Consider the following 243793-nt stretch of genomic DNA (forward strand, 5'->3'; position numbering starts at 1 on the left):
GTACAACATATTTGGATTTGGGCAAGATATGTTCAGGCTTGGCTGTAGGATTTGAGATGTCTGGAAAGCCTGACCAGGAAAAAATAAAAGAATCTTATTCTTTTAAATGTAAACTGAACAATTTGAAATACTTTCAGATACTTGTAGTTTGGTTCACACAAACCTTTTAAATGCTATGAGTATTCTTTATAAGACATCTCAGGTATTAGAAGACTCTCCAACTACTTTCGGTGTCTGTGTAATATAAAACAGAATATAGTGAGCATTGAGGTAACAAGTTTTCTGTGAACAAAGCTCCTTCTTAAGGAAGCATGTATTTTAAAAAAGGAATAACAATAAGGAGTCCAAAGCAGAACTGCCTATGGTCTTGAGACTGAAAATGGCAAACAGGAAAGAAGGTAAGTTTCTTTGGCATAATTCGGAAGTGTAGGCAATTGGTGGCCATGTTTGCTTACAAAGGCATTGGCTAGCAATCAGTTTCTCAGAGTCAGCTGATGACACTTGCATGTTAAATGCATCAGAGCTAATCAGCTAATTTTTTAAGCCTTTAATTTTGAAATTGGTGGACATGAGAAAAGGTGGATTTTGGTTAGTATCTCCTGAAGTAATACTAAATTTACCCACCCGAATTTAAAGATCATCTATTCTTTTACTGGGTATGGAAAAAGTTAGTGAAGATAGTTTGTAACCCCTCCTTCTATACCCTATCTAGCTCCCCTGTTCTAGTCTTACACTCAACTAGACTTCCCTAAGACACAGGCCTGGTTCGGATGTCCCCATCATGTGAGGCATGGGCATGAGAGCCATCAGCGTCCTATGCAGTCTTATTCTGACTGCATTATATTATTCCTTTTGAGGACATAGCTGAATTCCTTATAATTTCTTCTCCCTTGGTCCCACTTTCTAAGTATTTTGCCATCATTAAATTAATAAGTGTGGAGTAAAAATGTCCAACTACAAAAATTTCCATCTTTGCATTTAGTGTCATTACTGATTGACCCACTGTTAGGTGATTTACCTAAGAGCTACCAAGAAATGGTCTCTGAATTTTTTCTCAGTTCTGTATTGTCAGAATAGGTGTTTGCTTATGGCCAGGCAGTGAGTGGTTTAATGCTCATAATTCAGATTTAGAGAGGACTTTAGTTTGTAGTAATTCAAGTGAAACATAAGGGTTTAATGGGAGGAGTAACTGTAAGTGCTTGATTACATTATATAAAACACCTTAAAACTACTTTTTCTGAGTGGTTTGAAAGATGTGGTAAGTTCATTTTACATATTTAGGGAAAGTTAACTGGACTATTTGTTGGTTCTTTCTTCACATAAAGTACTATTTTTAACTAGAGAAAAATACATCTTTTTTTTAAGCTCCTAAGAGTTACATTGTAACACATTAACTGTTATATTAAAATGACATATAGAAATTAGTAAATGGATGAGGCACATGTATCTGGGGAATATTAATTTAAATATACTTTGTACTTCTTTTTCTGAGAGCCTCTGGTTCTAAAAACAGCAGTGCTGGGTGATTATTTATTCAGATATTGATTGTCCTGATACGAGTATCCAGACTTTGCTTTTCCATTTATCCTTTGGCTGTTTCCTTGCTCTTTAGCATGGATGAAAATCCAGATGAATCCCTTTACAACCCATTTCCTGATCCATAAAATTTTTGTTAGAGGCTTCAGTAAAATTTTACAAAAGGGGTTTGGATTTATCTGCACATCTTAATTGTCCACATTGTTCTTGTTTGCCTTATCACGCTAAGCAATGGTCATTAGCCTAGGATAATAACTGGATCCATCTAATTAATGTTACTGATAGACTGAAACCATCTACCATTTCATAAATTTTTTATGGAAACTTTAAGAGATACTAACTTTCTTTTACATTTTTGTTTTTTGAGAAAACTAACTGTCCACTGGAAGATTTAGTCATCTTTGGATGCTTTCCACGGGAAGTTTGGTTTTCTCTGCATATGAATGAAGCAGCATTATCAATAAGGTACAGATTTTAGGCATTTAAAACTGATTGTGATCAAAAGATGAGCAGTGCCTGTTTACTTTGAATACATTCTTATCAGTGTGTAACAGCAGTGCTTATCGACTAGATTTCTTCATGCTGAGAAAAAGAAGTTGAAAAAGATAACTGAGGGTTTACCTCAAGAGTCTGGTCATAGTGATGGATGCTTACGAGAAGATGTGGTTGGCTAAGCAAGTGATGGGCCCAGCTTTTCTCTGGGGGGGGCCATATAGTAGTTAATCTAGTCATTCAGGATCCGAAAGCAAGTCTTAGGTGTTGTGTGAATTGGAAAGCCTGGACTGTGCTATCAGATTGGCTTCCAGCACTGTCCATACCAGAGGTATGGGGATAAGCTACATTCTGCCAATTCCAGGATCACAGCCAGTCTTCAGCTTTGAGATAGTGCAGAACAATGATCTTCTTTCCATGAGGGTAGCTGAACTCAAGCAGACAGGTAAGTTAATGGCTACAATTTTAGGGTATGCAGTGAAGGGAAGTTGTTTTTCACAAACCATTTGTCCTCATGGCCCTTGACAATCACTGTCCATGATGTTATTTTGATATGAGGAATAATAACCATTCTTCTTTTCAGTAGTGAGATGGGTGCTAATGGCATTGTCAGGTTGGGCATTTTTGCAAGCCTTGTTCTCAGGATTATTTATTTCTGAAACTTTGCATTAATGGCACTGAAGATATCTTTTAAGTAAGAAATCATGTTTATGGGTTTGGTTGATGATTTCTCATGGAGAGTAAAGAACAAGAAATGCCAACTCACATTGACTCTTAGAGCCTGATTATCACTTAGCAGCATATTGAAAGTATTTTTTCCCCCTAAGTGTGGTAGCTGGTGCAGGGAAGAGGAGGTATTTTAATGGCAATTCTCATGAAGCAGAAGCAATTGGTGCTGTTGGCCTTTGGCATGGCACTGGCCTCCCAACTTCCATGTTTAACCCTGTATAGTACCTTCTTCACACAGCAGTGAAAATAGTTTTGAGTAAATTGGATGATGTCTTTCATCGGCTTAGAACTTTTAATTGCTTCCCATTGTGTGGAGAATAAAATCCAAGCTTCTTAATGAAGACAGTAGACTTTCTGCCTCTCTCCTTTCATAGTACTCTACTTTCTAGACTTTTTTGTGTGCTTTCTAAAATGGCAAGCTCTTTCCTGTCTTAGATCTTTTGTAGTTCCATCCTGTAGTTCACTTGCCCAGATTGTTTGATGGCTGGTTTCTTACCCTCTGGACCAACAGCCCCTGTTTATTTACTCCATGGCTCTAATTTGTTTACTTTCATGAGAGCAGGACATTTAGGTGCTCAACAGATGTTTATTAAGTGAAGGGAAGGAGAAAGCAGGGAAGAAGAGAAGCCCTAAGGAATCTGAGCATTTCTGATGGAGTGGGAGCCACCATCAAGGAGGTTCCCATTGGAAAATTGGGGTCTTACAAAGATTGTTGAGGGTTGCAAGGAGAAGGACAGAGGCAAAGCTCTTCCTGAATGGGCAGCTTTCTAATAAGCCTTGTCTCTAACCAGTACTGCCCTCATCCTCCCCTTCACCTGAGAATGTTGGCAGGTCATAGTTCCTGTATATCAACTTTTGAAAGAAAGGACATATTGGATACATGTTTTTGTCTGCCCAGTACCCCATCTTTTTTAGTAATAACTCCCAACTGAGCATGTAATCCAAGATAGACCCATTGTAGTACCTCACTCCCTTTCCAGGGCAGTGGTTCTCAGGCTTCAGTGTGCATCAGATCCACCTGGAGGACTTGTTAAGGTGGTTCGGCCTCACCCCTGCATCAGGGGGAGGGGGGCTGATAATTGCATTTCCAACAAATTCCCTGATACCTAATGCTGATCTAGGGAACCACTGGCCTAAGGGATGGACATTCAAGCCAAGTCACACTAATCAGAGTCCTTATCTGGGGATTTTTCATACTGGAGGTAGGAAAAGGAGCCCTTTTCTTGTCACAGAGCTGTAAGGACGTAAGGTCTGAACTGCCACGCAGAGAAGTCAGTTCAAGAGAATAAGTCTAACACGAGCAAAGCCAAGAGATGGAGAAGGCCTAATGGATGCACTAGAGCCATTGATTCAGTCATCCCCTAGGCCAAACTCACCACTGCCGTCCCACAGTATGTGTGGGCCAATACATTTACCTTCTTAATATCCTAAGGACTGTGCCGGGCTATTTGCTTAGTTGATTTCTTTTTATTCTCAGCAGCCCTGTGAAGCAGTTGGTATTGGCCCCATTTTCATAGAAGAGTAAACTGATTCTCAAAGCAGCAGAATAATTTGAATTCCGTCTGTACTTTTATCCACTATTATCCCATGTAATTAATAGAATTTAAAGTTGCTGTTTTTAGTACATCAGGCTTTTCTCTTATGAATTTGCTCCCCACCTCTTTTCCATAGATAGTTGTCTGAAAGTCACCTTTAGCCCAAGGGTGGCAGATTTCTGGCCCATGGACCACTTAGACCCACAGGTGTGATATGTTTGGCCAGCCAGCACTCTTAGGTGCTTAAACTTAAAATCCTAAGAGTGACTTCAGCATCATATGCTTCCCAGTTTGTCAGTGTTCCTACCTCTTACTGCCTTACAGCAAACCTCTTCTAGCATATGGTTTGGACTCAAGCCTCAGTCCAGGCCTGAGCCTCTGCATCTGTTCACTACCCATCTCTGGAGTAGCTGACTGGAACTCTACCTATCCAGCTGGGGATTAGATCATGCCTTTTCCTTCAACATCCTGATGGTTTTATGAGCAATATGGTTGCTTAAGGATTGCCTTTGTCCAAGATAGACCCTGTCCCTACCTCATGATGCCAAGTGCCACAGGGGAACCATGCCACACAGGCATATGCTCCATGTGCTCCACGCCAAGGATTTCTAGTGTTTGAGTTACCAGCCAGTACCTTTTCCATACTTAACAGTGGCCCAAGAGTCAATGTAAGTCAGATCCGACTTTAAGCTGATAATTTGAAAGCTTGACTAGCTGTTCAGGAAAGCATGAGCTTTAGAGTTCAGCTGCCTGACTTCAAATATTTCTGATGCATAATAGCTGTGTGGTCTTAAGGCAAGTTATTTAACCTATGTCTCAGTTTTCTCATCTGTAAAATGGCAATAATAGCTCCACTTCAAATGTAAAGTACTTAGAATCACAACTGGTAAATAGCACTTAATATTAGCTAGTATTATTCCCCCGAGGGCATATGGTACCTGGTGTTATGAAGTGTTTGTTCGGGACATGAAGAAAAACAAAACCATCCTATCCAGTCATCTGTGAGGTGTTAGCTGTGATGTGTCTGATTAAGTTTGAACGTCAGCTTTTAGAAGTCCATAGCGACCTTCTGTAATTGCATGTCTTACCAAAATAAGGGCTCTATTATATTTTGTCACTTAAGAGCTGACTAGACAGTAGAAGCAACTCATAGTTTGCTTACTTCGAAATGGATTTTTCAGGCCCCTAAATGAGGCTCCTTGTTTGTGGACTGACTTAGCCTGTTGGACAGTGATGAACTTTGTACCAGATTTCCACAGAGCTGTGCTAACCCAAGAAGAAAGGCACTTTCCAACCTTGGAAAGCTGCATCTGAGGGCGAGGGTGAGCAGTTCCCATCTGCTGCTTGGTTTTCAGAATCCAGGCACCTCTCACTTATTACTGAATTAGTGTGATGGTGCTAAGGACATAAGAAAACTGTTGAAAAGGCACACTGTTGGGCTTTAAATTTGAAGCAGAGAAGGAAGACTGTTGTCCACTCCCTATCATCTTAGAAGAGATAAACTTGGGAGTAACTCCAGAGAAAAGTGTCTTTGGATTTTATTCCCTCGTCGAATGATTCAAGCACTCAGCAGGCTGGGGCTTTTTAAAATCCTCCTGATGCTCCCTTCAGTTGCTGGGAATCTCCCACCTGGACCTCAGCCTAGTGTTTGGTTGGCGTTGGCCTTTTAGGGTCCTGGCTTTGCTGTCAGGTCGTGGCTTTTTTGCTGTGAATGACGACAGCTGTCTTGGAAACACTCCCATTCTGACTTGAGAGATAAGGAATAGGGAATCCTGCCAACATATGGGACAGCTGATAGGGACCAGCACAGTGCTGGAAGCTACCCTGCCAGTCCAAGGCCTGGGACCAGTGAGAGGCAGAGGTAGACTTTCTGTTGCCAAGAGCCTATTCAGAGCATGTTACACAGTTGCTGCTTCCTAACAACTGAGTTCCTCTGTGTGGCACAGGATTCAGACTTTCCCCACATGAGGATTATTTGCTCTCTGGGTCTCCTGGGAGGAAGGCTATCATCACTTCTGGTAAGCAGCCTGGTGGCACAAGCCTTTGACAAAAGGTAGGAAGGTATATGTCTGTTGCCTCTTTTTGGAGACGAAAGCCCAGAAACAGACTTGACCAGAATTAGAATCAGAACTGTTGACAGCAGCAAAGAGCCTTAATCTCGTCCAAATTACTAATTTTTAGAGGGTCCATGACTTTCCCAAGGTCACTCTGAAAGGCAGTAGCAAAACAAGGACTAGAATTCAGGTCTCCTTATTTCTAGGCCAAGACTCTCCTCACCTGATGAGGTGCCTCTCCAGGGCAGATGTGCTGGAAAGGTCTGCAGTGTTAGAGAAGCAGTGACCAGAAACGGCTCAAGACGCAGTGAGAAGCCCATGACAGAATTTTCACCTTCAGAGGCCTCTGCACAAGGATATGGTGGTGTCAGACACCCAGCATTTTCACCTTCACATACATTTTTTGTTTGTTTTTGGCCACGCCACTCGGCTTGCGGGATCTTAGTTCCCCCACCAGGGACTGAACCTGGGCCACGGCAGTAAAAGCACTGAGTCCTAATCACTGGACCACCAGGGAACTCCCTCACATAACATGTTTTTGATGGACTAGCTCAAGCTGCAGGTAGGAATAAAGGAGACAGAACTCATAGCCAGACCGCAGCCAGAGGTAAAGGTGACAGAGGCTAATTAATGAAGCCCATCAGGAAACAGCAACAACTAGGAAACCATCCTGGCACAAAAATTTAAAAATGAAAGCACCTAAGATGAACATTGAGATGAAAGTGTTTTGAAAACGGCAGTTTTGCAAATTATACGTTTGGTATCCTGTGACCGGCGCTGCTTTTATACTGCAATGGGTAGCATTCTAATATGTGAGGGAGGACATCAGGCCACCTTCATTCAGCAGCCTGGCTCTAGTTCACCCCTTTCACCTGCCCTGCCCAACAACCTGGAAATAGGCTGGGCTCCCAGCATTCAGGCTGTGGAGGAGAGAGAGCTTGCAAAGGACTTGCCCTCTGTGGAAAGCATTCTTTTGTCTAGTTCTAACAAAATAAATAAGGAATCTTCCTTTCATAGCATTTCTGCTATGACAGTACACTAAGTGCAAAAGAGGACTTTGGATGAGGGTTTTCGGCTTTGTTTTCCTAATGAGAATATGCTTTACCTAAAACCCATAACTTCATTCAGCATCAGTCACAGGAAGCTTGGTTGTATATTAATAGATTAAACCACCTAGCTTCTGGCAAATGCTCAGAAGTGTTTGCTAAATACAGCAGGCTGGAAGACTGGAAAAGTTGTCTTGTGGTTCTTCCTTTACAGAAACTGCATTCATTTTTGAGGAATCACATTTTCACAGATGAATATTTTTACCAGGAAAATGGTTAAGTTGAAGTATGCTGTTGTTAGATTGTGAATGGTAAAACTTGGTGTTTGTTGGTCACTGAACTTGAGTCCTCGCTTTAACAGTCCCACTGGGTGCAAATGCAGATGCTTTTAGGCGCCAGAAAGATTGTAAGTGTTGAAAAGAGCCTCTACTCAGCTCCAACTGATTGTTGCCTTGTGGGAGTGAGGCCCAATGTTGCCAGATTATTAAAATAAGATGCCAGAAACCAGATTTATTTGTGAAATCTCCCCATTTTAAAATGTTAGTAACTTATTCTAAAAATTTTAAAACATTGTTGTTGGCTAAATAAAACATGCCTGAGCCATATGACTTCTGATTCAAACTTTCTGCCCAGCCTAAGAATTCAAGCAACAACATATTTTACTGAAATAGATGTTGCATGATCTCTTAAAGTGTATAAGTTTTATTACTTAAATATATCTTTTCTCTTAACTGAAAAATCTGAAACACAAACAGGCCAAGAATAACCATTCTGTTTCTAAGAAAAACGCTGTAAATAAGTGTACCTCGAAGGGAAGTACAGAAGATTTTTATGTTTCATAAATCATTCCCAGTGGTTTCAGTTTGGCATATAGCAGACTGGTGTCTGAGAAACTTTACCTGCCAAACTTCTTGGCTTTGGCACAGAAAGGGCCATAGGGCTCCCCCTTCCTTCAGGCCTCGGTATCGCTATTCCTTAGTGGCGAAGATCGATTTTTTTTTTTTTTCTACAGATGGACTCAAAATTATCTCACTAAAAAGATGTGTTTGATTTTTTTTAAATTGGAAAGTTGTTACAAAGGGAGTGTAAGAAGGAAGGTAGTGGGAGTGTGTGAAACCTCTATGTCCAACCCCCAGAAACCTCAAAGCCTGCGGTGCAGATCCTCCTTTGGGTCCTTCCAGCCCTGGAAGCTGAGACCTTGCTGAAGTCTGAAAAGCACTTTGGCCCTTGGCATCATAGATTTACCTCCACATCAGTATGGGTTAAAACAATGATTTACAGGTGGTTGGTTGGTAGTTTTTTCCAAAGCCAACTTTGATCCCATCAATGTATTTCTAAGGAAAATGTAAACTGTTTATACATTCTCTTAAACATCACAGTGAGAAACAAGTACCCGTATATGTGATAGGGCAGGCAGAGGGCTCCAGCTACTCTGTCCTTGGCAAAGGCCCTTGGCCACACTGGTGAAAATGCCAGCTTCGCTTCTGCACAGATACCTATGTCGTGTCATCCCACTGGAGCACCTGTGGACCCCAACGGCAGGGCAGGGGGAGGGGATCTTTTTGAAATGTTTCCAGGAGCTCTGTCCAGCTGACTCTGTCTTCCAGCCTGGGAATGCTGCACAAAACTACAAGGGCATTGATGAAACCATGGATCTGTTGCCATTCTCTAGGGAAGACTTGGCTTGGAGCGTGGCTGCCTGAATTCGAAAATGTGTCCTTGATTCCATAGAATAATTCTTATAATTTTGCCTGGAAGAAACCAGAGAATCAGACACATGAGGCTGCTCCAGGAAGTGCTTTTCCTTTAGTCTGAACTGTGGGAGCCCACTAGCCAAGGAATATTTTTAGAGGCTTAGATCCCTACCTCTGTCTAAAGAAAGAGTTGGGCCCTGACTAATAGGGATTACCTGTTATCATGCCCTCTGGTGCCACTCTTGGTCCTGTTGTTGGGTCCCTGTGCTTGAAGGAGTGGTTTCAAGAGGTAGATCCATCCAAGGGCTGGAAGGCAGGAGACCTGCATCTTCACACCAGCCCTGCAGCTGGCTTGTGGTGTGACCCTGGGTAACTCAGTCCCTGATGCTGGGATATCAGTTCCTCATTGGTAAATTGAGGAAGAGGCCTCCCTACGCCAGGTGAGAGCTGGGTTCCCCAGGGACATGGGCCCAGCCTCTGGGCTGCCTATACTGCCTCTGCCAGCACCCTCCTCCCTCACTGCTGCCTGGCCGCCTCTGCCCATACCCTGCACTCAATGGGGAACAAAGGACAGACCAAGGGCAATCATGCCTTACTTGGCAGTTTCCAAGAGTTTGACAGCCTCTTCATTTCTGCCTTGCTCCATAAACAGCAGGGCCAGCTCCAGCAGGGCATTTGGGATCAAGTAGTGGTCATATTTAATCCTCTTTTCACTGCAGGACAGAGGAGAACATGGCGTACAGGCTCTGCTCTTGAGACATCCTTCAGGCACGTCCTTCAGACTCCTCCTGAGCCTCTCCCCAATGGGAGGATCCAACTCATGGTCTTGTGGGGTTTTCTGATCTGAATTCCAATTTGGGAGGGTTCCCACTACCTAGCCCTAGAAAGGCTTAAGATCCACAGCAAAGCCTTCCGATCCTCTGCACCTGGGGCCCCAAGTCCCTGACAACCTATGGCTCATGTCAATGTCCTTAGTTAGCCCACCCCCACCTCAGTCCCCAACCCTCCCTTTATTTCATCTGCAACCCTTTCCCTCTACAACCTCACCCAGGCAGGGAGGGACCTGACCACTGTCACCCAACCTCAGGTGTCTTTCCTGTGTCCAGGCATTTGCACATGCTCTACCTACTCCACTTAAAACTCCTCCTTGCTTTCTCTGCCTGGTGAACTTCCCAATTTAAGTGGCATCCCTGGAAAGCCTTTCCTGGTATCTAGCATTATTAGGTTTAGGTCCCTCCTCCTGGCACCTGCTGTCCTCTGCTTTCCTCTAGCACAGCCCTCACCATACCAGATTGAGTTGCATGTAGCTGTCTCTCTCTAACATCTGCACTCCCCAAGGGCAGAGTTGATAAATTACAAACTCCAGTGGGCACCATTCACCCGAAACTCATTGCGGATGGGCTCCTGTAGTTGGGCAATCTGGTGGCCCTAGAGGACAACGTGGGAATGATCTGTGCCCAGCAAGGGTCCTGGCACAGGATAGACACTAGTACACGTGGAGCGAGTAGGGGTAGTCCAGAGTCAGGCACTGTGCATGTGTGCATGAGGAAAGAGAAGCCCAGAAAATGCCGCCCTGGAGCCATGGGCCCAGCAGTAGGCCATCTGGAGCGGGAGCGGCCACAGAGGCACTTACTTGGCAGAGATGCTCCTGAAATTCTCCTCGGCTTCCTGGACACGGCCCAGATATTTCAGACACAGGCCTTTCAGCAGCTTCACCAAGCACTCATCGTCCACTGAGTACTCATTCTCTGAGAATAGGGAAGTGAGGGAAGATGACAGGTTTGTTCATTTTTTCAGCAGTTACTCATGGAGCCCCTACTCTGTGCTGGGCCCTGGGGAGACAGAGGCGGCTCACACATGGTCCCCATCCTCAGGGAGCTCACATCTGGGGAGGAAAGACAGATACTGAGACGATGACAATACAGTGATACCAGGACTGATTGAAGGAAGCCCGGGGGTTGTGGGAGCCCAGAAGAGGCCCTGACCCTACCTGGGGGACAAGGGACAGCTTCTTGGAGGAGCTGCCACTGAAGCTCAGTCTGGAAAGGCAAAGGACAATTACCAGGGTAGAGAAGTGAGGAAGGACATTTTGGGTAGAGGGAATCTTCAACTGTAAAGACCTGTGGTCTGACCCAGCCTGGCAGGTTCAAGGGCCTGGGGGTAGTCACCTGGGCCCTTTTCCAGCAACTCTTCAGCCTTGGTGATAATCTCAAGTATCCCGTCTGTGAGTTCCGGCTGCTTCCCAATCACAGCATAGCCATTCCAAATGTACATCATTTCCTGGGGGCAGGGGAGCAAGTCAGTCCCAGGTTTCCTCCCCAGTGGGGCCTCAAGTTTCCCCATCTGTAAAATGGGTAGCTCAGAGCAGAGGATCACTAAAGGCCCTTCTAACTCTAGAAGTCTCAGCCCAGCCTTGACAAGTCTCAGCCCAGCCTTTGAAGCTGTGGACTTGAGGGAGTTATGGGGAGTCTTATCTCTTACTTACTATTGAGATCTCTCCTTACCCCAGTGAAAATTTAAGATGGACCCATATTCTCACTCTTCTGCTCATAGCTGCCAATAGTTTTCAGTTACTTTTCTGCTCATGGCTTCCTGGGGCACTACTCTGCTCTCTCCCAATCTCTCTGTGTCCACACTCTTCCCATTCTTTGAGGACCAGGTCATGCCCCACACTCTCCAGGGAGTCCTCCTCCTTGATCCAGCTAATAGGGCCTCCTATATTGGAGGAACCATAATTTAAGCACTTCAGGAGCTTAAGACCATGTTACCTTCTCTCCTATGTCGCCAAGGCACTGAGCTTTTGAGTATCCATCTATGAAACATATCTGATGCCTTTTTTTGCCTTAACTGCCAGGAAGTTCAGAATACTAAATTAAATTTTCATTCTAGTAATTCTGTTAGCTTAGATTAGCATTTCCTAAACTATCAAACCAGGCAATGGATGTGAAAGTGATTTGTTTACATAAAGTTCTACAAAGACTTTTGTTATGGCTTTTGTTATGTTCCAGGGAGGGATTTTAAGTTTAGACAAGGTTTTATCAAGTTGTTATATGGTCTCAAGTTAGCAAGTGTTCCATTAAAAGATTGTTCTGTGGCCAAATAAGTTAGGGAAAAACTGCATCTTCAAGCTTCTCCTTGGAGACCTACCATGCAGATTAGCATAGGAAGGCTTCAAGAAGGTCTACAGTATATAAACTTTGTTTAGGCCAGTCTTTCCCAAATGTATTTAATCACAGAAATCATTTTATGCACAAATAGCATTTTTCAGATTATAGTTTTGGAAATTCTCCCCAAAATTTCTGGTATAGTTGCTTCCCCTGCCCTTCCTTACAACATATGCCCCCATTTGATAATAGCTTTATTGTATATTTTAACCTGTAAAATAGCTCAAATTTTATTTAAAGATATTCAGGATACGAGCTCTAAATAAATTCTACATAAGTATTGAACTTTTTGATTTCTAAAGTGTTTAACATGTTTTATCAGCTGATTCTCATAACTGCCCTATAAAATGGGCAAGGAATATATTATTATTTACATTAAGGGAAAGGGGACCCTACACAGGGTCACACAATTAGTGAACAGCAGAGCCAGGTCACTGAAGCAGCACCCTTTCTACCTTGCTGGCTGCCTTATTATTTGAATAACAAGGACTCTTAACAAACTAGAAACTTCTCTGATGCCTGCTCAAATCATGCATGGAATTAGCATCAAAACCGTGGTTCAGAATATGGGCTCTGGAACCAGACTACCTGGGTTCAAATTCTGGCTAACTCACTAGCTATGGGACTTGGACAAGTTATTTCATTTTTCTACTTATATCTTATCTACTTACTAGATATTTTATCTTCCTCCTTATCTACTAGGCCTTATTATCCCCTTCTGTAAAATGGAGATGCCACCAGCACCTACTAAGAAGGTTGTTGTGAGGATCAAATGAGGCCATAGGCAATGGGTATAAGGAGCCTTGAACACAGCAAGTGCCCAACAACAGTGCCAGCAATTGCTGTTATTTCAGAGTTGACTGTAATATAACATGGTCCCAGCCTCAGAAAATCTTGGTCCAGTGAGGGCGGGACAGTGTAAACAACAATTCTAATCGTGTGACAAGATAGAAACAGGTGGAAACATAAACAGCCAAGGGATGCCTCTGCCTGGGAACAGGGGTGTGGGGCTGTCTGGGGGGGCTGCTCTTTCTGCCTTGAGGTGCCTGCAGCCGACTCACCTGTCTCCCCACCCCCATCCCTAGTAGACCAGTGCTTTCTCAGAGCTTGAGGCAGGCTCCAGCTCATCTGTGTCCCCCACCCAGTACCAGGTGAATTGTGAAATCCTCTCCAGGCACCTGAGGCATGAGGTTTTCTTCCCTCATCCACTTCCCCCAGGGCCAGTGGCTATATATATCCCTGGCTCTCAGCTCATCCCCACAATCCCAAACTGGAGTTCAGAGCCAGTCAAGACCCTCCTACCCACCAGAGCAGGGATGGGCAATGAGATAGGTTTGGGGGAGAGGTAGCGTCTGGACTTCCGGATGGCAAACTTCTCTGTGGGTAGAGATTTCCCAGCAATCTTGAGTTTCAGGCCCGGCACAGCTCTGTGGAAGAGATGAGGAGGGTGGGGAGAGGGCAAGAAAATGCTAGAAAGGACAGAGTCCCCAGCCTGCCCAGCCTCTGCTTGGCCCCTCTCTGGGCCTCAGTTTCCCCATCTATATGAAGAGAGTATTGGACTCACAGCCTGTGGCTATGGCCTTATTTCACAAGCCCTGCCCCAAGCCCCGAGCACTTCGTAGGGCTAGGCAAGGGGCTCCTCCAGAAGCAGCAGCAGGCAGAGGTGAGACTGTACACAACCCCCCAGGCCTGCTCTGCCTTTTAGTTGTCTCTCTCTACTCCCAGCCCCCATTTCCTAAGGGCCCAGTGGAAGTCTGACCCTACTTTCACAGAGGATATTAAAACTCATAAAGGGAAGGACCTGCCCAAGACCACACAGCACAAACCTTTCATTAACTTTGGCCACGTGAGTTGTGGCCTCCTCAGCTGTTCCCAAGGGTACGGTAAAATGTGGTATGCAGCCAGGCAAGCCTCCACATCTGGGGCCTCACCCACCCAGCTCCGCCTTACCCTCGATCTCTGCCACAATCATGGGGGTATGGCTGTGACCTTCAGAACCTGAGCTGTCCAGGCCCAGCAAACAGCTGGACCTAGTTGTGAGGTCCCCCACCTAACACCTCCCCTGCTTATTCACTGTGGAACCTCTCTGGGCCTGCTTTCTCATCCCTAAAATGGAGACAATGATATAAAAGGGAGAAGTTGTTACCCCCAAATATGCTTCTTTGGCATAAAGATTATTTTAGGCTGATTATTTTTAAGAAACAACAGACACACAAAAAGCTCTGAAAACCTAGTAGAAGTTAACTTTTTGTACGAGACATTTACATTTATAAGGGAAATCTCCATTTGTAAGGTTCTCTCTCTCTGTACCAGGAAGAGGAGGATAACTAAATCTCTAGAAACTTATCAGTGGAGAAGGCAGAGACTTAAATCTGCGTAACAACCACATACCCTCTTTTACCTGAAAACCTCCCACAACTGGCTCCCTATCCCCCCAAATCTTCTTTTGTCCTTTAGCTGGAGATGGCACTTAAGGTAATGGCTCGGGCCATTTCAGAGAGTTAACTCAGTTTTCCTGAGTCTCTCCCATGTATACAGGAGTTATTAAACTTCTGTTTGCTTTTCTCCTGCTAATCTTATTATGAGGGTCTCAGCCAAGAACCTAGAAGGATGGAGAAAAAATTACTCTTCCTCCCCCACAGATTCTTACCCTCACAGATCTTCTGGAAGAGTTACATAAGATGGAGACACAGTTACTCAGTAAATGATAAACACCCTGTGACTGTGACAGCCCAGGAAGCTAGGGTTACCTAGCATGTTGCATGTTGGGGCCAACCCTCACCATGACTGGAGGAAAGCCCTAGGCTCCATCCTCAGCCTGCCACGGCTGAGCCCTGCTCTAGGCCCTTCGCAGAAGGCAAACACAGTAGTGCAGATAAGAATAAAAACAGCCGCCATTTACTGGCTCCAGGCCCTACCCCAGGCTCTTTAAATCTATTCTCTATTTGATTCGCAAAACAACACTGCAAAGGCAGAGGTGGTTATTCCCATTTTACAGATCCTGAAATTGTCCAAGGTGACACAGCTAACAAATGGCAGAGGCTAGATTTTATCCTGTTTATGTGATTCCAACTCTGCTTTTCTGAGTGGATCAGGTTAACTCAGCCGAAGGAACCTCTCTGGACCTCAGTGTCCACATCTGTCCTACACTCCAGGTGAAAGAGGTTCAGTGGAAAGAATGTTGACACAACCACTTTTGTGAAAGAAAACCTCTGAACGGATTCCAAGGGCTCTCACCAGCAGCGACAGGAGGCCCCGGCGGCGATGGGAGGGAAGGACAGGCACGTGGGGTGACTGGGGGGGAGTGTCGGGGAGACGACAACCCCACCACCTCCCTCTGCTCAGGCTGGCTGTGGGCAGATGGGCTGCAACGGTCGGACCCACCTGAACAACTCCACTTCGTCATCCCCAAACGGCTTGTAGTCCTCCTTCCCAAACATGCTGAGGTAGGCGGCCTTCATGTAGATGTAGGTGGCCTGTGTGAGGCACAGCAACAGTCAGGCGTGAGCAACCCGCCCTCCAATCACAGTCCTGAACTGGCACCAGTACCTTACTGGAACCTCACTATGGCCCAGCATAGTAGCTGACATTGTATTGTCCCCAAGCCCCAGGGGAGAAACTGGGTGAGGAAGCCGAAGCAGCTTGAGGATTTGAGCTAGGAGTTAAATCCACGATGGGCCCTGTCTAAGCAGCTGCCCTCTCCACTCTGAAGTAGCAGGGCAGACTCAAGCAAGTAGAGGATGCACGGTGTGGCGCTGAGGATAGGATGGAGACACAAAGACAGGCTTCAGGGAAGCAGCCACTTCAGGCTGGGCCCTTGAAGGCCAATGGGAAGATTCACAGAGACAGAAAAAGGACCTTCCAGGCAAGGGGAACAGCCTGATCAAAGCCAGGGAGGGCAGAGATGTGTGTACGTAGGATACAAATCACTAGCATAAAGCATGGGATGTGTACAAGAAGAGGTGTGAGGCCAGAAGAATAAACAGGGCCCTGGGTCAGGGCTCAGCTCAGGGCCCCTTGGTGAAACTGCCTTGCTGTGTGCCAGGCACTCTACATACATCACCTCACTTGATCCCAAAGACAATGCCAGAAAAGAATCCGTACCCCACCTGTACTTCCTGGGACGGCAGAGCTGCTAGGAGCAGAGCTGGGAGTGACCCCAGGTTTGTGTGGCTTCAAGGGTCTGTCCACTGGATCCACAGCTGCCACTGAAAGCTGCCACAACCACCCCCCCACCCCCCCACCCCCGGCCAAAAATCCATCCCCCAAAGCCTCTCCCCTTTGCCTGAAGTCCAGTGCCAGGGGAGTCTGGCTCTGTGCTGCCCTCCAGTGGCCAAGTCTTGAACCACAGCTCCTGCCACCTGGGGCAGTGACCCAGCAAACAAGTGTAGCGGGTGGAGGAGGAAACGGAGCAGGACATCCTGCAGTCTAGTCTTAGGAGAAGGTGGGAAGCAACCTCCACCTGGGAGCCCCACCCATGCTGAAGCCCAGGGCTACTCCCAGTTCCGGTCTGCCCTCAGCACCGCAGTCTGCCCTTCACAACATGAGGAAAAGCTGGTCTTTGTGGGGTGTGCTGAGAAGAAGCTCCCCTCTGTGAAATCTGTTCCCCATCCCATCTTTAACCTCCCAGTGTCATCTGTGCCTTCTCCCTCTCCCCGGCCCTGGTAGTGAGCCACCAAGCCCTCATGATTTTACCTCCCATATAGCTCCGAAATCCCACTGGCCTCGCCCTAGCCCTCACCTCAATTATTGCACCAGCCTCCACAGCATCTCCCTGCTCCGGGCCACCAGGGATGTCTTTCTGCTGTCCTAGTCCACGTGGTTTCCTAACCAATCTCCTGCTCCCCCTCCTGGCCCTGCAAGCCATTTTCCACACCACCTGCCACTCTGACCTTTTAGAAGCAGATCACATCAGCCCCTCCTAGACATCATCTCACGGTATCCCATCGCACTTAGGAGAACATCCAAATGCCCTGTCACGGCCTGCGAGACCCTGTGCGGTCCGCCCCATTTCCTCTCCAGTTCCCCTCCGCTGTTGCCCCCTCACTTGTATCACTCTAGCCACACTGGCCTCCGGGCTGCTTCCAGAAAACATCAACTCACGGCTTCAGCTTTCTCCCCCTCTTGCCCTAATATCCACCAATGCCCTCTGCCTGGACTGTTCTTCACGGAGATGTCCACATGGCTTGCTCCTTCACTCCATTCTGGTGTCTTCTCAGAAAGGCCTCCCCTGACCACACTGCTCATCACGCCCTGCACCCGTACCTTACCCGATTTTTCTTCATCGCACTTCCTGGAACCGGACGTTATCTTACACTGTCCATCATCTATTTGTGTGGTTCTTGTCTCTCTCTCTTCCCACCAGAACATGAGCCTTGAGGGGATCTTTGCTTGGTTCATTTGTGTATGTCCTGCCCTAGAACAGGACCCGGCGTGTGAGTGTGCCCAGCGACTGCAGGAGGGATTTCTTAAAAGCACAAATCTAAACCCCAAGCATGGGCTCCCCCACTGTCAGACTGAAGCCCAAACAGCCACTCAGGGCCCTTGTGACCGACTTTTCTGGCTCCTCCTCTTCTGGCCACTCTTCTCCATCACTCCTGGAACTCACCTCAGGCCTTTGCCTGTGCTGTCCCTCTGCCTGGGATGCCATTGTCCTTTCTCTGCCAGGCTCGTCTGCTGGCTTCCTCTAAGAGCCTTCTCTTACTCCCCCGGGACAGCACACCCTCACTGAGTCCACAGGAATTAGGGTGGACGCAGTGACCTAGAGTTGTGAGACCCATGGACATCCAAGTTACCAGGGGATGTTCTGGGGCCACACTGATGGAAAACTGCAGCCACCTTCCCTGATGGGACTCCTGTCTCCCAGAGTTATCTGTTTGCCTATTGAGTCCACATATTTATTTGGCTGGATTATTCTACCAGGCTCTGTGATATCAGACAGTCCTTGTCCTCCAGAAGCTTACAGCGAGTGGCTTAGAGGGGGACGGTCCCTCCACAGTCCCTCTGCACTCCCACCCACAAACCCTACACCCCTGCAGTTCTCTCGGTTTGGGGAGAGAACTTCCACTTCCTCCCCTCTGCCACCCTAATTCCTCCTCCTTCAAGGTTCAGTTCAGACATCTCCTTTTCCAGAAGCCTTCCTTGTCCCCTTGGCTGGGCTGCCCAGGGATGCCTCTGAGCTCCCCTCAGATTCCCCCGTTACGGCACTGAGCACACAGTCGTCACCATCTGGTTTCTGGTCACCCAAGCTGCGAGCACTGTGGGAAACATGACGGGCCCAAAGGGATGACTCGGCATAGTACAGGCAGAGAAGAATGCTGAGCAGAGGGACCGGCACGTATGGCAGTGGCCACAGGCCAACTTCCTAGAGCTGGAAGTTGGTGGACTCTGGTGGCCAAGTGCTGGAGATTAGGGATGAATGAAGCCCCAGAACTCGGGGTGCCACAACCCCTACTTTCACAGGAAACCCTTCTGAGGAAAGCGTTGCAGAGAAAGAGGGGCTGACCTCCCCGAAGTCACAGAGCTGGAGGCTGAGCCAGACTCAGGAAGCCAGACCCCCTGACACCTGGAGGCCTCGTCCTCCCTCTGCTCCTCACAGCAGCTGTGTGGCCCAGGAAAGTCACACACCCTCTCTAAGCCTCAGTGTCCCTCCTGGGCCTGACGGAGATAACGCCTGGGCACACAGAGCTCCGTGAAAGCCCACTCCTCCCGTGGGCCCCACCTGCCCACACCCAGAGAGTTCCCTTTCAGCTTGGGCCCCAGGTAGGGGGACTGAAAAGGGACTTTCATGCAGAGGTGGGGGAGAGATGAGAAATAAGGATTTAAGGTCACTGAGACACAAGTGCTACGGATTTGACACTACCAGGCGCTCTGTGATGATCTAGATGATGCTGAGACCCTCGGTTCGGAAGTCTGTGCTATCGTTACTGTGACGATAACGCCTGATACTTAGTTCATCACTTACCATGATGTTGTAAGCTATAAGATGCTGTGCTGAGCATCTGTTTTGCTTCATTTTGCCTACATGGCATCTCTTTAATGCCCACCCCCATCCACACTTATTCTGGGGCATCACCTCATTTTTCTTCTGGAGAACCACCCATCTCCTACTCCCAATCCATGAGGGGTCCTCCCACCCCTGTTTCCAGGCATTGACTTGTGATCTATGCCAGACCAGTGAGGCTCTATCCAGGGACTCTGGTTGAAACCAAAGGGAAGATGTGAGTTAGGGGCAGGCAGCCCATAGCCACCTTGCTGGCACATGGAGAGAACCTGCCTGTACGACAAAGATGTTATAGAGGAGGGCACAGTCCCAGGTGGAAAAAACAAGCCCAGACGACATAATATGAATTCCTGAATTCAGCCCTACCTGAAGTCAGATGTGCCTAGAATTTTCAGTTATATGAACCAATGAGCCTTTTATGTTTACACCCGCAGAGTCAGGTACTATGTCCACTAGCTCCATGTAACTTTTTACATTTAAATTAGTTAAAATGGAATAAAATTGAAGACATCCAGTTTCCCAATTGCAGTAGGCACATTTCGAGTGCTCGGTGTGCACATATGGCTAGGGACTACCACATTGGACAGTGCAGAAATAGAGCATTTCCAGGACTTCCCTGGTGGTGCAGTGGTTAAGAATCCGCCTGCCAATGCAGGGAACACGGGTTCGAGCCCAGGTCCGGGAAGATCCCACATGCCGCAGAGCAACTAAGCCCGTGAGCCACAACTACTGAGCCTGCGTGCCACAACTACTGAGCCCGCATGCCACAACTACTGAAGCCCGCGCACCTAGAGCCCATGCTCCGCAACAAGAGTAGCCCCCGCTTGCTGCAGCTAGAGAAAGACCGCACATAGCAACGAAGACCCAACGCAGCCAAAAATAAATTAATTTTAAAAAAAGAAATAGAGCATTTCCACGGTAATGGAAAGTTCTGTTGGGCGACACTCATATAGACCATGTGAGTCACAACACACTTCTGTCCCTTGTGACTAAAAATCTCGACACACTGTAGTTCTAAAGGTCATCTGTTCCTCATGGTCTTTAGTTTCTTCCAACCCTGAGGCCTAGTAGAATTTGTGGTTTTGGTTAAATACCAGCTGAGACATCTGCGTTCAGTTAGGGGTTTGGCCCTTGCTCTGGGGCTCATGGCCAGTCTGGGTTGGCCTGGTCCCCCCTGTGCCCCCAGCACATGGTGTCAGCCCACCTTGGACCAGGAGTTCTCCTTGCTGAGCAGGTCTGCGTAGAAGTAGGCCATCTTCCACTGGCCCTTGTAGGTGAAGCACCACATCAGCTCCCAGTAGCACATGTGGTGGAACTGCTTCCAGTGCTGCTGGGCCTCGCAGCACTCCTCGAACCGCCGGATGGCCTGTGGGCACCTGCCTGTCAGCCTCGGTGGGTGTCCCCTGGCCCGCCCCCGCCCTGCTCTCTGCACCCTCTGTCCCCGCCCAGCTCCACAGTAGCCCCAGCCTCCTGCCGTGCACAGCGGCCCAGCCCTGTGCCAGGCTCAGGCAGGGGGCGAGGGGCAGCATCGGGGAGACAGGAGTTGTGGCCTCCAGTCCTGGTTCTACCGCCTAAGTCTTACACGACCTTGGGCCCAGTTACTGTCCCTCCTGGGGACTCTGGTCTTGCAGCACAAAATGAAAGGGTGGGACAGAGCTATAATGCAGGGATAACAGGCAGTGGAATGTGCTAATGTTAAAGTGATCTAATAATAACGTCTATGTCTCAGAGCAAACTCCAAAGGTTCCAGAAGCCCTCACGAAGTGACCTGGACCTCGGGCATCTGTCCTGCTGCCTGAGGAACCACAGCCAGGACCAGTGGGAGACGCCAGAACTCCAGGTCATGGAGTCCGTCCTGGGCCTTGGCTTAATGCTGGGGATGCTGCCCGGACCGTGACCCTCCCCTCTCTCACCCCTTCGACGGCTCCCTCCCACCTACAGAGCCCAGACTCCTTAGCCAGACCCTCAAGGTGCCCACTTCAGCCCCTGGCACCGGGTTCCAGCCTGTCGCCCTGCCCTGGACAGCGGGTCTTCCCACCTCTCTGCCTTACTCAAGGATGCCGTAGCCCTCCATCCCCCGGTCAAATCCTACTCACCACAAATGCCAACTCCTCCCTCGTCTTCCCAGACTGTCTCAGTCGGAAATGCCTCTCCTGCCCCCGCTCTCCGGTAAGTCCTCTCTCGGGGCCCTCCTCCCAGTCTGCCCTGTCCCCGAGTTCGTCTGTGTGTATCTGTTTTCCTGCTGGCCTGGGAGACCCAAGGGCCCTCCGGCACCGGCTCCGATCCCCATTACTCACCGCGTCAACATTGCCTTTAATGGCTTCAATCCGCCCCGCAAAGAACAGGAAGATGGCGCCCTGCAACAACACGCATGTGGGTCCGTGTGGGTCCGCAAGGCACACGTGGGCTGGGAGTATCTGCCAGGAGGTAGGGCTCACCTTAGGGTATCGCTTCAGGTAGGGTCTCAAGAGCTTCTCTGCCTCCGAGATGTTGACGTTCCCAGTGCCTGAAGGAGGTGGGGGAACAATAGGACACGTCACCATCCTCCCTGGTGATCCTCCTCCCAGCAACCTACCAGGGGCTTCTCAGGGTCTCCGTTTCCCCTCTGTGAAATGGGGATGATAACTCTTCTATCTCCAGGGTGATGTGAGGGTTGAATTAGACAGTACAGCCTACAGCATCCTCACACCCTCTCTGAGGTGGGCATGACCCACCCCCATTTCACAGATGAGAAAACTGGGGCTGGAACCCAGTCACACTGTGAGGAAGCGAGTGGTCAGCAGGCCAGGCCCCAGGACAGTTGACTCGGCTCTGCTGTTTCTGGTTTCAGTGCCCCATCCCCAGTCCTGGGGGCCCGAGCAGGGTCTGCAGCCCCTTGCCCTCTCACCCCCGCCCTTAGAGCCAACAAAAGCCCAGAGGCCCCAGCACTCGCCCCGAGCGCGCTCCTACCGAGCACAAAGGTGAGGAAGGTGTGGTAGCACAGCAGCAGCATGACACAGAGCACGGCACGGAAGCTGTGCCCCGATGCCCCCTCCTCCAGCTGCAGCAGCCCGTAGTCCTGGAGGAAAGACGGGGACTGGCTGAGGCCAGCAAGGCCTGAGCTCCCCAAGGTCCTCCACGGGACCCAGGGAGGGGGGGAGGGGCCTGGGAGGTCACTGGACAGGTGTGAGGACAACACTGCCACAGCAGGGACCAGAGAGTGCTGGACTCCGAGTCTGGAGCCCTGGAGGCCGGGTCAGCTGCTCCCAGGCTGTGCAACCTTGAACGAGGGGCTGCCCCTCTCAGTGCCTCAGCCATCTTCCTGAGGGCAGGGGACACCGCTGCCACAGCCAGGGCAAAGGCATGGGTGTCCCCTACCTCCTCAATAGCCCCTTCCCCATTCCCCCCTTTATTCACTTGTTCAGTCCCCATGGTGGGCACCAAGGCCCTGAGCAGCCCCAAGTCTGGTGGGGGAGTAGGAATGACAAGGAGGCAGATAATCCTGACCACAGGCTCAGGGCACAGACAGGGCTTTCGTAAGATTGCTCAGTTCTTGTAGTATTAATTGTTATGATTATGTTCTTATCGTGCCACATAATACGGGTTTTCTGTGTAGTAATGTTTCCTATAAATAAATTTAAGTAAAAAATATGAATCACATTTGAGAAAAATGATACATAAGTAATAATATAGAGGTGTGTGGACATGGCAAAAATCAGGAAGGGCTGGAGAGAGTCCAAGTTGGAGAAACATTGATCTGATGTTAAAAAAAAAAAAAAAAAAAAGCCCTTTGTTTTACAATAAAAGAGGCCCAGAGGAGGGCGGGCCTTGCTCAGACTCACGGGGAGAAGGGGATGAGGCTGGACTGACCCAGGGCTCCTGACTTCCAGGTTAATGCCTCTTGTACCACATCAGGCCTCCTCCACCAGGGAGCCCTCCCTGATCTGCTACCTGGCACTCAGGTTCCTGCCCTCAGTAAAGCCTCTGGGTGCTTGAGTCCTCTGGTTTCCACCTCAAGGCCCAATGCACAGTAGGGCTTCCCTTGGGCATCTCCCAGACCAGAAAATGGTCCCAAGGTAAGGGACTTGCTCAAGGTCTTCTGAGGGGAGAAGGACCAGGTTCCTGACACCTGCCAGGCTCAGAGAATATGGCCCCAGGCCCCTGAAGGACCCCAGGAGCTGCACTTCACACCCACCCTTACCCTAGAGCCTCTCTACCCTGGGAAGGGCCTGGCAGGGATCAATGACCCCATTTGCAGGAGAGGAGACTGAGGTCCAGAGAGGTCTGAGCCTTGTCCAGGGCCACACACTGAGAGGGGCTGAGCCAGGACTGGCACTCAGGCCCTGCAGCCCCTCAGCCTCACACTGTCCAGCTGAGCTCCAGCCCTGGGGCTGAGCAGGTTGGGATCCCCAGAAGAAAGGTGGTTACCTTGTTTCCTGAAAACCCCACGAACTCTAGCAGCCGCAGGATCCTGGTAGGAAGCATGGACAGCGTCTGCAGGAAGAGGCAGGTAGACACGTGAAGGGGTGGGGGCTGACCCTCCCAATCTCCAAGCCTCCAGAGTCCTGGGGGTAATCCCAGAGGTGCAGGCCCTGTCTCTGGAATGCCCATGAGGAGGCCCTAGGTTTCCAAAAGCCCACTTCCCCAGATAGAGAGGCACTACAGAGTGACAGTTAGGAGCAGACTGCGTCTAAATCCTAGTCTCACCACTCCCAGCTCGGACAGTTACATTTCCTCTCTCTGCCTCAGTTTCCTCATCTGTAAAATGGAAATAATAATAGCCCCTACCAGATGGATCAAATTAATATATGTGAAGCACATAATAGGGCCTGCACCTAGCAGTTAGGTATTGTTATTACACTGAATCCCTACTTTGTACCAGGGGCTCTGTCATTGCATTTGATCCTCAGAACAGTCCTGCAAAGAAGGGATTACTAACCCCTTTCAACAGACGGAGAAACAGAGGCACAGATAAGTGACAGGATATGTCCGAGGCACCACAGCTCACCAGAGGTGGAGCCAGTTCTCAAACCGCAGACAGTCCAGCTATAACCTGCTAAAGTATCTGATGCACTTGGCAGCTTGTATTTCCCAGCACTTGGGCCGGGATCACTGCTCCCATTTTACATATGGGGAATCTGGAACCCAGAGAGGGGCAGGGACCCCCATCAGAACAGGCTTTGCCTAGAGGGGAGAGAGCCACCCCCTGCCACACTCACACTTTTGGGTAAGTCCCTGGCCACCCAGGGCCAGGAGTCTGAATTGTCAGAGAGCAGCTCCTCCTCCCAGGAGCAGGCACAATGCTTCTGAGCCTCCCTGCCTCAGCTTACACTGTTCCCTCTGCCTAGAATGCCCTTCCTGCCTGGAAAACTTCCCCCACTTATGGATCCTTCCAGATCCAGCTCAAATACTATCCCCTCCATGAAACCTTCCCAGGCTCCCCCAGGAAGGAGTCCTGGCTCTCTGTTCCCTGTGGGTCGTCAGCTGTTTCCAGGCCTGTCTCCTTCCCTGCCACTGGTTAATGTTTAACCACCAGCCCTCCAGGGAGGAAAAGGCCCTGATGTATTGTGTTTGTCAGTTTCTGGTGCTGTAAATACTGCCACTATAGTGGATTTCAAGCTTTCAACTTGCCTTGGGAAGAAACGCACAGAAGGGACTCTGGAGCCACAGCCAGCCCCCACCTCCACCCCAGCTGTGAGCCCCCAGGCTGGCCACGTGTCTGCTTCATCACTGGGGCGCGGGATAGGTAGCTCGGCAGAGGCCATGGGTAGGGCAGGGATGTGCAGGGGAGATTAATCTTGAGCCCAGACGCTGTGGATGTGGGGAGGGCATGCGCACTCACCAGGTTGAAGGCTCCCACACCGAGCTTCACACCTCCTTCAAAGTGCCTGTGGTTCTCTCCCTTGCAGTACTGTGAGGACTGCACAAGGCTGTCTAGCTCCCTGCGGAGGGATGCAAAGCCTGTTTCAGCCACATTTGCGGGGCTGGGTCCTCTTCCAGCTGGGCCCAACTTGCCCCTATACTCCTAGCTGATCTCAGAACTCCCTGGTGGTGGATCTGTAATCGTCTGGCAGTCCGGAGAGCTGATATTCGAGGAATTTCTAGCCCCATCTCCCACCATAATGACATACCGCTTGCTCTTGAATTCCAGCTGTATCAGCCCCAGCACACCCGCCTCGTCCAACATCTAGGCATTTGCTCGCGCTCTGCATTCTGTCTACAACAGTTTCTCAACCTCGGCACTACTAGTTTTTTAGGCTGGATAACTGGAAAATGTCTTTGTTCAGGTTGGGGCAGGAGGCCATTCTGTGCGTCCTAGGATGTAAAGCAGCAGCCCTGGCCTCTACCCACTAGACGCCAGGAGCAACCTCCCCCAGTATGACAATCAAAATGTCTCCAGACATCGCCAGACGTCTCATGGGAGGAAAAACCGCCCCCAGTTGGGAACCCCTGGGTTAACTCCAACACCGCCTCCTTGAGGAAGTCTTCCTGGAGTCTCTTGGTTGGAATCCAACCCTCTTTCTTCTGGTCACCAATAGCTCAGAGTCCATATCCCAGTCTGCCTGGGGCAGGACAGGGGCTTTAAAGATGTACCTGCCTCCCTTCTAGGCCACGAGCATCTTGAGGGCATTCGCTCAGCAAACGCGGACTAAGGTTTCTCTGTGCCAAGCACTGGAGGACAGCAGGGAGCAAAGCCATCAAGCTGCTGTCCTCACAACTCTCCCGCTCTTAGAGACAGACCCCTATCGAGTCACTGTGAGGATGAGGAGGAACCCTGGAGCCTGGCCTAGTTTGGGGTTCTGGGAAGGTTTCCTCAAGGAGCTGACATCTGAGCTGAAAACTGAGGGATGAGGAGTTAGCCTGGCACAAAGTGTTCCTGGCAGAGAGGACAGTGTGGCCCGGGGCCCTGAGGTAGAAATCTGGCATGTTTGAAAACCTGAGGGAAGGCCCAAATGTCTGAGGCACGGTGGGACGGGAGCTATGGCTAGGAGGACAGGGGGACCTCCCAAGAATGACTCGGTAGGACCCAGGACTTTATTCTAAGAGCAAGAGGGGGGTCTCAGGAGTTAGCAGGGACTGACTGACCTGACAAGGTTTGTGCTTTGAAAACATCACTCTGGCAGCTGGTAGGGAGACTACAAGGGCCAGAACACAGTCTGGTTTCCCTGAACAATTCCAGCAGGACGCACAAAGCAGTGTGGTGTCCATATATTGCATGGTGTGCTATACCCTAATAATACCTGGAAATCAAACTCACCATCTCTCTGCAGAGAAATAGTCACATTAAGTGGGGAAAATAAAGATGATAGTCTCAAGTCAATTCAAGTCAACTTTTAATGGAAAAGGAGTTTCAATGCCAAACTTGGGGCAGGGGGGAGGGTTAATTATTTTCAGAGCTTTTCTGATTTTGGAATTGTAGATAAGGATTGTGGGACCACATTGGGCAGAAGTGCTCTGGACTGAGTCTTAATTCTTTGCCCCATAAACATGGCCTATGTGTGGCCCAGTGCTGAGATGGCATGGAAATAATCTGGCTCTTGAGGAGCTCCCAGTTTGGAGAGGTGGTATTATGTAAGCATCATCCCTGTGTACTGGAGGGTTCAAGGAAGGCTTTATGGGGAAAGCGGCATTTGGACGGGGCCTTTACGGATGTGTAGGAGTCCTGCTGCTATTCTCAAAATGACTGTTCCTGTGTCTTTCTCCCACCCCCACCAGACTGGGCTGTTTGTACAGAACATATGCCTTGTTTTCCCCTAGCTCAGGGTCAGGCACAGAGTCAGCTCTCAGGGGGACCAAATGAACGGATACACCCAGGGGAATAATATTTCAGAAAACTGAAGTCCTGAGGGTGCAGAAATCTACCTGAGGTCACACAGCATTCTAGGTTTCCTGCCTCCAGCCAGTGCCCTCTACCTCCCACAAAGCAGCCTGAGGGGCACAGGGCAGTAGATGCTGTGGCCTCAGGCCCCCCAGGCCAGCCCCACTCACTTGTAGGTCTGGTAGCTGTTTCGAACTTTGATGCCACCCTTGATGAAGCTCACCATGTTCTCGTCCTGCAGGGGGGAGAGATGCTAAGAGCCGGACCTGGGTGGGTAGCCACAGGCTTGAGAGGGATCATACAAGGCTCTGGATACTGCCTGGCCCTCCCTGGGCCCAGCTTTATGAGGGGCCCCGCGTGGGTGGGGTCAGAGACCTCCCCACTCTACCCCTGGTACTTGAGATGAGGGTCTTGCTTGCCAAACAAGACCTCCACAATGCCCAGGGCTCGACCACAACCTCCTGTAGCAGGCTCACATGTACATATACTATGTGCGTGCAGAGAGGCCTGGAGGAGATGCTCCCACCGGTTAACAGAGGAGGGACTGTGGGGAAGGAAGGGAGACGTTCATTTTTGGATTGCTTGTGTTTTTTTTTACAACAAGCAGGTATTTATCACATTTGTAATTTAAAGCGCCAGTACCTGGGGACTTCCCTGGCAGTCCAGTGATTATGACTCCGTGCTTCCACTAGAGGGGGCACGGGTTCAAACCCTGGTTGGGGAACTAAGATCCCGCATGCCACACAGTGCAGCCAAAACAAAAAAGCACCAATACCTACAGTCCACCTGACAGCTCCACTCCCAGGTATACACCCAAGAGAAATGGATGAACATCTTCAAGAATGCTCACAGAATCACTGTTCATAGTAGCCAAGAACCAGAAACAAGCCAGATAGCCTTCAGCAGGATAATGGATAAACAAACTGGTATATTCATAGAAGGCAGTATTACACAGCCACGTACGGTTGGGTGAAGCAAGCAAGTCCCACACAGATTGAGGCCTTAAGAAGCTCAAAGGCAACTAAAACGTAACAATATGCTGTTCAGACATGAACAGGAAGTCGAGAAAACCATTTTTAAAAAATAGGGCGGGGGATGATAAATACAAACTCTAGGTAGTGGTTTCCCCTGGGGGAAGGGAGGCAGAGGGCAAGGAGATGTGCCAGCAGGGTTCTGTTCTCCGGTTGGGTGGGGGGTTCGTGGGCGATTATTTATTATGTGTAGTAATAGAATAAACAAACAACGGAAATAAAAGGCCAGTCATGGTGCAATTATTACAGTGATCCTAACGAAGAATTCAGATTAATCCAATTCTAATCATCTGAGGTCCAAAAAGATAGAAAAATCACTAACAAAAATAAACAGTACCCCAACAATAAAATTTATATGTGCCTCTCCACCCCAGTACACCTATTTACATGACGATTATATTTTATAATTAAAATCCAGGCTTTTTGGTAAAACCATGACGTGATGGTTCTCATAATTTCCACTGTGGTGAGGAGCATAGGCTCTGAGTTGGCCAGACCTGGTTCAAATCCCAGCTCTGCCATTTGCTAACCATGTGACCCTGGGAAAGCAGTTCCTCCCCCACTAATCCTCCCCATCATAGGCCTGTGAGGTGCTGATTAAATAATACATAGAAATGTAGGTAAAAACAAACATGCAATGTGTATAAGGTATGTAAAAACAACATGCCTGTAATGTACATACAAAGCCTGGTATGTTGCAGGTTCTACAAGTCAAGTTCTTGAAGGAATCACGTTTGATTCATTCAGACTAGTCTGCTGAATGAATCAAATGTAAAGCAGGCTCTGTCACCCCCGTGACATAAAAACAGCAGGGAAGCAGCAGTCACGAGATGGAAGCACATCCTGGTAGTGGGTGGGAACGTGTGTGCTCCGTGTGGAGGGGTAGGGCCCATCACCTCTGCCACTGAGCCTGCCCAGGGCCAGGAGTGTTGGGGTGACGGAGCCTCAGTCCTCGCCTCAACCCCAATGGGGCTGGGCACGGCTGCTCTAGACCCTTCAGGCTAAGACGTGGTGATCCATCTTCTGAAACCCCCAGGCTGCTTGTACAAGAAGAGGGTTCCTACCTGCAGGAAGGTCAGGGCTGCTCTCTGCAGCAGGCACTCTGCGTAGCAGACCTCAGCGTGGATTTCCACTGCAGGGAGAAAACCAAAGCCCTGCGGCCTCCTGGGACTCTTGGCAGGAGGCTTGGGCCAAATCCTCCTCATCCCACTTCCCAAAAGGCAAAGGGAGCCTGAGTCAGCACCTGCCTGCCACCTCCCGAATCCCCATCACCAGGCTCCTTGGTGGCACGCACCATTGCCCTGAATTAGCTCACACCCCCGACCCCACCCCCGAGAACGTCAGCACAGGGCCCTGGGCCTTGTTCTCTTGTCCCCCGGGCGTCACTGTAGGTGCTGTGCACCAACACCCCTACAGTGCTGGGATGAAGGGATCAACCCAGGGAAGCCACAGGCTGCAGGAGTAAGGAAGGAGAACTAACGCAGCCCGAGGAGTCAGGAAAGACTTCCAGAAGAAGACACCTGAGCTGGGCTGTTTGAGTTGAACGTGGGATGGAAGGATGAGGCAGGAAGAGCTTTCTCGGCAGAGGCCCAGGAAAGCCAAACAACTCAGGTGCCTGGGGGACAGCTGAGCCACAGAAGGTTGAAATGGGGTGGAGCAGGGAGAGCTTTAGGGGACAGGGAAAGATGAGGGGCAGAAGTCTGGCTGTAAAGGGTCTTAAACACTGGTGGAGGCTTGCAGATTTGGTCCTGCGGGCAGCTGGGAGCCATGGAAGGTAGGAAGGAGGAAGCGGCACCATCATAAGCGCTGTTTTCGCACTGGAACCTTCAAAGGGCTCTCGAGGTGGGGAGGGCCATTCGCCCCTGCACTAAAGGGCCCCAAATTGCTCATGGTTGGCTGCTGCTGTCTCCAGGACTGCCACATGTGGTCACGGCACAAAGGTGCCACATGGCTCTGGCGGCCCAGACCTTCTCAGGAGCATGTGAGATCACTAAGATAATTAAACCAGTAAACCTAACTGCACACACAGTCCTAAGCCTACACTGGCCTGAGGAGCAAAGTGCACGGACCTTGCGACAGCATTTTCTTACCCAATTTCCAGCAGGTAATACTGTCAGGTAAGTGAGTCTCACCTGCACCCCCGCCCTCACCCCACCCCACACCCCCGCCACCTGAGACCAGTCCTCAAAAGGCCCCAGGTCTGACCCATTTGTGTCCCAGTGTCTAGGGCAGGGCCCGGCCCCCTGGGTGACAACTGGGAGGACAGCTGTCCCTTCCCACCCCTTCCTGGGCCTGGAACCGGGCTGCCTGGTGTCAGCAGAGTTGAGAGGACATCCCAGATGCCACACCTTCCGTGAACTGGTCCATAGTGGGGCGGTGCAACAGGCTGTTGAAGGAATCTGTTACAGTGGACTTCCTCCGGTGCCTGAAGAGGAAAACGGGGTCTCAGGTCATTCAGGGAGGGTGAGCGAGGGGCCTGGGCGCCTCCAACAGCATCTCCTGCCCCTCCCGTAGGACTCCACACAGTAAACTCCTGGCAACTCCCCCCAGTCCAGGCCTTCTCACACCCTTGCCCCTGCTGTTGCCTCTGCATGGAGCCCCCTCCCCTGCCTGCTCTACCCTGGCCAGTTCCTAGGCACCCTACAGGACCCAGCTCTGGCATCACCTCCTCCAGGATGCCTTTCCTGTTCCTCCAGCTGGACCCCCACGACCCCATGAGCCTCCCTGCATTGGGCTGGGGTGTTACTGTCTGTGCCTGTCTCCCCGATCAGGCAGTTCAGGCGTCAGAGGGGCCAGGGTCTGATGATTCCCTGGGTGGCCAGTGCCCAGCACAGGGCCTGGCCTAGGGCAGGCAAGGGTGTGTCCCAGTGAATAACGACTCCACCTGTGCATGAACCCTGAGGGTCTATTCATTCACGCGTTCAGGCAGTTAACATGTACTGAACACAAACTATGCACCAGGTCCCGTAACGGATGTCTTCATTCAGTCCCCACAACAACCCTGTCATCACACCCATTTCATGGATGAGGAAAATTCAGACCAGAAAGGGGCTTGCCCAAGGTCAGCGAGTTATTACGTGACAGAGCCAGGATTTGTCTCCTCCCAAGCCAGCCTGGCCCCTGGAAGCCCTCCGTGACTGGCTCAGACAACACAGCTCCTGAGGCAGTGCTAACAGGGAAGGCTTTTAGCACTTGGGGACACCTTTTTTTAGCCAAAAGGAGTAGGACTAATAGTGGCATGTCAGGCACTGGGATAGGCCAAGGTGACAGAAGGATGGGCCTCACAACCCCTCATCCCTGTCCACACCCCCGGCCACGACCTCTGACAGAGCGACTGGGCCTCCTTCAACATGTTGCCAGCAAGTAGGATGTCCTGGCGGTCAAAGGTCATCATGGCCTGCATCTCCAGGATGGTGGCATACGTCAGTGAGTGGTACATGCTCTCCTTGGTTCTGCCAGACAGAAGGGACACGAGAGCATAAACTCCTAGAACTCCAAGGTAGCTGACCCTGTGTCATCACCCACCATCCCCTCCCCCATCCCGCATGGGAGGAAACACAGATCCAGAAAGGGGAAGGGACTCGCCAAGGGCTGACCCATTGCTGCTCAGAAGGCCTCGGATCCCAGCATCTCTTCTTCCTGCTGAGTGGCTCTAAGTGACTCTCCCAATCTGAGCCTCGGTTTCTCACCCATTCCATATGGACGGCAGCGACTCCGAAAGAGCTCAGCAGTGTGCTGGCCTGAGGCGGTACTCCCCTGCTGCCCCACCTACCGCAGGTCCTGCCTCTGGGGTCTCTTCTCTCCTCAAGCCCCACCTCGGGCTTGCCCATCCTTGTTCTCTGGACCTCACTGACCTCGCCACCTCCTGCCTCTCCCCACCCCATCATCTGATCCTGTTGCTCTCTGGTTGAGCCCTCCCGTGACTTCCACATCCCATGAGACAATGCTGGGGGCCCGAGGCTCCACAATTCACAGGCCCTGCCCACCTCTCCAGCCCAGCCCTCTTATCACTTCTGCTTCTGACCCACCATCTGGTCACATTCAAGGCTATACCACACTGAACCATACACACTCTCCTCGAGAAAAGCCCACATTTTCCCTCCTGCAGGGCTTTGTCCTTGCTGTTCCCTCAGCCTGAAATGCCCATCCCCTACCCCCGCATCCCCTGACTCATCTGTCAAGGCCCTCAAATGGCTCAAAAGCCACTGGGAATCCAGGGCTCCCTCCCAAAGGGAGCATGTGTCTAGAACTGAGGCACAGGTCACACTGAACTTATATCAGCCGAGGCTCAGCTCTCTCCCAGACTGTGGGCACCTCAAGGACAGCGCTAGTGTGAGATTTATCTCTGACTCAGCACCAACGTGACAGGGCTGAGCGAGCCGGTCTCAGGAAGCCTCCCCGTCCTGTCTCCCGGCTCCGCCACAGGCCCAGACCTCGCATCTAAAGGGTGTTGGCGGGGAGAGGGGTGGCATTTAGTCTAACACACGCAGAGAGCAACAGGCAAGGAAGGATGGGACCAATGCCAGTCCCCCTCTGTACGTGGGGAAGTCACAATGTATCTGGGCCTTGATTTATGCTTCTGCAAAATGGGGACAATAATGCTGGCCCACCCAAGTCCATGTGGGTCTGGCTGGGGATTACCCTTGCCTGGCACGCAGTAGATGCTGCAGCGATTTTTTGCTCCCTTCCCTACACCCCCTTATTAATTATTTTCCAAACTCCTCAGTGCCAGGCTTATGCTGGGAACTTCAGGGGAGAGAGAGATGACTAAGGTTTATAGACCATCTATTCTATCGTAAGACTTCACCCGTTCCTCATTCATAAAACACCTCTGTAAATTAAGTTGCTTTTTTACTTCTGGGTGATTCTCAGGTGATATTATCCTTGGAAGTCAAAGGTTCATGAAGGTACAGCCACTATGGAGAACAGTATGGAGGTTCCTTAAAAAACTAAAAATAGAACTACCATATGACCCAGCAATCCCACTACTAGGCATATACCCTGAGAAAACCATAATTCAAAAAGAGACATGTACCAAAATGTTCATTGCAGCTCTATTCACGATAGCCCGGAGCTGGAAACAACCTAAATGTCCATCATCGGATGAATGGATAAAGAAGATGTGGCACATATATACAATGGAATATTACTCAGCCATAAAAAGAAACGAAACTGAGCTATTTGTAATGAGGTGGATAGACCTAGAGTCTGTCATACAGAGTGAAGTAAGTCAGAAAGAGAAAGACAAATACCGTATGCTAACACATATATATGGAATTTAAAAAAAAATGTCATGAAGAACCTAGGGGTAAAACGGGAATAAAGACACAGACCTACTTGAGAATGGACTTGAGGATATGGGGAGGGGGAAGTGTAAGCTGTGACAAAGCGAAAGAGAGGCATGGACATGTATACACTACCAAACGTGAGGTAGATAGATAGTGGGAAGCAGCCACAGAGCACGGGGAGATCAGCTCGGTGCTTTGTGACCGCCTGGAGGGGTGGGATGGGGAGGGTGGGAGGGAGGGAGATGCATGAGGGAAGGGATGTGGGAACAGATGTATATGTATGACTGATTCACTTTGTTATAAAGCAGAAACTAATAAAAAAAAAATAATAATAATTAAAAAAAAGGTTCATGAAGGAGACCAGTCCTGGCAGCTGTCGGGACACCTCCCAGGTCTCTGCTAGAACTGCTTATCTGAGGGCAGCGGCTTGTGGAAAGGAGGCCACAGTCTGCAGTGGGGACAGAACTCAGGCTTCAGAGTCTCTCAGACACAGGTTGGAATCCTGGCCTCGCTAGTCCCCAGCTGTGTGATCCTCGTGAGTCTTGTAGCCTCTCTGAGCCTCAGTCTTTTCCTCTGTAAAATGGATACAATAACCCTTCTCTCCCAGGACTTTGGGTGGCTTAAGTAGGGTGCTCAGGCCAGGGCCATAACACCGATGCTCAATGAATGTGAGTCTGAGTCCCTCTGTGTCCTGCCAGGGTCAAGGGTCATTGCCCTACATAAAAACTTTCTCCCTGAGGAAGGGTTTCCCGGGCAGCACACAGATCCACCTCCCAGATAATCCCCTTCCCCCCAGGCCTCTCCAACTCTCACCCTCCTCACCCCCAGGTCCCAGGCCTGGGACTCAGCCCCACCTGCCCAGCCCAGTAGGAGGGAGAGCCCCTCCTGGGCAGCTGGCAGGCGAAGTGGAATTTCTAGTCTGAGGCCCAAGGCCCCGACAGGCACCTGCAGCTGGGAATCCTAGCCCCTCCCCAGCCCATGACGTGGAAGCCCCCAACTCTGGTCTGGACTGGGATTCAGCGCACAGAGGTATAACAACACCCCAGACCTCAGGCACCCCAAGTTTAGTCTGCACTCCACAAAGTCCTTGTTGTACATATGGCGACCAGACCCCTAGAAGCAACGATCCCCTCACCTCTGAGCTAGACCCACCTCTAGGACATGATGCCCAATGGGGTTTCACCTGCCAGGCCTAGACCAGCTGTCAAGATGGGGAGGGCACTGGAAGAGCCATCGGAAGAGCAGGGTGTTGGGACCGGGGACTCCTTGGCCACCTGGAGGTCTGCTAAGCCCAGCGGCCTCCGGCCCTTCCCTCCTCTGCCAGTAGCCAGGGCTCAGGCCCTTGTCAGCTACTCGTCAGCCATCCTGTCCTCACCGTCAGGACGACTGACTCTGACCCAAACCCCACTGCTCTTTCCTGGGGACCCCCCTGCAGTCGCAGCCTAAGGCCTTACTTCCTGAGGACCTCTCTGGGCGAGGATGCCCCCCTGCAGCCTGTCTTAGAGACAGACCCCCTGCCTCCAAGCCACTTTCCTTCACCCTCATGAAATCCCCCCACGCCTCTCAGACCACCTCGCTGCCCTCCTCTCCAGCCCAACCACCTTCTGGGGGACTCATATCCCCAGTCCACCTTCCATCACCCTGCCCTCTCCCTTCTGGGACCTTCCCCAGCTCTCCCCACCCCAGCCAGGCTGACTATCTGTCTTCCTCAAATACACTAGACCCTTGTTCACTGCCAGGCCTTGGCACCGGCCGTTCCTCTGCCTGGAAATGCCCTCTCCATCTGGCTGACTCCTTCTCATCCAACCTCTCTCAACTTCAGTGTCACTTCCTCCAGGAAGACTTCCGGGGCTGGCTTCATGGGTGTGCGATCTGTGCAGTCACACAGGGCTCCATGCTTGGTTTAATGCTCTGCTGTCACCGTCTTGAAACCCTTAATAATTTTTGAACAAAGAATTCCACATTTTCACGTTGCAGTGCACCCCGGAAAGTATGTGGCTGGTCCTAAAGCCATTATTTCTTGTTTCACTGGTGCCGTGAGGAACCCTGAGAAGGGCCCACGCCCTGCTCGGTACTGCAGCCCCAGAACCTGGCCCGCCGCCGGCCACACGAGGGCACTCCTGAGGTGCTGCCGAGTGAACCGGCCCCAGGCGCCCAACTGCCCCATCCCATGGGTCACAGCTTGACCTCCCCGTCAGCCCAAAGGCCAGCTCTGCTTCTGGAGTCCTGCACGATACCACCCACCCTCCCAGCCACAGACTCCCCGCCTTCCGCCTGTGTGATCTCTCCAGTCACTCCCACTGCGCCATCCCCCCACCTCCAGCCTGTCCTCTCTCCCTGACCCCCCAGCTGAGCTTCCTCATACCAGCCACTCTCTTGTCAAAACCCTCACTGCTGGCCTGCCAACTCCCGCTGCCCTGGTTAGGAGCCGCGCGACCGCCTACTTTCTCCGCAGCGCTGCCACTGAGCAAGGCAGGAGGAAGCCGCCAGCCACGCGGACAGGCACGCTGTGAGCGGGGCCCCCAACCTCGGCCCATCATGCCACTCATAAACTTCTGCCCAGTCCCTGTCACCTCCCCAGCCAAGCACCAGCCTGGCCCCTCCCTCTCAGCAGGGGACTTTGCTTCCTCCCTCAGAGGAATCCGGGACAGTGCAGGGGCACACCGCCCTCCCTCTGCCCCACACACCTGTTCTACCTCCTTCCCTCCCTCCTGGAAGAGGCGGCAGGTGTGAGGCCTTCTGTGCCAGGGAAACTCCACCTGCTTGAGATCCAGGATGGCCCAGGAGGCAAAGTGTGGGTTGTGGAGCTGAGTGGGGCTGGATGTGCATCCTGGTCCTGCTACTTATCAACCATGACCATTTTTTTCATCAAATGAGTAGTGTCGATACCATGTTCCAGGGACAGTGCTCAGGGACATACACAGCATGAAGTAAAATAAACTAGAAGCTACTCAAAGAAGTGAAAAAGGGAAAGCAAATGGTGTATATATGGTGACATATATACACCAATCTGTATAAAACAGATAACTAATAAGAACCTGCTGTAAAACAAACAAACAAACAACAAAGTAGTATAACATGCAGGTTCCGGTGTTAGTTTGGGGGAAAAAAAAAGAAAGAAGTGAAAAAGGGAAAGCAGAAGCTGGGGGGTTGGGGGGGGGAGGCTTGGAAAGCCCAGTTACTCCCGGAGGGCAAAGTGTGGGTAACAGTGAAACAAGACACCATGCATGCCATGGGGAGCAGTGGATGACACTGACCCCCAGCATCCTTCACAGCTTCAGTGGCTGTGAATGGGGAGAGGAGACCATTTTTGAGCAAGAATTATTTTATCTAGACCAGTGGTTCTTAACAGAGATGAGGAGGTATTTTTACTGAATCTGCCTGCCCCTCCCCTGACAGCTGGCAATTTCTGGAAACATTATTTGGTTGTCACAAGAAGGGGTGGGGAGTGTGCTCATGACATCCACTATTTGGGGAGGAAGTGCTTCAACTCAAAAGAAAGCAAAGACCCTTTTCCGGAATGGGGCAGGAGTCAAGAGAAAGAGGTTACAGTGCCTCACATGTGAGATGAAAGGTGGCCTCACAGGAAGCCAGTTCTCTCTGTGGTGCTTCCTTCAGGGCAGGCGTTGCCTCCTGGGGGCCTGAGTTGCGGGACCCCTAGTAGAGGGCCCTCCTGAGGTGAGGGAAGGTGAGGTAGCCCCTCAGCGAGGAGGGGGCTGAGGGGGCAGTGGCAGAGAGGAGCCACTTCGGGACGGGTAGTGACCAGGAGGGGAGAGGAGCCGGGGAGCCTTCCTAAAGCACTGGGAGGGGAACCTGGATGTTCAGTGATGGGGCAAGATGGGGCCTGGCCTGCCTCAGGCAGCGGCCCCACTCCTGAGCAGACCTGGCCCTGCCGTACCTCAAGCCGGATCCCCCCCAGAGGGTGGGGATGAGGTGTGAGGACTGCTCGCGGAGTGACTATGGTACGACTCAGGACCACGAAGCCCTGGAGCTGCCCCGCTCAGAAGCTGGGCCACTGACCCCAGAGAGGAGATGGATGGGTCAGTCAGGTCTAGAGAAACTGAACAGGCCTGGCTTGGGGCTTGGGGAAAGCCATACCCCTACCCCAGCACTTGCTTTCCCTGGGGACCTGGGGGAACCAGTTGTGGCAGAGGACAACCTAGAGCTGAAAAGAGGGGATCAGGCAAGCAGACAGCAGACATGATTAGACCCCTGGTCCCTCACCCCTATCCCAGTCCCAGAACTCAGGCAGCCAGGGGCTCTCTGTCCAGATTGAGGAATGGAGGATTCTTCTCTGGAAAAGCTAACATCTGGGGCCCACTCTCTGCCAGATCATCCAAAAGCTGAACCCACCAATTACAAGGCTTCTTGGCCCAGACTTTCCAGTTGGCCTTTGAGTGAATGTGCTCTTAAATACGACCAGACAGCCAGGGACCGTCGGGCATTTCAGCGTAGCGCCCCCCGCCCTACCATGAGGAGAGTACTCCCCCCATTACACAGAAAAAGGAAACCTGGAGAAAGCCAAGATTATGCAGGGAAAGAATAAAATATTTTTAAAAGAGATAATATTCTGCGATAATAGTAATAACAACAATAAATACTTATTAGAGGGCTTGCTACATGCCAGGTCCTATCCTCAGGACACTCATATTTTTAAATATACATATAAAGAACACAGTGCACTCATAAACAAAGAATAAGATGTTTTAGGAAAAAAAGAACATTCAGAGAACACTGAAGAGTACTAGGGAATTAATCATATGATTACACACAAGAAAGAAAAGTCAGTGGATTTAATGATAAGGTTGAGGAACTCTCCCATAAATCAGAGGAAAAAAGATAAAGAAATGCGAGGGGGGTGGTGTGCGGATAAATATCTTAGAAGAGGACTGATCCAGGAAGTCCAATACCTGCCTTAAACAAAGCCCAGGAAAGGGAAACAGAACGTGGAAGGATCATACGAGAGGATTTCCTAGAACTCAGTTTCCGAATAAAAAAATACCAAGGGGACTTCCCCACTGACGCAGTGGTTGGGAATCCGCCTGCTAACCAAGGGACACGGGTTCGAGCCCTGGTCCGGGAAGATCCCACACGCCACGGAGTAACTAAGCCCGTGCGCCACAACTACTGAGCCTGCGCTCTAGGGCCCGCGAGCCACAACTACTGAGCCCGTGTGTTGCAACTACTGAAGCCTGCGCACCTAGAGCCCGCACTCGGCAACAAGAGAAGCCACTGCAATGAGAGGCCTGCACACCGTAATGAAGAGTAGCCCCCGCTCGCTGCAACTAAAGGAAGCCTGCGTGCAGCAATGAAGACCCAGCACAGCCAAAACAAACAAAGAAAAAAAATGCCAAGTAAAAAGACCTACATTCTGGCACATCATTGTGAAATTTCAGATTTGCAGGAATAAAAGAGAAGATCCTAAACATCTCTGGAGAAGGAAAAAAGACCCCATGCCACGTTAAGAAGAATTAGGATTCTCCCGGCTACGGTACATGCCAGAAAACAGGGCAGAAAACAACGCCTTCAAAATTCTGAGGGGGGGAAGATCATATTCATGCAACTCTCTCTTTGGAAATTTCTAGAGGACATGCTCTAGTAAAATGAGGGAGGATACCGACATGAGAGAGAAAAGGCCAGGCCAAGCAAACAGGAGAGAAGCAAAGGGGATTCCAGGAGCCAGCTGGAAGGTGGCCAGTAAACAGGCCTGTCCTCCAGGGGAGAGGTTTCCAGGAAAAAGAGGGACTGAGGGCTTACCTGATACGTCTGAGTATTTACGGAAAACCTCATGACTTGATGGAGTAGTTATAAAGAGGTCAGGATAAACGTATAGCGAATCAGGCAAATAAAAAAAACAAGACAATTATTAACTCCAGAAGGAAAATGTAATCTTATAATGTAAGACTTGTCTCTGCAATGAGCATAATTACATAGTTATAATAGTGAGAACACTGATTACTGATTTAGCCAGATATTGTGATATAATGATAGGAGGAGGGAAGGGAGGTGAGGCAGGGGCATAAGAGAGCTAAATTCTTGTCAACCATCAGGTGATGTGTAAAAGCAAAAAGTAACAAGAGTGAATTTTATGGTATGTGAATTATATCTCAACTTAATTTCAGTTTTTAAAAAATTGAAAAAAGTGGTAAGTAAAGAAAGAGCACTCTAAGCATATTATTTAGAAATAAGGCAGGGAATTCCCTGGTGGCACAGTGGTTAAGAATCTGCCTGCCAATGCAGGGGACCCGGGTTCAATCCCTGGTCGGGGAAGATCCCACATACCACAGAGTAACTAAGCCCGTGTGCCACAACTACTGAGCCTGCGCTCTAGAGCCCGCGAGCCACAACTACCGAAGCCCGCGCACCCTAGAGCCCACGCTCCGCAACTACTGAAGCCTGCGCTCTCTAGGGGCCGAGTGCCACAACCACTGAGCCCACGTGCTTCAACTACTGAAGCCCACGTGCCTAGAGCCTGTGCTCTGCAACAAGAGGAGCCACCGCAATGAGAAGCCCACACACCACAACTAGAGAAAGCCTGCACACAATGCAGCCAAAACAAGAAATAAGGCAGTCAACACTAGAAGAAATGGCTAAACTACAGTCATCATTGCCCTAAAGCCTTGAGTGAAAGCAACTCAAGTCTTCAGCGCTTTGGAGGAAAATAACAAAAAGGGGCTGTTTTAGGGCTGGATTCAGTGGGAACAAGAAATCAAAGTGGAAGAAGCTGCAAGACCTGAGGGGAAGGAAGTCACAGTGACCTTGGGGAGGGCCTGGCTGTTCCTGGCTGTGGAATGGGGACCCTGAGCCATTTTTATGGGATTCTCAGGGGTCATAGTGACCCAGAAGGCTGAAGGCGTTGAGTTACACAGGGTTCCTCTCACATAAAACCTCTGGTTCTCCATCTGACATCCACATCCCTACACTTACATGTGTGTGTGCATGCACACACACACACACACACACACACACACACACACACACTCCATACCCAACCTGGGCTTAAGCCTCACCTGGGCTGGAGGTAGCTGAGTGCTTCTGAGAACTGGTTGGTGAGGAAGAGGTCCAGGGCAGTCATGCACTGGTCCAGGGACTCATGGAGGCTGCTCACAGGAGTCCTGATGAGAGAGACACAGGCATGACCTGGGAGCTCTCAAAAGAGCCTCAGTTGAGAGGCTCGACTGTCCTGGCTGGAACAGAGCCGCCCAAGGCCCACTCGAACTCCCTGGTGGTCCTTGAATGCCTGTCATGAGCTCCTCCAGGCTGCCCACTCTGTACTAAGACACAGGACAATTTGGACCTACCTCTAAGTGTTCCTAAAGGTGGGAGGGGGAGCAGAAGGGGGTGGTGTCATCTGAGATCGTGGGGAGGGGCTGAGGATGGGATGTGGTGGGTTGGTGCAAGGAAACCTCAGGAATAAATTTATCTTACTTCTCACAAGGGTAAAAGGAGTCTTTGTGGCCCTTCTGACCCATTGGACTTTTCTGCCCCCACTGGGGGGCACAGCCTACCCACTAAACCCCACTTCAGCTCTTTCCTTCCTCTTCCTTCTCTAGGCCTTCTCCTGGCCTCCTCAGGCCTGCACTCTAGAACCCTACAGGCGCTGTCACAACGGGCCATAGTGGGCAGCCACCCTGTAAGAGCTGCCCAGGGCCTTTTATGTTCAAGGGCCACCTTCCCAATGGCACCTCCAGTACACCCGACCTCCTTCCAGTCCTTACACTTCTTGAAAGCTCTTATCACCCTCTGACATATATATATTTTTTTACTTATTTTTGTGTTTATTGTCTGTCTCCCTCCACTAAAATATAAGCTTCCTGAGGGCAGGAATCTTTGTTTTGTTCACTGCTGTATCACCAGCACCTAGTATCTGGTACAAAATGGGCTTCTGATAAGTATAGCTTAAGTCAGTGAATGAATGAATGGATGGATGGATGGAGAGTCTTGGGCTAGGAGAGCAAATCCCTGACCTTTCTGAGCCTCAGCTTCCCATCTGAAAGATGAGAGATGATCCCAAAAGTCCTGTCTGATGGTCTTATGAATGTCTCTTCTCAAGGGGTCGCTTTTAAGTAGAGAAGGTTCTAAAAAGTGTCACGATCTCACTGAAAGGAGATCCTTTCCCCCCAAAGTTAATAAAAGTTCTTTCTCCACCAGGTAAACTTCTACACCTATCTTAAGGCCCAGCTCTAATATCTCCTCCTCTGTGATGCATCAACAGAACTTCCCAGGCAAAATGAAACATGTTTTGGTCAGAACTGAACTTTTGTTTGTTCTCCCAAATCTGTTCTCCAGATTTGCCATCTCAATAAATAGTACCCCTCGACCAAGTTTCTCAAGTCAGAAATAGTCATCCTTGACACATCCTCCCCCTGGCCTCCGTCATCTACTCCATCAATAAGCCCTATCAGTTCTACCTCCTGAACATCTCTTAATCCACTTCCTTCTACACCCAGTGCCCCTCAGTCCAGGCCACTACCATCTGTACCCACATCTGATGGAAGACCCCTCCTGTACTCCTGTCCATTCCTAACTCTTCTCTCTCTCTGTTATCCCATTTTATTGTTTTTCATGCCTCTTTTCTCTCTTCTTTGCCATCTCGTTCACTCTCTCTGTTAGATTCTAAGTAATTTCTTTAGATCTTTCATTTCGCTAATTCTCTTTAAGTGGGTCTCATCTGCTACTTATCCTCTACTGAGTTTTCAATTTCAGTGATTTTATTTTTCATCTCAGAAATTCCACTTGGATCATTTTCAAATCTGCTTGGTCATTTTGGGCAGTATTTTGCCCTGCGTATCGTTGCAAGTCTACCTTTGATTTCTTTACACATTTTAAACACAATCAGTTATAATCAATATCTTATCACTCTAGGATCTTAGACTCTTAATTCTGCTATTTCTTGCTTCTGGTATCTATTGCTCACAGTGACTTCTTTGTGCGTTTTGTAATTTACCATGAGCTCCTATTTGACTGACCCCAAAGGGATCTTGAAATGAGAATCCATTCCTCCAGAGAGGATTTTCATTGACTTCAGCCAGGTTCCCTGGGGTGCTACCACCCCCAAGAACATTTATGTTACTTTTTTTAGTTTAGCATTTCCAGGACCACAGAGGTAGTGTATATTCAAACCTGAAATTTGTGTGAGGGCAGACCAACATGTATAACTGTCCAGGGAGCCTCTTTGTCCCCACAAGAACTGTCGTCTCCCTCTGTGGTGGGTGGGTGTTTTTTTCTAGTCAATGCCCCTATTTGCTGAGGATGCCCTTTGAAGGTGGCAGATTCACGTGAGGTGGTGGGAGGCTAAGTTCCAACTCTTCACACTGTTGTTGCGTAGCCCCAAGTCCTTATTTCCCATTCCTTAAGTGTCATTAAAACTCAAGATTCTAGGTTTCTGGAATTTGTAAATACCCTCACGTTGCTGTGGCTTCATCTTATTTACCAGCCTGATTTCAGCTCTCTCTTAATTCTTGGCTTGAGAGGATTTGTTACTTCTGCGGGCACTCAGGAATGTATTTTAAAGGATGTATGTTGTAACTCATCCAGCCTCTAGGTAGATTTTTTTAAGGGATAATGTAGGAAGCATTATTCCCTTTACTCTGTCCCTCTCATAATAGCCAAAATTATCTTTTTAAAACTGAAATCTGACCATGTCACTTCTGGATTTGAAATCCTTCACTGTCTTACTCTTAGGATAAAGATCAAGTTCCTTTCCAGGGACAAAAAGGCCCCACTGGAAGCAGCCTCCGCCCCCCTCTTCACGAGGCAGGGACAGAGACTTCCTTGGCACCCAGGGCTTAGCCTAGTGAGTGGTGTTCATTCCACTGTCTCTGTTGCATGAATCAATGAAAAGGCAGTGAGTACCTACTGCCCCAGGCATTTAACTGGCTCTCCGTGAGCCCTCACAAAGCCTTGTGGAGTGGGGTTATTATCTCCATTGCAGATGAGGAGACTGAGGCACAGAAGAGAGGTGACTTGGCCAAAGTCACACGCCTAAGCGTGGGTTCTAACCCAAGTTTCTGCCTGAGCCAGTGCCCACCAGCTCAGCCCCAGGAAGTCAAGCCCATTGTCCTGGCTTCTGCCCATCTCTAAACAATTCCAGAGTCGAGAGCCTACCTCCCACTTCTGCACACACCCCGCTCCCACCCCCACCTCCAACCCCATCAAGAAAGAGGTTCTGCCTCCTTGGTCTACCTGGAGAGAAAGATGCACAGACAGATGGACAGACAGCACAGAAGCGCATAGTCCCTCCCCTGGCAGCCCCAGAACCACTTCCCCTTAAATGTCATGAGGTGGGTCTGCGGTGACCTCTCCAGACGGGCAGCTGCTTTGGGGCAGTCCTGGAGCTGATTTCTTCCCTGCCACAAATATCCACCGATCTCTGGCTCTGGGCCAGGCCTGGGGCTGGACTCTGGGGAAAGAAACTGGACCCAGACGTGGGCCTGCCCTTGAGGGCTACAGTGACGGCCAGAGCCATCAGGGCCGTGATCATGGGAGTCACTGGGGGGCTGGGGAGGCCCGGAAGTGAGAGGGGTGCCGTCAAGGAAGCTTTCTGGATAAGATGGCCCTGAATTGAGGACAAGATGGAGAAGGAAGTCCCAGAAGAGGAAAAGAGTGTGAGCAAAGGGCTGGAGGCACGATACCATAGTGAGGAGGGGGCACAGGCCATCATGGGGCAGGTGGAGAAGACAGAGGCTCTGGAAGGCCTGTAAGTGGACGGGTGGGATGGGGGCATCCCAGCTGGCTGGGGAGCTCAGGCAGGCTGGGGACATTGGCCCCATTTGACCTAATAATAGCATGAACAAACACCTATCACCACTACGAGAATATCACTTCAAGTTATCTAAATTGATGACTGCATTATTTCACTCAGTCCTCCCACTAGCCCCAAGAGCCAGATGTTCTTATCTGCACTTGATAGATAAGTGAGGACAGTGAAGACAGGAACCTGATGTCCTCCTCCCAGGAACCTGGGAGAAGACAGAAATACTTTCTGCAAAAGCAACCTGCCAAACCATTCCCCTCCCCTGGCTGTGACTGAGGTCCCCACTTCTCTGCAGGCTGTCCCATGTCTTTAAGGCCTTTCTGCTCCAAGCCACCCTGCCGGGGCCCTGGCCAAAATATTCCTGGGTTCCCAAGTGGTGATGGTGGCCTCTTTGCCGTGCCAGGTGGAAACTCTGGTATGGGGAGGATGCTGAGCAGGGTGGAGCGTGGAGCATGGCTGGTGACTACTAACACCAGGAACTTTAGCGTAGTGGGGGAGGGGGCTTGAAGCCAAAGTGAGAAGAGGGCCACCCCACTCCCCTTTCCTCCCACGTCCCCATGGTGGTCTGCCTGGAAACCACTACCTTAGTGTCTGATGGGCAGAGCTGGGGGACCCTCTTCTCCGCTGGAGACAGGAAACCCTCCTACCCCAATCCCAGTCAGGGTGACATGGGTGGGGCAGCGGAAGCAGGGCGAGGCAGTCATTCAGAGAGCAGACTGGAACCAGAGCTGGTTTTTACTTCCTTACAGCATTCAGGGGGGACTTTTGGCTCAGGGGGTAAGGCAACCTGTACATGGGGATCTGTCACTTCCACAGTGACCTTTCTAAATTGCAAATATGATTGTGACTCTGATCCCAGACTCCCGCTTAGCTGTGCATAAAGCGAGTACCACGTGGCAGGGAGTGATGTGGTGTGGCCTAGGTAGCATGGAGTTTTGAAAGCAGTCAACCCTAGACTCAAGCTGCAGCTCAGCAATCACTTGTTGGAGAAAAGTGGGAAGGTTCTTTAACCTCTATGAGCCTCAGTTTCCTCATCAATGAAATGGGAATGACCTACCTCCCAGGGTTGCTGAGAAGAATGACTGAGACAGTGGAAAGCACAATAAGAAGTATTCAGGAAACGTTAGCAAATTTTCTTTCCTAAGATTATGTATTTCCATCATTTCTTTTACTGAGCAGCACCACTTTTATGAAACTAAGTAACTTTAAAAGATTGAGTGTACATATCCTGTAAAATCCCAGCAATTCCACTCCTACCTGGCAACGTGGAAGAACACTCACATATGTGCAAAGGACAATCATTCAAGAATATTCAGTGTTTGAATAGCAAGACACTGGGAACCACCTCAGTGTTCACCAAGAAGCCTGGATAAATAAATAAATGATGGTCTCTACATCAGGTGGCATATCATACTTCAAGGCAAGTGGGGACCAGGGCTTCAAGGATCAAGAGAGCTAAATCTCAGTAACCTGAAGCTGAGTGAGAAAAAGCAAGCTGCAGAATGATTTGTGCTATATGACTCCATTTACAGAAAAAACTTAAAGAACTACATATTTTTTAGGCTTATACATACTCAGCAAAAGAATAAAAACAGAGAAATGATAAAACCAAAATTCAGGATGGTGACTATCTCTGTAGAGGGAAGGGTGGGCTGGCCCACAGAGATGGTTTATTTCTTACAAAGAATATGAAATAAACAGGGCACAATGTTAACGTCTTTTGATATTCTTCTGAAGGCTGAAAATATTTCATAATTTTTAAAGTGGAGGAGATTTAAATGTTGGTCTTTTCACCACTGAGCCTCACACATGGGGCTGGGTCCAGAGCAGGCCTGGGAGTGTTTGTTGACTGACTGAATGAGTGTCTATGGGGAAGGTGGAACTGCTTTGCCCCTGCTCTGCTCAGACCCCACCAGAATAGCACTGAACAGGGCCAGGGACAGATGGACCTGGAGGGCACGCAGGTGGGTAGGTATGGTTTAGTGTGAGGATGACCTGCCAGTGCTAGAAGGGCAGGCTCACTGCCCTGGAGGCCCAAGGAGGGGCCAGAGGAGCCCTGGGTTGTAGAGAGGCCTCAGTCAGGGATGTGAGTGTGCAAGGAAGGAGGATGAATGAGGGTTCTAGTCTGGGAGTTCAGGATTCTTTAATAGGTGCCCTGCTCCATGCCTGCCTTCTCTCCTGGAAACCATTTTTCTGGGCTCAATGGGGTGGTGCTCAGGACTGGGCAGAAGGGAAGCTTCCAGATTTACAAAGACCAGCCCAGAGAAGGAAGGGAGTAGCCAGCCCAGCCTCCCTGTATTTTCCAAAGGAGGGACCAGAAGTCTAGGGAGGATAAAGGACTTGGTCGATGTCATACAAAACACTGCCTGACTCACCAGGCAACCCTCCCCCAGGCCAGGGTGTCCACCGGCCACCCAACTTCCAAGCCCTCAGCCTGGGACACGCACAGGCCCTGTGGAGGCCTCCAGCTGACAGCTGGCACCAGCCGAGTCACCTCCCTGTTCATGTGTTAGCCCTGAGGCCCTAGGCAAACACTGTCCCTAGTGTTGAGGCTCCAGGCAGAATGGCAGCCCTCCCAGCTCACCTGCGCAGGATCTCCACCCAGCAACCTCCTAGCAGTGCCAGCTCCCAGCAGCAGGGCTCCCAGCCCCTATCCACGGGGGTCCAGGAATGGCAAAGAGTTGCTCCAGGTCTCCCAGCAGCTGGCAGCTGGCACTGCTACAGGGGCGGTGTAGGGGTCCTACAGGGTTCCTCAACGGGGTGGGGTGGGGATGAGCAGAAGTGCCACGTTGAAAGTGACAACACCACCTTTACTAGCCCTGTTCCTGTTGTGCCCGGTGGGCCGGGCCGGTTCCTATCTTAGTCATTTAACTCCTCCGAATATCCCCGAAGATGAAGTACTGTCTGGCATCGCTGGGTTCAAATCCCAGGCCCACTTCTCACCTCCTGGGAAACCTAAGACAAGTCATTTAAGAGCTACTGCTCAGTTTCCTCACCTGTAAGGGAAATGACAATAAGAGCCCACCCACAGGTGTGGAGGTGTAAACGCCACAAGCGGAGGAAGGAGGCTCTGACCCGGCCGTGGACACAGCTTCCTAACAAAGTTGGGACCCAGCGGGGAGTGACCGACCGACCCAGGGTGCCCAGGGCCTCCACCGTCCCCGCGCAGCCCCCTCCCCGCTCCCCGGAGGCGGAGGCGGCGGCACCCGGAGGCCGGGAGGGGCGGGGGTCGCAGTGCCGCCCCGCAGAGGCTGGAAGCCGCAGTGCGGGCCTCGCGGGAGGCCAGGCCCGGCGCCGCCCCCCGCCGCCCGCCCGCGCCCTCCGGGGCCGCTCCGCAGCGCACTTACCCTGCCGGCACGGCGCCCGGGGAGCCGGCCGTGGTCATCGCCGAGGGGGGCGGACAGCGTACCCCCGCGGACGCCAGCCGCGGCCCAGGTGCTGCCGCCGGAACCCCGAGCGGGCGCTGTGCCGCCGAGCCGCGGACGCGGCGGCCGGGGAGGGGCGCGCCGGGGGCGGGGAAGGCGGCGGGGCAGGGCCGGGCCTCGGTCTGCCCACCTGCGCAGTGGGGCCAGGCCGCCGCCCGCCCGCGGCCGACCGCAGACGCGGGCCCAGCAGCGGGCGGGGGCTGCTTGGGGCCGGCCCGCCAGCGGAAGGCGCCCCCGCCCCACCTCCGCTCTGACGGGTAAGACCCCGGGGCGCCCAAGGTCTGCCCGGCCCATGCCCCCGGGAGCGGGGGCGCGCTCCTTCCTCAAGGAGCCCCACCAGTGTGGTCCTGGGAAGTTCTCCTAGGCCTGAGGTCCACCTCCCTGCCACTCTCACCGCCCCCGACCCGAGCCCTTCATCATCCTACTGCATCGGTGGGGGGCATTCATGCAAAGAAAGACATGGCCTCCAGAGTCAGGCTTGGATTTTAATCCCACCCACTTGTCCACAGCTTGACTGTGTTTGCAGGCGACCAGAAGGCAGAAAATAACGCGGTTTAGCACTCACTGCTAGCCAGCAGTGCACACTCGCCTCCTCAAATAGTCCCCATAGCTGCCATTTTACAGATGGGGAAACTAAGGCACAGAGTTCACGTGACTTGCCCAAGGCCACTCACCTAAAAAATGGCAAGTCGTGATTGGAACTCAACCCTCCTGACTCCAAAGTGCACACCCTTGCCCTCTGGGACCCCTCTCCCCTGAATCCCCAGGGCCTATGTGGAGTCACCCATAACACTCCTCAGATGCCTACTGTGTGCCCAGCCCTAAGGTATATGTCTAGGACCAGGGTTGAAGCCAACCTGGTCTCCTGGCAGAAGAGCCACTGGCCCATGAAGAGTTAACCAGCTACCACGTCCGGGGCCCAGATGCTCTTAATCATGACTCATCAGAGCACGTGGCTGCCATTAGACCTGTCCCTTCCCAAAGACAGGGGACAGAAGGAGGAGGGACTCCAGCACCCCTGGATCTGCCCTGAGCTCCAGGATGTTAGAAAAGGAAACAGGAGGAGTCTGGAGAAGCAGCCATGATAGAAAGAGGGCTTGGACTAGGTCCTGGGAGAGCCAGGCAGACTGGGCCTGGTGGCAGAGGGGAGAGGTTTAGGGGATTACTGTTTAAATCTAAACAGGTTGCCTGGAAAGGTAGTGAGTTCTTATGCTCTCCATGTGTGAGCAGAGGCCAGGTGCTCACTAGCAAGGGTCATCCCACCTCTGGGATTCTGACATAAGCATGGAAAAGATAATTAACGACAAGGAGTGGGCTATGATAACATCCACTGTCATCTACAGAAGTCCAGATAAGGGAGAGTGCTATATAGGCTGGGGGCTTCCTGGAGAAGGTGGACAGAGTTGAGCCTTGAAGTTTGTATTATTTATACACAATGAAGTTGTAGAAAGGATGTACGAGATGGGTACATGGATGAAAAAGCATGGAAGTGGGCAAAGGTACACTGAGGACAGCTGGAGTTTGTGAAGCTGGTGAGAAGACCAGTGAGAAGACCAGCACTGTGTGTAAAGAGGAGCCTGGGTGAGGAGGCTGGCGGTGGGGGGGTGGGGGGTCTTGTCACATGCCAGGCACTTTCAGGTCTCTGGGCATTTGCACATGCTGTTCCCTCTGCCTGGAACACACCTTCTTCCTTGTCACATATTATTCATTCATTTAACCAAGGGATGATCCAAAAGCTTACAATTGAAAGGCTTCTTTTTAAAAAAAAAAAGAATACAAATTTACCAATATAAAATTGCCAGGGTCCTCCCAGAGCCTTGGGAGGGGCCAGGTGAGTAAGGAGTTCTGAAGGTTTATGCTACATTAGCTTCAAAGTAAATCTTTACTGTATTTGACCAACATTTATTAAAATACTGCCCTGTGCGAAAGCTCCTACTCACCCTGCAGGTTTCAGTTCAGATGCCTCCTCTTCCAGGAAGCCCTCCCTCCCTAGATGGGTCAGGGGCTTCCTGGGCACACACTGCTCTAACCCACTTTGACCTCCCCTATCACCCTGGGTGAACACCATCTGTGTATGGTGGGGTGGAGTGAGGTTTGTATGTGACTGTCTCTGCCATCAGACTGGGACCTTCTGGAGGGTAGGGCCTGGTCAGACATCTCTGTATCAGTGCCTAACTAATCACCAAAAACTTTAACACTGAGCCTAGCACTTTACCATTTTCTTCTGAGGTAATGATTATAACAATGACTGAAATTCATCGAAGGCTTATTATGTGCCACACATGTTAAGTATGTAACGTGGATTATCTCGTTTAATGCACACTTTTAACCACCTCTCTGAGCCTCAGTTCCTCATCAGTAAGATGGAAGTACTGCCTGCTTCAAAGGGTCATTGTGAGGATTAAGCATTTATATGTGTAAAACACCCGGAATGGTGCCTAGCATGTGCTTACGGTGTTACATAAGTGCCCTGACGATGGTGGTGGCAGTGCCAAGGTAGACGCTATTATTCTCCCCCTTTTACAGATGAAAACTGAGGCTCAGCTTTGCCTTCAGAGCTAGAACTCTGCCTATGCCACAACGGTGGCAGTGATGCTGGGGCCACTCGCCTGGTGAGTCAGAGCATCAGAGTGGCCCACCCCTCCTGAGGGTTCCACCTGGGTAGTATCCGGCCCCCAAGAGCTCCTGCCTAGCCCCACCCCTGGGGAGCATGTTAGTCACCATTATTTCTGCCTCCCAACCCCGGTGACCCTGCTCAGGTCTCCTGCTCATTCCCAGGGGACCAGGAGAGCATCCTGAGTCCTGGGTTCCCTCCTCCCCTGCCAGGGGACCTTTTTTTCTGGTGCTTTGTGCCTGGGAGATGCGAGGCCTGTTTTCCTCTCTCATCTTCTCCCCAGCCTGCAAGAACAAACCACTGGGCTCACTGCACTTCTCAGTGGCCCTGAGACGTCTCAATATAGACTGTTTTCACCAATACCATCTCTCAGCTTAAGAAGGCCTTCAGGAAATTCCCTGGTGGTCCAGTGGTTAAGACTTTGGTGCTTTCACTGTCGGGGCCCGGGTTTGATCCCTGGTCAGGGAACTAATATCCTGAAAGCTGCATAGCGTGGCCAAATTTTAAAAAATTAAAAAAAAATAAAAAGAAGAAGGTCTTCAATAAGTATCTGTTTAGTGAAACCTCCTCAGAATGCTCCAGAAAGCTCCATAGTAGCTTTATCTCCCATCCTACAGATGAGAAGACTGGGGCTTGGACCAAGTGTGACTTGGACTCAGGTCTAGCCATATCTTAAACCAGGTCTCAATTCTATCCTGTAGAGAAAATGTGTGAAATGTGTGTGTGTGTGTGTGTGTGTGTATCACAGAAATAGGGGTGTGAGCATGTGAAAAGTGATGCCGTCGTAGAAGGAGCTTAAGCTGTGAAGTCAGTTCTCCTCTCTGAATCTCAGTCTTCCATCTGTAAACCTGGGATAATAGTGCCAACCTCTCAGGGATGCTGGTAGTAATGCTTACTGAGCATTACTTGGGTGACCCCTTGTCCCCTTCCCTATTCTCAGTGCCTTTCTCCAGACCTCTCCCTGGAGAAAGCCTCCACCCCCCAGCCCCACCCCCATTGTCTCTAAAGCCCAGAACTACCCACCTCAGACCCTAGAGCCCTCCCAGCCCAGCTGAGCTGGTGACTGTAAAGCAGGTTTTCTTAAAGTGAGTGAGCCCCACCCAGCAGGTTACAGGCTTGGGCTCGTTAATAATTCACAAGTAAACAGGCCCATCCACAAAGGGCCCTGGAAGAGGGCTGAACCAGTCACAGTTCTTCAATATTCCCTGGAGAGAGGCCCTTAGGGAGCACGAGGCCTGCTCCTTGGGCCGGCCCCCTTCCTCCTCAAGGACTCTGGCCCCTACTAGCTGTGAACCTCAGACAAGTTACTGCCTCGCTCTGGCCCTTGGTTTCTCTCTCCCCACCAAATATAAAAGGGAGAGAAGATTGCACCAGGAAGTCAAGGACCCTCCCCGCTCTGATGTTCTCAGTTCTGGGACCTGAGCTCTTTTATGAAAGTCTGGTCTCCAGGAGCTGCCAAGGGTGGGTCTAAGAAAGGAGCCTCCAGTCAGGCACAAAGGACCAAGAGCAATTCTGAATGAAAAGAAGATACAGAATGCTAATGAAGCGTTTCTGGCATCAGAGGTTAGAACTTGGGCTGCAGGACCAGGAAGATCTGGCTGGACTCCTGCCCCACCATGTCCTTGCTCCGCAGCTCCAAGCAAGTCAGTCACCCTACTAGCTCGAGGCAGGGCAAGGAGCAGTTCAGAGAGCAGGTTTGCAAGCCAGGGCTTATACCCCACCTCTGACACCCTGCACTTCATCTCTGAAATGGGGATGTTGATGGCACCAACCTCACTGGGTTGCTGTAAGGATGAAATGAGATAAAATACGTAAAGCTCTTGAAATGGGGCCTTATCATTATTCTGTGAGCTTTAGTTTCCTCACCCATAAAGCAGGGATAACAAGATTGTCGTGAGCACTAAATAAGCAAATGAACCCAAAAGAGCTTTGGAACTATGCAAGGCTGTCCAGAGAAGAGGCATTTCCCCTATGATGTGCACCCAGACCTGGCCGGGTCCACAAGGACAGAGCAGCATCCATTGGACACCTACTACATGCCCTCAGGGCAAATGTGCTACCTCACTCACTGCTGGTGGGGGTAGAAAGTGGCACCATCTTTCTGAAGGGCAACTGGAATTATGGGCTGAAAGCCTCAGAAAGATGACCAGTAACACCTGGGTAGCAAACATGTCTTGAGAAATAATCACAGACACAAGGATTTATTGTACATTGATGTTCATCATAGTGTTTCCTATAATAAAGATACAGCTGGAAATAACCTAAATGCCCATCAATAAGGAATTAGTTCAGGGACTCCCCTGGTGGCGCAGTGGTTGAGAATCCGCCTGCCAGTGCAGGGGACACGGGTTCGAGCCCTGGTCCCCGTGTGCCACAACTACTGAGCCTGCACTCTAGAGCCCGCAAGCCACAACTACTGAAGCCCGTGCACCTAGAGCCTGTGCTCTGCAACAAGAGAAGCCACTGCAATGAGAAGCCTGTGCACCGCAATGATGAGTAGCCCCCGCTCACCGCAACTAGAGAAAGCCCGTGCGCAGCAACAAAGACCCAGCGCAGCCAAAAATAAATAAATAACTATATGTTAAAAAAAAATAAGGAATTAGTTCAGTGAATTATAGTGAATTTGTAGGGTGAACTATTCTGCAGATATTAAATTTATAGAGAATTTATTTGCCTGGATTACTGCATTGTCTCCTAACTGTTTTCTCTGCTCTTACCCTTGTCCCCTTATTGTCTACTCTCTACACGGCACCAGACCCACTTGATCAGATCATGCCACGCTCCTGTTCACACCTCTGCACTGGCTTCCCATGGTGCTCAGTGAAAAAGTTAAAGTCTTCGCATGGCCACCAGGCCTGGATGCCCTGCACCCCCATCTCTCTCTCTCTGATATCATCTCCCTTTACTCTCTTATTCAGCCACACCAGCCTCCTTGCTTTTCTCCAAATATGTCAGGCACGCTCCCACCTCGGGAGCATGCCTTTGCACTTCCTGTTCCCTATGCCTGGAATGCTCTTCCTGCAGATATTCACATGGTTAGTCCCTCACCTCCTTCAGGACTTAGCTCAAATGTTACCTTCTCTGTGAGGCCTTCCCTGACCATTCTATTTAAAATGGAACCATCGCACTCATTCTCCCAATTCCTTTGCCCTGCATTATTTTTTCAACAGCACTTGTTATCTGACCTCCTGTATATTTTGCTTATTCGTTTAGTCTCTGTCTCTCCCTACTAAATTCTACACTCCACAAGAGAAGAGTTTGTTCTTGGTTTTTTTTCCAGCTTTGTTCTCTAACATATTTTCAGTGCCCAGAACAGTGCCTGGTACACAGTAGGTCTCAATAAATATTTATTGCATGAATGAGTTTTTGAAAAGGTGGAAAAATATGAGAAAAGCAGAATACAAAATTACACATCCAGTACTAAAAAGAAAACCCCAATGTCTATGCATTTGAGAAAGTATGAGGAGCCTTCAATTTCCTCATCTATTAGAATTGGAGACAACAGGGCCCCCAGTCAGAGTGGTGGTGCATTGAAGATGATGATGCATGTCAAGTCAGGGCACAGCCAAGGGCGGCTCTCGCTGTTATTACAGGTCACTGTGGCAGCAGAGTTGAAGGGCACAGGGTCTTCTGGAGGCAGGAGCCTAGTTAAGAGGGTGTCGGGGAGAGAAGCTGTGGCTGGAGGGAGCAGGGGCAAGTGCAGGCGGAGAACAGTGACGATTTGAGTGCCTGCTGTCCTCAGAGCCTGGGGAGCCGCCATCCCCCTTTGACTGTCCTGGCCTGCACTCAGGGACAGTGCTTGGGTGTGCCCTTCAGTCACTGATATAAAGGAAGTACCCACCCACCAATTTTCTTGGAAAGAGAGCAGAGTTACTTCAATCTGACACTTGGATGCTCTATCTGGGGGAGGCTGTTTCTTAGCTGGAGATGAATTTTTACAGGGGGTGGGTACTTGCAGGGCGACTCTGCGAGGGGGTAAGGGGAACACTTGAGGCTGTGGGAGGGAACATGCACGGACAAACTTTGTCTGATGGGGGAAAAAGGAAATCAAAAGGAATAGACCAGGGCTTCCCTGGTGGTGCAGTGGTTGAGAATCTGCCTGCTCATGCAGGGGACACGGGTTCGAGCCCTGGTCTGGAAGGATCCCACATGCCGCCGAGCAACTAGGCCCGTGAGCCACAACTACTGAGCCTGCGCGTCTGGAGCCTGTGCTCCGCAACAAGAAAGGCCGCGATAGTGAGAGGCCCGCGCACCGCGATGAAGAGTGGCCCCCGCTTGCCACAACTAGAGAAAGCCCTCGCACAGAAATGAAGACGCAACACAGCAAAAATAAATAAATTAATTAATAAACTCCTACCCCCAACATCTAAAAAAAAAAAAGAGGAATAGACCAGACCCAGGTCTACCTGGATGGGTGCCTGGTGTCCCACCCACTGTCATAATTCCTAATATAATTGTCTGGGTTATAATATAACCAGCCAGTTAGTAGGCTGGGCAAAGGATTTTACCTGAAAGCAGTAGATTTCTGCACTGCTGTTCACCTGGGAAAGGGCTGATCTTGAGAAAGGAAAGGAAGGCTTGGTTGTCTCGGTTAAGGCAGAAATTTCCTCCTCTCTCGGGAGGGAAGATGCTGGAAGACATACATTGGGCCCTCCCAGAAGTGGAAGTTCTGCAGGAAGGCTCCTTCCAGGATGGTTGGCTTTGAGAGGAGCCATAGAATCATAAAACTCAGTTGCTCATTCCTTGCATCCCAAGGTGGCCTTAAAAGTTACAGCCTGGTCCTAGCCAAGTGGTAGGGAATTAGGGGAAAGGTCTGTCCCACCCTTGGGATGGGGTGATAAAGCAAAGAGCCTATACCCTCTCCAGGCCAGGGAGGTGGTGGTAGTCATGGAGAGAATGGGACTGGGGCTGGCAAAGCCACAATCGCAGGGGGTGGTGGGTGGCACAGGTCCCAAGAGGGGTTCATAAGGGACTAGTTCCCAGCTCCCAGGGGGTCAACAACAGCTGGAAGACTGAGACAGATGGGCAGCGGTGCTCCAAGGAAATCAATTTGGGTACTTCATGAAACTATGGCTTTATTTTAAGGCCTGCCGTGTGGCCACATGGATGCTACAACCCTCCCCGCCCTGAACCCTCCCCTGCCACCCACTTGTTTTTAGAGAACTGTTTCTCCTCCTCTCTCCTGCCCCAGTGGCTGAACGGGAGGTGCATTCTCTTCCTTGACCCCACCTCTCAGGACACAGTGGTTGGTTAAAGAAGAGCCAATTGGAATACTTCCCTGAGCTTTTTCATATTAGAGCTGGTGGAGAAGCCCCTTTCTCTCCTGGCCTGGGGAGACTAATCATAATAATCAGTAACACTCCTGGGTATAGCACCGACTATGTGTCAAGGACGGCCCTCTGTGCTTTGCATAAACTAATTCATGCAGTCCTCACAACCCTGTGAGGCAAGTCCTACCATTACCCTCACTTTACAGATGAAGAAACCGAGGCGCAGAGAACTTAAACAACCTGTCCAAGGTCACACGGGTAGAAAGGCCTGGAGTCAGGATTCAAAATCAACCTGTGTGGCTCCAGAGGACTTTCCACTGCTTTGTCTTACTGTCCCAGGACGTGAGCTTGGAAACTGCTGGCAGCCATGTCTTGCATTGAGTAGAGAAGTAGGTGAGCATTAGGAGAGAACGGAGCTGACCACAGACAGAAACTGAGCTGAGAGGCAGAAATTTTCAGGGGAAGGACAAAGCAACTAGAGCTACAGATTGAAGAGATTTCAGGAAATGTGGCATGCTGGCAGAACTGAAATTGCAACCTAAATAATCTATTTTCCATTGACCTCAAGAAAGGACCAAAAATATCCCAAGTCAGAATCCCTCCATAACTGACAAAGGGGGACAAAGGTTACTTGGAGTTTTTCCATGGTATCCTCACCAGGGGTTGAGGATCTGAGGGACCACATTGTGCCTCCCACACCAGAGCCCTCTCCTACCCCATGCAGCTGCCCTCAGCAACAGGGGGTAAATCAGAATCCTGGGGTCAGTAGCTTCAACATCGTAGACATTTGGAATTTTAAATCATGAGTCTGGTGACCACAGATGCCTCAGCTCAGAGGATCTTAGAATCCCAGAGGTGAAAACTCAGCACTGGCCTTGAGTCCACATCCAGTCCCAAGGAAGGGACCCCATAGCTGCCCAATGATTCCAGTCACCAAATTCAAAACTCCCTACCTGGAGGCATCTGAGAGCTCCTTGAGCTCAGACTCAAACCAAGAGCAAGAAATCGGTCAACAACAGCCCAGCAGGCCCCCAGTCTCTTCAGCAGGGCCCCTCCATTCTTGGGGCGGCCCCTCCCTCCTACAAGCTCTGCCACTGAATTATTCTCTCAAGAGCGTTCTGCCTGGACTTCCCTGGTGGTGCAGTGGTTGAGAATCTACCTGCCAATGCAGGGGACATGGGTTCCAGCCCTGGTCTGGGAAGATCCCACATGCCGCGGAGCAACTAAGCCCATGCGCCACAACTAATGAGCCTGCGCTCAAGAGCCCACGAGCCACAACTACTGAGACCGCGTGCCACAGATACTGAAGCCCACTCACTTAGAGCCTGTGCTCGGTAACAAGAGAAGCCACCGCAGTGAGAAGCCCGCGCACCGCAACGAAGAGCAGCCCCCGCTCACCACAACTAGAGAAAGCCTGCGTGCAGCAACGAAGACCCAACACAGCCAAAATAAATAAAGAAATGAATTAATTAATTTTAAAAAAGCGTTCTGCCTGCCTGCACTTCCCCCCCTGCTCCTGGTGCTGTCTCTTATGGGAGCAGCCATAGGGTGGGGGCAGGGGCTACTGGTATGACTGGGAAGGGACCCTGTTTGTAGGCCGAGTAGGTGGCCATCCCCATCTTAAAGTGCACAGACATCACTTCCCTCTCCTAACAGTCCCTGGCTACCCAGTCCTGGTGCCTGGAAGCCCACCATTGGCTCCCAAACCTTTCTGAATCCCCTCTGTTCAATGCAAATACCTCAGAAGGAAGATTCCCTCGTACCAGTGAACTCACATTTACTGGTCACCGAATATGCTCGGTGGCTCTTTGTTAGGTCCTTTACCAATGTGGCTTCACCAGGTCTTCCGCCACTTGGTAAGTAGCTACTATTTTATAGCTGAGTAAACTAAGGCTCACATGGGTCAGGCGACTGAATCAGGGTCATAGAGCCAGTATGTAAGTGGCAGAGCAGGGGCCGAGCACCCTCGCAAGCCCTTCACCCCTCAGCCAGGCTGTGGGAGACAGGCAGCGTGGTGGGTGAGGCCTGAGGGTGGAGAAGTCACAAGTCCCGAGCTGAGAGAAAGGAGACCTGGTTTGTTGCCCCAGGTGTGAGATCTTGTGAGGGCAATTGGGAGTCAGAATTCTCTGAGTATTTGTGTCCAGCAAGTTCCAGCTGAAGTAGAAAGGTACATGTGTTCAGGCCCTCACCTACACTCCAGCACGCAGGGTGCCTGCAGGACAGAGCACAGCTGGGTTCTTACAGGAGGGCAGGCAGGCAAGAAATCCATGTAAACCCAGCCACTCCTCAGCACCCCAACTGTGATCTCACCCTCCTCAGAAATCATTCCCCCAGGTTCTCATCAAAACTGAAGCATTCTGTGCTGGGCTTCGGGGACATCGGGGCAGATGAACCCCATCCCCTCTCCATATGTAGTGGGGAGACAGAAAGGGGTGACCATGCCCCAGCGTTAAAATCCTTTCTCCATGGGATAGCTGGATCATCTTTAAATATGTGATTCCCCTCTTTAGCGCCCTCTAGTGGCTCCCAACACACAATGAAACCCAAACTCGGCCCTCTTCTGGGCAGCCTGCCTCCTGGATCCCAACAGGCAGGGATCCTCAACAACACACACACCTTTCTGCTCCTCAGACACATCTCAGGCTTTGACAGGAGCTATCCTCACTGCAGGGAATGCTCTGGGAAAGATGGATTTTACTGTCCATCACATGGCTCTATTTTAAGCCTTACACAGCATCTGTTTCTGGTGTTTACTTATTTGCCTAGCTGTTTAATCTGTCTTTCCCACTAGAACGTGGTCTCCTGAGAGCAGGGGCTTGTATGTCGCAAGTAACACCATATCCACAGCACCTAGTACAATGCCTGGAACATGGTACGTGCCCAACAATGTTTGCTGAAAAACTGAATGAGAGCCATGAGAGGGAAGCAAAGATGCTGGAGCTCAGAAAGCCTCTGAGCCTGACTCAGGGTGGGCTCAGAAAGGTTCTCTAAAAAAGGTCACCTAAAGTAAGACAGAGAAAGACAAATGCCATATAATATCACTTATATGTGGAATCTAAAATATGACACAAATGAACTTATTTACAAAACAGAAATAGATTCACAGACATAGAAAACAAACTTATGGTTACCAAAGGGGAAAGGGGTGGGGGAAGGATAAATTCAGAGTTTGGGATTAGCAGATACAAACTACTGTATATAAAATAAACAACAAGGTCCTATTATATAGCATAGGAAACTATATTCAGTATCTTATAATAACCTATAATGGAAAAGAACCTGAAAAAGAATATATATATATCCATATATATATATATACATATGGATAACTGAATCACTTTGCTGATTAATACAACATTGTAAATCAACTATACTTCAATTAAAACAAACACACAAACAAAAAACCCACAAAAACAAAAAACCCCAGACAAATCAAGCCTATGGTATTAGAAGTCAGGATAGTATCAATAGTTACCTTTGGGGGCTTGCGGATGGGTGGGGCACAAGGGAGACTCTGGGGGCTGGTAATAGTCTTAATCTGGGTGCTGGTTACATGGGTGCTGGTTACTTTGTGAAGAGTCATTGAGTTGTACACTTACAATGTGTGCACTTTTCTCTATATGTGCTACCCTTGAATTAAAAGTTTATTTTAAAAGTCAAAAAAAATTTTTAATAAGAAAAGAGATCGCCTAAAGTTGAATCTTATAGGGTGAATGTCAGGAGTAGAGGATGGCATTCCGGGCAGAGGTAGCCCTGAGCAGCCCAGCACAGTTGTGAGAGCCCTACAAAGCCAGTCGTTCTTACTGGACCAGAGTGAGGGTCAGAGAGTGATGGGAGGCGGGCCTGGGCAGGTCACAGCTTCTCCCCTGGATAGCTTTGACCTTTCACCTCTGTGATAGAGAGCCATAGAAGAACTTTAAAGCAGAAAAAATGACATGGTCTGGTTTGTGCTTTAGAAAAGACAAGTCTGAAGGATGCATGGAAAGGGGGAGACTGGAGGAAATGGAAAAGTTAGGGACTATTGCAATAGTCCAGGGGGAATGAACAGCTTTGAGAGACATCAAAAAGATAAAATCAGCAGAACTTGGAGACCAGGGTGGAGGAGAGGGAGGGAGGTGAGAGGGATGACTCCCAGGTTCTAGGCTTGGGCAACTAGGTGGATGACTATGCCATGGGGACACAGGAGGAGGAACAGGTTTGGGGGTGAAGATGTGAAGTTTGATTTGGGGCTTGCCAAGTTTGGTGTGCCCATGTGACAGTCAGATGGAGGTGTTGGGAAGGCAGTTAGATTGCCCTTCTCCAGGGAGTAGCAGAGTGAACTTTAAATATATAAAGGAAAGAAATTGGGGGTCACAGCTCAGAAGAGAGGTCAGGGCTGTCCCCTCTCCCCTTTCTCATGAGAACACATCTGGAGATACCAACTCACCCAGGAGGTGGGGACAGCTGGGAGTTGGAGGTGACACACAGGAGGCAATGACACATCCCTGAAGGGTTGACCTTGGAGGAGCTGTGGTGCACACAGTTCCACCATGGACAGGCACTGGGACGCAGGATTTCCCTCCACACTGCTGCCCCTAGATGTGGACAACCCCTGGTGGGGGATAGTGTATCTGCTCTCACCTGTCCGGGCACACGTACCCCTATCTCTGCTCATGCAACGCTGGGGAGGATCAGGTGCGTGAGCAACATTGCTAAGGCGAGACGGAGACGTGCCCAAACCTGATTCCCAGCCCGCCCGAGGTCCAGCTCACCTGAGTTGCCCTCACAGGTGGCTCACAGGTTGCGGCACCGGAAGCGGGGCTCGGGTGGGACCGGGGTGTTGGGGGTGTATCTTTTCACCCCCAGGCCCAGCCCTGCTGGGGGCCATAACACGCGAGCAAGGGATACGTGGTGGGGCTGGGGTGAGAGGGGCTGGGCTGCCTCTCCCCGGGCCTTTCGGCCGTTACCCCGCGGCCAGCAGCCCGCACACTTCTGTCTCCTGCTGTGTCCCATCGGCTGTTCTCCAGACGCCCCTCAGTCCCATCAGTGCCTCCCGCCGAGTCCCCGCTCCCGCCTGGTACCTGCGGTCGCTTTCCCCGGAGGCCGCCCCCTTGCAGGCGGTCAGAAAGGCCATGGACGCGGGCCGGACTTGGATGGAGGCGCGGGCGGCCCCTCGTGGCGGCTGTGGCGGTAGCGGCGGCTCCGGCGGCAGCACCTGGACGCGTTGGGCGGGGCGGGACCCGTGGCTCCTCCCCGCCGCGGCCGGGCGCCTCCCTGCATAGCAAGGACGTCGGTGTCCCGGGAGCGGACCTGGGGAACCAGAGCACGACCACTACTGTCCAGAGCCGACGAGACGCATCAGTATTCACAAGGAGAAACTGAGGCCCACCCAGGAAGGCCAGGGATTTGTCCAAGGTCACACAGAGGGCCAGTGGCAGCACCAGGACCGACCCCAGGCCCCTCCACTTCCAGTATAGAGCCCGTCCTCCGTATCGATGGGTGATGGTGTCACCGATGCCTTTCTCACCTGCCTAAGTGCAGAACCTGCCTTGCCAGGGCTGTACCTGGATGGGCTCAGGGGCTTGGGACTGCTCCCAAGTGCAGGGCACAGAGCAGGAGGGGCAGGCAAGGGGGCGGACAGACAGGAAGGAGCTGCTTGGGCCTGGCAGTGGAGGCTGCTGACCAGGCGAGGCACTGGGAGGGTCCCTGTCCACAGACCTCTGATTCCCAGCGGAGAACGGCAGACAGAGGAGGATGAGCCTGTCTCCAGTTCACACTTTCTTTGAAACCCCGTATTTTGCCTTAGGTCATGTACATTTTTACTTTTTATTTTATTTTATTTTTTTTTGCGGTACGCAGGCCTGTCACTGTTGTGGCCTCTCCCGTTGCTCCGGACGCGCAGGCTCAGCGGCCATGGCTCACAGGCCCAGACGCTCCACGGCATGTGGGATCTTCCCGGACCAGGGCACGAATCCATGTCCCCTGTATCGGCAGGCGGACTCTCAACCACTGCGCCACCAGGGAAGCCCTACTTTTTATTTTAAACAAGTAGAAGAATCAGCTCTGGAGCAAGGTGAGCCCCTGGCAGTGCAGTCTAGCAGGCTTCCATGGGAGGCTCAACTAAAGGCAAAGAACAAGGGAGCACCTTGAGGAGGTATTTGAGAAGGATCACTCCGAGGTCCAGCATGTAGGATGGATTCAGGGATCCCTGGAGACTTCTCTCCGTGAGGGAGTATGGGGGTTGAACACAGATCAGGAACAGGGTGGCAATGGGACCATTGCTGTCTCCTTTTGGGCTGGGTCTGTATCCTAGGTCTTGTGCAGCACAAATCACGTGTCAATAAATGGTAACTAATTGTAATGTGCCAAGCCCTAAGCCTGGTGTTTTACACAAATTCTCATTTAATTTCACCTTATTAAATACTCACCCCCATTTCACAGTTGATGAAACTGAGGTTCAGAGGGGTTAACTGACTTCCCTGAGATCAAGCCTCACACCCAGATCTGTCTGCCCCATCTGCGGCTCCTTCCCAACCCTGCCTGTGGTTTGCAGGTGGGCGGGGCATGGAGTGGGAGTCCTGGGCAAAGCAGAGGGCAGAAGCCTCAAGGATCATCTGGGCTGTTTCTCTCACTTTTCCTTGCTAAGCAGCAGAGAAAATACAACCTTTCCCCCTCTCTCTGAGCACTCATGTCATGGTCTAGGCAGATCAACAAGGGCCCACGAATGCTGCCTACCTGACCACAAAGCTAGAGCTTCCAGATCTGGAAATTCCAGTTCCAGTGCACGCATGGGCACAAACTCCTCAGCTCACAGAGCTCTGCCCAGTTTGTCAGCACTGGGCACTGCAGATAGCCAACTTCCTCCTAGGCTCCCAGGCATGAATACCACAGGGCCTCAGAAGCCTGGTCTCCTATAGGCCCCGAGCCCAGTCTAATCCTGGGTGGAATTAAAGTCCCACCCAGCCTCCAAGCCCACAACTAACACCACTTCCTACAGAAAGCCCTCATGTATCTCCCCAGTGGAGGACTACCTCTTCCTCAGAGATTACATTTTTTCTCTCAGAGCATTTAGCACTATATATTTTTTAATCCTTATATTGGTTATCAATGATCATATTAGTCTCACTCTTCAGATTTCTATCTGAAGGTACAGAGAATGTCTCACACTTGTGTCTTCCACACTGTTACACATAGTAGATGTTCGGTGTAGAGAGAATGAAGAAGGACCTAATATTTATCAAGCTTCTACTCAGTGGCAGGCACCATGCTGAGGGCTTTTACATACACTACCTCTGATCTGGGAAACTCTTGTTTTGAGAATATTTGAGTCAGAAGTTTAGAAATGTTCCTGAGATCGAATTAGGAACTGGGGGCAATTCTCTGGCGGTTCAGCGGTTAGGACTCGGTGCTTTCACTGCTGGGGGGTTCGGGTTCAATCCCTGGTCAGGGAACTAAGATTCCCGCAAGCTAAGCGGCACGGCCAAAAAAAAAAAAAAAAAAAAAAAAAATTAGGGACTGGGATTCAGTCCAAGGGTTCTCAAATTTCGAGGCTTCTTTCCTGTTCTTTTTCTTTGACATCTGGACATCTTCATCATCATGTTCTTCTTTATCTTCATCACCATCATTTGCTTAGAACTTTGTTAGGCATTATTCTAAACCCTTCACATGTACCGATTCGTTTCATCCTCAAAATAATCCTATCAGGTATGTCCTTTTACAACCCCAATTTTTACAGTTGAGAAAGTGAAGCAGAGGATGAAGCAATCTGCTCAAGACAGCAAAGGCTAGTTAAGTGGCAGGAGCTAGAACTCAACCCAAGCAGCCAGACTAGAGTCTGTATCTTAACCCCAGCCCCAGTCTGCCTGCTACACAAGCTCTTAGAATGCACACAGCATTTATGAACCACTTTCCCAAAGCTTAGCTTACTTTGAATCTCACAACAATCCCAAGGCACAGCAGGTTTTAGTCTTTCCCTTGCTCTGGAGCCAGACTGCCTGGGTTAGAATCTTGGCCTCAACACTTGATAGCTGCCTGTGACTTCAGGCAAGTTACTTAACCTGTCTGTGCTTCAGCTTTCTCATCTGTAAAATGAGGATAATAATAACACCTATCACAAGGGTTGTTGTGAGGACTAAAGGAGTTAATGCAAACAAAAGAGAATAGTGTTGGACACACAGTGTGTGTGATAGTTTTATCCAGAATCAGTGGGGAACATTTAGTATCAATAAACTTTCAAGATAACTGAAGTTTATTCCCTTAATTTAATCTTATATAGACATTATCCTAAAATATTTTCCTTTTCTGTCTTCTTAAACACAGACATGACAGCTCTTACTTGGTGAGTATCTGCCACGTAACAGGAATGAAGACTTTATATCCATCATCTTTAATCCTCACAACAACCCTGCCTGGCAAGGACGTCGGTGTCCCACGAGCAGACCTGAGTAATCAGGGCAAGACCACTACCGTCCAGAGCCGTCGAGACTCATCAGTATTCACAGGGAGAAACTGAGGCCCACCCAGGACAGCCAGGGATTTGTTCAAGGTCACACAGAGGGCCAGTGGCAGCACCAGGACCGCAACCTGTGAGCCACCTGTGAGGGCAACTCAGGTGAGCTGGACCTCAGGTGGGCTGGGAGTCAGGTTTGGGCAGCTACGTCTCCCCTCAGTAGTGCTGTTCACGCACCTGATGCTCCCCAACGCTGGTCCACTGAGGATCAGAGAGGTTAAGGGATTTACCCAGAGTCACACAGCTAGCAAACAGTAAGGCCAGGGACCTTCTCAGGAAGCTGCGATGCATCAGGGTTTTCTTTGAGAACATTAGTTCTTGCTTAGGGCCTGGGGTTGCTCTGTTTGATCTCTGTTGATGCTTAGGCTCAAATGGCTGCTTTTAAGGCCAGGGATGCAAAAGGCAGCCTGGTGTGCTGGAAGAGTAGGTCTCAGAGCCAAGGCACCTGGGCTGAGGTCTTGGCCAAGTCACTTCCATCTCTATATACCTCATGTTATCTATCTGTTTTAGTGTTGTTAAGTAGGGTAACGTATACTAAGCGCCTTAGTGCCAGGCTCAGAGAAGTTCCCCAGCAAGTGTCAGCTATTTTTCCTTGTCTTTTCCTTTTTACAAAATAACTCAGTCCTCTCAAGTTTTGACTCCAGAGGAAACAGAAAGGAGAGGCTGAAACTAAGCCCTTAGGTCTTGGGCAACTGAACACATTCCATACACTTATTGCAGTGGGGAAGAAAAATAGGTGGGGTCTTCCAGCAAAGACACACCTTTCCTCCACGAGATAATCCTTTATAATAACCCATATACACAACAGTAGGACCCACATTTCTTACTTGAAAAGAGATAATTTAAAAAATCAGTGGCTTTCTTTTATCTTGTGACCCAGTATGTATTCAATAACAAATTCTGTTTAATGATTTTTAAAATGCTGATCAGTAACATACTGAAAAATCTACAAATGAAATACAAGGTTTGCTTCAACATGACATGAAAGGGAAGTGTGTAGGAATATAGATAAAATAAGATTGGATGTGAACTGGTATTTATTGAAGCTGATTATTGGTACGTGAGTGTTCATTCTGCTTTACAGGCATACCTCATTTTATTGTGCTTTGCTTCACTGCGCTTTGCAGATACTGCATTTTTTACAAATTAAAGGTTTGTGGCAACCCTGCATTGAGCAAGTCTATTGGCACAATTTTTCTATAGCATTTGCTCACTTTATGTCTCTGTGTCACCGTTTGGTAATTTTTTTTTTGAATTTTTGAATTTTTATTTTTTTACACAGCAGGCTCTTATTAGCTATCCATTTTAGACATATTAGTATATATGGTAATTCTTGGAATATCAAACGTTTCATTATTATTACACTTGTTATGGTGATCTGTGATCAGGGATCTTCAATGTAACTACTGTAATTATTTTGGCATTTTTAAAGCAATAAAGTATTTTTAAATTAAAGTAGGTACATTATTTTCTTAGACATAATGCTACTGCACACTTAACAGACTACAATGTAGTGTAAACACAACTTTTATATGCACTGGGAAACGTGTGACTCACTTTATTGTGATATTCACTTTACTGCGATGGTCTGGGACTGAACACGCACTATCTCCAAGGTACGCCTGTACTACTCTGGTTACATTTTTTCCATGTTGCTCGATTTACTAAACTGATTTCACAACCCAACTAAGGATTTACAACCTGCTTATTGAAAAACATCAAGTTAGAGAGTAAAATTATGCACATCCCCAAAGAATTCCATATGCTACAATCATATTAGAGTGCCTTTATTTCCTTAAGGTAGCATTTTCTCAAGATTCGTTTAAAGAGGAAAAAAAAAATCCAGCTTACATGTTCAAGCCATTACTGATTAAATATCAATCAGAAATTAAGGTTATGAAGGAAAAGCTTTCTAAGGGGTTAGGATTTTAACCTGAATGTGATGGGAATCAGTGGCATGTTTTATTACAGGAGTGATAGGGCAGATTTTGATTCTAGAAGAATCTGACTGCAACACGGAAGATGGTCTGGAAGCAGAGAGAAAAACAAGAGATTGGCGGCAAGGAGATTAGGAAGCTTTGGCAAAAGCCTGAAGAGAGATGATGAAGACCTGAATTGGGGGAGTGGCACTGGGGATGGAGAGGACAGATTTGAGAGATACTTAAAAGGCAGAATTGTTAGGTCATGTTGACGGTTTGGCGGAGAATGAGTCAGGGAGAAGGCCTGGCACATATACACTCAATAAATGACATCATCAATGAAAGGGTGAAGTCAGAGCCCAGGGAGTGAGATGTTTCTCTAAGAACTCATAAACTGGGGAAAGTCTGCCTTAGAAGGAGTTAAATACAGAGTCTACATACATGATGAAAGCAAAGATATGCAGAGTCACCCCTAAGAGACTTTATAGCTACCCAACCAGCCAAACCAGACTGTAACCTGATCAAACATATTAGTCTAAAAAATGTGTTCATCAGAGGGGCCAGGCAGCCCTGGCTGCAGAGAGTGAAGAAGCTCACAGGTAGGAGGCATCCAAGCACTGGCAGGGAGAAGGAGTCTTATTCAACCAATTGTGAGCACTTCAAGCCCTACAGCAACTTCTACTGGAAACTGACATTTTGGTCTTTACATCAGTCCCTGTGAACTTGCTTAATGGGAGCTTTGTCTCTCTTCTACTGATGAAAATCAGGTTTCTAAACTTGAAGGTCAGACCTTGGATAAGGTTGAATTTACTAAGTAATGAATGTCACTTAAATGAGGCTCCCTGGGAGACTGTCTGGCAGCCTTTTTCAGTCAACAGAGCTCTGACATCAAATGATGTGGCCTTGTGAAAGCTGTGTTTTTATGGTTATTGTTTTGTTTTAATTTTGAGTTTCCATCTACACTTTTACTAATGCTAGGAGCAGAATACTGTGTCCTAGGGACACCTCATCTGGGAAGCCTTCCCCAGTCCTCTCAGCCAGAACTATTCTCTCCTTCCTCTGGGTGTCCCAGCACTCCTATCATAATCTTCAATGTGCACTGTTGTGAAATTAACTGTAAGTAATGTCTATCTCCCCCACTATACCACTGATGGCCTCATATGAGTTTTCTCTGTCTCTGACCCAGCACAGTACCCAGAACACAATACACCTTAGCAAAGGTGAACGGAATGATAATGATCTTCTCTGTGCATTCCCAAAACTCAGATGATAAAGGGCTTTCTGGCAGTAAGAGGTACAATATTGAGCCATACATCAAAAGTATTTTAATATAAGTTTTCTTCAGTAGAGCAGAGTGATTAAGCATGGGTTCTGGATCTAGACTGCCTGGGTTTGAATCCTGGCTCTGACACTTTTTAGCTCTGTGATTTGGGCAAGTTGTTTAACCTTTTTGTACCTCAGCTTTCTCATCTGTAAACTGCAAATAACAGTAACTAACTTAAAGGATTGTTATGGACATTAAAATGAATCAGCATATAGATCTTCCTTGACTTATGATGGGGTTATATCCCCATAAACCCATCATAAATTGAAAATATCATAAGTCAGAAATGCATTTAATACAGCTAAGCTACCACATCAGAGCTTAGTGTACTCTACCTTAAACATACTCAGAACACTTAACATTAACCTGCAGGTGGGCAAAATCACCTAATGGAAAGCCTATTTTATAATAACGTGTTGACTCTCTCATGTAACTTACTGAATATTGTAGTAAAAGTGAAAAACAGAACAGTTGTCTGGGTACTGGGTGGCTGTAAGTGTACTGGATGTTCACCCTTGTGATCGTGCGGCTAACTGGGAGCTGTGGCTGCTGCCCAGCATCATGAGAGAGGATTGTACAGCACATTGCTGGCCTGGGAAAAGAGCAAAATTCAAAAGTCAAGGTATGTTTCCTACTGAATATATTACTTTTGCACCATCATAAAGTAAAAAAATCATAAGTCGAACCATCATTAAGTTGGGGACTGTATATTAAAGTGTTTCAAATAGTACTGGCACATAGTAAGTGCTGTTAACCTGTAATTATTATTTTTAAAAACTCTCTTTATCCACAAGAAAGATTAGAGGTGCTTTACACTATGAAGCAGAAGCGACAGGTCAAGTACAGAATGACAAGGTGTAACAGCACCGCAAACTAAATGAGTACATCTAATAAGACGTGCAGGAGAACAGAGAGACCTGGAAGTCAGTCCCTATTCTAGTGGTTCTCAAAGCGAGGTCCCCGGGCCAGCAACATCAGCATTATCTGGGAACTTGTCAGAAATTCAGATTCTTAGGTCCCACTCTAGACCTACTGAAATCACAAACTTTGGGGATGGGGTCCACAATCTGTACTTTAACAAGCCCTCCAGGTGATCCTGATGCTTGCTGAAGTTTGCAACCACTCCCTTCCCCTCACCACCCATATCTAATCAGACTCTAAGGCCTGATAATTCTCTTAAATCAATCCCCTTTTCTCGGGCCTCAGCCACAGCCATATTTTAGGTACCTACCATCTCACCTGAATGACTCCATCAGCCTTCACCTGCTCTCCCTACCTTACCTGGTTTCCTTCTAAAGCAATCCTCCAAATCACTACCAGTGAGAACTTTCTTACACACAAACACAAATATTTCACTCTTTTGCCCACAAACCTACTCTAGTTACACTGAACTACTTCAATACTTGCTGTTTGCTAGCACACTATGTCATGTGCTAGCACACTATGTCGTGTCCTACCACTTTTTCTTTATACAACCATGGCCTCTGCCTAGAATGCCCTGTCCCTGCATCTGTGTGGCAAACTCTCCAAAATCTACTCTTTGCTTTTTTTTTTTTTTTTTTTTTTTGCAGTACGCGGGCCTCTCACTGTTGTGGCCTCTCCTGTTGTGGAGCACAGACAGGCTCTGGAGGCGCAGGCTCAGCGGCCATGGCTCACGGGCCCAGCCGCTCCACGGCATGTGGGATCCTCCCGGACCGGGGCACGAACCCGTGTCCCCTGCATTGGCAGGCGGACTCTCAACCACCACGCCACCAGGGAAGCCCCTTTGCCTACCTTTTAATGTATTCTTTCCAGAGCTTTGCCAGCACTAATAAATTATTTTTTGTTTTTGCCAGCTTTTGTGGTTTTAAAATTTGTATTTCTTTAATAAAAGAAAGGTTGGCTATCTCCCCTATGTTCCGATTTATCATTTATCACAATATTGGTAACTTACACTGGTTGAGTGCTTTCATGTGTCAAAAACTGTTCTAAATCCTGGTAAAGATTAGATATGAAAATGAATTAGGAAGTGTTTTATAAGATGCCACGTGCTATGTAGTAGGTTTATTTCATTAATCCTCAAGAGCAGAGATTACATGGATTATTCTATTTATGATAGTTCTCCTCTGGCTTCTCACCTTTAACAGGAATAGAAAGCACTCGTCAAAATGGTAGAGCCAGTCTCCTGGGTTCAAATTCCAGCTCTGTCACTTACTAGCTACATAACTGTGGTCTAATTAGGGCACCTCCTCTGTAAAATGGAGACAAAAATAGTACCTATACATTACAGGGTTACTTTTCTAAGGATGAAATGAAATAATATACGCAAAGCACTAAGGATTCTGCCTGAAGCTCAATATATGTTATCTGTTATTATTTATCATGCCCTGTTCCTAGCATTTCCTATAGGCAATATTTTTTTCACACAAAAGGAGACAAAGCACGGTAAACTGGAAAGAGTATCATGTTTTACAATCAGAGAGACCAGAGTTCAATTCCTGGCTCATCTACTTATTAGCAGTATTATCTGAACCATATTATTTTAACTTTTTTGTTGTTGTTGTTGTTATTATTTTTGCGGTACGCGGGCCTCTCACTGTTGTGGCCTCTTCCGTTGCGGAGCACAGGCTACGGACGTGCAGGCTAAGTGGCCATGGCTCACGGGCCCAGCCGCTCCGCGGCATGTGGGATCTTCCCGGACCGGGGCACGAACCCGTGTCCCCTGCATCGGCAGGCGGACTCTCAACCACTGCGCCACCAGGGAAGCCCTATTTTAACTTTTTTGAGCCTCATTTTTCCTATTTCTAAAACAGGCGATAATAATAGTACTACTTAGGGCTTCTGTGAAGATTAAACAAGAAGACACACATAAAGTGCTTAGGTACAGTGCATTCAATAACCAATAGCTATTTTCACTATTAATAATAACATGGCTGCATTTGTTTGATTAAAATAAATAATATTAAAAAGCTTTCAAACTCAAATCATTCAGAACAATCCTGTGAGTTGGGTATTACGATGTTCATTAGAAGAGGTAAATGAGGCTCAGGGAGGCTAAGTAACTTTGTCAAAGTCATCTTTCCTAAAAATGGCAGACCAGGGTTGTCTGAATTTTTCACACCACAGTGCCCTCCTAGAGTCCATGTCACAAATCCTCATTCAACAAATATATACACACCACCCACGTTTCAGGCACTGTCTCTATGCATACCCGTTTCCTATCTTTCTTTCAAAAAAACAGGACATGTCAACTAAAAAATAGTTAACATTTATTGAGTATTTTATTCTATACCAGGTACTGTCTCAAGCACTTTACACATATTAATCTGTGCTGATTGTATGCCTACCCCTCCTTGGACACAGCATGGACATAACAGAGAACCGTGCAAAACTCCATTTCAGATAGGATGTATGGATAGTATGGTTTATTATAACTTAAAGTTTATTGTTCTCATAATTACAGGCTACAGTTTAGAAGTTTGAAACATAAGAGAAAATTCTATAAAGGGAACTCAAATAAACCTGAACGAGTAGGAAGAAGATGGTTAAAACTTCGTAAGTAGTGTCACTTAGCTCTCAGGAATACTTATCTGTCCTGTTCAAGCACAGGCTCTGGAGCCAGAGTCAACAACATAAAATATAATCATAAATGACTCTAAGACATTCATCCTACACAAGTGAGCATGGAGATTTATATATATATATATATATATATGTATATATATATATATAAATGTATATATATATATGTATATAATATATACATACTTTAATATTATATTGGTCCACTGAGTATACATATTTTAATAAAAGATAAGAATCTATGTAATCCAGTTAAACACACATAAGATTAAGGTATACTTATTACATCGAAAGTTGGTGTTTATAAGTTACAGATATTTAGTACTTTCCAGAGTGTTCTTTTAATTAAAAAAAATATTTTAAAACCATTTCAAACATCTGTTCATTTTCCCAGTGCAAAAGAAGGTTGTTCAAGTCAACTTACCTTGTTCCTAAAGTGTAAGGAGAAGAAAAAAACCCCAAACTCACTACCATTCACAACTCCCAATACTACTTTCTCAATCAACTTTTGCAGTACATCCTTATAACTGGATTAGTTTATCAAAATTAAACCCTTGTGATTATGATTCAGCCCTTACTTCATATGTATGACTTTTATGCTGAAATGTTTTAATCTATAAAAGTAGAAAAAAGCTAGCAGTGCAAGAAAGTGGTTCAAATTTATTTTAAACTGCAGCAATCCAATTGTGTGTGGAGAGAAAAAAAGCACCATTTCAAGATGAAATGAACTGGATACTGTGGAATTTATTCATAGGCTAGGCAACAAGTTACTCTGATTAACACAGATCAATACCACCTTGACTTGGTAACCACAGAGATATTTAATTAGTTTTTAGGTGCATTTTCCTTTATCTTGGTTTTCAATACATTATCTAAATCACTGATTCATGTTAAAAAAATTAAGATTACAATTTACAGCCTACTTCACAGTCCATTTTAAATTCAGCTTGTCTGCTAGGTCAATTTTATAGGAGATAGGCTTTTAACACATAAAGAGCTTCGATAATTTGGCAGGTCTCTTCTCTCCCAATTAAAAAACACAAAATTTTTTTGCTAGCCTGCCAATTTTGTAGGTGAAAAACACAAAGAGAATAAACTATTTTAATCCACAAAAATGGACAAAAAGCAATAATATGATTTAATACATGTCACTTTTTTCAGTTGTATTCAGTGAATGTTTTTACATTTCAAGTAACTGAACCTTCATTAAAGAAAAAAAATATATATATGTATACAAAAAGTTAAAGTACCTTCCAGTTCTAGCTTGCTAAAGTTTCTTCTGCAAAAGTAGAAAAATAAACCTACCATGAACTAAAGAGGACAGTGCCATGGCAGTGGCAGAATGGCTGCCAGGTAAAGATTTTTGCTTACCTTATATTGATGGGTATATTTTAAGTGGTAATTTTTCTCCACTCTCTAGTGCTTAAAATTATGGAGAGGTATGTGTTTATCTAAAATTCCCTAAGTCCAGAGAAGAAAATTTTAAATATATTTCACACATGAAGCTTTAAAGTTTTTATTTAGGAAAAGATTGAGTCTGAAGCTATAATGGTTCAATCTAAAGCATCCCTTTTTCGATAGTGGAGTCAATTTATGCAAAATATTTTTTCTTGTCTATAAAAATCAAATTGAACAGTATTTTGATTATAAGGAAATACAAACATGTACTTTAAACTAGCCAATTTGCTCTATCATAAAAGAAATAGGATGTTCTTTCCCTTCCCCTCTTTCAACCATTCAAATTAGGGGAGAATACTGGCAACTTTAAGAACCCCACTGGCTATCATCAGAGTAACTACAGAACAAGGGTAGCAAAGGGATGAAACTATTTCTCTATATTCCAGAAGGCAGAAGCTTGGGTGCTCTAGCTTTCCAAGTAAAAGTAGCACAGGCAGGCAAAAGCTCACATTAAATGCACACCAGAACGGGGGCCTAGGTGAAGTTATCTGGATTACCGCTTTTACAGGGGGAAAAAAAGGACAAATCTGAAATGGAGTTTAAAAAAAACAAAAACTTTTGTCACATTTACAGGAATCTCAAACCTTTTGTATTCCCATGCTCATAGGTAGTTTTGATACACACTGTAAATAGCTTCAGTATTCAGGAAGAAGAGTGTTGTGTGATTGACAAAGAACAGGAAAATTCTTCATGCTTCTGATATTTCAGATTTGCTGAGTGCAATAGCCAGTTCTAAGTCTTCTTGCTCTTGCTGATTCAGTCGGGCAAGCCTCTGCTCTTCCTCTCTCTCACTTTCCCTCTTGGCCCACTCAATCATATCTTCTTCAGAGGGATACTGCCATTTAAAAGACAAATGAACAAACGAATAAATTCATGAGCAGAACAAACACAAGAAGGAAAAAGAACTTTTGCGAAATGATATTTAACTATTTGTTTCACCTTCTGAAGGACTCTGTAAATAGTCCTGTTACTTGTTAATTTTTTTTCTGAAAACACATTTAATCAGTTATTAAAATATGATTTAATCTTAAAAATTAATGCAGTCTACAGATAGTCTATAAAACTGAACATTAAAACATCATTTTCTTTAAAAAGTGGAAATTCTTAAGGTGAATCAGGAGATTTAAAAACAGGAGAGGGCTAGCATTTTTATCTAATGTGAAACATTTACTACTTCAACTTCAGTGATTATCCTCACATGATAAATCATTTTCAACTTAATCCCACTGGTGATTTCCTACCTTATCCTAGCCCTTCAGGTACAGAAAAATTATGAAGCAAAGAATATCTATACATACATAAATTTTGTTATACATAAAATAAGAGTACTGGATATACTAAATAAGATGTGAACCTAATCATTTTTTTAATGTATTATAAAGATTTCAGTAGATATTGAGAACTTTTTGATCTAGTCTAAATAAAACCTTAATGCTGGTAATTATTAAGTCAAGGAAATACACTTATCCACCCGAAAGAGCAACCGTGGCAGATACTAAATAAAAAAATTCCACCCAGTTTCAAGTCCTGTCATATAGAAGAATACCATAATAGGATGAATACCATAATAGGATGAAGTGAAAGAAACTGTCAGGCTTTTTGAAAATGGTAGTTTTTTCCCTAGGGAATTAGAGGGCCTTTGAAACTTATAATACTTAACAAATCTCTCATAATTAAAAAAAGAAGACATTTTTATTATGAGCTGCTTAATATTATACTATACTGAGATTCTGGAATATGAAATAAGCAAAATGCCTTAGCTATTGTTCAAGACTCATTCCAACCAGGTTTTGACTTGCTGAAATCATATTTAAGATATTAAATGCCACTAACTGCCAGAAGGTTATTTTATATTAAGAGGATTATACTAAGAAGAGTAATTCTGGATTCTCTGCTTGAAACAACTCAAATTCCATCTAATAAAAGGCAGTATAATTCTGACACTCTCCGTTTTCCAGTATTCAAAATACTGATTCCTATTCTGCTCCTTTACATTCAGAGGAAGCCACTGAAACTTAAGAGTACAGATTCAAAAGTTGGGTAGCTGAGACTAATTCTGTCTGCCTTAGTTGCATACAGATTCCTGCCTACCTCCTTTCTAACTAGAAATGGCTGCAGGGATAAAGTGACAGGTTGAGGGACCCAACGCTACACTGAGGGAGACATTAGGCAGATTGTGGTCAGAGTCACCTGGCCACTAGATCTCTTATTTCTAAAATCATCTCAAGTGCTTAAGGTATTAAGTAGAGGAAAATTGCTTTGTTATAAAATAGACAGCGATAATGAAGGTCATTCTACCTGAAAAAACATCTGGGAAAATGAAACACTGTTAGTTACTCTAAGAATTAAAAACAAAACAAAACAAAACAAAAAAAGCCTTGTTTTTATGTAAATAATGATGGAATACGTGTCATTGCTTAATGTCCGTCCCTCCAGAGTGACACTTTAAGTTGGTTGTCCCATTTCTGTGATCTTATAGACCCTACCTATGGTCTTGTCACAGCATTCTTCTATTTATTGTCTTTACTGGTCTGCCTATGTTAGTCAGCTCTGGGAGGATGCAGAGTAAATATGGAATGCTAGTGAATTAGAGCCCCCCAAATAATTAAAGATTGTTTAGCTGTTAACAATCATATTTATTTAATAAAACCAACATTTACTTTCTAGGAACACTATTATATGAAACCAGAGTTTTATTTTCAATTCAAAGAATTCCTGGCCCTATCCTCTCATAGTTGTTGACTGGTCTCCAGAAATCATCAAGGCTTTATACGCAAACACACAAACACAGTTACAAATACACAAACTCATTATTGGCATTATTCATCCAGAGGGCAGAGAGCAAATGACTCTCTAATGGCCCATCATCCGTAACAATTTGCAAGATAATAACTGTGAGAATTTTATTTATATTGTTTACCAAGATCAAGAGAAGGGTTTTGCAAAACAACTGGTATATATCCCAAGAATTAAGACTACAAAAATCATTTGAGCAATGAAATACTTTTAGAACCAGCGAACAGAATCAAACAGAGATTTTTTGGTTGGGGGAAGAATAAAGATCATTTTTAACATGTTGGTAAATTTAGTTGAAATAATGCAAATTTGGCAAACTCCAAAATAATCTTTGAAAACTCCTTAAACTGTAAATGGAAAGATTTCCCCCCAGACAGCCCATTCACAGTACTTACAGCACTGAAGTTAGCAAAACTGCTTGGGTCAGCCTCTGTACTGGTAGTGGCGGTAGAAGAAGAAGTGAACGGGTCACAAAACATATCAGGGTCTTTTTCCTTGGGGCTATCATTGCCTGGCAAAGGCTGAAATGGATCATTCAGTTTAAAGGGATCAGAAGAATCCAAGTTGTTGATGGGTCTTTTCCCTGGATCAAAATCATTACAGTTAACTCAGCCAGCAAATATGGCAAACACAAACACACAAGAACATGGACACAGGGAGCATTAAAGAGCTGGGGGTGGGGAATGGGGGTCAGTACCTCAAACACATTCTTAATATGGTCTTAAACTATCACAGCAACACTCTGTCCTCAAATTTTCACACACAACCTCTCAAATACATTCTAGCTCTATGTAGCTAAATGGAAAAATAGCAAAGAAAGGGGGAAATGGGCCGGGAATCTTATCTGCCCAGAGAGTTGACCTTCTCTTCTCTAAAGCAGCATGTTCCCAAGAAAAGAGAGAGGAATGGACAAAACAGCAGGAGAATGACGAAGAATCATGACAAAAACGGCCTCTGCTGTGATAACCTCTGCCTGATACAGTTATCCACTAGTGGCAGGAAGGGCAAATGAGCTTTGAAAAATGCTAATATTCTTCTGATTTTCCTCTGGATCTATATGTAACACCTGGGAGCATGAAATTAAAAACTACCTTGGCAAAGCCCACCTATTTCTTGCTATTACAATATTTCAAACTGAAGAATAAAGAGAATGCTTTGAAGCCCAGGCCCTAAATCTTTGTGGCTGCTGATCAACTAAATCTTTTACCAAACAGCATACTGTTACTTATTAATTCAGCACCATTTTCAAACAATTTTTCTAATTTTAAAGACTTAAACTCAGTACTTCCTGAAGAAAGGATAATAAGAACAGGTGCTAAAATATCTTCAAATATACATATTTTCCTAAAGATGTGTTAAGCTGTAAGAGCAGTCATAACAACAGATTCTTTCTGGCACTATAGCAGCTTACAAAAGGTGTTCACATCTTATATCTCAAAGGATCTTTCCACAATCCTGTGAAGGTAGGCAACATTAGAATTAATGCCACCATCTAATAACTCAGATAGCTGAGGTTCAGACATATGAAGTTACACACTCAAGATCATAGAGCTAGTCAGAGAATATCCAGAATTAGAACCCAGATCTTTAGGCTGCAGTTCAACAAACCATCTTTCTTTCCTTGATTTTTCTACAGTGATATATACTCACTTTGCTGAAGTCTTAGATTTAGTTACCGCACTAGTATATTAGTTTACTTAGGATTTTAAAAATAACCTCACTATTGGCACCTTACTGGTATAAAACTTAAATGAGCAAATTAACTATCATTTTTTAAAATATATTCTGACAACCTTACTCTCTGGTGATATATGATACACGCTACTTTTCCTTAAAAGATAAAAATAACTTGTTCACCTGATTTTTCAACAGGTAGCTGGGTATTAACAATTTTATTTGCAATTCTTTAAATCAAAGAAAAAAAATCTGCCCAAGAAATACCATAGGGAGGCTATTATGAAAAGGCAAGAATAATATTCTAGAACTACTGAGGCTGAAAATTTACCACAGAATGATATATGGTTAAAACAATAATGTACCAGATGTGCCTTCTCACAAGTAGTACTACAACTATTCAGGGGATTGCCTTTTCACCACTTCTCATGAACTTTATTATCTTCATTAAAAACAAACAAACAAACAAAACCCCTTCCTTTTGTATAGTGCTAAACAAACAAACAAACAAAAACAAGAATAGTAAGAATTTGTTTCTAGACCAAAAACATCACTTTTATAAAATAAAGCAGTCTCTTATTAAGTCAAGTAAAATAGTATTTTCCTTCAAGAAAAACAATACTTTCTTTTAAAATTCTGATACCGAAAAGCTGAATTCTGGATACCAAAAAGGCCATATATTCTCACATTAAAGGACTTAAGGAAGACTTCACATTTAGCAGGAAAAAGAAAGGGACTTCAAATTAATCTTCGCTTACAGAAATTTATTAAAATACCAAAGCGCAGGAAACTGTTGTTCAAATGGTAATCAATGAGCTTCCAAAAAGTAAGAGATTTCGTTGGTACTTTCCTTTTTTCATTTACTGCCTCTCTAAAATGATTTAAAGAGAAATTAGCTCTTGCTAGAAAAATAGTTCATGACAGTTACACAGGCTGGCTTCTTAGGCACATATCTGTAATTCTGCCTTAAGGTCAGAACAGATGATAGCAGCAGGCTTCTGCTGTGTTTTTGGACTTGTTTTGTTTAAGGCCCTTTATATAAAGTCTACAAATAAGACCCACACAATACTTTTCAGAAAGAAAAAGGAAGTAGTTGATTTAGGAAAGGTATCAACTCTCATACCAGGTGGTGGTGGGCAGGGTCTTGTTGGAGTTCCAATCTTTGGTGGCAGTGCTGGGGGTACATCTTCATTTTTGATGGATGTTTCCTCAAGCATATTTTTTGTAATGACCATATTGCTGATGGAGCTTGATGTGGCTGAACTAAAAGGATCTTCATTGTTGACCTTTGTTTGAAAAGAAATTACTCATGGTTATATATATTATGTCAACCAAACTGTACGCGGTTATGGAGCATTTGGAAGAGTGATCTTCAGTATTATGCAGCTTTAGCACTAACATTTTAACCTTTGCATTCAGAACAAAAATGGAAAAAAAATTTTTAATTGTTCTATATGAGTAGTGATTGTAACATCACTACTTATTAAGAGCAACAGATCGTACCAAAACAAGCCAGCTCTGGATTAAAGGTTTATTAAGATTCAGGTGATACAAAACCATTGAGGCCCTTTATAAAGGGACTAATATATTTTTCCTCAAGTGAATATCTGATCCAAATGATAAAGGAAAAAATACCAATTCCACACTTGCCAATGCACTTAAATATAGGAAAGATTTAATACTAAAGTCAAAGAAAATGGCATCTTAAAAAACATCAAAGACAACCTGAAAGTCAATTTTTTTTCTAAGCAAACTGATCCTATGGCATAACTCTTATTGTGGGTCTGAAGACCTGGCCTCTCTAATACATGGAGTAATGAAAGATTCACTTTTCTATAATGAATTGGATATTACAGTTTAGGCCAGTGTTTCTCTAAAGGAGCATGCTGACATTTTGGGCTGGATATAGCTCTGTGTTGTGGCGCTGGACAGGGTGTTGCAGGGTGTTGCACAACATCCCTGGTCTCTATCCACTAGATATGAACAGCCCTCCTCCTCAGCTGTGACAACCGAAAATGTCTCTAGACATTGCCAAATGTTTCCTGGGGGGTGGGGGTGGGGGGAATAACACCCTGTTGAGAACCAATGATAGAGACAGTGTGACATATACTCTAAGTTTACTCTTTTGGCCTGAATCAATCCTAGGGCTACATTGGAAAACAGGTAGTGGACATATAGTCCACTACCTAATAGTGCTGGGCTATTAATTATCTTAATACTAACCTTAACAGTCTCAGAACATAAAATCAAGCAACCAGTACAGAGAGGATGGAATGAATGCCCAGATTTTACAGCTATTGACCCAGAGTCAACAGGGGGAAAATGTAGTTCAATTGGAAGAAACATGTTTAAAAAGACCGAAGACTCTTAAAGTTGTTGAGCAAACCTGCCAGTAGAAAATTATAATTATCTGCACCATCACCATTGTTTTTGTGCACAGAAATGTCTACTTTGATTACATCTTATATTTCATTTCTGTCTGAAATCAATGTTTGCTGTGCCTTACTGAAATCAAGTTGCAATCTCTGTGAGGGTCAGGTTATAAAATCGAAAGGAAGGATCACTCCTTTGGTGGAAACACAGTATATTTTACTTTCCTACTAATTACTGCAGATTACCTTTGACAATGTGCTGAAGTCAGCAAATCCATCTTCAAACGATTCATTTCCAAAAACAGAAGCAAAGGGGTCTGTGGCTAAAATGAATAAAGAAAATCAATGCAATAGGACAGAAAGACATCAAATTTCATGTCCTCTTTTGGTTAGTAACATTCAGACAAATGAAAAATATCTAATGCCAAATATTAGTCCCTGAATTTAAGTCCACAAAAGACAGTTTAGCACACTGATGAATAAATTAAGAATCAAAACCAGGTGAACTAACTCTAGGTAAAGTGTTTAAGGCTTTGGAATACACATCAAATAATATAGCTCCCGTGTGCTTAAACTATTTCTAATAAAGACATCATGAAGTAAAAAAAACTACACAGCATTAATTCCACATTTCACACACACCCTTCAAGGTCCATTTCAAATATTACCATATCCACAAAGCCTAGAATAACCTAGGTGTCTCTACTTCACACAGCAAGAAGTGATTTCTTCCTTCTTTGTGGCACTGACAGCATTCTAGTTTGTATTATGGTTATCTGTGATTGATATATCACCCCTACTAGATTGTAAGGTCCTTAAAAACAAGGAGTAACACTTATCCAGTAAAGAATGAATGGTCAAAAAAGATTCATTGGCCATATATAAAACTGAAGAAAATAAGTAGAGTTCCTATGTCTGAAAAGCTCATAGTATAGTGACAGACATATACACAAACAATAATAAAATAATCTTAAATGAGCTATTAGAGAGGTATAAAAAACCTGTAGTAGAAGCCATTAACTGTCTGGGAGAATCGGGAAAAGCATAAAATAAGCCATTACATTTGACCTAGGTCTTTTAAATAAGGGATGGAGTCTGCTGAATAGATGGAGGTGGGGGAGAGAAATCTATTCCAGGCAGAAGGAACAGTAATTGCAAAAGCAGTATTTAATCCCTGCTCCACAGGCATGAGAAGTTATCTGCTCCATCATAGTGCACTTAACAAATAGACTAACATTTTCAACTGGAACAAACTGACTTACTTTGAGATAGGTTTTGCCTGTTCAGGCATAAAGGCTACCAACAAGGTCAAAGAATATTTATAGGAATTGCTGCTTGATATAGGAAAGCAGAAAGAAACAAAGGAAGAAGAAAGTGAATCTCAAAAGAGAGGGTAAGACAGAGCAAAGAGGCACAGAAAAATGCTCCCTGTTCTTCCTTAACTCATCTTTACATCAAATCAGTTTTAGGACAAAGTGTGCTCACCCACTCATTTAAATGTGTAAAGCGTGCCCTTACCTCTAACAGTGAGTACACCATGGACATAAACAGAAGAGGGGCAAGGAAGATATACATTATCTTTGTCTTGTCACCAAGACAGTCATGAGGTGGGTAGAAGCACAGAGAAAATCAGTCCTTTAGGGACACACCAATAACTCCGAACGTGAAGAGGATGTTGAGAGTCCAGAGTTACAGGAAATCCTACAGCTTTAGCCATAAAAGATGGTTTTGTATTACTACGTATCTGCTGCGTCCCACAGCCTCAGGCCCTGCCTAGTCACGGGTGCTGTTTCAGGCTTTCCCTTCTTTCTCCTCCTTTTCCTGTAATTCCTGATGCAGTGGCAGCTGAGGCACAGCCTGAGCAGGATGCAGACGCTCTCCTGATGGGTATAAGGGTAATTAATGATGGAAAAGGAGTTGGGCTCATTTCACTTGATGGACTGAAAAATCTGCTTCATGCTTTTGCTCTGCCATGGTACCACAGCTTTTACAAGCAGTCATAATACATGTGACAACACTGCTGAGTTAGGTCAGGTTTCACTGAAATATTATGAAGTGTACATTGTGAAAGACACCAATTAAAAAACATGACACTTGTATGTGAATACGCTACATGTAGGTTACTAGAGTATATTTTTTAACATCTTTATTGGAGTATAATTGCTTTACAATGGTGTGTTAGTTTCTGCTTTATAACAAAGTGAATCAGCTATACATATACATATATCCCCATATCTCCTCCCTCTTGTGTCTCTCTACCACCCTCCCTATCCCACACCTCTAGGTGGTCACAAAGCTGATCTCCCTGTGCTATGTGGCTGCTTCCCACTAGCTATCTATTTTACATCTGGTAGTGTATATATGTCAATGCCACTCTCTTGCTTCGTCCCAGCTTACCCTTCCCCCTCCCCGTGTCCTCAAGTCCAGTCTTTATGTCTGTATCTGTATTCCTGTCCTGCCCTTAGGTTCTTCAGAACCTTTTTTTTTTTTTTTAGAATCCATATATATGTGTTAGCATATGGTATTTGTTTTTCTCTTTCTGACTTACTTCACTCTGTATGACAGACTCTAGGTCCATCCACCTCACTACAAATAACTCAATTTCGTTTCTTTTTATGGCTGAATAATATTCCATTGTATATACGTGCCACACCTTCTTTATCCATTCATCTGTCGATGGACACTTAGGTTGCTTCCATGTCCTGGTTATTGTAAATAGAGCTGCAATGAATATTGTGGTTACCTGACTCTTTTTGAATTATGGTTTTCTCAGGGTATATGCCCAGTAGCGGGACTGCTGGGTCGTATGGTAGTTCTATTTGTAGTTTTATAAGGAACCTCCATACTGTTCTCCATAGTGGCTGTATCAATTTACATTCCCACCAACAGTGCAAGGTGGTGTCCTTTTCTCCACACCCTCTCCAGCATTTATTGTTTGTAGACTTTTTGATGATGGCCATTCTGACTGGTATGAGGTGATACCTCACTACAATTTTGATTTGCATTTCTCTAACGATTACTGATGCTGAGCATCCTTTCGTGTGTTTGCTGGCAATCTGTATATCTTCTTTGGAGAAATGTCTATTTAGGTGTTCTGCCCATTTTTGGATTGGGTTGTTTGTTTTTTTGATATTGAGCTGCATGAGCTGCTTGTATATTTTGAAGATTAATCCTTTGTCTGTTGATTCATTTGCAAACATTTTCTCCCATTCTGAGGGTTATTTTTTCATCTTGTTTATGGTTTCCTTTGCTGTGCAAAAGCTTTTAAGCTTCATTAGGTCCCATTTGTTTATATTTTTTAATTTCCTTTTCTCTAGGAGGTGGGTTAAAAAGGATCTTGCTGTAATTTATGTCATAGAGTGTTCTGTTTTCCTCTAAGAAAAGGAAATTAAAAAATAGTGTCTGGCCTTTATAGTGTCTGGCCTTACATTTAGGTCTTCAATCCATTTTGAGTTTATTTTTGTGTATGGTGTTAGGGAGTGTTCTAATTTCATTCTTTTACATGTAGCTGTCCAGTTTTCCCAGCACCACTTATCAAAGAGGCTGTCTTTTCTCCATTGTATATTCTTGCCTCCTTTGTCAAAAATAAGGTGACCATATGTGCATGGGTTTATCTCTATGCTTTCTATCCTGTTCCATTGATCTATATTTCTCTTTTTGTGCCAGTACCATACTGTCTAGGTTACTGTAGCTTTGTAGTATAGTCTGAAGTCTGGAAGCCTGATTCCTCCAGCTCCATTTTACTTTCTCCAGACTGCTTTGGCTATTCAGGGTCTTTTGTGTTTCCATACAAATTGTGAAATTTTTTGTTCTAGTTCTGTGAAAAATGCCATCGGTAGTTTGATAGGGATTGCACCGCATCTGTAGATTGCTCTGGACAGTAATTTTCACAATGTTGATTTTTCCAATCCAAGAACATGGTATTCTCTCTCCATCTGTTTGTATCATCTTTAATTTCTTTCATCAATGTCTTATAGTTTTCTGCATACAGGTCTTTTGACTCCTAAGGTAGGTTTATTACTAGGAATTTTATTCTTTTTGTTGCAATGGTAAATGGGAGTGTTTCCTTAATTTCACTTTCAAATTTTTCATCATTAGTGTATAGGAATGCAAGAGATTTCTGTGCATTAATTTTGTATTCTGCTACTTTACCACATTCAGTGATTAGCTCTAGTAGTTTTCTGGTAGCATCTTTAGGATTCTCTATGTATAGTATCATGTCATCTGCAAACAGTGACATCTTTACTTCTTCATTTCCGATTGGGATTCCTTTTATTTCTTTTTCTTCTCTGATTGCCGTGGCTAAAACTCCCAAAACTATGTTGAATAATAGTGGTGAGAGTGGACAATCTTGTCTTGTTCCTGATCTTAGAGGAAACGGTTTCAGTTTTTCACCATTGAGAATGATGTTGTCTGTGGGTTTGTCATATATGGCCTTTATGATGTTGAGGTAAGTTCCCTCTATGCCTACTTTCTGGAGGGTTTTTATCATAAATGGGTGTTGAATTTTGTCAAAAGCTTTTTCTGCATCTAGTGAGATGATAATATGGTTTTTCTCCTTCAATTTGTTAATATGGTTTATCACACTGATTGATTTGTGTACATTGAAGAATCCTCGCTTTCCTGTGATAAACCCCACTTGATCATGGTGTATGACCCTTTTAATGTGTTGTTGGATTCTGTTTGCTAGTATTTTGTTGAGGATTTTTGCATCTATGTTCATCAGTGATATTGGCCTGTAGCTTTCTTTCTTTGAGACATCTTTGTCTGGTTTTGGTATCATGGTGATGGTGGCCCTGTAGAATGCATTTAGGAGTGTTCCTATCTGCTATATCTTGGAGGAGTTTGAGAAGGATAGGTGTTAGCTCTTCTCTAAATGTGTGAGTGAATTCGCCTGTGAAGGCATCTGGTCCTGGGCTTTTGTTTGTGGGAGGATTTTTAATCACAGTCTCAATTTCAGTGCTTGTGATTGGTCTGTTTATAATTTTCTATTTCTTCCTGGTTCAGTCTTGGCAGGTTGTGCATTTCTAAGAATTTGTCCATTTCTTCCAGGTTGTCCATTTTATTGGCATAGAGTTGCTTGTAGTAATCTCTCATGATCCTTCGTATTTCTTCAATGTCAGTTTTTACTTCTCCTTTTCATTTGTAATTCTATTGATTTGAGTCTTCTCCTTTTTCTTGATGAATCTGGCTAATGGTTTATCAATTTTATTTCTCAAAGAACCAACTTTTAGTTTTATTGATCTTTGCTATCGTTCCCTTCATTTCTTTTTCATTTATTTCTGCTCTGATCTTTATGATTTCTTTCCTTCTGCTAACTTTGGGATTTTTGTGTTCTTTCTCTAATTGCTTTAGGTGTAAGGTTAGGTTGTTTAATTGAGATGCTTCTTTTTTTCTTGAGGTACGACTGTACTGCTATAAACTTCCCTCTTAGAACTGCTTTTGCTACATCCCATAGATTTTGGGTCATCATCTTTTCATTGTCATTTGTTTCCAGGTATTTTTTGATTTCCTCTTTGATCTCTTCAGTGATCTCTTGGTTATTTAGTAGCATATTGTTTAGCCTCCATGTGCTTGTATTTTTTACAGATTTTTTCCTGTAATTGATAACTAGTCTCACAGCGTTGTTGTTGGAAAATACACTTGATACAATTTCAATTTTCTTAAATTTACTAGGCTTGATTTGTGACCCACGATATGGTCTATCCTGGAGAATGTTCCATGAGCACTTGAGAAGGAAGTGTATTCTGTTGTTTTTGGATGGAATGTCCTATAAATATCAATTAAGTCCATCTTGTCTAATGTGTCATTTAAAGCTTGTGTTTCCTTATTTAATTTCATTTTGGATGATCTGTCCATTGGTGAAAGTGGGGTGTTAAAGTCCCCTACTATGAGTGTGTTACTGTCGATTTCCCCTTTTATGGCTGTTAGCATTTGCCTTATGTATTGTGGTGCTCCTATGTGGGGTGCATAAATATTTACAATTGTTATATCTTATTCTTGGATTGATCCCTTTATCATTATGTAGTGTCCTTCTTTGTCTCTTGTACTAGTCTTTCTTTTAAAGTCTATTTTGTCTGATATGAGAATTGCTACTCCAGCTTTCTTCTGATTTCCATTTGCATGGAATATCTTTTCCCATTCCCTCACTTTCAGTCTGTATGTGTCCCTAGGTCTGAAGTGGGTCTCTTGTAGACAGCATATATATGGGTCTCGTTTTTGTATCCATTCAGCCAGTCTATGTCTTTTGGTTGGAGCATTTAATCCATTTACATTTAAGGTAGTTATCAATATATATGTTCCTATTACCATTGGGTTTGTTATTGTAGGTCTTTTCCTTCTCTTGTGTTTCCTGCCTAGAGAAGTTCCTTCAGCATTTGGTTTAGTGGTTCTGAATTCTCTTAGCTTTTGCTTGTCTGTAAAGGTTTTAATTTCTCAGTCGAATCTGAGTGAGATCCTTGCTGGGTATAGTAATCTGGTGGTAGGTTTTTCCCTTTCATCACTTTAAATATGTCCAGCCACTCCCTTCTGGCTTGCAGAGTTTCTGCTGAAAGATCAGCTGTTAACCTTATGGGGATTCCCTTGTATGTTATTTGTTGCTTTTCCCTTGCTGCTTTTAATATTTTTTCTTTGTATTTAATTTTTGATAGTTTGATTAATATGTGTCTTGGCGTGTTTCTCCTTGGATTTATCCTGTGTGGGACTCTGCATTTCCTGGACTTGACTGACTACTGCCTTTCCCATATTAGGGTAGTTTTCAACTATAATGCCTTCCAATATTTTTTCAGTCCCTTTCTTTTTCTCTTCTTCTTCTGGGACCCCTATAATTCAAATGTTGGTGTGTTTAATGTTGTCCCAGAGGTCTCTGAGACTGTCCTCAATTCTTTTCATTCTTTTTTCTTTATTCTGCTCTGCGGTAATTACTTCCACTATTTTATCTTCCAGGTCACTTATCCGTTCTTCTGCCTCAGTTATTCTGCTATTGATTCCTTCAAGAGAATTTTTAATTTCATTTATTGTGTGGTTCATCATTGTTTGTTTGCTCTTTAGTTCTTCTAGGTCCTTGTTAAACGTTTCTTGTATTTTCTCCATTCTATTTCCACGATTTTGGATCATCTTTACTATCATTACTCTGAATTCTTTTTCAGGTTGACTGCCTATTTGCTCTTCATTTGTTTGGTCTGGTGGGTTTTTACCTTGCTCCTTCATCTGCTGTGTGTTTTCTCTGTCTTCTCATTTTGCTTAACTTACTGTGTTTGTGGTCTCCTTTTCACAGGCTGCAGGTTCGTAGTTCCCATTGTTTTTGGTGTCTGCCCTCAGTGGCTAAGGTTGGTTCAGTGGGTTGTGTAGGCTTCCTGGTGGAGGGGACTGGTGCCTGTGTTCTGTTGGATAAGGCTGGATCTTGTCCTTCTGGAGGGCAGGACCACGTCCAGTGTGTGTTTTTGGGTGTCTGTGACCTTACTGTGATTTTAGGCTAATGGGTGTGGTTGCGTTCCTGTCTTGCTAGTTGTTTGGCATAGGGTGTCCAGCACTGTAGCTTGCTGGTCGTTGAGTGGAGCTGGGTCTTAGTGTTGAGATGGAGATCTCTGGGAGAGCTTTTGTTGTTTGATAATACTTGGAGCTGGGAGGTCTCTAGTGGACCAATGTCCTGAACTTGGCTCTCCCACCTAGAGGCACAGGTCTGACACCCGGCCGGAGCACGAAGACCCTGTCAGCCCCACAGCTTTTGAGAAGTCTGTGGGCTTCTGCCAGTGTTCAGTAGGTGATCTGTAGGAGTTGTTCCACCTGTAGATGTATTTCTGATGTATTTGTGGGGAGGAGGGTGATCTCCATGTCTTACTCCTTCGCCATCTTGAAGGTCTCCTTAGAGTTTTTCTATACGTCCTTCTTCATAAGAAATGACATCATTGGTCCAAACACTGGGGAATGTATTCTAGATGAATGACAAAGCACTTTTGCCTAATTTGGGAAAATAAGACTTTGGAAAGTACTTTCTCAGATATTGATCATGGTTGATATGAAGCAGAGACCTCTCCAGAAACTGGAAGGACTCACTGAGGATGAACTTGTTCACATTATGTGTGAGACGCCTGCTGAGGAGTCCCAGAAATACTGGGAGAGGAACTCAGTAGGTGGCTTTCTTTTTCTTGAGGCACACAGGAGCCATGGGTCAGCAGAATCAGACTTTGAATGCAAAGGTATTCTGATTAGCACCCTCTTCTCCCCAAGAATAAAGGTAATGATCACTTTGGAGAAATACATAAAAGCATAATTTAAAAATATCATCTATAATCTGATTAGCAGAAATAATCCTGAGGAGAGGGGTTGAGGAATGGGCAACGTGGATGAAAGGGTCAAGAGGTACAAACTGCCAGTCATAAAATAAATAAGTCATGGGTATGTAATTTACAACATGGGGTCTAAAGTTAGTAATATTGTATTGCAAAGTTGAAAGTTGCTAAGAAAGTAAATCTTAAAAGTTCTCATCACAAGGAAAAAAATTTGTAACTCTGTATGGTGATAGATGGTAAACAGACTTATTGAAGTGACCATTTTGCAATGCACACAAATGTTGAATCATTATGTTGTACACCTGAAATTAACATAATGCTTGTCAATGACACTTCAATTTAAAAGAAAGGAAAGAAAGAAAGAGAGAGAAGGAAAGATAGAACCCGTACCAATATTTTATCATACTTCTTTACCAGCTTTTTTCCCAGGTATTTTTTTCCTTACATATTTGGGATCATACTATGCTGACATGATTTTTTGTGAGGTGTGAATGATAAAGCTACATTTTAGGCATATCACTTTTTACCCCTTTACCCTCATTTAATTCATAGCAATCATCATACCTGACATGTTATATATTTGTTTACATAAGCTCTAAAAAAGATAGGAACTTTGTTTTGTTCACTACTGTATCCTCAAGGTCAAGAACACTCATATTTGTTGAAAATATTAAAGGATAAGAAGGACAGAAACAATCTAGTTACTAAGGATATTCCAAACAGATACCATAACATTTCTTAATACAACCAGCTGACCAACAAGGAATAAGGGAAACCTTAAGGCTCACAAATAATCCCAAAGAACAGCTGTCTACCAGAGAATCCTGGGAGGAAGAAGAAAGCTTTATTTTCTCCATGACCCATTCACAATCCATAAAATAATTAAGCTCAAGATCACAAAAAACCTTCAAGAGATACTTGTGAATCAGTCATTAGTAAAGGATCTACTTTCTCAAGCTGGTCTTCAATTAGTTCACTCACTCACTGACCCACTAATCCATTCACATTTAGTAAGCATCTTTTATGTTCAAGCCTAGGTACTAGGGATTTATGGGGAAACAAGACACAACATCTACCTTCAAGGAACTCATGATTTAACTGAATGATATACATGTACACAACTGCTACCACAGTAAGTGTTAAAGTTCAAAGAGAGTAAAGGAGAAATAACACCTAGATTTATGTGGAAGGGGCAAAAAAGACTTTACAAAAAAGCTTTCACACTTTTACTTGTGGACAGAAAGGAGGGGGAAGGAGACAGAGATATACACTCACTACACCCAAATATACACCTGCTCATGCACACACATTTTTCCATTCAAAAATTAAGTGGCCTTGAAGAAACATTCATGACCTGTGGTTTGTGGAAATGGAGAAAATTAGATAAGAAACATGAAAGAAAGCAGAGGCTAAGAATTGTAAAATATATGAACATCTGCATGCTTAGTCTGAGTCATTGCCTGTAAAAATGAAGACCTACTTGGCATTTTACTAATGCTGGTGTCAAAGATGCTCTGGTGACACCATGAGTTCCCTTCTATATCCTCAGAATGTTATAAAGGTTTTATTAAGAATTGGAGGGACTTCCCTGGTGGTCCAGAGGTTTAGACTCCTCGCTTCCACTGCAGGGGGTGTGGGTTCGATCCCTGGTCAGGGAACTAAGTGCAGCATGCCACACAGTGCAGCCAAAAAATTTTTAAAAATTAAACAAAAGAATTCTTCAAATTCTTGATAGTCACCATCAATGCAATTTTCATTTGTACAGGTAGCTGGTAGCAAATAACAGAAGATTATTAAAAAAAAAATGAATTGGAAAGATTCTGCATTTTCTCAGTTAGGAGTTAGTAAAATATTCCATGCAAAAATTTTCTGGTACCACAACTAATCTCATTTATAATGAAGCGTAAAAAGAACATTTACAAGTCAAAATAAAATATATGTAGAAACTGAGTGACCTGAATTTGCTTTCTTTAGTTTTCTTTATTAGTCTGCAAGGTGTCTACCACCAGGAGGAAATGATAAAATAATTGAGACAAAATATTAAAAACATTTAATGTCCTGGGGGCTTCCCTGGTGGCACAGTGGTTGAGAATCCACCTGCCAACACAGGGGACACAGGTTCGTGCCCTGGTCTGGGAAGATCCCACATGCCGCGGAGCGGCTGGGCCCGTGAGAAATGGCCACTGAGCCTGCGCATCCGGAGCCTGTGCTCCACAACAGGAGAGGCCACAACAGTGAGAGGCCCGTGTACCGCAAAAAACAAAAAAAAACAAAAAACAAAAAAACAAAAAAAAACCTTTAACGTCCTTCTATTACTATCATAACTAAAATATTTTAGAGGTAGGTGTAGAGTGATTAATTTTTAATAACAAAAATTTACGCTTATGTTTCTAATTTATTTTGAAAGCTTACAATTCTCCTGTTCTGTGGGATTAATCTTTTTGCTGATTAAATTTCCCAGTGAAAAAGGACAGGGGTATAGAGGTGTGAGTAAGGAAGGTAAATGTCCTGTGCTTGTGACCTTGGGTATGTAATGTCACCTCTCTGAGTCTCCATGGTTTTCAGATGTTGAGAGCTTATGAACAAGTAAACTAAATAAATATTTTAAGAGCCTATATATAAGTTTGGGGAAAACACATATTTACCAACTTAACCATGAAAACTAAAAAAAAAAAGGTCCAGCTTTCATTTGTCAACAAAAAGAACTTCAAAAACTAAAGAGAAGAGAAAACAATTGTAGACTAAAAGAATCCTTTCCAGGAAAAGAGCTGGCAACACAAACACACAAACACACACACACACACACATACACACTCACTCTCTCCCTCTCCCTTGTCTCTGTTTCATTTGGAACTAATGAAGAGTATATTACAAGTAACTAGTCTGCATTTGGAAACTATTAAACTAAAAAGCAGTAGCAGCAATAACAACAACTACCATTTACTACGACAGGAATCACAATAAATACTTTAACATACATTATCTCATTTAATCTACCCAGCAAAGCCTGAGGTGTAATTATTAACCTCACTTTATAGTTTAGCAAACTGAGACTTAGAAAACCTAAGGAACTAGCAATGTTATCTGAGTAAGTTCAGGCAGCTGGACTCAAGCACCCATGTCCTATTGATGACAACTCCTCTCTAGACTGTTTATGTTCCCATTGAATTCAAAATCTTATGACAATATAGCAGATTTGAGACAAATCATTTATTCATTTTTTCAGCAATCTGTAAGCCTTTGCTATGTGTAGAAAGTTCTGGGATGGGAGAGTAGGGATGCGACCTGGGATGACTCGCAGGTCTCTGCTTGGGCAACTGAGTAGACGGTAGCGCTATTAGCAGAGATGGGATATCCAGATGTTTAGTATTGTTTTACATTTCATAAGGTGGACAACTTTACTTTCAGACATATATCTGTGACACATTAAGTAAAATACCATCAAATATATATGTGTATATATATATATACACACATATAATGTAAATAATATAAATATAACAGACAATATATTTTAAAATATATAATAATATATTATATATAAATGTTTACAATATAAATAGCATATAAATAATAAAAAATTATATATATATCCACACACATATATTTGGAGCACAGGGCTAGTGATTAGATTTGTGGTTAATAATATGATCAAATGTTAACAAAGACAATTCTGGCAGTCATGCAAGATCAGCAGGTAAAGAGACTGGAGGCGACTTGATATCATAGTCCAGGTAAAACATGATGAGGACCCAAACAAAGCTGAGTATAATGAGGAACAGACAATCAGGGTCCAAATGAGGGTAAAAGAACAAGACTTGGCAATTTATCGGAGATGAGGAATGATAGAGAAAAAGTCTAGGATGATTGGCTGAGGGCCAATAATAGTGTCATTAGTACATAAAGTAGAATGTAGAAGGAGGTAAAGCTTGGCTCTTTGTTATTGTTTATACTATACTTTGAAGGAGAAACTAATTGAAAAAGATGACTATTAACTTTAAGCATTGTTGAGCTTGATACCTAAGGAGAAATATCCAGCAGGCAACTTCAAAGTACTGGAAGTTCAGGAGAGAGTTCAGGCATAGAGGACAAAATCTAGGAGTCATCAGGAAACAGGATGTAGTTGAAGGCACAGAACCGGACACCACCACCACAGGAAGTGTGTATTAAGAGAAGAGCAGAAGCACCAGCCTAAATACGGGACTAAAAAGATAGCCTTGCTCTTCAGTTTTTTCTCCAGAACATTGAGATTATTTCTCTTGCTCTTGTTCTGAATAAAAGGAGACATCTGTCCCAGATACCTCCTGGGAGCAAACTGGCCTGAGGGAACAGAGGCCAGTGCAATATAGGGCAACAGGAAAATGTTTTAGAACATATTAGATCAGCAGTTCTCAAAGTGTGGTCCACACACTCCAAAAGTCCCCCAAGACCCCTTAAGGGAGGTCTGTAAGATCAAAACTACTTTCAGAATATGAAGATGTTATTTATCTTTCTCACTGTATTATGTGCAACAATGTTGCAAAACCAGTGGTGGGTTAAAAAAAAAAGTGGTGGGTGCTTTAGTGGGAATCAAGGCAGCAGCACCAAACTGTACTGGTTGGTAGCAACTGTACTGTTCACCCTCACAAACTCACAGGGGGAAAAAAAGGCCAGTTGCACTTATGAACGTCTGTCCTTGATGAATCAATAAAAACTATTAATTTAAAATAAATTGTGACCATTAGGTTATTTTAAAAACTATGGAAGACAAAATTAGAAATACACACAAAGCACTTCTGCTGAGTACCAAAGTATAATCAGTTATCAGGAGGAAAAGCACTTACATGATGGTCTGAGAAACAAGGTGAACCAGCTGCTTTTTTCATGGAACACCATTTTTACTTGCAAGAAGTGACAGATAACAATGGTTATTCACATTTAGGTATTGGGCAACACTTCTTCCTAAATAAAGTGAATCTATCACTTTAAGGAAAACAACTGAAAGTATTTGTTGCGGATGATGAAAATTCAAGCTTTCAAGTAAAAACTGGAACCTTGGAAAGTTTTATCTGCCTTGTAAGCTTAACATTATACCAATACTTAAAAGACGCTCATGAGATGGATGGTGATATCAATAAAGATGATTTAAAAAACTATTTATAATGAAATGTGTCAACATTTGGAAGACATGCATAACTCAGTGAACCAATTCCAAATGATCAATGCATGTTACAAAATCATATATGGATAAAAAGTTCATTCAATGTGGAAGAAAGACTAATGGAGTTTAACAGTATGAAAAGTTCACTGGTAACAGTTTCATATTCCATATTGTAACTAACTTTGAACTTAACATTTGTTGAATTTTGGTAAAGTATCAAAGAAGAATATCCACAATTATCTGAAAAGGTTATTAAAATACTCGTCCCTTTTCCAGCTACCTATCTGTGTGAGTAGATCTTCTTCATTTCACATGCTTCAAGCAAAACACATAGTGCAGCACACTGAATGCATAAGTAGATATGCGGATTCAGCTGTCTTCTGTCAAGCCAGGCATTCAAAGAGCTTTGCAAAAATGTATAAACAATGCTACTCTTCTCACAGTTTTTTTGGTTTGGAGTTATTTTTCTTGAAAAATATGTTATTTATGTTAATATGTAATGGGTTTATTGTTTTTGTTTTTAAATGAATTAAAATATTTTAATTTCTCAGTTTTAACTTCTAATATAGTAAAGACTAATAAATAAGACCCATATAAGCAAAAGCTCTTTGAGGGTCTTCATTTATTTATTTTTATTTTTTTTTTTTTCTGTACACGGGCCTCTCACTGCTGTGGCCTCTCCCGTTGCGGAGCACAGGCTCCGGACACACAGACTCCGCGGCCATGGCTCGCGGGCCCAGCCGCTCCGCGGCATGTGGGATCTTCCGGGATCGGGGCACGAACCCGTGTCCCCTGCATCGGCAGGCGGACTCTCAACCACTGCGCCACCAGGGAAGCCCTTCATTTATTTTTAAAAGGGGTCCTGAGAACAAAAAGCTTGATAATCTCCGAAGTCACTGCCTGTGTTTGCTTCAAAAAACCTAATTTTTTCCTAATTATTTTTTGTTGTTGTTGGAATAGAGCCCAATAAGGTTGAAGTCTGAATTTTTCTCCCTCAATCCCAAAGAGTCCTTTTATAGACATTTTATAAGTTTCCTACTAAAATTCTTTCATCTATTTACCTAACATTTTTCGTTTGTTTCCCCCATACTCTCAGTACCCTTCATCAAATTCTGGGTTCCAAAGATACCTTAATTTTTTCATTTACATAGTAAATAAGTAAAGAGACAGGAATAATATAGTGGAAAAATCAATCGACACGGATTCAGAAGTAAATTGATATGTGGTCCTGGGGCTCAGCTTCCCTTCCGTATATCAAGAAATCAGACTAGATAATAGTTCTCAAACCTTAAATGGAATTCCAACATATAAAACAAGTAAGATGGGCTTCCCTGGTGGCGCAGTGGTTGAGAGTCCGCCTGCCGATGCAGGGGACACGGGTTCGTGCCCCGGTCCGGGAGGATCCCACATGCCGTGGAGCGGCTGGGCCCGTGAGCCATGGCCACTGAGCCTGCCTGTCCAGAGCCTGTGCTCCGCAACGGGAGAGGCCACAACAGTGAGAGGCCCGCGTACCGCAAAAAAAAAAGAAAAAAAAAAAAAAAAAAAAACAAAACAAGTAAGATGGATTTTGAGAGGTAACTCTAAATTCATTTTTTAAATTTATTTATTTTATTTACTTATTTTTGGCTGCATTGGGTCTTCGTTGCTGCACGTGGGTTTTGCCTAGTTCCAGCGAGCAGGGGCTGCTCTTCCTTGTGGTGCGCGGGCTTCTCAATGCGGTGTCTTCTTTTGTTGTGGAGCACGGGCTCTAGGCACTTGTGCTTCAGTAGTTGTGGCTCGTGGGCTCTAGAGTGCAGGCTCAGTAGTTGTGGTGCACGGGCTTAGATGCTCTGCAGCATGTGGGATCTTCCCGGACCAGGGCTTGAACCTGTGTCCCCTGCATTGGCAGGTGGATTCGTAACAACTGCGCCACCAGGGAAGCCCTCTAAATTCATTTTTAAGTTCAAATTTATAACATTTATTTATCAGCAACAATGAAACAATTTTGATTAACACAAATGTTTAAAGTCAGGGATCAAACTTATTTCTGTACTTGGTTTTGGTTGCTCTATTTGAAAAACATAATTCATCCAAGAAAGTAGCTATAATATACGGTTTTGAACAACAGTCTCGTAATCTCAGGGTGGTTTAAATAAATGTTTATTCAGAGGTTTGCACAAAAACCACTTAACTTGATAGTTCTTTAAAGCACCAGTGCATTCCAATATGTTAAAATCTGGTTTGTAACAGATATGAATGCATATACCTAATTAACTTGCAGTTTTTAAAAATTCAAAGACACTTAAAAAATAATGAAACTAGATTCTACCAATTCCCTGAAGACCTCTCTGGAAGCTGGTTTCGTGGAAAATAATGTGAAAACTCTGGTCCATAGCATGTCTAAGGTTCCTTCTGCTCTAACAAAGGCAGTAATGTAAGTGTGAGAGAGAAAAAAATCTGTGGCATCACCCTACGCCAATTTTTGTATTGTCAGAACTGGATGAGAAGATATAAGGCAGAGTCATGGTAACAAAGTGATTAACAGCATGAGCTCTGAAATAAGACATGGATTAGAAACTGAGCATTGCTACAGTTATTGTGATCGTGGGCAAACTGCTTGTTCAGAGTCTCATTTTCCTCATTATTAAAGTGAGAAAGAATAGCACCTGTCTCATATAACCATTTTAAAGATTAAATGAGAAAAACGAAGTTTGGATGACCTTGTATAATAGCTTTGAAAAAAAAAAAAAGAAAGAGAAAGAACGTTCAGACCTCTGATATTTCTGAGTCTGTGGAAAGTCTGTATAACTCAGCCCCAGACACCACTAACACGAAGCCCATTCAATTCTAAAGAGTTTTAGTTCTAAGATCCTCATTCAAATCACGATGTCAGCAGATCACCAGTGAGGAAGATACAGACTCTCATTTTGTATGTAAAGATGGTTCAACATAGGAAAATCAACTAATGTAATACACCACATTAACAGAATGAAGGGGAAAAAAACCCACGTGATCATCTCAATTGATGCAGAAAAAGCATTTGACAAAATTCAAAATCCTTTCACGATAAAACATTGAGCAAACTAGGAAAAGAAGAAAACTACTTCAACATAATAAAGACCATATATGAAAAGCCAACACTGAACATCATACCAATGGTGAGAGACTGAAAGCTTTTTCTCTAAAATTTTTAACAAGACAAGGATGCTCACCTTCACCACTTCTTTTCAACATAGAAATCCTAGCCAGAGCAATTAGGCAAGGGGGAAAAAAAGGGCATCCAAACTGGAAAGGAAGAAGTAAAATTATCTCTGTTTGCAGACGACATGATCTTACATGCAGAAAACCCTAAAGATTCTACAAACAAACAAACAAAAAACCTGTTTAGACTTGAGCAAGGTAGCAGGATACAAAATCAATGCACAAAAAATCAATAGCATTTCCATACACTGATAATCTGAACAATCTGTAAAGGAAAATAAGAAAACAATGTCATTTACAATAGCATCAAAAAGAATAAAATACTTAGGAATTAGCCAAGGAGGAACTTGTATACTGACAACTATAAAACATTCTGAAAGAATGTAGATACAGATAAATGGAAAAATGGCCCACATTCATGGATTGGAAGACTTCATATTGTTAAGACATTAATACCATCCAAAGCAATCCATAGAATTCAATGTAATCACTGTGAAAATCCCTATGACTTCTGTTTGCAGAAACAGAAAATTCATCCTCAAATTCATATAGAATCTCAGGGGACCCTGAATAGCAAAAACATTCTTGAATAAGAATAACAAAGTTACAGGTCTCAAGCTTTCTGATTTCAAAACTTATTACAAAGCTATCATAATCAAAACAGTACTAGCCTTAAGACATTTAGGTCAATGGAACAGAGCAGAGAGCCCAGAAATAAACCCCTGTATGTGTAGTCAAATGATTTTCTACAAATATGTCAAGACCACTCAGTGGGGAAAGGACAAGTGGTGTTGGGAACACTAGATATCCACATGAAAAAGAATGAAGTAAAACTAACTCAAAATGGATCAGAGACCTAAATGTAAGACCTAAAACTAAAAACTCTTAGAAGAAAACTTAAGTGAAAGTTTCACAGCATTGGATTTAGCAATACGTTCTTGGATAGGACACTAAAAGCATAGGCAACAAAAGAAAAAGTAGATAAACTCGACTACATCAAAATTAAAAAGTTTTGTGCATCAGCAGACAGTATCAACAGAATGAAAAGTCAACCTATGATATGGGAGAAAATATTTGCAAATCATATGTCTCCTAAGGGGTTAATACCCAGAGTATATAAAGAACTCCTACAATGCAACAACAAAAAAGCAAACAACTGATTTTTTAAAATGTGCCAAGTACCTGAACAGACATTTCTTCAAAGATATACAAATGGCCAATACGCACACAAAAAGATTAAAATCACTAATCATTAGGGAAATGCAAATCAAATTAATGAGCTGCCGCTTCACACCCATTAAAACAGCTATTATCAAAAAACCAGAAAGTAGTTAGTGTTGGCAAGGATGTAAAGAACTTGGAACCCTTGTGCACTACTGATGGGAATGTAAAATAGTAAGGCATGGAAAACAGTACAGTGGCTTCTCAAAAAATTAAAAATAGAATTACCATATGATCTAGCAATTCTTGGTATATACCCAAAAGAACTAAAACCAGGGACTTGAATAGGTATTTGTACACTCATATGAATAGGAGCATTATTCACAATAGTCAAAATGTGGAAGCAACCCAAGTGTCTATTGATGGATGAATAGACAAACAAAACATGGTATATTCATACAATAGAATATTATTCAGTCTTAAAAACAAAGGAAATTCTGGTACATGCTACAACGTGGATGAACCTTGAGGAAATTATGCCAAGTGAAATAAGCCCAATACACAAAAAGACAAATACTGGGCTTCCCTGGTGGCGCAGTGGTTGAGAATCTGCCTGCCGATGCAGGGGACACGGGTTCGAGCCCTGGTCTGGGAAGATCCCACATGCCGCGGAGCAACTAGCCCCGTGAGCCACAAATACTGAGCCTGCGTGTCTGGAGCCTGTGCTCCGCAACGAGAGGCTGCGATAGTGACAGGCCTGCGCACCGCGATGAGGAGTGGCCCCCACTTGCCGCAACTAGAGAAAGCCCTCACACAGAAACGAAGAGCCAACACAGCCATGAATAAATAAATAAATTATAAAAAAACAAACAAACAAAAAACAAACAAACAAACAAAAAAAAAGACAAATACTATATGATTCCACTTATATGAGGTACCTAGAGTAGTCAAATTCATAAACACAGTAAGCAAATGGTGGGGAGTTCTTGTTTAACTGGTAGAGTTTCAGTTTTAGAAGATGAAAAAAGTTCTGGCGATAGATGAATGTAATGGTTGCACAACAATGTGAAGGTACTTAATACCACTAACTGTATACTTAAAAATGGTTAAAATGGTAAATTTTATGTCATGTATATTTTACCACGTTAAAAAACCCACTTATCAGAAAAAATAAACAACGTGTCCCTCCCCCTACAAAGTTTCTCATCCACTGAGCTCCTTTTATGCGCTCTGTGAGGACAGTAATTGATTCACCCATTCATTAAGTAATACTATGTACCCAGGTATGGTTTAAAGTTCTTGGGCTACATCAGTGAATAAAAAGAGTTAAGTTCCTCTGGACCTCAAAATCTAGTGGGAGGAGGAGGAGGAGACAGATAAGAGAAAAACAAAGTAATTTATATAGTACGCTGGAAAGTAATAAGCCAAAATAAAATAAGAAAGAGTAGGGAACAATACGGTGGGAGTGCTAGGCTAGATGAGAAGGTGACATTTTGGCAAAGATTTGTTAGAGGTTATGGAGATCATCATGTGATTATATGAAGAAAAATCATCCTAGGAATGGGGAACAGCTAAGAGCAAATGGCCTAAGCTTCACGAGCCTGTTTTTTGAGCAACAGTAAGAAGGTCAGTGTGGCTGGAGCAGAGCGAGTAAAGGGAATCATGATGAGATATTATTAGAAAGGATTAGGCCATTGTAAGGTTTTTATTGTACATTATTTAAAGGTAGAACCTGACAGGAAGTCAAGAAGACTTCCTGATACATTAGAGACAGAGTAAGAGGAAAAAAAGAACCAAGGATGATTCTAAGGTTTTAGGTCTTAGCAGTGTTAAAGATGAAATTACCATTAATTAAGACAGGGAAAGGTTCAAGAGAAGCAGGTTTGGGGAGGAAGATTAGGTGTCTGGTGTTAGACATGTTGTGTTAGATATATCTGTGAGCTATCTGAGTGGAGATATGGATAGGTAGTTGGATATATGAGTCTAGAGTTCAGGGGAAAAATGTGGCTAGAGTTAAAAATCAGCATATAGAGAGTATGTAAAACCACGAAACCAGATGAGATCCCCAAGGAGTAGAGACAGAGAAGAAAAGAAGTCCACAGGCTGACACCTGGAGCAACACAACATAAAGAATTTGGGGAAAAGAGGAAGAATCAGCAAAGGAGACAGAAGGAACGACCAAAGAGGCTGGTGGAAAACCAGAGACAACATCTGAATGTGAGTCAATCTGTTACTACTTCTTTAACCTCGTGAACTGGCTTCATCTCTCCATTTCTTGATTTTCCTTATCTGTACAATAAACATAATACCAGTTTTCTCAGGTAGTTGCTGTGAGAATTAAACGAGACCAAATACAGGAAAATGGTTAGCACATGGAGTGCCGGAACTAAGTAAGTGCTCAATAAATGGTATCTATTACTATGGTGATAAACAACAACAAACCTTAGCCCCCTTCCAGGCTATTACAGTCCTTTACTCTACCACTTTACAGGAAACGAGCTAGGAACTGGAACTGAAAGATGAAACCAACAAAGGCAATAGAAACCTACAGTGAGATGGCAATCTACCATTTCAGCCTTAACTTATTCCTCTATCTATAAATAAGCTTTATTAAAATGTCTGTTTTTCTTTGAACATGCCCTATATGTCCTACCTCCATTCCTTGCTCATGTTACTCACTTCGCTTTCTTTACTACTCTCCATATCTACTTATGTAGCCCATTCTTTCAAGGTAAACCACAAAGGCCACCTTCTGCTCTGAAAACATTCACGATTTGCCCTAAATGGAGGCAATCTCCCTTTCCTTTAAATTTTTGCAGCTTTAATGAATTCTCATGACACTTACCATTCCTTCCTGTGGGCAATCAAGAGTTAATTAAAATGTATTAACCTCTCATTTTATTCTCTTAGGTTACACTTTCTAATCATATAACATCCCCAGCAATATATTAATTCAGCATTTCAATAATGAGAATCTAAAAGAGCACATGTATTTTAAAAAGATATAACTTAACTACTTTTACTACAATAAGCCTTTTAGAAATCTTATGTGCTGTCACTCTAAATTTTGGTTTAAATCAAAACCCAGCACTAATCTTATTTTCTACATATCTGCTTTTTTACATTCCTTCTTCTAGCTGCTCCTGTTTGGAAGTTAATTTTCAAACTGAAAACAAATAATTCACACTGTTAAATCTCATCTTGTTACAATTTGCACAAGAAATCCAAATTGTGAAGGCATTTCTACTTATCTTTCTTTACACTCATAATCCTCAATTTGTCACAATCAGCAAATCTCTGTACTGAATAAATCACTCTATATTCATCTGGAAAAATAAGTCATTATTTTTGAAGTATTTACATGTTTGAGTCTATTTCCCCCTAATTCTCTGCTCTTCTACCCAACAGCTGGTCTGTTTTATTTCCAAATGAATAGTGAGAAAGAAACAGTTACTTAGTTGAAAAAGCTTTTAGACTCTTTCAGATTTAGGTTTGAATCTTGGCTTTACCTGGTTCAAATCTAGTAAACTGTAAATCTTGATCAAGTTACTTAATGTTCTGGTCTTCAGTTTCCTGATGTTTAAAATGGGAATATTATTTAAAAGTTACTAAAAGGATAAATGGATAGGAGACCTTCAAGATGGCGGAGGAGTAAGACGTGGAGATCACCTTCCTCCCCACGAATACATCAGAAATACATCTACATGAGGAACAACTCCTACAGAACACCCACTGAACGCTGGCAGAAGACTTCAGACTTCCCAAAAGGCAAGAAACTCCCCACATACCTGGATAGGGCAAAAGAAAGAAGAAAAAACACAGACAAAAGAATAGGGACGGGACCTGCACCTCTGGGAGGGAGCTGTGAAAGAGGAAAAGTTTCCACACACTAGGAAGCCCCTGCAATGGCAGAGATGGGGGGTGGTCGGGGGCGAAGCTTCAGAGCCACGGAGGAGAGCGCAGCAACAGGGGTGGCAGAGGGCAAAGTGGAGAGACTCCCGCACAGAGGATCGGTGCTGACCAGCACTCACCAGCCTGAGAGGCTTGTGCGCTCACCCACCGGGACAGGTCGGGGCTGGGGGCTGAGGCTCGGGCTTCGGGGGTCAGATCCCAGGAAGAGGACTGGGGTTGGCTGCGTGAACACACCTGAAGGGGGCTAGTGGGCAACAGCTAGCCAAGAGGGAGTCCAGGAAAAAGTCTGGACCTGCCTAAGAGGCAAGAGACCATTGTTGTGGGGTGCACGAGGAGAGGGGATTCAGAGCACCACCTAAACGAACTCCAGAGATGGGCGCTAGCCACAGCTATCAGCACGGACTCAAGAGACAGGCATGAGATGCTAAGGCTGCTGCTGCAGCCACCAAGAAGCCTGTGTGCAAGCACAGGTAACTATCCACACCTCCCCTCCCGGGAGCCTGTGCAGCCCCCCACTGCCAGGGTCCCGTGATCCAGGGACGACTTCCCCGGCAGAACACACAGCGTGCCTCAGGCTGCTGCAATGTCACTCCGGCCTCTGCTGCTGCAGGCTCGCCCTGCATTCCGTACCCCTCCCTCCCCCTGGCCTGAGTGAACCAGAGCCCCCGAATCAGCTGCTACTTTAACCCAGTCCTGTCTGAGCAAAGAACAGACACGCTCAGGTGACCTACACACAGAGGTAGGGCCAAATCCAAAGCTGAGCCCCGGGAGCTGTGAGAACAAAGAAGAGAAAGGGAAATTTCTCCCAGCAGCCTCAGGAGCAGCAGATTAAATCTCCACAGTCAACTTGATGTACCCTGCATCTCTGGAATACCTGAATAGACAACGAATCATCCCAAAATTGAGGCAGTGGACTTTGGGAGCAACTGCAGACTTGGGGTTTGCTTTCTGCATCTAATTTGTTTTTGGTTTCATATTTATTTTAGTTTAGTATTTAGAGTTTATTATCATTGGTAGATTTGTTTATTGATTTGGTTGCTCTCTTATTTCTTTATATATATATAGATATATACATATTTTTCCTTTTTCTCTTTTTGTGAGTGTGTATGTGTATGCTTCTTTGTGTGATTTTGTTTGTATAGATTTGCTTTTACCATCTGTCCTAGGGTTCTGTCTGATTTCTGTTTGTTTGTTTTTTTAGTATAGTTTTTAGCACTGGTTATCGTTGAGGATTTGTTTTTTCGTTTGGTGGCTCACTTCCTTCTTTTTTTAAATTACTTTTTAATTTTTTTATTACTAATAATTTTTTAATTTATTATTTTAATAACTTTATTTTATTTTTCTTTCTTTCGTTCTTTTTTCCTCCCTTTTCTTCTGAGCCATGTGGCTGACAGGATCTTGGTGCTCTGGCCGAGTGTCAGACCTGTACCTCTGAGGTGGGAGAGCCGAGTTCAGGACATTGGTCCGCCAGAGACCTCCTGGCTCCACGTAATATCAAACAGTGAAAGCTCTCCCAGAGATCTCCATTTCAACGCTAAGACCCAGCTCCACTCAACAACCAGCAAGCTACAGCGCTGGACACCACATGCCAAACAACTAGCAAGACAGGAACACAACCCCACCCACTAGCAGAGAGACTGCCTAAAATCATAGTAAGTTCACAGACACCCCAAAACACATCACCGGATGCAGTTCTGCCAACCAGAAAGACAAGATCCAGCCTCATCCACCAGAACACAGGCACCAGTCCCCTCCACCAGGAAGCCTACACAACCCACTGAACCAACCTTAGCCACTGAGGCAGACACCAAAAACAATGGGAACTACGAACGTGCAGCCTGTGAAAAGGAGACCCCAACCACAGTAAGTTAAGCAAAATGAGAAGACAGAGAAACATACAGCAGACGAAGGGCAAGATAAAAACCCACCAGACCTAACAAATGAAGAGGAAATAGGCAGTCTACCTGAAAAAGAATTCAGAGTAATGATACTAAAGATGATCCAAAATGTTGGACACAGAATGGAGAAAATACAAGAAACGTTTAACAAGGACCTAAAGAACTAAAGAGCAAATGATGAACCGCACAATAAATGAAATTAAAAATTCTCTAGAAGGAATCAATAGCAGAATAGCTGAGGCAGAAGAACAGATAAATGACCTGGAAGATAAAATAGTTCAAGTAACTACGGCAGAGCAGAATAAAGAAAAAAGAATGAAAAGAATTGAGGACAGTCTCAGAGACTTCTGGGACAACATTAAATGAACCAACGTTCGAATTATAGGGGTCCCAGAAGAAGAAGAGAAAAAGAAAGGGACTGAGAAAATATTTGAAGAGATTATAGTCGAAAACTTCCCTAATATGGGAAAGGCAATAGTCAATCAAGTCCAGGAAGCACAAAGAGTCCCACACAGGATTAAATCCAGGAGAAACATGCCAAGACACATATTAATCAAACTATCAAAAATTAAATACAAAGAAAAAATATTAAAAGCAGCAAGGGAAAAACAACAAATAACATACAAGGGAATCCCCATAAGGTTAACAGTTGATCTTTCAGCAGAAACTCTGAAAGCCAGAAGGGAGTGGCTGGACATATTTAAAGTGATGAAAGGGAAAAACCTACCACCAGATTACTATACCCAGCAAGGATCTCACTCAGATTCGACCGAGAAATTAAAACCTTTACAGGCAAGCAAAAGCTAAGAGAATTCAGAACCACCAAACCAAATGCTGAAGGAACTTCTCTAGGCAGGAAACACAAGAGAAGGAAAAGACCTACAATAACAAACCCAAACGATTTAAGAAAATGTTAACAGGAACATACATATCAATAACTACCTAAATGTAAATGGATTAAATGCTCCAACCAAAAGAAGTAGACTGGCTAAATGGATACAAAAACAAGACCCATATATATGCTGTCTACAAGAGACCCACTTCAGACCAAGGGACACATATAGACTGAAAGTGAGGGGATGGGAAAAGATATCCTATGCAAATGGAAATCACAAAAAAGCTGGAGTAGCAATTCTCATATAAGACAAAATAGACTTTAAATAAAGACCAGTAAAACAGACAAAGAAGGACACTACATAATGACCAAGGGATCAATCCAAGAAGAAGATATAACAATTGTAAATATTTATGCACCCAAAATAGGAGCACCACAACATATAAGGCAAATGCTAACAGCCATAAAAGGGGAAATTGACAGTAACACAATCATAGCAGGGGACTTTTCACACCCCACTTTCACCAATGGACAGATCATCCAAAATGAAAATAAATAAGGAAACACAAGCTTTAAGTGATACATTAAACAAGATGGACTTGATATTTATAGGACATTCCATCCAAATCCAACAGAATACACTTTCTTCTCAAGTGTTCATGGAACATTCTCCAGGATAGATCATATCTTGGGTCACAAATCAAGCCTTGGTAAATATAAGAAAAATGAAGTCATATCAAGTATCTTTTCTGACCACAACGCTATGAGAGTAGATATCAATTACAGGAAAAAATCTGTAAAAAATAGAAACACATGGAGGCTAAACAATACACTACTACATAACCAAGAGATCACGGAAGAAGTCAAAGAGGAAAACAAAAAGTACCGAGAAACAAATGACAATGAAAACACGAATACCCAAAACCTAGGGATGCAGCAAAAGCATTTCTAAGAGGGAGGTTTATAGCAGTACAATCCTACCTCAAGAAACAAGAAACATCTCAAATAAACAACCTAACCTTACACCTAAAGCAATTAGCGAAAGAGGAACACAAAAACCCCAAAGTTAGCAGAAGGAAAGAAATCATAAAGATCAGATCAGAAATAAATGAAAAAGAAATGAAGGAAACAATAGCAAAGATCAATAAAACTAAAAGCAGGTTCTTTGAGAAGATAAACAAAATTGATAAACCATTAGCCAGACTCATCAAGAAAAAAAGAGAGAAGACTCAAATCAACAGAGTTGGAAATGGAAAAGGAGAAGTATCAACTGACACTACAGAAATACAAAGGATCATGAGAGATTACTACAAGCAACTCTATGCCAATAAAATGGACAACCTGGAAGAAATGGACAAATTCTTAGAAAAGCACAACCTTCCGAGACTGAACCAAGAAGAAATAGAAATTATAAACAGACCAATCACAAGCACTGAAATTGAGACTGTGATAAAAACCTTCCAACAAACAAAAGCCCAGGACCAGATGGCTTCACAGGCTAATTCTATCAAACATTTAGAGAAGACGTAACACCTTCCTTTTCAAACTCTTCCAAACTATAGAAGAGGGAGGAACACTCCCAAACTCATTCTACGAGGGCACCATCACTGTGATACCAAAACCAGACAAAGATGTCACAAAGAAGGAAAATTACAGGCCAATATCACTGATGAACATAGATGCAAAAATCCTCAACAAAATACTAGCAAACAGAATCCAACAACACATTAAAAGGGTCATACACCATGATCAAGTGGGGTTTATCACAGGAAAGCGAGGATTCTTCAATGTACACAAATCAATCAGTGTGATAAACCATATTAACAAATTGAAGGAGAAAAACCATATTATCATCTCACTAGATGCAGAAAAAGCTTTTGACAAAATTCAACACCCATTTATGATAAAAACCCTCCAGAAAGTAGGCATAGAGGGAACTTACCTCAACATCATAAAGGCCATATATGACAAACCCACAGACAACACCTTTCTCAATGGTGAAAAACTGAAACCATTTTCTCTAAGATCAGGAACAAGACAAGGTTGTCCGCTCTCACCACTATTATTCAACATAGTTTTGGGAGTTTTAGCCATGGCAAGCAGAGAAGGAAAATAAATAAAAGGAATCCAAATCGGAAATGAAGAAGTAAAGATGTCACTGTTTGCAGATGACATGATACTATACATAGAGAAACCTAAAGAAGTTACGAGAAAACTACTAGAGCTAATCACTGAATGTGGTAAAGTAGCAGAATACAAAATTAATGCACAGAAATCTCTTGCATTCCTATACACTAACGATGAAAAATCTGAAAGTGAAATTAAGGAAAACTCCCATTTACCATTGCAACAAAAAGAATAAAATTCCTAGTAATAAACCTACCTTAGGAGTCAAAAGACCTGTATGCAGAAAACTGTAAGACACTGATGAAAGAAATTAAAGATGATACAAACAGATGGAGAGAGAATACCATGTTCTTGGATTGGAAAAATCAACATTGTGAAAATAACTGTACTGTCCAAAGCAATCTACAAATGCGGTGCAATCCCTATCAAACTACCAATGGCATTTTTCACAGAACTAGAACAAAAAATTTCACAATTTGTATGGAAACACAAAAGACCCTGAATAGCCAAAGCAATCTTGAGAAAGAAAAACGGAGCTGGAGGAATCAGGCTCCCGGACTTCAGACTATACTATAAAGCTATAGTAATCAAGACAGTATGGTACTGGCACAAAAAGAGAAATATAGATCAATGGAACAGGATAGAAAGCATAGAGATAAACCCATGCACATATGGTCACCTTATTTTTGACAAAGGAGGCAAGAATATACAATGGAGAAAAGACAGCCTCTTTGATAAGTGGTGCTGGGAAAACTGGACAGCTACATGTAAAAGAATGAAATTAGGACACTCCCTAACACCATACACAAAAATAAACTCAAAATGGATCAACAACCTAAATGTAAGGCCAGACACTATAAAACTCTTAGAGGAAAACATAGGAAGAACACTCTTTGACATAAATCATAGCAAGATCTTTTTTGACCCAACTCTTAGAGAAATGGAAATAAAAACAAATATAAACAAATGGGACCTAATGAAACTTAAAAGCTTTTGCACAGGAAAGGAAACCATAAACATGATGAAAAAACAACCCTCATAATGGGAGAAAATGTTTACAAACGAATCAATGGACAAAAGATTAATCTTCAAAATATACAAGGAGCGCATGCAGCTCAATATCAAAAAAACAAACAACCCAATCCAAAAATGGGCAGAACACCTAAATAGACATTTCTCCAAAGAAGATATACAGATTGCCAGCAAACACATGAAAGGATGCTTAACATCTGTAATCATTAGAGAAATGCAAATCAAAATTACAATGAGGTATCACCTCACACCAGTCAGAATGGCCATCATCAAAAAATCTACAAACAATAAATGCTGGAGAGGGTGTGGAGGTAAGGGCACCGTCTTGCACTGTTGGTGGGAATGTAAATTGATACAGCCACTATGGAGAACAGTACGGAGGTTCCTTAAAAAACTAAAAATAGAACTACCATACAACCCAGCAGTTCCACTACTGGGCATATACCCTGAGAAAACCGTAATTCAAAAAGAGTCAGGTACCACAATGTTCACTGCAGCTCTGTTTACAATAGCCAGGACATGGAAGCAACCTAAGTGTCCATCGATAGATGAATGGATAAAGAAGGTGTGGCACATATATACAATGGAATATTACTCAGCCATGAAAAGCAACAAAATTGAGTTATTTGTAGTGAGGTGGAGGGACCTAGAGTCTGTCATACAGAGTGAAGTAAGTCAGAAAGAAAAAGACAAATACCATATGCTAACACATATATATGGAATCTAGAAAAAAAAAAAGGTCCTGAAAAACCTAGGGGGAGGACAGGAATAAAGATACAGATGTAGAGAATGGACTTCAGGATATGGGGAGGGGGAAGGGTAAGCTGGGACAAAGTGAGAGAAGTAGAACTGACACATATACACTACCAAATGTAAAATAGATAGCTAGTGGAAAGCAGCCACATAGCGCAGGGAGATCACCTTGGTGCTTTGTGGCCACCTAGAGGGGTGGGAGAGGGAGGGTGGGAGGGAGATCCAAGAGGGAGGAGATATGGGGATTTATGTATATGTATAGCTGCTTCACTTTGTTATACTGCAGAAACTAACACACTATTGTAAAGCAATTGTACTCCAATAAAGATGTTAATAAGTAAATAAATATACAAGTAAAAAAAAAAGAAAAAAAAGGATAAATGGAAAATTAGATTCCATAAATAATGCATGAAAACTGGGTACCAGAATAACATTTAGTTCTTCTCTGTCTTATTAACAGGACCTATATACTATTTGTAAAGCTAATATCAGTACCTATGGGAAGCCATTAATTTTTAAATTTAGGTCAAGATCCATAAGAATGAATGCTGAGTTTGAAACTGCCAAGCTATGCTGCCTTTTATAAATCAAAAAGGGTTTTTATTGGTTTTACTGACACTGGCTAGAGTACATATTAAGCTGTTTAATAAGAACAATAAATGAGATAATGAATGATAAGTAGAAAGTGATACAAAAATACCATTCTTATTATTGGTAGAATGCAACAGGATATAGCTATGCGATAATTTTAACGCCATAAATAAGTAAACAGGATGAATATATTTGGACACGAAAAGAAAGATGCTTAAAGACAGGGTGGTGTTTACTGTTGAAAGAGACTAATAAATTATATCCTTACCCAAATCGATGGCTGCAACCACAGCCGTCCCACCAGGAGCAAAAGGATCATTGTGCTCTAATGTTTCCACCTAAACAAATTACACAAGTCATGACTCAGAGAGGCAACATTTCAGAGCTGAGACCTCACTGCCACACCAAAGAAAATATTCTTTACAAACTCTAAATCAATTAGGAGCAAATGTTTACCCCTACTGATTTGCAAACTTATTAAACTGAAATGATACATATCATTTTCTAATCTTTTACTGTGAAACATAACATACATTCAGAAAAATGTATGGAACATTATGTACAGTTTAATAAATAAGTATCAAGTGAACACCTATGCAATCACCTCCCAGGAAACTGCTAACATCTCAGAAGTCTTCATGTGCCCCGCTCCAATCACAATCCCATCCCTAATAATACAGAGACTTCTCATGTGCCCTTTACTCAGCTTCCTCTAATGTTAATGTGTGAGAGAGAAAGAGAGGGGGAGGCAGAGAGAGAGAACTTGAGCAAGGGAGAGTGCTTTCTGCTAAAAATATTCAGCTGCTTTCAATAATAAGCCATGTAAAAACCTGGATCAAATGGCAAGGGTGAGAGGCTACAAACAGTGAGGACTTCACCAGAAGCCAGTGATTCTAACTACTGAACTGTCTTCCTACTTTACTTTGTTTTTAAATCATCAAACAAAATATATATTTAAGAAGATAACTGAACTAACTTTCTGGCATCAGGCTCTTTTTAAGAGGCCAGCCAAAAGCCTTGGCATACTGTTAGATAAAAGGGGCATGAAAAGAGTTTTGGAATATTTATCTCCTACTCTGACTCATGACTAGCAATGTCATCTGTATTACAGGATCTATTTCTAATCATCAAGAAATTGGGTATTAACAATTGAATGCCAAAGGATATTGGAGAGCTCAAGTAAAACATGTATTTGAAAAGAGAGAAGCAATGCTAACTGGGACTGAGTATATTCTCTTTTTATAAAACAGGACCCATTAAAACAAAACTACTAGCAGAAAGAAGTAAATACTAGTGATGTTTTCAGAACTGAAAATGACAGTACTTATTTTAACTGATGCTTATCTTAACTTACATTTTTATAAAATGAACACACTACCTTATACTCTGATTATCTGCTGAATGAATAAACAGCTATCAAGGGGGAAAAAATATCAAGTTGGTCTGTATAGCAAAGTAACTCTCCATGGTTCCTAATATAATAGTTAAAATGCCAGTGTGAGAGACAGTCACAGACATGATAACTAAAGTCACCAACTATTACTGCTTCTTCTCTAAACTTCGAAAGAAGGAAAAACTAACAGCCCTGATTTTTAACAATAGCTTGCAGATTTTATGTACCGTCACAGAGAGAAATAGAAAAAGTATGCCTACCTGTGTGTCAGGTTTTATTTCTATTCCTTTATCATATACTGTGCAAGCAACCTAAAAGGCCACTGGGACAGCAAGGGGAACAGGATGGACTGTGCAGCCCATGAGGGAATAAGTGGCCACAAAACTCTTTATGTTATGTTCAGTTTGATAATTAGGCAATTTAGTACACAAAAGTAATTTTCATGACTAAAATACAGATGGTATAATTTTATAGAATTAATGTTCCAAAATCCTCCTACAAAGTCACTTAGTTTATCACTGAAATTCTCTCTTCTGCATCAGCCATCCACTCCCTCATTTCACAGTATGACTTTGCACGTACACAGTAGCTACCATACACTAGCTAGAATAGTAGGAAATGGCACTTGTTTTTTTGGTTTGGTTTTTAAAATTATGTCCCTCTGAGAACAGAGACCATCCTTGAAGGAATAGGAAAGATTTGTGGGAAGAGATTCATGTCTGGAGGCATTAACAGAGGCCCGTTTGAAAAGAAGGAAGATGACAAAAAACAGGGGTTTGTAGCTAGGAAGAAATGAGTTTAAACTTTAGACTATAGTGGTGAAGACCTTAGATTTTGGTCAGATAGACCACGGTCTGAATTTAGTTGTATCACTTACTAACTTACACTTAACCTCTCATTTATTGATCTTTATCTTTAAAATGAGGATGAAACATGAGCCTCATAGGATTACTGTGATGCTTAAATGAGGTAACACATGAAAAGAATTTAGCACCATGCCTGGAGCATAGAAGAGATTAGATAAAAGTAACTATTGTTATATTGCCAATTTGGTGTTTAGTTTAGTTTTGAATGGAGAAATTAAGAGCTGTAAGCAAGGGCATTTTTGCTTTCAAAACCTGGGGAGGAAAGGGAAAAAGTAAGTAGAATGAATGGTAGAAAGGTTTCACCAGGGAAGAGGAACAAAAGAAACTTGTTTATTTTTAAATGAGGAAGAGCTGCTTTGGCTTTCTTGCTCTTTAAACAGTAAGAGTGGATAATGAGAGGCTAAAATAAGGTGAGAGGAAAAGAATTTAGGTTGCAGCCAATTTGAGAAAAATTTGGCAAATGGGCCCACACTGCAAACTAAGTGTTGTAGGAAAACAGAGTATCCAGTAGCCTGTGGAAACCACAAATATTTAGTTACAGAGGCATTTGCTTAGTTTTACATCAGTGGAAAAAACCAGTTGCTGGCCAAGTAGCTGAATACAGTACTGAATCCTGTATTAGAATACAGTAAGGAAGTAATTCAAGAACACCAAAGTCTATTATCTTTAAAAGAATCAATTACTCTTTTAAGGAAGTTTTCTTAATCTAAGAGTATTAAAAGACCAAATTTTTGCTTCACATGCCTGTCAATCAACTGTTCCTTTCTAGGTCTGGTTTACTTACAGATGTGAAATATCCTGCCTCAAAAAATAAGCCTTCAAATAAAAACTTTAAAACAAACCAAACAAACACGAAAAAAAGCAATTAAAAAGCCCTCCAAAACCATTCATAATTATTGAAATTGGGTGATAGATACATGGAAGTTAAAATATTTCACGTTACTCTATTTTGCATGTGTTTAAATATCCATAACATAAAGGTTTTGTTTTCAAAGCCTCCAGATGATAAAGCACTTAGTTGTCTGAACTTAGTTAATTTTTCTGAGTCCCGGTGTCCTTATTATTAAAATAGGGACACCAACACCTACTTTGCAAGATTGATGTGAAGATTAGAAATTATGACTGTGAAGTACACAGAAGTACCAGGATCATAGTTCATGGTTATTAAATAGTAATTGTTGTTCTATGTATATGTTATCAAGAGAGTCTGACATTTAGTGGGAATTTATACTTCTTTACAAGAATAACACTCCAGATATGTCTATAAAATAACCGAAATGATTTTATTTTTTTTAAATCAATGCTGTTCCTTTTAAATTGATTTCATTATTTCAATAATGCATACCAAACATTTTTTAAAAGCTTTACTGAACACTGGCTTATGGATTTTTAATCATTTATTTTTAATATCCCCAATGGGATAGAATTTGGTCCTTTGAAGGATGGACTTGATATTTGGATGACATGAGTTATTCTAGTCAATTCCAATGGGTGATCAAGGTGTGAAATACCTGTCGGAACCAAAAATTAGATGGGTTTGATGATACTGAAATTTTTATATGGTCCATCAGAAGTAATCTACAAGAGGATTCTTTCATCACTGTGTATTTCAAGAAACTCATTTGCAGACAGAATCCAAAAGATCCACCGTATACCCATTCTCTTAAAGACAAAATATACTTGGCCAATTAGTTCTTCACTTGTAACGTATATGCCTGATATTGCCATGTGGAAGGAATAGGATTTACCAGGAAGGTGTCTGATTCTCATTCCCAGGAGTTAGTGGCAGTTTGGCAAATAATTTTCTTGTCTAGAGTACTGAATTATTTATATCCTTCAGATTGGAAAGATGATTCAAATAGTGTATGACTTTATAGGTAAATTGTTTTTATCATTTTTTTTTCTACATTTGTCTCTTTCCCTACTTCTTCTCTGACCATTAAACCGAAGTTAACATGTATTTATTGACCACTTAACCACAGTACAGGCAGGGTATGTGTGCTAAATGTTTTATAAGATATAGTTCCTACCCTCAAGGAATTTACTATCTAGCAATGATTAATGGTCTTTTTATTTCACTAGTTTTCTGCTCAATAAACTGTGTGCTCTTAAAAAAGAAAAAAAGAAACTCTTTCAGAACATCTGTTATCCATTCAACATTTTTTAACCCTCCTACTTACCAACGTATTACTGCTATTGCTGGCTGCACTGAAAGGGTCGGTACTTGAAGTGGCAAAAGGATCAGTAGAAGATTGCTTGAAAAAACAGTCAGATGCAAATGGATCTGAACCTTTGAAAGGATCACCTCCAAATGGATCTAAGAAAATACAACACAAATACAAAATACAAAATTATTACTCTAAATTTCCTGTCACCAAAGGCAGGACAACTGACTTAATTAAAAGGCATTTTGAACTCCTGTAGAATCTAAGTTAGGTACTTTATATTTTGACTACTTATTTGGTCAGAAAAAAGTATAGGCAGTTGCATCTAGTTAAATAGCTTTAATTAACACTCTTTCCTACTTGTTCATCATTCATTCAAAGCAAATCAGTAATTCCAACACTTACTACACAAATGTTGCCTATATGCTAGGATTAATAATTCCTCTAAACTGGTGATTTTAATTTTGGGGGTGGGGACAGAATCACAGTTTCCTTTGTGGTTTTGATAAAAGACAGTCTTTCACCTAATAAACTTATTTTTAAATTAGCATATAATATCAAGTGATCCCATTTTGAGACCCTTATTCTATGCTATCATAACTAAAGAAACAACAAAAACTTCTAAATGTATTTCTCCCTCTGAGCTCAAGGGTTACAGCCAATAGTTTGGAACAGGTTTGGGAAGCATAACTAAATGGTACACAAGATTTGCTTTATTCTAATGCAAAAATCCCAGAGAAAGAATATCTTAAAAAGCTTAACACTTAGTAATTCTTTAAGATCTTTACTCTTCCCCCATTCATTCCAATAGGCTTTAATCTTAGGAAAACAAAAGTTCTAAACCCTGTAGTAATGTAGATCATTTTGTTTATTTAATCCTTGGCTAATAAGGAGAAATCAGTGTAAATACTATTAAAAGCATCAAAGTACAAGCACTAATATCTTTTTTTATAAAGTACAGCTAACAGTTTATTAAGCAAATTCACAAGTATCTACCACTTTTTCTCTGAAAATGCCAGGCACATACAACATCTTAGTGAGGGCTTGGGTCAATTTTAAAACTGAATAAAAAGGAAGTCCATTTCCTATAACTACCCAACTGTGAGATCTCATTCCTAAATATAACATAAGCTTATAATTAAGTATAATCAAATTAAAGCTAAGAAGGACCTCAATAATATACTAACCAATTTTCCCAAAAGGATCATCCTTGAAAGGATCATCTGTGATAAAATAAATAAGCAGAAATCAAAATCACAATATTCACTGTTGTGGCACCATTACTTAAAGGGTAACTTTAAAACAAAAGCAAAGTTTCTTAATGCAAAGTTTGTTTCATTAACTCTACCTCAAAGTAGGTAAAACAATGAATGCCATCCACCTTAAGGAAATATTTTTAAAAAGTAATAAGTAAGGGCAGAACATCAATACACCTCATAAAAGAGGCAAATCTGAATTAGATTCAGCTATACTTACCTCTTGACCACAAGGTCAGGTTACAGATGGAGGGGAAAAGACAGGCATGACAGCAAGAATTTTACTAATAAAATCTCTACTTTTCAATGGATTACTGGATAGGTATTACCATCAACACTTTAGGAACAAAGACACTAAGTTTCACTGAGGTAAAAAAAAAAAAAAAAGTGCTTATAGAATTGAAGAGTCTAGAAATAAACCCTTACACATTTATTGTCATTTGATTTTTGACAAGAGTTCCAAGACAACTCAATGGGGTTAAAGAACTGTCTTTTCAACAAATGGTGCTGGGACACTGAATATCCACATGCAAAAGAAAAAAGTTGGACCCCTATCTCACACCATATACAAAATTAACTCAATGGATCAAATACCTAAATATAACAGCTAAAACTATAAAGCTCTTAGCAGAATAAGTAAATCTTCATGACTTTGGACCTTAGATATGAAATCAAAAGCACGAGTGAGAAAAAATTTTTAAATAGGTAAGTTAGACTTCATCAAAATTAAGACAACACTGAACACAAGAAAATAGTTGCAAAGCATATGCTTGATAAGGGATTTCTATTCAGATATGTAAAGAACTCTTACAAATCAACAATAAAAAGACAAACAACCCAATTTAAAAAAGGGCAAATGATATGAATACATGTTTCTCCAAAGAAGATATATGGATGGTCAATAACCATAAAGAAAGATGTTCAACAATGTTAGTCATTAAGGAAATACAAATCAAACCCAAATAAGATACCATTTCACACTCACTACGATGGCTATAATCAAAAGGATAGACAGTGACAAGTGTTGGCAAAGATATGGAGAAACTGCAACCCACATACAATACTGGTGGGAATGTATAATGGTACAGACACTTTGAAAAACAGTTTGGCAGTTCCTCAAATGATTAAATAGAGTACCATGATCTGATATATACCCCGGAGAAATGTAAACATATATCCACACAAAAAGTTGTATATAAATGTTCAAAATAGCATTATTCAAAGGAGCCAAAAAAGTGGAAACAACACAAATGTCCATCAACCAATGAATAAAATGTGGTATATCCATCCAATGTAATAATATTCATCGATAAAAAGAAATGAGATATTGAACCATACTGCAACATGAGTAACCCTTGAAAATATTAGGCTAAATGAAAGAAGCCAGACATAAACATGTATTGTGTAATTCCATAAGTATGCACATCTACAGAGACAGAAAGTAGATTAGTGGTTGCCTAGAGCTGGGGATAGGGGAATGGGAAGTGACTTATAATGGGTATGGAGTTGCTCTATGGGGTGATAAAAAAAGTTCCAAAATTAGATTTTAGTGAGAATTATACAACTCTGTGAATGTACTCAAACAATTTAATTGTATACTTTAAATGCTCAATTTATATACCTTTTATCACTTTATCAATAAAGAAGTTTTTTTAAAAAGAGTTCTAATTTCTAGGCTCATTTCTGCCATGACTCTAAACAAATTATTCCATTTATGTACCTCAGTTTCCCATCTTTAAAACTGACCTATCAGTTTCGCAAGGTGAGTTTGGAAATAAGTAAAAAGCAAAAAGAACTTTGAAACAAGTGGTATTTAACATAGTTTACAATGACATCAGACATTTTAATTTATTAAACTCATATTTTTTCAGTAAGACTGTAGGCACCTTAAGGGCAGTGATCGGGCTACTAACTACTACAATTTCCACTCTTTTAAAAGCATGGTGTTGGCACTTTTGGTAAATAATTGCCTGTTGACTTAAGAGTGCCCAATCTCCTCTTTCTTTGGACTCCTATTCTGAAGAAGAAACATACTCTTAATTAGGGGTCCCTGAGACATAAGCAAAGGCTTAGTTCCAGGACTTAGTTGCCTGAAGGGGACAAATACTAAAATCTGACTATATAAAACCTCACTGTCCCTTTTACTTTTTTTATAATGAGTAGGCTCTCAAAACTAAAGCCCAAATTCCTATATAGCTTATGTATTAAAACCCTTTTTGGTAAATCTATAATATAAATATAAGAGTACTTACTGCCAACAAAAGGATCAGACTGGAAAAAATCCAAGTTTGAATCTGCAACTGGATTTGTCAGTGAACTTGATTCTACATTAAATGGATCTTCCTAAAAATAATTTTAAATTAAAAAAAAAGTTTTAGAAACCGATGTTTTAAAAGGTAACATTTAAAAATAAAATAACATGTTTGAAAAATCAACTGATGGTAACATAACAAATATTTTTGTGGTCATAAAGTCCATTTAACACATTTTTCTCTTTCCTTAGACTAAAATAGTGTACAGCCCATCTTGAGAAGACAGTGATAAAAACATTTAATTATAAAATTATTTTTACCTCTTTTGAATGTCTGTCACTATTAAATTCAGGACAAACTTTTTCCTTAGCAACTGTAGTCACCACTTCGTTTTCATCAGTCACACCAGAAGGTGGTATTTCAGGACTACTTCTTGCCTACAAAATATTAATTCTTCATAGACTTACAATGTATTTTCTACTTGGCAGGGGAAACGGACAAAGAATAGTCAAAAATTACTAAAAAATTTTAAAAGACAAGCAGAACATATTCAGTGAATGACTTCTCCCATAATCTTTCTTAAGAAAATGGTATTACCAAGCATCAAAGCCACTCAAAGCCAGAAAACTTCAGGTCTTTCTTAACTACTTCCCTTTGGTCATCCCCCAGCTATATTCTAAGTCTTGCTGAGTCTACCTCCTATCTCTTTCTTAAATCCTTCCTTTCTTCTCCATCCTCACTGTCACTATCATTCATTTCCAGTATCATCATTTCTGGTCCGTGTTACTGTAGTAATAACCTTCCAACTGCCTTCTGCCTCCAATATGTGTCCTTCCCATCTACCTTCTTATGGTAGCCAAAGCAATAGATATAAAGTGTGAATCTGATCATGACTCTCTGGTTAAAAGTCCTTCAATGGCTTCCCACTGTTTTCTGGATCTAAATTTCTGATCTAAGAAGTGCAAAGGGCAATCTCCATTTCATACCACCCTATGTCTTTGAAGGATAACCTATTAATCTCCATTTTGTGCTTTAAAAATATTGTATAATATATCCAAGACTGCACTGTCTAAATAATATTAAGTCTGTTAATTTTACATCCTTAATATCTCTCAAATTTGCATTCTTCTCATCATCATCCCTCCTGTTACTGGTTAAGTCTAGGTTAAAACAATTCTCAAACAGACCATTCCAACAGTCTCTTACCATATGGCTATGCGTCCAGTCCTACTCTTCAATCTATTATCCACTTTTTTTTTTTTTTTGGCTGCACCGCACGGCTTATATGATCTTAGTTCCCTGACCTGGACTTGAACCTGGGCCACGGCAGTGAAAGCGCTGAGTCCTAACCACTGGACCAACAGGGAATTCCCTATCCACATTTTTTAAAAGGTAAACTCAATCCTGTCACTTCTTGCTTAAAAATTCTTCAATAGCTACTCACTGTACTAAGACGAATTCCCCAATGCTTCAAGATGAATCCAAATTTCTTACTCTCTGGTCCTTTCTGACCTACAAGTGGTCATTTTTATCTAGGTACACATCATAATCACCCATGGAATTTGTTTTTATAATATATGTACCTGGCTCCAACCCAGAAACTCTAGTTCAACAAGTTTGAAGTGGGGCACAGACATCTCTATCTTGATAAAAAGTACCAGAGGTAATGCAGGTAACCCCCTAGGAGAGAGCCTCATCTCCTACCAATACATTCCCCACCATCACAAAATATCCTCCAAAAACTTCTCATGATCCTGTGCAGCACGTTTTCTCCCATTTCATACCTATGCTAATGCTGTTTCCTCTGCTAGGAATGTACCACCTTCTCTGTTGCTTAACCCCTTCTCACTTCAATGGCTACTTGTAAAGCTTCCCTATGACATCTTCTCTGAGCCTCCTCCAAGCTGTCCTACCTGAGTATCCTATGCTTACTTTATCACAGCCTTTTTTTTTTTTTTTTTTTGCGGTACACGGGCCTCTCACTGTTGCGGCCTCTCCCGTTGTGGAGCACAGGCTCCGGACGCACAGGCTCAGCGGCCATGGTTCACGGGCCCAGCCACTCCGCGGCATGTGGAATCTTCCCAGACCGGGGCACGAACCCGTGTCCCCTGCATCGGCAGGTGGACTCTCAACCACTGCGCCACCAGGGAAGCCCTATCACAGCATTTTAACACAGTGTTACATGACTAGACTGTGTGCAGCTTGAAGACGGGGTTAAAGGTCTTTTGTCTCTGTAGCTCTCATACATAACAGCAGCACTCTTGCATTAGTTGGTGTTCTCCAAAAAAAAACAGTAAATAAATGTCCTCAATGTTATGAAATAAAGAATTACTTTCAGCTTTGGGCAAGAGTACTTAAAAACTATTTTTAAAAGTTACTATATACAGAACTACTATTCTGAAAACATGCTCTATAACAATAGATCAGTTAAAATTATATTTCTACACTAGTTAAAACTGTTAGAACCCATTCTCTGCCTCTCAACTGTCTCAGATGAGGCAAGGCCACATATTTACATTAGGTATGATGTCAACAAAACTTCGATCTGAATTAATTTTTTTTTCTGAAGTTGATTATGAAATTTAAGGAACTATTAGACTCACTGGAGACTCCTGGTGTATGGACTCAGACTCTAGGTTGCTCTGGCCTTCAGTGTGCTCATTAAGATTGGCTGTTTCACTGCTGCTGGTGCTGAGACTGCAATAATCTGTAGCGCCATTCACAAGAATGCTGTGTGGACTACTGCACCAATTTAATTGATTATTATGGTTTTCCAGCTCTTTCATTTCCATCAGTTTCATTTGCATCTGTCAACACAAAGTAGAAATACAAAACAGAATTTATTAATAGAAAGACATGTAATGTAAAAATAACTATATACTTAGACTTGGTCAAGGATAAATTTGCTTCCATTAAGGAATGCAGCATGACTTAGTAATCCATCCCCCAGCAAGTTCTCCTCTTGAAATTCCAATATATATGGATTTGCTTTTTGTACATCTTCTGACGCTCTAAGAATTTTAATTCAAATATCTGCAAATTGGCAGTCCTTTAGAATATAATTAGAAAAAAGTTCAGGGTACTAGGAAAAAGATAGCACAGTGGCAGAGCAAGAGAAGATTTTGTGATGAAGCTTTAGGAGAGAGAAAGGACGTTGAGGGAGAGTACATAAGACTTTGGAGCCATCCATACTCCTACTGGGAAGAAGAGAAGTGAAGACAAAGGTGAAATAAGCTCATGTCCTATCCTCTGGCATTACTTATTAATGGGCTAGAGCCCTAGGAAGTAGTCTCTAAATCTAAGGTATGCCAAACAGGTTAAATAAAGGATTTTTTTAAATCTCAATAGCCAAGTGACTTTATACACCTGGGACAACAGTGGGACAAAAAGTGGTATGCAATAAATTGTAATATATATAAAAAGAAAAATGTGGGGCACCAGAGGAAGGAAAAAATGCTTATTTATACCAACGTCTACAGTTAAAACAAATTTACATATACCTCAAAGAAACTGAGAGAGCAGAATCAAAAAATGTTTCTAGGGCTTCCCTGGTGGCACAGTGGTTGAGAGTCCGCCTGCCGATGCAGGGGATACGGGTTCGTGCCCCGGTCCGGGAAGATCCCACATGCTGTGGAGCGGCTGGGCCCGTGAGCTATGGCTGCTGAGCCTGTGCGTCCGGAGCCTGTGCTCCACAACGGGAGAGGCCACAACAGTGAGTGGCCCCCGTACCGCAAAAAAACAAAACAAAACAAAAAAAAACTGTTTCTAATGAAAAGGAATAATAAATGAAATTTTACTGAATAGCATCCATTTTCACAAAAAAAAATATATTTTTTAATTATATTGGAGTCCTCTTTATTAGCATGTTGTATTTTTTGTTTTTAGCAAATATAAAAATTACCTATTGACATTTTGTAAATCAAGGCTCTGTTCCCCAATCTTATTCCCCTAACATTCCCCATAAGGTTTTTAAGTTGCTCAATTTGGAATCTGTAATTTACCAAAGGTCTTTTCAGGGTCATAACCTGGGAAAAGAACATCTGGACTGGGGGACAGATGTAAATCTAGCTCTATCACCTTCTAGTTAGGTGATCTTAGTCAAAGTAACCTCTCCAAGCCTCCATTCCTTAATCCATAAAGGTAGTAAGAACTATCTCCATAGATGACTGTTAAATGGAGCAAAAGATAGATTTGAAAGAACTCTGTAAAATGTAAAGGCCTGGGCTTCCCTGGTGGCGCAGTGGTTGAGAGTCTGCCTGCCGATGCAGGGGACACAGGTTCGTGCCCCGGTCCGGGAAGAGCCCACATGCCACGGAGCGGCTGGGCCCATGAGCCATGGCCGCTGAGCCTGTGCGTCCGGAGCCTGTGCTCTGCAATGGGAGAGGTCACAACAGTGAGAGGGCTGCGTACCGCAAAAAAAATAATAAATAAATAAAATAAAAATGCAAAGGCCTATGTAAAAGATGGACAATGTGTGTAAGAGTGCCTGGCACACTGCATTTCTCACTATTATAGCAATTAAATTTTCCTGTTACTTTTCCACTAATTCACTCTATTTTTAAAAAGTTAAAGACTTGAGCCTGAGGGTAGAGACCACAATTTTTGTTATCAACTTTGTATCTCCAACATCTAGCACAATGATGCATACTCTAAGTGCTTAATATATGTTCACTGAAAAACACAACTATTATGCTTATAAATTTAAACAGTGGGCATCAATAAGCATATATGTACATATCTACCAAACTGCACTGTATTTAGGATTTAAACTAACAATCCAAAAATACTACATATTTATTAATCCACAGCATAGGCCTTGTATATTCCTAGTGTTACAGAGCAGGGGCTTATAAACTTACTTGTACTTTAATCCATAGAAAGAAATAGATTCCCTGACCCAGTAAATATATATGTTTGAACATGTCTCTCTGTGTGTATTTATATACATAAACACATATATAGATGAATACATCATATATATAATTATACACACACACACACACATACAGTGGTAAAACAAGTTCCACGAAGTAATACTTACCCTTACTGCATGTAATGCATGCTGATATTTCCTGTTCTCCCTTATTTCATTTAAAAAATTTATTATGACCATTAAATCAATTTTAATGCCTACTACTACCTTGCAGTTTAAAATTTAAAACATTAATACTAAAATAATACCCATCATACAGATGAAACAGTAGGGTGAAATACTTGCCTATCAGAAAGTTCTATTTAGGACAGTTTATTCCTTATAGTTATTTCTGAGACAATCAATAGAATCGTGAACACAACTAAGTTTTCCTGTGTCTGGTTCTCCCATGCACCTGTCACTAAGCCTTACTCTCTACATAAACTTAGAGGATACAGAAAAAAAAAAAAATCACACAACTAACATAAGCTCTTTGCAAATTGTGCAAGAAAAGTACAATAAACATTTAGAGTGCCAGAAATACTTGGATAAATAGTATATATTGTATAAGTAAGTTACATAGACTTAAGGTCAAAGGTTCTTTGTTTTCTTGCAAATACAAGGTAAGAAGTAAAAATAAAAATTCAGCAAGTCAGAACATTTTTCCTTAGCTATTTCTTTTCCCAGAAAAGCTATAGTTAAGCTTTCGAGAGCAACTTCTTTTTTATAGGCCCTCTGTGCAAAGACATATAGTCACTGAGTCAAGTGTAACAGTTTGGTATGTTTATTCTTAAGGTTTGGAGATCAGACACAAGGATCTAATTCCTTTCACAGATACCAAATATATTCTGGCACACTTGGTAGTACAGCCTGCTGAAACTATTTTCCATGCTCAAAAACACTGTTTTATTTTCTGATAATTTATAATATCCGGAGTCCTTTCTATTTTTCTCATTTATGCTCCTTCCTTTGAAAGAAATTCTCGTTCAAAAAAGTCAAAGAAAAGAAAATGAAAAGACAAGCCAGAGACTGGGAGAAACTATTTGCAAATCAACTAACTATCTGATAAAAGACTTATCTCTAGAATACATATATATATATTTTAAAACTCTTTTAATTTAATAATAAGAAGAACCCATTTTTTAAAAATGGGTAAGGGACTTAAACAGATGTTTCATCCAGAAGGATATACAAATGGCTAATAAGCACATGAAAAGATGATCAACATCTCTAGTCATAAGAGAATTACAAATTAAAAACTATTAAGTACCACTTTACATCTACAGGAATGACTATAATCAAAAAGACAATAAGTGTTGGTAAGAATGTGGAGAAACTTGGAACCCTCATACACTGCTAGGGGGAGCATAAAATGGTTCAGCCAGTTTGGAAAAGTTTGGCAATTTAAAGTTAAAAAAAAAAAAGTTTAACATAACTTTACAATATAAACAACTTTCATATCCAAGAGAAATGAAGACATATGTCCACACAAAGAATTGTATGCAAATACAAAATTCAAAGCAGCATTATTTGTAATAGTCAACAAGTGGAAAGGATCCAAATGCCCATTAATTGATGAATGGGTAAACAAAATACCTTATACAATGGACTATAATGTTGTTACATGCTACAACATGGATGGGCCTCAAAAACATGTTAAGTGAAAGAAACCACATGAGGAAGACCACACAGTGCTTGATTTTCTCTATGTGAAATGTTCAGAAAAGGCAAATTTGTAGAAGCAAAACATAGATTAGTAGTTACCTAGGGGTAAGAGTGGAGACTGACGATAAATGGGCACAAGGATCTTTTGGGAGTGATGGAAATGTTCTAAAACTAGATTGGGATGTTTGAGCAACTCTGAATTTACTGAAAATCATTGAATTGGATCCTTAAAACTGGTTATTTTTTTTTTTTTTTTTGGATCTTACACAGAACTCTGGGTTCAAAAATCAGTACTTGGACTTTGGATTTTAGCCCAGCAGGGCCACGCAGGGCTAACCCAAGTGACATTTCCAGGGAACAGAATCAATTTCCAGTAAATCAGCAAACTTCCACCACAAATGGAAATATTCAAATGAATATTTATAAGAAAAAATTGAAGGTATACTGGAAAGAGAATGGTTTTTTATTGTTGAAATGCCTAATGCTTCAAGCTAACAGTTTAAACTAAAAATCAGGATGTTGTTGGGTGGGGAGAGTAACGAACATTTTATGAGTGACTGTGCAATCGTGTTTGTTATTACTGAAGGAAAAAAGAAAAGGAAACACCGCCCAGCGCACCGTGTTCATTTCGATTTCCAATGACAGAGACTGTCATGGTGTTTAGTGGCAGAGTAGAAAGAGCACTGAAAAACCTGGTTAATTTTATGGTCTATAAATTATACTTTAAACAACAGTTTTTTTAAAAAACTCAAAGAAAACCATTTTAAAGACTGTCCATTTATTTATCTGGTATCATTCCCACTAGGATGACTTTCTTTTGGGTTTCCTACCTGTTTATTGAGTATCTACACTGGGACAAGAACTGTGCTAAATGTTAGGATAAAAATGTATGTTTCTAGGTGGATTCTTAACCAGTGCACCACCAGGCAAGTCCCCCCAAGTCCTCCAATTTTAAAGATGAGGAATCTGATACTGAGAAGATTGAGGCAGTAAGTGGCAGAGCCAGCATTTAAACCTAAGCCATCTAACCACAAATCCTGCACACTCAACCAGACTCCAGTGATAACCATAAGATGCACAAGATACGTGACAGTTTTAACTTATGACAGGTGACAAGAAGCCTATTCATACAAAATGACTGAAAATGAAAAATAAACTAGGCAGAGGGAGAAGAAGCAGATCGAGAAAATATTATTTACTAAAAGGGTATGTGAGTGCCCATTTGAGTGTATTTTTCACTGCCACAAAGACTTACTGAACTTATTTCCTGCTGTGAATCTTGCAGGTGCTGCTGAAGAGGTCCCAGCTGGGCCTTCCCTGACTCCACACTCTCCTCCAACTCTGCTGTTTCTTGCTGTAGGCGACTCAGCTCTTCCCTAGCTTTGGCCAGCTCTTCTTCATAAGTGGAGATCTGTGATTCTTGACTAGTTAATTCAGCTTTCAGGGATGAGATCTATAACACAGAGGTGAATGAGAAGAAAGGGGGATTAAAAAAAGAAATATCATTAAAATATTCCATAATACATTATGTTTATTTGTTTAGTTTACTATTTTGGTGGTTTTTTGATGTATTTTTTGTAGAGAAGGGCAATCAGGGGACTGACAGAGGAGAGTGGAAGGCATAGGTACCATACCTCCAACTAAAATTTGGAAAAAAAATATATGAAGTGTCCTATTTCCCCTGTAATTTCTGGATGAAACATGCCCCATCTCCTTCAATTCCCTGAACTTCAGGTTGACTAGACTGCCACCTAACAATAAAAGCAACAAGAAGCAGAGATGTTTCCATCTTAAGCCAGCAAAAGCAACTAAGGTATAGACACAGGCAGCAGTAAACCGGCAGGCTTTACCAGCTGGGCCTCCTCAGCACACTTCTTCCTGACTTCCTGCAGTTGTTCCTCCAGCTGAGCTTTCTGCTCATCCAGCCCATCAAGGAGTTCCTGTACTTGCTGTTTCTGGGCCTGCAGTTTTTGCAGATTGGTATTCTCCCTTTGAACTTCATCTTGAAGATCCTGAAATACAGGAAAATTAACATATTTATTATCTTTGGAGGCAGGGGAAGGTTAACAATTTATAAAAGCCTATCTTAAGGGAAAGTAAAGTCTCATCTTAATTAAGTATATTGTGTTGATGGATTGGAGGATTCATAGCTTTAAATACAATCTTTACTTGAGGACTTCTTTCCTAGATTCCAGATTTAGAAATTCAATTCGCTTACTCAAATCCATCCTTGGATGTCTGATGGGCTTCTCTAACATATCAAAAACAGAACTCCTGGCATTTCCCCCACCCCATCTGCTTTATCCTCCATCTTCCCCCCTCTCACTTTCTCTGGCCAAAAAATATAGCATCTTCTTTGACTCTTCTCTTTCTCTCACATCTCATCTCCAAACTGTCAGCAAATTATTTTCTCCTTCCTTCAAAATATACTTAAAAAACTGGCCACGTTTCTCTTCAACCTTGGTCCCAGTCACTTCTCTCTCTCTCCTAGACTGCTGTCTTCTAATTGGTTTCCATTCTTCCACGCATGCTACCTTTCAGTTTATTTTCAGCATAGCAGCCACTGTTAAAAACCTACGTCAGATGATGTCACTCCTCTACGCAAAACTCTGCACTGACTCCTTATCTCCCTTACTGTAAAAACCCAAGTCTTTACAATGGCCCCATGTGATCCCATCTCCCAGCTTCATTTCCTACTGCTCTCTCCCTTGCCCACTCTATTTCAGCCACACTGGCCTTACTGCTGCTTCTCAAACATGTCAGATATGCTCCCTTCTCAGGATCTTTCACTGATTATCCCCTCTTCCTAGAAAGCTCTTCCTCCAAGTATCCACATGCCTCAATCCCCCATCTCTTTGAAGTCTTTGCTCAACTGTTAACTTCTCAGTGAGGCTTTCCTCACCACCACCCACCAACATCTCCCTCCACTGATTCTCCTTCATATACAGCATATAATTTTATTTATTTTCTAGAAGAGCTTTATTGAGATAATTCACATACCATACAATTCACCCATTTAAAGTGTACTAGTCAATGGTTTTTAGTATATTTACAGAGTTGTGGAACCATGACCACAACAATTTTAGAACATTTTTGCCATTGCAAAAAGAAACCCCATACCCGTTAGCAAGTCACTCCCTATTTCCCTCCCCATCACCCCAGCCCTAGGCAACCACCAATCTACTTCTTATCTCTATAGCTTTGTCTGTTCTAGATATTTTATATGAATGGACTCATACAACGTGTTTTTTTGTGACTGGCTTCTTTGCAACTTAGCATGTTTTCAAGTTACATCTGAGTTGGCATAAAATAATTAAATAGCTTTATGAGATATAATTTATACAACCATAAAAGTTGCCCATTGTAAGTATACAATTCAGTGAGTTTTAGTAAATATATACAGTTGTGCAATGATCACCACAATTCAGCTTTATAACACTTCCACAACCTAAAAAGTTCCTTCATACCATTTAGGAGTCAATTCTCATTCCCATTTCAAGCCCCAGGCAACCAGTGACCTGCTTTCTGTTGCTATAATTTTACCTTTTATAGACATTTCATATAAATAGAATCATTTAATATGTAGTCTATGGTAATGTGTAGTCTACTGTATTCTTTCTTTTTTGTTTTGTAGTCTACTGTATTCTTATACCCAGTATATTTTGAGATTCATCCATGTTACTGCATGTATACGTAGTTTGTTCCTTTTTATTGCTGAGTAGTATTCCATTGTATGGATATACATTTGATGGACATTTAGACTGATCCTAGTTTTGGCTACTATGAGTAATAGAACATATTTCCTTCTACTAGAAAGTAAGCTCCATGAGTCCAGGGATATTTGTGAATTTTTTTCACTGCTAAATTCCCAGTTCCCAGTATACAAGAGGTACTCCATTACTATTTAGTGAATGATGAGTAACATAATAAAGATGTTAATTCTCTCCTAATTAATCTATACACTCCAATGGAAATCCTAACAAGATTTTCCAAGGAACCTGAAAAGCTTTGGAAGAACATATTCTAAAACACATTTGGAAGAACAAAGAAAAAAACCAAAAACAGCATTATAAAATATAAAAAGGACTTACCCTATAAGATACTATGAATTACTGGAAAGCTAAGATAACTAAGACAGCCTGGTTTGATTCAAGGATAGACAAACAGATCAAAGGAAGAGAAAATAGAACTTAGACACAGATCTAGATATATACAGAAAAAATGATGCGAAGGCATGCCATTAAAATTGACCGGAGGAAAAGAGAACTAACTATTCAATAAATGATGCTGGGCATACCCGTATGGAAAGAAGAAAAAAATTATAAGTCTCTAAATCATACCAAACAGAAAAATTAATTCCAGGTATATTACAGACCTAATGTGAAAGACAAAACTTTAAAATGTGCAGAAGAAAATACAGATCTCAGTGTAAGAAAGAACTTCTTAAAACAAAAAAAGATAAACCATTTTGAAAATGACATGTTTATTTATTCATCTATGTGCTAGGCCTTATGCTTAATGATAAAGGATACAGAGATTAGGGGCTTCCCTGGTGGCACAGTGGTTAAGAATCCGCCTGCCGGGCTTCCCTGGTGGCGCAGTGGTTTAGAGTCCGCCTGTCGATGCAGGGGACACGGGTTCGTGCCCCGGTCCGGGAAGATCCCACATGCCGTGGAGCGGCTGGGCCCATGAGCCATGGCTGCTGGGCCTGCACGTCTGGAGCCTGTGCTCCGCAACGGGGGAGGCCGCAACAGTGAGAGGCCCGTGTAACGCAAAAAAAAAAAAAAAAAAAAAAAAAAGAATCCGCCTGCCAACGCAGGGTACACAGGTTCGAGCCCTGGTCCAGGAATATACCACATGCCGCGGAGCAAATAAGCCCGTGCGCCACAACTACCGAGCCTGCACTCTAGAGCCCATGCGCCACAACTACTGGAGCCCATGCGCCTAGAGCCCGTGCTCTGCAACAAGAGAAGCCAGCACACTGCAACAAAGAGTAGCCCCCGCTCACCACAATTAGAGAAAGCTTGCGTGCAGCAACAAAGACCCAACACAGCCAAAAATAATAAATAAATAAATTTATTAAAAAAAAACGGATACAGAGATTAAAAAAAAATACAATGGGAAATCTCTGTACAAGGGAGAGTTGAGAGACAGATGAATGCAACCTTGCCATTATCATTACCACCATGAAACATAGCAGCCAAGATGGCCAAATTTACATATCCTCTGACAATTGGGGTTCCTCATTTGAACCAGAGAAGATCATTTGAATGACTATTTTCCCAATTCTCTGAAGAATGGTAAATTACTAGTACCACTGCAGATGGACAGGAGAGAGGTTAATTCATTATATACAAAGGATTCCATAGGGAATTAGGACTTGATTAATTGTCTCCAGGAACCATGGGTGAGAAAGAAGAATGGATTGATAACTCCTAAGGCATGTGTCTGCACGAGGTGGGCAGAGATCTCGAAGAGAGTGAAGTAAAATTGTGAACACAAGTTTCTAAAAGTAACAATATCCTTTAAATAACATACTATTCAAAGACCCCAATGATCATTCATCAGAATAAGAATCTAAGAAAATAGAAGAAAAACTTATCAGAGGTCTCTGAATGATTGCATGACTTATACAAGGTAGCATCATCATCATGATAGCAAACATTTTCAATGGCCCTTACATTGTGCTAGGTACTGTTACACTCATTTACACCCCATATGACAAGTCTATGAGGTAGATACTATTATTCACATTTTACACATGAGAAAATTGAGGCACAGCTGAGCAAGTAACTTGTTCAAAGATACAATTAAGCAAGTGATAAATTCAAACTAGGTTTTAAAAAAATTTTTATTGGAGTATAGTTGCTTTACAATATTGTGTTAGTTTATACTGTACAGCAAAGTAAATCAGCTATACATATACACATATCCCCTCTTTTTTTGGATTTCCTTCTCATTTAGGTCACCACAGAGCATTGAGTAGAGTTCCCTGTGCAATACAGTAGGTTCTCATTTCCCGTTCCAGAGTCTGAGCTCTGCTATATGCTATGCTATACACTGTCTGTAGACTGTTTCACACATGTGCCACTATTTTTCAAATATATGCAGATGCTTCTGTGATTAAATAAGACACTGAACAATGTTTTTAATAATTGCTTTTTAACTTATATTTTCTCAACCAACTGATTAATTTAAAAGTACAACTACTACCATGATGCTTTCCTTAAAAAATTCCCTTAAAAGAGCCAACACAATGGATAATCAATGAAAGACTCTTCTTGGGCTAACATTCCATGAGTCTAGGTGATTACAGATTCATAATGGTGAGCTCTGCTAGTACTTTCTTATTAATTTAGCAGCATGCCTAAATTTTTAACCTTGCTTATACTGTTAACCAATCCACACTCAAAATGGAGATACACCTTTAGATATGCACCTCACATTGGCTCTCAATAGACACATGCTAGTTTTCATTGTCCCTCTCCTGATTCATAATTTATTTTGCCTTTGTTTCTTCCTATTCCAAATGTCTAACTTTCTTAAAAAAATAACTCATTGCAAAGGAGATTTCTTTAATCACTCTGCTATTTCAAAAATATACGATGGTTCCCTCTTATCTATAGGATAAAGTAAAACAGGCTACAAGATACCTTAGAACCTTCAATTCTGGGCCCCACATTATCCTTCCTCTTTTACTACCCTCTTTTCTTCATGGTCACCTGTGCCCCATCCTCAATAGACCCTCTTCTTTCTCCAATAGACAATATACTTCAATGTCCGTGTGCCTTTCCTACACCATCTGCTCTGCCTTGAATGCCCTTCCATACCATTGCTATCTGGAAGCTCACTTTTCATTCTTCAAGGCCCAGCCAAATGTAATATCCTCTGACCCACCTTGAAGTTCCTTTACCTGTGCTCTTACAGCAGTTTGTACCTAACCTCTATTATGACACTTACTACACTGTATTATAGTTACCTCTAAATAATAACCTGCTGAAGGACAGAGCCAATGCCTCATCTTTCTTAGAGGTTCCACAATCTACTACAATACCTCGCACATTCCAGACGATTAATTAGGCAATGATTCGTAACTATCACAAGGATTCTAGTATCTAGGAGAAACTAGTGGGAAACGTGCCTGAGGCTGACAGAAAGGGCTTTATGTTCTTTCAACATACTATGGGAAAGCTTCACTCTGCATTTAAACTACAGCAAAATATTAAAACTAGCCTCTAACTGACCTATAATAAATGCATTTTGTTAAATTAAAATAATATCTAAATTTCTATGCTGATTCAATATTTGTACAGTCAATAGACCAAGACTGATTTGACATTTAAAATTTCCAGGGACTTCCCTGTTAGTCCAGTGGTTAAGACTCCATACTTCCAATGCAGGGGACCCGGGTTCAACTGCTAGTTGGGGAATTAAGATCCCACATCCTATGTGGCACAGCCAAAAAGTTTAAAAAAATTTTTAAATAATAAAATTTCCATTATATGGAAATAATCTTTACTGATTTAGCACGTCACTGTGGCATATACCTTTCTCATGCTTTTAAACTTATGAATTTCTTTTTTTACATTTATATTATATTCTATTCTTACTCTTCAGGAAGGCATAGTAACAGCTTCACTTTAATGCAGTAGCTTGAAAAACTACAGTGGTTTGAAAAATTCTCATAATTCAATTACAAAATATTTTGAAAGCATGCCACCTGCAGATCTGAAGTAATTTTATATTTGGGAAAACAATCCACTGTCAATACTCTGTTCATAAAATTATTATATGGTTTATATATAATGATATACTGATCCAAAAAGCATTTTTTAAGAAATGCTTAATAGGAATAGGAAAAATATGTTACTTATTCCCATCTTCGAATATTCTAGTCTAATTTCCTACCCTCTCAAACCCCGAAGAAAAATCTTGGACTTCACATCACTAATAATACCTAGTCTTTATAAATAGATGTAATTATGATGTCTCTACTTACATTGTAAGTACAATTAAGAAAAATAAAATTTGCCTTAAAAGGGTCATGTAATGTAAGAAAATGTCTAGGACATAATGCTAATTTTTAAAAGTTGAATACAGGGACTTCCCTGGTGGCACAGTGGTTAAGAATCTGTCTGCCAAGGCAGGGGACATGGGTTCGATCCCTGGTCCGGGAAGATCCCACATGCTGTGGAACAACTAAGCCCGTGTGCCACAACTACTGAGCCTGCGCTCTAGAGCCCGCAAGCCACGACTACTGAAGCCTGCACACTCTAGGGCCCGTGGCAACTACTGAAGCCCGCGCACCTAGAGCCCGTGCTCTGCAACAAGAGAAGCCACCGCAGGAGAACCCCATGCACCGCAACGAAGAGTTGCTCCCACTCGCCGTAACTAGAGAAAGCCCGCGCGCAGCAACGAAGACCGAACGCAGACAAAAAATAAAAAATAATAAAAATTAAAAGTTGAATACAAAGGCATATACAGTATAATGGCAAATAAATATAAAGCCATTTATATACATTCATAGAAAATATAGCAAAATGTTACAATGGCTCTCCCTGGAACGTGAAATTGTAGGGTTTCTTTCCTTTTATATTTTTCTTTATTTTACATGATTACTAGGGACCCATGTTACCTTTATAATCATAAAATGTCAAGTTTGCAGTTTTTTAAGTATCACATACCTCTCATGGTTTCATACCAATATAAAAATATTCCAACATAACTGAATTTTTATGTACGAACTACCAATAGTGGGATTGATGCTGGTTTCCTTTAATAAAATGAACCAGATTTCAAAACTTGCATTTTAGAGTCACTTTAAACGCACCCCTAGAAGAAAAGTTTATGCAAGAGGAAAGGGAATAAACAAGCCAATATAATATTTACTCATTCTTGCCCTTTCTCTTCCAAAGAGCAAACACGTTCACTCAAATTTCCCAACCTCACTCCTTTTTTTTTTTTTTTTGCGGTACGCGGGCCTCTCACTGTTGTGGCCCCTCCCATTGCGGAGCACAGGCTCCGGACGCGCAGGCCCAGCGGCCATGGCTCGTGGGCCTAGCCGCTCCGTGGCATGTGGGATCCTCCCAGACCAGGGCACGAACCGGTGTCCCCTGCATCGGCAGGCGGACTCTCAACCACTGAGCCACCAGGGAAGCCCCCTACCTCACTTCTTAGCTACAGTAAAAAATCCACCTAGTAACACAAAAGCACAGGCCTTAAGCGAAAGGTTACTGAGAAACTACCTCACATTAGTGATATATTTTAAGCTGGATAGATGTCCATATTAAAATTAATTATAATTAATGTTTCTCCATGTCTCATCTAAATATGAAAAAGATCTTCTCCAAAAAAAAATTCCAACATTAATCCACACACACAAAGGTCTTCTTTTTCAGTAAGCAAACTTAGTAAACTGCACAAAATCAAAATGAACAGATGCAAACATACACGTGAACAAGAATAAGAATCAAACTTCACTGTAAAATTACTTGGTAGGACTACTACCACTGTAATGCATTTTCACAAAAGTTTCAATATCCAAATATACTTGGCTATTTTATTTTGGTACAGACTTGCTTATCCTGAGACTAAGTAAAGGCAACAGATGTACATCTCCCGCCCTGCCCCCACCTCCTGCCCACCCTTGACTAGGGCAGCAGCAGGTTCTCTTGCAAACAGTGTCTTCCACTAAACTAGGATAACTTTCTTTTAATCTTAAGGTAGCCCTTTGGGAAAATCCTCTCCTGAATTAGTGTGCAACCTCAGTTACTATCAAATGCCATTTCATCAAGTGAGTGACTAAAGACATTTGCAGATGCCTTCCTAGTTACGCTCTACTTTCCATGATCATGCTCTACTTGCTCACCTGTGTCATCAACAACAAAAGAAAAGAGGATAGCAGCGATTAGAAAATGGCAAGGATAAAGTGAACAAGACTACTGTAATGCGTTGCCAAGGTCTGTTTTAGAAAAATACCAAAGCAAGCCACATCCAAGGCTCCTCATCCAGGAATGAAGGGATCCCTGAACTGGGATATTGGCTTTATTTTCAAGTAAATTTCAAAAAAATAAGAAAAATAAAAATAAATTTCAAGGGAAGTGTCCTATTTTCTAGAAATCACACAAGTTAAAGAAAATGATAAATTTGTCCCCATTCCTCCATATTCCCTGAAGTGCTACGGGGGGTATTGGAAATAAAATTTAAACAAATACATAAAAACTCTCAGTTATATTTAAGAATAAAATAATTCATTTTAGCAACCCAAGTCAGTTGTACAACTAAAGAGGTAAATCTATGAAACATGAATACATTTGTATCTGTTTCATATAAATACAGAGTAAAAAATAAACAACAGGACACTAATTTATGAATAAAACTTAAAAAAAAAACCAAACCATATATACAGTATATCTGTACTTGTACACTAGTATATCCATACTTGAAGAACTATTAAAAAGAACAAAGGTAATTTGAAGTATTTTGGTAATCTTACAGATAATGCTATTTAAGTGATTAAAAAAAAATTCTACAGACTAGTCCAAAACTAGAAATAATCAGGTACATTCGTTATGTTGGCCTAATTCTCAAAATGGAAGTTATAGGAATATTCTTTTTTTTAAAATTTATTTATTTTTGGCTGTGTTGGGTCTTTGTTGCTGCGCGTGGGCTTTCTCTAGTTGGGGCGAGCGGGGGCTACTCTTCGCTGTGGTGTGTTCTCATTGGGGTGGCTTCTCGTGTTGTGGAGCATGGGCTCTAGGCACGTGGGCTTCAGCAGTTGTGGCACATGGGCTCAGTAGCTGTGGCTCGCGGGCTCTAGAGTGCAGGCTCAGTAGTTGTGGCGCACGGGCTTAGCTGCTCCGTGGCATGTGGGATCTTCCCGGACCAGGGCTCGAACCCGTGTCCCCTGCATTGGCAGGAGGATTCTTAACCACTGCACCATCAGGGAAGCCCCTAGGAATATTCTTCATATAAAAAAGTACCAACTATAGAGCAAGATGTTTAAGTCAAAAACCAGAAAGGGAGTCTATTAAACTAGGGTAAATGTTAGAAAACCCTACTAACAGCCTGCCTTTATTTCTCAATCATATGCTTCTCAGCATGTTCTAAGAACATTATCGCCAGGAAAAGAATGTTGAGCTCATGTATCTAATTTTATTTCTACCCAAAATAAGTCATCCTTCTTCATCTAGGGGAAAAAAATATGGGCAATTACTATGAACTACTAAATCTTTACTGATAAAGTTTAAATAATTGGGAGCTTCTCTCTCTTGAAGGTAGTATGAACAATATGGAAATGTCTGACTCTTCATGATACCAACTGTGCTCCCAATCCATTCTGCCTGTGGTTACTGAGTGTGTGTTGCCCTATTTTTAATTTCACGCACAAAATGGAAGTTTATTCATTTCTACTGTCAATATCTTCCTTAAATTTGCCTCCATCTAAGAATACATTACCATACATAGTGAAAAGTAAGATCCAAGGTACAATTTCTAAGCTTAAGGAGCTCACAATATAAGCTATAAGATATTGGAATCTACATACATACACATTAAAGTAGTACAATAAGGTAACGTACTGAATGTGCCATATATGTGTAAACACACTCCTCTGGGAGTTCCAATACAGGAAAGACAGGTATAGACTGAAGGGACAGAGAAGAGAAAGTTTAGAAAAGTGGTGAGTTTGAGCTGGACTTTAAGCCATGGGTAGAATTCACATAAGCAGGGGGGTAAGGAACATTCTAGATTGCAACAACAAAAGGTATAAGGGTGAGAATAAAAAAGAGCATGTGTATGGCGCACAGTTCAGAGGCAGGCAATCAAAAAATAAGTAGTACAAGAGGATGGCCTCTAATTTTTTTTCCAATTCCAATATATCCATGAGGATGACATCCTCCCATTATTAACAGTGGCAGGGGGCAGGAGTAAAGATTTTCACAACTGAGAGTCATAACTAAAATTGGTTTAGGAAGAAAGGCAGGAGGAGGATGGAATAAGCACTTACATCTGACGTCAAAATTTCAGATGTTAGGTGATAAGGGTGGCAGTAGTGAGAAAGAAAAACACTGACAGAAACAGGAAAGTTCAAAACTTGAAGCCAATTTTTTTCAACAAGATGAGACTCATTTTAGATATACTGGCTTTGAAATGATAAACCTCAAAATGCCTTACTGGAGATGTCAGACTGGCACTCAAGAGAACTGAAGGTTTGACAAATATTTGTGAGTTATCAGTATATGGATGACAGGGGGTATGGAAAAGGGAGGAAAGAGGGGTTCGGAGTGTGTCCATCTGTCCCTGGCAAAGGCAACAGAAGCAAAAGGTCAAAGAGGTAGGGCTATGAATATCTAGGAGAATGCAACCCAAGAAATCAGTAACTAATGTAGGAAGGACCAATGGATTTGGCCTTAAGATTATTCTTGGTCCTGGGGAGATAAATTAAGCACAATGGTATGGGTGAACAGGAAACTAAGTAGGGTTACTGAAAAGCTAGGAAGGGGGAAAAGGGCCACACAAAGAAACAACAACAGAGAAAGATAGGCTGGTAGCTAAAGTGACAGCAACAACAACAACAAAAAAGGTATTTTCAAATTGTTTAGTCCTATAGCAGATAGCCATGTGAAGATAAAAGTCAGAGGAGAGGGCTTCCCCAGTGGCGCAGTGGTTGAGAGTCCGCCTGCCGATGCAGGGGACACGGGTTCGTGCCCCGGTCCGGGAAGATCCCACATGCCGCGGAGCGGCTGGGCCCGTGAGCCATGGCCGCTGAGCCTGCACGTCCGGAGCCTGTGCTCCACAACGGGAGAGGCCACAACAGTGAGAGGCCCGCCTACCGCAAAACAAACAAACAAACAAACAAAAAAAGTCAGAGAAGAGCATGATGATGAAGGGAGAGTAACAAAGAAATGACAGTAAGATATATACTACTACTATTAATTAGAACATATACTGAACGCTTACCTTGTGCCAATCACTCTGAGGCACTTTACCTGCATTATATCATTTTATTCTAACAGCAAACTGTTTGGTATTTTTATTATCTCATGTTACAGAAGAGAAAACTAATGTGTAGAGTGGTTGAATTTCTTCCTTAGGATCTCAAACCTTGGAAGAGCCAGAACCAGGAACTGAATTAAGTTTGTCTGACACCAAGTCATTTCCTATAAACTTCTATGCAAAACAGAAAAGCATACATATGAGAGGGTGAATTCCTAAATATGTGTTGACTACCTGAAGAAAATTTTTAATAAAACTGTACATATGCAGTTTAAGGTAGGAAAGAATGTGGGTCTACCTCCTCCCTGTAACAACAACAAAAGCTCAAACCATAAACATTTGAGATAGAACATCCTTTTACAGTTTCCCCTCCTTGGATCATTTTGGGCCTAATTTCTCCATGGAACTTGACAAACTAGCAGTGTACATCATATGAGTTAAGTGATCATCTCACGACATAAAATAGGAAGTTACCTGCTGGTTTGCTCTTTAAGAAAAAAGTCTTGAACTGTAACTTTTCAAGATGGTAATTCATGGGAATACATACAGGAAACAAACAGGTAGAAATTAATTATGTAGCAGATTTTCTAATTTAACTGAATTAGGAAGACTATATAAATGCTAAAAAAAAAAACCCTAATCTTTTGGCACTTTGGTCACATCTAAAGAGGCTTTGAAAGTTTGGTTTCTGTACTTGAGATATGAGCTCATATAATCACTATCTGTGACTTTATAAATATGGAGAAAAGCAAGAATACTCAGAAAAGCCAAGTTTGGATTAGGCAGAAAGACATTTACTGATGGTCAATATTCCCTTACTTCTCCCTTGATGTCTTCATTTTGGCATTATTCATTAGCACCTACATTAGAAAGTGGGGTCAGAAAGAAGCAGTGAAGTTCTTTGATTCTGAAAGTTATTAATAAGCTCTAGTAAACTGCCTTTTGCCAGAGAAATTAGAAAATAAGCATTAGGAGTTCAAGTTAGTTACAGATCTTAATTATTCATGTTATTCCTAGTCTGTGCCTCATTACCAATGGCTAAATCAGAGTTAACTCAATAGGTAATACAATATACTTGTAACCATTTTCGGGTAAGTTGTCTTGCTCCAGAAAATTGAAAATAATCACTAAAATGAAAAGTTTTAAATACTTGTAGATGTCAATTATCCATGTTATTCTTAATCTAGTATCTCATTACCATGGACAATACAACACCTGTATTGGGGTGGAATGAGTAATGAATCCACTACTGCAAAGCTTTAATCCTATGTTTTTTTTTCAATGAACTTGCACACTCAACCATTAGAACTTGGCCTATACTAACCATGCCCCAAGATATCTTTTATTTACAGCACCTTATGCAAAAAAATTCAACAATTTAGACTTCCTCTGCCAAGCACACATTTTGGATTCGGCAAAGCTTAAGGATTAACATATACCTTACCATCAACACTAAGTAAGTAAAAGAAGGACAAGCATATAACAAAGCAATTTTGACTGATAACAAAACTTCTATAAATATAAGGAATCAAAAATTCGAGGGTAGCCGATTTAGCCTGAAAAGAACACTGTAAATTTTAGTGTTCTCCCAAAGTGGCTATTTAAAATTCACATCCTCAAAAGATGCAATAGTGAAAAACCATAGATAGATGTACACAAATAAAAAAATATTGTCTACTGCAAAAACCTTTGTACTTTGAAACATTATCTGGCTAAATTTAGAAGCTGTCCAATATTATATCAGTAACTATATCTATCGCTTCAGATTGAGAAAACTTTTGAGATTATTTTATCTTCCATTCTTAATCTATTTTCAGCAATAACTGCTTAAAGTCTATGACTCTTGCATTTCTTAAGAAGCTCAAAAATTGCACAAAAATAATGTAATTGAGGTAACCATTCCATATCTCACTACCACAAAGAGAAATATATTAATGATGGTCTCTTAACTTTGTATCACCTTTAAGAAAATTCCAGAATAATAAGTACAATAATGGAATCAACTTTTAATAAGAAGTCTCTCTCTCTGGCTTCTTCCTCAGCCTCTCAGTAAATCATTCTCCCCACCCTAGCATGGTCCACCTGTCAGACAATCTCTGGTGAATGTATTACATTAAAACAAAATAATGGATCTAACAATTTTAGAGCTTTTGCCCATTTCAAACTATTAGGACAAGGAAATCCAACATACAAGTAACATGTTAAGAAATGCCCATCCATGAGCTCTTACTGGCAGCTGCTACCAGTGCTTCGATATCCAACCTCCTGTATGTGCTGGTGTGGCATTTAAGAAACGGCACTCCAATAACACGATCACATGCATTGCTTACTGCTCTAAATGCAACACTGACCAATTTTCTGTATTTTTAATGTTTGAAATACCTCTTTTGTGTCATTTCCCAATCAGAAACTGAAGTTTTATTGTCTTTTCTATTTGTAAAATGAAGCTACTTAGCACTTAGTGAAAATGAATTAAATCTCTTTATGCCAAAGTTTAAGATATCCTGGCTACTAAGCAACTTATAAAATACTACTGTAAATTGTTCCATATCATTTCCCACCCTATCAGTATTATAAGAGACAGTCCTTCAAAATACTAGGTCTCCTAGCTAACAAAATCTCACACCCATGAAAAAGCAATCTGCGTTTTCATGATGATGATGATGATGATCTCACTCATTCAGTTTTATTGGTGTAATAATATTTATATCATAAGTCATTCAAACTTACCTTTAAGGATATAATATGCAGATAAATATCATCTTAAAATACCTTTAAAGCTAGAAATTTACACTGAAAAATACTGCTTGATCATTGTAGTGTAATCTTTGCAGGCCAGAATTAGGAGAAAAATAATCATTTTGCAAAAGATAAAGATTTATATCACATAAATAATAGGCATTCCCTTGACCTACTCATCAATACCACAACCATCACACAGTAAACGACCCCATACATTTAAAATGAATCCTCCTAAATCAGATATGGAATACTGAATTTTACAGTTCACATACCTGAACCTCGCTTGTTCTCTGTTTAATAGTATCTTCTTTCTCCTTAAGGTCCTGTTCCACATTATTCTTTTCCCTAGAAGACCAGCAAACAATGCAAGAATATTTAAGAACATCAGCTACAGCCGGTATGGTTATCCATCCTCCTAATCCTGAATCGTTTTTTAAATACATAGTGAAACATTCAATTTTTAAATGAAGGGCAGATTTTTCTACCCTCTTTTAATTATTTATGGAATAGAAATCAATATAAGCTCTGTTTGTAAAAAAAAAAATCGCTTTCTCACTAAAATGTGGTGAAGAGAGAATAGATTAAAAAAGGAAGAGGAGAAAAATAATCAATGAAACACTCAGGTTTCACTGATCTCACTGTTGCTATGGAAATGCTGCCCAATGAAAATTGCTGGTAAAAAAAAGGAGGAGTTGCATCAGCTCGGAAGCTTAACCCTTAAGTATCACTGTCAAATAAAATGAAAATGGCTAATAGAAACAGTCAACAATATTAGGGAAAAGGACATTTACTGAAGTGTTAATTTCCTCTTAAATCTCACTTGTGTGCACCAATTTTAGAATGAAACAACAGAGAAAATAGAAAAAGACTGTCAAAACACAGGCTATTTGCTCTATTAAATACCACATCTGCTCAAAAGCTATTTTAGGACCACCCATAAATACCAATTGATCAAATATATGACAATGTACACTAAGTAAAAAAAGAATCACATTAGCATTTATCTCTTTCTGCTCTTCAGGTCAAACATGTTAGGATCCACTTTTAGTTCGAAACATCATTATCTAAAGTCTTATATGCTTCCATCAGAGCTGGATTCCTAAACTGAATCTTAAGCAACCTTAGATTCAGAATTACAAAACAGAGCTATTTTTTTTGACATAATAAATTTAAATGCCCGTTTGTACTGCAATCTACCCACCCCACCCCCACTCCTTTCACTTTCTTTTTCCACAAAATGAGAGGAAAAAGCCATAGATTTCTGCAGCAATACATTTTTGGGGTGGGGGAAAGGTAAAAGAAGGCAATAAGAAGGGAGGATGCCATTCAATAAGTCCTCCAGATTAGTACTGCAGAGTTTCTTCTTAGAGCTTCATGACTATATTTCAGTTTCATCCCAGACATAACCCAAACAGAGGCTCAGCCTCCATTAAGCTGAGACATAAAGTAAAGTGAGAAAATCACACCAAAGGAGATACTTAAGGGACAACTACATGCTACATTTATATTTCTCACCTTTTTTGAGGTGAGATTTTAAATGTAGACAAAAATCAACTGTTTTGGATATGCAGGTGCAATGCTCTTAAGATTTATATGGGAGGAAAAAAAGCACAATAACATAGCTACTTGTATACTGTTACTTTTAAATACTTGAGATGGCCAAGGAGCTCACTAACCATTTGTCAGATGGGTCAAAATGTGGGTCAAGATGTCAGTGGAGATTTTAAACATTCTCTTAGCATGTGAATCATTGCTGCAGCCCGTTACTCCCACAATACCTCAATCTACTAATTAAGCAAAGCTCATTCCCCACTTCCAATCCTTATAAAATTAGATAAAATTGAAAACTAGAAAAACACAGGAAGAAACATCTAAATATACTCCACAAATTCTGCAAGTGCAATCTTAGAAATTTTTCCTTTCCTCCTTATGTGAGCAGAAGAGTGTTTTCAGTCCTGCCGCAGCATGTCAAAGATTAGTCACATGAAACACTAGCCTCCTCCCTTCATCCCAAATCCTCAGGCATTCCACACTAGGTCAATATCAGCTCAGCTCCTCCCTTCTGACAGTAGATAATGACAAAAACAGAAGACGCAACATGGTATCATAGACGAAAACTGCACACACTAATGTGCATGTTTGTATTCAATCCTCTCCTGCTCCCCTGTTAACTGCTGTCACTGTGCCTGGTCAGAAGATAAAGTGTGCATGCAGGAAAACAGGGCTGCAAGAAGGCAGTGAGCTGACTTAACACAGCCAAGACACAAGAATGGGAGAGCAAAAGAAGGAAGCTCACTTAGTGGAAAAAGAAAACATTACAAAGGACTCTCAGCTCTAACCAGCAGTCTATGTTTGGCTAAAATGGAGGAAGCTTAGGAAGTACAAACTTCTCTTCATAATTTTGGGTGTGGCAGGGGTGTGGAGTGGTGATGATGTCAAACATCCTGAAGGCCATTCTCAACTAAATAAAATATGGGAATCTTTAGCGATTAATTTCTCTTAGTCTGAGATCAATTAAACTTAACTTTCAATCCACTTTTATCTAGTAAAATTCTGGTCTCATAAGTCCTTTTATTACCAAAACCAAGTAGTATAACATAAGTACTAAACAGAAAACTTTAAAAATAATAAAATGACCAGTTATATGACTTTCGATAAAAAACATTATTAATGAAAATCTGTCCTATAAACCAGACTGAAAATCAAATAATTTTCTCATTAATTTAGATTATAATTTCAGAGATACGAAATTGTTATACTATGGTATTCCATAGACACTTAACCTCTATAGCTTCTTCTCATTTCAGGCAAGTAAACATATCTAAACACACATTTAGGCACACTAACGATGGTTGACCATGTTCTTTACATTTTCCTCTCTTTCAAACAACAAGTATATTTTTCTAAAGGTGATGGATACATTAGTCAATACAAGAATATCCAAGCATTCTGTTTAACATTAGTAATTTAAAATTTTAATTCTTTTCAAGATTCTGTGCCACAATAAAAAGACATTTAGATGCAGCTTCCTAAGGAGCCCACCAATATATGTGGGTAAGACAGACATATACTTCAAAACAGGTGTGTGAGCATTTTGCCGCTTATCTTGGACATCAGGAAAAGCTATTGCCTTCACCTTAGTAACTTCTAAAAAAGGGAAATGATCCTATACACCCTCCATTTTAGACTCTCTCTCTGGCCCTATTCACTCCCAAGATGACAGCACATCCTGAGGAATCCACAAATACCAAAGCTATAAAGAAAGGCCAGAGAAAGGGCTCCCTGGTGTTCCAAAAGTTGACTGCTCTGATTCCATGGAAACTAGAATCTGAACCAGGAAGAAATGCAAAGCCCAAGCTAAGCTTTCAGAAGCCTAAAGTTGACAACTGCATAAACCTACTATGAAGTAGGCAAAAGCGACTCACAAGACTGGAGACCAGAATTCTAATCTGGCTCTACCATGAAATAGTTTTTCTGACTCTGATTATTATTTTTCACTCTGCAGATGCTGATATCTCTACCATCTTAAGATTTGTAAGGTGAAATGTACAAGGTATCAAGTAATTACGAAAAAAGCAGGCTTTGAGCCTATGCTATGGTTTTGTTTTACTCATAATATTAACACTACTTAGAATTTTAAATAGTATTGATGGAGTAATTTTTAAATTTGTTAAAAGGAATTATGGGGTACAAGACAGTTTATAAAACATTGATCTTGTCTTAATAATCAAAGTAATTGCTGGCTACTTTTAGAAACTTATTATATGATTTTCAAAGCATAAGACTTGGAGTAAAATATAGTCCAGAATTCAGATACTGGTTTCATAACAGGTCATCTTTGTTAAATCACTGTAGCAACAGCTGTTTGTTCTGGCTGACACTCCCTTCTCCTAGTACTCAGCAATCTTTCTTTTAGGAGACTGCTCCTCTCTCCCTATTACCTTTCTACCCATATAGTTCAAGTAGAAAATGCCATCTTTTTACAGACTCAAACTCTCTGAGTAACAACTGGCCAGGGATTAGCTCCTGACCAAAGCTTAACCAGTCACAGCTTCCCACCTCATAATCACAGGAATTACCTCAAGATTGGGCCCATGATCAAAGCCAAGGTGGTTAAAATCTTTATCTAGGATGCCTTTATTTGGAATTAATGGAAAACCACTATTACCACTACCATATCTACTACTACTACCACTAACAATAACAATTATTGAAACCAAAACTTATTAAGTATTTACTATATGATAGGTGTTATGTGATAAGTACTTTACATGGATTATTTCATTCATTCTTAAGAAAAATCATTCCTGTGAAATGATGAAGGTGGGCAAATGTAGGTCAAGATGTTGTTGGCATTTGCTGTCTCTGTCTAAAGAATAATAAAATTTTTATACAAAGAAGCAGAGGTGAAAGGCAGGAGACAGAGAAATTTGGAAGGGCTTAAGCCCTGGCTATCACCCTCTGTGATAGTTAATTTTATGTACTAACTTGGCTAGGCCATGGTACCCAAATATTTGGTCAAACACCAGTCTGGATGTTGCTATAGAGGTATTTTTTTAGATAAAATTAACATTTAAATCAGCAGACTTTGAGTAAAGTAGATACCCTCCAGAGTGTGGTGGGTCTTACCCAATAGTTTAAGGCCTTAAGAGAAAAAAAAACTGAGGCTTCCCCAAGGAAGAGGCAATTCTATTTCCAAACTGTCTTTAGACTTGAGCTACAACATGAACTTTTACCTGAGTCTCCAGCTTATCATCCTGTTCTAGAGATTTTAGACTTGCCAGCTCCACAACTGTGTGAGCTAATTCCTTAAAGTAAATTGAAGGTAATATCTACTTTACATATCATACACAAACATTGTTGTGAGGAGTAAAAACGAGAATACACAACGGTACCCAATATATCCTTATGCAACTTTAAAACCTATGTATTGATTTAACAAACAAATACTGAATTCTACTACATACCTGTCACTGTGCTGTACTTCAGTGATACAAAAAAACAATGAGACAGACACTTTCCATTAAGTGTATGTGAGGGGTTGGGCAGGAGAACATAAAAAGGTAACTGCAATGCAGGGTACTGGGTGCTACAACAGGTAAGTACAAGGTGCTGTGGGAACACAGAAGATGGGTACCTGACTCTGGAGAGGGTATGAAAAGGCTTCCTTGGTATCAGTGAAGGCAGGATTATGGAACTGCAAAAATAAGCTGTGCAGACAGCAAGTGGTATATTTATCATATGGTATTTCAAAAGAAATTATTCCAGCCTGGGAATGCTTTGTGACAGAAAACCTTGAAGACTCAGTTAAGACGAGACTTCAGTTAAGCCCTGAAGGAAAGCATCAATGTTGGGTAGAAAAATGGCATTTCAAATGCAAGGGAGAGCTTATGCAAGAAAGCAAAAAGGATGTCAGTACAATGGCAGACTAAGAGGTAAACCAAGAAGAAAACTTCCCAAATTTGATGAAATACACACATCTACAACCCAAGAAGCTCAATGAACGCCAAGCAGGAAAACCCAAAGGAACTCACACTGAGACAATTATAATCAAATTGTTGAAAGACAAAGACAGAATTTTGAAAGCAATAAGAAACGAAAGACTTTTCATGTACATGGGATGAAAAATAAGGTTACCATTGGATTTCTCAGCAGAAACCTTGAAGGCCAGAGGCAGTGGGATGACATATTTAAAATGCTGAAATAAAAAAGAAACTGTCAACTGAAAATACTCTATCTGGAAAAACTGTCCTTCAAAAATGAGGGAAAAATTAAGATATTCCCAGATAAACAAAAGCTGAGGATTTCATTACCATTAGACTTGTGCTATAAGAGATGCTAAAGGGAGTCCTTCAGATTGAAATGAAAGGAGACTACTAGACAGTAACTTGAAGCCATATGAAGGTATAAAGATCTCCAGTAAAGGTAGATACATGGACAAAACCAAAAACTAGTACTACTGTAATTTTGGTTTACAACTCCCCTTTATATTTTCTGTAAGATTTAAAAGACAAATGCATAAAAAATAATTATGAAGCTATGTTAGTGGATATATAATGTATGAAGATGTAATTTATGACATCAACAACATAAAGTGGAAGGGACAGAATTTACAGAAGTAGGATTTTGTATACCATCAAAGTTAAGTTGATAGCAAGTCCAATTAAATCATTCAGTTTGGGATGATAAAATTCTGGAGATGAACAGTGGTGACAGCTGTGTAACAATGTAAATACACCTATGCCACTGACCTGTATGCTTAAAAATGGCTAAAATGGTCAACTTTATGCTATGTATATTTTACCACAGTGAAAAAATTAATAAAAAGGAAAGCACAGAGGTGAGAAAATTCTAGACAGCAGACTAATTTATCTAAGATGGAGGGTTCATGTGTGGTAAATAAAGCTGGAATGGTAGATCAGGGTAAGATTATAAACGAACTTCAGTACTGGGTAAAACACACAGACTTTTAATTCACTGGCAATGGGAGTCCCTAAAGATTTCTGAGCTGTGCTTTTTTGAACTCTGAATGGCATTATTTAACAACATAGCTCTTCTTTCTCTGCTGGCTTCTGCTCTGTGGGGGAAGAGAGGAAGCAGAGGCTCTTATTACTGAGAAAGCTGATGACAATTGCTAGAAAGGCAATAGAACACTCTGACTCTGCTTATCTTGGGAACTGTCAGAAGTCTTGAGCTAGATTAGAGTAACAACTACAGACAGTTGATAAGAAAATTCTGGCGTGTAATTCAAACCAGTCTGAAAGTTAGATGGTCCTTCACTCTAAGAATTCATATTTAGTTGATAAAAACTTAAGTTTAAGTTTGAGAGTAAATAAAGACAGTGATTTGTACCTTATGTTTTTAATTTCTCTTTGCCTTAAATATATAATCATTACATAACTATATATTATTTCATTCTTTCAACAAACAGCTATTGAGTATCTACTACATGCCAAAAAAGACTAAACCAGGGCCCCTACTTACCGTTTGCTGGGAAAACAAACATACCCATTAATTATAAAACTGTTAAGATAACTGCTATAGGGACTTCCCTGGTGGCGCAGTGGTTAAGAATCCGCCTGCCAATGCAGGGGACACGGGTTCGATCCCTGGTCCGAGAAGATCCCACATGCCACAGAGCAACTAAGCCTGTGTGCCACAACTACTGAAGCCCGTGCGCCTAGAGCCTGAGCAACACAACGAAGAGCAGCCCCCGCTTGCCACAACTAGAGAAAGCCTGTGCGCAGTAATGAAGACTCAATGCAGCCAAAAATAAATAAATTAATTAATTAATTAAAATATTGCAACAAATTCAATAAAGACTTTAAAGAAAAAAAAGATAATTGCTATAAAAGTTTAAGTGCATTCAGTCCTATGGGAAAAACTAAACTTCTTAGTTCTAAGAGGTTGGCTTTTTTAATGAGCTTTAGTTTTGAAAAAAAAAGTCCGAATGTATTCACAGGGATAAACTGTTGAAAGCCTAACTGGAATCAGGAGAAAACACAAACTTGGGGTATGGCTCACATTACCACTGCCCTGTCAGTGGCAGAATCCAAAATTAGATGTTTCACTTTTTAAAAGGAGAAATGAAAGTTTATTTTGCAAACCCCAAATAATTAATTTATTCTACTTATCTAGCAGAACAAAATGAGATGAAAAAACTCAAAGAAAAGAAATGTAAGACTAGAACTTGGTTTTCGTAATTAAAAAAAAAAAGGATAATAAAGTTGATGGGGATGACTAATTTATATTATATCTAGAAATACTTCGGCACAATTCCTACCACACAATAAGTGCTTAGTAAATGTCGGCGATCATCATCATCATCATCGTCATCATCATACAATTTACTAGTATACAAGTGGAACATTTACTGGCTTTTTGGAAAGTTGTAATAAAGCATCCAGAGTGATGGCAGTTAAACTTAAGTATGTTGGTAGAGACTGACTCCTAAATCCTTCAGGAGCTGAAATTTCTTGGTAGATATTTGTTTCCCAAAGACAAACTGAAACACATTCTAAAAAGTATTGCTCTCTTAAAAGAGGTAAGTGCCCCTTAATAAGCTACCAGTGCCACAAAATAATACAAGCAAATAAAACGTAATTTTTATAGAAAACAACTGATTCAGACCAGAGTGGTCCAAGAGAAATATGACACACATGTAATCTTAAATGATCAAATAGCTATATATTACAAAGAAACAAGTGAAATTTATTTTAATATGTTTTATTTAATCCAAGATATCCAAAATATTTACATTCTTCTTTTGAAATCCAGTATATTTTATACTAATAGCACATCTTAATTTGGATTAGCCATATTTCAAGCGCTCAATAGCCACATGTGGCTAGTGGCTGCTGTATTAGCACAGACTCAGACTTGAGCAAGGAGAGTTTCAAATAAGGGAAGTCTCCCTAAGCAGAGGTTTTAAATATGAGCCATGTACTTTACGTGAAAACGAATTAAGGTGCCTCCTTATTACCAAACAAACGCATACTACAATGTAGAGCTTCGATTACTCAATCAGTAACGCCATTGCTGATGTAGTCACAATTGAGACCTTCTAGCATCAGTATCACAGAGCCAGAAACAGATCACATTGGATTTTATAAGCAAAAGAATTCCAGATTCGACAGTATAAGCAATGCTCTCTCCAGAGCTAATGTTTTCTCACAGTATTTGAACTAAACTAAACCAAAAACATAATTAAAAAAAAATTCAAACCATATGCTAACATTGCCTGAAATATTTTTTTAAAAATCAGTTCTTATATACGATTGAGGTAGAGATCTATATATTTAGGAACACAGATTCTGGCTGCCGAGCTACACAGTTCCAGTCTCCAACTAGGGAAGAGAGTGCTCATTCAGCTATTCCAACCAATGTCTGCTGAGTACCTTTCAGTGAATGCTGTGCTCTAAGTGCTGAGCTAGGTTTGGGGGATGATGATGATGATTACTAACATGCATTGAAAATTTACCATGTTCCAGGAACTGTACTAAGCATTTTACATGGGATTATTCATATTTCTATTTTACAGATGAAGAAACTGAGGCACAGATAGTTAAGTAACTTGTCTAAGTCATGTCAGGAATCAAACCAGGCAATCTGGTTACAACGCCCATGCTCTGAAATAATACTACACTATACTGCCTAATTAGAAATTTTAAGAGACAGTTGGTACTATCACACAGAGCTCAGAGACTACTGGGGAAAGAAATATAATTCAGTATTGTAAGTGTTCGGAGAGAAGGATATTGAGTGTTCTCTGAGCTGAAGTGGATATCAAGGAAAACTTCTTAGAAAACTTGTCCATTCCTCATCTGAAAAATCAGAATAAAACTGCTTACCCTTCAGCTGTGTTGCAAGAATTGAATAAGAAAATTTATATAAAGCAGGAATAGCACAATGCCAAGTAACTATTATTGTAATCATCTATCCTGTTTACTGGCCCAAGACCAGGATAACAAACTGGCCTGACAGGATGTAGCTTTTACTTCCTGATGTTCTTGCTAAAAGGACAGAAGACAGGAAGGAAGTAGAAGCTGGTAGAAGACAAATATTAACTCCTGCCTCAGCATAATCCACCACCACCACACTATCTAAGAGACTGAAGCAATTTCTTGGTATGTTTTGCCTTTTCACTGCCACCAACTTCTCTATTTGAGCCACTTTACTTTCAGAACAAGGGTTCTTAAAAATTGGTCCATGGATAGTTTTTAAGGGTCTAGGAACTCCTGAAATAAATGCAAAACAGTGTACATGGATAAACATGTTCTTTTTTTCTGGAGGCAGAGTCTAATAGCCTTTATCAGATTCTCCAAGGAAATCCCTGACACAAGAACAGGTTGGCAAAATACAAAAAATCAGTCCATTAACCTTCAGGATTAAAAATCCTCTTGCCTACAAAATCTTCTTCTATAGTCTTTAAAATTAGCTATTATTCAGAATATCATTTGCTTTATTTCAACATTTAGTGATGGTTTCTAGTCTGCCATAAACTTTGCAGGAATTAAGTCTGGAAAATATTCTAATATTTATAACAAACTTTGATTTATTCACTCAACCAACTAACCTGTACTGAAATTTTGTGGTGTCAGGCACATTAATTTCTAGACATATCCAAATGAATAAGACAGAGACCCTGTCCTGAAGGAGTTCAAATCAAAACCAAAAAAAAGACACATTAAAAAAAAGATCAGGACTTCCCTGGTGGCACAGTGGTTAAGAATCCACCTGTAGGGCCTCCCTGGTGGCGCAGTGGTTGAGAGTCCGCCTGCCGATGCAGGGGATACGGGTTCGTGCCCCGGTCTGGGAGGATCCCATATGCCGCGGAGCGGCTGGGCCCGTGAGCCATGGCAGCTGGGCCTGCGCGTCCGGAGCCTGTGCTCCGCAACGGGAGAGGCCACAACAGTGAGAGGCCCGCATACCGCAAAAAGAAAAAAAAAAAAAAAAAGAATCCACCTGTCAATGCAGGGGACACGGTTCGATCCCTGGTCTAGGAAGATCCCACATGCTGTTGGACAATTAAGCCCATGCACCGCATCTACTGACCCTGTGCTCTAGGGCCCGCTTCCCGCAACTACTGAGCTGGCGTGCTGCAACTACTGAAGCCCTCGTGCCGAAAGCCCATGCTCCGCAGCAAGAGAAGCCACTGCAATGAGGAGCCCCCACCCTGCAACGAAGAGTAGCCCCCACTCGCCACAACTAGAGAAAGCCCATGGGCAGTAACCAAGACCTAATGCAGCCAAAAAATTTAAAAAAAAAATCACACGAAAATGTGGTGAGTACTATTACAAAGGAATAAAGACTCTGTAAGTAGAAAGGAAAGAGGAACTAGCAATCAAGGTTTCAGGGAAGGTTTGACAAAGGAGATGATATTTAAGCTGGGCCTTAAAGCAGGAATAAAACTTTACAAGGTAAAAGGTGTGCTCAGGCAAAGGGGAAGAGTAGGATCAGAGGCACAGAAGAATAAAAACTGGTGGCATGTTGAGCTGAGAGGTAATAACCTCACCCACCATATGGCTAGAGAAGAGGAATGAAACTGAAATGGTCGATTAGAGCACTATGTTGAACAATGAGAGAGAGTACAAGAGCAAACACATGGTATCTGTTCTAGAAGCTTTGCAGCAAGGGTCCCCAACCCCCAGGCCACAGACTGGTACTGGTCTGTAGCCTGTTAGGAAACAGGCCACACAGCAGGAGGTGAGCGGCAGGCAAGCCAGCGAAGCTTCATCTGTATTTCCAGCTGTTCCCCATCGCTTGCATTACCGCCTGAGCTCCGCCTCCTGTCAGATCAGCGGCTGCATTAGGTTCTCATAGGAGCGCAAACCCTACTGTGAACTGCGCATGCGAGGGATCTAGGTTGTGGGCTCCTTATGAGAATCTAATGTCTATGATCTGAGGTGGAGCTGAGGCAGTGATGCTAGCACTGGGGAGCGGCTGCAAATACAGATTGTCAGTAGCAGATAGGTTTGACCGCACAGAGACCATAATAAACCGTTTGCAGACTCATATCAAAACCCTATCAGTGAGTGGGAAGTGACAATTAAGCTGCATGTGGTGGCAGGTTTTATAGTGGCAAGTGAGTTGATGTACTTCAATTGTACAGCTGCATCTGGTGGCAGGCTTTAAGTCAGAATCCGACACTTACTTTAGTCCATGAGTGGCCCGCCCATTATTTTATTTACCACTTCCATCTGCACCTCTTTCCCGCACTGCACACTTGTCTCAGTCACAGTTGTGGTAAGCCCACAAGCTAACCCTAGCCAAAATGAGTAAAAAACAAATGTCACTAGAGAGCTTCTTTGAAAAGGGGGAAAGACCCAATGATGAAACAACAGAAAATTCTAAGACTACCAACAAAAAGAAAACTGTATTTAAAAGAAAACACCAAGAATCCTACTTAAATTACGGATTCATTGCAACAGGTGATCGACATTCTCCAAACCCACTTTGTATAATATGTGGCAACAGGTTAACCAACGCAGCCATGAAACCTTCAAAACTGCTTTGCCACATGGAGACCAAGCACCCTGCATTAAAAAACAAGCCTTTGGAGTTTTTCAAAAGGAAAAAATGTGAACACGAAAAACAGAAGCAATTGTTGAAGGCCACCACTTCATCAAACGTTGTCTGCAATGACAGCATCGTTCTTAGTGGCTAACCGCATTGCTAAAGCTAAGAAGCCCTTTACTATTGGTGAAGAGTTGATCCTTCCTGCTGCTAAGGACATTTGTCGTGAACTTTTCGGAGGGGCTGCAGTTCAAAAGGTGGCACGTGTTCCTTTTTCAGCTAGCACCATAACTAGACAAACTGATGAAATAGCAGAGGATATTAAGGCACAATTGTTAGAGAGGATTAATGAGTCACCGTGGTACACAATCCAGATTGACGAGTCTACCGATGTTGACAACAAGGCAACAATGCTTGTTTTTGTGTGATATATTTTTCAGGAAGATATGCATGAGGATATGTTATGTGCACTTTTGTTGCCAACCAACACCACAGCTGCAGAACTATTCAAGTCTTTGAATGATTACATATCAGGAAAACTGAATGGGTCATTTTGTGTCAGTATATGCATGGGCGGAGCAGCTGCCATGACTGGACGGCCTTCTGGTTGCACTACTCGGGTCAAAGAGGTCGTTTCTGAATGTGAGTCTTCGCGCTCTGTCATCCATAGAGAAATACTGGGTAGTGGAAAAATGTCACCTGAGCTTAACAGTGTTTTGCAGGATATCATTAAAATTATCAACCAAAGTAAAGTACACGCCCTTAACTCACATTTGTTCGCATAGCTCTGCAAGGAGATGGACGCAGAGCACACACATCTTCTCTTATACACAGAAGTGAGATGGCTTTCTAAAGGTAGATCACTGGCCAGAGATTCTGAGTTAAGAGAGCTGCTCCAGAAATTTCTTTTAGAAAAACACTCACCACTGGAAGCACATTTCAGTGCCACAGAATGGGTCACAAAACTTGCTTACTTGTGTGACATATTCAACCTGCTCAACAAACTCAATCTGTCACTTCAGGGGAGAACGACAACTCTGTTCAAGTCGGCAGATAAAGTGGCTACATTCAAAGCCAAACTTGAATTATGGGGGCGACGAGTGAACACTGGGATTTTTGACATGTTTCAAACATTGGCAGAGATTTTGAAAGAGACTGAGCCAGGGCTTTCTTTCTCCCAGCTGGTGCATGATCACCTATCTCAGCTTTCAAAAGACTTTGAGCATTACTTCCCAACCACAAAAGACCCCCAAACTGGGAAGGAATGGATCTGCGACCCATTTGTGAATAAGCCAGGTGAATCGACTTTGTCTGTGCTAAAAGAGGATCAACTGGTTGAGATCGCAAATGACGGTAGCCTTAAAAGTATGTTTGAGACAACTTCACATCTCCATATGTTCTGGATGAAAGCTAAGGCGGAATATCCTGAGACTGCCACAAAAAGCACTGAAAAGGCTGTTTCCATTTCCAACACCCTATCTTTGTGAAGCAGGGTTTTCTGCAGTGATAGCAGCCAAAACAAGATTACGGAGTAGACTGGACATAAGCAATACACTTCGGGTGTCACTGTCTCCCGTCATCCCCAGATGGGACCATCCAGTTGCAAGAAAACAAGCTCAGGGATGCCACTGATTCTGCATTATGTTGAGTTGTATAATTATTTCCTCATATATTATAATGTAATAATAATAGAAATAAAGTACACAATAAATGTAATGCACTTGAATCATTCCAAAACCATCCCCCCTAACCCCCTACCCTGGGTCCATGGAAAAACTGTCTTCCACAAAACTGGTCCCTGGTGCCAAAAAGGCTGGGGACTGCTGCTTTACAGTATCAAAGTGGGAGATGATCCTACTTTATTGTGGGAAGTAGCTAAGACAGAAGAATGGTCAGGATGCCAAGAGAGCACCACAAAGGAAGAGATTTTATGTCATACTCAGAAAAGTGAACTGAGGTAAGGGCTAAAACTAGACAGAAAAAGCAGAAAGGACAGGACAGATTTCAACAATACTGAACAAATTATTTTCTCTATATATCTATTATATAAGCTATGTATATTGTATCTATTACATAAACTAAGCAGTAGGGATTAACAGTGAGCAAGCAAATAGTCCCTATGATTAAGAAGTACATAGTCTAGTGAGATATCCAAATAAAACAGACAATTATGCTATGACAAATGTAAATTTAAAAACTATGTAAGATAGACTCTTAAATAAGATTTGATAGGTATGGGGGCTGGGAAGGGGAAGGCTTCCAGAGGAAATAACATCTAAGGTGAGATCTGAAGGATGAGGAGGAGTTGATCAGGCAAAGGAGATGAAGAGGTAGGAATGATTTCAAGAAACATCTCAAAAATAGAAGAATAAAAATGAGAATTTTTCAGGTTTCTAGCTTGAGTAACAATAAATGGTGATGTCACTGAGAAAGGGAAATAAAAGAGACAAGGATAGTGGTCAGGAGAAAATTAGGAAGTCAGGTCCTACTGAACATTCAGATGAAAACACTAGTTGGGCAATGAAAAATACAGGTGTTCAGCTCAGGTGAGAGATCCAGGTATTTGATAAGATTATTTTAAAACCATTGCTTTCCTTTAAGTTAAAAATATTATACTAATTTAATCTGATTTATATAATTAAATCCCTATATAACAAATGTTGAAGGAATCATATAAAAAATTTAAAGAGGGCTTCCCTGGTGGCGCAGTGGTTGAGAGTCCGCCTGCCGATGCAGGGGACACGGGTTCGTGCCCCGGTCCGGGAGGATCCCACATGCCGCAGAGAGGCTGGGCCCGTGAGCCATGGCCGCTGAGCCTGCGCGTCCGGAGCCTGTGCTCCGCAACGGGCGAGGCCACAACGGTGAGAGGCCCGCGTACCGCAAAAAAAAAAAAAAAATTTAAAGAAACAAATGACAGAAAGTCATCCTGCCTCAAGCTCCCAATGTCCTATATTTTCAACTAGAAACAATTTGGTGAACTAGGGAAGAAAACAACATCTCATTTTCTGACTGATAACAAAGAACATTCTTTACCCAACCAACTCTTGAGGTTATATATGGTTTTTTTATATCTCCATTGATTTTCAACGCTCAGAACAAATTATTATTCTAACAAACATTCCTGGGGCTTCACTGGTGGCAGAGTGGTTAAGAATCCGCCTGTCAACGCAGGGGACACGGGTTCAAGCCCTGGTCCGGGAAGAGCCCACATGCCACGGAGCAACTAAGCCCGTGCACCACAACTACTGAGTCTGTGCTCTACAGCCCGTGAGCCACAACTACTAAGCCCACATGTCACAACTACTGAAGCCTGTGAGCTTAGACCCCGCACACCACAACGAAGAGTAGCCCCCACTCACCGCAACTAGAGAAAGCCCGCATGCAGCAACGAAGACCCAACGCAGCCAAAAGTAAACAAATAAAATAAAATAAACATTCCTTTATTCATTATGCTTTTCCGTGTTTTCCAAATTTTTATGAGTATGTATTATAACCATCACTGAGGGGGAAAAAGCAAATCTTGTAAAGCACCATATTCATTACATTCTCATTACAGTACCATATTATGTACATCGTTTATTTGCAGGTTTGATCCCTGGACTAAAATTAAATATCTTCATCTGAAAACCAAACAAATAAGAAGGAGCTAATCTTCTGTCAGATGACAATTTAGTAAAAGCCACAAACAAAATCTGTTTAAATTCTTTCCTATTTTGTAGTTACACATGTCACTGCCTGATATATTAATAAAAGATTTAAAGGCAAAAGAGTAATACCATTGCACAGAAAAAATAGTCATTCACAGTAACAAAAGCCAAGGTTTATAATGTAATGTGTTAAAGACTTGGTGGTAGTGACTTAATACAACCATTTACAAAACTGAATTTTAACAACCATAATTTTAGCATGGGTAGATGAGCCTTATTATGACATTACTGAAGTTGACAGATAATGGAAGTTTGCCTACACTGTAGATCTCACCTAAAATAAAAGCCTAGGGAAAATATTTTCACAAGTGTCAAGTATAAACGTATTACACATTTATAAAATTTGACTACAATTTAAAACTTAATAAGGTTTTGAAGCACTATGATTTTCTTAATAAGACATCACAAAATGTTAGATTTTTTTTTTATGTGTTTAGCTGTAATTCACTATATAAGACTGCCATTAGTACAACTTAACACTATGGTAACTAGAAGTTAGTGAAAGCTCAGTTTATCAAAATTTAACTAATACAGTAAGTCCCTTACATACAAACAAGTTCCATTCTGAGAGCACATTCATAAGTCCAATTTGTTCGTAAGACCAACAAAGTTAGCCTAGGTACCCAACTAACACAATCGGCTATATAGTACTTTACTGTAACAAGTTTATAATACTTTTCACAAAAATAGTACATAAAAAACAAAAAAAACCCACAAAAAATAAAGAAAACATTTTTAATCTTACAGTACAGTACCTTGAAAAGTACAGTAGTACAGTACAACAGCTGGCATACAGGGGCTGTTGGCAGTACCAGCTACATCACTGCTGCTTTTACACTTGCTTCCAGACATCCTGGGCTTGAAATAAAGATACTGTACTACTGTACTCTATAAGTACTGTAAAGTACACAAAAGCACAACCACTTGTGGAGGATGCACACACATGTCAATGTACGCCAGACACGTGAACTAACTTATGTGACTGGACATGTGAACACATGTTCACATCTTTGAAAGTTCGCAACTTGAAGGTTCGTATGTAGGGGACTTACTGTATTACAAGTGTTTGTATCGGCAAGAACATTTTAGGTACGATGCTCTACTTCCTATTAAACTCATTACAAAAACATTTCATAAGTAAAATAACTACTGTTGAAATCAAGCAAGCCCTGGAGTAAGTGTCTATTTTCATAGGCTTGAGAGGCACAGATGACAAGTATTTTCAAATCTAGCTACTATTTTTTTTATTTTTTAAAATTAATTTATTAATTTATTTTTGGCTGTGTTGGGTCTTTGTTTCTGTGCGAGGGCTTTCTCTAGTTGCGGCAAGCAGGGCACTCTTCGTCGCGGTGTGCAGGCCTCTCACTATTGCGGCCTCTCTTGTTGCGGAGCACAGGCTCCAGACGCGCAGGCTCAGTAGTTGTGGCTCATGGGCCTAGTTGCTCCACGGCATGTGGGATCTTCCCAGACCAGGGCTCGAACCCATGTCCCCTGCATTGGCAGGCAGATTCTCAACCACTGTGCCACCAGGGAAGGCCCAAATCTAGCTACTATTAAATGCACATTTCTCATAAGGCAAGCAAAAATGCTAATGGACCGTTTATAGACCATATGAAATGAAGTCTATACACCATTATAGACTGAGTAATCAAATGTTTACTTTTTTTCAAACCAAAGTAAAAATGTTCTAAATCTTAATGAAAAGCTGTCTTATATAACAGAAAAAAATGTAGAACTAGAAGAACTATACAACCAGGTTTGGGTGCCAGCCAGCACTTTTGCTGACCTGATGTATGACTTTGATTTTTTTCCCCCATGAGTAAAAAAGAAATTGGATTATGTAATCTCCAAGGGTTTGCTTTCATTTGTTTGTTTTTGATTCCAATACTAAAAGCTTTATGTAATAGGCAAAGGCCAATTTTTGAGCTGGAAACAGAATTTGGTAGAATTCAGAAGAAGGCAGATAAGTCAAAACTAAACAATCCTGTTTAAAAAGGTGCCCAGACTAAGGTTACAGAATGTCAAGACATACTGTTCAAATTGGCAGATGATACTAAGGGTGATCACTGAAATTACTATGGATTTGAAGCTATACTGCTTTCTATAGACATTTACTCTCAGAATTCATTCCTCCTTCTGGCAGAATTTTCATGTGGGGATACCCCCTCCTCCATGTGGTCTCAGCGGCAAACTAGCCACCCGCCCCCCCGCCCCCGCAGCCCAGGACAGAGCTCATGACAAATCAGCAAACAATACAACCTTGGCCACTGACTGTTTCAGTAGGTAGGACCATAAACCAGTCCAATCAGATTGAATTTTAGGATTTGTTCAGGAACCGCCACAAGAGAGTAACTCCACTAGATCTGAAATAATAGGTACATGAGACTCAGATGTGCAATAACCCCCTTGACAACATAACAGGAAAGCCTATCTGAGAATGGAACCATGCAGTGGAAGTGGAAACAAGAAATGGAGAGAGCAAGAGAACTGATTATATCATTTGAGCCCCAGTACGAAGCTATGCTTTAAGCCATCCCTACCTCTAGGTCTTAGTTTCACAAGTAAATAAATTCACTCTCACTTAGTCTGGGTTGAGTTCTTTCTTGCAACTGAAAAAAATCATAATTAAGTTTCTCTACAATAATCTCAATGTAGTCTCATGGATGAGGAAAGATCTTTCCCAAGTTCTTGCCATATAACCCAGCTAAATCATTTAATCCCCTTATGTCTCAATATCATCAACAAAATAAAGTATCAGCCATTGTCTGTTTTAAAGTGTTGTGAAGGTTAAAAAAAATGTTTGTGTAAGTAAAATGATATTTAAATCCAATGCCCTGTAGATGGAAAAATGGTCTCACTTTTTAAAAAGTAATTTTAAGAGGTCATTTTTACAATGAGTATTACTATAAAAAGTTTCTAGGGAACAAGGGAATTAGGAAATACCAATAGGACCTGCTGTATTTAGATTCAAATCTAATGGTATTCAAGTCTGTTTCTACACAGTACATGAGTATAAGAAAGAAAATCCAACTCCAGATCAAGCAGTCCTGAGATCAGGTATTAGTTCTATTGATACAGGTTTGTATGACTTTGGGTAAAATAACCTGTCTAAGCATCTTAACTCCATACCTATAAAACAGAACAGTAATATCTATCTCAAGTTACAAGGTTTTTGTGAGGATCAAATGAGATAACAAGTTATGAAAGCTCTTGGCATGGTGTCTGCATTTAACATTCCTTCCATACAATGTATTAAATAATAATTTTTTCCTATTGTTATTCAAGTGTCTGAAGTTGGAGGAAAACTGTATTTCAGGGGAAAGGGAGGGGCAAATTAGGAGTTTGGGACTAACATATACACACTACTCTATTTAAAATAGATAACCAACAAGCACCTACTATATAGCACAGGGAACTACACTCAATATTTTGTAATAACCTATAAGGGACTAGAATCTGAAAAAGAATAGGTATATATATGTATAACTGAACCACTTTGCTGTACACCTGAAACTGACACATTGTAAATCAACTATACTTCAACAAAAATAAATTTAAAAAAAACTTCAAAAACAAAAAGAAAACTGTACTCCATTCATTCCAAGATATATTGATACCTATTTCACTGTCCAAAATCATATAGTACCTTATAGCTGCTGGAATGCCATTGTTTATTTGGCAGTGGTTTTTTCTTTTTTCAGTGCTACATAATAGTGCATCCTGCAGTTAAAGGTTGCCTTAGATTTATGTTTTAACTTTTTAACACATTATTGGAGTATAATTGCTATATAATGGTGTGTTTGTGCATTATAACAAAGTGAATCAGCCATACATATACATATATTCCCATATATGTATTCTCCTCCCCCTTGTGTCTCCCTCCTACCCTCCCTATCCCACACCTCTAGGTGGTCACAATGCACTGAGCTGATCTCCCTGTGGCTGCTTCCCACTAGCTATCTATTTTACATTTAGTAGTGTATATATGTCCATGCCACTCTCTCACTTCGTCCCAGCTTACCCTTCCCCCTCCCCGTGTCCTCAAGTACATTCTCTATGTCTGCGTCTTTATTCCTGTACTGCTGGTAAGTTCTTCAGAACCCTTGTTTTTTTTTAGATTCCATATATGTGTGTTAGCATACGGTATTTGTTTTTCTCTTTCTGACTTACTTCACTCTGTATGACAGACTCTAGGTCCACCCACCTCACTACAAATAACTCAATTTTGTTCCTTTTTATGGCTAAGTAATATTCCATTGTATATATGTGCCACATCTTCTTTATCCATTCATCTGTCAAAGGACATTTAGGTTGTTTCCATGTCCTGGCTATTGTAAACTGTGCTGCAGTAAACATTGTGGTACATGTCTCTTTCTGAATTATGGTTTTCTCAGGGTATATGCCCAGTAGCGGGATTGCTGGGTCATATGGTAGTTCTATTTTTAGTTTTTTAAGGAGCCTCCGTATTGTTCTCCATAGTGGTTGTATCAATTTACACTCCTACCAACAGTGCAGGAGGGTTCCCTTTTCTCCACACCCTTTCCAGCATTTACTGTTTCTAGACTTTTTTTTTTTTTTTTTTTTTTTTTTTTGCGTTATGCGGGCCTCTCACTGTTGTGGCCTCTCCTGTTGCGGAGCACAGGCTCCGGACGCACAGGCTCAGCGGCCATGGCTCACGGGCCCAGCCGCTCTGCGGCATGTGGGATCTTCCCGGACCGGGGCACGAACCCGCATCCCCTGCATCGGCAGGCGGACTCTCAACCACTGCGCCACCAGGGAAGCCCTCTAGACTTTTTGATAATGGTCATTCTGACTAGTGTTAGGTGATAACCTCATTGTAGTTTTTATTTGCATTTCTCTAATAATTAGTGATGTTGAGCATCTTTTCATGTGCCTCTTGGCCATCTGTATGTCTTCTTCGGTGAAATGCCTGTTTAGGTCTTCTGCCCATTTTTTAATTGTATTGTTTGTTTCTTTGATATTGAGCTCCATGAGCTGTTTGTATATATCAGAAATTAATCCTTTGTCTGTTGCTTCCTTTGCAAATATTTTCTCCCATTCTGAGGGTTGTCTTTTTGTCTTGTTTATGGTTTCCTTTGCTGTGCAAAAGGTTTTAAGTTTCATTAGGTCCCATTTGTTTATTTTCATTACTCTAAGAGGTAGGTCAAAAAAGATCTTGCTGTGGTTTATGTCAGAGAGTTTTTCCTATGTTTTCCTCTATGAGTTTTATAGTGTCTGGTCTTACATTTAGGTCTTTAATCCATTTGGAGTTTATTTTTGTGTATCGTGTTAGGCAGTGTTCTAATCTCATTCTTTTACATGTAGCTGTCCAGTTTTCCCAGCACCATTTACTGAAGAGGCTGTCTTTTCTCCATTGTATGTTCTTGCTTCCTGTGTCATAAATTAGGTGACCATATATGCATGGGTTTATCTCTGGGCTTTCTATTTGCCTTAGATTTAATAAGGTACACCAATTCCCATTTTAAGAACCATAGTACTTAACCAAATAAAGTAGTACTTACCCAAGATATACGTTAGAAACAGAAAAGAGTGTGTGCATATTTATATAATCAGGTATAATTTTACTTTACATACCTCTGTAGGTCAACTATTTCATTGTTAAGGGTATCTAGCTCCTTAATAGCAGAGAAATCTGCGACAGGACTTGATCCTATGATGTTCTAAAAACAAAGAGTTCACAATTATAACATTATTACTATAAAATTGCATGTGGCAAAGCATTAAAAATGTTTAAAAGCACTATATGGATACATATTTTATGGTATTACTAACACTTTTAATTCACTTAAGAAAACCCTATCTAGTGCAATTTTACACACACACACACACACACACACACACACACACACAGGCGGTTATATACTAAGACATTTTCCCTTAAACTCTCTAAAAGCTGTTGTTCTATAATATATACCACCACTAGAGATCCCAATGTCTTCACTGCGTGATCTTAGCCTGTCTAGAATGTTGCAGTAAAGCAGATATCAGATTTATAAACTAATTCCTCCACTGAAGCATAAATTTCTTGGGGAGGTGAATTGTGATTTATTTGTATTAAATAAATGGTGGTTGATTTTATTTAATTCAACAAGTATTTACTTTTATTAAATACTTTCAGTGTCTACTTAAAGTAAAACCAACCGCTCAGCATGTTCCATACTAAATATTAGTATCACCATACATGAAACTGTCTTATATGACATCCTTTACGTATGGTTTTCTTTCAATAATGGAGGTGTCAAAATTAGTCTCTGAATGGTATTTGTGTTTAGAAAACCTAGCTGGGTTTATTCTGGGCTCTGCTGTTTTACTAGCTGCATGATCTTCACTGCAAAACAGGGAAATAATCTCTGCCCTGCCCACTTTAAAAATTAAATAAATATTGCATATGAAGTCCCTCTACAAACTTTATGATATTTTATAAATGTAAGCTATTATTATACTTAACTTCCTCAACAGAATATGCTCTTGAAAGTTGGAAAGGCTCCCAATGACTTGCTTCCACCCTGGCTCAGTCCCCTTTGTGAACCATTTTTGATGCTTTATATAGATGGCTGAAGTCAAGGCAAAAAAATAACTGCTCCTTCAAACATTTGACTTACACCCAATGCTACAACCAAACTGACAAATAACAGGATGATCATCATTAGGAAATGTTAAAACTGAGGCCTAAACATGTAAAACTAAGATACATTGAGGACCTTATTAGTAGAACATAAAACTTAGTATTATACTTATGTTGCTGTGAACTTAAGGTATGTCACCAACTTGCACAACAGAAGAAGAAACCTAAAAGTTCACAGTATCCTATCTGCTCACATTTATATAATGGTTTACAAACTTACTAAGTGCTAATCTGAAAACTGGTCTGTAGGTAGGGCAGATATTATTATTAACCCCATTTTAGAGCTAAGGAAACATATTAACATGACTTGCTTAAAGTTGAACCCAGCTAGCTAATAGGCGATATTGATCAGGAGACTTCTAATCAAATTCAAGTGTTATTTCACATTATGCCCCTTGGCACCTGCACATTAAGATCATTTAGGTAAATGAAACCATTACCCTAAAAGCCAACTTGATAAACAGGTACATCAGTAAAATGTGGCAAATAATTCCTTCTATATTTCTTTATGCTATACTGCATAACCATCCTCATATGTTTTGTTTTGTTTTGACTATCAATACCAAACCTCATCCATTAGGATTCAATTAATGCTATTCTCAATTTTATATTAATTACAGATTTGTACCAAATATGCCTCTTAGTATGTTTTACTATTACGTATTTCACTGACACAGACCCATATCATTCTAAAAAGTCAGAAATTTTAAAGTGGGTTTCTGAATGTGACAAGTATTTACTAGGATTTTAACTCTGCCCAAACTTGACTTATGAGCTAATTAAGCCTGGCCAGACAATTTGAAAGGCGAACAAAATGAAAAATTAGCACTTAGTCTCACTTTTATCACCAAGAGTAACTTACATCACATAAGTGCTACTGAGAAATTTGCTGTCAGAGGTGCAAGCAAACCAAGAAACTCAGGACTCCCATACCTGTTCTGTCACTCTAACTCAAAAAAAGTGACTCACATTTGACAGTCTTTCACTATTGAAAATATCATCAAATAAGAAGAGTGAGACAAATAAGTTTCACTTCAAACAAGTTATAAGGTAATACCATAGATGACTCCAGAATGAAGATTAGTGTACTTAGTTGGTACTGGTAAGTGTACTTGTGTCCCACTCAATTGCTGACACAAAAATTAAACTCCTGCTCTAGAGCAATAAAATAACATGCAATCAGGAAGCACAGAAAAAGTTCGGCTAACAGTATATAAAGTATAAGAAGGGCATATGAAGAAAAATGTACCATGTCCCCTTCTTGCAAAATATTTTCTCTCACCCTGTTTTGTGTATTACACAAAAATTCCACTTCGGTGATTTTAAGTGGATCAGAGAGCTTAGGGAAGGCAAGTTAAAATGCACACAAGGACCAAGTGACAGACATGTGACAGAAGCATGCTGTTTAGGTATTTTCTCTGCATTAACTTTGAGGCATAAACAACCTCTAATTTCAAAATGTATCTTGTAAACCAAAAACCATAATGCTAAAAAAGGCATAAAGTAAAGCTCTAACCTTGAGAGAGTAGAGTTAAGAAACTGACAGTACAAGAAAGGCGAAAAGCAGAGTGCTGCAGAATGGAAAAAATAGTCCAAACTAGAAAAAACACAGAAAGGAAAGCAACATTCAAAAAAGGATTAGTCAAAGCTGCTAAAAAATGCAGTTCCAAAAAAATTAGATTATAAAGAGAAAAGAGATTATTTGAAAGACAAAACAAATGCAAATTTTAATTTTTAAGGTTAAAATTTTTGGTTATAGATAAGACAACAGTGATAAAATCCCATTTTAATGAATAATACTGATATCTGACATGGACAAAAGTATCTATGCTCTAGTGAATGGACTTCAGTAAATCTACTTAATTGAAAATTCTGTATAGCAGATGCAACTCAAAGTGCCTACTAATGTTATAGAGACTTCAATGAACAAACAATTTGCTTCAGAAAGTTCTGCTGTATGTGTATTTTGTGTTGGTGGGAGACCCAGTTGGTATAAAATGAAGGCAGCAAGGAAAAAAAGCAGTCTACATAAGTGAAAGAAGATGAAAACAACATAGCATTCCATAACTGAGATACAGTTAGAGCAGGGGGCATAAATACAAATTTGTAACCTCTATCTTTCTGGGTGGCATCACTTTTAGCCTTCTCTACAACTTAGGGAACCCATGTCCTACATTAAAATAAATCTCAGAAATTCACAAAATGCTCCCCCCAAAACACTCACAAAGTAGATAAAATCAAGTAGTTACTTAATGTGAAAATACAAATAAAAACTCTTATACGTAACTTCTATACTTAGTGGCTATAAATTTCCATTTAGTTAACTCAGGAAAAAAATCCAATTTTGACTGTTACTAGATTTGTTAAAATGGGATTTTTTTAACTTATGTGACAAAATTAATGCAAGACATTCTACTGACATTTTAAAGAGAACTCTCCTATACCAAATATGTGACAACTCCTATATATGTAACTCTGAAGAATCACCACATCCATGGTTACTTTGTAGGTCACAAGATACTTAAAGACACAAAGTATGGAGGGCAAACAGCCACTAGAGCATGCAAGTCCTTTTAAAGCTCTATTATAAGGCCAAGATATTATAAACCACAATATTAGGAAGGGTTTCTAGATGAGAAGAGAAAAATCAAGGTACAGCATTACTGAAACATGTAGTTTTGAAAATTCCCACTGCTGGCCAGAACCAAAAGTAGCTAAAACCTGTTTCTAGCTGTTCAGATATGAAATTCGGTTGTATGCTCAGGAATAGAGGGTCATCTATATGGCAAAAACCACACAGACTTTTCCTCAACAAGTTTTTCTTTTCTTTTTCTTTTTATGTAAAATTGACAACAAGCAATCATAATCTCCTAGATTTTGTTTTCAAATCTGTATTGTTTTCTCCAAGAGTGAATTATCAAATGAAATGCAATAATTTAATTCTTATAGGTTTCATTTAAAATTTACACTCTAATCATAAAAATTAATTCACAAATCCATGGGGGAAAAACAAGACCACATTTTCCAGTTTTAAGACTGGAAAGTATGGTTGTCGTATGTGTAATGAATGGTGGGATAAATGAGCTGTAGCCCAAGGATATCATACAAGGTTTTCCAACATATTTATAGGCACAAATTAAACCGCAAACAGTATACTGCTCTGTTTCTAGCCAGATACATTTTCTCCACTATTCCATACAAATCGATTCTGTCACCTGACATAGCATTTGTTCTTTTCTGTTAATGCATTAAGGTTTTCTTTTAAGTTGTCTTACCTTTTGTAAAGTGGCCCTATCTGATGGTGGAATCATCTCAGGAGTAAGAATGTGAGGAGGATCAATGCCCTTTATTAACTTTTGATTGATTAAGTGGAAAGCCAAGGCAAACTGATCTTTTGAAAGCTTCCCACAGTCCTTTGTGTCACATAACGCCCTGTACAAATAAACAAAATGAACAGCATGTAAATGTCACAATTACCATTCTAAAAATCCAGGGGAAAATTAATATGACTATGTAGCTTTGAAATAATCACCAGTTGAATTAAAAAATAAAGTCATACCAACTTATGGCTAGCCAAAAACTCACTGAAATGTTAGAAGAGAGATATTGGCTAAAATGGTAAGATAAAGAGACTATTCACCTTGGTGCTGAGCAGGGTCCTCTAATTTGGGTTTGCTCTGTGCTTTCTTACCAATTTCCAGAACCGCTACAGAGTAAAAGCTGTGGTGGGCCAAAGAATTCCAACATTCTCTACTCCCAACATTAAAACATGTTAAAGGGCTTCCCTGGTGGCGCAGTGGTTGAGAGTCCGCCTGCCGATGCAGGGGACATGGGTTTGTGCCCCGGTCTGGGAGGATCCCACGTGCCACAGAGCGGCTGGGCCCGTGAGCCATGGCCGCTGAGCCTGTGCGTCCGGAGCCTGTGCTCCGCAACGGGAGAGGCCACAGCAGTGAGAGGCCCGCGTACTGCCAAAAAAAAAAAAAAAAAAAAAAAAAAAAAAAAAAAAAACCCATGTTAAAAATGAAAGCTAAGTTTCAATAAATTTGGTTCATTAGTGGCATTAGAATGATTCTAAAACAAGCAAAATACTCCATGTCGGCTTGTTTCCTACAACTTTTGAAGTAGGAGGATGTTCAGGATCACCGTCAAAGAAAAATAACAGCTGCAAATGGAGATCATGTGTGGAGAGAAGGCAGCAATCTGGAAACCTTTACAAAAATCACTTGAAGAGAAACAGCAAATGTTTTATTCTATTTGCTTCCCTCCCGCCTTTTTTTTTTTTAAGGTCAGCTTTCTAAAGTCCTGATCCGTTTGATTCATTGAAAACCAATGTGGCCTGATGAAAAGACTATGGGCTACGGTGTCAAAGAAACCTTAAGTTCCAGCTTTTCTACTTATTTCTTCTTGTGACATTGGCCATATTTTTTAACCTCTCCAAGCCTTAGTTTCTTCATCTATAAAGTGGAGATTACACCTATCTTGCAAGGTTACTGTGAGAATTAAAGACAAAGTACATCTAAAGTCTGGGCATAATGGCAAACCCATGACAGCTGCCATTTATTCAGCATAGTGCCTAACCTACGCACTTGAAAGTCTGGGCATAATGGCAAGCCCATGACAGCAGCCATTTATTCAGCATAGTGCCTAGCCTAGACACTTGAAAGTGGCAGCTATCACTAGTTACATATATTTAATCTTTCCCCGTCTTGGGTTCTTGTTCCTTTTAAGGCAGATCTCCTGTCCTTTGTCCTTTTCTAAGTTCCTCTTTGCAACTATATGGTTCCACTTCTGATGTTTGCTGCCCCTTGAAAACCTCATGATAACTAACCTCGGTATAGTCAGGTGGATTGGCAGCAGGAACACTATAAAAAGCATTTTCATTATATTATCTCATTTAATGTGAAATTCACTAGAGACACTAAAATTTGTCATTTTTTAAGGACCAAGTGTATAGTTCCCACGTAAAGGTATAAAAGTATACATATACCCTATAGAAAGAATTATACAAGTATACCTTGAAGATTCTGGGTTTTATATTGTTTAAATTTCAGAATTTTGGATTCTCCCTTAAAAACTGAAGTTTAATTAGTTGATATAAACCAATGCTGGATTTTAACATTCTAATAACCATTAACTGACACCGTCAATCTAATAAAACTATAGGTAACCCATTCTCAAGCTTTTGTCCACTATCCAGAAGAAATCATCAGACTTAAATTTTTCTCTACAAAGAATTCTAAACAAAAACTGTCCTACTTACAAATGCCTAAAAATAAGAATCTACAAAACTAGAGTTGATACAAAACCATATTTGTTTTTAAAATCAACTTAAATAAAGTCTTACCAAATATGGGCTAGTAAGGCAGAAGGTAAACCTGTCTTCAGGAAGATTTCACGGACTTCCAATCCAGACACAAATCCATCCATATCTTTATCAGTTTTCAAGAAGATTTCATCGTATTTAGCTTTTTCTGCAGGGGATACAACCCACTACAGGAAAAAAATATATATATATATAGTATTTCCACCAAAATGAAACAAACTTTGAAGTGTCCCTTTTTCAGCCCATGCCAGTAACTTTCACAAATTCTGTGCAATTCTACCCCACTAACTATAGCAACGGTGTGTCACTTCCATCACACCCCAATTGAAATGCTGTGATGAAGAGAAAACTACAGAATAAAAATATAGGTTAGCTATAGGGACTATAGTTAAAGATGCCCATTTTACTTTTTTTAAGTAATGAGTAAATTCAAGCACAGTTAACTCTTGACTTATGAATGACCACATTAAGACACGTAACTAGGAGAGTCTACATAAACAAAAGATTCAGATAATTCTAAATCTCCATTTTTTTATAGTTTCATTCCCCGTTCTTAACTGTAGCCAAACTGGCTGATCTGCATATTCTGTCATTATTTTCCTTTACTCAACCTAACAAGAAGCAGGTTGTAGGGAAAAAAAAGGCCTTGAACAACCCCACATTGAAAAATTTGATCCCAAAGAATCAAGAGTTAACTAGAGATTAAACAAACAAAACATCTATTAACTTTGCCAGGGCAAGCATGCCAGATTAATATGGAGTATCTTCTTTCTCCAACTTTAATTCCAGGTAGGTCAAGGCAAAGCCAATGAAACATCCATATGACCTAAGTAAGGCCAAATGCAGGACAGGATTATCTGTCTTCTCTAGGACATCACATTATATAGGTTCAACCAGAGGGAGCTCTGAATTTTTGATCCCTTTGATTGCTCCTTCTATCTTCATCAAGCAATCAACTTAAATGCCATGCATTTTGTTTTTTTTAAAAAGTCCTTTAACACTGATAAATCTATACCTGTCTTAACGGTGCTTTGGTAGGTAAAATGCCTACAGGTGGTAAGGAGTGGTAAGGTTCCTTGGCTGATGTTGAAGAGGGGATCAACCGCACAGAGCCTGATATACTGACCGTTTTCCTCTTAGAAGGTGGCACCAAGGCTGGAGGCAAGGACACTGGCACAGGTTCTTTCTCCAATGCGCAGTATACCAAAAACATGGCCTTCAAAACAGATGAACCAGGGTCATATATATTAAAATCATTTAAAAACATCCACCCACGAACTGATTATTGTTCAACAAAAAAGCATCTTCAAGCTGCCTCAAATCCTTTTATTAAGAAATTAGGCTGGGAAGGAAAGAAAGAGGAAAAGAGGGAGAGATGAAAGGAAGGACGGAGAAAAGGAAATAAATCAAAACTAAGCAACTTTTAGGGAGATATCCCAAGCAGTAAAAACTTAGACACACACCCTTCAAGTAAAGGTCTTGTAATGTCAAAAGAAAACATCCTGGGAAAAAAAATATTTGCAAAGAAAGAATTAACTTCCCTAATATATAAAGAATACTTTGATATTAACAGAAAAAACCCCACAAAATCCAGTAGGAAAATGGGCTAAGAGTATGAACAGATACTTTACAGAAAAGTATATATCACAAATGGCCCATCCTTTAACTTATAAAAATATGCTCACTTTCACTCCCAAGAAAATGGCAAGTTAAAACTACATGAAAATACCATTTTCCTTCTAATGGAAAAAGTCCAAAGTTTCATAACACAATTTGTTAGCTAGACTGGGCAAACAGGCACTCTCGTACATTGCTAGTGAGAGCTCAAACTGGTACCAAGACTACTGAAGGGTATTCTGGTAACATCTACCAAATTATTTATTTCCCTTTTGGCTCAGCAATCTGACATCTGGGAGTCTATCCTCAGATATCCTCTACCTGCCTGCATAGGAAATGCTGTATGAAATAGGTTTTTAATTATAGAATTGTTTGTATCGGCACACAAGTGCTCATCAGCAAAGACTGTTTAAAAAACTATGGTATACCCGTACAATGAAATACTATCAACCAAACCAACCCCCCACCCGCCCAAGAAAAAGCAAATCCATGGGAAATATTCTGTATCTTAACTGCGGCAGTACCTTCACAGATATATACAATTGTCAAGACTCATCAAATTATATACTTAAATTGAACGCAGTTCATTGTATGTAAAGTAGTCCTTAATAAAGCTGACCAGAAAAAGAATCATGGAGCCCTCTGTGTGAAAAGATATCCAAGATACTATGTTAACATGAAAAAAGTATAGCAGTGATCAGTGTGTATGTATAATAGTAGTGTGTAACCTTTATGGTAAGGGGATAATAATTATTCATATTTGTTTCTGTTTCCATTAAGAAATTCTAGGAGGATAAACAAGAAAGGAAGGATAAATAAGAATATATAGAGTAGGTGTAAATGGAGCAGTTGAGGGCAAGGATGGGACTGACATTTTTTTCCACTGAATATCTTCTTATATTGTACTGATTTCTGAACCATGAGAATGTATCACCTATTAAAATTATTTTTAATTATTAAATACAAAAACCCCCACATACTTTCTATTTCCAAAAGCTTGAAACTCCAGAAAGAAAACAATCTGGCTAGCACATACTTTTAACCAAATTCACAATATATGTAATATTATTAGCTTGGCACTGAGCTAAAAGAAGTGACTAACATGCACATTAAAGGTCAGCATTCCTCTTGCTACAGATGGGAGTCATTTCCTGGAAAAGTGGTCACTTGAAGCAAAAAAGCTATGTCAGCCATCTGCTGCCAACAGACAACACAGTTTTTCAAAGTTAAAAAAATATATTACTAAGTTCATGTTGCCTTGAAAATAATTTTCCAGACAAAACTGAAGTCAAAAATTTTTTCACCAAGTAAAACAGAAAAAGTGAACAGTATATGGTTGAATTATGATTTTGTTTGTTTTCTTATTATATTGTACTTTATCCTAATCAAAGCATGTCATTGAAACAAATACAGCAGCTAAATCAAATGATGTACAACGCTTGAAACCTGGCCAGCAACTAGTTTTTAAACTGAAATGTACTATGTACTAGCAAATGCATTTGCACAGCTAGAGATAGACACTTAAGTAAGAAGCATTTCATATATCTTTTTGATGATTTCAAGGTAAATGCATCAAAAATAAACCTAAGTTTACTCATGGATAGAGACAGCAGGGAAAGAGGGGACTAGTTTCACTGTTGCAGTCAATTACCACTAGCTGTTCTCTTTCTTTGATTTTTTTTTCATCCTCTATGCTTTTAGGGAGTATTTCTCAAATTTCTGGCCATTAGAATCACCTGGAGGGCTTGTTAAAACACGGGGTTTTGCTTTTGTTTTTGTTTTGCGGTACGCGGGCCTCTCACTGTTGTGGCCTCTCCCGTTGCGGAGCACAGGCTCCGGACGTGCAGGCTCAGCGGCCATGGCTCACGGGCCCAGCCGCTCTGCAGCATGTGGGATCCTCCCGGACCGGGGCACGAACCCATGTCCCTTGCATCGGCAGGCGGACTCTCAACCACTGCACCACCAGGGAAGCGCAACACAGGTTTTTGGACACAACCCCAGAGATTCTTTTTCAGTTGGTTTGAGGTACGGCCTGAGAATTTGCATTTCTAATAAGTTAACTGGTGATGTTGACGTTGTTTATGGGAGACCATACTTTGAGAACCAGTATTTTAGGAGTTTCCTAAGGAGTTTTGTTTGCTCGTTGGTCTACTCAATCAGTTGAACTCCCAGTTTTAATTTCTAATAATAGCAAACTAGGATTAAAGTATCAGATGTTTGTTGTGTTTTCCAAGTAATACGGGTTTCCTTCATCAATTTAGTTCAACAAAACATTTACTGAAAAATTTCTAGCCAGCAGACACTGTGCTAGGCATTACAAATACAGAAGTGATCTCTCATTTTTACAACCCAACAGAAGCAGCAGCAAACACGTAAAAAGTTAATTTCAGTGCAATGTGAACATGTTGAGAAAGAGAGATGTGTAATAAATCTCCAAGTGCCAAAAACTCTTCACATAATGAGGATCCAACAAATGCTACTGACAAAAATTGAGACCACTTTCAGTCTAAGAACTTACCTGACAGAAAAATTTAAGACTTAGTAAGAATGTAAAAACCAATAGATAGATAGGAAGACAGAATACAAGGTAAAAGGAGCATGAGTCTACCTCTCCAAAGAGTAGAGAAGGATAAGAGGGAAACTATAGTGAAGAAACCTGGTGAACACCACCTTAACCAAGTGATGAAGGTTAACATCACCAGTGAAGGCATGTGGACATCATGTAACCCCCCACCCCTGCTAAATGTGACGAGAAAGATATTCTACATCTGTGGTACTCTTTCCAAAAACCCATATCCCCAGTCTAATCATGAGAAAAACATCAGACATACCCAGCTAGTACTCCTAGACAATGTCAAATTAAAAAAAAAAAAAAAACTATCATAGACTAGAGAGACTAAGTAGACATAGCAATTAAATGTAGTGTGGTAGCCTACAAGGGATCCTGGGACATAAAGGAAACACTGGTGAAATGCATATAAAGCCTAGAGTTCAATTAACAGTAATGTACCAATGTTGGTTTTAGTTTTGACATATGTACCATGGCAATGTAATATGTTAATAGTAGGGGAAGTGGGGTGAGGGGTACTGAGGAAATCTCTGTACTCTATCTGCAACTTTTCTGTAAATTTAAAACCATTCCAAAATTTAAAGTTTATTTTTTAAAAAACAAATAAACAAAAAAACAAAAACAGCATGATTGGGACCTCCCTGGTGGCGCAGTGGTTAAGAATCCACCTGCTAATGCAGGGGACATGAGTTCAATCCCTGGTCCGGAAAGATCCCACATGCCATGGAGCAACTAAGCCTGTGCGCCCCAACTACTGAGGCTGTGCTCTACAACCTGCTAGCCACAACTACAAAGCCCACACACCGCAACTACTGAAGCCTACACACCTCTAGGGCTCGCGTGCTACAACCACTGAAGCCTGCGCGCCTAAAGCCCGTGCTCCGTAACAAGAGAAGCCACTGCAATGAGAAGCCCGTGCACCACAACAAAGGGTAGCCCCCGCTCTCGGCAACTAGAGAAAAGCCCACATGCAGCAACAAAGACCCAAGGCAGCAAAAAAAAAAAAAAAAAAAAAAGCAGCATGATCTAGAAGGCCCAGGCTCAGCCCTGGCTCTGCCACTAACTGATCTGCTTAGAGGAGCTAATTTACAGAATCTTGTCCAACTCTAAAAATCTATGAAAAAGCATAAGCATAAGCTCATTTACCAAATAGTAAATTACTAGATTTAGGGGTCTTCCCTTTAAGTTTGAAAGCCATGGTTTCCGGCTCAATAAAACAAAGAACTATTTCATAGAATAGGACTGCATACTGGTGGAACTCATCCCAACAAAGGAAACAATAAACTTTAACATGATTATTAGTCACTTCCCTTGGTTCAATACCAATACCATAATTTTACATACATTTTGAGTTTTCAAACAAATACCAGAGAGGAAAACTTGGCCCATTTGCAAAATGTCCCCTTAATGCCCTGTCAGAGACTCTTTCCTAACCTAAGTCAGAAGTAAAACTCAGGAAGATGTATTTCCAATATCCTTATTCTCTAATCATAGAATTCATCAATGAGCAAATAGAATACCAATAATAGTCACAGACATTTAAAAAAAATCAACATTCAAGGATACAGAAATTATTTTTTAAATCCACTTTATTTTTGTGTGTATACATACACACGCATATGCCCCTCTCAAAAGTCATTTTATGAACTACAGAAGTGATTCCTGAAAGTAAGTCTTCAAAAGTCATTTTAGTTGTGGCCAGAACACCCAAGGCACACTAAGGCCTGACCTTTACAAATTCAGTTAAAAAAAAAAAACAAAAAACCTCCAAGATATTCTAGATTCTGGATTTTTAATTAAACCACTAGGTTTCAGAGAATATAAAAAAGCATTTACATTTGAAAAGAAATAAGGACCGTTCATTAAAGGTTCACAAGGCAAGAGAAGTTATACAAGTTAGAGTATCTCACTAACTTCATTTATTCCAATTAAAAAAGTAAACCGACCAAATATCCCATCTACGCTATAAAAGGAAAGAAAGAATTTGGTTTGATTAAGAATTTTTAAAGATAAGTCTTGAACATGAAGACTCAGGTTCAACCAAGTTTGGGTTCATTAGTGAAATAAGAAGTTATTCTTTTTAAAAATCCATATTGTAATTCAAGAAACCAAATTAGAATTTCTCACTAACTTCATTTTTATTTATTCCCATTCAAAAAATAAACATACACTTTGGCTTTGGGACAAATGCCTGCATGTGGCCACATGTGCAGGAGAAAAGAGCTCCTGTATGCGCCCCAACATCTAAGGAGGGCCATGCTGACTTTTATCCAGGATGTTTTTTTCTTAAATAGCAGCACAGAGCCTTCCTTTTTCTGAATGCTCCCACATGGTTTACTCTCTACTTTCTCAGGGTTTACCAAAGATGACTGTATACAAGCTGCATTAACAAGACCTGGTAACAGGGCTCTTGGGACCTCTGTGCTGTTCCTGCTGGGGCGCCCAGTGAGGAAAACAAGACAAGATGGTGGAGTAGAAGACCTTGAGCTCACTCCTCCCACGAGAACACCAAAATCACAACTAACTGCTGAACAATCATCAATAAAAAAGACTGGAACCTACCAAAAAAAGATATGCTACATCCAAAGACAAAGAGGAAATCACAGCAAGATGGTAGGAGGGGCACACTTGCGATATAATCAAATCCCATACCCCCTAGGTGGGTGACCCACAAACTGGAGATAATTATATCACAGAAGTTCTCCTACAGGAGAGTTCTGAGCCCCACAAGAGGCTCCCCAGCCTGGGGGTCTGGCATCGGGAGGAGGAGCCCCCAGAGCACTTGGCTTTGAAGGTCAGCGGGTCTTGATCGCAGGAATTCCATAGGACTGGGGGAAACAGAAACTTCACTCTTGACGGATGCACACAAGGTCTTATTACCAGGAACCAAGGCAAATGCAGTGAATTCATAGGAGCCTAGGCCAGACCTACCTGTTGGTCTTGGATGGTCTCGTGCAGAGGTGGGTGGTGGCTATGACTCTCTTGGGACATCAAAGCTGGTGGCGAACATACCCAGGAGTGAAGGCTGACATCTTACTTGGGACATTAACACCAAGACCTGGCCTCACCCAACAGCCTATAGGTTCCAGTGCTGGGATGCCTCAGGCCAAACAACCAACGGGGCAGGAACACAGTCCCACCCATCAACAGACAGGCTGCCTAAAGACTTCCTGAGACCACAGCCACCTCCAGACACACCCCCTTGACATGGCCCTGCCCACCAGAGGGCCAATCCAGACACGCCCCTTGACATGGCCCTGCCCACCAGAGGGCCAAGATTCAACTCCACCCACCAGCGGGCAGGGATGTGCCCCTCCCACAAGGAAGCTAGAGCAGCCTCACCCACCAGCGGGCAGACACCAGAAGCAAGAAATATACAGTCCAGTGCCTGTGGAACTCAGCCTGCAAACAAAGGTCAGAACCTACCCTGGGACCAGCTGGTCCCTGGTCATTGGGTGATGAGGGGGGGGCTGTACTGCTGGGACACATAGGACCTCCCCTATAGAGGGCCATTTCTCCAAGGTCAAGATGTATAACTAACCTTCCACATACATAAAAATACAAATAGAACCTTAGACAAAATGAGATGACAGAGGAATATGTTCCAGACAAAGGAACAAGATAAAACCCCAGAAAAACAACTAAGTGACGTGGAGATAGGCAATCTACCCAAGAAAGAGTTCAGAGCAATGATCGTAAAGATGACCCAAGAACTCAGGAAAAGAATGCATGCACAAAGTGAGAAGTTAAAAGAAGTTTTCAACAAAGAATTAGAAAAAATAAAGAACAACCAGAGTTGAAGAATACAATAATTGAAATAAAAAATAAACTAGAAGGAATCAACAGAAGAATAAATGAGGCAAAAGGATGGATAAGGGAGCTGTAAGACAGGGTGCCAGAAATCACTGCCACAGAACAGAATAAAGAAAAAAGTCTGAAGAGAAACGAGAACAGTTTAAGAGACCTCTGGGACAACATCAAATGCACCAACATTAACATTATAGGGGTCCCAGAAGGAGAAGAGAGAGAAAGGGCCTGAGAAGATACCTGAAGAGATAATAGCTGAAAACTTTCCTAACATGGGAAAGGAAGCAGTCACCCAAGTCCAGGAAGCACAGAGAGTACCATACAGCATCAACCCAAGGAGGAACATGCCAAGACACACAGTAATCAAATTGACAAAAATTAAAGAGAAAGAAAAAATATTAAAAGCAACAAGTGAAAAGCAACAAATAACATACAAGGGAATCCCCATAAGGTTATCAGCTGACTTTTCAGCAGAAATTCTGCAGCCCAGAAGGGAGTGGCATGATACCTTTAAAGTGATGGAAAAGAAAAACCTACAACTGAAAATACTCTACCCAGCAAGGCTCTTTTTCAGATTTGATGGAGAAATCAAAAGCTTTACAGACAAGCAAAAGCTAAAAGAATTCAGTAACACCAAACCAGCTTTATGAAAAATGCTAAAGGAACTTCTCTAGGTGGAAAAGAAAAGGGCAAAATGAGAAACAAGAAAATTAAGAAATGGGAAAGCTCACTGGTTAAAGCAAACCTACAGTAAAGGTAGGAAATCATCCACACACAAATATTATATCTAAAACAAAAATCACAAGAGGAGAATACAAAAGCAGGATATCTGAAATGCACTTGAAATAAAAAGATGAGCAACTTAAAACAATCATGGAAATATATATAGACTGCTATACCAAATCCTCATGGTAACCACAAACCAAAAATCTATAATAGATATACACATATGTAAGTAAAAAGGAATCCAAGCACAACACTAAGGAAGGTCATCAAATCACAAGAGAGACGAGAACAAAAGAGGAAAGGCAGAAAAAAGACCTACAAAGACAAACCCAAAACAATTAACAAAATGGCAGTAAGGGGCTTCCCTGGTGGCGCAGTGGTTGGGAGTCCGCCTGCCGGTGCGGGGGGTGCGGGTTCGTGCCCTGGTCCGGAAGGGTCCCGCGTGCCGCGGAGCGGCTGGGCCCGTGGCCGCTGGGCCTGCGCGTCCGGAGCCTGTGCTCCATGGTGGGAGAGGCCGCGGCAGTGAGAGGCCCGCGTACCGCAAAAAAAAAAAAATGGCAGTAAGAACATACCTATCAATAATTACCTTAAATGAAAATGGATTAAAAGCTCCAACCAAAAGACACAGACTGGCTGAATGGTACAAAAACAAGACCCAAATATACGCCATCTACAAGAGACCCACTTCAGATCTACAGACACATACAGACTGAAAGTGAGAGGATAAAAAAAAGGTATTCCCTGTAAATGGGAATCAGAGAAAAGCTGGAGTAGCAATACTCAAATCAGACAAAATAGACTTTAAAATAAAGAATGTTACAAGAGACAAGGAAGGACACCACATAATGATCAAGGGATCAATCCAAGAAGAAGATATAACAGTTATAAATATATATGCACCCAACATAAGAAGCACCTCAATACATAAGGCAACTGCTAACAGCTATAAAAGAGGAAACTGACAGTAACACAATAATAGTGGGGGACTTTTTCTGTTTTGTTTTTTTTTTTAGTGGGGGACTTTAACACCTCACTTACACCAATGGACGTATCATCCAAAATGAAAATAAATAAGGAAACAGAAGCTTTAAATGGCACAATAGACCAGACAGATTTAATTGATATTTATAGGACATTCCATCCAAAAACAGCAGATTACAATTTCTTCTCAAGTGCGCATGGAACATTCTCCAGGATAGATCACATGCTGGGCTACAAAGCAAGCCTCGGTAAATTTAAGAAAACTGAAATTGTATCAAGCATCTGTCTTTCCAATCACAACCCTATGAGATTAGAAATCAACTATAAGAAAAAAACTGCAAAAAACACAAACACGTGGAGGCTAAACAGTATGCTACTAAACAACCAACGGATCACTGAAGAAGACAAAGAGAAAATTAAAAAATACCTAGAGATAAATGAAAATGAAAACATGATGATCTAAAACCTACCAGATGCAGCAAAGGCAGTTCTATGAGAGAAGTCTACAGCAATACAAGCTTACCTCAGGAAACAAGAAAAGTCTCAAATAAACACCTAACCTTACACCTAAAGCAACTAGTGAAATCAGAACAAACAAAACCCAAAGTTAGTAGAAGGAAAGAAGTCATAAAGATCAGAGCAGAAATAAATAGAGACCAAAAGGAAAAAAAAAAAAGGATCAACAGAACTAAAACCTAGTTCTTTGAAAACATAAACAGAATTGATAAAACTTTAGCCAGACTCATCAAGAAAAAAAGGAACAGGGCACAAATCAATAAAATTAGAAATGAAACAAGACAAATTACAACAGGCAACACAGAAATACAAAGGACCATAAAAGACTACTACAAGCAACTTTATGACAATAAAATGGACAACCTAGAAGAAATGGACAAATTCTTAGAAAGGTACAATCTCCAAAGACTGAACCAGAAAGAAATAGAAAATATGAACAGACCAAATACAAGTACTGAAATTGAATCTGTGATTGAAAAACTCCCAACAAAGTCCAAGACCAATAGCTTCATAGGTGAATTCTATCAAAAATTCAAAGAAGAGTTAACACCTATCCTTCTGAAACTACTCGAAAAAATTGCAGAGGAAGGACCACTTCCAAACTCATCCTATGAGACCACCATCACCCTGATACCAAAACCAGACGAAGATATCACAAAAAAAGAAAATTACAGGACTTGCCTTGTGGTCCAGTGGGTAAGACTCCATGCTCCCAATGCAGGGGGCCCAGGTTCAATCCCTGGTCAGGGAACTAGATCCCACATGCATGCTGCAACTAAGAGTTCGCATGCCGCAACTAAGAAGTCTGCATGCTGCAACTAAGAGTCCACATGCCACAACTAAGAAGCCCACATGCTGCAATGAAAATCCCACATTCTGCAACCAAGACCTGGAGCAGCCAAAATAATAAATAAATAATAAAAGAAAATTACAGGCCAATATCACTGATGAACACAAAAATACTCAACAAAATACTATTAAACCAAATCCAACAATACATTAAAAGGATCATATACCATGATGAACTGGGATTTAACCCAGGGTGGCAAGGATTTTTCAATATACACAAATCAATCAGTGTGATACACCACATTAACAAATGGAAGACTAAAAACCATATGATCAGCTTAATAGATACCAAAATAGCTTTTAACAAAATTCAACATCCATTTATGATAAAAACTCTCCAGAAAGTGGGCATAGCAGGGACCTACCTCAACGTAATAAAGGCCATATATGACAAATTCACAGGCAACATCACACTCAATGGTGAAAAGCTGAAAGCATTTCCTGTAAGATCAGGAAAAAGACAAGGATGTCCACTCTCACCACTGTTATTCAACACAGTTTTGGAAGTCCTAGCCACAGCAATCAGAAAAGAAAAAGAAATAAAAAGAATTCATACTGGAAAAGAAGTAGTAAAACTGTCACTGTTTGCAGATGACATGATATCATACATATCATACATTTATCATAGAAAAATCCTAAAGACACTACCAGAAAACTACTACAGCTCATCAATGAATTCAGTAAAGGTACAGGATACAAAATTAATACACAGGAATCCACTGCATTTCTGTACACTAACAAAGAAAGGTTAGAAAGAGAAATTAAGGAAACAATTCCATTTACTATTGCATCAAAAAGAATAAAATACCAGGGATAAACCTACTTAAGGAGGCAAAAAACCTGTAATCCAAAAACTGTAAGTATCTGAGGAAAGAAATCAAAGATGACACAAATAAATGGAAAGATATACCATGTTCTTGGATTGGAAGAATCAATATTGTTAAAATGACTGTACTACCCAAGGCAATCTACAGATTCAATGTAATCCCTATCAAATCACCAAAGGCATTTTTTATAGAACTAGAACAAAAAATTTTTTTAATTTATATGGAAATACAAAAGACCCCGAATAGCCAAAGCAATCTTGAGAAAGAAAAACGGAGCTGGAGGAACCAGGCTCCCTGAGTTTAGACTATACAACAAAGCTACAGCAATCAAAGCAGTATGGTACTGGCACAAAAACAGAAATATAGATCAATGGAACAGGGTAGAAAGCCCAGAAATAAACCCATACACATACGGTCAGCTAATCTACAACAAAGGAGGCAAGAATATGCAATGGAGAAAAGACAGTCTCTTCAATAAGTGGTGCTGGGAAAACTGGACACTTACAAATAAAAGAATGAAATTAAAACATTCTCAGGACTTCCCTGGTGGTCCAGTGGTAAAGAATCCACCTTCCAAGGCAGGGGAAACAGGTTCGATTCTTGGTCGGGGACTAAGATCCCACAGGCCACAGGGCAACTAAGCCCACGCACAACTACTGAGCGCATGTGCCTCAACAAGAGAGCCTGCATGCCGCAAACTACAGAGCCCACGCACTCTGGAGCCCGCGTGCCACTAGAGAGAGAAAACCCACATACCACAACTAGAAAAAAGCCCACATACTGCAACTAGAGAGAAGCCCATGCACCACAACTAGAGAGAAGCCCACGTACTGCAACGAAGACCTGACGCAGACATAAATTAATTAATTAAATATTTTTTTAAAAAAATCAGAACATTCTCTAACACCATACCATACACAAAAATAAACTCAAAATGGATTAAAGAACTAAATGTAAGACCTGAAACCATAAAACTCGTAGGGGAAAACATAGGCAGAACATTCTGACACAAATCGCAGCAGTATCTTGTTGGATCCGTATTCTGGAGAAATGGAAATAAAAACAAAAATAAACAAATGGGACCTAATGAAACTTAAAAGCTTTTGCACAGCAAAGGAAACCAGAAACAAGACGAAAAGACAACCTATGGAATAGGAGAAAATATTTGCAAACGATGTGACCAAAAAGGGATTAATCTCTAAAATATACAAACAGTTCATACAGCTCAATATTAAAGAAAAAACAACCCAATCAGAAAATGAGTAGAAGACATAAATAGACATTTCTCCAAGGAAGACATACAAATGGCCAAAAGGCACATTTAAAGATGCTCAACATCGCTAATTATTAGAGAAATGCAAACGAAAACTACAGAATGAGGTATCACCTCACACTGGGCGTAATGGCCAACAACAAAAAGTCTACAAATAAAAAATGCTGGAGAGGGTGTGGAGAAAAAAGAACCCTCCTACACTGTGGAAATGTAAACTGGTACAGTCATTACAGAGAACAGTATGGAGGCTCCTTAAAAACTAAAAACAGAGCTACCATATGATCCTACAATCCCACTACTGGGCACATATCTGGAGAAAAACATAATTTGAAAAGATGAGTGCACCCCAATGTTCACTGCAGCACTATTTAAAATAGCCAAGACATGGAAGCAACCTAAGTGTCTTTTGACAGATGAATGGATAAGGAAGATGTGGTGTACATATACAATGGAATATTATTCAGCCATAAAAAAGAATGAAGTAATTCCATTTGCAGTGACATAGATGGACCTAGAGATTATCATACTAAATGAAGTAAGTTAGACAAAGACAAATATCATATGATATCACTTATATCTGGAATCCAAAAAAATGATACAAATGAACTTATTTACAAAACAGAAAAGACTCACAGACATAGAAAACAAACTTATGGTTACCAAAGGCAGGGGTATAAATTAGGAGTTTTAATTAGGATTAAAATATACGTACTACTATATATAAAATAGATAACCAACAAGGACCTACTGTATAGCATAAGGAACTATGTTCAATATCTTGTAATAACCTATAATGGAAGAGAATGTTGAAAAAGAATATATATATTTATATATATATGTATAACTGAATCACATTGCTGTACACCTGAAACTAACACAACATTGTAAATCAACTAGATTTCAATTAAAAATTTTTTTAATATTTATTTATTTATTTGGCTGCGCCAGGTCTTAGCTGCAGCCTGTGGGATCTTCGTTGCCAGTGTGGGATCTCCGTTGTGGCATGTGGGATCTAGTTCCCTGATCAGGGATCAAACCCAGGCCCCCTGCATTGGGAGCATGGAGTCTTAGCCACTGGACCACCAGGGAAGTCCCTCAATAAAAAATTTTTTTAAAAATAAAATATAATAAACACAGAGCAGATACTGGGTCTTTAAAACAAACATAAAGCACCATTTTATCTAAAAGAAAATGGGGGGACTTCCCTGGTGGTCCAGTGCTTAAGACTCCGTGCTCACAATGCAGGGGGCCCAATTCCTGCTCAGGAAACTAGATCCCACATGCCACAACGAAGAGTTCACATGCCACAACGAAGAGTTCACATGCCACAACTAAAGATCCCACATATCACAACTAAAAAGATCCCGCATGCCGCAACTAAGAGCCCACGTGCCACAACTAAAGATCCCACGTGCCACAACAAAGACCACGTGTGCAGCAATGAAGATGCCGTGTGCCACAACTAAGACCCAGTGCAGCCAAATAAATAAATAAATATTAAAAGAAAATGGGTAAGAGGACTTTGCTGGTGGTCCAGTAGTTAAGAGTCCACCTGCTGATGCAGGGGACGCAGGTTCAATCCCACTAAGATCCCACATGCCATGGGACAACTAAGCCCATGCACTCTAGAGCTCATGTGCCACAACTAGAGAGCCCACATGCCACAACTACTGGGCCTGCAGCCACAACTAGAGAGCCCGTGTGCCACAACTAGAGAGCCCATGAGTGCAACTGCTGAGTCCACGTGCCACAACTAGAGAGAAGTCCATGTACTGGCACGAAGAGCCCGCGCACCACAATGAAAGACTCTGCATGCCACAATGAAGATCCCGCATGCTGAAACTAAGACCCCACAAGCCAAATAAATAAATAATTTTTTTAAACAGGTAAGAATTTTAGAGTTAAATCTTAAGCATAAATACTGTCATGTTCAATAGTTTTGATTAATTAGTAAAATAATACATAACAAGAAAGGAAAAAATACTATGTTATACTTCAACAAACCAAAAATCGACAAAGTATAAACTGTCATAATCCAAAAGAACTGATCATATGAATAAGCACATTATCTTTACTTATTTAGGAACATAATTTAAAATGTTTATAGAGTTTAGTTATTCTACTGTTGCAAAAGCATTTAAAAAATTACTTCAATTTTCAAAGGAACCCTTAAAAAATTCAGTTTTTAAAAATACTGATGCTAGGGGCTTCCCTGGTGGCGCAGTGGTTGAGAGTCTGCCTGCCGATGCAGGGGACACGGGTTCATGCTCCAGTCCAGGAAGATTCCGCATGCCGCAGAGCGGCTGGGCCCGTGAGCCATGGCCGCCGAGCCTGCACGTCCGGAGCCTGTGCTCCGCATCGGGAGAGGCCACAACAGTGAGAGGCCCGCGTACCACACACACACACAAAAAAGTACTGATGCTAAATAAAGATCAGTGACTTGCAGGCTCAGTTACATTGGTTATGTTGTAGCAATTAAATTTTTTTAAAATAGTATGGACTATATTAGCCTCAGTCACGAAAGTAAAAAGATGGAAAAAGATTTATCAGGCAAATTCTACCAGAAGAATGCTAGTGAGACTATTAATACTGACAAAAGGAAATTAAATTAAAATTGACAAAGGAAACCCTAGAACCAAAAGAATTAAATTAACTGAGTAAAATCTAGAATTTTAGTTACAAAAAATGTTCTAAAATCTTCTGAGGTTGGGAGGCGAAGGAGAAAGAAGTGAAAATAATCTAAAGGTCTTATTTTACTTGAATGAGGGCTAACAATCTTTTTTTCAAATACTGGAGCAATAAGTATGGTAAGTACAAGGAAGGGTATATTAACCATTAATGGAATAGATATTATAACAGAATTTCCAAATTAATTAAAGGGGGGAAATGAATGAATCACAACTTGATAACTAGCAACAATAAGGAAGAGGAAAAAAGAGAAAATAATAATGTAAAATAAATAGGATCTGGTAGGGGGAATAAAATCAATACACAGCTCATTATCTTAAAAGACAAAAACTGTCAAATTAGGTAAAAAATTAAAATCGGCAGTGACGTTTTTAAGAGATACATTTTAAGCATAGAAATATCAAGTAATCCAAATAAAAAGAGAGCAGAAGCAGTATTAATATCACACAAGCTGGAATTCAAAATTAAAGGCACTAAGCAGGATAAAGTTCGAAAAAAATTCTGAGGAATGCACATAGAAGGAAATCAAACGTGGTGAAATGGTTAAAATTAGTAAATCTAGGAGAAGGTATATGGATGTTCATTAATTTTTAAAGTAGTAATTTCCTACAAATGTGTGTTTATTCTTAAATTATTCTTTTAATGAAAATTTACTTTCATTACAAAAAAAAAAAGTTGCCTAGGAGAAGGCTTCAGGGCATAAGGTAAACTGTGTTTACTCACTTACCTCAGGAAATACTACTGTTTTATCAAATGAAGATAATGCTATTGTCTACCTAGCTTAACTATGCTTATACAAATGCTCCTTTGAAATTTTTAATTTTTGTCTTTATAAGGAAAAAAATTTCTATTTCTGTATATGTTTTTTCAAATGTGATAAGATGTGTTCTGCCTATTTTGTTTCACTCCTAGGATATAAACAGAATAAAATTTATGAAAGGGCAAAAAAAAGAAAAGTAAGGACAAAGAGAAACTGAAGTGTAGTCAATAAAATCAGTATAATGGATTTACAGAAGTCTAATATCTTCTGAACAGAAATGTTGACATATCCAGGAAACACATGTAAAAACAGGTTGCAACCTTGGTAACAAAGAAAACCTTAACACAATTTTAAAGACCACATTCACCAGCCAAAATCTAATCAAGCTGAAAGTATATACAAAGGTAATAAAAACCAAACAAACTAACTACTTTGAAATTAAAAAGCATATTCCTAAACAGATGACCAAGGAAAATTTAAAAATTATCTAAAAAGGAGTGAAAAGGAGAACACGTTGTACCAATATCTATGTAATCCAGCTAAATCTGTATTTAGAGGAAAATACGTCCTTTAACTGTTTTCCATATTAAAGATGATAAAAAAACAAAGGGACTTAGTACTTATCTTCAGAAATTTTCTTAAAAGTAAATCAAAACAAACTGGAAAGAAGGAATTAAGATAAAAGTGGAAAAGAATGAAACAGAAAGTCAAAACAAAATAGAAAAGATAAATAAATCCAAAAGATGGCTCTTTTAAAAGATCAATAGGCCAGAAAAAATCCAATTAAACAAAGAATGAGAAGAAGCAAAAATACATAAGATTTGGAAACAAAGGAACCCAACCATAAACCCAGAAGAGATTAAAGAATAGTGCAAATCTGTGGCAAATCTGAAAGTCAAAGAAATGGACAATTTCTTAGCAAAATAGAGAAAATTTGAAAAGATTAATTTCCAAATAAGAGATTCAAGGGGGGATTAGAGATTTACCATTCATGAGTTCACAGCAGAGTTTTATCTAACCTTTAAGGAAGCCATGAAAACGACTCTATGTGGAATTAACTAACCAGTTACTTAGGATAACATGTCTTCAGATAAGATGTCAAAACTTTCTCTGCCTTCATAAATGACGTGAAACTATTATGTTATTCATCTTTTCCTTTAATCAAATAAATGTGAAAATTCAGGGATTATATTTGAAGTAAAGTCATTCCACAGCAGAAGTAGGTACTGAGATGCCTAGTCACGTTGAGATTCAAAAGATTATACTCAGCATCTTTAGAGTACATTATCCAAAGCATGTATTCTTATGTACCTTAAAGTCAAATAAAATGAAGATGGCAAAAACATTCATTATCCATTTGTTTAATAATATTTATTGACTACCTATAAATTCTAGGTAAATAGAGTCATACAATCAATTTTAAGAGAAATGTAGTTTACCTCTAAAGGTAAACAAAAAGGGGAAATTTTCACTTGAGAAAACCATTAAGATGTTTAAGATTTCAAAAGCATTATGTTACTTACAACTGCAAACTCATCTCTGTCAAGCATTCCATCATGGTCAATATCACTCAACTCCCAAACCTTAAAAAGAAAAGAATTAGGAAAGATTAACATTCTTTCATTTCACGTGCTAACTGTATACACCCAATACCTAAATGGAGGAAAAAGTTTTGCCTAAACATCATAACATCTATTTCTCTGAGAAATTTCAATTATGCTGACCATTTTATTAAATCACTATTATATGCTATATTAACATTACTGTAAAAAGAAATAATAATTCTTGATACCAAGTATTTTTAAACAGAAATTCCTTTGCAAATTTTTAAAGAAAATATTTTGTTCCTCTCAAGTAAGAAAACAATTATGTAACATAGTACTTTAAACAACTATAATGCTTTTTCAAAAACAACACCTCAGTTAATTCATGCAACAACTCCATGTGGTACTATAAAACCTGTTTTAGACCTGAGACTGCATGACTTATCTAGGATCATAACAACTATTATTAAGTAACAGAATCAGTTTTCAATGTGAAGACTTCCAACCAAGTCCATTATTGTTTTCCCTATAATACAGAACCTCTAATCATCTGAAATAAGTGTCCAATGAACACTGTATTATTAATCATTAGCCAACTAATGTCCAGGGCATACAAAATAAATATAAAATCTAAAAGGCCCTGGTATATTTGGTCTAACTCTAGAGTAGAATCCATAGCTTTAGACCAGCTATAAACTATGTTAAATGCCTGAAATGAAGGTATTTAAGATATTCAACAAAATTTTACTTGGGACAGGAAGAGAAGGTATACTGGTAAGAGACAGGAGTGAAAATAAGCAAGTGCCTGGTCACTGAATGCCCTGGAGTTTAGACTTTTTCCTAAATGCAATGGGAAGCTACCTAAGAGGGTAACTTTTAAGTAAAAAATAACAAGATTATATTTATAGTTTAGAAATCTCACACAGATCACACAATAGAAAAATAATTAATGAAAAACAATATTAGAAAATAGCTTTTAAATTAATATTTATTATATTTATTGAGCACCTAAACTATACAACACTGATCCAGTAGTACTGGTGTTGTGGTGGCAAGTCGTTATCATCATGATCACGGCAGCTAGCGTTCAAAGAGTATGTACCAAGCACTGTGCTAGGTACTTTATATACATTATCACATTTAATTTGTATAACCCTACAAACTGTGAACCATGCTAATTTTAAAGATTAGAAAACTGAGACATGGTTTTCTAATGATTTGCCCAAGGTCATACAGTTAAGAAATGGTGTAACCAGGATTTGACCCCATGTAGTCTGACTAAGCAGGAATTAAAGAAAGGACTAGAGGTTTAATGAGAGTAGATAAGGTTTGAAATATAAAGAGGGGTATTGAGAAATCATGATGGAAACAGCACAAGAGTGACTGCAGTATGGAAAACCCAGCTGAAGATCATGAAATTATGATGATACCAATCTTACAAGACTTTCTCAGTAGTCTGAATGCAACCAGAGAGAAGGCAGACAATTAGCTTCATGCAAGGTTGGATTTTCACCAGGCAGGAGAAAAGTTAGAAAACATGGCAAAGGAAGCTAAGGATACTGACATGAAACAGTGGACCAAAAAAATCCAGGACGGATGAGGAAAACAGTAAATTCAAAATATGGGGAAAATAAAAGAGTCTGATTTAAAGGTCTTGATGAGGTTGGGCTTCCTAGTGGCGCAGTGGTTAAGAATCCGCTTGCCAATGCAGGGGAAACGGGTTCGAGCCCTGGTCCTGGAAGATCCCACATGCCACAGAGCAACTAAGCCTGTGCGCCACAACTACTGAGCCTGAGCTCTAGAGCCCTTGAGCCACAACTACTGAGCCCGTGTGCTGCAACTACTGAAGCCCGCGTGCCTAGAGCCCATGCTCCACAACAAGAGAAGCCACCGCAATGAGAAGCCCGTGTACTGCAACAAAGAGTAGACCCCGCTCACAACTAAAGAAAGCTCACAAGCAGCAGCGAAGACCCAGCGCACCCAAAAATAAATAACTAATTAATTAATTAATTTTTTAATTAATAAAAATAAATAAATAAAGGTCTTGATGAGGTCAAAGAATTAGTCTTGCAAGTATCTAGGAAAGAAATCTAGAAAGACAAGAAGTTCCCTTCAGAGAGTAGAATTTATGATTTCAGAGATGAAACTATTGCTTTAACCAGGCTGTATGATACAGCCACAGAGTAAATGGCAGATGCAGAATACTGATGGTCTCTGGAAATTAAATCAAGGAATTCAGAGGTCAGAGCATACAGCTCAAAGAAAAAAGGACCTACATACAAGGATTATATATAGCTAATTTCAAACGCTCATATGTTAGAGGGAATAACCAAAGAAATAAATTGGCAATAATTTTATATATTAAGTCAAAACACAAAAAATTCTATAATACAACTTCAAAATAAGATCTATGTATTTTTAAGTGTTCCTGGTAGATACAAAATTAAAATACATAAAAGTTACATTTAGAATTTAATATCTTACTCTTCCAAGAATATCCACAGGTAACTTAGAGTTGAGCAACACTGGTTTCACTTTATCACCAGACAGAAATCCATTCACTGGGCTTAAACTATCAAAAATTGCATCATATTTGGCCTTATCTTCAGACTATAATACAAAAAAGATCAAAGTTAAATAATGGTGAAAGAAATTTAACTGGAGTTTTAAAAATCGAGTCCTCAAAGAATAGACAACATTTTTAAAACTATCATTTAAAAAACATTTTTTACTTTCATCAAAATATATTATAGTAAATAATAATTTAAAAGTTACTCCACTCAAAAGTCTAGAATCCCCTCCATCCCTTTTGTAGCTGGAATACTATCTTTGCCTTTCTAGTGTTAGCTTAAAATCAAAAGATTTTAGTGATCAAAGGGCTTTGAGAAGAGCATCTAGGCCAACCCTCTCACTCAAACAGATCCAAAGCAAAACAGTAACTTTTATAAGAACACACAGCTAGTTAGTGACATTCTATGACTTTCTAAACATGGTATTTAGTTACATTTCAAACTCAAACAAATTAAAAAAAAAAAAAAGGAAATCACTGCCACAGAAATAGACAGCAAGTTTCCCCCATTTTTCCCAAAGCAAGATTTCTTTTTATCAATAACAAGGTACTTTCTAAAATCCCAGAAAGTTATTTTTATAATATAAAAAACTATTGTTCATGATTTTCCAAGCCAAGCCCAGATCCTTACACTTTTTAAAGTTAATAGCATACAAGCACACACAGGCATACAAACCAAAATGGTTTTCTGACAAAACTGTACACATCTATTACAGGTTATTCGATCTGCTATATTCTATTTTAAAATTACGATTTTTAAAATTTGATAAGATAGCTATAACCATTTTGGTGCCTCCAAATAACTGTAATGCAAAATACCCATTTTAGAAAAAGATTTCATAAAGAAGTGTTTTAGAGCCATAAAGAGAATTAGTTAAGTAGAACTTTTCAAACAAGAAATTGTACCAGTGGGGTAAACTACCTATTCATCAAATATTTTAGTTAATACAAGATTATGAGATCACCATTTTTAGTTTACACTATAACAGAAATGAGATTAAGCCAAAACTAACTGTCATAAAATGACTGACAGAGCTGTAACATCCCTCAAGCAATTTCTAGTACCAGTATTTCCTCCACAGTAAAGTCTAATACAGACTGCAATATATTTTGGAAGTAGGGGGAAAGGATTATGTAGGTAGGAAGTAAAGTGAAGTAAAAGAGAGAACAGTTACAAAGTTTACTTACTTTTACAGCCCATGGGAGCTCAGCTGCAGAAGTTCTGCTGATTAGCAGAGGACTACTGGTATCATGCTAAAAAGGAAAATATAGCACATGAAGGGCTGAAATCCTCACGTCAATAAACAATGAAGAGAAAATAATCTTTGGATTTAAAAATACTCAGACAAAATGTTGGATCTCAGTGCACAAAGGACACTATTTTACATTAACTCTATTAGACCTTCATCTGAGTACAAATGAAACAAAAACTGAGTAAGCTGAGTTAATGGAGCTAACTAAATGAATAAATGACTAAATGACTAAATGACTGTGGAGCACTAAATAAAACATGTAAGTCTTATAGAAGAAATCCTGTTACAACCGAAATCAAGATAAAGATATCTGAATGTAACAAAAATATTTATGGCCCTGTTAACTGATCACTTTTTCCCTACACTATTTAAGGAAAGCTGACTGGAACAAGAACTCAACTTAAGACTTCTAAGTTACAACTACCTGAACCTATCAACACCATGTCCAAGTTATTATGTTTATTTGCTTGTAGAGACAGATGAATATGTTTGAAAATTTTTTATAATAGTATAGTTAGGCAACAAATCCCTAAATTAACCCTGACTCCACAACTAAACTTCAAAGTACAGAAATTCTCAAAACTGAAGTTAAATTCATAATACTCAGACCAAATACTAAAATACTGAATTTAAAAACAAGCAAGAAGAGCCGTGAAACTTCTGAAAAAAAGCAGTACGGTGGGGAGGACTAGCCCTATCAGATATGAATTACCAAATGTGATAATTGAAACAATGTGACACCAGCATATGGATAAACAGATCAATGGGTATGAACAGAAAAAATCCAGAAAAAAAACAAAATACATATGAGAATTCAGCACATGATTGAGGTGGCATTGCAAATCGGTATGGAAAAGATTGATTATTCAATCAACTGTATTAAGTCTAAAAGGTAGCCATCTTGAAGAAACATAAATTTGAATCCATATGCATACCTTACATCAGGACTAATGTAAATGTGAACAAAGAAACCATTAAAAAACTTAAATCCTAATAATTCATTTACATTAAAAACAATGACTTCTTTATGGAAAAAGAAATCACCAGAAAGTCAAAAGACAAATGGCAAACTGGGAAAAAATATTTGCAACTCATATAGACAAAGAACTGTTTCCCTAATATATAAAAAGCCTCTAGAATTCAATAAGAAAAGACAAACAACCAAAGAAAAATGGACAAAGGTTACAAACAGACATTTCACATAAAGGCAATGTAAATGGCTCATAAGCATGAGAAAAACTACTCAACTTCACTCCATAAAACCAAAAGGACGAATTAAAACTACACTTATATTGCATTTGTCACCTATCAAACTGCCAAGGACCAAAAGTTTGACAACAGTATGTTAGCAGAAGTACACTCAACCAATTGCTGGTGGGACTGTGAACTAATACAACCACTATGGAAGACAAGTAGATATTATATGTGAAAATTACAATGCACAAACTTTTGAAACAGCAATTCCAGTTCTGAGAAGTTACACATATATTTCTGCACATGCAAAGTGACACAGATTCAAGGTTATTATTCACTGCAGCATGTTTTAAATAATAAAAGACTGGAAGCAAGCTAAAAGCCTACCAATAGGAAGTTAAATAAATTAAGGTAAACAGAAGCATGGAAATACTATCCAGCTGTAAAAAAGAATGAGGAAGCTTTTATGTAAAGATTTCCGAAACATATCAAGTTATTTAAAAAGGCATAGAATCATGTGTATAGTATGCTACAATTAATGTAAACTGAGGATATAGGTATTTATATGTCTTTATATACACATATAATAACTGGAAGATACACAAGAAACTAATAACAACAGCAGCCATAAGAAAGAAAATTGGGTAGCTGAGTGATAGGGGTTGAGGGAAAATTTTTTCAATATAGTAAATTTTAATTTTCAAATCATGTGATATCATTTTTTAAAATACAATTTAAATTTAAAAGCATTTCTTACAAATCTTGGTGGAGGAACAGCCAGGTTCAAACTACTCAGTGAAACCTCCAATCCATTCTGGGCACATGCCACAAGATGCAAAGCAACAAAGAATTCCTGAGAAAGAAAAGTATGAATGTTAAGAGCATGATCTATCTAACCATTCATCCATCCATCCATCTATCTACACACATACCTTTAATCTGAAAATATAAAACAATTCAAAACTACTCCAAGATTTTTATGTTGCAGCGAATATAACAGCACATTTGCTTGAAAAACACTTGCTCTAAAATCAAGGAGAGATCCATGTACAAAGATATTCCTAATATTATAAATAGCAAAAAAAATTAATATAAATGGGAAAATAAATAAACTGATATACTGATAAATATATATATTTGGAAATATACCAAAATTAATAATCATGTTTCAAAGAATATTTAATGATGTTAAAGGATTTTTATAATTTAAGTGAGAAAAAGAATCTTGAGAAAAAGTCTAGAAGAAAATTGCACATAGAAGAAAATAAATAAAAGGTTATCAAAAGGCATCTCTGGATTTAAGATTATAAATTTTAACACTAGACCAATCATTCAAGTGACTCAGTCACTGTTATTCCAGAAAAGCTACAAAGAATAACTATGCAACATCTAAAACAATTATATAACTGCTTGACTTCAAAATATTTGTAAATCTCTCCCAAAGGTCCTTGGGTTTTTGGCATTTGAAGCCTCGGTCCAAAATTTAATTAGTGGAATGACACTGAAGCAACTTGTTTTCAGCTGTTCTGAGTTAAAATCAGGTCTGAGAATAAGCATAACAAAACCCTTTACTCCAGTTATGATTACTTGCAACTTGTCAATACTCCAGTACAGTTGCCGATGCAATCAACCCTTTACTGCTTTTCTCACATCTGTTCTCACCTACAACCTTCTTACTCAATACTTAACCTATTCCTGGAAACTTGCACGTTGTCTGTTTACATAATACCTTGCCTTCACTAATAAATTTCTGGAAAAAATACTATTTCAAGATCACCCCTTCTCTTTTCATTCACCACACAAGCTTCTATGCAATCTGATTTCAACTCCTACCATTAGCTAGAGAAACAACTGCCTATGTCACAAATAAACTCCTAGCTACCAAATACAACAGACTCTAAAATTTAAAAAAAGCTTCATCCTACTTGTTCTTCTTTTTTTTTGGCTGCAATGGGTCTTCATTGCTGTGCGTGAGCTTTCTCTAGTTGCGGCGAGCAGGGGCTACTCTTCATTGCGGTGCGCGGGCTTCTCATTGCAGTGTCTTCTCTTGCTTTAGAGCACGGGCTATAGGCGCACACGCTTCAGCAGTTGTGGCGCGTGGGCTCAGTAGTTGTGTCACATGGGCTCAGTAGTTTTGGCTCCCAGGCTCTAGAGTGCAGGCTCAGCAGTTTTGGTACACAGGCTTAGCTGCTCCGCAGCATGTGGGCTCTTCCCGGACCAGGGCTCGAACCCATGTCCCCTGCATTGGCAGGCAGATTCTTAACCACTGCGCCACAAGGGAAACATCCCCTACTTGTTGTTTTTGCAGCCTGGACAGTATGATCCTCCCTGAAGCTCTCCTCTACCGGCATAGTTTCATAAAGCTCTCCTAGTTCTCCTCAGACCTTTCAAGTATCTTTTGTTGAAATCAATGTCTCCTCCCATCCTTTAAATGCTGAACTCTAAATAACCCTTTTTCTCTTCTCATTCTAATGAGATTCAATTACTCTTAGGTAATCAGGTCCACTCCCACAGTATGGATGGGCTCTGAAGTGAAATAGTATTGCACTGAATTCTAGTTCTGCTACTGGTTGCGAGGCCTTGGGCAAGTTTAAAAAAACTCTTTAAAAGGGGGGCTAGGGCTTCCCTGGTGGCGCAGTGGTTGACAGTCTGCCTGCCAATGTAGGGGACACGGGTTTGTGCCCTGGTCCGGGAGGATCCCACATGCCGCAGAGTGGCTGGGCCCGTGAGCCATGGCCGCTGGGCCTGCGCGTCTGGAGCCTGTGCTCCGCAACGGGGAGAGGCCACAGCAGTGAGAGGCCCGCGTACCGCAAAAAATAATAATAATAAAAATAAATAAATAAAAGGGGGGCTAATATCTACCTTGCAATGTATTATAAGGAACAAAATTAAAACCACACTATAGGAAGAAAACTATCATTTTTGGCACATAGAAACTCAGTAAGTATTGGTTTATTTTCTTAATTTCATATGTTAATTCAAAAATCTATTCCTCCAATGCAAACATCAAAGTTTATAACAGCAGATCCATAAATCCAGCCACCTGGATATAACAAAGACAACTCAAACTAAACATCCAGAGTCTAGGAACAGCAGTGAAGAATTTATTTTACTGTAAGTTCATGAAGGTAGGCACCACATCCTGTCATGTTCACCTCTGCATTGCTAAAACCTGGCTCAAAACAGGTACTCAACAAATATGTGCTGACCGAGTACAAAGCACCCTGGATGCCCATGCGAATTTAGTTTTCCAATGTCTCCAATGTACCAAACTGGCCCTTCTGCCCAGGGGTCCAATGGGGACCACAATCTAACCTTGGAATCTTAAATAAGAGACTGGGTATTCTGACCCCCTCATCTAATTTTTCCTATCCCTTTTCTGAGTTAGCTTCAGCTATCCCCATAGGGAAAATTAGCTTTGAGTAGTAGTGCTCAGCCAATGTATTAGCATGTAGCAAGCTTTGAAGTTAATCCTGTAGAACTCTGAAATCCATCTCCAAAAAGGAGAACTTTAAAGTTCTCTGATGGTGTCCAATGCCCACAACCACTTTCACATATTTCTGGTCTAAGGTGTACTTCTGGCTTGTAAACCATTTTCTGGTTTATATGTCAGAGATAAGACCTAGACCAGAATACACTGTACTCAGGTTTGATTAGCCAAGAGCTTCCCTTCAAACGCACAGTACCATCTTAACACATGAATAATAAAATCCACTTTTGGACTTCCCTGGTGGCGCAGTGGTTAAGAATCTGCCTGCCAATGCAATGCAAGGGACACGGGTTCGAGCCCTGGTCCAGAAAGATCCCACATGCCACGGAGCAACTGAGCCCGTGAGCCACAACTACCAAGCCTGCACTCTAGAGCCCGCGAGCCACAACTACTGAGCCCGCGTGCCACAACTACTGAAGCCCGCGTGCCTAGAGCTCGTGCTCCGCAACGAGAAGCCACTGCAATGAGACGCCTGCGCACCGCAATGAAGAGTAGCCCCTGCTCGCCGCAACTAGAGAAAGCCCGCACACAGCAACGAACACCCAACACAGCCAAAAATAAATAAATAAATAAATAAATAAATAAATAAATAAATTTAAAGAAAAATAATAAAATAAAATCCACTTTTATTTATAACCCTGTACACATAAGAAACTTAATTAATAAGATACAAAGAGCAAAGTCTCCCTGAATAACTAAGAAAAATAAATCCCATGTTATTGCCTGAATGTGTCCCCCCAAATTCATATATTGAAATTCAAAATCCCAAAAATAATGGTAGAACCATTAGGAGGTAGAGCCTCTGGAAAGTGCAAAAACCATCAGGATGGAGCCCTCATGAATGGGATAAGTGCCTTACAAAAAAGCATTCAGAGAAATCGCTAGCACATTCTGCCATGTAAGAATAAAGAAGTCACAACCTAGAAGAAAGCTCTCACTAGAACCATGCTGGCACCCTATCTCAGACTTCTAGACTCCAGAACTGTGAGCAATAAATTTATGCTGTTTACAAGCCAACCAGTTTGTGATATTTCCTTACAGCAGCCCAAACATACTACAACACTCCAGGAGAACTAAATGTCACCAAACTAACACTAACCTTTGGGAATTAGGTATTTTAATGCCTACTGATTGGAAATATTTTCACTGTTACAACACTTGCCCTCACAAAACCCTCATTTTGGTAAAAACCAACTTTTAGTTTAAAAATACAAAAAATTGCTGGCTATTTTTTATTCTGAATCCCTCAAAAATTTTTCATGTCAATCTCTGAATCTTACTTGTTTGTTCAGGATACCTTTGCCATCTGTGTCAGCTAAATCCCAGATCTGAAATTTAGAAAAAAAAAAGTATCAATCTATATTTTAACAAAAATCACCTTAAAGATAAATGAAATCCCTGCAATTTACAACCTCATGCTCTTTGGTAGTCAGATTTAAGAATCATAGAATTAAAAGTGGAAAGAAACCTTAAAGATCACTTAGTGCAAAGACACACAAAGATACTAAGGTCCAGTGAGGTTAAGTGACTCACTCAAGAACATCCAAGGCATCAGGGAAAGAACTGAAGACCATATTCTAACTTCCAGTCCAATGACTTTTTTATTAACCCAGGTTCTAACTCCAAGTCCAATACTCTTTCTACTAGAACATGCTACCTTGATTTTAGATCCTTATTAAGATGATACTCTTTCTTATGGGTAAGCTAAAATAGTTAATGTTTATTTGTGAATAATTAAATTATTAATAATGATTATTTTTCAGGGTTTGAATACATACCAATATCATATATAAGGATTTGTAAGGAGATCAAGCCAAGAGAGGGACTTTTCCACCTCTTTGTGCTCCTTCCTAAGCCTCTCATCCCCTACTCTATTTACCACATATTAAACACAGAGACAGTTCTAATAGAGGAAGTAGGGAAAGAGCCAATTCTGAGTGGGTGGCAAGGTTCCCAGTCTGCATTGTTTCTCCCCACACCACTCAAATGTACTATTACTTCCTCATTTCATCCTACTAAAAAGTAATTTGTTTTCTAAAAATCTGAAAAACACCTTATTTTTCAAGAGGGTAAATCACTACACCAGAAATTCCCTCCACTACATTACTGTAACTGCTTCCATAACTTCTAAGTTTCTTAATGGTTATCTTTCTGAATTTGCACCAAATTTATCTACACTAATAAATATTCATTATATCTAGTTACAATGAACAAATACTACCTTTCCAAGTATCAGGTCTGGAAGTCCTGATTTTTTCAGGAATACAGCAGCATCAGAAGCCAATACCCTTCCAGTATTGCCCGTATCAACCTGAAAAGATACAAACCATAAGCTGACAACAAACATAAAGACAAAATTATGATTATTTACCTGCCTTTCTCCCTGTAATTTGGGAACTGACTTTTTCAAACAGGGAACAGAAATCCTTTGACTAACAAAGGCCATGGAATATTGGAGACCCACATGAAAAGAGTACCATCTAGACAGCACTGTCAATCTACAAAGTGTTTTTTTTATCATGCCCATTACACACATGATAAAACTGAAGCTCAGGGAATTCCCTGGCAGTCCAGTGGCTAGGACTCAGTGTTTTCACTGCCAGGGCCCAGGTTCAATCCCTGGTCAGGGAACATAGATCCCACAAGCCACAGAGTGTGGCCAAATTAAAAAACAAAAACAAACAAGAAAACAAAAAACAAAAAACAAAACCCCTGAAGCTCAGAGGAAGTAGAACAGATTAGTGGAGTCATAACATTAATACATGTCTTCTGATTCCAAGTCTTCTATAGCTGCCATTTAAATTCCAATAAACTTAAATGGCAATAGAGGAAAAGGGCAATAGTTCCTGGAGAGGTCTTCTGAATAAAAGGGAATAGCTGCACAGTTATCTGGTTTTTTTCAAATATCTTTAAATAATTAAATTCTGCTTTTATACTTACTCTTAAGAAACTGCAACACTTTTTTAAAAAATTAAAGCAATATCAGTTCTAAAACCAGCAGTGACTGCCTTATAAACTTAAAGAAATTTTAAAAACTGCTAAGTTCCTAAAGCACATTAAGGGAAACACATCATTTTAACTGATGGGGACTTTCCTTTAAGACAGAATGAGGTCACCAAGAACAAAAAAACAGCTCAAAAAAAATAACGACTCTCACTTCCGTAGAGATTTCCTAAACTAAAGTTCTATTTGTAAAAATGAAAAGTAAATTTTTAAAAGTCATGGGAATAGTAACATGATACGAGGGTATTTGTGAGCTAGCTGTTTTTCCACTTTAGTTAAAAGATTGTTTGCTAAAACATATACAAAGCATTCCAGACAGACCAATCCCAGCAAAGAAGCAAAAGAGAAATCCTTTCTTTCAAGTGCTAGAACATGGGATAAATCAGGCACTCAGCAAAAAGCAAAGAATTGCCCAACCCAAATTTGGGGTAACAAGGTGGTACAGAAAGGGTTGGGAACTCTGCCTCTAGAATTCTCCACAACTCAATTTCTTTGCCTACCCCTTGACCAGGGTGGGATAAAAAAGGAACAACTACCCCCGCATAGCCTAGAAACAGAGGCACTGAGGGGAAAGGGAAACCCGGAGCAAGCTCTTATGACATATTTATGTGGTGTATTCCATAAATAATTTTACTATCTTCCATTCTTTTGGTTATTATAATAATTAAACAGAGCCATTTAGTCTTTGTCATCTACAGGCAGTTTCTGTTGTACTCTGATGCCTGCCTAAAGGCTCTGCCATAAGCTAAAGGCCACAATCTGTGTTGTTAACAAAGAAAGACAGTCTCAGAGCCTCATGGAAAGTACGATACCACTATCTGAACTATTAACACTTCAAAATATAGACTTTTGGATAAAGACTTCTGGGCTGACATCACTTAGACAATTTTCAGACTGTACTGGTAGACCAAGTCAAAATTCCAGGACTCTGCATTCTGGAAGTAGATATATCTCTTGAAAGCAGACTCCTGCCTGACCCAAGAGGCAGAAGAACAAGAATTAAGTACACAGGGCTGAATGAAGTGTTAAGGAAAATTCAATTATGATTATTTATGTGGAATATTGTTGGTATTATTTTTACTATTCTATTTTCTAATGGATATGTGGAAAAGCCCTTTCTTACTCTATATCCATCCCTCAATTTAGTAGGCTCTGCTTTTGTAAACTGAATGAAACAGTTTTCAATGGTATTTGATTCTCACTGACCCTTCAGAAATCAAAAACAAATCCTTTAACTGAATGTCCTTACTTTGTATGGCCATATAGTTATCAAATAAGTTAAATAACAATTTATTCTCCTTTTTATCAGGTTATAGTTGAGTAAACCAATTGTACAAAAACAAGGCCATATTTGAGAATGATTCTCTTTTATTCAGATAGAACAAGCCGCTATTAAGGATCAGGGATTGCCTTTATGTACAACCAATGTCTACAAAGGCCTGCAGGAAGACTGGCCTGCAACATGGTTTGTAAGATCCCAGTCACTCAAGCAGTAAAGCGAGGTCACTTAGCAGGCTAGAAAACTTAGCAGACATGGGAAACCTCAAGATGAGGTAAATGCACTCAAATTTATACTGCATGTGAAATATGAAGAAGAGAATTTCTAAAGTTTGGATCCTAGCCTTAAAAGAGAAGAATAAATATTGTACTTTAAAAAGTACAATCTGAGATTCTTTAGAAATTTCAAGCAGAAATTAATCAGCTGGCCTTAGAAGTTGTTAAATAGTAAGTGTGTGGCTTTAGATTTGCAAGTCACACAAGGAGACCTACAGTGGTTCATTAACACTTGCTGCAATATGTAGATTACCCAGTTTCTTTGTATAAGGAGACCGGCCTTTTCTGTAATTGTGATCACAAGGTGAAGAGATTATCAAGAAAAATGATCTGGTATTTGGAAATGGGCAAATAAGACTGTCTACACTTTCAGGAGATTAGATAATCTGATCTATGGTTTGCACCTCTGACTTTCTATCAACTCGGCTACTTTACACTCTGTAGGGGTAGAGGTTAAATTATATAAACCTGATAGCAACGCAAATGATTCCTATCCATACCAATGAAATTAACTTTCTCTGATAGAGAATATAAATCTCTGTAACTCATATTCCCATTTTTACATCTCACTGGTTCTCCCAATAATTAATGAGTTGAAAAAAATCCTTGACACACGTTCATTTTATATATTTGTATGAGAGTCATGGTTTTAACTTCATGAAAATTAAACTTTAATAAGTCTTAAAAACAACATAGAAGTCATTTCTATTTAGCTTATAAATTAATTTGGATGTTTATATCTGGATGAATATATCTAATGCCACATGGATTTTTAAGATAGATATTTAAGACAATTAAGTGTTTGGGCTTAATTATCTTTCCTTCATTTTTCTGGGAGCTTGTTAAAAGCATTAATCAAAGCAGGAGATTAAAGCACAAGAAAATGAAAACAAGAAGTGTCAAACTTATTCAGCTGGATGGTAATCTGCATATATACAATCAGAAGTTGAAAGTATATTCTATGTTCAATCTAAGAAGACAAAGAAACAAACATCTTACCTGTCTATAGTATTTTTCATATAGAGGATTCCCACTTGATAACTAAAATAAATAAATAATTAGAAATTAAATGATATTCAATGACTTCTATTAATATATTTGTATTCATCCAACAGATATATGAAATAAAGATAAATACGATTAAAATATCCTTGATTTCAAAAAGTTTGGTATTGTTTCTTTCTGGGGGCAGGAGGGGAAATTGAATAAAGGCAGCCACATGGATTACCAAGAATCAGGAAGACAAGAAATAAAACAAGAATTTTAAAATTATTTTTGACATCAGAACTCTCTTCCTCATATAAAATTTTACTCAGAAACCCAACATATAACAAATTAGGGGTGAAATGATTTGGTTAAAGACGAATTGAAAAGTCCAAAGCCTTAAGCATTCATCCTCTACCCAAGTGCCCAAGGTACCTCAAAAACCACTTCAGTAAAATAATCAAATGAATACACATACTAATGAACAAAAAGATGATATTGATATCAGATCTGAAATGCCTGCAGGAAGGGAGTGCTATTCAATTCATACCACAGTTCAAAGGGTTCCTTGGTCAGCTGATGAACAGATATATTATCTCATCTGAAAGGCAGCTTAGGAGTATCAATATTTGAAGGCTCAGGTTCGCCTGTACATGAATGTGAAGAGTGTTTGGGAACCAGGAAGCAAGTCCAGGAAGACTTCATAGGGTTGACATCAGTACAGAAATTTGAGGTGTAAGGGAGAAGGGGAGAGGGTGATTCTATACAAAGGTAACAGCATGCAAAAATGCATGCAATCAACAGAAATCTCAGTTATGTTTGAAGAGAACAGTAAGGAGTTCTGAATGGTGATAAGGATTACAGATAAGATTATAAAGTGTTATAGAAGACAACTTGTTCAACTGCCATGCTAAAAGTAAAGAAAACAAGGATGGAAAAGGGGACAGTTCAAGAGCCATTAACTGCCCAGTTGTTTGGTCAAACACCAGTCTACGTGTTACTATAAAGGTATTTTTTTAAGATGTGATTAACATTTAAAGCCATAAACTTTGAGTAAGGGAGATTATCCTCTATAATGTAGGTAGGCCTCATCCAGCCAGTTGAAAGCCCTAAGAGAGAAATGACTGAGGTCCCCCAAAGGAAGAAGGAATTCTGCCTCCAGAACACCTTCAGACTCAGCTGCAACATCAACTCTTCCCTAGGTCTCCAGCCTGCCCTGTGGATTTAGGACTTGCCAGCCTCCACAATCACATGAGCCAATTCCTTAAAATTAATCAATCAGTGTGTGTGTGTGTCTGTGTCTGTCCTGCTGGTTCTGTTTTTCTGGAAAACCCTAATACACCTAGTCTTAGAGAGGTTGCTTGTCCAAGCTTTTAAATGGTGGAGACTGGACTTAAATGCAGGACTGTCTCACTCTAAGCTCCATCCTCTTTCACATTACCATGCTGTTTCCCATATGCCCTGGTTTGCTCAGGACAGTACAATCTGTTGTCTCAGCATCCCATCCAGTTTACCACTTTTCTCAGATTTCTCACTTCTTAAATGAACTATTTTTTATTAATCACTACACTAAAATAAACCAGGATGAATTTAGTACACCTCTACTATATACATCTAACTTCTGGCCAAGCTAGTAGTGTCTAAGTGCTCTAACCACTGAACAAGTGATGAAATTGTAAAGAGGACTAACAGTAATTCCACTTTTTTCCTGACTCTTTACAGATAAAACATAACTAACACCTTTTCAAGGACACCATGCAAAAGACGCAGTGAAAAGTATCCTCAGACACAAGCAACCATGGACAGGTAACTCCTTATATCCGTTCAAGACTCTGCAAGAAATATTTTACACTGGTGCTTCTGCTGGCTCCTGGGCTACTGACTGATGTGCCAGTCAGTACAGTGACATGTGCAATGACCTGCAAGATCCATCAGGCCACTAGCCGGCCAAGTAAGTGAGAAATTACAGGTTAGGTGCAAATGAAGTCTGTGTGAGGAGTCAACAGTCTAAAAACTCGAGGTGGTTTTGTCATTTATTGCATGGTATAATTCTACAACTGTTTGTTTATTTTGTTGTTTGACAATCTTTTTTTCTTTTTTTTATCCAGTAAACCCTTTCAGGAACAATGAGCTAAAGAGAAGAAATTATATGTTTAATACAAGATTAAGTACTAAATTTTCATTTCTCTAGAAAATGGATAGACAGACAATTTGCATAAAAATTTTAAGGCTACTTCTATTTATCATAGAGCTACAGTGGCATCACTGTTAATGAGTTAGCTGCAAATGCCAAAATTTACAAATGTTTTCACATATCCCTGGTTTAAATTTTAAGTATAAAAATGGTATTGAAAACAAAAAAATACTTAAACATGGCAATATGTGTTCCCTACTTGCAACCTGTCATCAGATTTTAAAGGCTGGAATCTTTGAAAGACTGACTTTATAGATCCAACCTAAGTGTCTCAGTATTGAATCTTTTTGAAAACAAGTCCTCTAATGACTGGTTGAATATTGTTCAAAATCAGTGGGAAATTTTTAATCAAAGATTAAAGTTAATGAATAAACCCCCCCACAAAAAAACTTCAGCTATTGAAGCTTTTAGCAAATATCAATTATTAGAAAGAAAGTTTGCCAAGGCATTGAAACATATCCTCAAAAGCAAGGGAAGTACTAAACAAATTAAATGATGGGAGTTCAAACAGAATACAAGAATTAATTTTGAAATTCTATCATTATACTTTGTAATGAATTCTAGAAGTCCCGTCAAAAGTCTTCCTGTTTTTAACTGGATAAATGTATATTCTGTACTGGAATGACATGAAATTACAGAGAGCCTATGATTTCACAGCAACTAAATTTAGTGGAACATGTAAAATAATCATAAATAGGGACAAATTATATGACAAGATTTGTCTTATTAAAAATTTGTCAAAGAGTACCTTTAATAGAGGCAAAAAGACAATGCCTGTGAAAATACTGGGGCTGATAAATTTACAGTTTTCAGTAAGAAAAAAATTAGAATTAACAATATTCTCCATTTAGTAAAATTGTTCCTGAGGTAGCCAGGTAGTTCACAACATATAGAGAGAGTATGTTAGCAATTAAGAAGAGCACTGTTGGGAATTTCCTGTAGGTCCAGTGCTAAGTTAGGACTTGGTGCTTTCACTGCCGTAAGCCCAGGTTCAGTCCCTGGTCGGGGAACTAAGATCCCACAGGCCAAGCAGCATGGCCAAAAAATATATATATATAGCACTGGTTACAGAGAAGAGTCAACTGTAAGGGTTAACAACTACACACCATAAAATAACTTTGAAAAATGCTGCAGATAATTTTATGAAAAAAATTAAAACTAGTTAAACTACATTGGAAAATAATGACATTGTTCAGAAAAGTATTACTGACACAACATTATAGACAGATATGTCCAAGAAGTGGACAAAAAATGACTATTACCCAGAATAACTATTCTGCTTTTGTTTTTAAATATTCTCATAATCAATGTAAAGACTTTATTTTGTTGTACTATAGAACAAATATTTTATAAAATTTTATTTTTGAAAACAGAACTATTTTACTGATCTACCAATGTAATAAAACCATTTTGATGGCCAAAAAAAAAGTCAAAAAACATATAAAACTTTAAATATTTGTAATGTCCCTTTCATTCTCAAACATGTCCCAGTTTGAATAAAAACTTACATATTCACCCTACTCCCAGAGAAGGGTATAAATACTTTGCTAGAGAAAGCAAATGAAATACATTCCATCAATAACAAAGAGTTATTTAAAGACAATTTAGTTGAATTTTTAGTACCCAGAAAAATATTCATAAATAGTAAGAAATTCTGAACTCCAAACTGTACCTGATTAATCATCACATTATAGACTCACTAGTTACTACATAAATACATTTGAGAAGGCATTAGCTCACTAAGTGACTAAGTAAGTACAGCCTGTGCTAATTAACTATACTAATACGATACAGCTAAGTGAGAATGGAAAAAGCCATCCAAATTGCCAATTTACTCTTCAAGTAAGATGATCAAAGAGTGTGTTTGGTGTATCTTGGTAAAATTGGCTTTTTTTTTAAACTGAAATATGATCATTTCAGGTTAAAAAACATCACACGTACACAACACACATAATGAATGCACAGAGAAAAAATTTTGAGAGGCATAGCTAAAATGGTAACAGTAATTATCTCTGTATAATGGAATTATAAATGATTTTTTTTTTTTTTTTTTTTTTTTTTGCGGTACACGGGCCTCTCACTGTTGTGGCTTCTCCCGTTGCGGAGCACAGGCTCCGGACGCGCAGGCTCAGCGGCCATGGCTCACGGGCCCAGCCGCTCCGCGGCATGTGGGATCTTCCCGGACCAGGGCACGAACCCGTGTCCCCTGCATCGGCAGGCGGACTCTCAACCACTGCGCCACCAGGGAAGCCCTATAAATGATTTTTACATTCTTCTTTATACTACTCTGTGTTCTCTGAAAATGTTTTTTATAATAAGCACTTTCTACTTTTATAATTAGAATAAAACGATAAAACTATTTTCAGTTTGGGGAAAAATGTAAAAATCTGAAAATCTGACATCAGTATGCAAAGTTACATATAAATTTTTAGTAACTAATTTCTAAAGGAAAACTTTTAAACTAAAGTTATCAAAATCAAAATCTGACTTTTAAAATTCTAACACTATTATAATTTAAAGCAATTATTTATTCATTGGCTAGATCATAAACACCTATCAGTTGTCATAAGGTAAAATATTCATAAATGTAAGAAGAATTCCTTCTAAAGAGTCAATAGCTATTTATTACTACTCTGAAAAAAATGTTAAGTGCTTGAAAATAAGAGATGTTGGAATGCCAATATAGTTTTATAAAAAAAAAACACTCACATTTTGGTATCAGGCCTAAATTCAAAGCCCATTCCACTACTTCTTAGGTGTATGATCTTGAACAACTTATTTCACCTCTTTGCAAAGCCTGCATCCTTATCTGTAAAGTGCTAACAACACCTATTCTTCATAGGTTTTGCATGAGTTAAATTAATTGAATTAAAAAGAGATGGCTAATTGTTCCCTAATATCCTTTACTCTCTTCTTTCTTTAGTAATAATACCCCTAAATCTTACTCGAACATATTGGACATCTACCTAAAGCTATATTTCTCATACTCTCTTGCAATCCCAGTTCCCCTCAATGAAATGTGAAAGGAAATAATGTGCCCAACTCCCAGGTTCTGCACCTACAGGAGAATGCGTTCTACCTCACGGTCCTTCTTCCAGCTGTCCAGAAGGCAGATTTGGTGGTGAAACATGGAGCAGCTACCCAGACTGAGAGATGGCAAACATGGTTGAGAACAAAAGAGCAATAGAGAAAAGGGCTTAGGTCTCTGACACTATCATGAAGCTGCCATATCAGCCCTATACCACTTATCTTACTTGGGCAGATACTTGAGAGAGATAAATTCTCTCTTGTTTAAGCCACTGTGATCCTAACTAATGCAGTGAAAACCAAAAAAAGAAAAGAAAAGGGTGAGGCTGCTATTTTTATTAAGAAAAAATCAAGTATAACAAATTTTACTAAGGAGACTTCCCTGGCGGTCTAGTGGTTAAGACTCTTGTGCTTCCAACGCAAAGTGAGGGTTCAGTCCCTGGTCGGGGAACTAAGATGCTACATGCCTGCCACAGGGTAGAAAAATTTTTTTTACCAAGAAAAAAAGTTATACCATCCTAAGGTCTCGTAGGTTGTATCATATTCCTCAATCATTTATTCTCCTCTTACAAGAGTATTAACAATCCTGCCTGTTGCCATGTGACTTGTAGTGCCTCTCTGTGGATACCCTACTGTTGGCTTGGCCATGTGACTTACTTTGGCCAATGAAATATGAGAACGTTCCAGTTCCAAGTAGAAGCTTTAAGAGCTATTGTGTGTTTCCACCAGCTCTTGCTCTTTTCTCTCTGCCAAGAGAACAGTAAGTCACAAATAGGGGGTGCTCCTTCGGCCTGGATCCTGAAATGAAAAAGAATCGTGGAGTAGAACCATAGGTGATTACTAGGGAACCTATAATGAGAGCAGTAAACAAACCTTTGTTATTATAAGCTACTCATATTTTGGGTTGTTTCTTAGTGCAGCATAATCTAGCAAAAGTTAACACATAGGTAATCTAACACCAAAGTATACCAGGTAGTGGTGGGGGGGGGAGAAAGAAGAGGTCCTGCTTATTAGGGAAATTCACAGGTTAATAAACAAGTATCAAGAGTTGCTTCACATGAAACTTTTAGTTTCATGTTAGCAGGGGTTATGTGGTGAGAGGAGGTGCTGGATTATATGACTTTGAGAGTCTATGATTCTATAGTGCACAAAATGAACTGAAACTTTAAATAGTATCAGGCTTATTGTAAATGGTTATAGTACAATGTGGAAAAGGTAAAAATAGACAGACATCCTCTAAAACAAAATGCCAATCTTTTTCTCAGTTAATCACAAGGTCCTGTGATACAGAGAATAACCAAAGAATAAATAAATAAGGAGGGGAGTGAGTATGAATATAAAGGAGTAGCACGAAGGATCTTTGGGATGGAACAGTTCTTTATCTTAATTATGGTTACAGCTACATGAATCCACACATGAAAACACTGCATATGCACAGAACAACACATATACACACAAATAAGTATCTATAAATCTGATGACATTTGAATAAAGTGTGTGAATTGTGCCAATGTCAATTTCCTGATTTTGCTCTTGTACTATAAGAATACGAGGTGTTACAACAATTAGGGAAAACTGGATGAAGGGTATATGGGACCTCTCTGTACTACTTTTTGCAACTTCCCACGAAAAGGCGGTGTCGAAGACCATGATGAAGTAGAGAGAAGGTGGCAATCCAGACAAAAAGAATACTGTGTATAAAGGCAAACAGATATAGAAGTCTAGGTAGTGAAAAGGAGACAAAGGAATAGATTTTATTCTTTCAAATAAACCACTCAAAATGTTTTTAGTTTTAGTCTCTCTAAAAACTTAAGAAATGATTAACAACTCAGTACTAGTGAACATAAAAATAAATAAGTGTTATAAAGCACACGATTTTCTGGGTAATTTGCCATGCAAGTATATTTGACATATTCACACACAAAACTTCAGCTCTTTAGAACTCAGCCTTCTAATACTCCATTTTCAAGAGATCTGAGGAACCGGAAGGGGAACTAGCCCTACATCCTTTCAGTTCCTCCACCACCACCCCAACCACCCTGCCAATAATGGAACAGCAACTCCTATGACCAGAGTACCAACTGAATACAACCAGCAGAGCCTGTGCTTTGACACACGTATGTTTACATCATGTGACCGGCTTGCAGGGAAGGAGACTAAAACCTTCCGAGGACAGGATTGTGATGTCTAAAAAAGACTTGAGTATTTCACAATACAAAGGAAAACAGGGCGGAAACAAACAGTAAAAGGAAGAAGACAAGAATGAAAAAATAAAGAGGAGCCACAGTGATCGACAGCAATCCAAACTAACAAAGGAACTAGTAATCAGAAGCTGTCTGGAGAGTCAAGAGCAAGTCAGTAATAAAGAAACTTTAAAAAGGAGCTGGGTATAGAGGGTAGAGAAAAGCAAGTCATCTGAGCAGTCCTCACTGTTAGAGCTGGTGGGGAGGAGCCCAAGAAAACACAAGCAGCCATCTGAGCAGTTCCCTTAGATAATGAACAGTATAAACCCTAAGCTCTGTTATTCATAACTCATTTAATAATTTAATAAACATGTACTGGATGCCTTCTAAGTATAGAACAATAGGCTCAGATATCTGGGGTTACAAAAATCATACAGGGCTCCTGCCCTCTAAACAGCTTATATTCTAGTAAAAGTTGCAATGCTCCATGCTGCAAACATGCTAACACCTCATACTTGTTCCATAACAAACCCTTATAAATTGATAACATAGTTAGCAGGCAAAGACCTAGGAATACTCTAAGAACAGTATTCTAAAGAAAGCTTTCAAACTCTGAATACAAGAATACATTTGCTTTGGAGATTATCAGAATTGAAAGATTAAAGGGACTTTAAGTAGACAGAAGGATTTCAAAAGACAGTACAGCTGTATACTACTGAAAAACAATGGGTGTAAAGAGACCATACCAGCAACTCAAAGCAACAATCGACTAGCTTTTGTTAAATCCAATTCAACCTGACCAAAAATCTGGGTGGCAAAGTGTCAAAGAATGAATACAAAGACTAGTTTTGGTCTCTCATTAGAAGTCAGTGAGTCCTACATAAGTCATTCTAGCCAGCCCAAAATAAACAGAAATCACTGGGAGAAGCATTATTTTTAAGCATGAATAACTAATATGTGGATTTATAAAAATTCAAATAAGGAACAAGTGAAACAAAATAACCACTTCCTGCATTTTACAGCACTTTACCATTTTTTAATATTTATTTTTAATTTATTTATTTTTGGCTGCGCTGGGTCTTAGTTGCGGCAGGTGGGATCCTAGTTGTGGCATGCGAACTCTTACTTGCAGCATGCATACGGGATCTGGTTCCCCAACCAGGGATCGAACCCAGGCCCCCTGCATTGGGAGCTTGGAGTCTTACCCACTGGACCACCGGGGAAGTCCCTACTTTTTACAAAGGACATTCACAACCTCATCTCTCATGTCCTTTTTCTACACATCTGGGCAACCAGATGATCCCATCAATTCCCCTGGTTCAAATACTACACTTATGTTGATGAATATCAATTGATATCTTCTTTAGTTCTGACCTCTTCTCTGAACTCTCAACTTACATACTATCTACTTTACATCTCCACTTGGATGTCTCCCAAACATCTAACAGAACTTGTATTTTTTTTTCCTCCAAAAATCTATTCCTGGGGCTTCCCTGGTGGCGCAGTGGTTCAGAGTCTGCCTGCCGATGCAGGGGACGCGGGTTCGTGCCCCGGTCCGGGAAGATCCCACATGCCGCAGAGCGGCTGGGCCCGTGAGCCATGGCCGCTGAGCCTGCGCAGCCGGAGCCTGTGCTGCGCAACGGGAGAGGCCACAGCAGTGAGGGACCCGAAAAAAAAAAAAAAAAAAAAAAAAAGGTAGGATCTCAAAAATCTATTCCTCTCCCACCAACTATGTAGGTGCACAAGCCAAATACCTAAGAGTCAGCATATCCCTCATTCTCAATTTTCAATCTATCATATGCAAATGCTATCAACTCTAATTCCAAAACATATATTGAACTCATCCACCTCTCTCCGTATCGTAGTTCATATCTCATCTTGACTATTAGAACCTTTAATCCATCCTCTCTGCTTTTATTCTTTACTGTTCTCGCCACACAGATTGCAGAGTATATGTAAATATAAAGAAGAATATAACATTCTTCTGTTTAAACCCCCCAATGGCTTCTCATCTGACAAAAAATTAAATCCAAACTCCTTGATGTGGCTTTGAGTCCCTGCATTATCCAGCCTCTGCTCGCCTCTCCAGACTCACTTAAGGCCACTAACTTCACTCTGATATTTCAGTTCTTCTAAAAGAGCTCTGTCCCAATTCAGTCTTTTCACATGTCATTCTCTGCTCCTGAAAAGCACAGGTGGTGTCTTCATTTTCTTTAGGACTCAGCTTAAATGTTACCCACTCAGAGACATTTTTGGATCATCATGAAGTAGGCCATTTTTAAAATTTTCTACTTCAGCCTTGCTTGTTTCCTTCAGAGACCTGTTACAACTTGTTTTCATTTTGTCTGTCTGCTTTCTTGTTGTTGTTGCCCTCACTATAATATTTGTTCCATGAGAGCAGAAAATCACATCTACCTTGCTCACCATCAAATCTGCGATACCGGGCTTCCCTGGTGGCGCAGTGGTTGAGAATCTGCCTGCCAATGCAGGGGACACGGGTTCGGGCCCTGGTCAGGGAGGATCCCACATGCCATGGAGCAACTAGGCCCGTGAGCCACAACTACTGAGCCTGCGCGTCTGGAGCCTGTGCTCCGCAACAAGAGAGGTTGCGATAGTGAGAGGCCCACGCACCGCGATGAAGAGTGGCCCCCACTTGCCACAACTAGAGGAAGCCCTTGCACAGAAACGAAGAACCAACATAGCCTAAATAAATAAGACGGCATATTAAAAAATAAATAAATAAATAAAATCTTTAAAAAAAAAAAATCTGCGATACCTACAGCCCTCAAAAAATATGAGTTGAATAAATGATCATCAGTGAAATTCCTTCTTACAGTAAATTCTCAAATATTGCTGGGAGTATAAATTAATTGATTCAACATTTATTGACAACCTATTACTTGCCAAAGATTGAGACAGGCACAGTGATGAATTATACATTCCTTGCTCTCAAGGGCTTTACCAGACTAGCACAGAAGGAAGTAAGCAAGTCCCTTTTTCCTCAACCTCTTCTGAGAATGTTCCCTCCACCTCCCTACGTGAAATAGGTCCTCCCCTGAAGAGAAAGCCTGACAGTCTTTTCTCAGAATGTTACCTCCAACCCCCTGCTCTGAATGAAACAATCTCTCACCTCCCTTGAAGCCCTCTCAAATGGCTGCTGTCCAGTTTTAACCTCCTGCCTATCTCAGGTTCTAGAAATGGGATTAAAACCCTCTTTGCTCACCTGTGCAGCTTGTCCACATAATCTTTGTTTTAAAAACAAAGATTTTTTTTTTCTTTGCGGTACGCGGGCCTCTCACCGTTGTGGCCTCTCCTGCTGCGGAGCACAGGCTCCAGACGCGCAGGCTCAGCGGCCATGGCTCACGGGCCCAGCCGCTCCGCTGCATGTGGGATCCTCCCGGACCAGGGCATGAACCCATGTCCCCTGCATTGGCAGGCGGACTCTCAACCGCTGTGCCACCAGGGAAGCCCCAAGCTCTACTCTTTTGAGGCTCTTTTCTTTTCAGCAAAATTACTGTCTCCCTTTCCTCATCACTGTTATATCTTAACCTCCTGGTCTCTCTACTTCACTCATCTAAGGCTTTGGCACATGGCTCATTGTCTTCCTCTCCACCCTAAACCTCCATCAAACTGGATGACTTCACCACAGACTTGGACAACCCATCCAACAACCTGGCTACTTACTTCCTTGACGTCCTTAACACCAGTGGTCTCTCCAAAACAGAGTTATACAATGTACCACCAACGTGGATATATTATGGCCCAGTCATCCTGTTACTCTCATAGTAACATCACTCCTGGCCCTTTTACCATTATCGAAAACTGCTCTATATCCCAAACCACTATTTCAAGCATCTTGTTCTCCAACCATAACCTTCTCTTTCAAGTTATCATCCTTTGACCTTTATAAGGCCTCTTATCCATGGAACCTTTTATTTCGACTGTGATCCATCAGAGCGGACCGTCTCTTTGCTTTACTTTCCTCATCATTCAGTTTATATTTTACGGTGCATCATATCAATAAGCCTCTTGTCATTAACCTAAATTCCCTTGTTCCTCTTTTAGAACACACCAGGATAGCAAAACTCCAAACCTGGATGAGCCCAACTATCCTCCTTCTTTAAGGCTGCCGCTAAAAAAGTCACTCAACAGGACACACTGGTTTAACTATAAATTTGTGATCACTGTATTAGTTTGCTAAGGCTACCATAAAAAGGTACCACAAACTGAGTGGCTTTGGAGAACAGAAATTTATTGTCTCACAGTCTGGAGGCCAGAAGTCCAAAAACAAGATGCTGGCAGGGCCAAGCTCCCTCTGAAGGTACTAGGGAAGGATCTGCTCCAGTCTTCTCTCCTATTTCTGGTAGTTCCTTGGCATGTGACAGCTTAACTCCAATCTCCACATGACATTCTCCCTGTGTGTGTGTCTGTGTCCAAATTTCTCCTTTTGATGAGGACACCAGTGATTTTGGATTAGCAGCCCACCCTGCTCCTGTATGACCTCATCTTAACTAATTATATCTATAACAACTGTATTTCCAAATAAAGTCACATTCTGAGGTACTGGGAGGTTAGGACTTCAACATATAAACTGGTGGAGGGGGGACAAAATTCAACCCATAACAGTCAGTAACCTCAAATTTTTCTGCCAAACCTACTCTTCAACCCACTTTCCATAACAACTATTCCAAGTAGAAATGTGACTTGAGTCCGATCAGAGAATATCACAGTTCTTTTGTGGGACCTACCAGAAAAGAGGCTCTCTTTTCCAACAGATTTGGAGTTATAATGTATACAAACCTGACGTTTTAGTGCTCATTTTACTGCTATAATGGGAAAGCCTACCTGAGACTGGAGACAAGATATGAAGGAAAACTTGAGTAGTGGTATCACTGTGATGCCAACACATTTGAAGCCAGCTCTACTCCTGGACCTACCGATTACATAAACTAACATCCTTCCTTTCCACTTAAGACAGAACTGCCATTTCCTATTACTTGCATGAAAAAGTTCTGATGTAAGAATGAATAAAACTAGCTGATAAAGTGAGTTTTATACTTCTTGACTGGTACTTGGAGCCATATAGACCCAACCAAAGGATATAAACCAAAAGAAATGTTTGCTATTTCAATTCTTTTCATATTATAGACCTAACATTTTCAAAAATATATCCACACAACCTTTTTTATCTCAAGTATAACTTGAAGTAAACACCATTTCCTAAATAAATCAATTTCTTAAAATGAATTCAGAAAACATTTTTTTCCATGTTTATTAGTTGTTCCATTTCTCCTTTCCAAAACAGAAAAGAATTTGGTAAAAAGAATTTTCATCAATGTAATAATTTACAAAATACGAGAGGGCAAACCCTCAGAGATTACTGTTGACACCCAATTGAGCAGGATGATTAATAGGCTAGAACTAATAATATGATTAGTTAAGTTGACCTGTGCTAGCTGAAGGTAAACAAGCATGCTGAATTTAATACAGACAAATGAAGAGTAGATTAGGTAGGAAAAAAATATAAGCTTTGCACAAATGAGACAAAGAAAATTTTCACAGTTAATGGAGTTCCAAGAGACCCAAAAGAATCAGTAATGAAATGTTGTTTTTAAAAAAGGCAAGTTAAATTATAAAGTATGAACTTAAAGACACTACATTTTAAAATCATATATACACAAATGTCGTCATTTTACAGCTTCATAGTAAATAATATATATTGAATCCTTTTTGAGCATTTCCTATACACCAGATACTAGTCTTAACCACTTTACCCATTGAGTCCATTTAACCTGACATGACACATACTATTATATCCATTTTACAGATGAGGAAAATGAGACATCAGTAAGTTGAGTAGCTGACTCAAATTCCCATACCTATTTAAGAGCTGGCACCAGCATTCAAATCCAAGAAGTCTGATTGCAGGACTTCTGCTCTTAATTCTTAGGTTTGTTGCCTTTATTGTCAATGTTATTACCTTTACCATCATTTTACTAGCATCTTTCATATGCATTGTATCATCTGAACCTCCATAACAGAGAGGTATTACCATATTTTCCAATTCTAAAACACCTTTAGTTGTAAGGGCCACCTTCTATTTAACACAACTTAATATCAAAATAAAGATAATTTAAAAGAATAATTTTTTATTATTAACCCACAATTGCATACATTTATCCACCATTTTCCCTGTAGTATCACTACTGCACACATTTACCCACCAATTTCCCTCTAATTAAACATTAAGTCAAAGCAATGTTTTGCAGTTTTCATTGTACAAGCCTTTCTCCCTCCTTGGTTAAATTTATTCTTAAGTATTTTATTCTTTTTGATGGTACTATAAATGGAATTGTTTTCTTAATTTCCTTTCTGAATTGTTTACTTCTAGTGTATAAATAAAAATATGGTTGTGTGTTGATTTCGTATTCTGCAACTTTGCTAAATTTGTTTGTCAGATCTAAAAGTGTGTTTGTGGAATCTTTACGATTTTCTTCATATAAGAAAACATAACAGTATGGAGGCTCCTCAAAAAATTAAAAATAGAACTGCCATATGATCCATCAATCCCACTTCTTGGTGTTTATCCAAAAGAATTGATATTGGGTTATCAAAGAACCCATGTTCCAGAGATCTGCTATACAACACTGTGGTTATAGTTAACAACACTGTACTATACACTTAAAATTTTGTTAAGGGGTTAGATCTCGTTATTTACCACAATAATTTTTTTTTAAATCATGTTATTGACAAACAAATAATTTTACTTCTCCCTTTCTAATTTGAATGCCTTTTGTTTCTTTTTCTTGCCTAACTGCTCTGGCTAGAACTTCCACTATGTTGAAAAGAAGTGGAAAAAGCAGGCATCCTCATCTTGCTCCTAATCACAGGGGGAAAGCTTTTAATCTTTCACCGTTCAGTATGATGCTAGCTGTGGGTTTTTCATATATAAACTTTATCATGTTGAGGAAGTTCCCTTCTATTTCTAGTTTATTGAATACTTTAATCATGAAAGGGTGCTGAATTTTGTCAATGCATTTTCTGCATCGAGATAATCACGATTTTTTTCCTTCATTCTATTAAAGTGGTGTATTGACCGACTTTCATACGATGAACCATCTTTGCAAGTATTTCATTGTCTTTTCCTGGAAATAAATTGAAAAGCCAGGAAATACAAAGCATTTTTTTTTCAGTCAAATTGAACCTTTGACTGAAAAATACCGTCAGCTTACCTATAACATAATGTGAAAAGATCTGCTGCATTTCAATCCATAGTTTAGTAAAATACTAGCAGTGTGTTACCTTCAACTATACACATTCCACCAATCCGTTATTTGGCCTACTTAGCAAACTCCTCTTTTATATTTTGCTCTGGGGGTTGTCTACTAATCATTCATGCAGACTCCGTAGAGAATTACCTCGACCAGAATCTGCAATTGCTTGACGTCTATCTGAAAGATAACAGGAACAAGAATTTCTACAGTGGAATTGGAAGAAGGGATAATTTTGGCACATGCGTATGGAGATAATACTCATCCAGTCTGTTAAGGACCTAAATGTAAGGTCAGACACTATAAAACTCTTAGAGGAAAACATAGGCAGAACACTCTATGACATAAATCACAGCAAGATCCTTTTTGACCCACCTCCTAGAGAAATGGAAATAAAAACAAAAATAGGGTCAGGAGGAAGATGGCGGAAGAGTAAGACGCGGAGATCACCTTCCTCCCCACAGATACATCAGAAATTCATCCACACGTGGAACAACTCCTACAGAACACCTACTGAACGCTGACAGAAGACCTCAGACCCCCCAAAAGGCAAGAAACTACCCACATACCTGGGTAGGGCAAAAGAAAAAAAGAATAAACAGAGACAATAGGATAGGGACGGGACCTGCACCAGTGGGAGGGAGCCGTGAAGGAGGGAAGGTTTCTACACACTACAAGCCCCTTCGCGGGCGGAGACTGCAGGTGGCGGAGGGGGAAAGCTTCGGAGTAGCGGAGGAGAGCACAGCAACAGGGGTGCGGAGGGCAAAGCGGAGAGATTCTGGCACAGAGGACCGGTCCCCTCAGGCACACACCAGCCCGAGAGGCTTGTCTGCTCGACCGCCGGGGCGGGCGGGGCTGGGAGCTGAGGCTCGGGTATCGGCTTTCAGTCGGAGCGCAGGGAGAGGACTGGGGCTGGCGGCAGGAAGAGAGCCTGAAGGGGTTAGTGCACCACGGCTAGCCCGGAGGGAGTCCGGGGAAAGGGTCTGGAGCTGCCGAAGAGGCAAGAGACTTTTTTCCCTTTTGTTTCCTGGTGCGCGAGGAGAGGGCATTAAGAGGGCTGCTTGGGGAAGCGCCGGAGACAGGCGCGAGCCGCGGGTAAGGCGCGGACCTCGGAGACGGGCGTGGGACGCTGGGGCTGCTGCTGCCGCCGCCGCCGCCGCCGCGGGGCCTGTGTGCGAGCGCGGGTCACTGTCCGCCCCGCCTTCCTGGGGGGCCTGTGCACCCCGCCACTGCCAGGGTCCCGGGACCCGGGGACGGCTTTCCCGGGAAAGCGCATGGAGCGCCACGGGCTGCTGCAACGTCACGCCGGCCTCTGCCGCCGCAGGCCCGCCCCACACAGCGCGCCCCTCCCTCCCCTCTGCCTGAGTGAGCCAGAGCCCCCGAATCAGCGGCTCCCTTAAACCCGTCCTGTCTGAGCGAAGAACGGACGCCCTCCGGCGACCTACGCGCAGAGGCGGGGCCAGGTCCAAGGCTGAGACCCGGGAGCTGTGAGAGCAGAGACAGGGAAATCTCTCTGTGCAGCCTCGGAGGCAGCGGATTAAAGCTCCACGGTCCATTTGATGTGCCCTGCGTCTGTGGAGTGCATGAATGGACAGCGAATCATCCCAAATTGAGGAAGTGGACTTTGAGGACAAGATTTAAGACTTTCCCCCCTTTCCCTCTTTTTACAACGAATTATCCCAAATTAAGGAGGTGGACTTAGAGAGCAAGATTTCAGACTTCTCGCCCTTTTCCTCTTTTTACAACGAATTATCCCAAATTGAGGAGGTGGACTTGGAGAGCAAGATTTTCGATTTTTCCCCCTGCTCTCTTTTTGTGAATGTGTATGTGTAATCTTCTGTGTAAGATTCTCTCTGTATAGCTTTCCTTCCACCATATGTCCCAGGGTTCTATCGGTCCGTTTTTTTTTCAATAATTACTTTTTAATTTTAATAACGCTACTATATTTCATACTTTACTCTATTTTACTTTACCTGCTCTTTCTTTTTTTCCTACCTTCCCTTCCTCCCTCCCTCCCTTCGCTCCTCCTTTCCTTCTTTCTTTTTCTTTCCTCCCTCCCTCCCTCCCACACTTCTTCTTTCCACTTTCTTTTTCTTTCCTTCCTCCCTCCCTCCCTCCTGTCTTTCTTTCTTTCTTTTCTTCCTCCCTCCCTCCTTCCCTTCTTCCATTCACTTTTCCTTTTGCTTTCATTCCTCCCTCCCTCCCTTTCTTTCCTTCTTTCTTTCCATCCTTCCTCCCTCCCTCCCTCCTTTCTTTCTTTCTTCCTTCCTTCCTTCCTTCCTTCCTTTCTTCCCTCCTTCCTTTCTTTCCCTCTCTCTTTCTTTCTTCTACTAATTCTTTCTTTCTACTTTTTTTCCCTGTTATTCTGAGCCGGGTGGATGAAAGGCTCTTGGTGCTGCAGCCAGGAGTCAGTGCTGTGCCTCTGAAGTGGGAGAGCCAACTTCAGGACACGGGTCCACAAGAGACCTCCCAGCTCCACATAATATCAAGCAGCGAAAATCTCCCAGAGATCTCCATCTCAACACCAGCACCCAGCTTCAGTCAACGACCAGCAAGCTACAGTGCTGGTCACCCTATGCCAAGCAACTAGCAAGGCAGGAACACAACCCCACCCATTAGCAGAGAGGCTACCTAAAAACATAATAAGGCCATAGGCACGCCAAAACACACCACCAGACGTGGACCTGTCCACCAGAAAGACAAGATCGAGCCTCAACCACCAGAACACAGGCATTAGTCCCCCCCACCAGGAAGCCTACACAACCTACTGAAACAACCTTAGCCACTGGGGACAGACACCAAAAACAACGGGAACTACGAATCTGCAGCCTGCAAAAAGGAGACCCCAAACACAGTAACATAAGCAAAATGAGAAGGCAGAAAAACACACAGCAGGTGAAGGAGCAAGATAAAAACCTACCAGACCTAACAAATGAAGAGGTAATAGGCAGTCTACCTGAAAAAGAATTCAGAATAATGATAGTAAAGCTGATCCAAGATTCTATTTCCAAGATCCATAATCTTGGAAATAGAATAGACAAAATGCAAGAAACAGTTAACAAGGACCTAGAAGAACTAAAGATGAATCAAGCATTGATTAAAAACACAATAAATGAAATGAAAAATACTCTAGATGGGATCAATAGCAGAATAACTGAGGCAGAAGAACGGATAAGTGAGGTGGAAGATAAAATAGTGGAAATAACTGCTGCAGAGCAAAATAAAGAAAAAAGAATGAAAAGAACATAGGACAGTCTCAGAGACCTCTGGGACAACATTAAACGCACCAACATTCGAATTATAGGGGTTCCAGAAGAAGAAGAGAAAAAGAAAGGGACTGAGAAAATATTTGAAGAGATTATAGTTGAAAACTTCCCTAATATGGGAAAGGAAATAGTTAATCAAGTCCAGGAGGCACAGAGAGTCCCATACAGAATAAATCCAAGGAGAAATACGCCAAGACACATATTAATCAAACTGTCAAAAATTAAACACAAAGAAATCATATTAAAAGCAGCAAGGCAAAAACAACAAATAACACACAAGGGAATCCCCATCAGGTTAACAGCTGATCTCTCAGCAGAAACTCTACAAGCCAGAAGGGAGTGGCAGGACATAACTAAAGTGATGAAGGAGAGAAACCTGCAACCAAGATTACTCTACCCAGCAAGGATCTCATTCAGATTTGATGGAGAAATTAAAACCTTTACAGACAAGCAAAAGCTGAGAGAGTTCAGCACCACCAAACCAGCTTTACAACAAATGCTAAAGGAACTTCTCTAGGCAAGAAACACAACAGAAGGAATATACCTACAATAACGAACTCAAAGCAATTAAGGAAATGGGAATAGGAACATACATATCAATAATTACCTTAAATGTAAATGGACTAAATGCTCCCACCAAAAGACACAGAGTGGCTGAATGGATACAAAAACAAGACCCATATATATGCTGTCTACAAGAGACCCACTTCAGACCTAGAGACACATACAGATTGAAAGTAAGGGGATGGAAAAAGATATTCCATGCAAATGGAAATCAAAAGAAAGCTGGAGTAGCAATTCTTATATCAGACAAAATAGACTTTAAAATAAAGACTATTAGAAGAGACAAAGAAGGACACTACATAACGATAAAGGGATCGATCCAAGAAGAAGATATAACAATTGTAAATATTTATGCACCCAACATAGGAGCACCTCAATACATAAGGCAAATACTAACAGCCATAAAAGGGGAAATCGACAGTAACACAATCATAGTAGGGGACTTTAACACCCCACTTTCACCAATGGACAGATCATCCAAAATGAAAATAAATAAGGAAACACAAGCTTTAAATGATACATTACACAAGATGGACTTAGTTGATATTTATAGGACATTCCATCCCAAAACAAGAGAATACACATTTTTCTCAAGTGCTCATGGAACATTCTCCAGGATAGATCATATCTTGGGTCACAAATCAAGCCTTGGTAAATTTAAGAAAATTGAAATTGTATCAAGTATCTTTTCTGACCACAATGCTATGAGACTAGACATCAATTACAGGAAAAGAGCTGTAAAATATACAAACACATGGAGGCTAAACAATACACTACTCAATAACGAAGTGATCACTGAAGAAATCAAAGAGGAAATTAAAAAATACCTAGAAACAAATGACAATGGAGACACGACGACCCAAAATCTATGGGACGCAGCAAAAGCAGTTCTAAGGGGGAAGTTTATAGCAATACAATCCCACCTTAAGAAACAGGAAACATCTCGAGTAAACAACCTGACCCTGCACCTAAAGCAATTAGAGAAAGAAGAACAAAAAAACCCCAAAGTTAGCAGAAGGAAAGAAATCATAAAGATCAGATCAGAAATAAATGAAAAAGAAATGAAGGAAACGATAGCAAAGATCAACCAAACTAAAAGCTGGTTCTTTGAGAAGATAAACAAAATAGACAAACCATTAGCCAGACTCATCAAGAAAAGAAGGGAGAAGACTCAAATCAATAGAATTAGAAATGAAAAAGGAGAAGTAACAACTGACACTGCAGAAATACAAAAGATCATGAGAGATTACTATAAGCAACTCTATGCCAATAAAATGGACAACCTGGAAGAAATGGACAAATTCTTAGAAATGCACAACCTGCCAAGACTGAACCAGGAAGAAATAGAAAATATGAATAGACCAATCACAAGCACTGAAATTGAAACTGTGATTAAAAATCTTCCAACAAACAAAAGCCCAGGACCAGATGGCTTCACAGGCGAATTCTATCAAACATTTAGAGAAGAGCTAACACCCATCCTTCTCAAACTCTTCCAAACAATATCAGAGGAAGGAACACTCCCAAACTCATTCTACGAGGCCACCATCACCTTGATACCAAAACCAGGCAAGGATGTCACAAAGAAAGAAAACTACAGGCCAATATCACTGATGAACATAGATGCAAAAATCCTCAACAAAATAGTAGCAAACAGAATCCAACAGCACATTAAAAGGATCATACACCATGATCAAGTGGGGTTTATTCCAGGAATGCAAGGATTCTTCAATATACGCAAATCAATCAATGTGATACACCATATTAACCAGTTGAAGGAGAAAAACCATATGATCATCTCAATAGATGCAGAGAAAGCTTTCGACAAAATTCAACACCCATTTATGATAAAAACCCTGCAGAAAGTAGGCATAGAGGGAACTTTCCTCAACATAATAAAGGCCATATATGACAAACCCACAGCCAACATCGTCCTCAATGGTGAAAAACTGAAACCATTTCCACTAAGATCAGGAACAAGACAAGGCTGCCCACTCTCACCACTTTTATTCAACCTAGTTTTGGAAGTTTTAGCCACAGCAATCAGAGAAGAAAAGGAAATAAAAGGAATCCAAGTCGGAAAAGAAGAAGTAAAGCTGTCACTGTTCGCAGATGACATGATACTATACATAGAGAATCCTAAAGATGCTACCGAAAAACTACTAGAGCTAATCAATGAATTTGGTAAAGTAGCAGGATACAAAATTAATGTACAGAAATCTCTGGCATTCCTGTTCACTAATGATGAAAAATCTGAAAATGAAATCAAGGAAACACTCCCATTTACCATTGCAACCAAAAGAATAAAATATCTAGGAATAAACCTACCTAAGGAGACAAAAGACCTGTATGCAGAAAATTATAAGACACTGATGAAAGAAATTAAAGATGATACAAATAGATGGAGAGATATACCATGCTCCTGGATTGGAAGAATCAATATTGTGAAAATGACTCTACTACCCAAAGCAATCTACAGATTCAATGTAATCCCTATCAAACTACCACTGGCATTTTTCACAGAACTAGAACAAAAAATTTCCAAATTTGTTTGGAAAAACAAAAGACCCCGAATAGCCAAAGCAATCTTGAGAACGAAAAACGGAGCTGGAGGAATCAGGCTCCCTGACTTCAGACTATACTACAAAGCTACAGTAATTAAGACAGTGTGGTACTGGCATAAAAACAGAAAGATAGATCAGTGGATCAGGATAGAAAGCCCAGAGATAAACCCACGCACATATGGCCAACTTATCTTTGATAAAGGAGGCAGGAATGTACAGTGGAGAAAGGACAGCCTCTTCAATAAGTGGTGCTTTGAAAACTGGACAGGGACATGTAAAAGTTTGAGATTAGATCATTCCCTAACACCATACACAAAAATAAGCTCAAAATGGATTAAAGACTTAAATGTAAGGCCAGAAACTATCAAACTCTTAGAGGAAAACATAGGTAGAACACTCTATAACATAAATCACAGCAAGATCCTTTTGGACCCACCTCCTAAAGAAATGGAAATAAAAACAAAGATAAACAAATGGGACCTAATGAAACTTCAAAGCTTTTGCACAGCAAAGGAAACCATAAACAAGACCAAAAGACAACCCTCAGAATGGGAGGAAATATTTGCAAATGAAGCAACGGACAAAGGATTAATCTCCAAAATTTATAAACAGCTCATGCAGCTCAATAGCAAAAAAACAAACAACCCAATCCAAAAATGGGCAGAAGACTTAAATAGGCATTTCTCCAAAGAAGATATACAGACTGCCAAGAAACACATGAAAGAATGCTCAACATCATTAATCATTAGAGAAATGCAAATCAAAACTACAATGATGGGCCTCCCTGGTGGCGCAGTGGTTGAGAGTCCGCCTGCCGATGCAGGGGATACGGGTTCGTGCCCCGGTCTGGGAGGATCCCATGTGCCGCGGAGCGGCTGGGCCCGTGAGCCATGGCTGCTGGGCCTGTGCGTCCGGAGCCTGTGCTCCGCAGGGGGAGAGGCCACAGCAGTGAGAGGCCCCCGTACAGCAAAAAAAAAAAAAAAAACTACAATGAGATATCATCTCACACCAGTCAGAATGGCCATCATGAAGAAATCTAGAAACAATAAATGCTGGAGAGGGTGTGGAGAAAAGGGAACACTCTTGCACTGCTGGTGGGAATGTGAATTGGTACAGCCAATATGGAGAACAGTATGGAGGTTCCTTAAAAAACTAAAAATAGAACTACCATATGACCCAGCAATCCCACTACTAGGCATATACCCTGAGAAAACCATAATTCAAAAAGAGACATGTACCAAAATGTTCATTGCAGCTCTATTCACAATAGCCCGGAGCTGGAAACAACCTAAGTGTCCATCATCGGATGAATGGATAAAGAAGATGTGGCACATATATACAATGGAATATTACTCAGCCATAAAAAGAAACGAAACTGAGCTATTTGTAATGAGGTGGATAGACCTAGAGTCTGTCATACAGAGTGAAGTAAGTCAGAAAGAGAAAGACAAATACCGTATGCTAACACATATATACGGAATTTAAAAAAAAAAATGTCATGAAGAACCTAGGGGTAAAATGGGAATAAAGACACAGACCTACTTGAGAATGGACTTGAGGATATGGGGAGGGGGAAGGGTAAGCTGTGACAAAGTGAAAGAGAGGCATGGACATATATACACTACCAAACGTAAGGTAGATAGATAGTGGGAAGCAGCCGCAGAGCACAGGGAGATCAGCTCGGTGCTTTGTGACGGCCTGGAGGGGTGGGATGGGGAGGGTGGGAGGGAGGGAGATGCATGAGGGAAGGGATGTGGGAACAGATGTATATGTATGACTGATTCACTTTGTTATAAAGCAGAAACTAATAAAAAAATAAAAGTAATAATAATACTTTCCACCTGAAAAAAATAAAAAAATTAAAAATTAAAAATTAAAAAAAAAACAAAAATAAACAAATGGGACCTAATGAAACTTAAAAGCTTTTGCACAACAAAGAAAACCATAAACTAGATGAAAAGACAACCCTCAGAATGGGAGAAAATATTTGCAAATGAAGCAACTGACAAAGGATTAATCTCCAAAATATATAAGCAGCTCATGCAGCTTAACATCAAAAAAACAAACAACCCAATCCAAATATGGGCAGAAGACCTAAATAGACATTTCTCCAAAGAAGACATATATATGACCAACCAACACGTGAAAAGATGCTCAACATCACTAATCATTAGACAAATGCAAATCAAAACCACACTGAGGTATCATACATGGTCAGAATGGCCATCATCAAAAAATATAGAAAAAATAAATGCTGGAGAGGGTGTGGAGAAAAGGGAACCCTCCTGCACTGTTGGTGGGAATGTAAATTGATACAGCCACTATGGAGAACAGTATGGAGATTCTTTAAAAAAAAACTAAAAACAGAACTACCATATAACCCAGCAATCCCACTACTGGGCATGTACCCTGAGAAAACCATAATTTAAAAAGAGACATGTAACACAATGTTCACTGCAGCACAATTTACAATAGCCAGGACATGGAAACAACCTAAATGTCCATCGACAGATGAATGGATAAAGAAGATGTGGCACATATATACAATGGAATATTACTCAGCCATAAAAAAAGAACAAAATTGAGTTATTTGTAGTGAAGTGGATGGACCTAGAGTCTGTCATACAGAGTGAAGGAAGTCAGAAAGAGAAAAACAAATACCGTATGCTAACACATATATATGGAATCTAGAAAAATGGTACTGATGAACCTAGCGGTAGGGCAGGAATAAAGATGCAGATGTTGAGAACAGACTTGAGGAGACAGCAGGGGAAGGGGAGGCTGGGACATAGTGAGAGAGGAGCGCTGACATATATACACTACCAAATGTAAAACAGATAGCTAGTGGGAAGCAGCTGCATAGTAGCACAGGAGATCAGCTCGGTGCTTTGTAACCTCCTAGAGGGGTGGGATAGGGAGGGTGGGAGGGAGGCTCAAGAGTGAGGGAATATGGGGATATATGTATGCATACAGCTGATTCACTTTGTTGTACAGCAGAAAGCAACACAACATTGTAAAGCAATTATACTCCAATAAAGATGTATTAAAAAAATACTCATCCAGTCTGAATTTCAAGTATTCTGTATAATTATTGGACCATATGTCTCAATTTCTAGTTGAGAAAATGTAACTCTAGTTGGAGCACTTACATGAACATTGGTGCTGCTGAGGGAAAGCAGTTAGGAGGGTTAAGAATATCTAATATGATCTATTCTGCTTAAAGCTCCTAGTTCAGGGTCTATTGGAATATTATACAAATATGGTTTATGCTATATAGTCTACATGATTCAGTAGAAGACTCAATGTATTAGCATACTAACATATCACTCATTCAAACAATTGCTGATATGTTACTATACTAGGCACTTCTGATACAGAGATGAACAAACAGAACAACTTCTTTGCCCTTCTGGGCCTTATTCTTAAGATAGAGAAAAAAAAGAGAGAAATTATAACACAATGGCTAAATACAAACATGTATTTGATGCACTAAAAGCTGACTGCCAGACAAACAAAAAAGTATTCAAATAAATTGTACTTACTATCATTATTACCAGGCAGAAACAATTACAGAGAGAAATATACTGAGGAAATAAGAAGGCAAGAAACCTGGTTGTTCATTCATTACTCATTCACTTAGACATCTATTATACATCTATATGCCTAGATACTGGGAATAATAAAATTAGTATCAATAAGAAACTATCATCCCTGACATTGAGAACTCAGTCCAGTGGGAAAAAAAGACAGTAACAATTCATTGTAATAAGTACATCAAGAGGGAGCAAACACAGTTGCTATGGCATCAGTGACACCTAAGGGAGACATACGAAGAAAAGTCATGTCTGAATTATTTCATAACAAACTAAGAAAAAGCTGAGGAAGTCACTTACAAGTGACACCTAAACTAAATCATAAAGGAACCAGTCAAGCAACTGCAAAGAGCACTCCTATCTCAAGGCTCTTGTACTTGCTGTTCCCTCTACTTGGAACATCCCCACAGATATTCATTCATATGTCTCACTTCTTATTTCATTCAGATCTCTGATCAAATATAATGTCCTCAGAGAGGCCTTTCTGACCACCCTATCTAAAGTGCCACCTTATGGCACTCTCTTCCCTAATCCTGTTCTATTGTTCTTCCTAGCTCTTATCACTATCTGACATATTATCTGTTTGTTTCTATTGGTCTCCCTGACTAGAAACATTAACCCACGGGGCCAGTGACTTGTCTTGCTCACTATGTAATGTCATAATACGGACACCAGTGCTTTGCAGATAGTAGGTACTGAGTATTTGTCAAATGAATGAAGCAAAGGAAAGGAATGAATTTCAGGTACAGCAAGAAACATATAGCAGAAAGTTAGGAGAAATGGACCATGGCTGGGTGCTCTTAACCAATAATAATTGTAATTGCAAATATTTATATTTATTAAGGACTTACTATGGACCAGGCACTATTCTCAGCACTTGTATTATCTCATCTAACTTTCACAATTCTATGGACACTCTTACACCTTACATATGAAGACTCTTAAATGCAAAGAGATTAAATGACTTGCCCAAATTCACACAGCTAGCAAACAGCAGAACTAGAATTCCAAGCCATGCAGAACAATGCCAGAGCTCACTCTTTCAACCACTGCCCCAAAACATAGGAAACTGACAACCTCTCTGGGTTGTTTCCATGTAAGGAAGGGAAAGAGGGAGGGAATACCTACTATAAGCAGTCTTTGTGAATATTACATGCTTCATATATTTAAAACCCTATATGTATTACTCATTAGTAGCATTATTAGTTTTTAAAAATATGAACTACATTTACCATGTAAAAAGCTAAGTAAGTCCCCATCCCTTGCACTTCTGATTCTGATTCAGAATAGGACTGGGCTGAGGTCTAAGAATTTACATTTCTAAGAAGTTCTCAGGTGAAACTGATAGTACAGGACCACTCACAAGAAACCCTGAGCTACATAACCAAAAGGTGAATTAAACCCCTTTCAAATAATACTAGATTTCCTAAACAATCAATGGCTGAACTAGGAACCTTCAAAGTACTGAAAAAAATATATATATATACATATACACACACACACACACACATGCATGCTTTCTCCCAAAGGTCAGGAACAAGACAATGATGTTCACTCTCGACACTTCTATGCAACATCGTACTGGAGGTTCTAGCCAGGGAAATTAGACAAGAACAAGAAATAAAAGGCACCCAGATTGGAAAAGAGGAGGTAAAACTATCTCTATTCACAGATGACATGCTCTAATATATAAAAATTCCCAAGGAATCTACTAAAAAACTATTAGAACTAACAAATGAGTTCAGGAAAGTTGCAAAATACAAAGACAATATACAAAAATTATTTGTATTTTTATATACTTGCAATATACAATGTAAAGATGCAATTAAGAAATCAATTCCATTCAAATAAGAATAAGTCAAAAAGAACAAAATATTTAAGAATAAATTTAACAAAGAAGTACAAAACTCATACTCTAAAAACTACGAGACATTGTTGAACAAAATTATATATATATAAATGGAAAAAAATCCCATGTTCATGGATCAGAAGACTTAACATTGTTAAGACAGAATTACTCCCACTAATCACAAAGTCAGTGCAATCTCTATGAGAATTCCAAATGACTTCCTTGTAGAAACTGGCAAGCTGATTCTAAAATTCATAAGGAATTGCAAGAAACATGGAATAGCCAAACAATTATGAAAAAGAAAAACAAAGTTAAAGGACTAGCACTTTCCAATTTCAAAGCTTACTATAAAGCAACTGTAATCAAGACAGTGCTATACTACACATGGAGAGACATACAGAACAACGGAATAGAATTAAGAGTCCAGAAATAAACTCATGCATCTATGGTCAAATGATTTTTACAAGATCATTCAATGTGGAAAGAATAGTCTTTTCAACAAATGGTGCTGTGACAATCGTATATCCATGCAAAAGAATGTATTACCTTACATCATATATAAAAATTAACTTAAAACAGATCAAAGATCTAAGTGTAAAAGCTAAAATTATAAAACCCTTAGAAGAAAACATAGGGATAAATCTTCATGACTTGAGATTTGCCAAGGGACTCTTAAATATCACACAAAAAGCACAAGTAACAAAAGAAAAAAAATAACTTGGGCTCATAAAATTTTGAAGTTTTGGATATTAAAGGACATTATCAAGAGAGTAAAAAAACAATCCACAGAATGGGAGAAAATATTTGCATATCACCTATCTCATTAGGAACTTTTATCTAGAATATATAAAGAACTCTCACAATTCAATAATAAAAAGACAAACAATGGGCAAAGGATGAGAATGGACATTTTTCCAGAGATACACAAATGGCTGACAACCATATGAAAAGGTGCTGGACATCATTCGTCATCAGGGAAATGCAAATCAAAACCACAACGAGATACTATTTCACACCCACTAGGATGGCCAGAATTGAACAATCAGATAGTAACAATTATTTGAGAGGATATGGAGAAATCCTCATCCTCATACACTGCTGGTGGGAATATAAAATGGTACAGCTGCTTTGGAAACAGTCTGGCAGTTCCTCAAGCAATTAAACAGAGTTACTATATGACCTGATATATCCAGCAGAAATGAAAACAGGTATCCACACAAAAACTTATACATGTATGTTTACATTTATATTTATAATATGATTATTATAATAGCCAAAAGGTGGAAACAACCTAAATGCCCATCAATGGATAAACAAAATGTGGTTTAACAATAAAACTGAGTATTATTTGGCCATAAAAAGCAATGAAGTACTGATACTTGTTACACTTGGATAAACTTCAAAAACATTATGTTAAGTGAAAGAATCCAGCAACAAGAGTCCACGTATTATGTGATTACATTCATACAAAGTCCAGAATAGGAAAATCTATTGAGACAGAAAGTAGATTAGTGGTTGCTTAGGGCTGGGGAAAGCATGGAGGAGAAGGGATGACACCTAAAGGGTAAGAGATTACTTTTTCACGTGATACAAATGCTCTAAAATTGACCGTGGTGATGGTTGCACATGACTATAAACAGACTAAAAACCATTGAATTGTACATTTTAAATGGATAAATTGTATAATATGTGAATCGTACATCAATATGGCTGTTTAAAAAGTAATTTTTTTTAATTTTAAAGAAATAGGACTTCCCTGGTAGTGCAGTGGTCAAGAATCCGCCTGCCAATGCAGGGGACAGGGGTTCGATCCCTGGTCCAGGAAGATCCCACATGCTGCAGAGCAACTAAGCCCATGAGCCACAACACTGAGCCTGTGCTCTAAAGCCCGTGAGCCACAACTACTGAGCCCACGCACCACAACTACTGAAGCCCGAGTGCCCTAAAGCCCGTGAACCACAACTACTGAGCCCACACACAACTACTGAAGGCCACGCACTCCAGGGCCTGCGTGACTCAACTACTGAGCCCGTGTGCCGCAACTACTTAAGCGCACTTAAAGCCCGTGCTCCGCCACAAGAGAAGCCACCGCAATGAGAAGCCCGCACACCACAACGAAGAGTAGCTCCTGCTTGCCGCAACTAGAGAAAGCCCACGCTCAGCAACGAAGACCCAACGCAGCCAAAGAAAAAATAAAAAGAATGAAATAATAGGGCAGGGAGCTCAAAGAACATCTCTTAACAACTAAACAATTTTTAAACATTTTTAAAATTCAGTACCTCTAGTACTTTTATTAAAAGTACTTGAGGACTGGGGTTTCCCTGGTGGCACAGTGGTTAAGAAGCCACCTGCCAATGCAGGGAACACGGGTTCGAGCCTTGGTCCAGGAAGATCCTACATGCCGCAGAATAACTAAGCCTGTGCATCACAACTACTGAGCCTGCGCTCTAGAGCCCTCATGCCACCACTACTGAAGCCTGGGCATCTAGAGCCCATGCTTTGCAACAAGAGAAGCCACCACAATGAGAAGTCCGTGCACCGCAACGAAGAGTAGCCCCTGCTCACTGCAACTAGAGGAAACTCATGCTCAGCAACGAAGACCCAACACAGCCAAAAATAAATAAATTTATTATTTTTTTTAAAGTACTTGAGGACTTCCCTGGTGGTGCAGTGGCTGAGAATCCGCCTGCCAATGCAGGGGACACGGGTTCGATCCCTGGTCCAGGAAGATCCCACATGCCACAGAGCAACTAAGCCTGTGCACCACAACTACTGGGCCTGCACTCTAGAGCCTGCGAGCCAAAACTACTGAGCCCGCGTGCTGCAACTACTGAAGTCCGCGTACTCAGAGCCCGTGCTCCGCAACGAGAAGCCACCGCAATGAGAAGCCCGCACAGCACAACGAAGAGTAGCCCCCGCTCACCGCAACTAGAGAAAGCCCATGCGCAGCAACGAAGACCCAACGCAACCAAAAATAAATTAAAATATATTTTTAAAGTATTAAAAAAATAAATTAAATAAAAGTACTTGATATAGCTCATATTTCTAAATGCAGATATAGTTCAAAAGATAATTAATTTTTTGGTTAGGTTAAAGGAAAATAAGTCTTGTTTACCTCAATCTGTAAACACTAGTACTCGTAAAGTGTCTGTACTAAATAAGAAAGAAAGTAATTATAAAAAGCTATGAGGGTATAAAAGAAAAAACCTGCCAAGCACAGAGACAAACCAGGACATTTCAAGCAAGTCTAGCTCAAAGTACAATCAACAGAGTTAAGTTTCTGAACTGTTCTAAAGTGCCAGATGGTCCCATCTACCCCCAGATCTTACATGGCCCTGCCTAAAAGTGTGCCAGAAAAAAACAAAAGCAAAAAACAAAGAACAGAATGTAGAGAACAGACTAAGAACGAAAGCAACCTAGCCTGCAAAAACAGAGGTATGCAAACTGAAATCATCCAATCTTCTTCAGGCTCACAACTTTTAATGCCAATTTCCCATGCTAAGTGAACTTTATAATCTTTAAATGGTCTTTGCAACCAAATGAAATATACTCAACTTAATTCCTTCACAGTAGTTTTTTGAGATTATTGCTCTTGCGTAAATTACTGCTGCTGTCTGCTTTGCCATTCAAGATCTTATAAACTAAACGAAAATCACTCAAGTTTAACTTCAAAATTCAAAGGTATACACAGAAAAATAACTCAATTATAGTCAATACCATTTATAACTCTACAAAAAAGAATTCAGCAAATGGCATATCAAAGGTTATTTGCAACAGCATTGATTATAATTGATATATAAATGATCTGTAGTCATTAGGGCTTGATTAACTATAAAACATCCAATCAATGAATATATTCTAAAGACATTAAAAAGATGCTATGCACAGGGAGATCAGCTCGATGCTTTGTGATGACCTAGAGGGGTGGGATAGGGAGGGTGGGAGGGAGGCTCAAGAGTGAGGGGATATGGGGATATATGTATACAGCTGATTTACTTTGTTGTACAGCAGAAACTAACACAACATTGTAAAGCGATTATACTCCAGTAAAGATGGAAAAAAAAAAAAAGATGCTATGAAGACCACATAGGAAGAAAACACCTATATGTTAAGTTAAAAATATATATAATGCAAAGCTATACATATGTGTATATATGTATGTATGTGTGTGTGTATGTGTGTGAGAGAGAGACAGAGAGACAGAGAATGCGAGAGAGAGGTTACAACAATGTTTAAAAAAAATGTAAAGAGAAAAAAATGTAAAGAAAATACCAAAAATTTAAAGAATGGGGTGGATGGTGATCCATGCTTTTCTTGCTATATTTCTGCATGTTACAAGTTTTTTTAATGAGTGAAGAATTTTGGAAATAAAAAAAAATTTTAATAATATTCATATGAATTCTGTATATAAGTACCAATAATAATAACAGCACTTCTATCTACTCAATGTTTCTTACATTCCAACAATGTATACACATCATACATAAGGAAAAGGAAGTCAGAGAGTTTAAGTAACTTGCCATGGTCACCCAGAGAGAGTACAAGTGGCAGAGGGAGAATTCAAATCGTTTGTCTTGTACTAAGTCTAGTGTCCTTCCCACTATAAAAAATCATGATACTCTTATTATTTTACATACTATTTTAGAGCAGGTCAAAGATCCTTACAGCCTATCCTTGAAACCCCTTCCTAGTGTCTTGTGCTCTAGGTTAAAAATGCTTGCTTTATTACAAAGAAAAAGAGAATAAATTATAAGAAAATGGACATGATATTTCCCCAATGTGGACCTGATCCACCAAAATACAATTTGACTTGAATCAAATATTCCTATGGTTTTATGTTGTCCTTTTAAGTACAATTTAAAATGTTGGGACTTCCCTGGTGGTCCAGTGGTTGAGACTCCTCACTCCCAATGCAGTGGGCCCGGGTTTGATCCTTGGTCTGGGAACTAGATCCTGCCTGCCGCAACTAAGACCCAGTGGAGCCAAATAAGTAAATAAACAAATGTCATCCACAGTACCAATCTTGGACACTGTAAAACACTGAAAAAATTAAAAACTAAATTACCACAAAAAGTTTCATCATAAATCAGGATACTCCACAGCACCCAAGTGCCTTTCTTCTATCATCCTGTATCATAGTACTCATCACCCCAGAGTCAGTGTTTATCTCCCTAAAAGACTAAAAGGTACTTCAGTGCATGAACCTAGGTCTTATTCTCTTTGTATGTCCAAGACCTAACACAGTGGGGACCCAGGAGGCATTCAGTAAATGTTTTCTGAAATAAAAGAGGGTGGACCAGCAATAATGGAAGCACCTTTAATGCATGTAAGCTTCGTATTTTTAGTATATGCATAATGATGTAACTGCGTTGTACCTAGTGAATACAACATGGAATGAAGTTACCAATAATCCTTGGTATCAGTGATTTATGAAAACTTTAATTAAGTGTAACATTCCATAAAAATTAACAGCCCGATAAATAACTAAAATCTAGCTATTATAAACATTTGGCTAGTGACAGTAGTAGTTGCTGTTGTTGTTAATAGCTGCTACCATTTAAACTGATCCAAGACATTTATAAACATCTCACATACTCTTCACAACAAATCCTGCAGGTTACGTTTATTTGCCATTTTATAGGTAAAAAAAGAAAGAGGCTAAGAAACTTGTTACACAATCAAACAAAAGATTGAAACCTAAGACATTCTGACTGCAAAGCCCGAGACTCCCATTTTTTCACCCTAGCTCTCAACAATTGTTCATATCTGGAGCACCAGAAATCCCCAGACCTAGCAGTTCTATTTTACTTAGTAAAATAGTTTGTTTTTTAGGGAAAATTTTCTCTGATACACAGTATGATCTTTAGTAATATGATACTGAAGGAACTCCAAGTCCAAACTACCATGTCCAAGAGACTATTAGCTTAAACGTAAACACTGGTGTGACCTATACTAACCTAAATAAGCTTAGGTTTTCATAAGCAATAAATTCCTAGAGGTAGCAAAATGTAAAACTACCTTCTATCACGTCTACAAAAACCCTCCACTATAACTTGGTACAACAATCACTTTCTAGAGATGTGGTCTATGCAATGAAAAGTTGATTTTCACGTAAGATGTTGCAGCCTAGAACGTATGTTCAGTGATAACCAAGAATGGCACCATTAATTAGTTCTGTCAGAGCTATTTTGCCCTCAGAAATACAGACTCGTTCAATTTATATAAGCTGTTTACACTACCTAGGTTATAACCCTGGCTCTACCACTTAAGAGTAGCTTGACCTTGAACAAGTTACTTTACCTGTCTGCCTAAGTTTTCTCTTTTTATAAAACAAGAATAATAAGGATGATCTGGTTAAAAGGTTGTAAGGATTATTGAAAACAGTGCCTGACAAATCGTAAGTTCTCAATATGCATTAATTATTATCCCCAAACTGACCTCTTCTCTGTCTCTCTCTCTCTCACACACACACACACACACACTCACACACAGATCCCACTCTCTGAGTAATTTGCTCCTTTTACATAACAATAGAGGAATGTAATATCATGTGAATGTTCATTTTTATCCCTAAATTTGTCTGAAATATAGTCAATGGCTGTTTACAGGAAGCAGCATAGCAAATGTGCTTTAGAACAGATGTGCCCAGGTTCAAATCTCAAATCTACCACTTACAACACAACCCTGAGTACGTAATGCAGAAGACTAATCCCTACTTGTAGAAAGGCTGTGAATATTAAGTGAAATAATATATGTAAATCACGTAAAAGTACCTACTGCTTAGTAGTTTACATAACATTAGTCCTCTTCCTTCTCAATAGTGGCATAAGAATGTTTTCCTTCCAGGATCTTTGTATTAATATTTAGCCCACTAGATAGAATTGTTCCACAACTAAAATAAGACCACACTAAGAAAGGCAGAGAAATCACACATAAAATTAAGTTCACAATTTTCAGTTGTCTTATCATTTTTTTAAGCTCAATATCCATGCACAATTAGTCATTCATGGCTCATGGCAGGTTTAGAAATTAAAATATGAAGATAAACTATTCCCTCTGTTCCTATCCCAAGAAAGCACATATTTCTGTAATTCCCAAATGCCTTAGTGGACCACTAACTTTAAAAAGTATATTTAAATCAGTGATTCTCAACTTGGGGCAATTTTGTGCCCCAGGAAATATTTGGCAATGTCTGGAAATATTTTGATGGCCCCAGCTGGGAAGAGTGCTACTAGCATCTTGTGGATAGGACGCTGCAAAACATCCCACAATGCACAGGACAGCCCCCCACACGAAAGAATTATCTGGCCCAAAATGTCAACAGTGCCAAAGTTGAGAAGCCATGATCTTAAAAAAAAAAAAAAGTATTATAATATAGAAGTTTTCCCTCCAAAAGTATGTTCTTGGCCAAATTTTTACTGAAGACGTAACAAGAAATAAGCAGCTTGATTATTTCAGATGGGAAACTCCTGGTCCTGTTAAATCCCCATTACAAAATTCCCAATCTAAAGAGGAAGTGAGGCTTACTTTTCTTTGCATAGTTGTACTGCATAAAAACAAGTTTTTAAAAGAGCTCCAACCTTTATTATTTTTTCTTTTTTAAAATTGAAGTGTTCTTGATGTACAATATCAGTTACAATTGTACAATATAGTGATTCACAATTTTTAAAGGTTACACTCCATTTATAGTTATTATGAAATATTGGTTATATTCCATGTGGTACAATATATCCTTGTAGCTTATTTTATACATAATATTTTGTACCTCTTAATCCCCTACCACTATATTGCCCCTCTACCTTCCCTCTCCTCACTGAACCACTAGGTTCTTCTTTATATCTGTGACTCTGCTTCTTTTTGTTATATTCACTAGCTTGTTGTCTTTTTTAGACTCCACCTATAAGTGCTATCATACAGTATTTGTCTTTCTCTGATTTATTTCACTTAGCATAATACCCTCCAAGTCCATCTATGTTGCTACAAATGGCAAAATTTCATTCTTTTTTATGGCTGAGTAATATTTCCATTGTATATATATATATATATACATACCACATCTTCTTTATCCAGTCACCTGTTGATGGACACAGGTTGCTTCCATATCTTGACAATTGTAAATAATGTTGCTATGAACATCGGGGTGCATGTATCTTTTCAAATTAGTGTTTTTGTGGTTTTTTTTGGATATATACCCAGGAATGGAATTGCTGGGTTACATGGTAGTTCTATTTTTAATTTTTTGAGAAACCTCCATACTGTTTTTCACAGTGGCTACATCAATTTACATCCAACACTGTATGGAGGTTCCCTTTTCTCCATATCCTCACCAACATTTGTTATTTGTGTTCTTTTTGATGACAGTCATTCTGACAGGTGTGTGATATCTCATTATGGTTTTGATTTGCATTGTCCCTTATGATTAGCAATGTTGAGCATCTTTTCATGTGCCTGTTGGCCATCTGCATGTCCTCTTTGCAAAAATGCCTATTCAGTTCTTCTGTCCATTTTTTAATCAGGTTGGTTGTTTTTTTGATGTTGAGTTATGAGCTATCTATATATGTTGGATATAAACCCCTTATCAGTCATATCATTTGCAAATATTTTCTCCCATTCAGTAGGTTGTCTTTTTGTTTTGTTGATGGTTTCCTTTGCTGTGCAAAAGCTTTATGTTTAATTAGGTCCATTTGTTTATTTTTGCTTTTATTTCCTTTGCTTTAGGAAACAGATCCAAAAAAATGTTGCTACAATTTATGTCAGAGTGTCCTGCCTATGTTTTCTTCTAGGAGTTTTATGGTTTTACGTCTTACATTTAGGTCTTTAATCCATTTGAGTTTATTTTTGTATATGGTGTTAGAGAATGCTCTAATTTCATTCTTTTACATGTAGATGTCCAGTTTTTCCAGCACCACTTACTGAAGAGATTGTCTTTTCTCCATTGTATATTCTTGCCTCCTTTGTCATAGGTTAACTGACCGTAAGTGCATGGGTTTATTTCTGGGCTCTCTATTCTGTTCCATTGATCTATGTGTTTGTTTTTGTGCCAGTACCATACTGCTTTGATTACTGTAGCTTTGTAGTACCAACCATTATTTTTTAATTGCACTTGCAATTCATTAAAGCATTATTTATATCACAAAGTTTCTTATACCTCACTTCTATCTTACTTTTGTACAAAATATTAAAAAGCTCACATTTATGTGATAGGGAAGCACAGTGCATGAGGCCAACTTTCAACAAACATCATTATTATATACCAGGTTAACAATGACCAAAACTTGATAATATACCATGTTGATGGGGAAAAGGCACAAACACTGTTGATGGTATAACCTTTCTGAATGTAAACTGGCAGTATCTATCCAAATTAAAAATATCCTTTGGCCCCAAATTATACCTACTAAAAATTAATGCACATACACATGTGCACAAAGATGTATAAAAGAATATTCACTGCAGCACTGTTGGTAACAACAAAAGATCACAAACAATATAAAAGTCCATCATTAGGTGGCTAGTTAAATAAATTACAGTATATTCATATAAAGGAATATTCTCAAGTGTTGGAAATAATGAGGGAAATCTGTATGTGCTCACATAGAACAATCTCCTAGATCAATTATGCTAAATAATAATAAGCCACAAAATATGCAGCTTATTCAAAAGAAATATACATACACTCACACTATATATATAGCATATCTTATACATGTGTGTTTGTGCATATATGTGTGTGTGTATATATATATATATATATATATTTTTTTTTTTTTTGCATCTACATCACAGACTATTGCTGGAAATACACACAAGAAACATCAAGAATGACTGCCTCTTGGAACGGGATTGAAGGCCAAGAGCAGGATGGAGACTTTCACTGGTATGTGTGAATTTTTTTTTTTTTGCGGTACGCGGGACTCTCACTGCTGTGGCCTCTCCCGTTGCAGAGCACAGGCTCCAGACGCACAGGCTCAGCAGCCATGGCTCACAGGCCCAGCCACTCCACGGCATGTGGGATCTTCCTGGACCGGGGCACGAACCCGTGTCCCCTGCATCGGCAGGCGGACTCTCAACCACTGCGCCACCAGGGAAGCCCTGAATTTTTTTTTAACAGAAGTTTTACAGTCGGTAAGTAAGAGAGCCAGCATAAACCTAAGTCAAAATTCTGAGCCTGAGTATTCTCTAGTTTGAAATAATGATAATAATAGTCTAGCTTACTGATTATTGTGAAGATCAAATGAGAGAGCATAAAATGCTTCGTAAATTATAAAGCAGCACACAAAATTATAAATTAGTCCTCTGAATTCTCCAAACCAATTGTAATAATAATTTTTATCATTCTTCTGGCCAATTTCTCTAAACCCAAAGACGGGAATGTTTAAGATGAAATGTGAATATAGATGCCATCTTAGAACACAAAGTTTTACTTAACATATAGCTATTTATTTTTTTAATTGAAGTATAGTTGATATCAATATTACATATAGTTATTGATTTCAATTTAAAAGGGTGAATTTTCAAAAAAGTTGTCACATAGAAATGCTAAGTTGGCTGATTACAGAAGAAATACATGCTCACTGTTGAAAAGAAGGTAAGTAAAAATTATAACCATGCTATCATAAAATCTTGGTGTTTTTTCTTCCAGTCTTTTTTCTATGATGCTTAAGTGGATTAGATTATTTGTCTAAATAAAATGTTTCCACTATACTATAATACAGCATTTAAATTACAACATCCCTCAGATTAATAAAAGCTCCTAATAAACATAATTTTTAATGAAGACATAATATTTTATCTTGTTGATGAGAGTTCCACTACTTTAAAATGAAATTTTAGTATATGGGTTTGCCTAATGAACTCTGCCTAGATTAATTTTTCATTTATTTCTACCAATTATCCAAATCACCCAGACCTCTATCAATGGATCTTTCCCCCCCTCCCTCCCTACATACCTCCCTCTCCCATCCCTTCTCTCGCTTAAGCCATTTTCCTGATTTTGGTTTCCAGAGTTCCAATTTTATTAAGTCCAAAATTCACAAAACAAAGAAGCATATAACTGTGTTTAAAATTCCTTGAAGAGCAAGTAAAACACCTTAGATTGAGACCTTAAATTAGACTATTAGTGAGAGAGGGGATTAGAACTATGATTCGTTACTAAATAAAGATGCTCAATCTTTTTCTACTACATGTTAGTCTGTTATCATTGTTCTGTCTGCAAATAGAGTGAAAACAAAAGAATACACTCTATTGGACAAACCAACTGTTCCTAATTAATTTTAACTGTGACAGCTCCTCCCAAATGCTGAACATTCCAAGCCATTTTTGAAAACTGTTAAATACTGCTCAAGGAAACAAAGATTTCCTGAATATACTGGACTGTAATTGCAGGCAAAACCGAAAAATATCATTATTGTGCCTTTCCCATAGTAGGAACTCAAATGATATGTCATGTTGAATAAATACTCCTTTTCTGCTTCTGAGAACATGTTGTAATTTTCACACTCTGCCCTGTATTTACCATCATAACTGTTAAACCAGACCGCAAAGGTGATACCCATATTAACACATACTGTCTACTTTAATGAAATTGAAAATAAACACCAAAAACTGAAATTATGGGAGATTTTTTTCCCTCCAATTTCCAAATTTTCTGTAATGCAGTTTTATCACTCTTGCAATTTAAAAAAAGCATTAAAAAAAAAGTATCCTTACAGCATGTATTGTTTTTGACCAAATATTAAGACTTTTAATTAAGTCCCATTCTAAAGGCTTTTTTATTATTAAAAAAAAGAATCCTTGCTAAATTAAAACAAGAAAATTTCAGCATAAAGCTGAACTGATGGATGACTATTTAAAATACTCATATTATACCATCTTTCAATAAAATAAAACCTTCCTCATCATCAAGAGCAGTACTTGTGCGCCCACAATTGTACTGTCAAGAAACCATGAAAGGTACTGGAGATTCAGAGGCAAAAGATAATGCTTCCATACTCAAGAAGTTTAGTACCTAATTAGGAAAACAAGGCAAATACTGAAAAAAAAGAATAAAAAATACAAGGGAGCAATGGATATGCCGAGCATGTAGTACACAGAGAAGTACAGTGCACAGATTTTGAAGTCGTACAGACTTTGGTTCAAATCTTAGATCTATCACTTACTAATTTATGTAAATTATTTCCCTCATTTGTAAAATGGAGTGTTAGGTTAAGTGAAGTAAAATTCTTGGCGTACAGTAACACCCAAAGGGAAGCTAATAGTATTATTATCATTATTATTAGAGATACAGCCTTAAGGAAGAAATGGGCAATCAGCAAAGTTTAAAAAGAGGAAGCATTAATATCTTTTTGTAATCTACCACCATAAGCAAAAATCACAAGATCTTTCTCACTCAAGTTTTACTTCTTATTGACAAGAATAGAATACCTAGCGAAGAAACCTAAAATTAAAAAACACTAAGGCTGGACTTCCCTGGTGGTGCAGTAGTTAAGAATCCACCTGCCAATGCAGGGGACACGGGTTCGATCCCCGGTCCGGGAAGATCCCACATGCTGCAAAGCAACTAAGCCCGTGCGCCACAACTACTGTGCCTGCGCTCTAGAGCCCACGAGCCACATCTATTGAAACCCACGCACCTAGAGCCCGTGCTGCGCAACGAGAGAATCCACCATAATGAGAAGCCCGCGCACTGAAGCTAAGAAGAGCCCCCGCTCGCTGAAACTAGAGGAAGCCTGCATGCAGCAACCAAGACCCAACGCAGCCATAAATAAATAAGTAAATAAATTTATTTTTAAAAAAACCACTAAGGCTATATAGCACTAAAGTACCGTAAGAAAGTCACCACTAGATTTCCAAATCATAGAATATGATCTATAAAAAGAATGTTCTTTGGAAAGGTCCTTAGATCAGCTAATTCAAACTCTCCAACTAGAATGTAAGCTCCATGTTTTTTTTGTCTCCAAGCTCCAAGAACTGCCATCTATTTTGTTCATTAATATATCCTCAGCACCTAGAATAATTCCTAGTACATAATAAATGGTCAGTACATATTTGTTGAATGAATATTCAAACTAAGAAAACTGAGGCCTGGAGACTTAATGCCATACAGTTAGCTCCTGGCAGAGCTGGGAATGAAACTAACATTTCAACATTCTAACAGTCTATCCGGTCTAGAAGCTAGACCATGATAATTTACATAATTTATTTTGGTGGTGGGGGAGTTGGAGGGTTGGTTGGCAGGCAGGAGAAAGAGGAAGGAAAGAGTAAATTAAAATATTTTTCAGGTGTTTTTCCCCCAACTGTCAGTTTTGCTTAGTTGATAAAGGCGAAAAATTATATACAAGACAATCCCAGTACAGTACATAGCACATAAAAGGTACTTAACAAATACTGGTTGAATGAATGAACCTACTCCAAAACCATTATCATCTTATGATCAGAGGCAGAAACTAACTTCAGCATCAGTTTAATCTTTGTAACTGTCATACAACCCTTTAGAATTTTCAGCCATTCATAAGACAAACAGTTATTAATCACTTTCTTCCAGATGGGCACTGAGGGAAACAGATGAGTTGAAAGATGTCCCTGCCCTGGAGGATCTCACTTGAGTATAGCTAAGTCTAAATGTGTGTTGGGGCAGGGGGGTGATGGTGACATAAACAAATCAATAATGAATGTGAAACCAGGGTGCAGTGTTATCTCAGTTTATTTGCCTCAAGCAGTTAAAAAATTAAATTAAAAAACACAAATCAAATAACAAGGAGGCACATTAGGGTATATTAACAGTTGGGAAGTTTCTTTTTCCTGTGCCTTAACAATATACCTTATTGCCTCAATGTCTTAAAATCAGAATATTCTAAATTGACTTATTTGGCTATTCAATATAAATGAACCATCAGTGTTTGTTCTCTTATATGTAAAACAATGAAGGATAATACTCCTAATTCAGCATTTACTTTGTGTGGATGTTAATATTTAAATATATAACCACAAGAACATATTTAAATTACTTAACTGTCTATAAAATTGACAGAGCCTGAAGAAAATATCCAGAGATGATAGTAAATAGAAACTGAAAACATGGTCTTAGCCAGGGAGAGAATAAAGTATGCACACAACTAAGAAGCAAATCTATAGAAGTCCTCAGGGAAACAAAATCTTCAAGAGGGGAGAACTCCCGCTGGAATTGGTCAACAGATCCAGAGAGCAACAGCCTGCCAACAGGATCTTGCTTAATGCATATCACTAACTAGACTATTAAAAAGTGAACACCCAAAAGTCAATGTTGCCATTCCCCGAAACTGAGTTTTCAGGAGGACCCTTCCAAAGAGATTCGCTACCAAGATTAAATCACCATTTTCCAAGTATTCTTCCCCAATATCTGCTTGTCAAAATAGGATAAGCAACACCAAATAAACTGGGAAGGAAACAGACTTCACTTATGAAGCTGAAAATTCCTGCAAGCTGAAGTTAGTTATTATACCTGAGGCACAAGTTATTAACGCGATTCCTGGTTCCTGGGGAGAACATTTTTCACTCAGTATCTCTATCCTCGAATGCTAGGCAAAAGACCCCCAAAGTCTCTTGATCCCAACACAGGAAACTCTCCCGCCCCAATGTATAGCCTATCCCAGTGTTCTGCCTTAGATGCCCTGACAAATCCAGGCCAAGGAGACTACAAGGTGGTGGGGAGATACTACAGGGCAGGCAGGAAGGCTGGGGTGGGCCCCAACGGAGAAGTCCATGGCCACCAGCTCTGCAGAGAACAGGCTGAGAAGGTGAGGTTGGGGTGAGATCTGGTCAAAAAAGCGGGAAGGGACTGACAGGTGCACATCCCCCTCACCATTCAGGACATCACGGGAAAATTACAATTGGCTTTCTTTACAGAGAGGGAGGAACAAGGCTCCCAGAGTGATGCTGAGCGGTTTTCTGGGAAGCACGAGGACTGACTTTGAAGGAAGCAGAATGGCAAGAGAAAAGACCCTGAGAACAGGTTTTGGTGAAGATTCCCCCAGTACACGTGACCTCTTACGTCCTTCCCAGCACCAAGACGGGTGGGACCATCACACCTGTTCAAGGATGTTTCTCTGTTTTCCGCTTGGACAGCGATAGACAGCCCACCGGGTAGGAATGGTAGCAGAACTGAGGAGGAAAAGACTGAATCGGGGGACCTGACCCAGCAGGAAACCTGATCAGGAGGGGAAGAGGCTGAATCCAAGAAGGGGCTAGCAAGGTAAGTACGCGCTCTGGTAGAATGAGACTTATGTGGAAGAGAGACTGGAGAAAACTGCTGGAGAAGGGTTTTCGTCGGACTCCGCTGGGAAAAGGCCGGTTTAGAGAGGAAAGACTGGCTTGGAGGCGACCCTGAGCGCCTGGCTCAGGAAGGTGACTCTGCCTGTCCCGAGGGCGAGCCTCGTGTGGGGCAAGGGCTGACCCGAGGATGAGGCTGATCCGCGAGAGCTCAACAGGAGCTCACCTGGGGTGCTTCTGGCCTGGAAGGAGGAAACTTCCTGGGTGGGTGAAGGCGAACTGGAGTGAGAGGAGCGGACACACACCAAGCGGGGCGGGGGACACGGCGGGGTCGGGAGAAGTGGGCGCCGCGTGGGGCGGGGCTGCGGCGCCGACCGGCCGGGGCGGGGTCGCGGCTGCCGCGGCAGAGCTGCCGTCTCGGGATGGCGTCCTCCCCCAGTCACACTCACTCTCTCTCACTCTCACACACACACACACTCACACGCGCGCGCGCTCGCTCTCAGTATCGGCCGCCCCGCCAGGGGCGGAGAGAAACTGCCCAGGTCGGTGAACCATAGGACGGTGGGGGAGGGGGCCGGGGACACCGGCCGTCCGAGCCAGGCGGACTGGCGGTTGGCGTTACCTGTGTCAGAGAGAGCTGGGCCGCCGCAGCCATGGTGTTTCCATCATGCACGGGAGGGGAAGGAAGGACGGGCTGACGGGGGCTCAGGGCGGGGAAGAGGCGGAGGGAGCAGCCGGAGGCGAGGCCCGGGCGGGCGGGCGGGCGTCTCCCCTAACTTCGACAACTTCCCTCCTCTCGCTCGCCCCGCCTAGCCTAGCCCCGCCTAGCCCCGCCTAGCCCCGCCTGGCCCCGCCTGGCCCCGCCTGGCCCCGCCCTCTGGGCGCAGGCCGAGGCGGCGCCCAAATCCTGGCGCCGGAGTTTTTGCCGCCGGACTGGAGCCTGCCGCTGGGGCCTCCTGAGAAAACCCGGCGCGGTGATGAAATTAAGTCGCACGAGCTGTGGAGGCAGAGACAACTCCAGATTGTCCTGGGAACTTTAAGCAAGTCACTTACCCACTCTAAGCTTCTGCTTCGGAAGAATGGGGGAAATTATACCCAAAGTCCAAGTTGCTTGTGAGGACTAAATGAGATAATGATAGGAAATAATAGCGGTACTTTACATATGCCAGAATCTGTGCTGGACGCTTTATTTTTAAATTGTATAAGTGAAGGAACTGAGACATAAATAAGTTGTTCAAATGAGGAAACTGAAACACAAATATGTATCATACGTAAGGTCATAAAGCTGATTAGATAGCTGGTGGATTAGCATCCAGGTCAGACTCCAATACTTTTCATTTTAACCATCGGCTATTAGGGGGTGATATCGAAAGAGAAGACTCTTAAATGAAAATCTAGGTGGGAAGGGGAAAGAATACTCTCCTAGCCCACTTGCTGCCTACCATATTCAGACTGTTCAATAAAAGAGCTCAGGGGCCTGCAGCACTCCAACTCCTCCCTTAGTCCACCTGGCAAACCCCTCCTGCTTTCTCAAGACACAACTCAAGTATCACCTCCTTTGCAAAACATCTCTTGACCTCCCAAGTCAGAGTTACACGCTCTTCTTTTTAACATTTCTTCTCTACCTTATGAAGTCATCATCACTCTAATGACTTTACATCTGTCTACCCACTAGACAGAGCTCCTCAATGGCAAGAACTGTTTCTTATATATTTCTATATCCTCAGACACTAGAATGTGTTATGTACTCAGTACAAGGCCTTAGTTCCTGCCAAGTTAAACATAACACAGCCTACACTTTCTCATGCTGCCTTCTTCAGTTGAAATAACCAATCAGTTACTTGAAATCCTCATCCTTAAAGGCTTGGCTTATATGCCACCTACTTCAAGAAACCTTCTAGGAAATCCCACCCCACCTCTTAGTTGCTCTGATATGATCCTTACACTCTGCCTTGTTTTTAAGAGTCAGTTGAGGGCTTTTCTATGCCCCCACTAGATTGTAAATCCATCAGAATAGAGGGCTGACTCACAACTACATCCCTCCCCAGTCTGGCCTAGCACAGAGTAGGCCTCAATAAATGTCTTTGCCTGGAATGGGTCTTCCTTTCTCAGTCATGGTGGCTTCCCACAACAACAAACCATAACTCTATCAGGCCCACACCCCTGTTAGCATTCTTGTAGTAGTCCCCATTTGACACACAGGAGGGCCAATTGAACAAGGCCAAGGATGGATTTAGCCCCATGTAAGGTTTTAGACCTTTACCACCACAGGCAAACCATCCCAGAAATGCCCTCAGAAATTCCTGACTGTACTCAGATCCCGTTTTTACAAGGTCCAACCAACGAAGAGCCAACCATGCAGGTCTGGTGAGCAACAACTTACTCAAGAGAGTCTCCTTTGGCCTCTTTTTGCTGTTATTCTTTTTAACTTAAGGGAGAAGGGGAAATAATGTTTAAAATTACTCCTTTTTCACCTGGTACATTTATCAGCTATAACCACCACTGATGTTTCTACTTTAATTTTCTAATTTATATTATCACTTTTGGACTTAACAACTATGAAAGGTAGTAATCATCATACCCACTTTACTGATGAGGCAACTGAAGGTCATAGACATTAAGTGATTTTCCCAAGGTTATACAGCCAATAACCAAAGCAGTATACCATAGTGGAATAAACAAGGCTTGGACATCAGAAACATCCAGGTTCCAATCCTGCCTCAACTATTTACTACTTGTACAACCTTATGGTTATTGTGAGGATGAATGAGATAACATATATGGAAATACCTAAAGATGTAGATACACGGATTTAGTTAAGAAATCTTAAAGTCATGGAATAAATTGCTACTGGGAATACAAATTCGCTTGCTATTCAAGGAGACTCCTCCAAACCATATTAGAGCAGGTTTGGGCCTTGGTTAAAATAATAATAACGATAATCAGACCCCTAAGCAAGGGAAGACTACTTGTATGGGAATTGCCCCAGGATCCCTTCCAGACCACCAATAATTTGTATTGGCTACCTTCTTTGCTCATTGGTTCTGGTTTAAATTAAAAACTTGACATAGTGGGGGATGGGAATGATGGTCCAAACTCTGGAAAAGGCCTAGAACTTCCGGGACTGGATGTTTTTTTAGATGACACATGAACGAGAGTTTGCAAATTCGTGTCCCAGATCTCATCAAAGCACTGGGTCATATCCCAGATCTATTTTAGGAGGGTAAAATGTAGCTAATGGAAGATATGTTATGATCTAATTCATTGTAAAAAGAATGAGCTTCATGGAGCAGACAAAAAGGACTTATCTGTTCTTTGTAGGGCAACTTAATGTCTCTGGGTCTGTAAGCTTCATATTCTTCATGTGTACATTGGAGATAATAATACCTACCTTGTAGGGATGGTGTAAGTACTAGAAATCATGCATAAATGTCTTATCAATGAGCCCGGCCTGAAATGGGTGTTCAGTAAGTGGCAGTATTAATATAAGGATACCATTTTTTTTTATGTGGACCATTTTTAAAGTCTTTATTGAATTTGTTACAGTATTGCTTCTGTTTTTTTTATGTTTTGGTTTTTGGCCATGAGGCATGTGGAATCTTAGCTCCTCCACCAGGGATTGAACCCGCACCCTCTGTGGTGAAGTCTTAACCACTGGACCACCAGAGAAGTCCCTATAAGGATACCATTCTTCAACATCACCATTTAACTCTCTACCTGTCAAACAACCCTCCAATTACTAAGTCAGTTTTGCAGATACATTAACTATTAGAAAGGAGTGCTTTGAACAGCTGACACATATATCCCTGTCCTTGTTTCCCTAGGTAAAGTTGTGTGCGATCACTTACTTCTGCATACTGATAGCCAACAATTGCTGCTCTCACATACATTATTTCATTTAATCCTCACTATAGGGGTTATTATTAATTTTATTTTACAGAAGAGGA

General features: G+C 41.0%; 2 protein-coding genes across 5 annotated transcripts; both read right to left on the reverse strand.

The window, feature by feature from the left end:
• Positions 1-6289: 6289 nt before the first annotated feature.
• TTC39A (tetratricopeptide repeat domain 39A) lies at positions 6290-47571 on the reverse strand. 4 transcript variants are annotated; one of them, XM_082613659.1, is made up of 18 exons: positions 47474-47571; positions 40381-40485; positions 31403-31534; positions 30431-30507; positions 29147-29214; positions 27222-27286; positions 25075-25174; positions 23661-23726; positions 22203-22311; positions 21692-21759; positions 21551-21610; positions 20458-20619; positions 15635-15726; positions 13557-13719; positions 11255-11366; positions 10720-10834; positions 9683-9799; positions 6290-9143 (listed from the first exon to the last, which is right to left on the reverse strand). In XM_082613659.1, exons 1-18 carry the CDS (start codon positions 47509-47511, stop codon positions 9020-9022), a joined length of 1773 nt encoding a protein of 590 aa, XP_082469785.1. In that variant the 5' UTR covers positions 47512-47571; the 3' UTR covers positions 6290-9019. The 4 variants fall into 4 exon arrangements, with proteins under 4 accessions (XP_082469785.1, XP_082469788.1, XP_082469786.1 ...); XM_082613662.1 differs by having other exon boundaries at positions 13557-13677; positions 47474-47526; XM_082613660.1 differs by lacking the exon at positions 40381-40485.
• A 22826-nt stretch (positions 47572-70397) lies between these two features.
• Positions 70398-240619, reverse strand: EPS15 (epidermal growth factor receptor pathway substrate 15). Its single transcript, XM_082613362.1, has 25 exons — positions 240469-240619; positions 198105-198146; positions 194770-194859; positions 193829-193876; positions 189816-189911; positions 187800-187865; positions 186527-186652; positions 184022-184081; positions 167012-167101; positions 165907-166052; positions 163838-163994; positions 159512-159597; positions 138467-138539; positions 124307-124468; positions 123712-123909; positions 118483-118686; positions 116200-116316; positions 115880-115970; positions 113559-113594; positions 112387-112523; positions 108216-108285; positions 79274-79350; positions 77779-77941; positions 75377-75564; positions 70398-73020 (listed from the first exon to the last, which is right to left on the reverse strand). Exons 1-25 carry the CDS (start codon positions 240499-240501, stop codon positions 72874-72876), a joined length of 2703 nt encoding a protein of 900 aa, XP_082469488.1. The 5' UTR covers positions 240502-240619; the 3' UTR covers positions 70398-72873.
• Between the last annotated feature and the right edge of the window lie 3174 nt (positions 240620-243793).

The sequence above is a fragment of the Mesoplodon mirus genome (assembly GCF_964341445.2).
Source record: "Mesoplodon mirus genome assembly, chromosome: 3".
In the NCBI taxonomy this organism is placed as follows: domain Eukaryota; kingdom Metazoa; phylum Chordata; class Mammalia; order Artiodactyla; family Ziphiidae; genus Mesoplodon; species Mesoplodon mirus.

What these genes read in the sequence shown, in the direction of transcription:
- TTC39A (XM_082613659.1), bottom strand. Translation starts at nt 47,511, where the DNA reads ATGACCACGGCCGGCTCCCCGGGCGCCGTGCCGGCAGG. An exon ending in CCGGGCGCCGTGCCGGCAGG is followed by an intron (nt 40,486 to 47,473) that starts GTAAGTGCGCTG and finishes CTCTCTCATCAG; the next exon opens with GACTCCTGTGAGCAGCCTCC. An exon ending in TTCAGGAGCATCTCTGCCAA is followed by an intron (nt 9,800 to 10,719) that starts GTAAGTGCCTCT and finishes TCTGTCCTGCAG; the next exon opens with TGAAAAGAGGATTAAATATG.
- EPS15 (XM_082613362.1), bottom strand. Translation starts at nt 240,501, where the DNA reads ATGGCTGCGGCGGCCCAGCTCTCTCTGACACAG. An exon ending in CACCTTCTAAGAGGAAAACG is followed by an intron (nt 166,053 to 167,011) that starts GTCAGTATATCA and finishes TTTTTCCTGTAG; the next exon opens with TGGGTTGTATCCCCTGCAGA. An exon ending in ATAGGGCCACTTTACAAAAG is followed by an intron (nt 159,598 to 163,837) that starts GTAAGACAACTT and finishes CTTTGTTTTTAG; the next exon opens with AACATCATAGGATCAAGTCC.